Below are 288,358 nucleotides of genomic sequence, written 5' to 3'. Positions count from 1 at the left end.
TGCCTTGTGTTTCTCAGTCTGGGCAGACAGTTCCAGCATTTAACCTTGGCAGTTCACATGGAGCTGATGTCAGGCCACGCGCCAGCTGCTTGCATTTCTTTAGCTTTTGAAACTCAGGGTGTCATTGTTCATACCTCATCTGCCTTTTTCTGTGGATGAAGGAGGAAACATTCTTTGTTAGTCTTCTTATTTCACTACATTAACTAGCAGATTATCCAATCAGATTACAAATCTGACGTGCAAAGTCATGACAAAATGCTTTACCTACCATGTACTGCATTGCCATCAGGCACAATTTTCACGTCCTTACCACTTCCCTCATTTATTCATTGAAGAGAACAGTCTGTGCTATCAGTTAACCCGGTTAATATTAGGGGAATATTAAAATACTTTAATTTCCCAGTTCATATGGGGAGTTGGCATAACCCCATGCATTCAATACCCAGCTAAAGAAAAGTTTGAAAACACACATTTATTTATACTGAAGACTTTTGCATAGAGGATCTCTCACTGGTATCACAAACTATTTATTTATTAGTTTTGTAATTTTTGCAATAACAACCCCTCTTATGAAATAGCACTGAAGTAGAGAATTTAAAATAATTTTAAAAATAAATCAAACTCCACACGTACGTGTGTTTGCAAACCAGTCACAACACAGCAATATGCTCAGTGCTGCACATACACAGACAGAAACAAGTCTGAATACGCAGAGTCTCAGCATCAACAAACCTGTGACGGTTCTGCTATCCAAAGTGTGGATGAACAGAAGACTTGCAGGCACTGTAAGTATTCTTGCTAGGGTTATGCCTGGCTCTACAGGAACATGTGGTGCAGTAAACAGTAGGAAAAACAAAGCCAGATGATGATGAAAGGCAGCACCTAAAATAATTGCAGTTCTTTTTACCACAAAACAGAAGATCACCACAACACAACCAGTGGGATTGGCTTTCCAGGCTGGGCACCAGTCACAGGGCAGCTAACAGTAATCCTCACTTAACACAGTCATTTCTATACCTCTGGTGAAACTCTGTAAAGTACAGGGTAAACTGGTTCTGCATGGAAAGCTTTGTGTTTTCCCTGTGGAGTTCGCCACCTGCACGGAACCAGCCATATGCGCACATGTTTCAGGTGGGCCTTACACCCCATCTGTGATGTGCCTTTGCTATTCAGAGCCAACATTGCAAGAGCATGATGCTTTTCATACCGTCATATTCTTTGCAAAGTTAAAATGATTGATGGGTGCTACAAATATACCTCTACTTACCAGAGTAACTCACATTATGCTGTGAGTTAAAATAGGCAATGTTCCTTCCCCTTCATCCACTTCTTTAAGTGGCAAAACAAAGAATGTTTTTGTAACAGATAAATGCAAGCAGGTTGAGAAAAGATTGTTCTAGGAACTTCACTTCTCCCTGAGTTCATCCTCACTGTTAGCCCTGTACTTCCAAGGTGTGAAAGTTCCCCAACAAAACACTACCGGCCTCATCCTGTTTTGTAAACAAAGTTGAAGTTGAGTGCAGCACAATAAAAAAGAATGCACTAAGCATCACCTACATCTTGAACGGGACTAGACACTACTTAAAATTTAGAGAATAATTACACAATAGAGACAGAAGGAAATCATATGGACTTTTAAGAACAAAGTAAGCATTTCAGAGACTGTGCTGTTCCAAAGGGATCTGTATTTTTACAGCAAACTGACAAAAACTGAAGATGCTGGAGACTAACATCTAAATTCAGCCACTGGGAAGGGCTTGTCACACTGGTGAGTGCTTTGAAGGTAGACTTTGGAATGGCAAGAACATGAATAGGGAGATCAAGAGAACATTTGGAGCTGTGCCAACGATCCTTAAGGATTTCAGGACAGGCAGCTTCTCATGGAAAAACAAAACCAAATCCACCCCAACATGCCATGCCTTTTCATTTTCCAGCAAGTGCTGCAATAAACAAGATTGATCTCTGTTTAACGTACACCTATTCTATACCTAAACACACTGTCCCAGGATGCAGTGATGTGAAAGCATCATTCCCCTTCCCAGCAAACCAATGGGCTAAGCATTTAAGACACTTGTGACAGGTTCCATGTAGCCATTCAGAGCTGTGCTCTGCAGACATCCCCACCATCTCTTCTTTTGTCTCATCTTTTGGAACTTGCAACAGTGGAGTGTCCACCAACTTTATCTATTGCTAACTAACTATTGACATTTGTTCTCTGTGTTTGGTTCCTGGCAAATCACATGCATCTTAGAGGCAGCCATGCCTGTTATTGCATAATCTGACTCCAACCCAAGCTTCTTTAGGAGCTCTAGCACCAGTTGCTTACTATTGTTCCCCACTAACCAGCATCTTTGTCTTGTTTTTCCATCCACCCTTCATTGACCTTGATTAACCTGAGGAAGATTACACTGACAATAAAAATTTAACCATTCAAGAAGAGGCAGCAGGAACACATTAGCTGTCATGTCACTAGCAAAGTGCTCCTCAGCTGCTCAATCTCACCGGTGCTGCGACAGATCTTTTGGAACAAGGATGTGCTCAGAGAAGCTGGTCTGTCTTCCAGCTGCTGACTTTCTTCGGTTTGCTCATGCACATCCATCCCTTGTGCCATGCCTGCTGCCTTTGTGGAGTCAAATGTCGCATTTCTTCAGTCTTTGCAGAGATGCCCCTCTCTTTCTCATTACTTCTTGTGAGGTAACGTTGCTTTGTTATCCTTACAGCTGCCAGCCACTGTGCTTTTTCAGGGACATGTCCCCAATGGCAAAGCCACACGGCAGCCTCTCTGTTTGCTTCGCAGCTCTCAAAATGAAAGCAAAGTGTTCTTAAACAATTCTTGCTGCATACTAGCAGCAAACCTGCTTCCTGGACCTGGGTTCTTTCCCACTAACCCACCCACTGCTGGCACCCCATATTTTTTGCATTACTGTCTAGAGAAATGGCCAAGAGACTTTAAATGCGTGCCAAAATTCTCTTCAAATGTATTCACTACTCTTGCCTCAAACACCAGTTTCATTAGCAGGGAGAAGCATCAGGCTTTAGTCCGATGAAGTGGCTATCCCACAAGCCCCAGAACATGCCTATTTGTGGAAAATTAGCAGTCTCACTTTCCACAGGGCAGAAATAGACACTTCACCTGCAAAAATGTACCCGTCAGTCTCTCCCAGGCCTGCAGCCCTGTCACCCCTCCCCAGCATGCTGACATGGGGCAGAAACCTGCCACAGAACAATGCAGTGGTCTACATACCCAGTTTTTCTCCTGAAGTTGTGGGGGCTTTGTACTCTTGCAATCCTGAAACAGTGCTTTTAGTGGTGCACTATGTGGTTTGTGCTCATCAAAAGCCTGGTAAACTTGTCCCAGAGTTTGTGTTACATGTTACTGCTAGGGAGGAGGAAGCCTTTCTGGTTCACCAGACACTGGGATTAATCTCTCTCAGGCAGACTTTTTTGTTTCTTTCAGACTGCCAGTAGGTTTGTCACAAAATTATGTTAACTGATGAGGGATCAATGGACTTGCTCTAACAAAACCAATAAGGATTCATGAGTTAGAAGCAGCTGAAAATATTTTTAGAAAAACCCTTCCATGTTCAATATTCCTAAAGGAGCTTTGCATTTAGACATAAAAAAATGTATTTCCACTGGTGTTTTGCTGTAGTATTTTGTGCCAGCCTGCTAATACGTTACTAAATGATGTCTCTAAAGTCAAGTCGCTGGCATTTGAAACAAGGCAAGCAAAACAATTCCACTCACAGCATGGAGCTAACATTTTGAAATGGCCAAGTTATCTAGACATTTATCAGAAATTAATGACACCAAACTTGCCTTTGGACTTGCGGTATTAATCAGCTTGTAGCTACACGCTTGCTTCTTTCTTCAACTCTGAAAACTGAACTATTTTTTCATTCATGTTTAAAAATACTTTGGAAGAAGAGTAGTGCTGATTTCAACATGCACAAAATCTTCCTTGGTTAAATAATATTCTCAGAAGTACTTGACCTTAGGTATAAATAACCAGAAAGAGACTGTCATCTAACAGCACAGTAGTTCTCATCATTTCATTTAATGCTTGTAACAAAACTACAGTACTACAGACACTCTGCAACAGAGAGTTGATGCAATGAAGCTAGTGCTTGCCAAATTTATAATGATCTTATACATGCATACCCAAACCTGGCAGCTGTCTGAAGCTTAAGATTTGACATTTGGTCTAAGCCATATCCTTCAGTTCCCAGGTCTCAAATAATGCTGAGAAACGTGAGGAAAAGGGGTGCAAACACAGAAGAAAGTCAAGGCAAAAAGGACAAGAGGGAATATGCGCATCTGAGTAGAAGAAACATAAGACAATGTGGGCCAACTGTTCAGCTGAAGAAGTGGTAAAATTTCCTTTTTGTACAGTCTGTTCCATTAAGTCACTGGATTGCTACAAGGACAACAACAAACAAAACCCAATAGAACATGCAAGTACAAACCACTTCCAGACTGGAAGGGGAATTCACCATAGCTGCAGCCTCTTGCAACTTCACTAGATGCACAGGATATACCTTGAAGTTCAGCATACACAGAGATTGCAGAGAACAGCCCTCAGTAACAGCCAATGGTGTTTGCTACATAGAACCATTAAGATTGGAAAAGACCTCCAAGATCATCTAGTCCAACGGTCCCCCTACCACTTATATTACTTACTAAACCATGTCCCTGAGTACTTCATCCAACTCTTCCTTGAACACCCTGAGGGACGACGACTCCCCCACCTCCCTGGGCAACCTGTTCCAATGCCTGACCGCTCTTTCTGAGAAGAAATTTCTCCTAATTTCTAACCTGAACTTCCCCTGGCACAACTTGCAGCCATTCCCTCGTGTCCTGTCGCTAGTTATCTGCGAGAAGAGGCCAACCCTCAGCTCACCACAACCTCCTTTCAGGTAGCTGTAGAGAGCAGTAAGGTCTCCCCAGAACCTCCTCTCCAGACTTCAGACGGTTTTCATAAGACACGTTCCAGACCCTTCACAGTATTTCAGTGATGGCAACTTAACTCACCATTTGCCTGCCACACAATGGCTCCAAACTCTTCCTGTCTGTTGCCCATGCTGCACTCATTAGTGAAGATGCACTTCAGTTGGGCCACTGCCCTCTCCCCTGACTGTGGCACTGTTCTCACCAGTCTTTAGTGAGCCTCATTTCCTCCCCATCCCCCTTCCTACCTAATTTAAAGCCTTCTCAATGAGTCCTGCCAGCTCCTGGGATAGGAGCTACTTCCCCCTCTGAGCCAGGTGGGACCCATCTGCACCCATCAGGCCAGGTGCCATGTAAACCACCTCATGGTCAAAACCCTCAAAACTTCTACGATGGCAACATACGTGTAAGTGACCTCAGATGCTGAGCAAACAGAGGAGCACACTGCTGCTGTAGGTACTCTGCTAGCAGCACTGGTAAGGGCTGCTGCAAAGCCAGCCTTCTGTTTTGCTGGGCATGAAGCAGTTTTAAAAGTACTGATGCTTGCTAAGTGCCAAATGAAAGAGCAGGATCATCTTTGGTGGCACACAGGGATGTTCAGTATCTCTCAGGGGAGTTTGCAGGATCTTTGACCTCCCAATGAAATATATTGCACTTGATTTGAGACTTCATGGGCCTGCTACATTGTCCCTTCATAAAGTCACTAATTGTTATATTATTACAACATTTTGGAAAGTTTGTTCACAAGAAACATGCACCAATGCCTTGTAATTTTCATGGCAATCTCCCCACTGTCTCACAATAAAGCTTTCTGTTGCAAGACACGGCTAAGCACAGCCACCATCCAGGTATGTCTGGTGCAGAAAAAAAGAGAAGAAAATTTAAAGAAGGGCATTGTTTTACCAGAAAAATAGGACAGGTCTCCAGACAGAACTCTTTCTGTGTCAGTATTTCTTATGCTGATCTATGGGCAATTTAAAGCACTGAGCCCTAAAGCCACCACTATTTTAAACAGGCAAAACCATATGCATTTACTGTAAATAAAGCTGACAAAATGTTGGGAAAACCTGCATTCTGCCAGCTGCCTACAAAGCTGGAAACCAGGTTCCCGCAGTGTCCATAACCTTGAAAACCCTGATGGCCCAGGAAGCCTGCTGCCTAGGGGATAGCTTAAACCAACAACAAAGCACATTGTTTTTCTTTCAGTGGAGCTGTTTCCCTAGGTTTCTCCTCACAAATATTTAGACTACATTAAAATTATTATTTGTATATTGATCCAATTTGGTACTAAAATAATTTCTTCTTCCAAGCCCTTCCCTCCACCGGCTAGCATAGTATTTTCCTCCCCATGAAAATAGCAGGGGGGAGAAACTCTCTTTTCTAGCCATTGCCATCTGGATGTAAAGCTTAAAATGTCAGGAGGGCACAAAGAGAACTGCAGCAGGCCAGCCAAGTAGATGGGGAAGGCTAATGTTAATTTGCATACTCATTAAAATTCAGCATGCTTCAAAAGAGATAGAAGAAAATTGAGGGAGATAATGTATAAATGCAGTAAAAAGTAACAACAAGCAGAGATAGCCTCAAACCAGGAAAGAGAAAAAAATTACTGCAGACGACGGGGGTGGGGGGGGGGGTGGTTAGAAAAAAGTTTAGTACTTCCAGTTGGAAAATTGAATCATCGAGAAAGAAGACTGCTGTAAAGCCAGAACTTGATGCAACACTTTAAAAGGGAAAAAAAAAAAAATTCCACTTTATATGGAAATCCAGCAAATGCTTCTAGATCAGCAGTTTGCAAGCTTTTTTGGACTGCAGCTTCATCCAACAGCAGACGCTACTTCTAAACCTCAACAACATGTCATTACGTAGAAGATCAAAGCTGCTGAATACTTCAAGACTGTTGATGGATCATCACTGTTCATGGTGCTCTACAAGTTCTTTCCCAGTTTGCCATTATAAACTGAAACAATAAAGGTAAGTGCAGAAGAAGTGTTCTTAATGCAAAGGATTCCTGAAGCTAACATATTTTTTCCAAGCAAGATTTCCTCAGTTCAAGGGACAGCATGCAGCAGTTGCATCCATTTTCTTAAGTACTACAGAGAGAACAAAGTCCTGGGGTGTCTTCCCACTCACATGAGCATGCAGGCAGCCTTATAACCAAATCATAGTATCACAGAATGTGTTAGGTTGGAAGGAACCCTTAAAGGTCATCTAGTCTAACCCCCCTGCAGTAAGCAGGGACAAGATCAGGTCACTCAGAGCCCCATCAAGCCTGACTTTGAATATCTCCAGGGATGGGGCCTCCACGACCTCTCTGGGCAACTGTTTCAGTGAACCACCACCATCATATTGAAGAATGTTTTCCTAATACCCAACCTAAACCTACCCTACTCTAGTTTAAAACCACTGCCCCTCTTCCTACTGCTACATGCCCTTGTGAACAGTCCTTCCACAGCTTTCTTACAGGCACCTTTCAGGTACTAGAAGGCCGTTACAAGGTCCCTCCAGAGCCTTCTCTTCTCCAAGCTGAACAAGCCCAACATGACAGTTCCAGGTACATAAAGTCACTTTATATAGGTTTCTCAACATCTTTCTGTGGTATTTACACCAACTTTGTTTACCTGGCCTCAGAATCAGGCACAGGGGAAACGTTTGCACTTGTCTTTCTCCACACCACTGCACTGCTCTGCACTATAGGAAAATGAGAGATCACTGTGCCACGCACCAGGGGATCTTAGAAGCGTAATGAAGCCCCTGGAGCTCACTAGCATCAATTTTATAGTTCTTACTCTTCCCATTGGACTCAGTCCAGAACACAAGATTTACATTACACAGAAATTATACAATATTCAACAAGAAAGAATAAAGTTAATTTAATCTCATTTTATGAGAACTCTGCACAATTAGCTAAATAATCATTAGAACTCAGAAGAATGTATAGAGTAGTTGGAAGGAATCTATCTATATATGTGGTCCACCGTCAGTGTCCAAGTATCAAGCGTACACAAGCATAAAAACCATCAGTTACATAAGTAGAAGTCCTATTTGCAGAGGGGAGGAAAAAAATCCAGCAGAACAAGCCAATATCAATATTTTATGTACTGAACCACAGGATACAGCAAAAGTGTTCCACCAGCTCTTCTCACCAGTATCAACCACATATTCCTTCTAAATCAAAAAAGGATTTGCTGCATCTTGAATATATTAATAAGATGCAGGATGGTACAGAAGAGAGCGTTTTACAGGCTTCACAAAAGGTGTCTTGTACAATGCACCACACAGGGTGCTTCTATTAGATAGCTATGGTAAATTCAAAAATTATTTCTACTCTGAATATATTATACGTGGCAAAGCCTCCTTAAACACATGCTTGTACCACAGTAAAGAGAGAAGAAACTCCCGGTAGGAATATTCACAGGTAGAGATACAGGAAAAGTATCTGGCACTAGAGTAGGGCAGACTGGGTCTTTATCAATCATTTGTCCATCAAGAAATATGCACTCAACATCTACCCCATGAACTGTGTGGAATCATACATATAACATTCACAAAGGCAGCCATGATCACAAAGCCTCCCTGATGTTGCTACTCATGTTCCACAACAAACCTGAAAACATGGATAAGAAGAAATGTTGGACTGACATTGTTCAGCCCCATTGGGCAGCTGAGCAGGAAAGGCAGGAAGGGCAGGAGAACAAGCAGGCAGAGGCAAACTGTGGGATGGAGGAAGGGAGGTATGCTGGGACAGCCCAGGGAGAGTGGAACACCACCAACAGCACTTGTGACTGAATATTCACAAATGGGGATAACACAGAGCTCTCACTGACCCAAAGACCAACGCTCTGCTCACACTCAGCCTGTCCCAGAGCTGCCCATCCCCACCTGTCCCCTTTTATGGGGGTGTGACACTACATGGATTTGAAAACCCCTTTCATAGAATCACAGAATGGTCTGGGTTGACAGGGACCCCAAGGATCATACAGTTCCAACCCCCCTGCCACAGGCAGGGCCACCAACCTCCAAGCACAATCTAGACAAGGTTGCCCAGGGCCCCATCCAACCTGGCCTTGAACATCTCCAGGGACAGGGCATCTACCACCTCTCTGGGCAGCCTGTTTCAGCACCTTACCACTCTCCCTGTAAAAGTCTCCCCCCTAATACCTAATTTAAACCTTCCCTCCTTTAGCTTTAATCCATTCCCCCTTGTCCTGCCATTGTTTACCCTTTTAAAACGTTGATTCCCCTCCTGTTTGTAAGTTCCCTTCAGGTACTGGAAGGCTGCAATGAGGTCCCCCCACAGCCTTCTCTTCTCCAGGCTGAACAAGCCCAGCTCCCTCAGCCTCTCTTCATACGAGAGGTGCTCCAGACCTCTAATCATCTTCATGGGCCTCCTCTGAACCCTCTCGACCAGTTCCACAGCTTTTTTGTACTGGGGCTCCAGATCTGGACACAGTATTCATCAGCTCACCCTTGCTGGCTCCTTGTGAGAATTAACTCTGTCCTGGCCAGAACCAGGCCAGAGATCACATCTTGGAGCAGCGGAAGTTTCAGCAGTTCGTTACCCAGGCCTGCTCTCTGCTATTTTCTCAGGTTGGTCTGTTGTCTTGTTTATCTCCCCTGCCTTCCCTTTGCTAGGTGTAAAGGTAAGGCTTCATAGTTTTATCATCAGATTTAAATTATTAATATTTCATTCTTATAATCAATATTAATGCTATCCAATGTAAGAAAGTTAACACAGATGTGTTCCACAGGTGGTGGTTTGGAGCTTGTTGTTTTCACAGAGGGATGAGTTTTTGTTTTCTACTGTGACCTTCACCACAAAAAATGGAAAAAACAATCCCATGAAATTGGTTCTCCTGGCAAAGATACTTCACAAGGTGGCTTTCACTCAGTTCTAAACCAGCACCTTGTGAAATCCTAGGGACGCCGGGCTTCAAGAAATTACAAGAATACACACACCCAGCCCCTGACAGTGCAGACCTGAATCAGGCCAAGGAGGTGTCTGTATTTCACTGCAAGGTGCCCAGTGCCAGCTGGAAACACCAGGTCAGCCAGAATGACAGTTCCTACAGAGATTACAAATTTCACCACTTTTCACCTCAACCCATTTCAGAGTTTTCAGGATCAAAAGAGTCCCAAATTCAATGCCCAAACCAGCATTGAACCAAAAAACAAATCCATTGAACCAAAGATTCTTACTGAGGCTCATCAATCCCGTGGTTTGGGATCAGCAGATTTGTTTGCCCGCTACAGCTTTCAGAGCAGCTCTTTCCACAGAAAGTTAATACAGTCTTTATTCAATAACGGGCTACAACCCAAAGCACCGGTGTTTAAGGAGGAGGCTACAGTGAGAGTTTAAAACACGTGAGCTCTCAAGACTGTAGCAACAAGGTACCAAATCAGCAAGATTCAGATCAAGTCTACACAAGCCACTTCTTAATTTGGCAAGTGGTATGACTTCAGTCTCATACACCTAAGAAAGTAATATCCGCATGTCCTCATTCTGTCACTCTAGATTTCAACGGTGCACAAAGTTTTTTCGGCTTGATTCCTGACACACACCAAAAGGTTTGAAAAAGAGAAAATATGTCTTTCTCTCTACTGCTCCCCCCATTATTAAACAAAAGTCCAAGAAGCTAACTGATTTTGTTGTATCATCTTGTTAAGGTGTCATGATCTCTTCAGAATCAATTACAATAGCAGAAATAAGACACAGGGTGTTTTGTTTCACAAAAAAAATGCACTTAAAGCCTATGAAGCTGCACTTATTTCTTTCTTATCAAGGAGGTTGTTCCTGTAATTAAGATTAGCGATAGAAACAACACTTGGATGTCTTGACTCCCAAATGTCAGTAATTTTTACTGTGTCCTGGTTCTAGCCAGGCCAGAGCTAACCACTCCAAGCAGACAGCCCAGGTGAACTGAGTTAGCTCAGGGTTGTTTCCACAACACCTGGCATCACTCCCCCATAAAGAGAGCTTGCCAGGGAGAGACGATTCAGTGCAGCTCTAGGACAACAGTCCTTGTTTCAGTTCCCAACTCAGGGCTTGAACTCAAGGATTAAGAGTCCTATGCTCTACTGCTACCCCAGCCATTTGAGCCCCCCTCCCCATTTTTTTGTTTTGTTTGGGGGTTTTTTTTTGGATAAGGACAGTTTACTGACAAAAGCCCTATGAAAGTAGAACAATAGCATCACACACCTGGTGATAACACAAAGTACCTTACCAACCCAACAATCAGAGAATGCTGCACAACCCCAGTGCCCTAGCCAGACTTGGACTGCCCTAGAGGCACCCAGGAGCACCCCAACCAGCCCCTTTTTAATGGGGGAGTGATGTCAGGTGGTGTGGAAACAGCCTGGGCTAACTCAGCTCATCTGAGCTGGCTGCTTGGGGAAGTTAGCTCTGGCCTGGCCAGAACCAGGACAGCTGGGCAGCTTGCACACTAGCAGACATATTACCAAGTCTGAAGCATCTTAGGGGTAGGTGCAGCACTACTGTTTTAGCACTTATAAGCCAACTGCAGAACTGACTCACTGAATATCCAGAGCATAATTCAGTAATCTCAAGAGCATGCAGCAAATCATAAATATGTATAGCAAATCAAGCTTAGCACAATATCTGTATATGCAAACTAAGCTTGGTTTCATTCAAAAAAATCGAAGGCAGCTTGCTTTTATTTTTCTGTGTCAATAGAAATATTTTAGCCAGCCAGAATATTAAAACAATGTAAAGTTCTTTCACAGAGAACACTTACTAAAGCTACATTCAATAATTTTTCAAAAGGGTGTTTTAAAGGGTTTAATCAACTGAGTGTGCCCTCAGTGAGTTTGCAGACAGGAAGCTGTGTGGTACAGTCGACATGCCTGAGGGAAGGGATGCCATCCAGAGGGACCTTGACAAACTTCAGTTATGGGCCCAGGTGAACCTCATGGAGTTCAACAAGGCCAGTTGCAAGGTCCTGCACAAAGCTGGGCACAATCCCAAGCACAGTTACAGGTTGGGTAGAAAATGGATTGAGAGCCCCTTTTGCAAACAGAGCTCCATACCATATTTTTTTGCTTGCCTTTACTGGCCAGTTTGTGCTACTGAGTCATAAATGCCCGATGACAACCTGTCAACCAAATTCACTGCAGACAACATACACACAGGTAGCTTCAGTGTGCTGCATTATACAGGTTATGGACTCAGTCTGATCATGTGCAAGCCAGTACGAGGAAAACAACAGATTTTTTATCTCCCTCAGACTAAATTCAACTTGCTTAGTGTAACCAGAAAGAAAAGGGAGAGGAGTAAGAGGAGTTCCCCTATATTATTTTAGCCAGGCATGCTGTAGATCTGAATTCAGTGCTGTATAAGGGGGAAGGGGGAGAATAGGAGAGGGAGAAAGAGTTATGCATATGGTAAGTGGCCCCAAGATTTTGTCCGTGCAGTTCAGCAATAGCTCGTGCGCATTATTCATCACCTTGCATTTTCACTTGCTGACCTTGGTGCCTGCACAGTTTCTTACATCTTCTCACTTCCTTCTCTGGTGGCAAAAAGCAGCTGCTTGCATTTTTTTTCCTCCTAAATGTGATTCCCAGAGGCACTGTGACTGTTGCTGATGGGCTCGGCCTTGGTCAGCAGCAACTCCGGCCTTGAGCCGGCTGGTGTTTGCTCTGTAGGGCCTGCAGAGAGCTTCTGGCTGCTGCTTGCAGAAGCCACCCCTGCAGCGCCAGTCGTCATGTCCTGTCCTCCCCCCTCACTGGCCAAACCCAACCATGAAAAACTACAACAATAAATTAAATATGAGAAGAAGCAACAGGTAGAAAAGAGACAACAGAGCAACTTTGCAAGGAGAAAGAATGCAAAGTAACAAATTTCAAGGAAATACCAAGTGCATGAATAAAGATCTTCAGTGCCAGAAGAGCCTGTTAAACAGAATATAATTCAATGGGGCAAGACCACACCATAGTGTGCGAAGTCCTTGTTCCAAAAGCAGAGCTAGTATCCCTTAGTCACCCCGTTGTATTGTGTCTCAAACGGGAACATCTGCATCTTTACAAATGCAATACTGTCCCTTCTGAAATTTTGCCAAATGTCACAAGCTAGGCAGGGGCTGGCTCAGAGGCCTCACTGAGAAGGAGGTGACCCAGCTGGTAAGTTGGTGATCACATGAAGGTGATGGTGTCATCTATGAGTCACTCCTGAACTTCCTTCAGGTTTGGATACTGAGTGCCACTTTTGTTTATGAGATACAAATGATATTTGTCTTACCTGAGCTCAAAAACTGCTCACATTTTACAGAACCAGTACTTTTATATTGTTTTCTTAGCTAAATTTCACTTTCAGAGAACCACATTTCTCTGACCCAAGTTCTTGCTGAACTTTCAACCATACACTTTCAACCATCTGCTCTTGCATACTCTCTACCAGTTCACCCAGCCGTGACCACTGATGAGGTTTCCATGATTTGTTCTAGAATTTATCATGCCTCACAAACCTGTCTCAGATTTTCAAAAGTACTCTCCACAATGAAGATGGTCTGTGTGGAAACAGATGAAAACTGTTCGTCATATCTTTTCCTCTGGAATATTCATTGCTCCCAGGAGTTAATCCATATATCCTATTTACAAGATGAAACACCTTCTCTCGCTTTTCTCAATAAATATAATGAAAATATATTAGATTGTTGGGATTTATACAGAGATATTTGGCAGGCTTTTCAGGGCTGTCAAAGATAAATTGAATATGTGGTTCTTCTACACAGAGTGAATTATCTGAATAAATAATGTATTAGGAGAATTTCACTTCTTATCTGTGTCTGATTTATTTTCAGAGATATATATATATATTTGCACTGATGTCAGTGAGGCTGCAGAACATTTAACAGCAGAAAACATGTCTTTAAGCTGTTCTGTAATATCCATGATAGAAAACTGACCAATACTGATATAGTTCAAAAAACCCAAACAAACACCTCTTGAGGTATAGGAAAGGGAGTAGTTTATTTTGCTTGTTTTCAGCTTTTCATTATGCTTGGTTTTAGTTTTACCTTGTAAAGCTTTAACACAGGAAACACATAAAACCAGCAATAAAACATTTATCAATTGTATCTCACACAACACTGCAAAGCACTTTCCAATAGCTCTTAATTATGGAAAGCCAGCACCAGGTTTAGAAGGGCAATTGGCCTCCTACTATTTTTGGACATATATCTGGCCACCAAGCCATTTGCCTGTACATATGGACAGTGTCACAGCAATCACACAGCATGCACAAACCTACTTAAACAGACAACTAATGCCTGCATATAATCAGGCTTGACATACACTTGTCTCTAGAAGCTGAGAGAAACTACAGAGGGGCTTTAACCTGTATGACTTTGAAGGAGGACTTCGTGACCCCCTAATTACTTTTTTTCTTTCAGACACCACCCTTTGTTACTGGTATCACAGGGAAACATTCAGTCTCACAAGGAAGATACACTGTCCATCACAGTAGAGCTACTGTGAAGTCAATGACAACTGACTTCTTATCTTGGAGAGGAAAAAAACAGTTGCAGTTAGGAAGACTCTTCCTGTTCCAAAAGAAAAGGGAGCAAACCCACCTTAATTCCAGCAGAGATGAAAGAAAGTGCTGACATCTGCTTTGCTTCTCCAAACGACACCTCAAACATTTGAAAATTCTCACAAGGGAAGAGGCCACGCATGCATGGTACTCCCATATTCATTTAGTGATATAGCCACACAAGATCCAACTAACACTGAACTCTTCCATACGTTCAGCTCAAAGATATGTCATGCAATTACTACAGCAGATCCCACTTTAGTCAATAAGATCTTCCTTGAGCATTATTTTAGTTCTTCAATTGCAAAATACATAAGATGTTTATGCCTTTGATCTGTAAGAGAGAGAGGCATGGATGTGAAGAGGATGGTTTTACAGACAAACTTTCACTACTCAGGAGCAGATGACACAACTGTCTTTGTTGGATGACATAGTAACGCTTTTCAAGTTCATCAATGGCTCCTTCAAAGAGCAAGGGAATCCTGTTCCCTGTACCCAATGGTTATGTCCATGACATCAGTAACAGGATTAAATTGCAGATTTCAATCGGACAACATCAAGTTTTGAATGAGCGAAGTAGCAAAGCACCAGACAAGACCACCTACTTCAGACTGTGAGACAGTATTACTTCATGGACAGAAACCCGTAGGTTTTTGCAACAGAGCAAGAGAGGGTAGGTCTACACCACTATGTGAACATACAGATGCTCTGGCAAGGCTTTCTCTGTGCCAGTGAAATATCTACAAGTCCAAGCCACCTGCCTGAACAAAAAGTTGGCAGGAAAATTGCGAGGTAGCTGGACAGACTCAAACACAGGCTAGCCCAAATCTCAGTGTTTGAGAAGCCAAAAGAGCTTTGAGCAAGCAACTGACAAGCCAAGATTCATCTGGCTTGGCTGTATCATCAAGTGAGAAGACTGAGAAAGACAGATGGAGCTGAACAGAAGATGAGATCTCCAATTCTAGATCTCCTGATCCAGCATTAAGACAATGCCCAAACATGTGGCTACACCTTCCAGTAAAATACACAAAAATCATGAATGCTTGTAACTGTAAAAATCAAAAGCTAGTGCTCCAAAACTTTAATTTCATTTGCATACAAAACACCCTTGTACTCACTGATTAACTTTCTATTCCTTTTGGAATCGGGGAGATGACATGTATTAGAATAATAGAATATACTGAGTTGGAAGGGACCCATAAGGATCATCAAGTCTAACTCCTGGCTGCACACAGGACCAGCCAAGTCAGATCATGGGACTGAGTGCATCATCCAGATGGTTCCTGAACTCTGTCAAGCTTGGTGCTGTGACCACTTCCCTGGGAGCCTGCTCCAGTGCACAACCACACTCCCAGTAAAGAACCTCTTCCTAACATCCAACCTAACCCTCCCCTGCCTCAGCTTCATGCCCTTCCCTCGGGTTCTATCACTGGGCACCAAAGAGAGGAGATTGGCACCTGCCCCTTCGCTCCCCCTTGTCGGGAAGCCATAGATCATGATGAGGTCTCCCTTCAGCATCCTCTTCTCCAGGCTGTACAAACCAAGGGATTCTCCTCATAAGACTTCCCCTCCAAACCCTTCATTTCTCTCCTCTGGGCACTCTCCAATAATTTCATGTTCCTCTTGTACTGTGGCACCCAAAACTGCACACAGGACTCGATGTGAGGCCTCACCAGCACAGTGTAGGGCAGGACAATCCCCTCCCTGGACCAACTGGCAACGCCCTGCTTGATGCACCCCAGGATACAGTTGTCCCTCCTGGCTGCCTGGGCACACTGATGGCTCATGTTTAACTTGCTGTCAACCAAGAGTCCCAAGTCCCTCTGAGCATGGCTGGCCTCCAGCCTCTGATCCCCCAGTCTGTATGTGTAGCCAGGCTTGCCCCTTCCCATGTGCTTCCCTGCTGCAGCACTGGCTTATAAAGCCAGTGGCAATCAAGTGCTGGCTACTCCTGGTGACAGGACCCTAGATGGAGTAAACTTCAGTCCTTATTCCACATGCCATAGATACAGAGGATTTGTCACTAGTACCTTGTGTTGAACATAAACCAGAAAAATCACTCAGATGCCAAATGGCTGTTCTTCTCATATAATTTCTCATATTCTAATTAAAGTTTTGTTATGCCTCAAAAAAGTAGAACTATCCGGGATTAAAACAACAGAGAAAAACCAGCAGCATCTCACACAGACTGCTTGTCAAACAAAGAGCTAAGAAAAACCCCAGAAAACCAAAATACATGAGTTCTCTACCTGCAAGTCTTTCAACAAGTCTTTAATATTCAGCTTTCTCTCCGCTTTCTGTAAAATCAGTAACAGTCATTATCTGTCTCAGGACAACCGTGAGAGTTAGCTGTAAATTGAAAAGCACACTAGATGTGTTGAATACCTTTTTCAGAAAACTAAAATTATTATACTGATAAAACAACAAGATAGTTTACTTTTGCAATTATTTGATTTCAGATCTAAATAAAAAGTAATCACAACTGAAAATTCTCTTTCAAAAGAGTGGCCTTCACAAAGTCCACCTGCAGATTTCAAGACTTCCTTTTCTTCTGTTGTGGGCCAAGTTGGGGGATTTTAAAAGAAAGTAAAACTAGAAGAGCCACTAGACTATTTCTGGTTTAGCTTTCACAGAACAGGACTTTAAATGAGACCCTGGGCAATCCTTCTTCCAAGGGAAACATTAGTCATGCAGATGCCTACACATATGCTCTACCACTTTAAAAAGAATTACAATTTTGTTCACATTTAGGAAATGCCTTTTAGTTTTTACATTTCTTTTAAATAACACTACGGATGGGAAAGTACAAGAAAGTGCTGCCATCTTCAGTAAAAATTCCCTGCAGCAGGCAGGGCACACCTGCTAGGGGCACAGACTTTTTGAAGCCTTGCCAGCACAGTAGGGTGGACTTGTACAGTGAAGAAACACACAACCCCACCTACCCACTTTTAGTCATCAGTAGCCTCCAGCTAATGAGCTGCCAGTGTGAGACTGGGCCAGATAGAGCTTTTAGGTGAGAAACTCACAGGAGGCGACGGCTTGATAGTGAGAAAACCTGGAAAAGTCCTGTTTTCTTCCATTCCTCCTGCATTCCTATTGCAAGTGGCAAGATGGTATTGTAACAAATTAATCATCAATAGGAGCCTGAAGATAAATTTCAGTGGGCCAACAGCACTGGTTGGAATTGTTCCCTACCATTAAAAGGTTCTCTAGCACAGAATGTCATACTCTGCGTGGAACTGGGGAAGCTACCTGGGAGGTGGGATCGCTGCTCAGAAACAGGCTGGGCTGCTTGTATTTTCTTTTTCTGCAGGTCATGAGCAATTGCATTTTTGCATCACTTGGTATACACACATATATTATAACTCTTATTAATAAGAGTTCAATAACATATATACTAATAATATTAGATCCAATAATAATGCTGACATTAATGTGATATATTAATAATATAAAAATATGTATTAATAATGAGAATTTAATAATAATATTATTCTCCTCTGTTGTTATCCTATTGAACTGTCTTTATCTCAATACACAATTTTTTCCACTGTCTTCCCCATTCACTTGGGAAGGGGGAAGGGTTGAATGAGCAGCTGCACGATGCTTAGTAACCAGCCGGGGTTAAATCATGGCACAACCCCACCCACCTCCTTTCAGCCCAATAAACCACAAACCCATGAGCCAATTTCAGGCCCACATGAAGGGAGACTGACCCTTCAGCTGGCAGTAAGGACAGGACAGGCCTACTTGACAGAACAGGGCAGCAGCCCGTCTCTCACTGGTAGTGCTACGGGAAGCCTTCCAGAGGAACAGAGGACAAGCACCAGCGATGGCAAGCCAATAGCTACATGTCATGGGAACCTGAAAGAGGTTCAGACATTTTCTACCTGACCCCAGAAGGGAGGGGGGCTGCAAGTCACTGTGGGAAAGGCCTACAAGAGACCTTCAGGAGCACCTGAGCAGTACCAGGAGACCCCCCCCCCGAGCTCAGGACTGTGCACCTAGTAACTGGACCCACAGTGTTGACATGCTGGGGTCTCTCCTGAACTGAGACCTTTCTCCAACTAGACATGGAACTCGTGCCTCTCACTAACACCAGTTACACAATAACCTGCCCCAGAACATGGAAAACATGCAAGATGAGACTCCTACCACAGCCAAATCCATCAGCAACAGTGCTTCATTCTCTAGACTGAATAACTTTTCCAAACACTGAACAGCCATCTAAACTTAATTTCCAGTTGTTTTTTCAGTTTCACCAAGATAAAACATGAAAATACGATTCTGGCAAAAGCAGATTAGGCCAGCCACTAGGGAGGCAGTGCTTGTACACTGAGTGATTGCCTTGGCTCCGAGCAAATTTAATTTTTTCCCATAAATCCTTTTCCTCTTCTTTTTCTAGATTAGGCAAAAGCTTCATATCTGACCGGACTTTTTCTACAGGCTTTGATCTAAGTTATGTTTTGACAACATAAAATTAAAATACCTTTAAGTAAAAGAGTATGATTAATGTATGTCCATGTCTATAAACTATTTAGAGAATTCATTCAATTAAATATAAGAAGGAGTACTACCATTAAATTGCTATCAAGAAAGGATAAATCAATAAAAAAATATTTTAAAGGAATTTAAGTAATCAAGATTACTCCCTCCCAGTAATCTAATACTTTGCTTTCCCTGCTTAAATGACAGATGCCAGACAATTTAGTCTCTTCTTTGAGAAGAGCCTTAATTTCATTTTATGTTTAAATGGTCATTAATTCCAGATTTTTTCATTCACATGGGAGTTTTATTACAGTAAAAAGGACCCTAAAAAACCTGAGAAAGAAAACATATATATACACAGGGATACATTTTTAAAAGATGACTAGCACTGTTTTTTTCCTTCTGACTTTTTCTAACAGTCTGTCTTTGCTCTATTTGCCTTGCTACACAAGTCATTGATTTTTATCTGGTTTTAAATCATCACACCCTGAAATATGCTGTGAAAACTCTGAATGCCCATTTCCTCCTAAAGCCATTCCAATTCTCAAACACCACAGAGAGGATGTTCAAAGATGTATGTTACCAGCTATAAATGCTACTTACAAACTGGCAGCAGGTTGGGCATTTTTCTCTCATTTACTGTCACTTAACAGGAAAAGTGACAAGACATACATCAAACACCCGTGCTTGCACTCCTGATTTTTAAGGATTCTGCCATGTCCTTCTACTATGCTACAGCTACCACATCCTGCAACTCAAATAAAAACAATGTGGACTTCCACCTCCTTTTGGAAACACACTCTTGGGAACTTTCTGCTTCTCCTGTCCTGAGAATGGTAAGCTGCTCCAGCAATCAGTGTCCGAAGTTTCCAGTTTGGCAGACCACATAGCTCTGTTCCCAGCACAGAAGTCACAGTACACACACCGTACAGATAGTCTGTACCTGTGCAGCAGGTCTGACTTTTTCCAGACATGCAGCATATGAAATACAAGTTATACCTTTGATAAAATTGTGCCTTTGAAAAATATCGGTAGCCAAGAACAAATTATGTGTTTTGTCCTGGCAGAGGACAAACAGCCCATGGAAAAAACCCAAAACCAACAGGCAGACCCTAACTACTGCAAAGCTGTTCTTTGACAAGTGACAGGCATTATTTTGCATGTATGTGATTATTGGTTAGTATTTTCTTCTTGCCCTTCACTATTATTATTTTTTAATAAATGGATGCTTCTGTATTTTAAGACCGAGTAGCAGTGTTAAGAGACTTGGACATGACTGTGACTCTTTCCTAGTTGGAAGGAAAGTGCTATGTGCTACAGAGGCAGAAAGACAATCTGATAGTTGTCCATAATAGGCTTTTTTAACCCTAACTCCTCACAGCTAACAGATAAACATACCAAACATGTGCTCGACCCATTTCCTTTACACGTACTTTCCCCAAATGCAAGAAACCTGGTGGCAGGATTTGCAGTAGTGAGGACTGCATTTGTGTACTTCCCTGGTGGGGAAAGGGGACAGGCTGTGGGGAAAAAACCACCACAGCTCAAAACTCTGGAGAAGGTAGCAGGCTTGTCTTCATCCCCAGCAGCCCTTGAGTGAGGATGGGAAGGAGGGTAGATGATTTTGTCTATCACAGAACAGGAATAGTTAGAGACAGAAAAAGGGGCAAACGTTTACCTTCCTAGGGGACGTGGTCCAGTGTCTCTATCTCACACAATAATAAAAAAAGAGTGGGGCAGATGAACTCTATACAGAGAGGCTTTAACTACCTGTTCTTTTATAACTGTGGAAAGTGCTAAGAAATGTTGCTTTTGCAAACTGAAAAATGTTATTGTATTATTTACTGGCTTAAAGGATTTAGGAAAATAAGGGGGAATATTGTTCTCAAGGGTTCAATTTGAGTACATAGCTCTGCTAAAAGATGCAGATGATCCTGGACAATGAGATAAGGGGTTAAATCGTGACTGAGGACATGGGCTGGAATTTAAGGAAATCAGGCTCAACGAACAGGCTTCAATCATGTTGATTGTACATCAAGTCAAACAGGAAAAACGATGTGGGGTCTCGATAAATCTAATTATTTTGATCAGGAGTGAACAAACCTTTCACAAAATTAACATGTGCAATCTGAAACCTGTATGGAGCTTTGACTTCCTTCAGCCCTAGGCCATGTCAGTTGCCGGGAAAGTTAAGATAAAGACAACTACTTGCCAGTAAGCAGTTGTCCCAGACAAAAGGACTCATACATTTTAATTTACTTCACCAATGGAAGTGGGAATGTCCCAGGCATGCCATGTGTATTATACTGTGTACTGCTGTGGATGGGGCGCCTGGGTTGAGCCTGTAAAATCCATAGTCAAACAGAGGAAGGAGGTGAAAGGTTCAACCTGAGGAAGACTCGGAGCCTTCATCGCTGAGACCCCCGACGACCACTACCACAGGACAATGCACAGGACAATGCGCAGACGCAATTGGGAGGAGTTTATGGAAACCACCTCTTTGAACTCATCTTAATACGAAGCGGGACAGGTGATGAATATGTATAGATGTATGGTATAAAAAGGCTGCAGGCACTGACCAAAAGTGTGCCTACTTTGTTGGGTCACCCGGTCTTGCAAGAACGTATAATAAATTACTGCTTCACTACTTGTCTACCTTAAGTCCTGTTTTTAGTACCTTTTGTCATTTCTAACATAACCAAAAGTGACAGAAAGCAATCAAGCAGAGGATTTATACAAAGTCTATCAAACGCATGTCTCTTCTTCCTATGAAGACCAAATAGATCAGTTCTTCCATCACAGATGTGGGTGAATTGTGAAGCACCGAAATCCTTACAGCTAGCTGTTGCACCTTCTGCCTCACTCTTGCATCTGTCTTCTAACCTTCACAGCTAAGCTTTGAAGAATCCTTCCTTCCCTTCTTCAGTCAGGAGAAAAAGAGTTTTCTCTATTTACTGAAAAAGGACTGATGCTTTCCTGCACTCTTATGCTAATGATTGATCATTAACCACTCCCTAACAAATAAAATGTCAAAACGTGTTAATGTCCAACTAGAACCTACAAGGGTGGGGTTTTATTTTGTTTATTTTGGGTTTTTTTAAAAGTTTAACAGTTAATCAGTTATTCTGGCTTTAGCTAACAACACATATTTCAGGATCAAGAGTTTTGACTGTAATAGTGAGTATACCAAATAGCAATGATTTTTCTGTAGAAGATACCCATTTTTCAAAGCTCTTTCTAGAAGCTGTCAACCCCAATACAGCATTCAATGAGTACAAGACTCTTCTGACCATTCCAGAGAGCAAAGTGAAGATAGGTCAGTCCTGGGACAGAGGAGGTTTATCTGCCAGGCAAAAAGAAGGTATTAAAATGGTGTTTGACTAAAATATTAAAGAGGCCTCTGAGGTTATTTTATTATATAATTTTAAAATCCTCATGCCATGTAGTCCCCAGGTGCCATTAATACAGAATAATTAATAGTGTTCAGCAGTTAATTTTATTTCATTGTTTCAGATTAAGAACTTTTAATCCAGTATCCATTTGGCTTTATCTGCTCCAACACACACCTCAACCCAAGCCTCTGTACTGTTTCAATTGAATCACAAGTAGTATTTCCACATGCTCACCAATGCTGCTGTTTCCAAAACAGCCAGTTCCAGAAGTCTGATTTAAAAAAAAAAAAAAAAACAAAACAAAAAACCCAACAAACAAAAACTTGCTACTTTTTCAACATGTCAATGTCTAGAGAATGAGTTCTGGAGACCACCACTTCCATCCTCCAGACTATCCTAGGTCCTTAACTCATTGACTGTATTGCTGGAGTGTCGGCAGACACCCTCAAGTCTGTTTCCAAGGAAAACCAGCACACTAATTGGAGATGCAAAGATTAAAGGTCTGTCCTGTCCCCTCTAACCATTCCACACACCACCTTTGCACAGTAGTGAAGCAGAGGACTTGCAGGAGAAGACATCTTTTGAGGGGTGAGATATTTGCAAGGCAGGGTTCCACCTTTTTTTTTTTTTTAAGCAGATCACAGGCTTAAGTTTTGAGCAAATTTGTCACTATTTATGAGCTCTTCAAAAACCAACCAAGAGTTACATAACGTATGACTGTTAGATACCAACAGCCTAGAGTATTTTTTTCCATTCACTGTTTTGGAGAAACAGATGCCTGCCTTGTGCTGTACAAAACAGCCATAAGGATCTAAACTGTTGGAAGCTAAACAGACATGCCACCTTACTGCGGGGCAGACACGTTCAAAGGAGCAAGCAGGGTTGCAGACATAGGCTTACCCTAATTTTTCCCTTCATTTGGCTTGAATACAGTCATTCTGCTAATTGATACTCCTACCACAGCATCAAACAAACAAATCGGATAAAACACAGTTTGCCAAGTATTTTGTCACATTCTGGGCTTACTGGCATTAGTTACTGTCTGTATATCCTGGGGCACCAACAGATGTAAGGTCTGACAAAAGCTGTTTCCCCAACTGCATGTCCAAGAAAAATGCTGGCTTTACTCTGTAATGTATGCAGATCCAGCAGATTAAAAAAAAGACCACAACCAAATAACCCCTGCCCCCTCAGCCACAATGGGTTTTGGAGTCTAAAAAGGTTTCAAAGCTTCTCCACACCTCTCCCCCATCTCTCACAGGGTACACAGCTTCTACCGGGAAGAGGGGCTGCGAGTCTGGCAAAGATGCCAGAAGAATCCATCCATTCCTCAGCTCCTCAAAAAGACAACATGGGAAGGAATCTCGTCAGATCAACCCCGATGGCTAGTGCTTAATCAGCCAAAACCCAAAGCTACTGTAAATGAGCTACTCCGTATACAAGTACACTTCAAACACCAAAGAATATCTTGACGGGCTGTAAACACACCCACCAAGGTTTGGCTTTTTTAAAAACAAATTAAAAAGTACAACCAAATAGCAACGGTGGCCCACAAAACTGGGGCAAGTCACCACACAAAGAACCATAGCCAGAACCAGAACTACTCTTTAGCTTGATATTTAATTTCCTCAATAACACCTTGAGATGATAAGCATTCAAGATAAGCATCCAGCAGTGTTTACTTCTCCTAGTGAGGGTAGGTCCTGGCATAGCTTTTGAGGGAGAAGTCAGCCTAATTTCATTTGTGCCAGCTAAATTATTTTCTCCAGAAAGATTGATCTAATCTGCCTCTCAAGTCAGTGTGTATTTTTTTACTCTGAACATTTCTGTTTTGAATAGTGCATATACATGAGAAGAATAAGTGACAGACATGTAAGTTTTTAAGTAACGGCACAGACAAAAGACTCAGTTACAAGAAAAAAAATTGTAAACTAATGTAATGCCTCAATTTGGTCAACAGCTATTCTGCTGAAACAGCTTTGATGTCTGTCACAGCTCTTCTCACACAAATCCTGACCCAACTAATTCAGAATTCTTCTTCCCATAGAACAGCATTTTTGCTGTTTGCGTTCCCAGTTGCTGTACTGGAGAGGTCAGGGTTTGGCACTGCAGGTAAAAATCCAGAGGGCTCCTGAAAAAAAGTCCAAAGGATTTGGACACTTAATGATTCTTCATGTATGTTGGCCATAAGTTTTCTTATGGAGCCATCACTGGTGACCTGTTGAAGCACAGAAGACTTCAGTGTTTCCAGGTGGTGCTTTTAGCCCACTTGGTCCCATGAAGCTGAAAAGAGTGAAAGACAGGTGTGATATATCAACCTGATGTCCAGGCCTTACACAAAATGAATCTGAAATACTTTTCTACCCTCTGCTTTCAGATTTTTCCTCTGCTTCCCAGCTCCCAGGGACTCCTCTTTTATTGTATGCTGTGAACATAACTGCACTGCGCCGTTTCATGATAACAAGCTCATTTTGTAACCAACCACAACAGTAACAGCTGTTCATTCCAGAGCCAGCACAGACTTGCTGCACCCAAGTGGCACGCTGAGCACTGGCACTTTAGCTACCCAAATCAAAGGCAATAACAACACAAAGTATGTGCTGGGGAGATGCCAAAAAGGGTCTCACCTGATTCCAAGTTGTCCAGGATTGCAACAAACCTTATTGTCCATGACTGTAACAATAAACAAGAGATTTTTATAGGATGTAATTTCAAATTAGGGTACAATTTAAAAAAAAAGTTTTTCTAAATTAGGAAAACAGAAAAGCTCATGAAATGTACAAAATAAAGTGGATAAGAGAGAACATGAAGATAGCCTCATAAATACTCAAGACTAAACAGCAAAAAGTCTCTTAACTACACTAGAAGTAAGTGGCTACCAAGGGAGCTGGTAGGACTACTTGATGATTATGCTACAAAATGAGCACTCAGGAATTATAAGGCCGTGGCAAAGAAGCTCAGTGCACTGTTTTGGTCAGTTGTTTCTACAAAGGTTATTGGAGAGATCCCACCCAGAATCACAGAACTGTAGGGTTTGGAAGGGACCTCCAGAAATCATCGGGTCCAACCCCCCTGCCAAAGCAGGTTCCTACAACAGGTTGCACAGGGAGGCGTCCAGATGGGTCTTGAATATCTCCAGAGAAGGAGACTCCACAATCCCCCTGGGCAGCCTGTGCCAGGGCTCGGTCACCCTCACTGTGAAAAAGTTCTTCTGCATGTTGGTGTGGAACACACCTTACACCTATCATCACAGCAGAGAGCTGGGAGTAACTAGATTAGTTTAAAGGAGGTACACAGGTAGTATTAGACCATATAGAGGAGTTGAAGCATTCAACATCACCAAGCCTTCACCAGAGAGCTCTGAGGAAACACAAAAATGGAACTGCAGAACTGCTGGTCAATATTTGTAGCTGGTAACCAGAAAGAGCTGCCATGCCAGAGGACTGCCAATGGACTTCCATTCACAAAAAGAGTTCCAAAGTGCATCATGGGAACAACTGAAGAGCGATTCCCAGCAGCAGGATGATATACAAAGTCTATAGTAAACAGTAACACTAGCAAGCACACAGAGAAACTGAGTTTGCGTCAAGGAGTCACCATGGCTTCTGCAAAAGGCAATTCTCCTTCATCAACCAGCTGGACTTCTATGGGGGTGGGGGTGTCAATAAGCACACAGATAAACAGGATTCTGCAGATGTAATGTGCCTGTGTTTCCAAAAAGACTTGAACTAGCTTCCACAACAAATTAAGATGCTGTAAGTATTGAATAATAAAGGTTCACATATGAAAAAAACCCCTGAAATAAGTAAAGCACAAGTCTTCAAGCCTAACAATCACTTTTCAGTATGAAGAAGAAGAGTAAGCAGAGGGTTGTTTAGGACTCAGAGTTGAAACTGTTTTAACTCAGTATATTCAATCCAGACACAGGAATGAAGACTTAAACCTCTGAGTTTGTAAATGCTACTGAACACTAGCGAGCAGACAAAAACACCCCAACGAAACAGCAGGTGAGAAAACTGCAGTGAGAAGACGTAAGAGGTTATTCTTCTTCCCCTGTGTAGCATCTCTGCATATCCTCACCCACCTCATAGCATGCAGTTCTCATCTCAAGAAGGGTGCAGTTGGGTCAAAGACAGAATCACAGAACTGTTGAAATTGGAAGGTGCCTCCTGAGATCACTCAAACTCCCCTGAGTCAAGCAGACTCAGCTACAGCAGGTTGCCCAGGACCATGCCCTGGTTTGGGGTTTTAAATGGCTCCACAAATGGAGACCCCACATCATGTCCTGTCAACCTGTTCCGATTTTCACCACCTTCATAGCAAAAAAAGCATTTTCCTGCATCAGATGGAATCTCATATATTGCAGTTTATTCCGGTTGCTTCTTGGCAGTTAAATGATTGATGAGGACATCCAGAGGGTAAGCGCTTTACATGGAGGCACCAGAGGCTGAGAGAGAAGAAGGTGGTGTCTCTGAGGTTTCCAGTGTCATGAGCATCATGAACGAGCTGAATGGTAAACTGTTGATACCATCTCTGGCTAGCCCAAACCACCATCTAAGGATATGCTTCTTTATATCTCAACTATCAATTAATATATTGACCCAAGGAACAGTCATGACTTAAGGTAGCAGTGACTTTGCTATTTCCCCACTTGACAAACAGAGCATATTTCTCCAAGGCACTGCTCTCTCCACTTGTCACATACTGAACAAATAGGTAAGTAAAACCTTCTGTGACTCTGGCAGTCACCTGCTGGACAACTTCAAGCCTGCCAGGGGTAGCCTCTCAGGTGACTGACACCCCAGCCCATCCTATCCCCACCAGAAGCTTCTGCCATAGAAGCAGACACAGGCTACCAAAACTAACTTCTGGCCTGAAGCATCACTCTCCTCAAAGGAGAATGAAGAGTTTAGTTAACAGAAACTCCCATAAAAATTAGTAAAGAAAGTCTCCAGCCAATAGAGGAAAGACAATTACATTCAAATTATAGAACAATGAATTTTATTTAAATAAACTTACAGTTCTTGTCAACATCAGCATTGTGAAACTTTCACATTTTGCACTCCAATTTCAGTGCTGAGCAAACAAACCAAGCTGGTTTTGTTGAATTCTCTAACATTTGCTTTTCAACTTCCTCATTCAGTTGCATTAGCAAAGGCGTAAACAACACCAGAACTAGGACATCACAATGATTCCTGTAAATCTTGCCAGGTTGATCGGATACTACTATTGACAGCAGAAAAGACTTCAACATTAAAGCTATACAGCTCTGGAGAAGTAACACACCCAAGCTGGATGACTCCCAGTGCTTGTGCATGATGGGAACAAACCACTAGACGTTCTGCCTCCTTACTTTCAAGCCAGACTCCACCATTTTGGCAGTGATGAGCTAACAGATGGTAATTCAGCAAAGCTCTTCAGTGGAGGTCATTAATAACATCAAGTTCATGTGATACTTCAGTCATGGTTATCTCTTCAGAAGAGCTGTGGCCATCAATCCTTTTCCCAGAAGCAAGAAAAATTGAGGGACCGCAAGCCAGTTCTGCTTTCCGAACCCTCAGTCATTTTGAAGCTAAGAAGCTTCCTGTGGAGTGAATTTTTGGTCTTGCCTCCACATATTATCACTTAATAAAAGACCCCAAGAACTGTCATTAGAGCAAGAGCAAAAAGTCAGAATGTTTAGGCTGGACCCAAATAGTCTTTCTTATTGCCTGTCATTTCCAGTAAAACTTAACAGTGCATGAGACTGAAACATTTCTGAGCTTCCATAGCCTCAATTTTCTTCAAGTTTGTATTTGGTTACCAATTTCAGCCTCTCTTTCCAGATCCCAGAACTTCTCACAAATTGCTAATTCTAGCTCCAAACCAGCATTTGCTCACATTTCATAGTGGGAAAACAAGCAAAGAATTTGGCCTGCGTATTTCCTTTAGGTGTCCATGAATTTGTCACCTAACTACTTCACATGCAGCATATAGGGTCAATCACGCAGTTTTAAAGCACTGATCAGCACAGGTATATTGCCCTCAATCAGCTACCCAAAATAAAAATAAATAAATCAGGCTGCTCAGATTTTATGGGTGGTTCTGAACAACAAGGTGTTGAATTTGTTCGATACCACAGAGAAAGTGTCAGTGGCAGAACTTGGAAATTCCAACAAACCATCCTTCAGATTCCTGTTCCAATATCATAACCAGAAGACTCCTTTCTGGAAAAAAAAATCCTACCCAAAAAAATCCACCTTTTCTCTTACACAGAACGTTTTTTAACAAGAAATTTTACTGAGGAATGAAGAAACTTTCCTGACAAAGCTCCTTTACAAAAACATCTTACTGCTGACAGTAAGCTTCAATGAACTTGCGTTTTCCAAACAAATCTGCTTCCAGCATAAAACAGCCCCACTGCCAAATATGCTCTGCTGATAGTTTATGACAATACTTATCAAATTACCATTTTTCTGAAGAAATTCAAAGACCTTCAACCCAGTCAGATAAAGAGACATCTTGCACACAGAAAATGTAGAATTACATGACTGAGAGTTTGAATGTGCACAGTTGGCTTGGAGAAACCAGTTGTATTTCCTCCTTTTAGTCCCTTCATTTTGACATACAGTTTTTCTCAAAGGATTTAAAAAATATTTTCTTCGAATAAACTTGTAACTGTTTTCTACTCAGGTTTCACTTTGTTGTTTTTTTAAGAAGAATTTACATTAAAAAAATCCACAATCTGAGCCATTTTGATTGACAAAACACCCTAGCCAGTCACATAGCATGAATTAAACTGCAATGTTTGGACCTTTACCTACTTCAGGTCTTGACAGGCTGCGGCACTTGGTTTCTTCATACTGGAGAGTGGTGAGAAGCCCAACTGCCCTGATTGTGCAAGACAAGTGCTACCTCTACCATAGAGCAGCTGATATATACATTTGGACTACCATCCAAGCTGTACTACAATTAAACCACACAGGGTTGTGTATCAAGTATTTATTCAAGCTAGCTCTACTCAGCAGTTCCATAACTAAGACTGCAAGACTGCTCTTTAGTTAACATGAGAAATACAGGTCAAGAAGAAAATATTTTCCTTACATATTTACCTCATGGTTTTGGAACTAAATTTGGGCTTGTGTCAAGTCCCTTCTGATAGCAGCCCAGGATTCTCTAGGCAGATTACAATTTGTCTCCTTCAGTCTTCCCAGCTCATCCACATTGTCTGACCTGGTAGGTCTCACAGCAAAACCAAACAGCCATGCTGTTCTAACAACTTGCTTGTCTCTCCCCATTTTCTTTACCTGCCTCAGACTTACCAGGCAAGGTCAACCCTTTTTCTCTCTCTTTCAGTTCTTTTTATTCCTTTCCTTATCACCTCTACCCTTTTGTTCTCCCCAAGCAACATATATTTTCTACATACCTCTCACTGAAATAGGGAAGCCAAACATAGTTCCTCCAGTTCTACTCACCATTTTGTTTCTCAAAATGTAACTGCAAAAGTTTTGTGCTTCCTGTTGTCTCCAGTGTGTGTGTTAAACCTGTCAACCAAGCTGTACACAAAGAAGTATTTCCAATTAACAGCTTCATGCATACCAACCACATTTTAAATTGTGCTCACACAAAGTCCCCAGGGTGTGACAGTATCTTCTTGCAGCATTTCTTAGCCTCTACCTGCACTCATGCATAACCCTGACTTTGCACAAGAATTCAATCAATGCTTTGGAGAGCCAACATCCAGCAACAGATAACTGTACCCAGCCACACTGCTCTTTCATCTCAGTTCAAAAAATCATCTGCACAATTACAACCTCCATACTCAGACTAAGGATTTTCAACGCCCTTAAAACATTACTGCATAGCGAGAGGTGAGTTCCATGAAAACTCAATTACAGACTCAAAACTCAGGATAAGCAGTAATGGCAGTTTAGGGACCCCACTGGTGGCTACATTAAGCATCTGATTAGAATTTCATTCTCTGTATCAGTCACCTTTAAGTCAGACCAGCAAAAATACTTTCAGTCTCTTGAAGGAGTTAACTCTCTTCTCTCTTTACAGCAATCAACACCAATTTTAATTTTTTTTTTGCTCACAGAGATCAAGAACTGAATATGGAGAGGGAAAAGGGCTGTTTTTCTTCTTGGAGAGAACACCTCCATAGATCAGGGCTGCAATCAGTGAGAGTAAGAGGGAGGCACAGGCCCATCAATCTGGAACCTCTTGGAGGTACTAAAATTACTATGATGAGAAAAAGGAGGAAGAAGAGGATAAAAGTCTTCTTATTGCTCCTAGGTGCAGATCAAGCTAAGCAGTGATACAGTACAGCCTGGCAATCATTTGGCTTCTGAGACAGGACAACAAAATCCCCAAGCACCACCAGTCCTGTCAGCGAAAGCGTGTCTCTCCCCCATCTCCAGCGACTTTGAAGTGGCTGGGCCATTCCTTCCGAGCCAGTAACAGCGATCATCGCATCTGCTTCCTGCAACAAAGTACTAACCTGCCCCTGCCCACTCAAATTGTTGGGCTTTTTTTTCTAGCCAGTTCACCCAAAGGCCAAAAATCTACTGACATTTCTGTCAGAGTTTAAGTGCTGCTAGTTCTCCTGGGTCTTTTCTGAGAGAGAAGAAACAAGGCAAACCAGATGAGTTTCAACTTGGCCTTTGCAACTGTTAATCAGTGCTTCCATAAATGTTAAAGAGAAACCATTTTATAAAATAATTTCTCAATACACTTTCAAACATCTTCAAAGGATATTCCTCTCACTGGTAGCTACTAAAATAAGTGATTCCATTTATTCTCATTTAAGCAGATCTCAAGGGCACAAAGACACCTAATTAGACTTTCTGGTATTCATACAGTTTGATTTGCCCACAAATAGGCAAAAATTATCTACAAAAATCCAAATACTCCTCCTCCAGAATGCCTCAAGACTACTGAGGGGGCCATGAGGTAACCCCCCACACTACAGGGGACATCAGCAGGACAAATAAACTCCCTTGCAGAGCTGCAAATTCCTGCAGCTCTCCCAAAAACAGCTATCAGGAAGCAGACTATCATTACTGCTGGACTGCTGCAGAGAAGAAAAACAGAATGCAGTTTACAACCTATTCAAATTGCATCCATTTATTTCAAAATGGAATTTAACAAGAGGAAACCAGAAGTCTTTCAGAGAGCAGGATAACAGGTCAATCTACGACACAACAGTTTCACCTGGCTCCCAGACACAGCTACGTGGTATGACTGCTTTTCCAGTTTCTCAGAAATACAAGTGATCTAAGCAGAACACAAGGATAGGAATAACAACACACACCTACACATCCTTCCAAAATGCGAGAGTTCAAGTTTGTCAGATACATCAAATCTGTTCAAAGAGATCTTAATTTAAAAGGTCAATTAATTCTGAATCCAACTCCCAAATAATCCTTACAGCTGTCCCAAGTTAGCAGTCTCTTCCTTCCTTCCCAGCATAATAAAAAGACTTCTCTTGTAGCCATGAGAGCTGCGTATTGTTTAAACACAAATGTTCATGGCAAGCAGTCATCTGTTGGCTGGCACAGTGAACTACAAAATTACTGGGAAGTGATAAAGTATTATCAAAATTACAGTGCTACAGCTGTATTTGTTATTTCAGAGTATCTGAGCCACCCCAGCAGGTTTCCAAAGGCAGTGGCAAAAGAGGTCTTGCAGTGCTGGGCACAGGGTAGAGTGTACTCAGGTACTAGTTCAGGTTCAAAGTATTAAAAAAGGTTGGGTAGGTGGTGCTCATGTCCATGTGCTCCTGCACTCATGCCCCCCAGCCGCTCACAAAGTGAAACAGAACCAAGGAACATGAAGAGACCCCTGTGCCTCATGTCTCAGGGTGCCTTATCAGATGTGGCCTGTGATGGAAGTGGTAGGAATTGAGGCCACATTCCCAGCTGTGCTTTTGGGGCCTACAAGCAACACAACCCACAGGCCATCTCCTCAGTCTGGACTTCAACACTACAGGGCCTTCAGCGCCTGATAATTAAGTGTTTTCTGAACTATGGTGGTGCTCACAGACTGAACCCAGATCTTAGCTCCACAATCAAACATTTTTATGTGGCTGGTCATAATTTTTAAAAAATTACAGAGCTCATCCAATACCCAATCAGGAATCAATGTACACCTCACTTAAACAGTGCCCTTACAATTACAGAAGCCCTCCTAAGTGGCTTGCACAGCTGTGACCCGGGGCATAACATCAGAACAAGCTATTGCATTCACTTCTTCAGAAGGTTTTTGCAGGCAGTGAAGGTGACTAATTATGCTTTCTGGTGCATCATCTATGTTAGGTTGGCAATTACCAACCAGAGGGATGCCCGCAGAGCTGCAAGAATTCCTCGTCCTCTTTCCAAAAGCTGTTACAAATGCTCTCTGCTGTTCCCTGAAACACACCTCACACAGCAATAAGAAAGCTATTGTAAAACCATAAGATAAAATACCTTAGCCTTACAGGCCGCATTACATTTTGAAAAGGGTTTTTTGGGGTTTGAGGTTGTTGGGGTTTGATTTTTAAGACAGAAATACAAAATACAGTTCTGAGTCAAACCAACGTTACACTGCAGCATCTATAATGAGATTTCCTTAGCTATTAGAGCCATGAAGCAAAGGTCACCATGTTGATATTCTATGAAAGTCTCCAGCATTTAAGGCATTCTGAATACTGTAAGAATACCTCTGCATTTGCACAAAAGACTCCCTAAAATACCTAATGACATTGTCAGCATGAGGTGGTTAGTCAACATTTCTAAGATCTATGCAAAGGTCAAAGCAAATAAAATATGTTGGAGTGACGAGCCCAAGGGCACTCTCTGAAACGTGGTCTGAACACAATCCATCAATATGTACTTTTTCTGTTCTATTACCCACATAATCACCAGACCTGTTCCACCATAAATCTGTTGTTCAGAAGTGTTCAAAAATGTCACAGTATTGGTCATCTGTGTCAGTTGCCCAAGAGTGATTTATTAAACTGCTTGGCTAAACAGGTCATCATCCCAATGGCAGATAATAAATTGGAAAGCACTTGACAATATTGCTGTTAGAATAGGCGTGACTGCCAGTGCTGCCAACTATTGAAGTTGCCAGGCATTCCATAAGAAAGCCCTGTTTTCACTTACTCACAGATTTGTCAGGCTCTTCAAGCTGAAGTTTTTCGGTACTATTTTAATATCTTTAACTGATTTTTATTTTGTTTAAGGAAAATTTTTAGCCAAAACAGTTCACTTGCAGTGTAAGGAGGCCAGGGTAGAATATGTTTTATTTCTGTTAAGAAAAGACCCAGTAACACAAGAATGTAGTCTGTTAGAAGCTCTAGCACTCTCCTGTTTTTGAGAAGCCATCTTGGCATTCAGTGAGGATGGTCTGCATTTGTGGTTGTGATCCCAGCTACCTAAACATCACTCTAAATTAGGTCAAGTTGACAACTTGAGAAAAACTGCTTGTACTACAGCTTGCTAGGTGTTACAAGTCCCACAGTGGTACCATCTGCACCCCACGTGTGCCTTCTGACCAAGTAGCTACCTTGCCTTACAGGTGCATCTCCCAGCGGCTTTGGGCCAGCCTGAGCCAAGGCACTGATTAAACAGAGCCTGGAAGTGCGGGAGCTGCTTCTTCTACATGTTAAAGAAACAAAGTTACTAAAGAGAGAAATCCAGACTAGTCAGAGATGCAAGAAGCAGCCCTGTGATGCTGACTGCAGAAACACCCATGCAAAGGAGCTAAGCTGTAAGCTATAAGGCAGGCACTGACCCAGCACTGCTGCAGCTGGGTTTGCAAGGAGGCTCAGATGCCACTGGAGACCTTAAGGAACCATTTTCAGCTAGTGCTTGTGGAGTAAGCTCATCAGGGTTGCAGCTGCATGATACCTTTACAGATTTAGTCTTTTGTTACAAATTTAATCAGAAATTTGATTTTCTGGCACCTCTGTACAGGGACCAGCATCACCTGCTATTGTGTCTCTAGACCCAGAATGGCAAACGATTAGCAACCAACACCTTTATACAATTTGTGATTATTGATTAAAATAAAATGTTGTGGAACCCTCCTGAAAGCTGAGGTATCAAATAGGAGACAGAGAATGAAAAAGTAATTTTAATAATCAACCACTAAACCAATAACTGACCATGTTAGCAACTGTAGACATGTTACCAATCCCAAGGCACCTGGGCATAAATCAGTGAACAGTAATAGTCCATGAACAACTTGCTAATTCATTTGTTTGGCCCTCAAAAATGACACGTGAGAACCCCTGAAAAACAAATTCTGAACATAAACAGGCCCAGGACAGCAGAGGAAGCAACACATCCCCCAGCACTTGGAAGCTTGTTAGTCAAGTGCCTCCGCCTCTGCTGATGGATGTAAGAAAATCCTGTTAGCGACACTGCTCGAATACACACACGCACGCCTCCAGACTGCACTAACATCAAAACTGCATTCCCACAGCTACCAGGGGTGATGGACACCTCAGTCATGATCAAAAAAAAAAATTATCCAAGAGGCTGAAAGGCAAAAGGAGCCAACTGCATTCTCTAGGAAGAAAAATAAAATAAAACAAAACAAGCTAGTACTAAATGCATTTAACAATGTTCATTAAAATCATCTTAAACCAAGTGCTGAATTGCTTCAGCTTGCACACTGATGTATCACAGAGCCAGTGATCTGTGGCAGGTCAGAATGACTCCTGCCTGAAGGCAGAAGTGAACGTGAGCTTTCCAGCAGTACAGTGCATAGCCTTCACCCTGTAGTCCTCTCAGGCGTCTGAAGCTGGGTGGAGAAAGTCTTCACTGCTCAAAATGATTCACAGCCAAGCAAACACACATTCCAAATAGACAGGAAGAATATATAATGTTACAACTAAGGAACACCTGGAATAAACTTGTAACAAAGCAGTTTAAACAACCTGTCAAATATTGAGAACTGGGGGGCTGCTAAAATTTAGAAAATAGTTTTGAAAGTACATTTAATATCAACACACAAGCACAGATTCCAAAACCTGAAGAAAAAACATGGGAGCGTCTCCGATGATACCAGCTCCTAAACTTCCCTTTAAATAAGGATGTTGGACAAAGAAATCCCTCTTCCCTTCCCACTACACAAAACCACAGCAAACTTGCATTTTGTGTTGATGAAGTGTGCTTTCTCATGTCCAGGAGGAGTACGGATTAATTTACAGCAGAGCAGCTGATAGAGAAATTTGTACAGCAGCAGTAACCATGCTTTAGGGCTTCATACTCCCAGGGAAAGAAGAATTAAAAAAAAAACCCAAAGCCACAACAAAACAGAAGAACTAATGTCCTGTTTCACTCAAACCATTTCAGGTTGTATTCTCTGAAGGGCACTGGGGACCACTCTCACAGAGTCTTCTCTCCACAGTTTAGTTAACAGTGTCCCTCAGCAACCCCTGTGTCATGTCTCAAGTCTGTTTCATTTCACTATCCAGAAATACAGGGAGTGAGCACATACACTGAGAGGAAATACATACACTGAGGGCAACACACCGCAAGAACCTGCAGCCTAACAGTACAGCTAACTCCCAGTAAAACCCCGAGACCATGACTGTGGCAACACAAGTCTGCAACTCAAACACATGGTTCTTTACATGGCAGGTGTTACATTTTAGGCACCAGTATGCAATTGCACAGAGGTGAGAATTTCAACTGCAGAGAAAATTCATGTATTAAGTATTTTTCTACTCTAGTAATGCATTTCTAATGGTCAGAGGACAAGCTATAATTGATGGGCAGGTATCAGAGAGATGTACGGTTAAACAAGCTAACAGGTACCTCAAGTCTCAGGCACTTTACCAAAAATACATTTCAACATTTCTGGACTTTGTGGACTTCCCTGCATTTTCCTCTCCCATGGCTACCCAAATACAATCTTGACTTTTTCCTCTAATCACCAATTCAATCACCAAACTTAAGTTGTCAGTTTTTGGCAGTCACTTCAATCCTGATACCATGGGTCTCCTGTGGAATCCAGTCAGCCAATTTACTCAAAACAGGATATATTACCAGGTTTCTCTGAACCAAAATATTTTGGTTCCCTTATTTGGTTAGATTGTACTTAGCTAAGAGTAAAGAAAATCTTAGCTGGGAAAAGCTGCTCTTGTTAGTTGTGATAGTTATTTTAGAAGCTGCTTTATATACTGTAAATGTGTTCCCTGTGTCTTCAAATATCACAAAAAAGCTGCTAATAAATGTCCATCCAAGAAGAAAAACCACAACAAAAACACTCAGAAAGTCAGCAAACCCAACACTAGTCCCTCCCCCCCAACCACTATATCACACATTTAAAAAAAAAAGTTTCCTGCTAAAAGCTTTCATAACTCCCTTAATAGCGAATTAAATTCTTAAATAGGTAGGCTATTTGAAATAGCCTCTCTCCACATACGTGTTCAGGAATCTGTCATTAAAACATGCTCCTTGTTGGGAGTCAGATGCTGCACACTAATGAAAAACAGTGTGAAAAGATAACACCCTGAACAAGCCCCACTGCACGCTGCACTAGAAGAGGCAAATTAATCAAATTCCAGATGGGATTTAACCTGCAAAAGTAATTGCAGGCACTTATCAGCACTGCTCACACCCTTCCGCTGCCGCCGCCTCCTCCCCTCTCCTGTTAGACTGGAAGTTGGAGCGCGCACACCATGGCAGAGCATAAAAACCAGAGCAAGGACTACAGCCTAATTGCAGCCTTTCAGTCACCAGGCTGCTCCAAACAGAGCACACCCAGAGGGGGCTGGACGGCTCCTGTTCGACGAAACAGGAAGATAATCAACTTCCATTTTGAGTTGTTGTGGGTTGTTTTTTTTTAACCTGCACTGGCCTTAAGAGGGGGAACAGCATTGTTACTGGCAGGCTTGCTGGGGTGGGGGGGTGCTTTTTTGCTACCTGCTACAGCGCCTTCCTTTCAAGCATGGGTCGCCAGGGACTAATGAAAAAATTATGTGAATCAAAACTGATCTGCTTAAGGGCCTTCTTAAAAACCCTCCCTCTCAGGAACTTTCGTAACATCCTCGAGTGAATAACCCACTTCTGAATACTAACGGATACACTAAATTACACCATCTGATGCCACAGGTTGACATGCATGAAGTACAAACAGCACTAAAGGCAAGAGCAAGGAAAAGGAGAGGCCGGTGCTCTGGTTTTATTTTGGTTCTATAAGTTTCCTGCAGGATTTCTTGCAAGAATCATGAATCCTCGAAAATCCATCTGTCTGTTGTAGTAACACTTAAAAAATATTTCTGATTGTGTATTTTAAAATCATGACTCCCCTTCAGAGCAGCAAGAAAATAAAATTGAGACCAGTTAGGGAAAAAAAAAAAAAAAAAAGAAGATAGTATAGTAACTTTTATAATTTGATGCTATTCATGATATGAGTGCTTAGTGTAGAGAGGAACTTGGTACCTACAGACTTGAGAGATTTATTGAATCTCTTTAAGTCGAATCGCACTTTACTTGAGGAAGCCATCACAACATGAAATTCAGTCTGTACCACAGTCACCCAGTTCTTCAAAGGTTACTTCACTCTAGTGTTCTGGTCTTGTTCAACATGCAGCCTTTCATCTATGTGCCACGACAGAACATGGCATCAGTCTGCCCTAACCTGACTAGAATTTGAGAAAAGGCTTTTCCGTCCTCTGGATCAGAAACTTTGGTGTCACTATATGCAACAAGCTTAAAGTCTGCCAATATCAAATGAAAAATCCAAATGCCCTTGCATAGCCAGTAGCATCAACACACTCCCCTTAGAAGAAACAGAGCCCCTTTTTGTAGTATGCTGGGGGGGAAGGAAGGTGAGTTTTCCTAAAAGTAACATTATCTTAAAGCCTAAAGGCTTACACAAGTTTGGAGTTGGTCTACTTAGCCCAAGAGACACAGCCACCTCATTTTCTTCCCTAAGAATACAAGAGCTGTGCCTGACCTCTGGACAGACTGCTCCATCATACTCTCCAGTCTCACTAGCTGAGACTCTCTCATCACTTTCAAACTCCCTGACCTGGTGATTCACACTGCTGGCCCCAGAGTGCTGTTTCCTCCCAGCTAGGAAAATAAATGCAAAAGCTCCTGCTTTTTCAGGTTTTTTGTTTGTTTGTTTGTTTGTTTTCTTTTGTTAGTTATGAGCCACCAAACTGGGCCTCACTGGGTTCACCCTCTCACCAGAAGGTTTCACTTCATCCCATCTAGTTCTACTGCTCTGCATCCCTCTCCTTCAAGCTGTATGCCCAAGTAAAAAAAAAAATCTCAACTGGTGTTACAAAGTATTACGCCTCTGGCAGCACTGGTAGCCCTGGCTCTGAACTTGCCCAGACCTTTAGTAGCAAAAAAATCTTAGATTTGCTTTAGTTTTCATGAAACCAACTTTCAGTGTCTCTCTGGTTTAAACAGAGCACGGCTCTGCTGCAACAGCTCATACATGAAAAACAACTGCTGAGTTTTCCATTGCTCTTCCTCAGGGCCCAGTGATCCGCTGGCATCCTGGTGGGGTCCTAGGAGCACACAAGCTCTGCCTGTGACATGCTACCTCTCTCTTTTATGTAATATATATATTGCCTCTTGTTCTTACATAAATGAGAACTGTTTCCCTCTCTTGAGGATCCATTGTGCAGCCTCGGCACACCGTGCAAAACCATCCTGCCCCTCCTTTCACACCCAGGTACCCATAACATCCACCTTCCTGAAGGCATGAATGGCCATTCACTGCACACGAGTTTTTCCTCAGGTAGCCCCAGAATTATGATTATCTCCTACTGTATGGCAAAAATCAGGCAATTTCAGAAGAAAGGCCAGTTCTTTCCAATGATCCTGCCTGTATTTCCTTCTGTAATCTCAGGAGCTGAGAACCCACCACACTGTACACAGCTGCAACAAATTTATAATTTATTTTTTTAAATACACTTTGAGTGATGCACAAGGACATGCCTAAAAAACACCCTTATTTGCATTGCCAATGCAAAGGGTTTCTCTGGGATACAAAGTGAGGAAAGCACTCTTAGTACCCAACATATTTTCTTTAAAGCCACATGAGTTTTATAACCATCATCACTAAGTAAAAATAGTAATTAGCAATTATTATTGCTTTTGTTTTCTTACAGACATTGAAATAGATTACCTTTCTAACTGCTATTTAGTATTAATATTGCTACCAGGACTGCTTAATATCCAAGAAAATCCCACTTTATTTCAAACATTCTTACTGAAGTTCAAATGAAAAGCTATTTAGAAAATGATACTTCAATTATAATTAAAAAAATCCCCTAATCTTTCAAGGTAAAATTTTGTGTTCGAATAGCTAGCTGGAGGCATCAATCTAGTTGCCTGTGGCTGTTGCACTACTCAGACATTACCCAGAAATTGAGAATATGTGTTCAGCAAAGTACTCTTTATGGCTTAATGTGTATATGAATAATGAAAGAATAAAAGATTATTTGGTTTTGTTTCTTTTTTTTTTTTTTTGCCATCATCACTCCATTTGATTTAGAAAGCAAAAAGAATCCACCATGCTGTCCATCCACTGCTTGGGTGACTCCCCCATTTTCACATGGACACACAGAGGAAAGACCACCTTACAGCAGAGTCCAGGACTCGCTGCAGTAATATGCCAGCATCATCTCAAATACCACACCAGCATCAATAACAACGTGTGTCTCACTGCTGGTTGCTCACTGGTTAGAGAAGGCAGCTGCTGCTAACCTTGTGGTGCCCAGCTTCCCGTGAACTTTCTCTCCAGGACCCACTGCCTCTGTGGGCTTTGAAGCTGTACCTGGTTCTCATTACAAACCATCCAGCACAGTGCCATGCAAATTCCTATTGGCTTTTAATTCCAAGAATACTTACTCTTAGATGGCACAGACAAACCTGGGACAGAAAATAACTTCTCTTGGCTTTCTTTTCTTTCCTCCCCATCTGCTGCCTCCACTGCTGTATTTCAATTGGTTTTACTGAGGAACCTGTGGGCAGTAAAGGTTCAACCTCCTTTCCCCCAAATAAATGGGCCATAATGCATTTCATGTAGCCCCAAAATAAACTGTACCATTGCTTCTCTGGATCACCAGAAGAATTTTTCTTGTCTTTCCCTGTCACATACTATGAGGAAGTCATGGCACTTCAATAGTGACATTAACTAATTGTTCCAGTGATGATCTGCTGCTTTAGTGACTTCAATCCTATGGCTCCCATTTTTCCTCTCAGTCTGAGGAAAGCAATGGGCAACTGTTATCTGACAAGTACCATCCTGGTTCCACAGCTTTTCAATTATTTAATGTCAGGCTCCCTCCCCACTTTGCCAGAGACATGCTAGAAATACAGCTGTATGTTCCCTACAGAATACACTTGAACTGGCCCAGCTCATTTCAACTGGAAAGATAAAGAAGTGATATTACACAGCAGGACCTTGCTGCAGTGTGCAGTAACAGTGTTTGGAGACAGTTCACATGTCTAAGAGGACACCAGACTCTCAGACAGTGATGGACAGTTATCTTTACTTCCAGCCGAGTATTATTGTGTGATTCAGGTTTTTTTCTGGTGGTGGTGGTTGGTGGTTTTTAAAGACTGAAAACATAAATGTTAATTAGCACTAAGAAACCACCAGCCTCATGTATTGATGAAATCAGCATAATATAGTGTTCTCAAGCATCTAGAGGTTCCAGTTTCTTTCCCCTATTTACTGTGTTTCCTATAGCAAAAGTTTTCAGCCTCCTATGAGAGATAAGCAGCGCTTACAGAAGGCCCCATGCAACAAGAGATAAACATTTTTGTATTATTCTCCATTATGAGACTATAGAGTATGCAATGCTTCTGAAAAAACTACTTTGTGAAAGACAGCACCTCCCATTAATGGCACAATTGACATCTCTTGCCCTAGGGTATATCTTTCACCTTAAGTACTCTTTCCAACTTCATCCAGTTAAAGGAAAATGCTGTCCTGCAAGGACAAAATTCTCACAATACAAAGGTCTTTATTCAACTCTATGGCAGAGAAGGTGTAGCTCTCCAAAAATGAAATACTGATTAAGAATATTTCATCAAGCTGATTACATGACAGAACAGATTACCCACACAAGAGCAGAAAATCTTGCCTTCCTGCACCCTTGTTCAGGCTTTCCCAAAAAAAAAACAAAACCCACAAAGCCTTCTGCACAACACATTTACTGCAATCCCACTGCAAAACAGCAATCCTGCATTAACTGAACGTTAAGCCAGCACTGCAGTATTCCAGAGGTGCAAACCCTAAGGCTGGATCCGCAGATTTAAGCGTGCTTCTCGGAACACACACAGTACAAGACAGAATGACCACACGAGACCGCATTAAACCACAGTCAGACCAGTATGCCTGTCATGCATCTCGTTTCCTGGTCCTATAGAAGCACAGAATATCTCCCTCTCAGATCTGTGACCTAACCTGTCCTACATGTGGTCCAGAGTCAAGTATCCCAGAAGCCCATCAGCTCCTGTCATTCTGCCATGCCTCAGTAACGCCGGGCAAGGGAGTTCATCTCTTCTTGCTCTCCAGATTCTCACACAGGTGTACAGACAATAGCAGTCATTTTCTTCCGGCTTCTAGTCTGACAGAGTCACTTTACCTTTGTGCTCTGACATTTTAACTCCATGATCTCCATCTGTTCCTCCTCAGGTTCAGCTGTGTATCCCTGTCCTCTTCCTTACCAGGCTGAAAAGCATCTCTGTTTTATTAATGTGTCTGTCTGACCTAAATGCTCCTCAACACCTGTCTGCTAAGCTCCTAATTTAAATAATTCCCAAGTACTAGCCTGCAACTTCTCTGCCAGAAGTTGCACCCTGACTAAATGACAATTCATTCAAATTGGATAGGTAAAAGAACACAAATGGAATCCTGCAGATCTGTCATTTAAAACAAATGCAGTTCTACTTTTTACAAATATTTAATGGAACAATTTTTATTTCTTCCACCACTCACCTTCTCAACCCCAGAGAGTGTTTTTAAAAAAAAACTGATATTGTAGAGCTCAGCACAAAATAAGCATGGTGCCTTTTCAGCTGAGTTCATAACAAAGAATAATTGCCAATTAAAGCTAAAGCATTTAGGAAAGCATCAGTCCCAAAGAAATTAACATTTTGACTCTACTAGTTTAGGTAATAGGTAATGTCTATGTTGGCATTAGATTGTCTCTTCATCAATCAGCTTTCTACCCTTAGAGAAGCCATGTGAGTGGCCACACCCCTTCAGTTTCTTCACCTGCAGGTGACGTACCCTTTTTCCTCCCCTTTCTATTTTGTAGCAGCACAGACCAGAACACACTGAGCTGTCAAAGGCTCTGGTTACAACCAGTTAGCCTAAGTCACACAGCTATCATTGGCTAGCTTTCCGAAACTCAGTCCCAAGGGGTTTTTTTGATGGAGAAGCTGCTAATGCAAAGAACAGTAATGTTTCCAGCCAGAGATTCTGCATGCAATAGCAGCACAAAACACACAGCAAAGAGCCCAATTCTGTAAGCACAAAGCACTTCCCAACACACCAATAAATATAACATCAAAGCAGAAAAAATTACATGGAAGTGCTGAGCATTGAGGCAGCAGATCCCTCCCCCGCGATCAGTACTCAAGCTCTGTATCATCATTTGAGGAAGTCTCAAAACTCAGCACACGTTAATGGGTCATAAATACCCAGCTGCTCAGGGATAGCTAGTTTGCCTTGTGTGCAAGCTGTTTCAACAAATGTCCACAAAAAAATGTACAAAGGCCTACTAAAACAGCTGGGAAACAGCAGCCTACAAAGCTATTTGCCATCTACACAGAGGACAGAAGGAGGTCAAATTCAAACCATCGCGACAGAGAAGAAATGGAGAAGTGCTCAGTAGTACTTTGAGGAGGAAGGAAAAAGCTTGGTGCAGTCCCACAAAGGTGAAGAAGCAGGAAGGAAAAATATGGAGGGGAGGATAAAGATCCTAGTGATCCGCTACATCACCAGCAATAAGGTGGGGAGGAAAGAAAACAAAAACTTATCTGGGACTCTTCAGCTTCTCTCCGTGATCAAGGAGGATCACAGCTCTGAACACACACAGCTCCAGGGGCTGTTGGTTCATCCCTCCTCAATGTTCGTTTCAGTAGTATTCCAGGGTCTTTACATGCTTTTCTTTGTAAAGATCTCACAGAGATAGACAAAGAAATAACAAATTTGATATTGAGTGCTCAAAACACAGCAAAATGACAGAATACAGAAACCACATGGGTATTTTTTCAAGCATACTATCTGTATGCAATCCTCCAGTTCCAGGATATTTAAAAGTCAATGCTAAAGGTGCTGACTGATAGGGGGTTTTTATTTGGCATATAATTAACAGTGAATTGTTTTAAATGAATGTAATAATGAGCTGAAAAGTAAGACTTCCTACTCTACTTGCTTAAAATAAAAATCTTTACTGCTAACAGAGGTTGCAGCACACCATGCATTTAAGAGGGAAGAATACTAATAACGTATAAAGCTTTAAAAAGTACTGTTCTCTAAACTGTATGAAGCACAGCGAGAAAAAACATCCACAAAGATTCATTAATAACTCTTGTGAAGCTACAAATATCAGAGTAAGGAAATTAATTTGGCCCTATTATGTAAATTGAAATAATCTGAATATCACAGCGAATAGTGGATAGAATTCTTTCACTGTTACTGTCTTTCTGGTAAAAAAAGGAAAAAATATCTAGAAACTTTCTTCTGTTTTCTCCCTTAGAGAAAACAAACCTGATTAGTAAGAACTCATACTTCAATCCCATTCAGCAAGTAGTCAGGAGAACAGAAACTGAGTTAACAGATATCATCAGTTTCAGAATGGAATACTTCAATTAAAAAGTAGAAAGGGAAGTGACACAACCTCTGAAAATAGGTATTTTATATTTTAAAGGAGCTTCTTTAAGTTTTTCTACCTAAGCATCTTCCTCTCACTGACTTTCCCAGAAGATAAACACCTCATTCACAAAGATCAGGTTGTGTCTCATCCCAATGCCATCTACAACTTTCATGCTAGCATACTTACGTTACAATAAGATGGGATGCAACCAAGACCAACATCTAATAACAAAATCCATGCCTCATCTGTCTATAATAGCTTTAAGTTCATCAATAAATAGTGAATAAAGGAGAACAGGGTGACATTGTTTCACACGAGTTGCATTTATTCCTGTCCATTACACCTCACCAAAATAAATTTTAAAAAAGGCCAAAAAAAGCAGACTATGTGGGTATGGAAGAAAGTGTAATATCAGTATTGTTATCACAATTGCATTATCACACTTGAGGTAGGATGTTCAATTGGGATAGCAGAACAGGCTACATGATGGGTGGCAAAGACTGGGTCTTTCCTTTTGCCGAATAAAAGAACGCTGAGATCCACTTGACCACACATTTGCATGACAGATGAACAGGCTGGAAAGGAAGACTTTTTCACTCACCCCACAAAAGACAGAGCAACAAACAAACAAATCAGAAGGTTCTTCAGTCGTTCTCAACAAAAGGAAACATTATGAAGAAGCCACAGAAAAGATGGACACTAAAGGAAGCAAGTCAGACATTTTGTACAGATGGCTACACTGACTCGAATCACCTATCATCAGAGAACAGCACAAGACACAAGAGCAGCTGACAGCAGTGCACCCTTCCTAAACTTCATTAGGTTCTGGGACCAGTGAAGTTCTTTGAAGGAAAAGTAACTACAAACTCCTTACCACTAAATGTCTCTAGCCCTCAGAGAGGGTGAGCCAGTGCAAGATGAGACAGCAACAAGTACTCTTAGTGCACCCATCTAAAGAGGCTTAGTTAAAAAAAACTCTGCCATTTTTCTTGTCCTTGCTTGACAGTGGCTACCAGTTCGTGACCTAACACTTGCTCCCAACGGTGCAAATGAATTAACCGATTTTATAGCACACCCTGGCACTAAAGGTACATTATCTTCAGTTATTAAACAAATCAGCAACTACAGAATCATTCTGACCTCCAAAGGGCTTCTGCACATTTAAACAGATAGATAGAAATATCCTACAGCCTGTAGAGCTCCTTGAAACATTCAGTATGTTCACCCAGACATCTCACCTTGGATTTTGAAACCATGGTGAGCAAGCAAGCCAGGCATCTTTAGCAAAGATTGGTGGATACAAAACAAAACTCCCTCCTGACAAGACAGCAGTAAGCTTTTCATTTCAGCACTCAGGTGTATTTATTGAGCTGAGAATCTGGGAATGCTAGACATTAGTTGTCCTGCAGAGATGTCGTTCCTGTATTAACCGCACTACAGTGGAAGTGCAGGTACCAGCATTAACAGTAACCAGACTTGCTCAGGCTCCAGTGACAGTGAAGTCTCATCAGCTTGCTGCGTTGTCTTAGGCAGTTAGCTTTGCCAGGAGGCAAAGTTTATTATCTCAGAGTAATGCTGTGCTTACAACACCAATGTGCTTCCAAGACCTCATGTGTTATCTCTGCAGAGAACTGTGATGAGCTGCATGAATATATAAACCTATTCAGGAAGCTCTGTATTATGCAGTACTACAAGATTTGGACAGACCTCAAAGGATACTCACCCTTACCATCTGAACTATCTTCAAAGCAACAACACACCAGGAGGGCAAAGCAGCTGATAACAACAAAAAGAATGGATCTGGCTTCAGGCTACAAAAATGGTTAAGTATCCATTTCAGTATCCACAGGAATAATCTGTTTTTAAATCTTCCTCAGCAAAGATATCACACACATGCACATATACCATCCAATATGATCAGATTATGACAGATAAATACATAAACCTGACTTACAGATAATGCTTGCATGTTTTTGGAAGAGCTTGTATCTTTTTTTCAGTGCTCTAAAAATTAAGAGAAATACATAAGTGTTTAATTTTCTTCTTCTTTGCATCATGACTTCTACCAGTCAGTGGCATTCAGAGGTGACCCTAACAGACCAGATATATTTCTGCAACTGTGAATGCTAAACTATACTAATGATGAGGACTTTCATTGATTTACTGTAGCTTACTAAATAAAACAGAAGGAATATACTGCATATGAGGCTTTTCCCAGAACAGCAGGGACTGGGATTCAAAACAGATCTAGAAGAACAACTTTTAAGGGACAGAAAAGAGTAAAGAGAGTCAAAAATTGTTCTCACCCCCTTGTCAGTTACTAATTCTTACTTCAAATAAGTAAAATTTATATACTTGCTAAAGAACAGCATGTAACATAACAGTTTGTTTAATTCTAGGTTTGGTTTGGGTTTTTTTAAACTGTTATTAAGCAAGAATTAAATAGTATTTCTTTGATCCCTCATTCTGTACTCTCCACGCGCAGGAGTGCCAGGTGGTGCTACTATGAGAACAACAGAAGAGAGACAAAAGCATTTCTTGAGCTTCAGTAAGGCATTCGTGATTTGATGCTGTATGTTGCTCACAAAACAGTTCCTGAAGTACAATAATAAGTATGTTCTTATAGCCTCAAATTCAGATGAGAAAATGTTGGATGGTTCAGTGTTAAACAAATAAATCTTGATTACTGCTCTGATGGGGGTGTGTGTGTGTGTGTGTGTGTGTGTGTGTGTGTGTATAAACATCTTGTCACTCCACTCCTCTAATTTCCTTGACCTTCAGCTGCTACGTGATGCAGGTTCATGTATCAGGTGTCCTGATGAACATGAAACATATGACCTTGTAAATAAAGCCCAAGGACAAAGAAAAACCCACAACTTAGGGTAATTCTACAGCTTTCTTTAAACAATAGCAAATGCAAGAAGGAAAGCCAGTCACTTTTATATTTTGAAAAGTACCACACCTGACCCAAAACCTCCAGCAAGAATCACTTTCCCTCTGATTAAAGTAACTTACAGATTCTAAAAATAAAGAAGGAAAACTTTTTCCATGCAAGAGCACCAAATGCATTTTTGCCACTGCTCCAATTATTCTTATATAAAAAAGGCAGCTATTGAGAACTCCATATTTAAAATGGGAATTCACAATCTCCTAAAATTTTTGTTAAATATCAGTAATAGTTCCAAAGCATCATATCTGGAAACAAGACATGCAGCTGCTGTGACTTATGATACAGCAGGCAGAAGGCAGCTGACAGAGTTCCAGTTTGTTGTGGAGGGTTTTTTTGCCTGCATTTATACTGCATTATTACCTCCCATCAGGAGAATTTGGTTGAATATTTTATCCAGGCTCTAACACATCTTCAGTTGCTCCCCGAAGAACAACCTTAACAACCCATTCCACAACATCTGCCAGCCAGACTAGAACAACCATGTTTTCAACACTCAGCCTTGCAGTCACATCTGCTGGAAACAACTGGCTGAACTGAAGGCTGTTTCTTGGTTTCTGAAGAGCACCTTAGGACTTTGCAAATCCACTCAGGAGAGCTATGTGGGCGCATATGCATGCACAGAGGACTACTGATGATGAATAACATCTATCCTCCTCCTGCCTGTTATAGTTTTCCTCCCATTGTCACTATCCTGGCTGGCAAACTAGTGAAGGTTTTCCTCAGCACAGTCTCTCTGCCTAACCTCTGCAGATCAGCCATACACAGGAGTGTGTAACATACACAGAAATCAAAGGGAAGCAGCACAACCTACAATTCACTTTACACGAGCAAGCCTTCTTCATTCTGGTGCAGCAGGAATGGGTTATACTGCAATAGGCAATGGAACTAAAAACTGTGTAGATGGATTTTCCTGACAAGATTCAGAGCATACCCAGGTCCCATAGTGGGGGACTTGGTTTCTGTAGGGAACTGGAAATATAGCAATAAAGGTTATCTTCTTTTGGGGGGTGAATGGGTAGATTTATTTATACATTTGGTTGGGGGTTCCAGGGATTTTTAAATCAACCTTTTCTTTCTATCCTTTGAGAGCTGACCTTCACACAATGGAAGGGCTCATACGGCCTGAAAGCTAAGCCAACGGGCCCTTTGAATTCTGGCAGAATGTAACATCTGTTAAGACTAATAGACAAAGTAAATGATGCTGATAGTAGGTGGCTTGAACACAAATCACTCTCTTTAAAAATCAATAGAGATACAAAATATGATAGCTATTCCAGGAAATGGTTTGACAGCTATGGATGGTATACACTCTTCTGCACTTCAAGAAACATCTCACAGCCTGGGAAGGAGTCAGGGGTACAGTAAGATACACGACTACTAAAATAAGGGTATAAATACTGAGTCTACCAGCACAAAAAAACCCCAAACCCAGCCTCACCCTGGAAGCTCCCCTTCTGTCATTATGGAATGAACTTCACAATATGTCTGCTTACTGTTCAGCTCCAGGCACCAAGCGTTAAGTCAAATCCCTCATCTGCAGTTCAACTTGCTATGATGCTGGCACTACCCACATTCCTGGGACAGCAATTTCTTCCCAATTTCCTGAACATCACACTCATTCCACTCAAGATTAGGACAGCTTGAGAGAAGCCATAGTGCTGCCCTAGAAATTTGAAAAGGGACACAACTGAATGGGAACACTTATGCCCTCACCTACAGAAGTTTTTCAGATATTCTTTAATCAACAAACATGTAAAAACAGTCTTGCTCGTTATTATATCTCTCCATCACACAAAGGGAAAAAGCCACATCTATTACAGGAACACTAAATTTGAAGCCTATCCTGTGTGTGTGCACCAGCAGCCAGCTCCTCTCAAGCACCTTGCAATGCCTGTGCATGACACCAACCAACTTCTCAGCGATGTTAGGCTCAACATGCTTAAAATTGCAACTTCTAGATTCATTCATTAACAAAACCAGCTTTTATTTCCTCCTGTTTAATTGAATATTGCTGAACCTCATACTGATAAATGCTCAAAACCACGACTGAGATACATTCTTCAATATTCAAAAACCAAGCCCAAAAAAAGAACCTGGTGTTATTAAAACCTGTTATTGTGATTTCTACCCCAGTCTATAAAGTCCAAGGCTTTCAAATACTTATAACCAGCAACACAAAGAGACACCTTGCGTCAAAGATATATAAACTGGTCTAGGATACACTAACAATCATATCATGCCAGTAGTACAGCATGACATATCCAAGAAAGCTTACACTGACTAGATGAGCCACTGAACTAAAGCTCCGAGGAATCGTACAAGAACACCTCAGAAGGCAGGGAGGGCCTTGGATGACAAACCTATGCTAAGCTTCAAGCACAGCTGGTTAAGCAAAGTACTCAACATAGCTACCTCAGATGCATCCATATTGCACTGCTTCCCCAGCATTAACCACATCCCAGGAAAGGCCAGAACTTGACTCATGTTAAGACACCGAGGACAGTTTCACTAGACAATCAACTAACGAATTGTCTTCAGACCTCCATTTATTTAGGGAACTGTCACAATCCCACCCACACACCGTGATGCTCCACCCTTATGTACAATCTGTTTGCAATGGAGCTTCGCTTGACAGAATTAGGAGTATTTTCTCCCTCACCAGGTAGCAAAGACTTGCTAAGGAGAGCTATAGAAGGTTCTGCTAGTGCACTCAGTTTCTTCAATATTAGTATAATTTCATCCATTAAACAACTCTGACATCCATTTCTGCACATGAACAAGCTTTTAATAAGTAGCTTCTCTAGCCTATCATTACCTTTTCTTCCATTTGTATGTGACAACACCTCTTATCCTGTGAAATGAGAAGAACTTCCCAGAGATGATTTTTTTTTTCATATGAGCTCAATATCAAGCAGATAGGAGCTCTGGGAAAAGAACATGCATTAGGAAATTTTGCAAAGCCTTTCAAATTCCAGTCTTTGGAGGAACTAAACAGAAATTAATTTGAGTAATATAGATTACAGAGGCTTTCACTAGCCAAAGCATGGAATTTGTGGGTTGTTTGGTTTTCAGGTCAAGTGTTTTGATCTATTCCTGAGAGGGAATACTACCAACTGGGGACATGCTACACTAAGTTGGTAAATATTGTAACAATTAGCTTTGCATACATCTGATTACTTGTGGTGTCTGTTTGCTTTGTGGATACAGAGGAAGCAGCATAGGATAAACAGTAGCTTATTTGCTTCTTCTCATTGCCCTTCCTATCCTCCTTTCTCTGTTGAAGGCTGCTGAGCAACAGCCCGAGCTCTAATACCAGCATGGCTCCAGGAACCACAGAACAAAGGGTGTGCAGACAGCGCTGTGCAGCTGCAGTACCAGAGCCCCCTGCTCCCATGGGCTAGGAACACACCAATCCTCTAACCTACTTTGCTTTCACTGGCCTGGCAGCTCATCAGCTGCTTTGCTCCCAGTAGACATTAGAACAACACAGGACTTGCTGAATATTCAGATTATCACAAAAGAGGTCTGGGAGCTTACCCAAGCCTATCCCCCTGCCTCAGGGAAGACCAGCTAGACACAAACCATTCATGACAGATTTGTCTCACCTGTTCTTATCAGCCTCCAATGAAGCACTCACAGCTTTCCTAGGCAACCTAATCCAGCACCAAGCTATCTTTCTGGCCATTTCTCTCATGTCGCAATGTGCTTTTCATTATTTCTTGCCCTGCCCACTGCAGCCATAGAGAACAGACTGTTCTTTTTCCTCTTTCTCACTGTCTTTTTGATATTCCAGTCTTCTCCTGACAAAGCTTGCTCCTGAGAGCAAAGTCTCTCAAGGTCTTCCTTGCTGTTTATTCTCTGAATTCTCCATAATTTTTCTTCAGGTTCATTGTTCCAAACAGGACACCAGAATATGTAGAAGACTTACCCATGCTGACTGTTAACGTTACTATTCATGCATTATATGCATCTCTCCCATCTATGTTTTGCTTGCACCAGTATGAATATTATCATTTGGCAGCAGTCATGAAAACACACACTGTTTTTAAAAAATATACAACCTGTGTTTCTGTTACGTGAAACCTGAAGGAAGTAAAAGCATGTTAGAGGATAAGATATGTGTTATACTACCAAACTTCAGACACTGAAGAGGAGCCTAAACTTACAAAAAAGGGACTATTTTGTTTTGATTTGAGCAACTTTAGGATAACCCACTAGCACTAATACCATCGTGTTCTTCAGCAGCTGGAAACAGAGCCTGCACACTGAGCTGCTTAACCTGACATTCCAGTCTGGTCCCTCACTTTGAGCACATTCCTGATGCCTCTACTGCTACTTCTGAAACCAGACAGAACAGCACAGTTGGGTAAGCCCAGTGCCAAGTCCCACACTGTGGCCACCTCTTCTCAAGCTTGGTCAAAATCTGTGAAGTAACTCTATTTGCACATCCTCTCTTTTCTTAGCCCCCAGAGGGCACAACACTTCGTGTAGCAACTGCTGGCAGCAGTGAAGTGGAGGTGGAATATAAAGCACCTTAAGTCACCACAGGGGGAACTGCAGCAGAGGGAAACCATTTATTACTTCTGGTGCACAGATAAACAAGATCATTTACTAGGCTAAATGAAAAGCCTACTAAATGTCTTGCCCGTTCTGTACCTCCTGATCCACAGCACTGCAGGGCAGCAGTGCCTGAAACCACATCAACTAAGACTTAGGTCTGACAAATAATAAGGAAGTCCAGCTGAATGGTTTAGTTGCAGAACTAACACCTCCACTTACAATGCCCTCCCTCAGCCAAGCAGAAGGGCTTCCATCATGCTTTTCCTTTCAGGCTTCTTGAAGTAGAACCTCATTCTTAGCACAGCCAATTGGAATACCAAGCTGCTCTCTTCATCCATGTACCCTGACCCCAAGAGCTCTTCAGACTCCCACCTCTTTTCCCAGCGTGGGTTACAGGAAGTACCTACTTCCTAGCTGAGCCCTTGGTGGTTCCAAAGACAACTGTTGAGCCCCAGGCAAGGCTCTGACCAGCTCTTGCATCTACACTTTTAGAATGAAGATTATCAGATGCTGAATTTTCTATACAGACTCTGGAAGAGGACTAGGCTTTACAGCAGATTAATTTGTATGCCACATATCACACTCTAATTTAGAGCTCATGCTCATACCCATACACGTGAGTCCCAAACCATCTTTCCCCTCCATCTGGAAGACTAGCAAAACAAACACTTAAGTTTAGAAGCACTGCACTTCCACAGGTCATTAAGCAAAACTGAAAGTATATGAATAATTTAATAAGAGACTCACAGGAAAAAAAATTACATTTGAAATGCCTTTCTGTAACCTAAAAAATTGCACTGACAGCAGAGTTTGCTGACATTTCCCCAAACTGGAGAGTGTGACTAGCTGACCTGTCCAGATTCCAGTATAATTACCATCCAGCAACCTCTTCATATACACCCCCAATTTTTTCAAGTGTCTAATGCCTTCTGTTTCATTTCCTGCCCTTAAAGGTTGTTGCTTGCTGTTAATGAGCTGTTATGGTTTTCTCTGAAAGCAACTGAGTATCAGTGGTATCTATGAAATGCCTCTGTACATTACTATGCATCACACACGACTCTACATTACTATTTCCTCCAAAGATAAGGCATCGGTTAACCAAGACAGGAATTCCTGTGAATATAACACTGCTGGATTGGTGGTACATGTGCCTGTTTGCATGTGCACATACCTGTATGTGTGTATATATATATACACACAGGCAGATACACAACCTGTATGTTATAAAGACATAAAAGGGAAATAGCCAGAAAAATCTATCAAGGAAAGAAGTAGCAACGCTTTCAAACACAAAGCTGATACTGGTATTACCAGAATGAATATTGGGTCATAACAGGGGTAACCAAGGGGTTAACGGTCTCTGGCACTAAGCCTCTAAAACATGTGTGTGAACTCTTGTCACACAGAATAGCTTAGACATGAAATCCCGAAGAGCACCACATCAGCTCCAACAAAACGTTCTGATTTCTGCCTGCTTCCAGTGAAATGGCTGCAGAACAAAATCCCTACAAGGGAGGAGCTTGGGATGGCATGGGCAGCAGGAAGCTTGTCCTGCAATCCATTGCTTCCTCTACTCAACAACCTTAAAAAAGCTTGCGCAGAACTCACTCTTTGCTGTTTCAAGCAGCTGATGATGCTTATAATGCTACATACCTAAGATTAAGTTCATTTAAAAATATTAGGGGGAGGATGGAATTGGGAAAGAGCTTTCACAAGCAATGAAAGAAACACATTGCAGTGAGGAAAGCATTTTGCTCAACAAGAACAGGCAACAAACAAGAACAAGGTACAAACCTAGCCTGGTCTGCAGTACAGCTTTGAAGTTTGGATTTAGGGTTTGAAAATGGATCTTCTAATGTTCTTAGTTCACCTGTATGGCAGGGGCATGCACTGGCTTTGATCTACCATGGGAGGAGAAAGTTGGCATCATTTCAGATACCATTTTCCTACACTGTAGGTACCTAAAAAGCATTGAAATAAACAGCCAGACTAAGCTGCAGTGGCGCTAGAGCAGATACTGAATTAAATTTTACATTATGTTTTATGTTGAATCCTGTTTAATAAATTTCTCACTGCAGGGAAACCTTTTACATGAGAAACACATGAAGAGATTTTCAGTACCTGCACAAGAAGCAAATGGTACATAGGACACTGTTCAGTGGGAACCCAATCAATTTAAAAAAAATAATTACAAACATCGAGGAGATTACACTTAATTTGAGTTGCTGTGTAATGAACATGCTTTCAAGACTGAGTCACTCAAAAGCCAATTCTGAGGTCTTATTTGAGCTGATAAAAAAGATGTAGTAAAGCACTTAAAAAGACAAAACTGCCTAAGTAGGGTTTCCTACAGTTTTGCAATAAAAAGGATTCATTGTGTGCACTTAGTGCCTCTAAATCAATAAGTTTAAAAAACTCAGAATGGCAAGTGAAATAAGGAAACATAAAATGGAAAGAAGAAAAAACCTAATTTTTCTATTTTTTCACCAAATGCTAATTCACCTTTCACACAAATTCTGCCTCTTGGAATTCACCACTGTCTGTTAGAGAAGTGACAGACATTGTTCCCACTTTAACACGTCTGTATAAATGAAGAGAGGCCAAGTATCAATATTGTAATAATGTGGGTCAGGTTTCAGTGATCTTTTCAATTAAATTTTAGCAAATGTTTCTCAGTAACTGAAAAGAATGGTGACTTTAAAGTCAATTGTAATGGGGCTTTTAAGGTCAGTTCTCCTTTAGAATTAATCCTAATTTTCACTCCGTGAAAAATCTTCATAAAGAAAACCATTTCCAAACACTTAAGCATATTTATTACTCACATTTTCACCTTAATTAAGCAGATTACTGTCTAGAATAAACTGATGCTCCACATATTCTAGCAAGGGTGCTGTTACTGGCCACCCATTTCAACTGAAGGGCCTACACTGGCAACTTGCCCTCAAACAGCGGCGAACTCACATAAAAGCCAGAAGGTTGCTGCCATCACCTTCCTAGCACAAGGGCACAGCCAAGGAAAGGTACCAGCCTCAGCATGCAAAGCCTAAGTCAAAAACTGCATGCATCCTATGGCCCAGACTTGCCAAACACATGTGATATCCTCCAGTAAATGCTAGCAATGAAAGAGCACCCAGTTCTTGCTCGCTGGAAGAGGTGGACCTTTCTCTCTGTCTGGTTGGTTTTCAGATCTCGGAACCTTTGCTGAATCACAGGCTGAAACTGAAGTGGCTTGGTTGGTGCCTGCAGGGAAAAACATAATTAGACAGCTCAATTCAGAAAAATACAGATCAAATTCAACTGAAGTGGGATTTGCCGCTTGAGGTAATCATCCCTCCAGGAGCTGAACTGCTGTGGACTAACGCATTCAAAGGAACCTAGTGGAGAACCCAGAAAGGCAAGTTCACAATTCTTAACTAGCAGGACTCATGAAGATTTGAGGTCAGTGAGACCTGAATATAAATCAAACAACAAAACTGCATAAATACCCTACACATCTCAACAGCTTCTGTGTTAGAGCGAAAAGTTTTTGCCAATTGTGCAGTAAGCATAATACCTGCATCAGTCAGCAGCATAAACAGCTAAATAATTGATGTCGGCATAAGCAGCGCTCCCTCTGTCACTGGCAGTGTTGCTCAGCTGGGGAGAGGCAGGGTGGACACTTCTTGAATGCACACTGTGATGCTGGGATTCAGCCCCAAACGAGTCAGGGAAACGGAAAGCCACTTCAAAACAAAGTCTCACAGGAAGCGTTCCTGGCAAAAAAATTATTTCTACTGTATGTGACAGCAGCACAGCCAGGCAAAAAAGTAAACGAAAACCTACAACTTGTTTGCTCCTGCAAATTTAATACAGATTAAATACACATTCATCGTTATCGCAAATTTAAGAATTTGGGAATGATCATTTGAGAAAGCATTCATCAGATCTCTTTCTAGTCACATGCAAGATATCTAGTATTTTATCACAGAATCACTAGTTGGAAAAGACCTTTGAGATCACAGAATCCAACCGTTCCTGTCCTCTACTAAATCATATCCCTGAGCATCTCATCTACCCATCTTTTAAACACATGCAGGGTCAGTGACTCAACCCCCTCCCTGGGCAGCCTGTTTCAGGCCCCAACTACTCTTTCAGTAAATTTTTTTTTCTAACATCTAATTTGAACCTGCTCTGGTGCAGCTTTGTGCCATTGCCCCTTGTCCTATCTCCTGTCACCTGACTGAAAAGAGCATCTTCCACCTCTCTACAAACTCCTTGCAGGTAACTGTAGGCAGTGATAAGGTTCCCCCTCAGCTTCCTTTTCTCCAGGCTAAACAACCCCAAGTTCCTCAGCCACTCCTTGTAAGGTTTGTTCTCCAGCCCCTTTACCAGCCTGGTTGCCCTTCTCAGACACAATCTCTTCCCTGACCCGCTGACCATGCTATTCCTGATACAAGCCAGGATGCCATTGGCCTTCTTGGCCCCCTGGACACACTTCTGACTCATACTCAGCCTGCAGTCAACCAACACCCCCAGGTCCTTCTCTGCCAGACAGCTGCACAGGATTGTTGCGTCCTAAGTGCAGGATTCTGTATTTGGCCTTGTTGAATCTCATCCCATTGGTCTCAGCCCATCGACTCAGCCTGTCCAGATCCCTCTGAAGAGCCTCCCTACCCTCAGGCAGATCAACACTTCCTCCCAACTTCGTGTCATCCGCAAACTTACTGAGGGAACACTCGATCCCTTCCCTTTATGCACAGTTAGTACAATCTAAAAGCCAGGGGGTTCAACAGGACTTGCAAAAGTTTACATCTGCTATACTTCATGCAGGAGACAGATTTTGAAGGTGAAAAGAGCCCGTTACCCTCCTCTAGTCTTACTCAAGCACTTGTATTACATGAGAAATATCAAGATGTTTTAGGGTACTACATAAACCCCAGTTTGATGACATGATTGTAAAGGCACACACATTTCACTATAATTAAAACTGCAGATATCTGCAGAACTTACTAAATTCTAAATAAAAGCTACCATAAACTGAAAATGAAATAACAGATGGTGTGTAAGTCATTAAGAAAGCCACCTCCTTAAACTAATGGATTTCACTAAAGATCATCAAAACCAGTGAAGTGGAAAGCAAGGCAAAAGCTGATGAAAATGCAGTAATAAATCAAGAGTAAAGACTGAGAACAGACACCCAGCTCCAGTACAATCACCGCTGCTTTTGTGTGCAGAAAGATTCCCACACAATGGAAAACAGAAAAAATTCAAACTGATGGTAAACCCTTTCATGCCTTAATCAGAACAGCGTTTTGGAACAAAAGAGGCAAAAGGATGGAGAAATCAGTTGAGAATGCAACAGCAGAAGCAAAATCTACACTGGTCCCCACGTCGTCTCAGACACGATGCGCATGCTGCGCATTCCCCATGCAGCCCACACTGTTCTGATGATTTGCTGCCACCTAGAAACAGAGCTCCAGCTACGTGATCGCTACTTGGCTGGTCAAAGACTTCGATTTCCAAGCAAATCAATTCAGATCCTTTTACTTTATTAGTGATAATGTCTTTTGAAAAAAAAGTTGTAGTGTTCTGCATGTTAAAAACACAAAAAATCCCAGAATAAATTGAGGCATGGAGTTAAATTCATCCAAACCCACATGTTAGCAATACTACCAAATGTTTGCACATTGTTCATAGCTGACACTCACTTGCTTAGGTGTGTCTTGCAACCACTGTATGTCTTCACTGCACCTCCTCATACTTCTGAGGATCTTTGGCATCTCGACTCAGGCACACAGCTTGTCCTGGGTGCCATCTCCTGAACTATTAACCATCTCAGCTGTGCTTTTTCATTGCTAAACAGAATTTATTTCTTGGGTATCCACCATACATCAAAAACATGGAAAGAAATTTCTGTTCGAAAAGCAGTCCCAGAGCCCCCCTCCCCCCAAATCACAAAAACAAGTGAATAATCCAGTGGATTAGCACTCTCTTCATTTTTTTTTTTTCTTGCAAGCAAGGCTCAGAATGAACACTAGCAGTGGGGTTTTCAGCACAGCACAAAAGCAGTAACGCTATACTTTAAGGACTTCTTTGTCCTAACAAGATGAAGTTAATTTTCTCCACAAACTCTTAAGATGACTTGCTTTGTAACACAGGTCTTGTTAATGGAATAAATTTGGTTTGATCTCCACTGCCAAAGCAGACAAATTCCAATACAACATATTTCTCATTCCTGGTGTTTTGTGGAGGTTAGAAACAGGCTTTTAATGTTTATTAAGCAATGAAGAATGATGTTACTCAGAGACAGCACTGTGACATAAACCAGCCCAACTTATGATCTAGAAGCCTGGCTGTTCCAAATCAGAAGTTATCTCTGTTCTTGTCACAGCTGTGAGAGTTATAAGCACAGCACTTCATGCTGCTAAGCCTACTCTTAACCCATCCTTACTGGGAGGAGATGGTGAGCTCCCACAGAAAAAAAGTTAACTCTGCATCTGAATTACTTATTCAGCTCCTCCTAAGGCAGAAAAAGGGATTCACTCCATCTAACCCACACAGTGAGAAGATGTGTAAGCGTGAGCTCTTTCCAAGCCACCTTTTATAGTCAAAGAGAGACAGAAAAGGTAGATGAAGTTATTTCATCCTCAGACTGGTTTCTAAAGCAAATCGTAACACCACCACTCTGGTGGTGCCAGTTTCCCTCCAATGACAGTAAGTACAGGCTAGGGTAGGTAGTCACTTCGATGCAGACATGTAATTTTCTGCTATCTAAAGTTGTCAGAAGACATGAATACCACTGAGTGCCTGAAAGAAAGCCATAGAGCCTTTGAAAATGTCCACTAAATCACATTACTTTGGAAGATCAGACAGTGGTGGTACCACCCAGAAACAGAGCTTGAATGGAAGGTTTCTTCCTACAACTGCTGCTGCTTCACAGCATCTTAAAGATCTCTGTGACTGCTTTTTCCAACTCTGCTTCAAGGCCCCCACTGCGAAGGCAGTGGCCAGCTGCTCAAAGTAAAGTCTATTTATTTTATCAGGCTGCATATTAGTTTCATAAGGCTGCTTCTTTCAAAATATTTTTACATAAAGTGCTTCGGAGTTCAGGGGAAGAGGGAGAAATAAGATTGCTCAGCTAAAAACATGCAAGCAGTAAGTGGTGATTTTAAATAAGAACTTTGACAGTTTAGGAAATTGCTCTTTAACTTTATACTTGATTATTTACTCTTTTTCAATACAGCCCAAGCCCAAGCATGCTTTACTCTCAAAGGAAAGACTTGTAAGGATAAAAAAGAAAAAATTCCTTGACTTGCACTTTCTATAAAGATGATTTCTCTTTAATCATGACACCGAGTTTCAAAATATTTCAAAACCAGTAACAGATGTAAAGAATGTGCTCTATCAGTACCATGTAATTAATCTGAAATATTTCTTTTCTGATTGTTCCTCCACAGCATATTCACTAGTTACACAAAGTACATGTTACTAGATCTGCTTAACCATGCCCTGTCCTTCCTCCACCAACTCCAAACCAACTGAGACTTAAAAAAAAAAAACCCCAAACAAAATAGCTTTAAGAGAAACAAAGCAGGTTATCTGATGCTAACAGAGAGTCTTAAGATCAAACCATTTCTAATTCTGTCACAAAGCTTTAATGGGACTGAGCAAACTTCCAACAATGCCTACCACATTTTCTCTACCTCAAAAAAATTTTTTATCTTCTACCTGAACTTTAGTTCAGCTAAAGAACTAAAGTAACAAAGGCAGATTAAATGGCACTGCTAGCTTTCATCAAGTTTTTCAGGTATTTTTAAACCAGACTTCTAGCTTCAGTACTTGGGCACTTACATGAGAATCACATCCCACTTCATTGCTACAGTGGCCTGGAAAATAGGGATTTAAAGCTCACATGTCTGTGAAGAAAAAATGTTCATAATCCTAGAGAAAATAGTTAAAGATTTTGATAGGCTTGCAGCAAAAAAAGTGAGTTGCCTAAAGTCATATCACAATTCTGTGCAAAGTTCCCAGGGCATCTAGCCAGGGCTCTGTCTAGTGGCTCTCCTGTTCTGCTCTAAAAGAAAAGCTGCCCCAAGGTTGGAAACTCAATCTGACTGGGACTGAGAGCTTGAAATCCCAGTCAAACAATCAACAGAAAGAGTAAACTCTAAATTGGATGTGTTTTAGGAGGAGCACCTTGAAAAAATTATAATAGCTCTGGGATGTTTTATTCTCCTTCACTTACAGGCCATGCTAAAAGTTTCTCCCAGTGCCTTTCCAACTGCTGTACCACATGCTGAAGTAGCTTTACAACACTATGAATAGCACACACAGCAGTTTTGCTTACAGGCACCTAGATCCATTAATAATTGCCTCTTCCAAGTGCATATAGCAGGACACCACAACTATTATGGCTATACCTGTGTGAGACAAAAAAAACCCATAAATTGAAAAAGCTAAAGCAAATCATGCATAATGTTAAGAAACTGTTACTCTCACAGCAATTGCTCCCACTTACAAGTATCAATGGGAACTGACCTTTTTCCCCATAAGTTCCCCTCTCCTCCCTGTTCCCGTTCTCCACTGGCTGCTATAAGAACTTTAAAAAACCCAACCGACAGACAGACAGCATTCTCCAACAGCTGGACATTAACTACACATTTCTACAGTGATGCAAAACCCCTTCATCCTGAGATTGCTATGTTTAAATAGCTAAACACAGAAACATGAAAAACAGAGCACTGTATCCCCAGTCCATCTCTGATAGCCACTGCCTTTTAAGAGGCAGTGCAAAGGCCCAGGAAAGCTGGACAGACCGCCAAACTCTAGAGAGGAGACTGTTTTGAGCAGTGTGAGCTGGCATTAGTAAGAGACATCCTTTGCAGCAGGAAGCAGCCAAGCTCATTCAGTGCAAGCCTTAAAATTCTGCAGCTCACTGGAATTGCAGTTGCCACTGGTTACGTGTGCACTTAAGCAGCATTTTGCAGTTGTGGCGCCGTAACTATCCCCAGTGACCTCCCCCCCCCCCCCCCCCCGCTTTGGCAGGAGAGAAAATTATGTTTCCTCATGTCTATATTTGATCTTAGAATCGATTTTTTTTTAGTAAAGTGAAAGGCCAGGCCATGAATCTATGAGAGATGACAGCCTACCTGTTATGAAGTAGGGGCAAAAGTTTAGAAACACCAACCATTCACGGTGCAATGTTATGTAGACTGCCACTGCACAAATCCCTTTCTGCCATCACAAACCAGCAGTTTATCTACAAGAGAGCAGGAATCAACGTCTCCCTCCAAGCAGGGATTATCGTTACGGTATGATACTGACAGCAGAAGAAAGCTTCATTAGGTCCTGGCATTCCAAAGCAATTGTATAATGAAAAGCATACAGTAGACCCTTTAAAATATTCATGTTCCACGAAACATACTTAGAGATTGTGGGCTTTGAAGGAAACTTGCTAAATTCTGCAGATCTCCCTGTGACACTGAATATTTAACTGTTCCAGAAGTTCTAGAACTTAAACCTGCTACACGCATGCTTTAAAGTTTAATATGGCTATTTGTTGTAATGACTTTGACAATAATTACTCTGTCAAAACAGCTACTGAAACCAGCCAACATTAGTCGCCAGTATACATCAATATTAGCCTTTCATGAACTTAGAGGCGGGGACTTAGGGACTAGGAAATGAAATTCAATCTCCTTCCATCACTTCATTCATTGACTTATGAACTGATCAATGGAACAAGGCAAGTGTAAGAAAATTAACCAAACCACCATTTCTGAAAAAGCAACTGACAGAACTAGAGATAGTGCCCTCTGCAATTTTTGACTCAGCACAAGCTATAGCGTCAAATAACGTTGTTGAGGGCAAAGTCCCCCACCCTACTGCACATAACAAGAAAGGGTTTCCAGAAATTATGTAGTGTGTTCGAGTGTGGATGTCAGAGGTATCATGCTGCTGGAAGGAGTCACACAAGATAAGTCTCAGAATCACAGGAAGGTTTGGCTTGGAAGGGATCTCAAAGATCACCTAGTTCCAGCTGCCCCTACCACAGATAAGAACACCCTCCACTATACCAGGTTGCCCAAAGCTCCATCCAACCTGGCTTTGAACACTGCCAGGGAGGGGATATCCACAACCTCTCTGGGCAGCCTGTGAAAGGGAATCACCACCCTCATAGTAAGGAATTTCTTCCTAACATCTAATCTAAACCTGCCCTCTTCCAGCTTGAAGCCATTACCCCTTGTCCTATCCCTGCACTCCCTGGTGAACAATCCCTCTCCCACTTTCCTGTAGGACCCCTTTAAGTATTGGTAGGCCATAACTCAGTCTTCCCAGCACCTTCTCCAGGCTGAACAAGCCCAACTCTCTCAGCCTGTCTTCACAGGAGAAGTGTTCCTCCTCAAACTTCATTACTATTTCGAATTTTAGATTAATCCACTTTGACTGAAGCCCCCTTAAACATCCTGACTGAACCTACATAAACTCTAAACAGTCAAACTGATCCAAGACCACAGCAGCCCCAGAGGCAGGAGCCCTCTCCTACCCGAGATTGATGCACATGCCCCTGACAGTCTAGTGACAACACTTGAGTTTCCAGGGTCTGCAGCCAGAAGCTGACCTGACTGAAAGCTAGCATGTTTTTGTTTGTTTATTTTCAAGAGGGCTATTTGTCAGCAAGATCACCTCTCTTTAGCAGACAACATTGCTGTTGGCTAAACTGACAGCCAGACAGGAAACCCCATCAGGTTGCAGAGCAACAGCATAAGGAGGAAGTTAAAACATCATGACTGCTAAGGAGGAGGGTGGGAACAGGCATATATCTTTGACCAAGATGAATTTCACCCTGGAAATTGCCTTTCATTTCCATTTCCTATAAGAAGCAGTGAAAGCAAGCAGCTCAAAAGTACATGTTTAACTTTGAAACCCCATTTTCCTTACATTGGCAAATGAACAGACAATGGGGTGGCATGTCTCTTCTCATAGTATTCTGCTTTGTTCTGCTTCTAAGTTAGTTCAAATAATTTCAGGTTGGATCTATCTGTTCCCATCTTTTTTAGGTGCCCACACTGAGCAGAAGTTAAACATGTGATCAATTAAAAGTTTTATATGCAAGTTTAAGCTGTTCAACCTCACCTCCTTTTACAGCAAGGTCTTCACAAAAAGGAAAAAACCCTCAAAATGTAATCAAGGAATAACATGTCTCCCAAAACAAAGATGGATGTAATGCAAAAATGTGTAAAAAACAAGGAAAGATCAAAGTGCCAAAGACTACTTGTTTCTGATACATCAGAACCAAAAGACCTATCTGGAAGAGGCTGGGAAGTGCTGTGGTTCAGCCCCAGGCAGCAGCTGAGCACCACATGCTGTTCTGTCACCCCTCCCCTGGAGGAATAGACAGACAAAGCCCCACAGGTTGGGATAAGGACAGTTACTGACACAGCAACAGCTGAGCCAGTGACAGGATACATACACAAAGTGATAACACAGAGCACTTTACCAACCTGATGAGGTGGTAACACAGAGCACTGCACTCATGTGATGATCAACCTGAGGCCCAACCACACTCAGACTGTCCCAGAACCACATGGACCCACCCCTCCCCAGCGAGCTCCTTACCCATGCATGACATCGAGTGGTGTGGAACACAGCCTGGGCCAGCTTGGCTGATCTGTGCTGGCTCCCTGGGGAAGTTAACTCTGCCTGGTCAGAACCAGGACACTGTGGTATGGATATAAAGATGAAAAGATATGTTTGATAGACTGGAGGGCACACTAACACTAAATTAATGAATTTTTGCAGCAGAAATACTCCTCCTAGATATATAAAGGAAAATAAACCTGAATTTGTCTCAGCACCCAAATGATGACTAAGCAAGGTCAGATAAAAACAAGGCAGGTTGAATGCAGTGGTGGATTTACACAGCTCAAATACAGGTCAGGAAGCTAGCCCAATTGGAAATTCTCAGTAAAATTTCAAAAGCACTTTTTGAATGGACACAGGCTCTTTAGTCCTTTACACGGTCTCATGACCTGAATATGACAGAACAACTTCGGCTAGAGGCAGGAAAAGCACAAGCCAAAGATTTTCCCACATGAGGTGTAATAAAGACCCAGTCTACTTTTCCATTACATTAAGGAGGACTTTTAGGAAATACGCTTGAGGAATTGCTGTAGGACCAGAATTAACCAGTTACTAAAGACTTTTCAATAAATGTACCCTGAGTCTTCCAAAGCAAACTGCAGGGGACTCTTTTTGTGTTGTTCTGATGTGCCAAAGAAAAGAAAAGCCCCAAAGAACTTAAACTGATTAAATGTGAGGTTGGGAAACAAATCAGAGAACCTCCTCCTAAAACTTGGAAAATCTCTACAAAACCAACTTGTCAATGACTAGAAATGAGACTAAGATGGTAACTGTGAGTCTGTAGAGCATTGCATTGTCTACCAGACACAAAAACATTGTGAGGCAGAGGCATTCCTGTGCACCTGAGGAACACCTCTAGAGACTCAGAGGAACAGTAACATCTCTGATCAAATTTACCCATAGATGGCATTAATCAGATTCTCAATCAGAGTGCTGGCTGAGGACAGAGCTGTTTAGAAGGAGAAAAATGTTTTGGAATCGACGACAGAAAAGCTCTCCACATCAATAATCTCAGGTCTGGATCTGACAAAGGATTTGGATGTGCATGAACTAGAGTTTGCAATCCCTGACTTACAGGGCCTGGCTCCCAAAGCAGGTATGGCAGCAGAATGCATCCTGACAAAGGACTCAGAGCAAACTAATGTCACAATCCTGCAAAACGCGCTGCCCTTCTACCACTCTTCCCAGGCTTCTCTACACAGTCTTGTGTTCACTTTTCCTGCCCCATCTCACAAAAGAATCAGAAAACCTGTGATCACAGCCACCTAAAAACACATTCCCACCACCACCTCTCATTTGATTTCAAATCAAAACAGGAAGACAATGCTACTCCCCACAAATCAATATCACTAACTACACCAAGAGACAGGCAGAAGCAAAAACATCCAAAATGAAAGTGTCAGGAAGCAACAAAGGCTGACCCCAGCACAGGCAGCACCCTCACCAACCAGCGCCATAGCTCCACAGCATCCAGACACGGCATGCAGAGACAGGCACTGAACAGGCTCTACTAACAACCCCAGATATAGTGGAGGAACAAAGCAGAGATGAGGTCTGCCAAGGGATGCAGTCAAAAGCAAAAGACAAGACAGAGCCAGGCCTGCAGCCAGCCACACCAATAACATCACTAAAACAAGAGCAAAGGCCAAGGGCAGAGCTTAAATAGAGCTATGGGTGGAGGCCCCAGGTGGGGCTGGATAGGGTGATTGATGGTGCCCTCATGGGCCTGACAAGGGCCTCTACAGCAATACAATCTCAACAACAGTATTGTATGTAAGTGGCAAGGGTTTGGTGGAGAGGGGACTGCAGGGGTGGCCTCAATGGAAAGAGGGTAAGGGCTGCCCTGTGCAGAACAGCTCTGCTGTGGCCTCACTGTTGGTCAAAGCTGAGCCCATCAGCCATACACGTGGTGCTGAGAAAGTGTATTTAGGCAAAACACACCAGATAGTTAGGGCAGGATGAAAGTGAGAAACAACAAGGGAGTCCCAAGTTCTCTGTGGTGGTACAGCAGATACCACTGCAGTCTGTGGAGAAGACCCCACCAGAGCAGGTATCCATGCTATGGCCCACGGGGGCGGGAGGGCCACATTGGAGCACTCAGACAATTCATGAAGGAATTGACACTCATGGAGAGCCCAGGCTGGGCTTGTGGCTCCCCCCACAAGCTGCTCAGGGTGGAGGGACGGAAGTCAGAAATGAATGAATCTGAGTCTGTGTACAGGGAGAGAAGGTATTGTTTTAATGTTTGGGGTTTTTTTTAGTTTTCACTACCTACCCAAATCTGTTCTAAGTGAAGTAATTTAATTTTCCACCAGCTGAGTTAGTTTTGCCTGCAACTATAACTGGTAAGCAGTCTCCCTGTCTATCTTGACCCATTAGCTCCCCTCCTATTTTCAACTGAAGCCTGCTGAGAGGCAGAGTTGAGCAATTGGGTGGGCATTTGGCTGCCAGCCAATGCTAACCCACCACACCACTAAAAATCAATTGCTTCCTCATTCCCAAATTCTTTCCAAATTTACCAGTCCTCTTCCCCAAATCTTATGGTTTGTGCAAAGAGATAAATGGAGTTAGTTTATGCATAATGATGTGGAAAACAATTACTCCCTTGGGAAGTGGAAGTAAAATAAAGTGTGATTAATTGAAATAATTAGTTAAAATAATTTAATGTATTGATTAGAATAAAAATAGGTGACAGGATTAATAGCTGTAAGCAAGCATCTCTCTCCCCAGTTTGAAGTCCTAAATCCTCTCCTGGAAATGAGGTGTGGGTACGTGTTGAGAAAAAAAAAGAACACTGATGAGGCTTTGTCTTTGGAGAAACAGGAAAGAAAGGTGTCACTGGGGGCCATCTTTAACCCCTTCCTTCTTCAAACAGTAGACCAATAGGAGACTTGACGTTAATGTTTAACGGAGCCTGACAGGATTCAAATTTATATTTTTGGCCTCCTCAAGGCATAGCTTACCCACTTGCTAAGTATGGCTAAATGGGGGAATTTTTCCAGGCATGCTGGGCATCAGTGCAGTGGAGAATGCTGTAATCAGTCTGTTAAGTCTTGCTGGTGATCATGAGTTCTGCTTCTTCCTCCTCCTGTAAATTCACTGAAGCACACACATAAGCATATTCTAAAGCACAGAGCATAGGACTTTTTTCCCAGTTGAATGCTCCAGTCACTACAGTTATGCTCCCCTTGTGCTCTCTTTTGATCAAAGGCTCTTACATTCTCAGTCATATTCTAGTCCTGTTTAAAGGAAGGCAGCCTGATTCTGGCTGGGAAAACAGCTTCCACTCAGCACTTCTTAGCTTGGTAGGAAAGTAACAAAAGTTAAAATTCCTTCAGGCTGAGGAAGAAGTCTATCCTGATCACACACTCTCTCAGTATGTGTTCTAGCCAATTAGGCTGTAATACAAAAGATGTGTAGGTGGACTGTCTGTCACACCACTCTCACACATTTGGAAAGGATGTGGTCAACTCTGCTTCTTGTGAAAGATTCTCTGTAAGCAGGCATTAACTGAAATCTGTTTCATCTGATTAAGCCTCTGCAAGTTGGAAGAATGACTGCCCGTTTTCTGAACTACGGTTACACTTGGGGGACCTAGGTGCTAACAGACCCAGCTTGGGGAGAGAAAAGTTCAAAACCAACTCCAAGCCCTGGAAACTGGCACACCAATGGGAACATACACAGAGAAGGATGTTTAAGCGCGCTCTGATGGGCTGTGGTTTTGAAAAGGAATTGACCCTTATTATCTGTGCTTCTCCATCACTGAACTATATGATCTTACTCAGTTTTCAAGCTGAAAAACCAGCTTAATTTCTTTGACTGGTTTATCACCAACTTGCTTGCAGCTTTATTCAAGTATAACGACTATATATCAACTTTTTTGTCTGTCATATACTAACCTTTCTGACAGTCAGTTTGACTTCCAAAGTTCTTTAAAAAATGCATAGTCCTCATTCAGGAATGAAATTACACAACCTGAGCATCCATGATAAGCAGTACACCCTGCTGGGTTAAATGAACAGCTCTTGTATTCAAAGGAAGGAGCAAACAATGAAAACCTGAAATGTCCAAATAATGAATCAGGTGCTTGAGCAGCAGGCCTGATCCTTCCCTTTCCCTCAGCACCTCCAAGATGGTGCTGGGCCAGCATTAGCAGCTCATTAAAAGGCTTCTCTCCTAGTCGTATCCCATTGACCAGGCTTGAAAGAGTCTCATTTGCAGGCAGGCTTGTCCATTGAAAAAGAGGAAACTTTTACAATAATTTACTACCTATTTGTCCTGGTTCCAGACAGAACCAGTTAAAACCTCAAGGAGCCAGCACAGGTGAGCCGAGCTGGCCCAGGCCAGCTGAGAGAGGAGAGAAGAGAGAGGAGAGAAGAGAGAGTGTATGTGTATATTCTGCCACCAGCCCTGTGTTATTTTCAGTAACTGTCCTTATCTGCAGGGTGGTCCTAATAATGCCACTGTAGCCAGCAGGTTCAAGGTCTTCCCAGTAATACCATTCTCCTCATGCTACCCTTCGCTTTAATCAAAGCCCTTTCACTTCATCTTATCAACCACAAGAACACCTTCTTTACAGACTTCGGCTTTTAGGCATGCAGAATTGCTGATGACTTCTAAATCATTGTTTAAAAGGAAGGTCACATCCAAGTCAAAGTTTGCTGAGGTTCTATGTATTTGTCTATGTATTTGCCAGGATTTTACTTGGAATGGATGCTGTTTCCTGCATAAATATTTAGTTTAAATTAGGCAGTAAGTTCACATGTGTCCGTGGCTTAACAAACCAAGGCCACGCTGCTTATGAACTGCCAATGTACAGTCAGAACTAGGATGAATGATGGTGGTTCTAGCCTCACTTCATCTCAGTTCAGGTTATCCTTTCATGCCACTGCAGTCTGCCACACATCAGTTCAGCAAGTCGCATCTGGATATCAAAGACAGCACAAATGCCTGAAGTGCTTGGGTGGTGTGAAGCGTAGTGCAGGCACCACAGTGGCTGCACACAAACTCAGCCTGGGTTCAGCATAATGTGCCAGCCTGAGCTATGCACTGACCCTCTCCTACCTGGAATATCTGCACAAGCCAGTGTGTTCTATCTGCCCCAGGGTACTTCTCTTCTCTACTTTCTCGCAGGACCTGTGGCGTAGTTTTGCGTGGCTGGGTTCTGGCGGAGGAGGGGGGCTGCAGGGGTGGCTTCTGCAAGAAGCAGCCAGAAGCTCTCTGCAGGCCCCACAGAGCAAACATGGGCAGACTAAAGGCCAGAGTCATTGCTGACCATCAGCCCCCAGAGAAGGGGATGAGAAGGTGTAAGAAACTGTGCAGGTGCCAAGGCCAGGGAAGGACGGGGAAGAGGTGCCCTGCAGCCTGTGGAGAAACCCTTGGTGGAGCGGGTGTCCCCCCGCAGTCCATGGAAAAGGGCAAGACCCCACCTATAGCTCATGGAGAGGCTCCATGCTGGATCAGGTGGAGACATACAGGAGATGCTGTGACCCATGTTGGAGCAAGCGCCTGCCAGCACTTGCAGCCCATGGAGAGAAACAGACACACAGAGATGAGAGAGTGATCCATGCTGGAGCGTGTTTACTGGGAGAAGGGCAGGGGGTAAGGGCTTGTGACCCCATGTAGGACCAGGCTGGAGCAGTCTGGGCTTGAGAGATTGAGGGACATTCTATGATTTGTGACTGCACCCCATAGCAATGACCCATGCTGGGGCAGCTGGTGAAGAGCTGAACTGACCAAAACCCCCATTCCCCCAGTCTCTGCCTTCCCCCGTGCCACGATGGGGGAAGAAGGGAGCAAAATCATGACTAAAAGTGAAGTCTGCTAAAAAGGGAGGGGTGGGGGAGGTGCTTTAAGATCTGGTCACACTTCTTATTACCTGACCCTGGTGTCACTGTGTGTGCAGTGCAGTGTCATAAATTAGAGAGGTTTTTTTCCTTTATTCTGTGTTGAGTCTGTTTTGGCCGTGATGGTGATTACAGAATCTCTCCCTGTCCTTATCTCAACTCTTAGGCTCTCAGTATATATTTTCTCCCCTGTCCAGCTGAAAAGGGGAGTGATAGAGCAACTTTGGTGGGCATCTAGCCTCCAGCCAGGGCCATACCAGCTCAACCTGTTAGCTTCTGCATGATGCTGGATGAAGCCCTTAGCTCATACACAAACTAGACAGCCCATGCAGAAGGAATTAAATGCTCCTTGTTATGCTAGTGGTCAGGAAATCATGGTAACTAAACAGTTAATCTGGACAGTAACTCACTGAATTTTTAGGCAGCTTCCAGACAACTAAAGAGGAATATCTTGGTTTTTTGCTTTTTTCCTGGCCCTCCTCTTTTTAATAAATAATTCACTGCTTGGACAGTATTCAGCAGAAATTAGTCTTTAATTAAAATTTAACAAAATACATTCCTTATTCTGGCTGGTTGGACTTCCCTAAATAGTCTCATTATGCTTCCTTGATGGAATAAACAGCACAGCTACAATTTTCAAAAGCAATTTAATATTTTTGCCTTTACTACTAAGGGTGCCTTCATGTTCATTTCCTAGCTTGGAATCACTGTCTGCACCATGAGGACAATGCAACTTTCCTGTAATAAGGTTAGTTGTGCCTGTGATTAATTACTTTTGGGTCTTAATGACTCTCAGCATGGGGTTTCTTTTCCTCCTGCTTCACTACTTGGAGCATTTGAAGGTTTGTGGGTTGTTTTTTTTTTTTTTTTCCTTTTCAACTGATGTCAAATATCACTGTTTTGGATCTTAATTAAAGCACTTAATTTCTGAGCTTATTTTGTTCCTTGCTACAGTGGAACAAGATACTATTTGCCCTTTATTATCTTTCTCTTTTTTTTTTCCTATCTTATGACTTTTAAGAAAGGCAGACATTTAACTAGGGTGGGTTTCTCTTTTTATAACATGTTCTTTTCAGTCATTCCAAATATATTGTCTCTAATCTACTATCTGGCACATCTCAATCCACTGTTCAAATAACTTCAGAAAGGATTCCAAGCAGAATATTCAATTAGAATGACACGACTGAAAAATAAAAATGAAAGTTTAATGATCTAGTTATAGCCCGTGGCTACCTCAGCAAGGTTTTCTTCAGTTCTGCTTTCATGAGCCCATCTGTATTCAATTATTTGGGCCACAAACTGGTCTTGCTGTCATATCTTCATTAATTTAAAAAAAAAAAAAAACCAACCCACAAAATGAGGAGGGAAAATAAAAAGCAAGATGACTGATGGTTGAACTAGAAGAAGCTGATCTATAGAAGCAGCACATCCAGTCATAAGAAACGGCAATAACATGAGGAAGGGGGCTTCACGGTGACCAGTGTTTATGAGAGTTAAATCCTCACTTTTCACCATCAGCTCTTTTACCTCATCACAAATGAATCACACAGTAGTCCCTGGCCTAGCACATGACATGAGTCCCTGCGTGGAGCCTCGCTACACTTAACAATACAGGGGGCTGAAACACCACTTGCTAAAATTAAAACAGATGGACCCCATTTCATAAATTATTTTATTTTCATAACCAGCTGCCTCAGAAGATGCAGCACAGACACCCAGACTTGCTTATCATACAGACAGCTGACATTCAAGTTGGTTATGATTATCTACCAGATTATACTCTGGCAGGAAATTGGAATGCAGAGCTGTACACCTACAGGGCTTCTGGCAATGGTTTACAATGGGATCACCAGGGAGAATAAAAGCATGCAGAAATGGAAAAAGAGGACTTTCTCCCATGACTAACTACATATATTACAAATATCCATCTCTAATAAGAAGCTATAAATATGATTTCTGAAAACAAAAGCAGAAACATTTGATGCAAACCAGAAAAAAAAAAATAAAAATCTGTTCAATGTGTTTGTAGAGGACAGACCAAATCATAAAAATTAAATATGGGGGTAAGGGAGAATTCATTAAATGCCTGAGACAGGCGAGTCATCAAGTCTGTGCTATGTTTCTGAGGTTTCATGAACGAAGTGGAAAAAATCTCAGCTGAAATAAAGTACCACCGGGGCCTCCCGCCAAATACAACAAACAGGGAAGGCAACAGTGGGAAAATCACTCCTCAAAACAGGATACGTGCAAAATGTCCAGGGCATGATACCAAAAAAGCTGTATGTGACCAGGAAAACCACAGGAAGTAAAACAATCTACCTTGCTAGATGATGTTCAAATGTCAGCCTTGACAGAAACTGAAGGAGAACAATTATCATTAAGGACACGAGAAATTGCCTGACACCAGCTTTCCCACAGGACGAGGAAATTACCTACCCTGGCTTGTTTCTGCATTTTATTCACGCTCGTTATTCACAGCAAACCATTTAGAGATGTTATTTAAGGCACTTGCAAGCATAAGGATCAAAACAGCATGGATACGTGTGCCAAGTCCAAAAAAGCCAGCAGTGAGACCATGGAGCAGAGCACTGAAGGTGTAGCAAGTAGCAAGACAGTACAATTGTACACCACAGGCATTACCAACTCTCACTACAGCTCCGGATCATGTAGGCTTACATGGGCTCCTAAAGAATTTACATCAAGCACATAAAACTCAGCTCTGAAGAGGGAATTAGATAATTGGACTGTGGTGAGCAAGGACTTCCTGGAAATGTTGGAGTTTGGCACTACAATGTCTGCTGTTATGCTACAGCCAAACCAGTTCATAAGCATAGAACTTAATGGGATGAAAGAAAGATGAACCTGCAACAAAATAAACTGAAAAAACATTATTTTGCTGAGGTGGTAGTGGTATGATGAACTTCTTAAAAAAAAAACAAAACACAAAAAACAAAAAACCAAACCCTAAAAATTACTCAGCCAAAGCTTTTTTAAATCCTATATGATTTTTCCATAGGTTTGTGTACATGTAGGACAGCTGCATCACCAAAGTGGGAGAAAGGAAATAAGAAAGAATTTGAAAGCTCTGGCATTTGTGAAAGAAGTCATTTGGAATCAACTACAGATTTCTTCCAGATTATCCGTATTATAGACAATACAGGAATTTATACCATCAGACTCAACAGCCAGACGCTGACTGGGGCAATACAATGGCAGTTTCAAGCTGCAGCATTTGTCTTCTTTTGCTATACAGATTTTGTCCATTTGGGGTTTTTTTAACCCAGAAGGTGTTATTTAGAAGAGGAGGGGAAAATGGTTTTAAAGAGCTCCTGTTGAATATGGGAAATATTTTTGGCAGGGAGGGGACAAAGTATATTCTAAGCTCAGTTTCTGTAGCAACTTTGAAAAATCACAGCACAGAGACAAAAACTTGTTCAGAATGGTTTTAGCTTTACCTCCCAGCAAGTTTCTGTGCTTTCCATGTTACTGACACTCTGAAATCAGCCATTCCTTCAGAGATAAGCCTTTAACGTGTTAAGAGCTAGGCTACCTCTATTGCCACTAAAATACAGGGTTTGAAATATAGATGTGACTTTTCTGGCTGTAATTCTGTTCTTGATATTTTTTTTCCACACTGCTGCAGAGCGCAGGAAGTGCTCAGACAGGCCAAGTGGCAAAATACCTCTGGTTTCTCTAATCCTGGCATTCAGTGGGGAGAGGTCACACCGTAACGATAGAGCCGCTCTGACACGCAGGAAGCCAGCTATGCTAGGACTAAATTAGAATTCATGCTCACCCTCTCTGGAACAACCTGACGGCTTCTCTTCTCCTTCATTAGCAGAAAGAGGCTGAGAAGGGAATGTAAGTATGAAACAGTATAATTTAAAGAGCAAATTTGAAGGGGAAGGGATGTGATAAGCACAAGTAACCATTATAAAAGGTGACTACACAGAAAACGCCAGCATATAATCATTTCACTTTCATACATTTCCCTTAAAGTAAACAATATAAAAATTAGATGTTCAAAGAACTTGCAGTTACAGAAAAATAAAGCTTCATGGAATAGTCACTCTGAACACAGCAGCAAAAGTATTCCAGCATTAGCTTTCAAATTTTACACTGTCTGCACCTAAGGAAAACCTGGAAAAATAACAGTAGATCTGTTCCTGCCTAAATCACCTACATAGAAACCAAGAAATACAGCAAGGGATGTCTAGGGAACACAACCACACAAAATATTTGTATGTCAACTATCTAATGAGAACTTATCTATAAAGAAAAGGGCATGCTTTTAGCCTATATTTTACTGTGAACTTTGGGCATCTCTGATCCCTTTCAGTATATGACAGGCTGTTTGCTGGGAATACAGAAGATTGCTTTCAAACAGTGAAAAATGAATTTGCACAGATCTGAACACAAAATGGTGAAGCCCAAGAAGAAACATACCCCAAAGAAATTATTGGGAGTCTGTTAAGAAGGAAACCCACCTGGCCTCCTGAAAACCTTCTCCTTCTCCTTGATCTTTGTAGGGAACTCAGTTGTCTGCTGGCAAGTACCTCTGAAAACCATACTTCCAAGTCTCACAGTTGTCAGCTGTGGTGTTCCTGTAAGATCATTAGAATTTGACCACAAGATTGCTCACTGCTGCACAAAAGGCCACCAGCTGCCTGACCAGATATGGGTTATGGGGGTTCTGATTTTGGGAAGAGAAGAATAAAGTTAAATTTTAAAATGTGAACTATCACAAGGCTTTTAAGGAGACATCTTTTCTGGTGTGTAAATTAGAATGAAAAGGATAGTCCTTGTATGTCCTTTTCCTGTTGCGAAAGGAATAGGGAGAGCTTTGTCAAGTGACATCAGGATATTCCCATCTGTCACTAGTTTTCACCCCCAGTGGTTTAGGCTAACCAAAGAGATGATCTATTTCATAAGGGATATTTACATACACACACTTTTCAGGTATGAGAATGAATCATTTCCCACTGGATGCACTGGGTACTTCCTTCAGAAGTTTTGTGGATGCAGAAAATGGAAACCTCTCAAGTAACAGTTAAATAGCCTTGTTGATCTATCTCTCTATATATACACACACATAGATATACATGCATGCTATATGTTTTTAAAGTATACATATATATATATGTATATTTATGTTGCTTTGTTGTTGAATAACTACGTTTGGTTTAGCTCCATGGTACATCTTGGACAACAGAAGATCGTTGTCTGTATTTCACAGGCAAGGAGATACAGCTAAGCATCTGCCCCAGGTCACACACACCAAGTTTGTGTCAGGGCTGGGAACTGAACTTTGGGCATAAAAATGTCTTTTGCCTGTGGAGGAAAAAACCCAGAACATTCATTTTTCTAAATCTTAGTGAAGAACAGGTGCTTCACTAACATAGATTTGACAGACCAATATATGCCAGGAATTACAATAAGATTCAGATAGAGGCCAGGAAAATCATGTCCTGCCTGCAGTAGTCAAGGTAACAGCAGCCTTGGGCCTTCTACCTATAGAGAAGCTCTGGTAACTTCAAATTCTTCCCTTCAGGAAGTACTTCTTGACTGGTTTATGGTCATGCTGCGATATATTCACTGATCCTGCTCTGAAGACACCAAGTATGTTCAATTTGCCAAAGAACAGCAGCACTGTTGAAAAATAATTTACAGAACCTATAGCATAGCTTAAATACCCTACACAGCAAAGCCAAGAATTACATGTATATTTGAACAACAACATGAGGGAGTGCATTTCTTGGTAGGAAAGCCTTTAGACCCTTTCTATGTATGCAATGACAAGGAAGGATCACAAAGCTGACAGAAAAGCTACAAGGCTAGTCCCCTCTATAATCAAGGAAGAGATGTGTCTTTCTTTAGAGTATCATGTGGAGGACGTGAAGGCACTGATGAAATGGAGAGAAGAAACAATGGGTAGCAGCACCAGGATACCAATAGCCATCACTCAGAGTAACAGTATCTAATACCACTGCCAAATCTCTCAGCTCTTTGAAACATGAAACCCCAGCCCTGATGTCTTTCAGAACTTTTTTCACCCAAAAGTGGAAGAATTTGCTGGAGAAGAGACCCTCAGGTACACATGAGTTTGCAAGATGGCAGAAGAGCCACATTACTAGGTGGTGACAAAGACACATACTGTAGCCTCAAAGGATCTCCTTGAGACTGGATCTCGGAGTGGAAAGACCTCTCCCTAGTCCTAGTTCTGCCCTGTGGTCCATTCCCCAGGCACAGCCACTCAGCAGGCAAACAGCAACTAGCACAGAGCCAGGCTACAGCACTGTTCCTGACCTTGCAGCAGGATAAAACAAGACCAGGAGACTGTGGGATGATGGTCACAGAATCACTGAATGGTAGCCATTGGAAAGAACCTCTGGAGATCACCTAGTCCAACCACCCTGATAAAGCAGGTTCACCTCATGCACAGCATCTGGCTCATCCAAACCACATGGAGTAGGGGAAGGGACTACACCACTGATAAAATAGCTCACAGGAAGCAAATTTTTATTCATAAGTCTCTGTATTCTACATTCCCCAACACCTAGACAGTTAAATGGGACTAAGGTACTACTGCAGAGTAGCAGTGGTGTTCAAGGCCTGTTACTCTCCCAAAGGGAGATTTATTTTTTTCTTTTTAAACTAACTGCATTTCTTTCAGCACAGACACAGAAATTCATTTCACTTCTGTTTACCCTTACTGTCAACATACAGCCAGTCCTTTACACTTTGGGATTTGGGTTTTCACACAGTCCAGCAAAATGCCTGCAAGTTTTGTTTATTTTAAAATTAGAAGATCCCCCCTTCCCATCTGCCTTAGCATTTTTTACAGCTTATTTATACAAGATGTTAACAATGGGTGAGATTTAAGCTGACAATGTCTCCTTAAGTTAAGACTAGTTAATTCTACAGTCTAATAAACTTCAGCATTCCTATAAATATATGAACTTCTCCTTCATGCCAGGACTAGCTTTACTTTGGCAGTCTTTTGAGAGAAGGTCATCAGGCCCCTTTACAAAGCTGATACAGGAATGGAGGGCCATCCAAAAGCTGGACTACACTTTAAAGGGGATCTCATTAATATGATGAAATGGAGCTGCTTACCAGCTGGCATCAGTATGGATGTCTCCTCCTCTCTTGCCAGTGCAATGGCAGTAATACTAGTAATAACGTTCTTTAAATGGAGATAGTTCAGCAGGTCAACAGGGAAACAATGCTAAGGAAAAAGAAAAAAAGAAGTGGACTAAGAGCTAGTGAGAACATGACTGATGAGGCAGACTGACTTACTAAGATACAACTGCTGTTTAAATATGCCTGAAGAGAAACTTTCCGGGCAGCGCGTTTATGCTGCTTTAATGTTAACAGGGGCTCTTTTTTTTTAGGGAGCTCATAAGCAGGAGGGGACTCAACTTTTTAAAAGAGCAGATAATGGTAGGACAAGGGGGAATGGACTAAAGCTAAAGGAGGGAAGGTTTAGGTTAGATATTAGGGGGAAATTTTTTACAGAAAGAGTGGTGAGGTGCTGGAACAGGCTGCCCAGGGAAGTAGTAGATTCCCCGTCCCTGGAGGTGTTCAGGGCCTGGTTGGATGGGGCCCTGGGCAGCCTTGTGTAGATCCAGGCCTGGAGGTTGGTGTCCCTGCCTGTGGCTGGGGGGTTGGAGCTCTATGATCCTTGGGGTCCCTTCCAACCCAGACCATTCTATGATTCTATGATTCTATGATTCCTTTAATTTAGTGCCGTCATCGGTAGCAATGGCATTACTGCATTCATCCCTCATATGTGAATGATCCTTTCACAGAGGAAGAAACTGAGACATGTGAGTCGTGCAAGGCCAGCATCAGCAATGTAACAACCTGAGCACCTCGTATCCTCACTCTGTTCTCCATCTGCCTGGTACACTCCATCCCTCGGTGACACCTGAATTGGTTGCAGGGTGCATCGCCTTTCTTTGTCCTTTCTTGCCTTTCCATGTGACTCTCATCCAGTCACAAAAAGCAGAATGGCTACCATTGCCCATTACTTCTTGCCAGGTAAATTTTGAGATGCTGTCCTTGGTTATTTGGGCATAAACTGTTCAGGTGACAGGGCCCTTTGGCTGAGTCCTAACGTTTTTGCATTCAAGCCTGTCATTCCATTGTAAATCTCATGTGCAGCTGCCTACTTCAGAATGAATGGTCTGTTTTAGCTTTCCAAAAATAAGTATTCACATCCTTTAAAAACATCTAAGCTACTTGCACTGCCAAGGTCTTTCCCCATCTTCTTGACATCTCTTCCTGCATTGGGATGTAAGATGGAAATCTCTGCTCCTTAGAAAGGACTTGGAAAAGGTAAAATGCAAGGAGAGGAAGGGGAGTTGCTTCTCGTTGCTTTAAACAAGTGTCCCCCAAGTGTCTGTAGTTTGTCCTCGGGTCCGTCCTTGCTCTTTGCTTCCAGTCCCCTCTGGCTTTAGCAAAACTTGGCTGGAAAGCTTCCAATCATTTACAGGAATGAAAACTTTAAAAATAAATTAGGAGCTTTGATCAAGAAAGAAGTTCAGCTGGGAAGGAAAAAGGGAAACACAAGCACTGACAACTCAGGCGGAAAGCAAGGCAAAAGCAGGTTCATTATGAGCTGACAGACATTTCTATGGCTGCTTGCAAAGCCAAAACCCTCCCTGCTGCTCATTCTTCTTCAAAATGCTCTGCATGAAGAGTGGAAAGCATGATTTATTTTTACCTCTGGCTTCCCTCCATGTGCCAGCATTCTTTTCTGTTTCCATTGCAAAATGGTATATTATGCAGTAGCTGTCAACTGTACCAAACGTTGTGTGTGTACACGCAAATGTACATGTACACACACATGCAAGTGCAAGCATCAGCTCTTCAATCTCTGTTTATTCATAGCCAATATATCACCATATATTTATCTCTTATTTCACAATAGCCATGCCAGCTGCTGCTAATGGAGCACTCTTTGCTATTTTTCTATTGTAAAGGAAGTAACAAAGCCGATATGAAAAGCTGAAGCACCAGACTTCCCCCAAGTTTTTCATGATACACACAACCTAGCACATTTTGGGTGACAATCTAATACCAAAATCGTCCTCCCAAATTTTAAACATCCAAGGCAACCTCCATACAAGCAGCTGGTTCACATTTATGAAATAAACTGGAAAAGCCTACACTATATACACAATCTGTATCATTCAGGACCTCCAAAAATATCAGTGCTTATCTTATGCCCCAAAATGCAGACTGGGTGAAGAACAGAGTGGCTCTGAAAACCCCACTTCCAGCAGCCACGGCATTTATACTGCAGTCCCTGTGTGGGGGTGGGTCAACTGGCTGTTGGCAGGAAGGTGGTGAACATCTGCAGAAGAGGTCTCATGGAGAAACCTTTGGGCAATGGGAAAAAGCATTCCTATTTGTGTATTTTATTAACAGTGAAAACAGAACCAAGGTTATTGTTATTCTAGTCTTCGTATTCTCTTAGCTTAAACCAAAAATATACAAGAGAACTGTGAGCACCCCATCTTGAGGCCTTAATTTTTTTTTAACACAACACAATAAAATTACTGCCACAAATTAAAAGCACAAGTTAACTGAGGAAGATTTTTCTCAAAGTCATAGAACTACAGGGCTCATGTGATGATCTTTTTTTCTGATTTTCAGATCCTGTTTTGATGTTGAAAGGAGAAAGACACACATAATCCAAATTTCTTTATATCTAAATTTTGACTTGCAATTTTTTTTTTCCTTATTTTTTGGTTGGGGGAGGAGGTGCTCTAAGCATTGGAGAAGAGATTGCTTGCAGAGAAGACCATGCTGGAGCACGTGGAGACACCTAAAGGATGCTGTGACTTGGTGGGACCTGCAGTCCATGGAAAGAGGCCCATGATGGAGCAGGTTTGTTGTGGAGGAACCTGTGACTCTGTGAGGGACACACTCTGGAGCAGTCTGGGCCTGAAGGTCTGCACCCCATGGAAAGGACCCATCCAGCCAGGGTTAAAACACCCCATCCAAATTCAACTGTTTCTCTCTCAAATGGAGTTAGGCTTTAAATTCCAGCCCTTGCTTCTCTCTGCAAGATTAAAGGGCCTTTTAAGACACCAGCATTTTTTTCTCATAAAAGTACATGTGAAATTTACTCACCTAGTCACCTTTCTGAGCAATGAAGCTAAACAAATGGAGTTCCAGAAGTCCTTTACTGGAAAATATGTCTTAAAATTTTCCAGTCATGCTTTGAAACCCTTTCACCACTTCTTTAGTGCACCCTTGAAGTGTGTGCAGCAGAACCAAGCATGACATAGCAATCATCTGAGTATAAAACCATTATAATCTTCCATATGTCATAGAATCATAGAATCATAGTATCAGAGGGGTTGGAAGGGACCTCGCGAGATCATCGGGTCCAACCCCCCTGCCAAAGCAGCTCCCCAGCTCATATTGCACAAACAGGCGTCCAGATGGGTCTTGAATATCTCCAGAGATGGAGACTCCATCACCTCCCTGGGCAGCCTGTGCCAGGGCTCTGTCACCCTCACTGGGAAAAAGTTCTTCCGCATGTTGGTGCGGAACTTCCTGTGCTCCAACTTGCAGCCATTGCCCCTTGTCCTGTCTCCACAGACCACTGAAAAGGGGCTGGCTGATTCCCCCTGCATCACATACTTAAGATATTTATAAACATGAATAAGGTCCCCTCTTAGTCTTCTTTTCTCCAGGCTGAGCAGTCCCAGCTCACTCAGCCTTCCTCTTCATAGCCCTCCTCTGGACTCTCTCCAGGAGATCCCTGTCCTTTTTATACCAGGGAGCCCAGAACTGGACACAATACTCCAGGTGGGGCCTGACCAGGGCAGAGTAGAGAGGGGAGGATCACCTCCTTTGACCTGCTGGCCACACTCCTCCTGATACATCCCAGGATCCCATTGGCTCTCTTAGCCACCAGGGCACACTGCTGGCTCATGGCCAACCTGTCATCCACCAGGACCCCCCAGTCCTTCTCCACAGAGCTCCTCTCCAACAGGTCATCCCCCAGCCTGTATTGATACAAGCAATTGTTCCTTCCCAGGTGCAAGACTCTACACTTGCTTTTGTTGACTCTCATCTGATTTCTCCCTGCCCAGCTCTCCAGCCTGCCCAGGTCTTGCTGAATGGCAGAGCAGTGTTCCTGCGTGTCAGCCACCCCTCCCAAAAATGTCAATAAACTCCCAAAGATTTTACATGACAAAACTTAGGTTCTGAACAGGATATGCTCAAGTCTTTGAAAAGCAAGTATTTAAATTAAGATAAAAGAACAATCTTCTCACAGACCTAATTCTCATGCCTTATATATGCCTAAAACTCATGCCTCTACTACAGCAGCTAGCAGATAATCTGGTGCAGTGGTTCTCTCCAGTATATCATGGGTCTGTATTATAGACAGTAGCAAAGAAGTCACAAACCAGAGAGTGAATGACTTTCCCTCCTTTCTAAGCTGCCCAAAAGAAAAGTGCCTAATAGTGAGAGACCATGTACATTGGGCTGGAGTTCAGGAGCAGTAATGACGTGGTTAAAACCAGGAGTTCATTCCAACATCAGCAGATACCAACCCCCAGCCTTCCCCTTCTTGTGCACTGATGAAGAGATCCTCGGTATCCCCACCTTCCTGCTGCCCAAAGCAGCACAAGACACACCACCATGTCACATTCATCTTCATGCCAAGTCACCATAAGATTCAGTCATCTCTATCTAATCAACAGACAAACTCAAAATACAAGAGCAGACCGCTTTCAAGGAGATTTAATTGGCATCACAGAAAGTCTGACCTCACAGACTTTCATTAGACAGCTCGGTTGTGCCTAAGATTAAGGTAACAAGGAAACCACACACACATAGATGGTTGCACACAATCCTGTATGTGACCACCCAAGGCCTGGTTGCACCCCTACTGTTTCTGTTCAGGGCAGGTGGCTTCCACAGGACACTGCCAAGAGGTGAGAAGCAGCTCTCACAGCTGAGGGACATCTCTCAGCTCCTCAGCACAGAGTTACAGAAGGTCACAAATGCAACACTTAAGATTCCTTGGGTGATTACACTTCATTTTTCATGTCTTTTCTTCCGAAGACGTTGATATTTCAAGGTAAGGGTGCCCTGGTTGCAGGAATAGCCAGTACACGTACCCACAGCACTGTTGCTCTCCACTTCTCCAGCTGAAACACTCACATTGAGAAAATGTTAGCTGGCAGCTAAGTATGTGTGTGCCAGTTATAATACATTAATTCTTCAAGCTGAGCAACCTTATAGTGGGGACTCTGTTTGGTGCTTTCCTGTTTTAAAAAAAACCTACCCAAACACTTGGCCAAGTTCTCATTCCATAACCAATGAAACAAGAACGTACATAATATTCTCACTACGTTTTACTTCATAGCCTGCATCAGTATTTGTGGCTGTAGCCCAGAAATTAACCATCCCACTCCACAGAAAGATGATACTCAATTTTCTTTCAGCCCTCCCTGTTGGGTTCTTTGCTCAAAGCTATGGTAATGGCTGTGCAAAATTTAGAATGGGTCATTGCTTCCTTAGATGTCTACTCTTTCCTGCACATACACCCCCCTTCACACACACCCCATCTCTCTGTCACACAGAGAACATGGTCAAAACCCTCAATTTAGATGAAGTTATGAAATGGGCTGTAGGGTGGGTTTTTTTGTGGAAGCGCATCTAAGTGGCAGAGAGAAAGACATTTAGAAAATCACTGGTTCCCTCTTCCTTTCAGAAGTCACAGGGTCATAGCAAAGAATTTTGGGAGTTCACTGCTTGATGGCACCAGCACTCCAGGACAATGATACGTCTGTGTAAAGCGGGATAAGCTACAGGACTTCAACTTTCTGCCAAATGATACATGAGAAATATTTTATTACAGGGTTCAGAGAAGAAAATACAGTGCAAAGAAGAGAATGTGTCACCACAACATGCTATTTAGCGTCTGAGAAAGAAGCAAAAGATGACCAGTTAAAAAGATAATGTCATGACAATAATGGTATCACCCTGGATGTTCTGGCCTTTTTGGTGCTTGTTTACAGGATGGAAGAAAACAACATTTTTCAGAAATACTTTAAAATAGCTCTCTGAATAACTGCCTGCAGCCTAGGGAGCAATCAATGTATTCTTACCCCGTGTACACTACAAACCCGTACAAAGGCCAGTGCAGAGCTCATGGCATTTACACTCATGAGGGCTTGTATCTCCCTCTGCAATGGTGTCTCACTGATTTTTCCCACTCAGACAAGTAGGATATGGCCCAAAGGTACTCCAGGCTTACTGGAGACAGAAACAAACTCTAATTACTTTTAGAACAAACAGGCCAAGCCTACAAAGGTGGCACAGGCTGCCAGTCTGTGTGCAGGCACTGCTTCAGCCACCGCCTTGCAGAAAGTGAAGCTACCGCCTATGATACAGTGCGTGAAAATACACTGGCTTCCAGAATCCCTTAACTTCTACAAATGTTGGCTTAATCCTTGAAAGAAGTCAAGGGATTCCATAACCCAAAGTTCAGAGATACATCCTCTACAAGCACCCCACTCGTGAGAGAAAAACACTGATTTGTTACCACAGCTGTTAGCGCAAGTGACCGAAGCCTAGGAGAGCTACGTGGAAAACATCAGAGGTTCTCCTAAAACTAAGGGCTGTGACTATGCAAGTTGATCCACATTTGAGTAAGGATTACACAAGTAACCTTTCCTCTTGCATCACTTTGCTAAACTACACAGTTCCAGTGTTCTTCTGAAAGTTAGGTGGTACCCTAAGGGCACAGATAATCACCTCAGAGCCAACTGCCTGTGCTTTACTTGTGGGTCAAGATTAAACTCTATTTCCATTTAGGCCAGGTGGTGGCATGTGAATGCAATATATTTTATCTGTCTCAAAACTACCTTAGCACTGCACCTTCTAGGTAATTAGCAGGCTGAGCAGAAGAGACCAGACTTATATGGACCATGGAGATTAAACTAATTACTGTTCCTAAGAAAATTCCTTAAACTCCCCTCTCCCAAAAGGCATGCTTGCACATTTATGTATGACAGTCACTTTTTCTAGCTAATCTTCCACAGCACTACAAGAGGACATCTCTTCCCAGCATTACATCCATGTTGTCAAATAAAAAGGGATGGGTGGTGGTATGTGAGAGAATTATTATTATTGCAAGGAGAGTATTATCTTCTTTCATACCGTTTCACACAGAACTGCACAGTAGTTGGCAGCCACATTATTTCAGGAGTATTATTCAGGAGCCTGCAGTTAAATAAAGTGGTGCCCAAGAGTTCTGGAGGCCTCTCCAAGCAGCTTCAGAGAACTTCCAATGAGATCTGAACAGCCAGTACCAACAAACAGAGGCCGTAAGAGGATACAACAGCCAGAAAATATACTGCCTGGTAGAGGCACATGCTGGTGTTGCAGGTTCACTTTGCCTGTAAAATCATGGAAGACAGATTGTTAAAAAATAAAGTTGGGCCCACAAAAAAGCCTGGTCAGTATCAGGCCTTGTTCCTTCCCTAAGGTCAACAAAAGACCTGTCACAGCATTGCAAATGTGTTAATCTTTCTCTCCATAAAGTTAGATGTAATAGAAAAATTAAAGAAGCAATAAAAAATAAACTGTAGACTGTACAGAAATTTCTAAGACTGTTAAAAAATTTCCATTTTTTTAACCTAATTTAGTTCTGTGGTCCCAAACTGTAAATTAGACTATCTGCTATCCCACCAATGATCTTCAGCCTGAAATAATCCAGGAAGGCTCCAGGTATATATAGTTGTTTTGTATTTAGTTCTTAATCTGTCCTTTAAACTGCAATGTGGCTGTGGAAACAGAGAAGCTGCATTTCTACTTACAGGTACAAGTTGCCTAAAGATGTCACATTTCATAACTGCTCTCAGCTAGACATGATTTAGACATGAAGTTCGTTCTTTCACTTCTCTTCAACCAAAAGTAAACATATGAGACAAATTAATATCCTTAACAGGTGATCTGTGAGTGGCTTGCTAAGTGTTAGAGTAGTTAAATTGCACAAGCTCAGGCTTAACTCAAATTTGCACACAATCATTGAGAAAGTAAACAGTATTGATTTTAGCTCAGTATCTTCTTTCCATCAAAGGACAGAGAAGTGAGACTTGGAAATTTCTGACCAAAAGTATTTAGTGTAATTAGCCTTGAAACATCACTTTGCCACCATGATTGAATCATGATAATGGGAAAATAAGGCTGTAAACCCAAACCATATTATAGAAAGAGATGGCAATGCAATGCAGATATTTCCATCACAACTAGACAGAGCACTCATGCAAGCACTTTTTTTTACAGCAGCCACATAGTTATCTCATCAACCTGTCAGTTCTCTCCAGAAGTGTCACAAATACTTTAGAAACAGTACAAAAATGCCTACAGAGAGCATTTCTGAAAACTGATGCCTCGCCTGTCAAATTTGCCAAGTCTCAGAAATAATTTTGCACACCTCTTTAAATATATATAAGGACAATAATCTATGTCCCTTATTTTGACATCGGGAGGGAGCCAGTAGTGTCACAGAGCAATATTTTTATGGCAATTAAGCCTTACATAAATGCATGCAAGCAACTTTCTTGTGGAGCAAGTGTGTCTTCTTTAGAGAAGGAAAAAACCAGAATATTTAAGTTGCACTTCGCAGACATTTGAAATAAAATCTTCCCTGATCATGCCTTTTTTTTGTCTAAATACAATACTTCCCTAATCAAAATAAAATGTGAAGAAACTCATAAACAGCTTCTGAGTTATCCACCATGTAACAAAATAGGCAAGAGTGATGTTTATGAAGGTGACATTGAGAAAAAATTATTTGGAGTTTCTGAAAGCTCTTGATAATGATCCTCATGGAAGCTTTTTTTGGAGAAGTCACTCAGTCAGGCCTCCTTCCATTAGCTCACAGTATGAGACAAAGCCCAAACTGATAAACAGCCAACTTCTTGACCTTGAGCAAAGTCGGCAGCAAGGCACACCTGGATGGGTGCAGTGACAAGAGGTAGTTCATATACTTATTTGTGAATCATAAAGAATATAAAATTAATTTTTTTATTACATCAATGTTTTCTATTTGTTAAATGCTGTAAGAAACTTTGGGGAAAAAATCCATGTTGTATCAAAGAACTGAGCAGCAACGTAGTAGAAAATTTCTTTTTTATACTTTTAAAATAGTAATTATTTATTAATAATAAATAAATAATGCAAGCCAGGAACAGGCACTCTTCTCACACATGTTAATGCACTTGGAATTTTCTGACAATCTTCAAGGCACAACTGTGGTAGCAGTGGTCAGCCAATAAGAACATTTTTCATGAGAACTGCAGATAGCTTTGCAGGAGCAGATGAACACAACTTTAACCTGAAAGCAACTGGGATGCTTAAGCTGGCTAAGTGCCCAATCCACACAGTATCAGAAACAGTGACATGAGTAAGGAAAGAGATGTCACCAGACACATTCATAGGGTTTGAATAGTGAGCTAAATCCTCACTAGAAGAGTGATACAAAATGTGAGCAAATAGCAAAGACGATCCAAGTACCATTTTAAACGCTTCTAGACTTTCTGGATGAGAATATGTTCGTACCTGGATGACACACAGTGGAGGGACAATGTATAAACAAATAAAGGAATGAAGACTGAGGAAATCTGTCCACAAAAAGAGAAGCTTTTGACAGCACAGTGCAGGTCCGAACAGCAGGAACACTGCCTGCACTGGGAGCTGCTGGCATTTTGTTCAACAGGAAATAAGAACATCTTGTATTGTGAGAAACATTCAAGACAAAAGAGACAACGAGACAAAAGCAAATCACCACAATTTGGAGTCCCATGAGCTGCCACCAAGTCAGGTGAGTAACACTGAGCACAACCTGCAGAGGAAAACAGCAGATACAGGAAGAAGCCAGATGACAGCTTTACAGGGTGCTCTAATTATCAAAAAGGGACACATCTGGAGAATCAGGTGACAAACACAGATGAAAGATAAAGGGTCCTAAGATTCAAAAAGGTCTCAAACAAGCAACGTCCAGATCTTATAAACAAAGAGAAGCTATGTTGCTTGTAGTGGGAAAAGCCTAATTGACACATGGAAAAACATATGAGCCATATAGAGATTGAAATACGCTGATTGATTTAAGTACTACTCATTATAATTCCTGTATTTTATTCATTGTAATGATGCTTTTAAGTTCTCATTATTATCACTTTGCTTGGCTTGAAAATGCTTTTTGTAGTCAACTAGAAACAGCCATCATGTTGTGCATATTTCCCCTGGATATAGATCAAACATGAAGGCAAAAGTAGATCGTATGGCATATTTACAAAGAGAGAGGCAACCCATCACTTAGCACAGGTGCCTACATTTTCCAGATCCCTTCAGTCACTGTTCCAAGCGTACAGGGCATTTACACAGTGTTCTGCCAAAAGCAGAGGGAGTTCTTGATACCAGTGGGATACAAATCAGGCTACTTCTACATTTGTGGAAAAATTACAGCCAGTGCTCGTTCCACTTTCCCACTCACATCTACACTTCTTTTTGTCAGTAGGGCATTAAGCATTCCAAAGCAAGGTAAGCATCATTATTCCCATTTTATAGATGGGGGGAAAAAATAACCCCAACCAAAAAATAAACCTTACACCTGAAATCATTGCACCAGTGTCACCTAGCAAGGCAATGACAGAAATTAAATTCAAGCTGGAAGAATTAAAAAATTAAATTGAAGTTGAAAGAATCTTAGTAAACCAACACACAAAGATGTATGCCACACTGCCAGCTTGAAGTGCTTTAAAACATCATGAAGCTCATGTAGAATGCTTTCCCATTCTTACCCCACAGAGCTGGATTCAATTCACAGCTGCCATTATCTAGGTTCCCCTTCAAGCATACTTCTGTTGTGGTTTTGCATGGTTGTGTTCTGGTGGAGCAGGTGGGCTGCAGGGGTGGCTTCTGCAAGAAGCCAGCAGCTTCCCCTAGGTCCGACAGAGTAAACACCAGCCGGCTCAGGGCTGGACCTGACACTGACCAATGCCAAGCCCATCAGCGACAGTCACACCACCTCTGTGAGAACATATTTAAGAGGGGGAAAAAAAATATGCAAGTGGATGTTTTTTTACCACCAGAGAAGTATTTAACTCATTCTAAACATAAGGTTGTTCTTTCCCTTTCCTCTTTGCTCCCCCTGAAAAAGTCAGGAACCTGGAAGTTTTCAGATTCACCACACTAAAACTTGCTGTATACAAAACCTGTATTTCACTTGATTCAAAAAACTTCTGCATGTCACATCTATCTTAAAAAAATAATATTCTGATGGATATAAAATATCCAACAATTTTTTCCTCTGTTCTTCAGTTCTAAAGATAACACAAAAAAGGCTGGTACTACAAAATCCACCCCTTTTCTATTTTCCTACCTTTAAATGCTTTTTTTGTCTCTTCCTGTGTATCTGCTGCCTCCTTTGCAACCTCCACACCTGGTCTTCCTCTCTCTTCTGTGGCTGACATGATGAATATAATCACATACTGTCCCCTACCACTGCTGCCACGTTACTTTATCCCTTCATCCTTATCAAAATGCTTTTGCAATGTGCCCAGCCTTAACTAACTGGTGTAACTGGAGAGCTTTGAATAAGTCTACCAACACTCATCTTCCAGAAATCTTCTACTTCCAGGAATCCTCTGACAATCTAATGCATTCGGGTTTTACTCAGCCCTTTCAGTGACAACTCCATCAGGTCTCCCCTGATGCAGCCTTGGGCAGTGCTCCCACCAGCCCTCAGTTCACCCTCCCTCAGATCCCACATACTCTTTTAAGTCATCTGGATCCGAACAGGGTCTTCACACCTGCCAGGTCAATAGGTTTGGAATGCAAAGCAAAGGCAGGGGTGGGATGAACAAAACCAAAAATTCCATGTTGAGGCTGAGTAACAGCCAGTGATCAACACTGAAAGGGAGTGAACTAAAAAATGCTTCCTCTCTGCTTTCAGTGACACCATCCTCATCCTTTGCGAATACATCACTGCTTTGTTCCAACTGCACAAGACAGACTGAAGAGCCCTCTGGGGCAGTGCTCACTTTGCACCTGAAAACCATCAAACAGATCTAAGACTGCAACGGAAGGTGAGAGGTGGCACAAAAGGATGTATTTTTATTTCACTCCTATTTAATTATCTTAAGACCAAATTTACATACTAATCCAAACACACGTGCATCATAAATGAATAAATCACTCTTCTCAATAAGAAAACCTGCCACTGGTCCCTTGAGTTCCCCTCTGCTTGCTAATGTCTCTCTCCTCAGCACACATTCCAAACATGCTTGTCATCCCGCTGTCCCAGCACAAATGGAGCCCACAAAGAACCTGATCCCTGTGGTTGCTGTGGCAGGAGCAGGGCTGCTGAAAAAGGCAGTCTGGACTTGAGGCAAGGTCTGTCCATAACTATTCCTTTTTTTTTTTCTACACACCTTCAGAGTGGCTGCAGACAGGATCTTCAGCCCTGAAGGTCTGTGAGTGCTGGAAGAACCTGGCCCACAGCTCCTTCCTTTGGGCATATTCCTCTTGCAGAGCTGCACTCCTACTCAGTGCCCACAGCCCCTGCTCACAGGGGCAAAGCCCTTCCCAAAAATAGACGTTACAGCCTTGTGTTTGAACATGGGCTTACATGCCCTACCCATTTCTTCCAGCCGAGCTCATGAAGCTGAACCTGCAGTCACACAGGAACTGCAGCAGCCTTTCTCCTGTCAAGGGCAGAATCACCCTGACCACAGCGGTGCTCACAGACTCCAGGAGAGTTACTTAAACACTTCAGATGCTGCAGCATGAAAAATTAGAAACACAACTGATCTCAGAGATTGCCATTTTGTTAAATATCCTCTTTCTCCACATCCACTGCTGTGCAAAATCACTTCCCCTTGATAAAAGACTGCAGCCCCTTTCGAGGCTTCAATCTTTTACCAAGTGTTTCCCTAAGGAAATATTTCTTATTACCCAAATCAATATCCACTGAAGTAGATTTAAGAATTTTAAAAGCCTTGATGCTTCCTATTCACATCAGTTTGGGTAGCTACTCTGTGAAACACATGCTTTCCAGGGTGATTCATTTGCAAGAGTCTGTGTACCCTGGCTAGTCAATGTAGTTTCCATCAGAATATTCTGTACCATCTTCTAGAGGGTGTCACTGGATTGTCCCTGTTTGTGGCAGAGAATTATTAGTAACTAGCCTGTTTGCCTGAAAACATTAGGCTTCTTCCATCTATCCTACACCATCAACTCTTGACTCCTATCTACTGCTGAGATGTTGCCATGCAGATCAGCCACACTGCCCGTGGGATCATCACGAAGCATCCAGCATAGAGAATAGAGTCACAAACACTTGATGTAAGGCAAACGTCACAGCTTTTCCACATTTAAATGAATAAATACCTCAGATTTATGAAAGTGTACGCTTATGTTCTTTTCCACCTTCTGTTTGCCTAATGAACTGGATTTATGCCTTCATCTTCTCAAAAACTACGCAAAGTTTTGTAAGATGTTACAGTATTTCTGCTCCCCAAATTAGTATGTCTCTTAACTATGCAAACTTAAGTGAATAATACACAGTATGACTAATATCTAACTCTTCAACAGCTTCACATCATATGTATACTGTGTTCACGTAGCTGTGCATCTCTCCTCATCAGTGAAGAGAGCTAGCCACAGAGGGCTTGATCTCCTGAATGCTAAACACTCCTGGCTGCCCAAGTAGTTTTAATTTCTTTAAAACTTGTTCAGTTGTTCTGAAACGGTAGGTGAATTGTTTACTCAAATCTTTATGTAAACTCCTGCCTGAAAAGTACTCATGTAGAAGAAACTGAGGTTTTAAAATGAAGGAATCTGTTAATCCATTCCATATGGAACATTACAGCTGAGGGGTGTGTTCACCATGTATCACAAATGGTGTCACAACAGATTTTCTAACTCAGATAAAAGGAGTAGAATTTCACATCCTTATGCTTGATGGTGGAGTTTTTGGTGGCTTTTTGTTTGATAGGGTAATTTGGACGTTTTTACATAATCATTTAAGTTACTTGAATCTTTCACATCCTTCTTTCACATTTTCTTATTTAAAATTTACTGAACATTTTAAAATCCAATACAAAAATAGTAATTGCATTGTATGTAATTAAGCAAAACGCCACAAAATCTTTACATAACAAAATAGATATAGTGTATTTGCTTAGCCCTAATTATACTTTGCACTTGTGTTAAAAACATGCTCTAAAGAAAGTTTAACTCTTCAGAAAAAACATATTGAATGGTGATTTGTCTTTCTTCTCCAGCACTTCATAAAAAATCTATGCAAACCATTCACAAATGTGTAGCTTGAAATGTTCCGAGATACTTTTTTTCTTCCTTCAGTACTGCTTTCTGTGCAATTTTTGAGGGAAAGCATGGAGGCAGATGGGGAAAGTCCATTTGCATTCTTGATGACTTACTGCACTTCATGGACTCAGAACCATAGTTTGGTAGCTTTATTTCCCTTATGAGCCACTTCATCTTGAGACAAGCGAGCCACTGGACAGGAGCATACTGCAGACAGCATTTATACAGCAGCAGCAAACTAGCACTGAATCTCTTAGCATTATGCAGCAATTACTGTTTCATTACTAACCAAAATCTCCCTTAATGAATTGACTGCACCTTTGATTCCTCCCTCTCACAGAATCACAAGGTTGGAAAAGACCTTTGAGATCATTGAGTCCAACCACACCTGTCCTCTACTAAACCATATCCCTGAACATCTCATCTACCCATCTTTTAAACACATGAAGGGCTGGTGAGTCAGCCACCTCCCTGGGCAGCCTGTTCCAGGGCCCAATAACCCTTTTGGGGAAGAATTTTTTCCTAATGTCTAATCTAAACCTGCCCTGGTGCAGCTTGAGGCCATTCCCCCTCATCCTATCACCTGTCCCTTGGGTGAAGAGACCAACACACATCCCTTTACAACCTCCTTTCAAGTAACTGTAGGCGGTGATAAGGTCTCCTCTCAGCCTCCTCTTTTCCAGGCTAAACAACCCCAATTCCCTCAGACCCTCCTCATAAGGTTTGTTCTCCAGCCCCTTCACCAGCCTGGTTGCCCTTCTCTGGACACACTCCAGGGCCTCAATGTCTTTCTTGTAGTGAGGGGTGCAAAACCAGGCTTTAAAATGGAAAGCTGCTGACCCTCAGTTTAGAAGGAAAGGGATTTTTAAGTTCTGTTCTGACACAATGCTGGTAAATTACTGTGAAAGGATCACTTACATCACAGCTAGATGACAGGCAGGTTTGGAACCAACAGCTCATACTAATGGAAATCAAATCATCTGAGGGAAGAGGAAAGATATTTGAGAGGTATACATCTGATAAAAGTTTTTAAAATTTACAAGAGAGTGGGGAAAACCCCCCCACAGAAAAAGTATAAGTTAGGGGAATTTCTACCATCGTTCCTTTTTCACCAGTTCTATTATATAATCTCTAGTGAATGGGATATTTATAACTTACCCACAAAATTCTCAAAGCTAAAGTCTTTAGACAGAAAGTCTCAACACAAATTTCATTATCTAGGTGCATCTTCAATAGCTTAAAATTAGGAACAAATCATTCTTTTTCAAATGCATCGATTTGTTTCTTCCCTTCAAAATCTGTTCTAAATTAAGAGTCAGTTTGTCCAGTAAATACATTACAAAAGATAACAAAGACCCTGATTACAAAAAGACAATTTCATATATCAAAAGCAAAGCTCCCAGGTAAGCAGATAAACTTCAGGAACAACGGTGGGATGATTCATCCCCTACAGAGAAACAGCAGGACCGGAGTGCCTTTTGGTTGACATTTCATCAGGCAGCATGTAACTCAGTTAGTTCCACAACAGCAAACTGCATTCCTGTACTCTAAAAATCTCAGCTCTTCATTACCCTGATGCAGAGGGATGATTGCAAATAACCAGTGGTAGGCACTGGCTGTGGTAACTGAAATGGAAGAATGTGCAGATGTTTGGTAAAGACACAGGTGTAATTATCACTTCGGATTTTTCAGCTAAAGCTGAAGAAATACTTTACTCTCCGCGACGCAGGCACAAATGCACAGTAGCTACTGTATACCTTGGGCACTGCCCTCCAGCACAATCAATACAAAAAATACTTTATTATTTTGAATGAATGTATTAGACATTAAAAAAAATGTTTTCTTAATTGTTTGACTGCAAGGAATGCAAAAAAAAAAATCATCTGGCCCCTGTTGTCCTTAGATCACTTTCAGTGGCACAACAAGGCAAGGTGAAACCAAGATAAATGAATATATAATTAAATTGGGTTCCCCTTTCTCCCACACCTCAGAACACCCCTTTGCTAAAGAAAAGGCTGAGTTCTGTCTTTTCTGAAACCATTACTGAGGCCTGAAGGTTACTGTCTGCAAAGGATGTATGTCAGTCAGCGCTCCCAGGGGATGCCATGCAGTTTCCAAATAACAGCATTTAGCCTTCATAATAGGGAACATTGCAATCAGTATTTAGAAAAAACAGACTTTTTAAACCCTTACACTTTTAAAATCTAACAATTACAAAGTAAATCCAGGGGTGTCTTAACCTTTCCCCTTTATTCTTGTTAAAACAGAAATTATAACCAAAGTTACAGCCTAAAACATTCATATTTCTGTGCTTCACTACACATGTAAATATGTTTTTCCCCTGTCTTTCCCAGAGGTGACACCTTAGGGCTCAGACATGCAACCAAGTTACCGTGGGTCCTATGAGCACTAAAAATAGCTAATGAGCATCCTCTAATACCAGGGGAAAAGCAAAGCAAGACAACTCTGCCGAAACACCCTTTATTAACTCACCTTCCCTTGCAGTTGCCCTGGGGTAAGAGCACACGTGCAGACACACAGAAATGCTGTAACTCAGTCCCAAGCCCGAATGCTTGGCCTTGACAGGGCAACTATCAGAAAACTTCATGTTGAACGGAGTCAGAGACTGAAGACAAAGGCAAACATCTTTATCCCCACGCCCCCATAACCACCCCATCATCGCACAGGCTGGGGTCTCTGTAGCTACAGAATTTCTCTACTGCTTCAGTGAGTTACTAGAGACAAAAACAGAAATCTGTAGCCCGTGGCTAAAGTGGAGAAGGACCATAGTACCCACTTGCACAAGATTTTCTCCCCCACCACTAGACTCATGCTTAGGCTAGGGCTCTGCTCACGTTTAGGGAAAGTAATGGTTGAAAAGCACTCCTCCTTGCCTCGAGTGGATCTTTCTTCAAGGATAGATACAGATATGAAGTCAGTGTTGTCTTTTATATTCCTTTGTTAGAAATCTAACTAAATCATATTTAGACACGTCCAATCTTGCCCTGACTTACATTCCTCACAGGACCATCTATAGACTCTGGATTCCCAACTTATCTTCCTTGGGATCCAGCCAAGCTCTCCAAAGGTAACCAGAGATGATGCTGCTCAAAGTTAAACCTCCCTATACCGCTTCAAAACCACCTACAGAGCAGCTTGTGTCTTCTCTCCTTTATGTCTCTTCCTTTCTTCTGGCCGAAGACAAGGCAGACAGTATAAAACAGAGCAGTAAAAAGTTACAGCAACACCTGAAAATCCAATGGCAACTTTAACAGCTAAGTATCCTTTCTTTGACAGACTCAAGAATGAAACTGGCAGCAGTGTCACACAGTTTCTATGAAAAATGTACGACTTGGGGTAGAAATGTTCAGCTGCCAAGGGAATATATGAGTCTATATGAAAGGTTGTGTAAGAGTAGACTGAACAGCTGCCAGCTCCATTATGTATGTGAAAGCTGTAGTTTAGATTTTAAAGTATTTTTTATTAAGACAAGAAATAAAAAAAATGCCTCCAACGCACGGCAGCATTATCTGTTAAGTGATGAAGCTTTAAAGTAACCTTTAGTTTCAGATGTTAATTATGCATCAGACAACACGGTCCTCCAAGTTCCTGCTAAGACAAAGAAAATCAATATAGATACTTTCCCCAAGAAATAACAACCTTCATTTACAACAGCATAAATCTGTTGACAGCCCTGCATGCTGAATTCTGAAATAATCTACTGGAAGTAGCACTTTCTCTGATACAGTTGGCTTAAGAGTTAGCCAGTAATTGCACCTGATAAGTATAGGATACTCAGCTGTTCCCAGGATGAAACTATTTGCTGACACTGATGATCATGATATTATTATTATTTATCAAGTGTCAGCGAGATAATACTGTAATATATGCAAATACACCACATTTCTCCCCGGGTATTTACCGTGCACATTAGAGAGATGATACAGTTTATCACACCACAGCGAATAGTCAGATAAACTCACTTCAAATCAGGATCTTTTCCTCAGGAGTCACCACTTGTTCTAATGAAGCGGAGAAGCCAGCTTTGCAACCCACACTTCTACCAAACCAAAAGCATTACCTTTATTTTCTAGGGTCACTGCTGAGTTCCTGTTTTACAAACCAAGAGGGAACCCCTGGGAAAATACTTCAAAGGAACTCCAGCTAGTAAGCCAGCCTCACCAGGGGCCCAGCTGAGATGCCTCTGTGTGTGTGCACACAGCATGGGGAGCAAACTAGGGGAGCTGGAGACATGCACACACATGCAGGGCTGTGATCTCACTGGCATCATGGAGACAGGGTGGGATGGCTCCTACCACTGGAGCGTCAGGATGGAAGGATACACACTCTTTAGGAAAGACAAGCAGGGCAGGCGAGGAGGGAGTGTTGCCCTCTATGTTGATGACCAGCTGGAGTGCATGGAGCTCCACCTGGGCGTGGGTGAGGAGCTGACAGAGAGCCTATGGCTTAGAGTCAGAGGGAGTGTGGGGGATACCATAATATGGGTCTGCTACAGGCCCCCTGACCAGGGGGACCAAGTGGATGAGGCCGTCTACAGACAGATAGGAATAGCCTCACTTTCACAAGCCTTGTCTTTAGGGGGGATTTCAGTCACCCAGATATCTGTTGGAGGGACAACACAGCTGAGCACAAGCATTCCAGGAGGTTCCTGGAATGTGCTGATGATAATTTCCTCCTCCAGGTGATGGAGGAGCTGATGAGGAGAGGTACCACGCTGGACCTTCTCACCAACAAGGACGGGCTGGTAGGAGATGTGAGGATCAAGGGCAGTTTTGGATGTAATGACCACAAAATGGTAGAGTACCAAATCCAAGGGCAGCGAGGAGGGTGCACAGCAAGCTTGCCACCCTGGCTACTTTGGCCTCTTTAGGGAACTGCTGGCTTGAGTACAATAGTACAGAGCCCTAGAGGGAAGAAGAGCCCAAGACAGCTGGCTACTATTCAAGCATCACCTCCTCCGAGCCCAGGAGCGATGCATCCTAACGAAGAGGAAATTAGGCAAAACGACCAAGACACCTGTATGGATGAATAAGGAACTCCTGGACAAACTCAAACAAAAAAATGAAGCCTACCAAGGGTGTAAGGAAGGACAGGTATCCTGGGATGAACACAGGGAAACCATCTGAGCAGCCAGGGATCAGATTAGAAAAGCTAAAGCCCTGTTAGAAATAAATCTGACCAGGGATGTAAAGGGAAATAAGAAAAATTTTTACAGGTTTATCAATGAGAAAAGGATGATGAGGGAAAATGTGGGCCCTCTCCAGAATGGAATAGGTGACCCTTTACCTGGGATATGGAGAAGGCTGGAGTGCTTAACTTTTTTTCCTCAATCTTCACTGGCAAGAGCCACGAAGGGTGAAGGTAGGGTCTGAGAGTCTGCGTGTCCTGAAAGAACTGGCAGATGAAGTGCCCAAGCTACTCTCCATCATATGTGAAAGGTCTTGGCAGTCTGGTGAAGTCCCCACTGACTGGAAAAGGGAAAATATAACCTCTATTTTTAAAAAGGGGAAAAAGGAAGATATAAGGAACTGCAGACTGGTCAGTCTCACCTCTACCTGGCAAGATCATGGAACAGATCCTCCTGGAGACTGTGCTCAGGCACATAGAGAATAAGGAGGTGATTGGTGACAGCCAACATGGCTTCACTGAGGGCAAATCATGCCTGACAAATCCAGTGTCCTTTTATGATGGAATGACAGAGATGGTGGACAAGGGAACGATGACAGACATCATCTTGGACTTGTGCAAGGCCTTTGACATTGTCCAGCATGTTAACAGTTTTCCTAAATATTTATGTTAGCTACTGTTCCAGGCTGGTCTGAGAAGGAAATCAGTCTTGAATGAAATAGTTGTTTTGTAATATGTAGGTCCAGAGAAGGGCACCCAGGCTGAATGGGCAAATTATATGAGGACCAGCTGAGGGAGCTGGGGATGTTTAGCTTGGAGAACAGGAGGTTGAGGGGAGACCTTATCACTGCCTACATCTACCTGAAAGGAGGTTGTAGAGAGGTGGGCAATGGTCTCTTCAGCCAGGTGACGGGAGACAGGACAAGGGGAAATGGCACAAAGCTGTGCCAGGGCAGGTTCAGATTAGATGTTAGGAAAAAAATTTCACTGAAAGTTGTCAAGGTCTGGAACAGGCTGCCCAGGGAGGTGGTTGGGTCACCTTCCCTGGATTTGTTTAAAAAAAGGGTAGGTGAGGTACTTAGGGATGTGGTTTAGCACAGGACAGGAACGGTTGGACTTGATGGTCTCCAAAGGTCTTTTCCAGCCTGGTGGTTCTGTGCTTCTGTTTTCCTCCTTGCTGCTCACCATATTCCAGATTAGCCTGTTTCAACTCTGTCTTTAATTGACCATGCAGTATTAGTCTAAGTAAAACTTACCAATGGGGAGTAAAGCGAGCACAGAGTCTTGGAATTTCCTTCTTTCTTCAGATTCTGCTTTAGGCTGTCATTTAAGTATGAAGCTGTACGCAGAGCATCTCTCCCATGCTCCACGGCCGCTACAGCAACACACCGTGAAACTGCCTGGGGCTGACACTGCTACTGCTCCCTGGGCATACAGGGACATTCCCCTAATAGAGACATCAGAGGGACACACAAAGTACCCTGAAGATCAACAGACCCAGAATAATCCCTTGGCTCTTCCTCATCAGAAAGGGCTTTTCAGGGCAGAATCAATGAGAGTTTTGAGTTTCTGCTTCATGGAGCGAGAACCCTACTACGCAACGTTCCTCCATGGCTGTTGGCTGTTGTTGAAGATAGGATGAAATTTATATTTTAAAACTCACAACATGCCAAGCAATGTGTTTTGCTCTGCTGAACTTCATTCGTTATTCTCCCACATCCTCTGAACTGAGAGCTTATCCATTCTGTCTTCCTAAAAGGGGCAACCAAAAACATTGCATAAGTAATCTTCCTCTCAGAAGCTTCTCAACTGAAGTTCTCCCACAGGATAGCAACTTTTCTCAGCAAACATTTCAAGTAAGCGGTGAGGAATATTCAGGGGATAATTATGGGTTCAAAACAAATACTGCTTTAATGTTCAGCTTGGAGAATAAAAAGGAAAATTCTGAAGCCTGGTCAATGACAGATGAAAGCAACTTTAAATTTGGTTTTCAGGAAAAATACCTTCTTAGTTTGCCATTTCTGGTGGGAAATTTTTGCATTTTGTATTTTGTGCTGTTTTCCTATGGTTTAACTTCCTGTTTTAATTAAATATTAATGTTGAAACATGGAAATTCTTTGCATGATGATCATGCTTTCTAAAGAACTGCAGGTCTTAGAAAGAACGTGGTGATCAGCACAGCTGCAAACAGCAACATCAGAACCTAATGAACACGAAGGTCACGTAAGCTGCCAAGTAGGAAATGGGGATTTCGTTTTTAATGGTGCCGTCTCACCCCACTCATAACGTCGTTTGCTCTTCCATGAAAACAGACCTAGTGCTGAAAATGGGATATATTACACAGCCAGCGCTGTGCTGCCACTGCTTTTGGGGGAAATGGCTCTTATTTGAAAAGCAGCATCTGATTTTCACAAAGTTCTAACCCATCCAGGAGCCGGCTAAGCAGAGGTTCTGGGAAGGGCGAGTTAAGTGGGCAGCTCCTACTGATTCAAGGAATCAGAACTCCGAATCACGCCCTGGGGGCTTTCTCCTTCCGTCCTCCTCCGACAGGGACTTGCTCCGAGCACTGCCCATCGGACATTCATGGCACAGGTGTGTTCTACATCCGTTTTTCTCTGGTGCTTAAGCAACCTTGCTTGCCGGCACTGGGGCAACGCTCTTTGGCTTAGGACTAAAAGCTTGGGACCTTCTCCTAAAAGCGTGTTTCTGATGGAGACCAGCAGGAAATAACCCTTTTCTTATAAAGCAGCCAAAATGGAGAGGGTCACATCTGGCTCCCTTTTCCCTGACTGTGGAGTGTTTGAACATGGATCTGCCAGAGAGGGTTCAATACCCTGTTCTGCCTACAGAGACTGAAACATCACTCTTTCCTCCTCACTGCTTCTTACACCTAGAGCTGGGAAAGCAGTTCCCATTCTCAGCTGAAGCTGTTCTGTTGCACGCTGAATATCTAATTAGCAATTAAATCAGAGTGAGCAGCAGCCTCCAGCCTGGGTGTAAAAAGAATTTCACTTACTTTACACAAAGTTACTACTAGAACAGCAGCAAGGAATTAGGATCCTCTTCCAGATGGACTGCTCTCAGGAAGAAGAGTAAGAGGAACTTGCATCCCCAATGAATGTTTATGCCACCTAATTTACAAGCCAGGCTAATTTACAAGAGGGAAAAAAATCCCCTATATAACGCTACTATCGGACATGCTTTACAATACCATGACAGTCACTTCTCTGTTGGGCCAGCACCCCAAATTTGGACATACAGAATAGGTGTGTTGAGGGTATGTGCACTTAACAGAGGCAGAGGAACCACACCTTGCTGAAGTTTTGGGAGAGCTCAGGTGTATGCCTGTTACTGAGCTGCTCGGCTCTGCCAAGCTGATGGGCTTCTAGGCTCATCCTAGAACAGGTTTGGGGGAACACTGTAATAAAACAATAATCCTACAAACTTCATCTGTCTCGAGGGTTAAAATTAACTCGATAGTTCATCATAGAGGTTGTGATATTGGGCGTACAAATCCCAATTCCATTTCCAGATCAGACCTTTAGCCAATGCCTAGTTCTGTGTCTCTGCATGAACCTGTATATAACAGTGTCTCTTGCTTGTCAATAGCCTGTGCTTGCTGGCACACAAGAGCAAAGGGCTGCCTGGAAAGGAGAAGAAGAACGAAACCCAAAAGATAATTAGCATCAGCAGCAGTCAGAACGAGAGCCCCAACCTTCAAGCATCTGACAGAGCCTGAGGAAACCCCGGTGCAGCAGCTCTGCCAGGACTATCAGCAGAGCCACAATTACTTTTTAGCCTTCCAGTGGAGGAAAAGGCAGTCTGTAGCGGGCAAAGGATATTCAATGGTTTACCACTGACATGAACTTTAATCAAGCCAACAGAAGTTACAAGACTGCCCACTGAGACAGCAGACCCAGATCCAGGATGGGGATGCCCACTTCCCACATGATGCTCCTGCTGCACAGAGCAGGACGCCACAGGGAAGCAGGTGGCCAGAAATCACAAAGTGTTGCCCTCACCCCATGCAGCTGCACCCCTCCAGATTCGCCCTCCTGTTGCCCCCATGTCCCACCTAGTGCTAATGCCTCAGCCTCCACCTGGGGCAGGAGGAGAAGGGTGTCTCCTACTACACATCTCAGGGAGGCAGCAAACACCGCTTAGGCACTTGGAAGTGGCACGGTGTGAGAGGAGGCTCCATCCAGTTACACCAAAGGGCTCCTTCACCCACTCTAACGTGTCTACCCAAATCACTCAGCTTCATCTTTTCGCAGCTCCACATTACCTGCCAGAGAGCTATCCCAAGGATCCCAAGATCTGCTTCAGATAAAACAGCTCTGGTGATAGCAGGTACACACAAATGTACAGGCAGAGCACATCAGAAACCAAAATCCCTGACCCCTTCCATCGCTGTGTTGCTGGCTTCCTCCAGCCTCTAAGTGAACCACACAGGGTGGCGTTTTTCAGAATCACTCAGTATGATGGTTTGACTCTGATGCCACTGGAGTACCTGGTTAAACTCATGTTTGTAGAGAAAGCACAGTCATATCGATGTTGTCTATACCACCCAGAATTTCCCATTCCCTTGTTTTATTTGTGAATAATCAAGCCAACAGAACCCTACTCAGCCCTGGTGAGACCACACCTGGAATCTTGTGTCCAGTTCTGGTCTCTTCAGTACAAGGAGGACATAGAACTCCTTGAAAGAGCCCAGCACAGGGCCACCAAGGTGATTAAGGGAGTGGAACAATTCCTTATGAGGCTGAGGGACCTGGGCCTGTTTAGCTTGGAGGAGACTGAGGGGTGACCTTATTAATGTTTATAAGTATGTAAAGGGCGAGAGTCAGGAGGATGGAGCCAGGCTCTTCTCAGTGATGTCCAGTGATAGGACAAGGGGCAATGGGTGCAAGCTGGAGCATAGGAAGTTCCATGTCACAGTGAGGGTGATGGAACACTGGCACAGGCTGCCCAGAGAGGCTGTGGAGGCTCCTTTGGAGACATTCCTCTGTGATTTGGTCTGGGTGATCCCGCTCTGGCAGGGGGTTGGACTAGATGAACTCCTAATATTCTGTGATTCTGCAATAATAAACTTTTATCAACAGTCTCCCAATTCTCAGTAGGCTGAGATGTCCTGTTAACAACTCACCCAAACATCCTCATCTGGAAAAGAATTAAAAGAACTGTCTCCCAGTAGGACATCCATCCTTTTTCAGAAAGGACTCCATGCAGCAGCAAAAATGTCCCACTTTTTTTTTTTATTATTGATAAAACACTTGGATTATGAGGTGGGAGGAGGAATGGTTTTAAAGATAAAAATGAAATCCATGAGTCTTGCTCCGAATGTATGGAAGGGGTGAAAAGGGTCAGTCTCTTTCCACAAACAGCACCAACACCTGGGTATCACTTCATCGGGACGAAGAGGCTGCAGCCAGCAACAGCTTCCCCTGTTCTTCTTCTAAGCTGCATTTCGCTGGGAGAATAAACCAAAGCGAACAAAAACCCAGTTGGTGCCAGCGGGACTTTCCTGTCCTCTTGTTGACTTAGTACAAGGTCATTCTCAAGCACCCTAGTGCATTATGGGATAGATTGCTCCTCCAATAAAGAGCAATTAATGCATGTTGTATATAGGTGGACACTACCTGTCATTCGAGGAAATATACTGACCCAGGAATAAAATGAAGCAGCCCCTCAGCAAGCCAGAAAACTTGCATTTTCCAGCACCACAGCACCTAACATTACAGAATCACAGGGTTGGAAAAGACTTTAAAGATCAAGTCCAACCGTGTCTGTCCATGTTAAACCAGATCCCTGAGCACCTCAGCTACCCTTTTTTTAAACACATCCAGGGAAGGTGACTCAACCCCCTCCCTGGGCAGCCTGTTCCAGGCCCTGACAACTCTTTCAGTGAAAAATTTTTTCTAACTTCTAACATTGCTGTTACGAGAGATCAAGGCAGGGCATCTTAAACAAACCCCAAAGAAACAAAAAGAAAGCCCAAAAAACAAGACCAAAAAAGAGCAGAATGCTTTTTCACTCAATTTCACTGATGCTTATTTGGAGAACATAAAAGTCAACAAGCCAGCATCAAAGTAAGGCCACACAAAGCCAAAGAATTTATCTTGCTTCAGCATGACTCATTAAACCATTTCCACTCCCAAATCCCCTGCCTTTCTGCAACCACCATTTCTGTGTTATAATCAAAAGATACATCCAAGGACAAAGATCAGTAGGGTGCAAGGAACTATCATGAAATTTCAGGTGCTGGTTTCGCAGCTGCCAAGACAGCAAGCCTTGTTTATCCTGGCAGACAACCACAGATGCTTTAAATACATGAGGGGGTTTAACAGAATGAAATGTTCCCTGTTTTAAGCGTTCACAGAATTTTGTGACAAAGGGATTGTTCTAGCTTCTGTTTACCATCTTATACAATAGAGGCCACAGAAGGTTTTCATTCAGAAACTCAGCTGTTCTAGACACAGTGTAATGAATGATTTTAAATGCTCAAGGATAATTAATACCATAATCGGTCAGATTTTTCCATTGGTTAATTAGTGTTAAAATATGTGCCTTCACTCTAGTCCAAATTTATTTGAAATCAACCTCCAGATGTCTGATATTGACATTTTTTCCTACTTGAAAGGAGGACACTTTGATTTTTTAAATTTGCTTTTCCTCAGAGTTTGATCAATGCACTGTCAGTAACCCCCCTTCTTGGCTAAGTGCCAAAGATAGAATTTCTTTAATCTTTCATTAGAAGGAAAATTTGTCAGACCTGAATCACCCTTTTCTCTTGACTCTTTCAGGTCTTTTTCTACTACCCAACTTCCTCTTCAATGCTTCAAGACAAGCCCAATTATTTTCTCAATTCTCCTGCTAACACCATGGACCTGATACACACAGTCCTTTTTAAACACATCTGTCATGAAGCCTCACAAATCAGGCCAGGCCAGTTAAACTAAAAATGTGATTTATTTTTACAAGATGGAAGGGGAAAAAAAAGTCAAACTAAGTTTTATTCTAACTGAAACTGCTCAGAGGCTCCAACAGACATTAACAATCCACAGGGTCGGGATGTCGGTCGAGATCTTGGTACCCCACCACTGACTTAAGAGCTCCTAGATCTATGATTGATAACCCAAAATGTGCAAAACCCCTTGCCCATGTAAGATGAGGTCCCTCAGTCTGTGCAGATGATGAACCCTAGGCAGTGTCTCAACCCATGGAGAGAGACTATGACCACCCACCCTCTGCTGAGTGGGAGGCCAACTCACAGCGGCCCTCTTGTGGCACTCCATTTATACCCAAGTCCAGTATGACCTGTGGTCATCTGTGATCATGCAGCCTTCCCATCGGGCAGAGACCTCAACTTTGTCACCTGCCAACTGAAGTGGCCACGGCCACGTGGGCATTAATTCAAGCTGCAGTGGGATGGTTTTCCCATGGGCTTTGTCTGGGCGGGTGCATCTGCCACAACATCCAAGGATCGTATTTGTTTTAACCATCATCCATCCAACACCAGGAATTTTCATCCTGTCAGATACCTAAGTGGAACCATAAACTAAAAAATGAGGCATTTGATTCCAAAGTACAGTCCTCATAGCAGATGTATAACCCTGAATACATCACCTTGCATTTGGCTGTATTAATAAGACCACTATGACCTGTAACCAAGATTTCTCAGAAATCTTTGCAAGTACTGAGAATTATCACATTTAACCTTCAAATAATTATAACTTTTCCTTCCTATCTTGACATACATCAACAATATTGTGATAGACGAAGAACAGTTTTTCCCAGGAACCTACTACAGTGCTTTCTAGAATGAGTATTCTCACTTCTGCTTTCCACAGTCACGTGACTAGTGTAATACACCCAGTTTTTCTGTATGTTAACAGGTTTTAAATCTTGATGTTACTTTGACATCATGTTTGCCAGCTCTCACAGGAGTCTACTAGGTCAACAAAATTCTTCACCGTCAATCAAAATCAAAGTATGGCAACACCTGCCACGTGCACGAGTGTCTAGAAGACAGGAATCCCTTTGATAAAAGAACATTTCATCTCAGCCAAACAATTATTCTTGCTATTTCATTTCTTTCATGTGAACATTCAGAGTTGTTCTACTTTGAAAAGTAGGGTGTAACTATAACAATAAGATGCAATATCTAGGAAGAAAGTGTCTCTGTGATATAGTGGATTCTTCCCAGCTGGAAGAACTTATCCTTGGACTCTTTCCTCAGACACTAATTCCTGAGAGATAAAGAGAGCAGCAGCATCTGCAAGCACACAGGCCAATCTGATGGTCTCAAACAGGTACTGAGAAATTTCAATTTAGCTGCTCAATAACTACCAGTGCAAGGTAGTTCATTCTGACCACAAAATTAAATATATTGGAAGATTTTGTCACCACGGGACATTCATTTACTCTCATAAGAGACCACAAGTGCTCTGAAGGTGAGCTCTTCAATGCCTGTAAACCAGTGGTGACGGCAAGCAGAGAGGCAAATTAACTGTAGCTTTATTAGGAACCCACAGGCAAAAGGCTGACAGTTTCCTGATAAATACAGATGGGAAAACATATAGGACTTCATCAATTTGCAATAACTGGCAATAGCCCAACTAGAGTTATTTCAGCCTTGAGACAAAAAAATCTTTAGTTTAAATCTCCACAGAGAACTTGGCTTTACGCTGCACAAGCAACTTGTGGTTTGTCTGGATGTATCGAAAAATGAGAGTAGAGTAACCACTGCTAGACTCACAGAATCATGAAGGTTGGGAAAGACCTCCAAGATCATCTAGGCCAACCAGCCCCCTACCACCTGTATTACTCACTAAACCACGTCCCTAAGTACCTCATCCAACCTTTCCTTACACACCCTGAGGGACGGTGACTCCCCCACCTCCCTGGGCAACCTGTTCCAATGCCTGACCACTCCTTCTGAGAAGAAATTTCACCTAATTTCTAATCTGAACCTCCCCTGGCACAACTTGCAGCCATTCCCTCTTGTCCTGTTGCTAGTTATCTGAGAGAAGAGGCTCACCCCCAGCTCACCACAACCTCCTTGATTGCAAGAGTGCATCATTGGCAGTCTGGTTACAACTATCTACTAACTATAGTACATAAAGCAAAGAAATAACATTACATGTCAGTTACAGACCACCAAGAAAAATACAATAAAATATTTGACTTTCCTAGGGTGTAAGCTTCTGAATCCCCTCGCCACAGTCTCAGTTCACAGAATCACAAAATGTTAGGAGTTGGAAGGGACCTCTGGAGATCATATAGTCCAACCCCCCCCCCGCCAGAGCAGGATCACCCACACTAAATCACACAGGAACGTGTCCAGGAGGGTTTTGAATGTCTCCAGAGAACGAGACTCCACAACCTCTCTTGCAACTCTGCAGCAAAACCAGCATTTGATGAAAGGCAGCAGCCTTGCTTGTCACAGAACAGCTTTTCTTTGAAAAATTCTGTAATTAGTAGCTTAAAGAAAAAAAAAATATATATATATAAAGAAAATCTGACACTGCTGCCTCCTGATGGGGATATATAATGGTTCCAGGCTTTTTATTCAAATATCTGAACAGGAAGCTGTGATTTTTACCTGGTTGAATTGAAATGAGAACTGAACTGTCTTGATCGAGGAAAAAATTCCGGGAACACCTCAGGGAAAGGTGAATTTTTGGAGCACCTTTCTTTACAGAGATCTGAGCAACTATTTCCTTTGATAAAAGTAAGATCTAGATTCCCTTTCTGATTTGTACAGACTGTTTGGGGTTTTTTGTTTGAAAGCCATCACAGTTAAGCAAAGGCCATACCACATTGTCCTCTTGGATTGTGATACTGTTCTCACTGCAAATCCAATCTCCCACAAAGTCCCAACTGGCAAACACAGAATAATGACGATACCCTTTAATTTCAATCAATGTTATTCAACTCTTTTGTCCTATTTTTGGAGAGCCCCCAGACTTGGGACCTCTATGTGGACACTGTTAGGGAACTGCTATGCCACAGCAACTACCGGAGGACCTGTGCTTTTTTGACTTGTAGCCTACAAAGCCTTCCTGTCATCAGTCCAGTGCCAAATTCTCTGGGATAGTTCTGGATGGAAGGGCCACCATCTCCTAACTTTGTTTTGTGGTTCAGCCCCACGGGACACTCGAGCCCCAGGCGCCACTCGCTCCCCTCCATCCCCTGGCAGGCCAGGCCAGGCTGGGCAGGAGAAGGGGCTGGCAGAGGCAAACCGCAGGGCAGGGGAAGGGCGGTGTGCTGGGACAGCTCAGGGAGAGGGAACGACACTGACAGCACTGGGACAGAATGGTCACAAAAGGGGGTAACAGCGCTCACCGACCTGACAACTGACCAGACACTCAGCCCAGCTTGGAGCCTTTTATGGGGGCCATGATGCCATGTGGTGTGGAAACCCCTCTTGGCCAGCTGGGCTCCCTGTGCTGGCTCCTTGTGAGAATTGACTCTGGCTGGGCCAGAACCAAGACACTTTGCCATCATTAATTTGATTTCTAAAGCTACTGAGGATAGGTCTTTTCTCCAAAATCCCACTATTTTGATAAACCTACCTGGATAGAGTGTCCCTCAAATAGTAATTACAGGCATATATATCATTAAAACTCTGACTGTGGCATCTTAGAAAACAAGAATTATTTGAACTATAACAGATCAGTTACCTCTGATCTGGTGTGTATATATGTATATATACACGCATACATATCTTGGTAAAACAGTGATAGAAGAGAATTATATGGGAATACTTCTTTGCCAGGGTACTTCTTGTTAACCTGGTGATCATTAACTTGTTTATACCATTAGTTACTCATTACCGTCTAAATCTCTGTATCAAATGCTCTTAGTTTTTCAATCCATAATTGTGGGAAATGGAAGAGTGGCCCTGGAAAGGAGACACAGTTGTGCTTGTTGGAGGGAAGCCGGGAAAGTAAGAGAAAAGGTATTAAAGCACGAGATAGAGGGTCTTTCAGGGATGTAAATTTGTGTGGTGTTCAGCAGGGAGGTGGCATGGCCTGCACTATAATGTTACTGAGGTGCAGATGGAAAGACACCTTGACAGACTCCTGCACAGCAACAGTTCACCAGGGTGGGACAACCTTTTGTATAGGAAAGTTGTGGTTCTTGGGTTGCTGAAAAGTCCCGAAACCTGACTCCAGGCTGCTGCCTCAGCCATCCAGAGGGTATGAAAGTTTGCTCAGTTGTTATTGAAGTTGTCTTACATCCAATACAATCGGAGTCCATTGCTTTCAGTACACCACATAGTATTACCACCACCTCTGAAATACAAGCCAAGATAGAATGTATAAAGCACACATGGATTTATGAAATACCATCTGTCACTCCACAAAGACTGTTTAATTGGAAAATCAATTTTCCAACAAGTGGAAGTTCCAACAAGCAGAACTGAGGAGGGAATGAGGTGTAAAGCCTTCAGACATTTGCATATATTCAGTTCCTGCCCTCCTCAAAAGCAACAGAGGCGTTACAAACACACGGCCCTGAGTGGGCAAAGCTGTGTGTCCTGAGGTTAAGACAGGGGCTTTTGTTGTTGTGGGTTGTAGGGGTTTTTTTGTTTTAAAAAATTAAAAAAAGGCCACCAATGTGAGAGAGAAATTAATCTCCCCAGTAACCTACTGCAGTGTAAATTACTGTACCACAATATCTTTGCTTAGATTGACAAACCAATTGAATTCTCCAAAGAAAAAAAGGTGCGGTTTGAAATGAGGACGAATCCTTACGATGAAACAATTGTCTTTAAAATTTGATCTCTGTTCAGGCTCAGAATGCATTGCTAACCTATTTCCTTCAGCACGTTTCTTGCCTACGTATCTGCCTGGTGACTCTTTCACACTCTCTGCCCACCCCACACCCCAGTATATTAATGAACTACCTTGAGGGAACAATTGAGACTGAGCAAACCGGCTGCTTGGCTGGTGCTACATCATTATAAAGCTTTACCTGCTATGGCTGCTGAGCAGAACAACTTACTTCCTCTCCATAAGCACACACACTGCCTGCACGTTAAAACCCCCGAGATACCCCAAGGAGCGCGAAGCGGCTCTCGCAGAAGCCTGAGTGCTCTGGGCTGCCTGGTGACAGATGTGCTTGTCTTGGTTCCACTTTACAATGAATTCTGAGCACCTGGGAAGACTCGCCCCAGCTTTCATGATGATGTAACTGGCATAAATTGCAAGAAAACCCCAAACCGACCCACATTGGGTGCAAGGAAACTGAACAAGGTTAGATGCCTTCAGAGCACTGAAGGGACGCTAGCTAGAACTGACTGTGCTCTGTGAATTACTTCAAGGCAAAGAGCCTGGTCACAGAACAGAGAGAGGGGTGACGAGTGGAACATCAGCTGTCTCTCTCTTTAAAAGGCGTGAGCAGTCACATTGGGAGGATTTGATCTCTTGATTATCAATACAAGGAACTAAAGTTATGCTCAGGCGCTAAACAACTACTCCCACTTCGGAGAGTAACCCGCAATGGAAGCACCATGAATCACCTACAGCTACTGAACGTCACCTTCCGTGGGGCCTGGGTGCGTGGCTGCGCTCCTGCAGGCCGCGTAGCAAGCGGACAGGCCTCAGCGAAGCCACAGTCACTGCCGGGGCGAGTGTCCTTCCTGACCCCACAGAAAATGTGAAGAAACAGAGACAGAAGAGCACGGCGTCCCTCAGCAATAGGAAGTTACTGGCAGGGACGGCAGATCCAGTGCTGAATCTGTACAGCATCCCCAGCAAACCTGTTAGTTCCCCAGGCTAACTGCCCGCAGCTCACCCCAAGGCCCCACGCCGTGCAAATCAAGCTCCACTCTCTTTACAGTAACAGCATTTTATTTCAAAATATATTAACCATTCTGTGCTTACAAAGGACCGCAGTGTGAATACAACATGAAGTTAAAAGCCTCTTAACCCTGCTACAAAAACCTTTGTTTATTAGGAAGAGGACCGGTGCCTACAATTGGAAGTGTTTAAACGACCTCTGCAGTCCAGGCGAACGCTTCTCAGTCTTCACTTACACACTGTGCTCTGCCACAGAGGGACACACGGGATTGTATCTTCAATACTGCACATGCAAAACCAGCACGGTACGGACCAAACCCAGCTCTGGCAGCATTAGGTCCGATCACAGTTCCGTTCTCAAGGTGCACGTGTACATCACATTAACAGACCGAGCTTCTGTCGACAGACAGCAGAAGTTATTGCTCCAAACCCCCACAGGTGCCAGGGGGAATGCACGCTTTAAAGCAACCCACGCGCTGTAGCGCGGCAGATCTGCTGTTAGATTTGAGCTGAGCCTTAGGACATGATGTCAGAAGTTTCTTTGGATTTGGTGAAATTTATCAAAGGGAAAAAAGACCCCAACAAACCTTCCCTAGTTTTTGGAACAAAACATCACACACTAGGTAACACAGAAACATGTAAACACCGAGCAGTATAAAAAGTTGGTTTCCAACCACCACTGAAGCCTACAAAATGTGTTAACAACAGCTTACTACAACAAACCAGTTCTAGTCATCCTACCAGTATTTGCTTGTCTCTTCCTCCACCTTTATCAAGATTTTAGATGATGTTGCTTGTTTTCACTATACAGAAGCACACTTTCGTTCTCAGATGTCTTAAAAAAACAAGATAGGACAAAGTTTCAGCTGAAGTCCAGATATGACAGACACTGCTTGTACTGATACAACGCTGCATGTCAATACATACATTTACAAACCCAATGTAGAATCCCTGACCACACTCATTACTTCTGGCCTTGTATCTGGTTTCAAAATACCAAGTTCATTTTCAACATTGCGATTTCTTACTTTTTCATTTCCAATTTTATCATTTAAAAGCAATAGTGAAGATTTGCACCATCATAAAGCATTAAGGTATTTTATTAGAAGTGACAAATAAACAGTATCAGCCTAAAGATGAAGCTTCCCTACAGTAAGAGTTTTAGGCAACTAGTTTTGTAGAAATAGAAGAGAGTTGCCAAAGTATGCTTCACCAAAAGTGTGAAATACTACTACTACCACCACCACCTTTGAAATATAAGCCACGCTAGAATGTATAAAGATGGATTTAAGAAATGCCATCTGTCACTCAAAGACTGTTTAATCAGAAAATCTATTTTCTTTTCTGAATTGCAAATTTCAAGGCAAAGAGCTGCATTTCTAGAAGACTGCTCCCTTCGGCATTAAATAAACGGAATACTAACTCCAACCCCAGCAGCTCTCAGCACCTTCTGAAGGAAGCTGTAGCTGGTACCAGAGGTAACCTTCACAAACGTGGCACTACCTGTAGCAGCAAACTCCAGCCAAATTAGCAGAAACACAGTGTTTGTATAAAGACCGTGTGGGAGCATCTTCTGCCACTGATGTCTCAGAAGAAAGACCTCAGAAGAAGATCAGTCTCAGAAGAGCAATGGTACTATCCCATCCTCAGTGGGTCAGGGCTGCAGGAAAGGCAGGACTCTGTCAGCAGGTTTTCCGGTCAGTTTTACTGAGGAATACTTTTATCCAGTTGGGATTGTCAGGCTTTCTGAAAAGCAGTGTTGAATATTGCAGCCATACATGTATTTGGGAAGTTACACTGATACCTACAGTGTACATTACTGGAGACAGCACACACTTTTCCCCACACAATGCTGTTTTTCTTACTTTAACTGAACAGATTATGCATTTCCTAATCCAATAATCAGTGACAAAACACACTTAAATACATCTTCCTCCCAAAAATCCTGAGAAGCCACACAGTCCTGGAAATCAGACAAGCCTATATGTACCCTAGATGAGCTGCACATACATACCACTGCACGTGGAAATACTAGAAATATTAGACACACAGGTGTCAGCTTAACTTTTCATGTATGACTATAACGTTAAACTTTTTTTTTCCCTTTTAAAAGCAATCTTTCAAAATAAGACATTACCACTCCCAAGGTCACGGTGCTGAGAGCGCCCACATTGTAGTACAGCTGGCAGGATGAACCTGTGCCAGAGTCACACCCACTGCAGTTTGCCGCTTCATTTTGTGTTTGCAGTGGCCAGAAGGTAACGTGCTGGGCTGTGCACTGGCCCACACTGGGTTCTGCTAGCTCTGCTACAGCATGGTAACGCTCAGCCAAGGTGCAGGAAGGGGAGGAAGGGCTAACTTAGTGCAAAACCCAGTTACCACTGGCCCTCTAACACTACACGTACTGGCAACGAGCCTGATTCACAAGCACAGAATGATGAAACCCAGCAGAGTTGTTTTACAATACACACTGCCCTGGTTTGCTACAAGCATTCCCTTCTGAGTTGGTTTTGCTCAGACTGAATAGTAAACATACCAAATACAAGTTTGTATCTGTTCCTGGCATGCCTGCTTACAGCACAGCTAAGGACCAGCAACACCGTGCCTGAGAGTACTGCAAAACACAGCGTCTCTCCCAAGAAAACCACAGGTTAAGGCCACTACAGAAAGGGGGGTGTGAAGAGCTCCCTCCCACCTTCCCCTCTCTTTTGGAACCACACAAGCCATCTAAGAGCTTGTCTCACTGCTGCCAGCTGCTGCTGGCTTCTGCAGATGAGGCAATTTAGCCAGGAACTGGTACACTGCAGTGACCAGAAGTCAAAACGACCCGTTGGATTATTTTCATGTTAATGTGAGATTGATCTGAACAAGCCTGAGGTTTTTCAGAAAAGAATACAGATTGCTAAATATGCAAGGACAAGTCCTTCTGTTGCTACTGGTAGTTAAGACACTTGCTAATGACAAATCCTAAAAAATCAAGGTATGCTTTTTCATAAGGTGGTATTTTGTTGGGGGTGTTTTTGGTGTGTTTTGTTTTGGTTCAGTTTGTGGTTTTTTTTTTTTAAACAAAGCAAAATTCAGTGAACATTTCCTATTCTAATGAGGTTTTATTCTGTTTTCTTTGTTTGTTTTGGCAGTATACTGCTGCTCTGTTGCCACCGAACTGTACAACTGGTTCCTCAACCAGGCATGGCAGACAACATAAGCTCCTTAAGCTGCATTTAAATGAGGAAGACTGTATTACAGATGGTTCTTCATGGAAAGTCTTTGTGGAATTTCAAGCAAGACACATCAATATAAAGCCTCATTTCAAAGGAGGGTAAACTAACAAGCCAACATCAGATGGGAAGGAATTTCCTTACAAAATGATTTCACGTTGGCAAAGGAACTTCTCCAAACAGTTGACTTTACTGATTTGCCATTACTGAAGACAACCCTGTCTGAAATACCATTGTAGTCTTCGCAGGAGAGATCCTTCTTTGATCTAAGGAGGTCGAGTGAAGGAGGAGGGAGAAGAGGAAAGCTTACAAAAACAAACAAAAGAATGCTTTATGATGACTCTTGAAAAAATGACCGTGTTGAGTACCACAGGAATCCCTGAGATTGTCTCAGAAATAACTGGGATAGCAAATGTGGACAATAGAAGTGTCTTGACCAGTGAGTAAAGAGGAGCAACAGAAAACTGGCAATACATCAAAGATGCGTACTTCTTGCTGGCAATCTTATTTAAATGATTTCTACAAGAAGCTATGATGGGAACACAACATTTCAGTGCAAAATTGTGAACTAAAATAATATAATGAAGAAGATTCCCAAATACCAGGGTGGTCTCATTCAAGCTAGTGAGAACATTGCAGGGACACTCACAGACAGCCTCAGGGTCTGTCATCCTCCATTGCAGCCAACAACAATTACAGAAACATGTTTCATTAAGGATTTTACATGTGACACAAAATCGAGGAAATAAAACCACAGGACAGTTAGTTACTTCAAGCAATACACCCTTCCTTTGCAGTTAGTTGGAACTGATGTGTAGGTCTTTCAGAATTTAAAATATTAAATGGGATGTTTCCATACTTCCATGACCTTGGGTCAAACCTCTAAACTAAGCCCGAGTCCATTCTCCAAACACATACCTGCAAGCTTGCAAGAGGAAAAACAGCATGCTCTAAACCCCCCATTCAAGCATAAAAATTCACCAGTAAAACTCCAGCAGCTCATTTAGCAAGTCTGAGGAGTAGGCCATTAGTGTCTTTAACAGGCAGCCTGTTCATCACAAACCTACAGCAGGACTTTCTTGCTTATTAAACATCAGAGTATTTCCCAATCACTTTCCATGGCAATGTATTTTTAGAAACAGTGTAAAAGTACATGCAGTGTCATGAAAATAAGATTCCTCCAAATCTATCAGCACCTCTGCAACTCAAGTAAAACAAACATCTACATTACTGAGAGCTATTTGTACAAAAACCAGAGACCTCCCTATCCCTAGATAAGAACAGGTTTTTCTTCGAACAGTTGCATTGTCACCAACACCAAACCCAAGGCATGCCTGTATTTCATTCAGCTTACTGTCAGCCAAGCTCTGAAAGGAATTCAAGAGAAGTGACTACAATCTGAAAGGTGGTTCTTTGGTTAAGCATGTGCATCTGCTACTACGTACCCAGGGCCTTGCTGTACTTGTGGAAAAGCTGTTTGAGTATGAAATTGCTACCAAAAAAACCCCACTTTCTATTTTAAAAAACCAAAGGATCTACTTATAAAGATCCACTGTGTCAAAATATTTCAACAACTGATACAAAAGGCCTTAAATGGCACCAAAATTGCAACTTAAGCCAAATTTTATATGGAAAAAAGCACTAGAGGAGGTTGATGCTGTGACCTAGGCAACACACCATTTCAGGACTCTAAGAACTCCATTTATTATTAAGATAGATCTTAATATATCTTACTAAGATATTTGGCCAGAGGTTTACAGGGGAAAAAATCACAAACTGAACTCAACCAAACGAAAATCCATGCTCTCTCCCCCTCCTCTTTGGAAATAAACTGGAATTTGTTTGAAAAGTTAACTGAACTCGAAAACAGCATTTGGAAACCAACATGGAACAATCCCCATTCAACTTATTCCTATTACTGGAAGTAGAAGGGACAACCATAGATTACCTCTGCCTGAAAACACTTAAGGCCTTTCATTAAATTTAGTTGACAAGATGACTCCACTGGGAGAGTGAGTGAGCAGCAAAATACTATCGGATTTCACTGTAAATGGGGCAGAATTCAAACCACCTAAACATGTCATCCCATTTCAAGATGAGAAAAATCCACATTTAACAATTTGCATGTCTGCTAGTGTCAGGAAGGTATCAGAAATACCAGTCTCCAACAACATTACATTTCAGTGCATGTAAGAGGATAATATTTAAGTGTTATCATCAGTTACAGATGATGGTCAAAACCTCGAAAGAAATACTTCAAGGAGCAGCAAATAACTATATTCTACTTTCACTTAACAATGAGTGGTTTACACCTTTTTTTTTTTGCCACCAGATTAACTAAGAATAAATATTCTGGAATTCGCTCGCTTTAAAGCTACTGCAATTTAATAACACAAATAACCCAATAAATAGAAGCCAAGTTAGTAATTTCAGCAGGTAAATTCATGACTTCAGTGGATACACCCGTCCTCTTAACTACTCTTTTTACGAAGACAGAAGGTCTTCTTCAAGGTCCTCAGCAAGGCAGCTGAACCATGTGTTTAGTACGTAAAGCCATGGGAAGTAGACATTCTCTCTTGAAGGGGCAAAGTGCACAATAACGTAAGGCCAGCAGATGCTGAGAAGTGGTTTCTCCTCACACCCAAGCGATGCTTCCCTGTGAGCTGCCCCTACGCACAGCTGGGAAGGGGTAGAAGGCCATGGCTCTTGTGAACTCAAGACAGAAGAGCGATTCTCTCGTGTTAATAGGTGCAGCACAGCATGTTCGTCACTCTGCAGCCGTTTTAATCTCCTCAGGACTCTCTCTAGATGACCTGGGGGCAGCAAGGGGAGCGGGGAAAAAATGTCAGACTCTGTTGAGTTATTACAAATATCCAGTTTCCTACAAATTAAACAGGAAACACACCCCCTCCCCCCCCCCCCCCATGCAGATTTTTGTGTGTACTGTGGAAGCTCTACCTATTGCATATACAGAAAGTGCTGGAACAGAACTTCTGCAAGTCAGAGACTACGGACAGGTCCAATTAGTGTGTTTTCTCCAAAGTTACCCATATGAAAGATGACATTATTCATGTGAATGAAGCAAAGGATTACTTCTGACAAGCACATAATCCTCTTCAAGATAAATGCATAATGAGCTAACCTATGTAATTGAACAAGACAGTAGAGACATTAAAATGGCTACTGTCATTAATAACTTCACAATACGATTTCCAACTCTAATTAAGTATTCAATTAGGAATTTATTAATCCCATTTCTTTACTGTTTAAAGATACATTTCTATATTCCATGTCAGTAACTTCAATAAAAATACTAATCAAGATCATACTTGTAATGGAATAATGGCATCTAAAGCTACCACAATTTTAAAATTTAAGTATGTTTATTTACATTTTGCAGTACTGTACAGTAACATATAAAAATGCAATACTTAGTGGCAGACCTCTTAGTAAGGACAGTAAACACTCAATGTTAGGTATCTGTGATTAATAGTTTTACACAGAAAAAAGGATGCTAAGTCATCTCCTAGCACAATGAAAATATATTATAGTATGAAAAGCTATTAAGAGTGATTTTTTTTAAATCACCTGTTACCTCCTGTAACAAGCTGAAGAGATATTTAACAAACACTTTAAGCTTACAAGTTCCAGTGAATATTTTACTTGACCGTAATTATTTCTAGACTATAGGACAGCTGAGTCCTCTCCAAATACTTCAACAGACACATAAAAGGGTAGGCAGACTCACATGTAAAACTCACATGCACATTCTCTGTGCCCTTGCATACACGCACTGATCCGTGTGAAAACACAGCGCTCCACCTAGGACACTCAGAACTTACCGGTAAATCTGTAGCGGCCACGCTGCTTGTGATGGAGTGGGCACTGAATTCGTTGGACTCACCAACATGGCACTATATATGTTGGAAGCAACCACAAGTATGCAAAGTAGAATTGGTCCTATGATGGCTCCTTCCAGCCCCAGGTAGTAGGCTCCACCAGCTACCGCGAGACCCGTCAGGTAGGGATGGCCACCTCTGGAATTAAGGCACAAGCAGAACAAAATGAAATTAAGAACAGCAAACAACAGCACTATCAATTATGAAATACGAATTACTCATGAACCTTTATTAAGCCTGCAAAATGGCACAGCTAGCTACAGTTACCCATATTGACACTATAAACCGCTGCCTGAATGCCTGCACAGACGGTACAAGCCACATTTGCACAACAGATCAAACCGTGATTTACAGCACGAATACAGGTAATACCCACAACTGAGTAGCTACTTCAGAGACCTCTGCTGAGGAATGTCTGGAGGAGTCAGGGGCAGAAGCATTTCCACTTTCAAAACAGATTACAAAACAACGTTCACACACTATGTCGAGAGCTGTTAAATTTTAAGACAGCTGGCAACACGGGCACCCCCGAGCAGAGACATTAATTTGCACAATGACAGCAACCTGCATCTTCCAAAAAACAGTTAGCATATACTCTTCAAATAAACAACCCTGCTTGAAAATAAACAACCTCATTTTTTTACAAAACATCAGACAGTGTTTATCAATAGCTTTTAATGTTTACAGACGAAAAGTCAAACCAGATTTTTAAGAATAGAACAGTATTTCCTGGAAAGTTGGGGCCAGTAGAGCTTTTGGGAAGAACTCTTAGGGCAGCAAGCAAGCTGTGCAGGTTTTGTTGTCCATCTTTCAGTTGAGATGCACAACACGAATCCCATTGACAGCAGCTACACAAAGCCTGCTCATCGTGCTTCATCCTTAAAGCTGAAGTTCTAGTATATAGGAAAAGCTACATCTGAAACTTAGCACCCGATTTTCTGGACATTGCTCTAAATTCTGAGTGTAATGGAGTGAAAATACAAGCTAGTCAGATCAGAGCTCCAGCAGTTTCTGCCAAGTTTCTACCACAGCCATGACTTCTACCCGATTTCCACACTGCCAGTCTCTGTCTTCATCCCAGCTGAGCGAGGACTGAAACCATGAAACATGACACTACATCATATACACACACCTCAATCACATCTGACTTTGATCAAACAGAACCTATTGGTATGACCAGACTGTTTTTTTGAGGGGACAGACTTGATGTTAAAGCTTTATATTTCTCCAACAGTAGACACGATTAATTTCTGAACCTTCCAAAGCTTCAAATAACATTTTTCCAGCATTTGCATCAGTTTAAACACTCTTATGGTTAGTTTGCTAAATTAAACAACAGACCACCTGATGAAATAGGACTGCAGAATAAATTTAATGCATTTGGAAACTCCTGCATAACCTAATTATAGCTATTTCAAATAGATTTAATTTAATCTGCAAGACAGCAGGATGCTTATTGTTCTGTTTAATGGGAAGAATACAGTTTTGCTCCACTGTCAGAAAATCTATTCCTGCCACATACATTTTCTGGACAGTAAACAGAGCCTGCATCCCCTACTGTCAAAAAAATGTATTCTAGTAAGTAGGAGATTTATTGGTTGGTTAAATAGCTATTAGCCCTGCATTTATCCATGACTTATTGTTGGGAAAAAAAGATCATAATGTTATTACACTTTTTCCTGTTAGCTTTAATTAATGCAAAATAATTAGTGCCACAGTCTATGAAAATTATTATTAATATAATTCATATTATCATTAGGCTCTCTCTGTTCAGTGTTATTATATTTGGTGAACAAGTATACTAACAACAAAGAACTTAAACACTTAATGTCCTTATCCTACATTAACTGTAATGAAAAAATCAGCACAAATGAGCATGTAACTAGCCTGGACCATAAAGTTCTCTGTCCAAATAGTTTACTAGGTCTATTCCTGACAGCTGTGACTGTAATACTTTATATCTATATTGAACATGGTTGTGAACATGCCTTTCACATACAAAGCCTGACAGTTTCTATCTTCACCAGCTCTGTTGCTGCTTTATCTTCCAATCTGAACTGTGTAAAGGGATTCCCCAGGTATTTCAGCAGCAGAAAATGTCAGTGGACGTTTCAATTGCACTCCAACGACAACTGCAGACATTTGCTATGCCTCCATCCTTTGAAGTTTGTTTCTTTGTGTACAAACTCAAAGCTGAAACCAGGAGACATTTCAAGTGAAGAGAGGCAGAGAAACGCCTAGCAAGATTTGCCAAGGAATCTCTGCCCACCTCCCACAACAGGGAAGCAGCATCAGCCACTGTCTCAGTAGGAGCCTAACTCCAGTTTCACTATTTCATCTGTCTCAACACATTCAAAGATCAATCTGTAACCAACAGATTTTAACACTGGGGTACAGTGGTAAAACACACAGTCTGGCTTCAAATCCTCAAAATTCAAAGGATCCATTCTGAAAGTTTTTTTCAGGTCCCTAACTAGCTCATCTGTATCTTGTTTGCTCTGCAGTGTCATCTGGCATTAGGGGGTGCAAAGGAAAATGCTAGAAGTCTTTAGTCAATGATTAGATAAATAGCACAGCTATTCTCAGAATTATTTTATCAACTAGATCAGCTGTTTTGGGTGACTTTGAGAACGAGTTCAAGACCTCTGAAGCGACAAAGTTCACAGAAAGAAGCTTGGGAAACTAAAGGCACTTAGGCCAGGGAGACTTCTTATTATGAGGTATGCTTGAAGATAGTTGTTCTGCATGCTTCAGAAGAGGAAATTTAATTGAAGGCATCAATGATGGTTAAGCTTTTTCACATTACTAACTTTTAAAAGTCTTCGATGTACTTACCCTGATATATCTGAATAAATTGCTGTATCTACAAAATAGGTTGGCAAGAGGTGAAAAACCAAGAGCAAAATGGCTTTGCATCCTTGTCCTTGCACAAGCCACAAATCCAGGACTGCAGGGATGGCTGCCCAGTATGTCCCCAGGAACGGCACCGCTCCAAGGATTGCTGCTAACGCTAGAGCACACGGGAGCAGAGGTGAGAAAGAGACCAGAGAAACGTATTTCACAGGTATATACACAGTTAAATTCTGATGCTTCTGACACTTTCGCCACCCCGCTGGTCCCATTTCTGTCAACTGCTGTAAATAAGACACTGAGGAAATGCCACATAAGGCTCTTGGTGTTTTACAGCTGCAGTTTAGGCTGCAACAGAAAACGGCACAGTTCCCATACAGTGAAACTTCCCCAACTGCCAGTCATAAGGAGTTACTCCCAAAGGAAGGACTGAGTCAGAAAATGTTAAAGTTATACCAACTGTGCACATTTCAAGCTTTTACATAACCACAAACTACCAGCTGTGTACAGGGAAGCACACGAGCAGAAGGCTTACCAGGCCTCCTGCAGCCAACCAGGAGAATGTCAGTAGCACTGTGAGCAACCAGGCAAATGTAACATCTGAGACTCAGGCGCTTCCACATGCGCACATGGGCACACCCATAGCTGCACCCCCTGCACCTGTTCTAGGCTGATCTACAGCGAAGCAGTACTGCTGTCAGTCTAATTCCATGCAACAGGAATTAGCATTACACAACATAATTATGGCTATTTTCTCTCTTTTTTTGGTTTAGGTTTTTGCTTGTAGATGAAAGAAAAGGAATTATTATCTTCTAGGTAGCACTAATGATGACCAATGCCTTTAAGATAGCTGCACTTTATAATGCAGCTATTTCCTATCATATTGCTTTTGTTGCTTTATAGCTTCCCTTTTTTTCTCTAGTACATGAAGGTTGAACCATTCTTATTTTTGTCATTACTTCCAGTACTTTTAGTATTTTTAGGGGAAGAGAGGCAAAAGAGAAACATGAGAGAGGATTTTTTAGTGAAAAGCGATCAGCCACTTCCAAAGCTAAGATTAAATAAAGGAAAACTAGAGGTTTGTCATACAGTCAGACAACAGTCCTGAGAACAAGAAGCACGCCTCTATTGTGTGTTTTCATGATACCCCATCGTCCTGAATTTAGGCATCTTGAAAAATTAGCACCTGTCAACCATGGAAGAAAAAAAGCCAACGCAGGCAGAGTGAGGTTAAAACCTGGTAGGATTTGGGCTGAATAGAAGGGAGAAAGAATTATACCCAGCAAAAGAAACAGACTGGTGAAGTAAAATAGCCGGCAGGTAACGTGTTATGAAAACAAAGAAGGGCAAGGCTCTGTGGTAAGACAGCAGTCAGGACTTCTCTCCACCCTACCCATGGTCATTGTGAAACAACCCTGGAATAATTAGTTAGCAATGCTACATGTGTTCACAGTTGATTTTGAAAGATTTTGAAAATACAAGCTACAAAAAAAAAAAAAAATGTAAAGTACTTCCATAGAATGATTACATCCATGATAGCTTAAATTAAACTCGGAAGAAACAATCAATGCTAAGAAGTTCTTTGGAACCACAATGCATATCACAAAAGTATTCTATTTGTCGTAGTATCTTTCATCATGGGGCTCGAGCAATAAAAAGGAAATGAAAATGGAGGAATTAACAGGGAACAAAGAACAAAAAATCAAATAGGTACTCATTAAGTTCATACCATTTATTGAGCTCACGCAGACTCAGGTGTTAGGATAAAAAAAGTAGCCAATCCTGTAATTAGAAACTGTCTTAAGACATTTGCACAAACCAACCATATTAAGGTTGTCTTTGCAACTCTGATAGCTGCCAGCTTCTGATTTAATGTTCTCTAAAAATAACTTCAAGACTAATCCTATCTGCAGCATTTCATCCTACTGATCTTGTACAATAAATAATTATGTATTATTATCTATTAATAGATTATAATTGTTCGAATTCTTACCAGATGGTATGAAGACTATGTTAATTCCAAAAATAGTGTGCGTCAGCCAAGTGTAGAGTCCATAGAACCCAGCCATTTTGAGGGAAGCATCAAACACACCTCTAAAACAATCAAAGAAACTCTGTTAAATTTATTTGGAGTAGGATACTGGAAATGATAAAGATATACACAAGCTGCTTTGAAATACTGCAAAGCCATTAGCACCACAAGTAACACAAATCAAAGCACACTACTGAATCCTTTATGCATTTGTTCCACATTAAGCATCCATCATATCTGTCATTTAAGGCATTTAGACACAAAACCCCCAGACTCTTCTTTACTCTACAATGGGTTCCAGAATAAACTCTGTGAAACTTGAACTGTTCAAGCATCAGACCAAATCCTCTATGAAAAATAACCTTTCATCTATGAGAAGCAGTACCATTCTATGCACAAACTACTTTTTCTTTGTCCTTTTCTACTTCTACCTGTTTGTTCATTTTCTTTACCTGCTTATATTTCTGTATCTGCTTGTTCTCATCGGATTAAAACCACTGATCTGTGAAGTGAAAGAGGCTGCTTTACAACTGTGAAATTCTTACAGTTATGAAAACAATTAAGCATCTCATACTCATTACTGGATTTCAGCTTCAGTATCTTTGCAGTCCTAGCTTTTATGTCACTTACTAGGTTACATTACTAAAAACCAAATAGAAAGTCTGCTGCATCTACATCCAAGATGCTGGCCACAAAGCCAAGTTCTCCTCCCTGAAGTGTGACAAGCAAGAAACAGCGAGCTGGCAGCTAAGCACTGCATCATTTTTGCAACATTAGCATATACACACGTGGAGTATCCTACAAGTGAACTGAAAACCTGTGCCTTAGGACAGTCACAAAAATCACACTCTAGAACTGGTGTACCTCATCTCTGTATCACGCCAGTTCCTCACCCTTATTTGAGAAAGGTGTGAAGTCTCTGTAACCGCTACTTGAGCTTGGATCAAAGCAACCAAACTGTCCCCGAGTTCCTCTCCTCAGAACACAGCTCTAACAGTTACATCGGTGCAGGGGCAACACACACCCTGTTACAGCAATGTCTGCGGAGGTTAACTCCCCCGATTTACAGCCCCTGCTTTCAGTTACACTGCTTGTGTCTCTGCAGTTCTGGGAACTCTGGCAGGAGGGCAGCAAGGACGGGAAGACATGGAACAGAAGACTTGGACCTGGATGATTATTGGGAAGGCTTTCATTAATAGTACAGAGTTTGCACAGGAAATGTCCCTTTCTGGAACGAAAGCCCCTAAAAGCAGTTTATTTCTCCTGTTGAGTTGATAAAGCCTTCTAGAAAGAAACCTTCTCTGCTATTAAACTACTTGGTAGAATCTTATCTTCTTCTGAGTTACCAAGAAGAATTCCAAGAATCCCCAGTTTTTGCTTCTTTGGCCACTACCCTCATTATTATTTCCATGGACAGCTTGCATATTTTGCCCTCCTTTCCCACTTAAAGGCATGCATAGATTCCCAAATGGCTGCTGTACCAAGATTATTTCATATATAACTCACCCACTGGAAGTTAAGAGTACGTAATAAACCTCACACATCAACACTGTGGTTTGAAACATGAGAATCTTGTAGCAGATCAACTAGATCAGCTGTTTCAGCCATTTTCCCCAAAACAGAGGGACAGGGAAAATATGCAAAAAAGCAACCATAAAGAATGATCTGAAAGAACAAATCCATTGGTGATGCAATGTTGTCAACTTTTTTTAATGCAGTTTGCTGTGTCCTTCCAAAACAAAACCAAAAAAAAAAATCCCAACATCACCAGAACAATTTCTTAGAAGAAACTGCATATTTAATAGCATCCATGAGAAAGCAGACTTGAACATGCTATAATTAAATCTTCAAGTAAATTCTTTTCCTATCAATCAAACAGAAACTGTGGCACAAATAGATCTCAGTTGTCAAAAATATTTTAAAAGTGTTCTTGAAGTATCTCCTTATTTTTCCCACAGAGACGTTTTCTGTACTGTAGTAAAATTAACAAACAAGGTCTTAACAGCTTCTCTAAGTATGCCCCAAAATTCCATTGCAGTATGCAGGTGGCAAGGTGGGGCTCTGGTTTGAGAGAAGCATCTGAAGTATGAACTTCACTTGAAATTAAAATATCCACCTACATCTACAGGATCAAGCAGTCATTTTAGGTTTTCCCACAAAGACTACAAAAGTAGGGGAGACAATGTTCTTATGCTAACCAAAAGAAAGACAACAACCCAGAAAAATTATTCCAACAGCCAGAATGAATTGCTGTTAATTTCACTACATCAGGATGTAACTGCAACACTGTTTCTCATTCATAAGAAAGCATCCCAAACTGCCATTCTAATTTCCGCAGTTTTCACATTCCAGTTCAGAGAAGCATAATTTTTATCCTCAGATTACTTTTACTCCAGTTTAAATTCAAGTTCTGCTGTGTCTTTTGCTTTTAAGAAAATTTTACACTATTAAGTCCATTATTCATTACAGATGCACAAGTAGAATAACAGAGAAGTTTATCATGGACCAACAGGTATGTCCTGGTTTGATGTCATTCCGCAAGTTACTATGTAACTTATTTCCATAACGAAACAGCAAGTACACCTAGAAGGTTGTAGAACAGTACAGCATCTGTCTAGCTCCTTGCATCTAGCAAGCACAACTAACCACCTGAGAGGAGAAGGCACCTCACAGTGCTGAGCAGCTGTGAGTGCCAGTGGTCAAGCAAGAAGTGAGACCACCTAATTTGATTCTCCTCCTCTCCAACCTTCTCTGTGTCTGCCTCAACCAGCCAGGAAAAAGCACAGGGGATCCTACTTTGTGGTGACCAAGGCCCAAGAGAACTCTGGTCTAGAGAGAGTCACATTTGCTACTTCTGTCAGGAAAACTACGAATCCTATTTTATTTAAAGTCTCTAGAAAGCCATATCCATTTGACTTTAATGGTTAAGGCAGCTAAACAGTAATGCTGCAAACACTAACCAGAACCTTCACCAACAGAATGCACCAGCTACTCAGCACCCGTGACAGCACATCTTAAAGGTGATGCGGTATGCTAGTGCAAGCGCTGAACGAATTTATCACCCTCTGTAAAATATAGCCCCTCCTGGTTAAATTATGAGAGTAAATTCATTTCATCTCTTATTATGTTATTGGCATACACAGAGATTCATTCCTTTCACATAGGAGAGTAATTGTATGTTTCAGAAATGAGAAAATCCAATTGCTGCTCATGTCTCGCTTCGGCACTGTGTCTGGATGAAGCACTTCACCTGCAAGACCTGTCATCTGCAAACGTTTAATTTATGAGCACTTCATTGCAATTTGTCATAAGGCATACTTAAGATATACATATTCCATTTCACTGAGCTTCGAAAAGCATGGAAATTTTTAAAAAAATTAAAAAATCAATAGGACATGTGTGACACCACATTGTTCACATTAAAAAGTAATAAACTTTTGTCAAATTGCCAAGTATTTCTGCATAGCTGGCTGAAGTTGTTATTTTTTAAAGTTCTACTTCACTGCAAAGCTAGGGAAGTCACTTGTTGATTTCACAAAGGAAAGAGCCACCTTTTAATTTTAAGGGTTTTGTGGGGTTTAGTGGATTTTTTTTCCTTCTCTCTTTTACTGATTTGTCATAAAGAGTCTACAGCCTCCCCTTTGCTCCTACTGAAGTTTACATTAAATGTATGTCCATCTGAAGTCAGGTTCACTTCAGAGCCTGCAGGTAAGGTCTGTTCACCATTAGCAACACAGTGAAATTTCAAAAGTGTCAACCCAATGCTGTGACAACCCAGTTGAAAGGAAAGAGGCAGAAAAGTAAAGACTCCTGGAACGCAGAAAATACCTCAAGGTTCAACTCGGAGCATTCATTTTTTTGACCTCAGAATGACTTTGATTTTCTAGATCTCTCTGTTCCCAGAGCACTAGAGCAAAGAAGAGCATATGGGACGAAATTATGAAAATTGGAGTTTCTGGAAAGATTAGAATAAGCATATAATAAACTCAGAAGAGATATTTACTGGTTATTATACTAAATTTATAATGAAAGCATGTTGACTCCAGCTGCTGAACAGCGTAAGAGTAAAAACTAGACAAACCTGATAATGGTCTTTGGAAGTGTTTGCAGGAATTAGCAGTTCCCTAAATACCTGGCAGAACACTTCACAAGCCATACAGCAGTTTACAATCCAATTAAAATGCAAGTTTGATAATAGGAACTCCCTAAGCCAAGAATGCTATTAGAAAAAGACAATTTCACTCTTTTGTCATCTTCTCTGCATATTTGGTACTTCCCCATATTCCCTAAGGAGGCATTACAAGGATCACACTGTATCTTTGGTTGAGAAATCTTCCTATACACAGACCTGACTAATTGAAAATGATGCTTTTACCAATTCCAGCTACTCGATTGCTTTTGCAAATAGAACCTTTACATCTTTAAGTAGAGGGTCCACGGGCAACGGCAATGCATTCAAAGCTTCACAGCAGTTTCACCATTTATTTCAAATCAAGTTAACTCAGTGTCCTGGTTTCAGTCAGGATGGAGTTAACTTCATTAGTAGCAGCGGATGGAATGCTGTGTTTGAGAGTTAAAATGAAAGCAGTGCTGATAACACCCTGATGGTTTTAGTTGCTGTCAGACAGTCAAGGACTTTCTCAGCTCTTCGTATGTCTCTATTCATGAGAAAGGAGGGACGAAGCCAGGACAGGTGACCCAAACTGGCCAAAGAGAGTATTCCATGCCAATTACGTCCTGCTCAGTATAAATGTGGCTGATGGGAGGAGGAGCAGGGGCAGCTCCAGGACGTGAGGGTTTTGGGGGACGGTCGGGTTCCGGGACGGCTCTGGGTGGCACGGCCTGAGTTGTGGGTTCGGTGAGAAACTGCATTGTGTATCAACAGCTTCATATATTTTTGCTCTGAAGTCCTGTTAGCATTGTTATATTTTATCATTCTGCTATTTTAGTAAACTATCCTTATCCCAACCCACAGGCTTTTGGTTTCTTGGTTTTGGGGTTGTTATTTGCCCCTTCCTTTTCCCTTCCCTTGCCTCACACACACACCCCCACCCCCAACCTTTCCCTGCTCTTTTCCTTTAAGGAGCAGGCAGCTGCCTGGATCTCGGCTCTCAGCCCGGGTAAAACCATGACACTCAGGACGGCCCTAAGAAAAGAGCCTTCCCATTCCCCTGTTGGCAAGCATTCATTTCTGCCCCAGACCATCCTTCCCCTCTCCACCTGCCAGCAGTCTCTTTTATGTGCCACAGCTATTGTTACATTAATTCAGCTAATAATTACTTTTTGTTGGGTTAGTTTTAACTAAGCTCTCTACTCTTCATCCAGCTACAGAGCAGTGGCATAAACTGCAGCATTGCCACCAGGAACAAGCCAGCACCACTTGTCTCCAGTGGGCAGGAACTCTGCACAACAGCACTGTCATACACCAGCTGAAACTAACAGCCTTTGTCACTCTAACTTCAAAACCAAGTAACTCATTTTCTCCCTTCAAACACCACCAAGATCTGCTGCAAAAGACAAACTACCAGTTACAAATGGCAGCCATTACCTTTAAAAGGACCAAAGTATTCTTGCTCTACAATGACCTCCCAGATTTCAAGTGGGCAGTGGGAAAAGACTGAAGAATGAAATGACTCAAAGTCATCCTTTTCCAAAGAAACTCTTAAGCTGTTCTTTGACTGTCTTTACAGGTTCTGCTTTTTTAGGAATCAAAAAGACCCTCATTATTTTGCAGTTTCAAATTATACATGAAAAGAAGCCAAAAGCACTAAGGCATATTGCACCTATGAATAAAGCAGGAGTGGCAGTAAGCGTTTCTTGACAGAGCAACATCATCTCAATATAAATATGCAACTTATTTTCTGAGAAGACTCACAGAATCGTGGAATATGCGGAGTTGGAAGGGACCCATAAGGACCATCGAGTCCGACTCCTGGCTCCACACAGGCCCAGCCAAGTCAGAGCACGGGACTGAGTGCACCATCCAGATGCTTCTGAACTCAGCCAAGCTCGGTGCTGTGACCACTTCCCTGGGGAGCTTGTTCCGGTGCCCAACCACCCTCCCAGGAAAGAACCTCTTCCTAACATCCAACCTAACCTTCCCCTGTCTCAGCTTCATGCCGTTCCCTCAGGTTCTGTCACTGGTTGCTAAAGAGAGATCGGCACCTGCCCCTTTCCGGATGCTCGTCAGGAAGCCATAGACCTTGATGAGGTCTCCCCCCCTCAGCCTCCTCTTCTCCATGCTGAATAAACAAAGGGATTTCAGACTCTTCTCATAAGCCTTCCCCACCAGACTCTTCACCATCCTTGTTGCCCTCCTCTGGACAGTAATTTCATGTCCCTCTTGTACTGTGGCACCCAAACAAGGTGAGGCTGCACCAGCACAGTACAGAGTGACGCAATCACCTCTCTGGATCGGCTGGCAATGCTGTGCTTGATACTCCATGACAGTATTCCAAAAGGTTTGCTGTTGAAGTGAATTTCTGATTAGGATTGATATAACCGAACAAAGAGAGGTAACAGCCCCAACATATGGCTAGTAATGACACTAATCACATACAGTGATATCATCTTGAACAAAACATACGTCCTTGAGATGCAAATATTATGCCTCTGAAGGCAGGACAGGCCTCCAGAGACTGTACCAAAATTTGAGACTCAAACAGTGGCAAGTGGTCTGAAGGACACAGCAGCAAACACTTTATTCTCTAAGAGAAACATCTATATTCTCTGAAAAATGACAATGAATAGATAGTACAACCTGTAAGAAATTCTACAATTGATTATTTCTTCACAATACTTCACAATATCTGTAATAATCTTCAGTGACTATTTTGGCCTGGTTTAGTTGCATATACCACAAACTAACAACAATTGAGAATATTAGTTATTTCTTAATCAACTACTATCAGCATTTCCATATTTATATCATGAGCAGACTATGATGCTTACTAAGTGCAACACCTAACTATTCTTAAAATGGATCTTTGAACATAACATGCAAAAAGCCAAACTAGTTCAGACCAAAGGTGGGTCTAGCCAGCATCCAATCTCCAGTAGGGGCCAGAAGGAGAATGTGATGGGGGCAAAAGAAATAGAACAAACATACTTAACAACCCCCTTCAACATGTTTCCAGCCTCTAATTCCACCTCAGGGGATTCTGAGCCTGATGCAGGCTATTTAATAATCCTCAATTAAGCTATATACTTAGCCCTGTATAATCCTGCAAGTTACTGCAACTCCAGCATTCTTTGACAGACCTTCCCCATGTCTGCTGCCTGTAACATGAAACAACATACCCTTCTTATTTTTTGAACTGCCTACTTGCTACTTTTCGATGATCCCAATATTTTATGCTGGGGGAGACCACAAGCACTCCAGCCCCCATCCTTTTCACACTGGTTCCGATTTTTACAAACCACAATATCCATTTTCCAGGCTGAAGAGTCCTAACAAGCTCAGATGTTCCTCATACAGCAACTGATGCATACCTTCAGTCCTCTAATCAGCTGTGCTGCCCTCCTAGCTTTCCAAGATGCAGGAACTGGAATGGCCCACAGTAAATCAGGGTATAGGCAAGCCATGGATTAACACAGTAGGAACAATATTCTGTGTTTCTGTTGTCTATGTCTCTTCTAACAAATCTTCATGTTTGATATGTCTGGCAGATGTCTTAAAAGCATTGCTGAGCACTGTGCTAGCATGCCTACCTGGAAATACAGCTCCCAAGCGGTAACAGTCAGCACAGAGGCCATCAGTTTATGTGTGAAATTAGGACTGGTTTTCACCCGCACACATCACATTGTTACACTATATTTCATCAGTCCTTTTATTTCCCAGACACTGCTGTCTTCTAACTGAATTTGTTTAGCTACAATCCTGCTGCAATTCCACAAGCAGTCCATGTCCTTACTGGCTCGAACAGTTTTCCAACACCAGTGAGGTGTCCCTCTCTACTTCTTCCCCAGGACAATGATGAATAGATGGGATAGTAGAGGTCCCCACCTCAACCATCATTTACTCGTGCCCCCCTTCTTTCCTTTCTGACTTTTTTTTTTTATTCTTGAGAAACCTTCTCTCTCTCATCATGGCATCGTATCCTTGAAAGTCTTTGGAAATAGATGCAGAAATCAGCAACAACCAGAAACACTTATTAGTGGCCTTGCTTGATGGCCACTTCAAAAAGCATGAAGGGTAAGGCAGAACTTCTCTCTCAAAACTCCACTGGATCTTTGCAACTAAAGCCTATTCACCAGGTGCTGGGATGTCCATAACTGTAGCTCCTACTAAGCTGCACAATGCTGATCTCCAGCTTACATGCCTACACTTCTTAGGCTCCCTAGAACTCTCTTGTTTTCAATTTTGCCCTTGAGTTTTCTCTGATGAGTTAACATAATACACTCTCAGCAATCTGCTATTGCTCATTTTGTCTGTTTCTTCTACAAATTATTCTGCAGTCACTGTAACTTCTAAGATACTCAGCTGCAGCTCACCCCTAACAAGGGTTTTACAATGCCACTTCTTCCTTCACAGCAATGAACAATACTGCAACATCCTGCAGCAGCTTTGCTGTTGCTGAGGTCTCCTTGTCATCCCTCAGTCCCCAAGTGCCTCTTGTTCCTGCTACATATGAAAAATGTTATTTTGGCTTAATAGCATTTTGGGGAGTTTGAGAAATGAATAAAACTTCCTACCCTCCTGCCTTTAGGCCTACTTCCATATGCTAAAGCTGATGATCCTTTTGTTTTCTTCATTTAGCTGAAACTTCAGCATATCAAAGGATAGTTTCTCATTTCTTTGGCCTTCGTTACTTTGCTGTTCAGCTGTGCAGTCTTCCTTCTAGCCTCACTCAAGCCTTTCTTAGTTGTTAGCGTGCACTAGTACTGTACATTGAACATTTACTATTCCCCACACCACTTGTAAGGATGTAATTTTTTAGATCCCCAGTTTAGCATGAGAAGAAGTTCATGAGTGAGATCAACAGCTAGCTGGAGTCAAGATCCACTGCAGTCCTAGATTAAGAAATTCCCAGTCTATTCAGATGATTACAGTTATAAAATTATGTATCACAAACATAGTGAAGAGTGTATTTTGATTGTTTATGCTGGTGGGGAAAATAAGTAATGGATTAACCTTACAATTTGACCTAATATGACCAAAAAGCAAAAATCTAAAGCCATGATGTTAAACCTTTGAAACGTCAGGAAATTCTGAAGCTTTGTATCAGCCTGCATTACAAAAAATACAAATTTTCAATAGCAGAAATCTACACAAGGTTCCAATAATATATATCACCACCTCATATACATTCTGAAAAGCGTTATTAGATATGCACAGAACCCTGCAGTGTTATATTAAAAGTAATTCTCATAGTATCCGTTATTCTCAGAAATACCCAAGAGAAGACCTCTTCCCTATACATTTGATAATTCTTTCAGCAACCCTTTGTCTTTCCATCCCTCCCAGATAGCTACTAGGCCTGCCTTAGAAGCAAAGAGAGAAATAAACCGGCACAGACAGTAAGTGACACTGTTTGTACTGATATAGTCTGTGTCACACCCCAACCAAATTTTCATTAAAATAAAGATTTTAAGTTTTGAAATACAAACAACAGTTTTAAAAAAGTTAGGGTGTTGCAGAAAAAGCAGCATATATACATTAACCGTGTAAGTGCAACCTATAATTAAAGGACTAGTATCTAAGATGCAGTGCAGTCACGTTATTCTTAAAAAATGGGTGCAAATGTTTTGTGATCAAACACGCGTGTACACACACACATACAAGCACCCACATCCTCTAGAGGTTTAAATACCTTCAGTCTTTAACAGGACAGTCACAGGACTGCAAACTACAAAAACACACTGGGAAACTGCTGTGAGAACAGACAGAATGTGCCAGCTGGAATACCAAAGCAGCACGTGTCAGAATATTGGCACTGCCTGATGTAAACCAAGGAAGCCCTGGATTACCCACCAATGTTTGAACACATACTATGCCAGTCTGTGCAGCATAGAGAACAGAAGTGTTTCTTTCAGCATTAGCTTACTTAAATGCACAATCTCATGAATTACTGGTAGCAAATGTTAAAATTCCTACAGACTTTGTGACATTCTTGACCCAAATTATATGTGGACGATAATAAACATTTTTTCAAAGTTTCAGAGAAATTTGGAAAAAGACTAAAGGTTAGGCATGATCAAATCTATTATCACTCTGTTCTACTGCTCTTCAAAAGTACTGTTCTTTGAATTTTTTTAAGTCATGTGCACACAAAGCAATATATCGATGGCTGTGTTTAGTAAGAACAAACACTTTCAGTGTAAAAGGAAAGGAAACACAGGTAAAGACAAATCATTTGCTTGGGGGTTGCTAGTATGAGCAAGCCACATAGCTTATTGCTGCTGAACAAGCAGCCGGCAAATCCTACTATCAATCCCACCAGGATAAACATGGCTCCTGTCAGTTTGGTTCTGCAAACGTAGTGAAACACTGTGGCATCTCTTCTAGGTTTACAGACTACATTCTACTTGGTTTTGCAGTAACTCAACTGAGGCTTTCCTTTCCTCCACTTAATTAAAAACAAAACAAAACCCCCAAAGCCCTGTTATCCCCAGATTCAGGCTAGGAAAGCACTTTATTAAGATAGCATAATTTTCAATCCTATTCCAATCTTGTAACTTCCACCATAAAGTAAAGCTTGTAAAACTTCAGGAAGGTGCTGTTAAATGCATTCCTTGTGTATTTCAGCAAGAGGTACTCCTACTACTAAAGAACATACAACGCATGCAAAAATTCAGTCAAAACATAATCAATTAACAATTGCCTTTGTAAAATTAATCTGAAAGACATTAATAACGTTGCAGTAAAATAAATGAGTTGGCACATTTTGATTTTTCTAAGCATTAGCTTCACATGCTGGAAGATTATTGTTTTCTGTGGGAATTGTATCACCATCTCATTTTCTCCATCATTATTGCCGGGAGGCCACAGCAAACCTGCTAGATGCTTAAACAGCCGAGACTTTTTTAATTGATTGTTTGCTTGGTAGTTTCAGATCTCTCATTTAGTAATATTTTAAAGAGTTGAACAACCAGTAAGAACCTATTTCAGCCATTAAAGCACTATAGGTGTTCCTTCGTATCAAATCTCTCTTTGACTTTCTGGCAAATTTCGGGCAAGGATACAGTTACTATTTCCTCCTGGGAAACACTTCATATTTTAGTTAACTTTTATATAACCAATAAAGATCTGATCAAATTTGAGGTGTAAATGAAGAAAATGAAGCAAATAATGATAACCCTTCTCAAATTGAAAACAAAGAGTACTCATCTTCCTGGCATTACAGAACAAACTTCCACTAACACACGTTTCAAGGCATCACTCAAAATACTGATCTGGGTTTAAGACCATTTCACAAAGTAATTAGGCCCCACCAAAACTGAAAGCTGCAGTAACTTTAAGCCACAGCCATACCCGTGTGCATGCACTCATGTGAAAGTATCGCACACACTAAATTGCACTGAGGCCGTGACAACATGCAACTTAGTAATGTGCAATATCTCCACCAGAGCAAGCAGAATGGGAGCTTCAGGGAAGAAGGGTATGGTGCATTCAGGACGAGAACAACATGCTGCTCGGGGAAAGGAAAATGGTTCAGGCAAAGGTGTGCATGCTACTACTCTGGAGACCTGTGAATTGGAGAGTTGCTGCTTATCCATTCAGGACAAAGAAACCCCAACAAACAAACATCCAGACAAGAGCACCATCTCCCTACTTCAGGGGTAAAGGAAATCATTCTCCTACTTGTGCAGCGAGGTGGATGGCTTATGAACCCATTTGATTTTACAATCCAAACAGAGCAAAACTCACACTGACACGTGCAGATGAGAACTTCCCCTGGCCCTCAAAATACTAACACTCTTAATGTAATCACAATAAAAATTTCACCAAATAGAACTGAAAACTAAAATTATTTGAATATGGTAAACAGGTCCAAGTGGTTCTTAAATTTCTCAAGCGCCATCTTATCCCTAATTGAGAGTGCTGCTGAAAGGCTTCTTACAACTCAACCTACTTTGGCACAGCCCTTCCGCCACAGTTGCCAGTCTATTGCCCTATTCCCCTTTCTCCACTGGTTCCTGTAGCTCACTTAACAGTTTCAGTGAAAGAAAACAGTGTATTTACTATTTTCACAGGCTACTGAACATCACTGCAAAAAGCAACTTCCTAATTCATCTCATTGTTGTGCTGATACCCACTTACATAATAAGGCGGGAAAAAAATGGAAAATTAAAAATTTAAAAATTTTAAAAAAAAAAAGACAGAACGGGCAGAGGAATGAAAGGAAAAGGGCAAATGAAGCATTTACAAAAAGAAGAAATAGAAATGAAGTGTGGCCACACCAAGAAAGTTACAATTAGAGTGAGAAAGGCATGAGACAGATCCCAAACCAAAGAAAAACAGATTAAAAAAACTGGGAATGAAAGATCAAAACTGTCAGAGAACAGAAGCTATTTTGCTGCTGAGGCACTAGCAGTATTAATGAATCCTACAGTTTTTTAGGTTTTTTACTTCAACTCATTTGCAGGCAATAAAATTCCAAAACAGAACTTGGCATTGTGACTTCTGAATGAGTTGCTCTATTTGAAAAAGAACCAGTCCATAACACATTAAGTCACAAAACCCAATGGTTGCACATGCCCTTGATAGTGATCCTATTCTCAAGCTTTTTATGGAATCATCACACAAATATCATCATCCCTCTCCACACACAGACTAAATGCTGCTTTCCCCAAGAGGGACATGATCAGGAGGAGCAAAGGCAGTATGTGGTAACAAAGCACACCAAAGTGCTTACTGTAAAATGACAGGAGTGTCTTCATGATGGAAGTTAATGTGACAGTGGGAAAACTCATTTATGAAAAAATTACCAGACTGTGATTCTTCTGTAGTCCAAACACTGTCAGTCCCAATACTAAGGGCTGCTTGGAGGTCACCAGCACATAACTGTGAGAACTGGGACAACTTCATCACAGACAGAAAGATAGGAGAAGAAAGGCTCAAACAACATTTGGCAATCCACAACAGAGAAGGTCAATGACAGTGGTACAGGGTCTGGAGCACACATGGCACTTCAGGACATAGTTTAGGAGACATGGTGGCATTAGGTCAAGAGTTGGATTTGATGAGCTTAGAGGTCTTCTCCAACCTTAAAGATCCTATGATTCTCCTGCCCATGCTTCCCCATCTGGAGACACTGGGAGCCTGTGTTAAAGGGCCTTGCAAAACACAGTCCCGCTAGGACAGTCACCTCCTCAAAGCAAGGCTCATGTTGCTCCCAGCTCACCCTTGGTGAAACAGGAGGAGGAACCATCACAAGACCTGCTGTGCCAACCCCACAATTGATCTCACGCCCTTGATCAAAGTCATGCAGCACTTGACTGTAGGCCCACAAGCAAACGCCACGGGCCCACGCACATCTGCCTGCCAGGGAGCCCCCAGAGCAGTGTGGTAGGTGGTTACCAACCAAGGAATGTCAAGGGGCCAAGGTGAGTCACCCTACCAGGGAGCAGATGGAACAGTGAGGCAGGGGTCTGCCTACTGCAGAACACCAGGAAGCACAAGCACAGCCGCCTGACAGGGAGCAGCAGCTCACCTCTGTGTGGGACAGCACAGAGACGGTTCCTGCGACCGCCAAACAGGAAGGCAGCTCCCAGGAGCCTGCAGAAGACAAAGCAGTGGAGGAGGAACATCGCCCTTCACACCGTGAGAGCCACTGCCTGTGCTCATGCAACTGCCACCAGCCACTGGGTGGCTGTGGGCACACAGGTAAACAGCATGGGGCCCTGGCATACCTATCTGATGAGGTACGGCCTGCTGCCCTGGCGTGCCAGCCCACCAAAGCGCAGTGTGGAGCCCATGGAGGTAGCTCCACCACAGCACGGCTGGGGCTGACCGCTGTTAATCCACCACTCAGCAGCATGCAGCCCATGGACTTGGATCCACCTCAAGAACCATCACTCACGGCAGCAGTGGGTCCACCTGCCTCTGGGGTCACCTGCGTATACCCCAGCCATCCAGGCAACTTTGCAGGAGACACTGGCAACAGCCTGGGAGGAACGCCTGCCCAGATCCCTTCCAGTGGCTCAGCCTCCACACCTCCATGACCAGACAAGGAACAACATTAAAACAATTAAAATGCTTCCAGACTCTCTTATTTGACACTCTGGCAACTGCAACCACACTGGTGTCCCCTCCTGCTCTCTGTCTTGGAGTAGGAGGCTCTGCTGGGAAACTTTCCTTTTCCATGCCCACCTTGGGGCTTTGTCAGTGCCTTAAACTTTCTGGGTTTTGGAGGCTGTAATATGAACAGCTTGATACCAGATGGAACAGCAAGGCAGGTTGCTATGCTGGGTGTTCCCAGATGTCCCCATATCCACTGTGTGCCTCTAAATGGTTCCTCCTGGAATGCTGTGGGCCCTGCTTTTCCCATCCTTCTCTCCTACCACCCCTCCTGAAGGAGTTGCCATCTCTTCTGCACCCTGAGGGAGACAGGAGGAGAGGTCCTGGCTTAGCCTATCAGCTCTCTCTCCTTCCCTACACAGGTAGGGATGTCCACTACCTTGCAGAATCTGGTCTGTCCCACCACTACAGTCTGGGTTCCCACCACCTGATATACTCAGCCCACATTCTGCCTCCTTCAGAAAGATTTCCTTTTCAAAGGCCAGAAAGGGCATGTCACGCCCTGCTCTGCAGGAGGTAATTGCTTGTTTCACTTGATCTACTTGCTGGATAAGGTACTCGCTGCACTCAGGAGAGTTGTGGTCAAGTGCTAAGTGTCTGAATGGAGACTGGTAACAAATGGTGTTCCTCAGGGGTCAGCAGGTGTGGCCAGCAGGTCAAAGGAGGTGATCCTCCCCCTCTACTCTGCCCTGGTCAGGCCCCACCTGGAGTGTTGTGTCCACTTCTGGGCTCCCTGGTATAAAAAAAGACAGGGATCTCCTGGAGAGAGACCAGAGAAGGGCTACAAAGATGATTAAGGGCCTAGAGCATCTTCCCTGTGAGGAAAGGCTGAGTGAGCTGGGACTGTGCAGCCTAGAGAAAAGACGACTAAGGGGGGACCTTATTAATGTTTATAAATATCTTAAGTATGGGATGCAGGGGAAATCAGCCGGCCCCTTTTCAGTGGTCTGTGGAGACAGGACAAGGGGCAATGGCTGCAAGTTGGAGCACAGGAAGTTCCGCACCAACATGCGGAAGAACTTTTTCCCAGTGAGAGTGACAGAGCCCTGGCACAGGCTGCCCCAGGGGGGTGGTGGAGTCCCCTTCTCTGGAGATATTCAAGACCCATCTGGACGCCTCCCTGTGCAATATGAGCTGGGGAGCTGCTTTGGCAGGGGGGTTGGACCTGATGATCTCTCAAGATCCCTTCCAACCCCTAAGATTCCATTATGAGTCTATAACTGGGACCAGTAGAGTTCAACATTCTTGTCAGCGACATGGACAGTGGTAGTGAGTGCACCCTCAGCAGCTGGACAACAGCTTTAAGTTAAGGGATTTATTCAGCTACACCATTTATTTGTGGGGAAGAGTAGCAAAGTATCACACTGGACTGTATCCATGTTACCTAGTGCTTTTCATGACACATTTTAAGGAAAAGAATAACAGAAGAGATAGACTACATGGAAGAATAATTTTTTCTTGTCATTTCATCCATGAGCAACAGGGATGTTACTGCATCTCTTGCCAGGAGGATCCCTGCCCTCTGGACAGGACTAATTAGACACAGTCTTAGCTTGTGCATGTACTATGTTCTGTTGGAGAGCGATGGCAGCTGTTACAGAGCTGGTGAATTTTGAGTTTTATAATTTGATCTTTCTATACTTTTGGTCACAGTGTCTTTTGAGGCTTAGTTCATGTTATGTAATGCTATGACAGTCTAATCATAAAAGTGACTACGGAATTTTCATTATTCATGAAACAGTAGGAACCCTTTCCCGCCACCCTACCACCAAGCATTAACGTCCCTTTTTGCCTGTCTTTTGCAGATGAGGTGAACAAGCCATTTTTAGGTTCCTACTCCTCTAGCAACAACTCATCTCTGAAATCAAAGGATAACTGCTACTTTGTGATAAAAGAAATGGCTGGGCATCTATAAACTCACGGGACTCTGTTACTATACTCTTCATATTTATATTCTGAAGATGACAGTAGGAATGCAAGCCAGTCTAGAAGCATTGTATCTTTATGTACAACTGAGCAAAAGACAGAACTTTGGAAAATCTCAGAAGCAGCACTCAAAAGAGCTCATATAAGGCGCCAATTACAAGCTACTGCAAACAAGTGAATTCAGGCTACCTTGGTAAATGCACAGACTGAGTTCCCTTACATACAACAAGCAGCTTCACATTCCATAATATCCCAAAATTGGCTTTTTCTCATTGTATTTGCAGTTACTGATGCATATTGGCTCTTTCCTACTCATTTTCCTGTGGCTCCTCAAACGTTATTTTCTTTCTTTTCACGATTCCGAACTCAAATAGCTTGAGTCACTTGTGTCACAGACCTAAAAAACTAAAATTGCATCTAACACAATCCTCCATGCAGAGTATCCATAACCAGAGAAGTCATATTCTATTTCTTGACACTCTTCCCCTGTACCAAGGGTTAATGAGAACCATCTGAGACAAGCTTCAGTTTCTAAATCTGCTTTCATTCTTCTGAAGTGAAAGAACTGAGGTATTAACCATGTCATCAATTAAAGCTCAACAGCAGTCACTGAAGAGAAGGGCTATTAAATTTTTGGCGGAATTCCAAATTGTTCTCTACCTGAATTGTCTTTTCATTTTGAATGGCTACAGCAGTCATCAGTGTCAAGTTCTCACACAGCATGATCAAACCTTCTCATTGTTAAGATGTACTCCAGTAACAGAGAATGCTCACTTGTAAAGTACACCTAAGAACAATGGCAGACACTTGGCAGTGAGTTTGGAAAGCAGTTTAAATACAACACGGATTTGTCTATTCATGTTTTGTATTGTATGCACAAGATGACACACAAAGCAGTGGTGTAAGAGACAAGGGCTGTATAGAATTGTGTATGGAGTCTGTTTACTTTGCCCAGCCCATCAACACTTCTGAAAAAGTGAGGTATGACTTCAATGCCCTATTTAAAACCCATTTATTACACTACCAACATGTTAGAATTTCAAGCTCCTAACAGGTGAAGTCTGACAGTTTCCCATGTCTGTGATGAATGAAATGCATCACTGTACAATCACAAAAATGTCTTTATTCTGGTATCTCAGTGAACTGTATTTAAAACCACAAAAACCCTCCTTCAATTGCTCTCGTAGTTTACGGGTGAAAGGCAAGAATGGTAACTAAGCACTCTGGAGGTGCAGTGCAGTAGTGTCTTAAGTGGGATGAGAGTGCTCCCCTGTCATTCCCTTTGGTGTAATCTGGTTCAGAGAAACCATGAAGTAGATTTCTTTCAGATGAAACTGAACTGGAAAATGCACTCCAGAAGCATATCAAATACACTCCAGCTGCAAACAGGTACTTAGTCCCCAAGATTAGACTAAAAATAGTTTAAACTAAGTAACTCTGAAATGTGTACAGCACGGATCTCAGGCCCTCCACCTCAAGTGTTTCGCTGTTACCAACCTGCTCCTGCTGTGCTGTTGCATTAATGGGTTAGGGATGTCACAGGCACACTGGTTTTATACAATACCAGTATTCACCACAGCACAGAACTCTCAAACTTTTTTTTTTGGTAAGTCCAATCAAATTCCTCTTATAACAACCAAGGGGGGGAAAGTCATCAATGAAGGTTCTGGAAAATCTTTTGAGAATTGCAACTCGTCTCTGAAACACAAGCTGCTGCAATTGCAAAGTCTTGGCAGTTGAACATCAAATTGAGAAAAAGAAAAAGGAATCAACAACATACCTTATTGCTTCCTCCACAGACTGGCCAACTATGTTTGAGGAGGGACCTGGCTGAGACAAAGGTGTCAGGCTTATCACCCACTTTACTGGCTTGTAGTACTCATCACTGGAACTCAACAGGTAAAACAGCGTGGTCAGAAAAATCACCTGCAAAACATATTGGAGTTTTAAACTGAAAGACAATAATTACTGTCCAGGACTACAGCATGCAGCTATGCTCCTGATACTGAACTTCACTGAAAAAGCACAAAATACAATTCCACAGGCTTGGATTTAGAGAAACAGAGAGCTAGAAGAATAATTTTCTCCCCTTTTCTACAAAGGATTTAAAAGCTACAGCTAAACATTGTAAAACTTTGAACCCTTCCCAAAGTCACATCTAGATCAAACTAGAATACTGTTTGTCAACTAGATCAACATTCCAGGGCTTCTTCCCAGGATGCTTAGCAGATCAAAGACTTGCTGAATAGTAACATCTATTCTTAAAAAGCCCAAACAGATCAAACAACAACAAACGGCAAACCCAAACCCCACCAAATAAATCAGAGTGGTCTCAAGAGTCATTATGCAGCTGGATGCAAGATATGGATTAAAAATGCACAAAAAGAAAATTTCTGGTTATTTATTAGCCTGGCAATCCTGACTAATATTCCTTCTATTAGATGATGAGTCTTAGCAGAAGTGATGGTAGTTCCATTGTTTCAGTTTAAAGACCAAAAAAATACAATCCCTCTTTTGCTGTTAGTGGGCTCAGCAACTTCTTGGGCTAAGCATACATCATAGAAAGGTGTCCAGATTGAAACAGAATACCTTAAACTGAGAAAGTCCATTCTGTATGCTTCAGTGGTAAACTATGGCTTATATTTGCTTCATCTGCAAGCCTTAGATCTTTTTCCTTTGTTCCCAAGATTAAAAAGAATTCTTTCTCTTTCTGTATTTCCAACCTACTCGTGTGCTAGAATAAACCACATCTTAATATTTTGATATGCCGAACAGCCTGACCTCCCGAAGTCTGACTTCCAGGTGTTTTATGCAGTCTGCAGACACCTCATGCCCTTTCCTGCATTCTCTCTGAACACACTCAGAAAGGAAAAACGCGGCCAGCACAACACGCAGTATTTCATTACCAGTCTCAAGAATACTATACACTCATCTCTATTCCTTATTCTGTTCTACACAGTGATACGTTGCTACTACTTCCCTTCCTCAACTGTTCACCTACCGTGACACCTTCCCTCCCTTTCCAAAATGTCCTATGTGTAGGCTGTATTCCATCTTCCCAGGTGCACAACTCACACCTTAGGCAATGAAGAAACTATCTACTAAAACACGTCATGACATCAGCATTTTTAAACAACACATTGTTAACATTCAGATTGAGAACATAAAAAACCCCAACCCCGAAACAAAATCACAGGACCCCTCCCAACACAACTGAATTAGGCCTTGGCTTAACAGGAAACAATCTGGTGCCAGTAGCAGGATCAGCTATCTTTTGTTACTATTTCAAATGAGTAAGTCTTAAAACTCGGATCAGATTTTAGCATCCTTTGCAATGCTGCAAGTATGGTTGGTTATGGTTGATAGGGCCTGCCATTTCTCCTAAGCCACTGTCGTATTTCCCAATTTTGCTACAAACTCCCTATACTGAAATAGCATCCAGGTGGCATTTTGTCTTCATTCCACTGGGTCCTCACTACAGCTCCTCCTTGCAGCGTAGTTTTCAACACAGAAAGCAGCGTATTGCGCCAAGTACAATATCCACTCATCCTGACACTCACAAAACGCAAAACGAAAAGAACAGCTCCACTGGATCTTGTTTAATTGGGACAGCTTCAGTGAACTCCTGAAGACTTTGCCCTTTGAAAAGAACACAGCAGCCAGGGAATGAGGAAAGTAACTGCAGCAAACAGGCAAAGCCCGATTCCCTCTGGCATGAGAAAACGTCCAGGGCTGACTTGAGGCAGGCTGTGAATAAGAGCTGGGGACTAGTTAAAAGTGGCAAGATGCACAATACTTGTACTGACTGGAAAATAATTGTCCTTCCCCAGCATTTACAGAAAAACCCTGTTTTCTTAGGGAGCAAGAGCACACACCAACACATACCCGTCTCTCCCTGTCCCACCTGAACTGTAGAAGCCAAAGTGACAGCTGGAGTTTAACAACAATGGAAGAAAATGGTGTTAAACTGAACCCACTGGCTAGGAAAACAGACAAACCTAAGTCAATTTCTTTTAAGACAAGATGCATGTGACCACAGGACCATACTAAATGAACTGAATTTTACATTATCTGCATTCTGGGAAGTTAATGTATTTGCTTTAGCAGTAGATACAGAAACGTAAAAAGAAGCAGTAGTCACAAAATACCCTAATTTATTATCAAGTGGCTTGCTGACTCTTCGAATGAATAGAATAGCCTCAGTACTACATTCAGCAGCAAAAAGATGTCCTACTCTATGCCAGCTGGAGTCTAAAAGTTTTCAGATCTCTATTACAGAATATCTGAGATTTAAGACATTACCTAAAATCAACAATTCAAGATCCTGCTGATGACTATGAAAAAGAATTCACCAAAAATAAAATAAGACTAGGGGGGAACCCTTCCCCTGCCAGAGGGTTGGAGCTAGATGATCTTCGAGTTCCATTCCAACCCAACACATTGTATGATATTTTATTGTTAAACAATTAATGGATTATTGTTTCTTGCTGTAGACCAAAACATTATAATAATGTAATTTGAGCAGGGATAGACTGAATTCAAGGATAAAGCTACAGGTAAACACTCCATAATAATTCAGCATTCCCACATATATTAAGAAACAGATTACTTAACTGCTTGTTGTTTGTCCTATAGACTTGTGAAATATTTTTGTATCTGTCTTTCATACTCAAATTTCAGGCCAAAAGCTTTGTTCTTGGCTTTTCTTCTGGCTGTGGTGGGGTTTCCCCCCACCCCTTATTTTTCTTTTACAGCATCAAAAACTTGCTTATTTCCTGCAGGGCTGTAGATGCCCATCAGCCAAATGGGCAGGGCACCTTTCAACCTTTGTAACAGAGTATGAGCAGAGCATATGTATGTGTACATATATATACACACATACACAGAGAGAAGCAGATATATATACACATACATGTGTGTGTGTGCAGATAGGAACTTGTATTCCGAAGTGAATTAGAAGTGGCATTCTTGTAAGTAATGATCATAAAAGTGTATTCTGATCCTCAACAGACATTTGAAAACTGATCATTAGTTACAACTTTAACTGGATCACGGACAGATGTGCCAGTGAATGCTTTTATGGAAGATTTATTTTTCAAAAAGAAGGTTCTGAACAGCATCCACTATTTCTACCTTTTAAAGCATAATTTTAAAAACCATTTATCAAAATAATATTCACTTTTTTGTTTGTTATTTCAAGATGACTAAAGCTGCACTGACATGTATATAGTTAAAAAGCCAACCACTTCAGGAGTTATCTTACTGGAAAACATATTAGCTTATGCCACTTCAAGCTACTAAACATTCTGTAGCAACTAAGAATCCTGTAAAATGCAAAATTAAGAGTACAGTTAAAGCTGAAGTAGTGTTTTTTTCAAAACATTTCTACTTAGACAAAATTAAAAAGAATTTTTTTTTTCTCTGTAAATGAAACAGAAGGTAAAACCTAAACCCAACACTTCCCTTAGCAGCCCATTAAATGTATCTTTTGTCAAAACACAGATAGGGCATTTTCAAGGGAGTCATTTCTTTCAGCTGACACTGCTGGCTAGACCACAGCAACCCGCAAGATGTGCTCAAATGCTGCCTACCTAGTTTTAGGGTTCAGTCCAATGAAACTAAAAATTCTGTTGCAAAACTGCAAAGAAGATACTGGGCCAGGTAGCAAAGATGCAGCATAAAGAAACAATGGCAAATCCTGAAACTGTTTGTTTTCACAATCAAATTGAACTCTATACAAAAGCTCCTGTTCCTTACTGGAGAGTAGTGAGTTTTCCCAGCAAACCATGAACTTCCTAATTCAAGACTTTCCAAAAGAGCAGAAAACCAGCTCATTCTGAAATCTCAGCTTAAAGAAAAACTAAACTGCTAGAGATATCCACCCTTAGAAAGCAAATTATTGACAAAACCCACCCCATCCCCCCAAACAAAAACAAACAAACAAAAAATCCCCCCAAAACCAAACACACCACTTGCTAGAGCAAAAGACGTTATGTATGCTTTGAGATCCCAGAAGAACAAGAAGTGTAAAGGTCACTTGGGGTCCTTCTCCTCATCACTTGGAAGGTATTTTCCTTTAGCTCTGAAGGAATGAACGTGAATAGCAGGCAAATCTAAGAGCAACATAGTACCAAATGGCACATCACAAAAGTTAAGAAAGGCCCAGTAGTTTATCCTAAGGTCACATACGGATTTTTTCTGCTTATTGCACTGAACTGTTGCAGCAGACAGAGGGGAAGAAAAAAAAGGCACTGCAAAAAATTAAGTAGTTGTATTATTTCTACCTGAACTCCACAATAGCTTGAGTTAAAATATTTTTCTATGACAACTTAATGTTCAACTAAACTGTCACAACAACTAGCGTTTCCATTTACTTTTGCCCCAAATAATGGGCTGTATTATTTCCTGAATATCCTGCATTTAAGTCCTTTCTCTTTCAGTCATAACCTGTTAACAAACACTCTTAACACTATTGGAAGAAGTTCCATTAAGTTACCTTTCGTTATTTTAAGAAAACCTGTTTAGCTTTTGTAGAAAGAGCCTTTGCAAAGGACTTTCATAAAGATGAGAAACTATGCCCCTGAACAGACACAGCAGCCTATGAAATATACAATGCAAATGAGACAGTGGCATAGCACTCTCCCACAGGGTTTAACAGCATTAATAACTACTCTTCAGGTAGATGTACAGATTTTAAATGGCTTCAAGAGGTAGTTCATACAGTTATGAGACTGCTGACACTTCCATATGGCATCTTATGAGCACAGGAATAGAGGCAAGCGTGTCCCTTTACTCTGGCACCCTGGAAGTACAGTTAACAGGACAAAGTTGTTCAGTGGGGTTTTTTTGCCTTATTTCTTAAAGTATTTTAAATTTCTCAGTTCTGCTGTTTGCATTTCACAGGCTACAGTTACCAAGAATCTACAGAAAGAACCGACATATGCATTAAAACAAATCTTTCCTACATATCTGAGATTACTAGGAGTGCAGGATGGAAGCACGTGGTCAAGTGCAAGAAACCAAGAGTGCAGGACTGATGTGTTTTGGCAGGGGGAGCTTTATGAGGCCATTTCAAGTAATATGTTCAACCTACAACGGAAGTGGAAGAAACAGAGCAGCCTTTAGTGCACCTAATCTTTAGAAGAATTCAGAGCACAGCAATACCCCAACTAGCTCTGCTAATCCAGCTGACTGCACAGTGACCCAGCAAGTGGCAGGACCCTGCTGACAGACAGAAAGGCAGGACCATACATCACAGCAACAGCCTGTAATGAACTTGGTATAAGCCATTAGGCATCTAGAGCTAAATTTTGTGTCTGAGCAATGAAAGCACTGCAATCATCCACAATTATTATCCGAACCTGTCATTTTTAAGTATATTAACTTCTCAGACACTGTTTTCAATGTGTCATCACGGCTGAAGTTGTGGACTAAGGAAGAAAAGAAATGAAATACTCCCATGCAATCTTTTCTTTACAAGCTGAAAGACGACTAGAGAACAACAAAATAAAGTGGCAGTGATTTTCTTCGGTTCAAGACAGCCATTCCATTAAGTCTTATTGTGATCTGTTCTTTATCTTAAATATTGAAGAGATTTCACACAGCTGCCTTCAAATGTTGTGAAACACTGTTTCGGTTTTGCAGTTTTGTCTACAAAGACATCCCTCCTGAGCAAGCATCAGTGAACACAATGAAGTTAAACTGGCAAAACACTTCATTTTCTAAAAAATGTTTTTGAATCCTGAACTAAAATACAGGACATAAATTTCAGTCAAGCTTCCAAAATCCATATTTGTCTACTTAAAACAAGGAAGGAAAAGTCTCAGGCCAGCCAGATTTTTATTTTGATTTTAAGTAACAACTGTCACAGTACATGAGAAAAAAAGATGTTACCTCTACGGTTATAAATTACTCCACACAGCTGTGGCATTTATAAACAAAAGAAACATCTAGCTCACATAAAACACTATGAAATAATACATCCTTTAAAGAAAATACCTTTAATAAAAAGGTTTTGGAGATGACTACTTAGTGTGGGCAGTAACTAACTTTGTGTAGGAAGTATTCCGCAATTAAGAGCTCACAGAGGTTACATAAAAACAGTGCAATAACCCCCTCACACAGATTTGCTGAATACACTTCATTAAAAAAAGAGAATGTAAGGTAATGCTTGCAGAATAAATACTTTTGCTGACACTTCCCTCTAACAGTTTCTCGACTCTGAGGGCACTGGCTTACTTAAGGATGTGCTTACAAGGACATACCATAAGATTTCAGTAGTTATGTAGGATATCGCTAGTTACAGCTCAGCATCTTCAAGGCCAGAAACAAGAGTCTTCCATGAACAGAGTGGCAGGAATACTGTCAGCTCCTCAGTGTGAGAGTTACACAAATCCTACCCTTTGCCTAGAATGTCCCCATAACAACAGATCTGAAGGCTGAAAAATCTTCAAGACTGATATGAGATAAGGTCAGCAGATGTTTTCAATGCTTCGGGCTTGGATTTTCATTGTTACAGCACGTACAGTTAGTTTCCTACAGACCATGTAAACCCATGGCATACTACTCACCACTGAAAGCACAAAATTGAGAAGGGCTGTCCCACTATGGAAGAGGATTGTCACCAGCGTTGTAACTGTAGTGAACAAGAGGCTCACGTTGCGACTCATCACTATCCACAGAGACTCCAGGATCTGGAAAAGGAAGCAGAAGCAAAGACAAAGTCAGGCACTGGATGGTATTAGCTAGGACAGAGAACTGCTTTCACAGTGATTCATCTCTATCAAGCCATGCAAAGATGACTGTTAAAAAAACCCAAACAAAATACCCAACACAACCAAACAACACTCATATTCCCTCACTCCTAAATTACAGTAGGTACTATGAAGTGAATGTGTCTATTTATCAAAATACAAGTTTCTAGGTTTTAGAATTTTTCTCACAATACTCAAAACCATGTCATTATGCAAAATTGCAAGAAATCTAGATGCTGTGACACTTGTTTATTGTGATTAGCGTTGCCATAAGTTGAAAGCAGATCTTCTCTTGGAAAACTCATCTTTTCAAAAGCAGAGATGCTAAAACAAAAAAACCAAGGAGTAACATCACAAGGTAGAAATAAATCTGAAGAGAGCTTCAAATCAAGTAACAGGATTATGAGCGTAGTAAGTACTTTTAAAAAATTTTATGACAATGAGATGCATAATTCTTATAACATATGCAGACAAGTATACAAGCTGTGATTTTCAGTAGAGATGCATCAGTTAGTCAAGCAACTATGGAAAACAGATCAAACGATGCTAGACTATCTATTAAATTTTGTACTGTTTTAGGGAACTGATTGCTTATTAGTTACAGAAAGTAAAGAGTAGGTTTGAGACATGCCTTTAAACATGTAATTCCCACTGCAGCCAAATTAGTTTATATACAGATTCTGATACATCAATCTGAATAGGGCAGCAACTTCATGAGACGTTAAAGACGTCACCGCACTGTACGTGGAAGCATCACACAATGCACAGCAGCTTCCCAACAAGTATTTAATTCACAAGGAATCATCAAATCACAAAGGCTGGAAAAGACCTCCAGGATGGAGGCCCTTATCCCTGAAGATACTCAAGGTCAGGCTTGATGATGCTTTGAGAGACCTGATCTAGTGAAGATGTCCCTGCTGACTGCAGGGGGGTTGGACTGGATGGCCTCTAAAAGGTCCCTTCCAACCTAACACATTCTATGAACGTCTAGTCCAACCATCCCCCTACCACCTATACTGCTAAGTAAACCATGTCCTTAAGTAGCCCATCCAACCTTTCCTTAATACTATTTGTCAGATTCAAACATATGAAAGAAGCAATCAAAAAGCCGTAACTCTTTGAGACAAATTAACATAACCAGAAGAACTGTAAAAGGTCTCCAGGTTCAAAGCTGTAAGTGAACACTTCAGAACTAGCAACAGTCACTTTTGGTTTAATGAGTATCTTAATCAATTAAGGTGTATTGAAATAAAATCAAAACCCAAAGTCCCAAAACAAAAAATCCAACAGCTGGCATACCTAGAACAGACAAAGAAGTGTGGGTAGTGTGGCTGATGTTCCTTTGAAACTGAGTGAAATATATAGAAGATAATTTATTAAGCATAAATTTGGGAGGGAATAACTGCTGGGGGAAGTGACAGGGAATTACAACACATAATAAAACCAGAAAGATCTCCTTAGTTCATGCTTCCTATTATTTAATGGGAATTATTAATTTTAAGGCTCATCTTTTGAACAGATATATTAGTCTCTCTTGAGAATCTGAGTGAGGTTAGAAGTGATCATTCTGCTGAAAAACACTCCTCCTCTGGTACTTGTCCCCCTTCTTCTGTGGATTAAGAATTCCTTCTGGGGGTGCAGCAGTGGTATAAATTCATTAATTCACCAGGTAACTTTATGTAATGTACATTATGCTATGCAGACTGCAAACACAAAAGACAGCAATTTTTGAAGGAACAGTGTGCACCCAAGGCAGAGGCCTTTCAGTTGGTACTCATTAAAAGTACTGCTACTGCTAGTAACAGGCCATAAGTTGGATGCTGACTGTGCAAGGCTCCGGCCCCAGACGTTTAAGGCTTTTACTAGAACTTGGCACGTGAGCAGAGGAACTTGGTGCCACAAGCTTGGTGCCTCCTGTTACGAAGTGGAGTTTAACCACTGAACAGCAGCAAAGGCCTTGAACATAGGGACACAGATCGAAAACAAAGGCCCCTGAAAAATAAGCAGTTCCTTGAAGAAGGCGGCATTGAAGACACACAACCTGAAGAGCTAGGAAAAAAACTGCTTTTGCTTTAAGCAAATACAGTAGCAACTAAGAAAGGGGGAGGGGAGAACCCCAGAACAAAACAGACAAGCAACAGGATAAAGCCCCTGCCACAACCTGGAAAGGTAGTGCCTCTCCAAGTATCATACAGCATATAGCTCAGAGCAGAGGTCAAGGGTGGGCATCATCCAAAAACTAGAAACACCTTATAAAAAGACATGGTAAGATGTCACAAAAATCAATATACACACGTGCTTACACCTCAGAGTTCGTTACACCATTTGATTTTCAAAGCATACTGCAGCTGAGTTAATCAGCTCAGTTACTATGCCTGAACAATTGCTAACACCTTGCCAGCTAAGACCAGTACTCCAAAACACAACTACATGTGAATATTTATGCAATAATTATACTTTTAATATTACTGTTATTAAATAACTGAAAACCACACCTTTTCCCCCAAAACAGTATTTGGTAATTAGCCTTAAGAGATCAGTGTTTAAAAGAGCTAAGAAATCAGGAAATCACTCCAAAAATCAGGACTCCCTTACACATCATGCTGATGTATCACCATCGGCATCTTGCACTGTGCCTTTCCAATCTCTAATGGGCAAGAAATCAAAATTGCACTTGATGTTCTTAGCTATACAAGGTGCCCTACTGGCCACTTAAACTGGCCAATACCTGAAAGCAAGGTTTACAAGTCATTTGACCAAAACAAGTTCTTTGCTGAGAACTTCAATTCAAAAACCTTCTGGAAGCCAGGTAAATTTATGTACTTAATCTGACTCTAGAGATCATTAACAGGTTTAGAAAGGGAATAAAACTGGAAACAATTAAGGACTAGGAGAAACACCTTGTCCTTCTGTATATTGTTAATATTTGGGTTTTTCTGTTTTTCTGTATCATCCTGACAATTCAAAAGCGACAGCCAACTGAACAAGATCATAATCCTTTCAGGTAAAAGGCCAGCGATGGACTTTGTGAAGAAAATTACAGTATGTACAAGATCAAGGGCCTCCTGCTCCAATGAAATCTGACTTCCAAATAAATGGTTACCCGTAAAGATCTGTGTTATCGTTTTCAGGCTCCACAGCTTATTTTTCAAAAAACATTTCTGCTTGACCTTTACATGAAACAGCATGAGAAAAAGGACAATCCTTCACCATCATGTCTTTGACTTCCTGATGGTAGAAAAATCAACTTCACTAAAAATCTGCATCAGGTTGAATTTCACCTAGAGTGAAAAAAACCCAGCACCCATTACGAAGAGAATACCAAACCTCTGAAGCCTTACCTTACTAGAAAAAAAAATCCCACCAAAAAACCCAGTTGATTTATTACCAAAGAAAGGACTTTATTAACTACTTGTTTAGGAGATTACGAAGAAATTCCCAGGACCAGAGAAAAACATTAGGATATAAGGTAACTCAGTCAAGTATCTGAGAAACTGACTTGATTTGGAACACACAGCTCAGTCATGCTAAAGGCACGGATAGAGAAACCTGACTGAGCTGAAGCTTGCTGTGTACCTTTTAAGGGAAGGTCTTCTGTCTTCTTGTCTGTGAAATTTCTGAATGAGATACAGGCTGCTGGTGCAATGATGAATATGCTTGTGCAAGAAGCAAAAAAGATCAACTTAAGGAGACATTAGCAGTGTCTCATATACTTTCAAGGGAGCTTATAGTGATCATTCAGATTTAGCTGGCAGCCATTTACTTTTTCAAGGTTTCAAGCCTCCCAAGGAATGGAGAAAAAAGGTATGAATGGAAAACCAGGTGAGTGGGGAAGGAATGAGGCTTTTTTTTTTTATTGTTCAGAAATTAAAGCTTAATAGTCCAGCAGTGTATTGCATATTTCACTCACCTGAAAAAAACTACCTTGAAATAGAGCACAGGGTGCAAAATTTGAAGCATAAGTGAGGATTCACTCTAGTTGTCTCCCCAAACTATGAATAGGATGATATGAACCCCACTTCAGAAACACATCACTGGATAAACTGGTTTATAATGCTACTGCTTCTAAAGAATATTTGAAACATCCAAAGCTAGAAGGCAGCAGTGTTGCTAACACCAAAGCTTTTAGAAAAAGAAGCAAAGGGATGACTTGAAAAAGCTTATCTTCAAATTAAATCTTCAGGCAATTTACAAGTTTGTATAGTGAGTTACTTTAAAATTAAGGTCTGTCTACAGCAAGCTAGAGCTAAATATAATGAACAGCGTTGGTTTTGGAGGGTTTTTTTTTTATGGGATGTGTGTATAGAAGTCTTCTTTGCTTTATCTGATACTTGAAGTAATGAATCAATGCATATTGTTACAAATTAAATGAATGCCAGTGATTCCCCAGCACAGCTACAGTAGAGATTTAATTATATACTTTCAAGTCAATATTAGAGTTTGTTCTACTACAGAGTAAGTCTGAAGTTAGACACTTGCATCTGTCTTTTTTCTTATAGCAAACGCTCTTTCTCTTACTAAGGAGGATGAACAGTTCCTATGATTTCCATCAATGGAAAAGAGCTTATCTAATGGGATTGTGACACTGTCAAACAGCTGTATTTTCAGAGAATACAGAATCATCTGTACTATTCTGAAGTATTTCAGAAAGTCAAGGGGCTGGCAAGGCAGTTATTCTATAGTAAACTCTCACATCAATAGATACATACGGATTAATTATGTGCAAATAGTGTAATCTTAGTTTATTCTTTACCAAAAGTGGAAGAAATCTCACTATGGCTGCATATCCATACACACTTCTTTATAGTTATCTCATTATATTCAAATTGTTTATATTTTACAAAACTGTCAAAGGGGTTTTGGGACTGTATCATGATTTGTTATATTCTCAAGAACTGCAGGTTAGCATTGATTTCAAGTGTTCAAATGCAGAAGCATCCTACAGTTTGAATTAGTGTCAACATACTTAAACTCCCCTCCCCAGTCCTCACCATACACACCACATTCAACCAAAAAAATTCAACCCAAAGTCCCACAAAACTGCAAACAACCCCCCCAATCAGAAACAAAATTTCTACCTTAATGAAAAAATAAACAGAACAACCTCCCTCAAAGGCACCCACATGATTTAAAACATCCATCCTGCCTGATTCAGTACCGCCATTCTAATAAATCCAAGAGAAAGAGGATCATGTTCTGATAAAAACATAAATCCTGAATACAGTGTCTGTTGTATCCTAGGGCAGGGAAGCAACTTTCTTACGAACACCAGACCAGTTAAAACTATCCTTATTTTCATCATCTCCACACTTTAATGGCCTAAATAAGCACAGAAATCAGATTTTCATCCATTTTAGATTTGAAATATCAGTGTGAGCAATATTTATGCAAATTGTTAGGGAGGAGCAAGCCAGCAAAGAACACGCTACCCGGTAAGGACGTGAAAGTCAGGGTTCAGAGCTATATACTATGCTGACTGGTTTATAGTCTGTCATTAGGGACGTGAGTGTATGGAGAAAAGGGACAGGTGTTTCCCCACAGTGGATCAGTAACGAGTTCATGGAAATAAACAGGAAAGCAAGTCAACTTACTGGCCCTTTTTCCCCCTGAACTTCTAAACCAGATTTTAGAACTGAAGCAAAGCATGCTAGCTAGATGAAAAGCTCATTTTTAATGTATTTCAGCCTTAAATATTTATTCTCTCTACACTATTTCCTGCATTATTCTAGCCCATTTAGATCACTGAAGCACACTTGCCATGGTTTCTGAGCACTGTGCAGCAATGCTGTAAATGACACAGCTAGCACCTATCGCATACTTTCTCTTCCTTTTCTCCCTCTTGCCCAGAAGGAAACTCCACATTGATTTCAAATCATGATGTGTTGTGCACTTTTGTAACTGCCTCAGGCATGCATGGTCCACACTGAGAAGGTAGCCAGCAGGTATCACTGTTAACTGAAAAAAATGTTCACTGTAATGAGTTCCTCTCAACTTTGACTCACGTCTTCTATGATATCAACTGTAACCATTTAAGCAGCATTGAGGGATGACAGAAGAAGCAAATCTGCTCATCCCTCGAGACCAGGAACTGCCTTCAGGCAAATCCTGGCTTTAATTCCATACACAGAAATGCTGTTTTGCACATTAGGCATAAATATTTTTGATAAATGGAAAATAGTAACTTGAAGATACTTCCAGTTTATGACAATAGCTCAAGTCAAAGATGAACTAAACCAGGGACTGAGTCTGTATATTAAGCATTTATGTATATTAAACAGACTTAATTTTTAAGAGAAATGTAGTTGTTTCAGTTTGGATTGCTTTCAATGATTTTGCTTTTTCTTCTCATGAGGTGAAAGGTCCAGTGCATTAATTTAGGAATTCACCCAGTGTAAAATATTAATTTCATTCTCCACAGAGCTTTCATAAAAGAAGAGAAAAATAAGCTGCTTTCAACCCAATGAATAATAATTTGAGGGGGGGGGGGGGGAAAGTAGGACTATAAAAAAAAGTTGTAATTTTACTTTCACAACCTCTTGGTCAATAGTTTCCTCAATTATAACCTAGACTAATTGGTCTCTCTTCAAAAAAGAAAAGACTACATAATATAAAGGAATTAAAACCAGCTTGCAGGTGACACAGGCAATCCTGTAGTAACATTCTATCTCAAGAACAACTCTGGAAGCTAGTTTTAATGAAGATGCTGAAATCAGGAGTACTTCATAATCACAACCAGTTCTGATTCCAGTATGGCTATGTACTTGAATGCATAACCTTAGTGTATATGTACTTGAGTGCACAACCTTAGTGTTAGTCTAAGGAGTAATTGTTATCAATTTGAAACGAGATCAGTTTGGTAACAGGGGTAAATACATACCGAAAGAAACGTTTCAATGTTATCGTGAACAAATGAGGCCACATCTTGCCAGTCCAGAATATCACCAAGCCAGCTGTTCTGACGGTTTATGTGCCATTTGTGTCCTTTGTGTCTTCCAGAATGCGTTACATTCTTAAAGAGGGACAGAGACATAAAGAAAAGAGATATTTGCATGTTGTACAGATATGAGAATGTCAGTGTCTAATGTTTTCTTAACAAGGAACAGATCCAACATGCATTTAAATACTCAGAGATGCTTTAACTGGCATCAAAAATACCTGGAAGTACTCTGTACACAGGCAAAAATAAAATCTGAAAAAAAAAAATATTCCATACAATTACAGTTCTGTATACTGCACTCACTCACCTCAGTTAAATATTAGCTTTCCTGCTTGACTGATGCAATGGTACCTATCTTGCTCTTTATGAAAGCACAGAAGAAAGAGGTAGTGTTTCAGTTCCTGCCTACACAATTTACTGTTTGCAACATACAACTTTTCCTCCTGGCCAGGGAGGAGGTATTATAAATTTAGCACAATGTCAGTGTTGCATATATCTTTGACCAGTTTGGATCACTTGTACTGGCTGTGTCCCCTCCCAGCTTCTTGTGATAATTAATTGTGTCCTAGCCCAAAACCAAGACACCTATCACACAACTGAATCACACGATTTTCACCTCACATGATACTACTTGATTTGGTCTGGGGCTGTGACAAGTCTGTAAGCAACACTAAGTAAACCTGTTGACTAAAACAGATCTCACCCTAATCTTTAATAATCAAGAGACTTTGAGTTCTCAGCTCTGATGTTTACCTAAGTTTCCCACTACTGCTGTGAGAACTGTCTAAAAACTTTTAACCTTACTGTCATTTTGAAGGTGGTTGGTATCTTTTTAAGCATACACATCAAGTAGTATTCCAAGTGAAGTCCCTTCACTGATTTATCTAAGAGCATTAAATTTTCTGCTTATTACTAATTCTCACTAGATGCATTATTACACTTCATGCAAAATTAGCAATGTTCTTTAACACTCCACAGCAACAGAGGTATCTTCCTTCTGAGCTGGCAGTTTATTTAGAGCAGAAACATACGAGTAATCAAAAATCTCCCTTCAGTAGGCCTTCTGAATTTATAAATGGTATAACCAACCAACTTCCTGTTCATCTAGTTCAGTTCTTAAGGACAGCTCTTACCATTACCCAGAAGAGTTAGGTATCATTTGCAAGTTTTGTAACTCTGACACTAACATTATTATTCAGTAACTATACTGCTGTACCACCTAAGGTCTTCACTAGATCTTAAAAACAAAACCTCACACCTGAAGAAACCAGGATGAGGAAATCCCTGTCCTTGAAAAAAAAGACACCTTGTTTGCAGAGCTATGCCATCATCTTCCAAGTGGTTTATATTCTGTTACGGTTTTACTTCATTGGATACATAGACACAAAGGTAACTGATCTATCACCTCATCTCCAGAACCTTTTAAAATATACACCATTTGCTATCTACTGATCTTCTCAGAAGGCTGCAGTTAATGGCTGAATCAACATTTCATCAGCAATTCTTCCTCAATTCTACAGCTTTCATGGGAAAGTGTCACCAGAGCATGGGTTCATCAGTCACCTACAGACTACAGCAACACTACACAGGATGCAAAACGAAGTGTAACTTTTATGCTCACATATCTGTGATAGTGGGAAGCTTGAAAGCTGCACTGAGAGTCACAGCACAGATGCAAACTAGATGAAAGTGCAATGTGGAAGCCTGTTTTTCAGATGCATTGAAGGATGATGCGAAGCTGCTGCAACACAGCAGAAGGAAATATCTAGGAGACGTTTACATGGATATGGAGCGTGTTCAAAGGACCAAGATTAGAAATAGACTCTGGAGGAGTTAAATGCAGCCCACAGATAAGCAGCTGAAGTCCTGCATGTCAATAACAACACAGGGTCTGTAGTACACAAGAAGTAGCCAGACTCCAACACTGCAGGCAGCATCAGTGCGTTCCGGAAACCGCCTCTGCCATTTTGATGGCTAGGAAAGCGGTTCCTTACCCTACCAGAACAGTACCTACCAGAAAGAAGCTTTGCAGTATTCCCTCAAACAAAAGCGGTGGGAAACAAATCACCTAAGGCAACAAACACAGGCACAACACCTGTGTGGCGTGTTGCAGCAACAGAACACCTCCTACAGCACATGAAACGACACAGCGCCCTCCAGAATGGTACAGCGCTGCGGACCACCTGACACAGATTATATCAGTAAAAGCAAGAGGTTTATCAGTGTAACTGTATCAAAAGCAGGCATGTTTTTTTCTGATTCTTTCACCTACTATTCTGACTGTTATACTGAAAGCATTACTTCTTTTAATACAGAGATCTTGGAACTTTAGAAGTACTTTAAAAACAACTGTAGAAAGTGTTAGTATACTATAGCAGCATTTATTTAAATATTTAATATTTCAGGGGTATGACTTCTGGATTTTGGTATTTGCACTGCTCCATGGCTAATTAATTGCTTGCTTTTCCTTTAAAAGGCAAACAGCTTTGGCAGCATGGAAACAATTTAACTCTTAAGACCATTTTAAGATTCAGTGTGCAGAACCCAGCACAGGAAGGCCAGTACAGTTGGCAAAAATGCATCATAAGGAGCTTCATGAAAGGATAGTTTCTTTCCCAAAGTTTCAAATTAAATGTTACCCAAATCATACAGAATACCAGTTTCCTTTTCCTAACCCCTTAAGATCACAAAAATCAACGGAAACTTCTAAACTATTACATACTAATTAGAAAAAGTGAGCAAAGCGTAAATTATACAGCGCAGATAAAACCACCTGTAACTACTTAAGTGAAGGACATCGTTCTGGCTGTACTCCAACTGTAACTGTAGAATGATTTACCTTATAGACTTGAAACTCCTACCAATCTTTTATTATTATGACCTTTACTAAGCATTCCCACTTTTTGCTAATTGCTTTCTCAGAAACACATACTTAGCATACTTACTTCAAAGCACTGACAGTTTACATAAATGTATCAGAAATATAAACAATATTTAAGTTACCCACCTTCACAAACCAAGAGTGGTAAAGCCTGTCCCAGAGCTCTAGCACTTGTTTTTCAATCACCGCAGTGTTATTCACTTTTTCTCCTAAAATCTTGTGGAGCTAAAACACAGAATTTTTTTTGTTATACAGGACAGAACGAAGCTGGCATCTACTGATGAACTTCAAACTATGTGTATCACATAAGATTATTAATAAAGGCACAGCTCAAACCCAAATGAGTGGAAAAGCTCATTTTCAATACAAAATACACACTTTAGACAACTTGGTTCACAACATGAAGATTTTGTCTGCATAAAGCATTCTGCTGGTATAAGCTGACGACTTCTTTCTACACTGAAAAAACAATGCTGTCTCTAAAATGCTTAATCCAAAACTATCAAATATCTTCAGAGCAACTGTTTCACATAATTTGAGATGTGTGCTGGACATCAAAATGTGTACGTAAGAACCTTGGCAGAGTCTAGTGAAGAAAGTTAACTTAAATAAATTATAATTGAAAAAAAATCTCATCTACTACTTTTTGCCCACAGGGACATTAGAACACTGATGGGTAATATATTGCCTACAATTGGACAGCTAAAGCCAGATGAAAAAAAATTATTCCTCTTTAGTTGATGCACTTTCACAGGCAATCTTACAATGATGACAGATTTTTCAGCTTTTAAAAATAAATAATCCTCTGAGCAGAAAAGTCTACTGAAATCACTCCCACCCCTCCTTCAGCTTACAAACTAGATGGTGTAAAGAACACATCTGCCAAAAGAATGGTTAACCACAAATACAAGAATCACTGAAAAACCTTTTATTTTTACTTTTATGAAATAAAAGAAATTAAAACCATAAAAAGGTGGTGGAGCTGACTCCTACCTTATGTGTAATCCATTCTCGGCCATATTGGTACACATTATTAGCTGCTGAATTGAGTGCCTTCTGAATAACCTGGGCTTCTGGGAGCCAGCTAGTTTATTTTAAAGAAGGAAAACAAAGTTAACTGCTACATACTTTACGCATTTCATTACACATGAAGCACGTTACAAATTAACGTTTTGAAACAACAGCAAACAGTTAAGGTTAAATACATATGAACTTACTACAACTAGAATATTGCCTTCGACATCTCAAGGAAGAGACTCTTGTAAGCAAAGCACAATCAAACCTAGTGCGTGTCATTGCATTTGGACATCTCCAAAGGCCCTGAAGCTTTAGTTAAATTGTTTTGGGTTTTTTTTCGAAAGGGATCAGTTCTTCAATCTGTATGTGTGCTAAACACATTACATTCTTCAAAAATTTCCTAGCATTCTAGTTTTCTGAAAATACTGCATGAAGTAGTGCCATCTAGCTGCAATGGCAACTTTCTGAATTACAAACTGACTGTAAACCGTTAATGTAGTTTCCCTACAAAAGCAAAGGGACAAAGCAGCAGGTTTGGGCACCAGCTATTTCTACGTCCCCACCAAATTTATCTTCAGCAATTCATGTCGCTTTCAGGCAATGACCTACTGAGATGTCAGCATTCCAACACTTGTGAATACAGGGCACACATACTCTGCTTAGATTTTCTTTCTACATCTTGATTCAATGACACGTGTTGGAGCCCTTTCAGAACAAAAGAGCACTCCAGAAAGAAAACTGCTGGATTTGTTCACCTGACTGAAGATCAAGATGGAAGCTTTTCTGTCTCTATATCTCTTCAGAAATGTTCTGCATTCCGATTCCAACACATTTCAGTCACCTCTAAATGTAAAAGTGAGCAACAAGCTCTGAAAGCTTGTGCAGTTTATGGACATGACAAGAGGTATACTTACTCCTAATTAATTAAAAGACAGTGTTTTGGATGTTTCAAATTTGGATGCAAACACCGGAAGTAATGATTTCAACTAAAATTCTGCTAATTACTCAGCGAGTACTGTGGTGTTTTCATTATGCACATAAGCTTCTGACTTCAAATTTCCTTTTCATTACTCCTCCTTATTTACACTGTATGGGAAAATTGAAAGGCCAAACAAGACAAGAAATGCTGTGAAGGGATGAAGGAAAAAACTGAACACACCAAGTGCTTGCTGTTCTCGATTGTGATAACGTAAGTATTGACAAAACACATATTACTAAAGCATATCATTTCAGTTCTGTTTTTGAAAATTTATCTTGCTCTTACAATACAGCATGCACTTTCTTTCAGTCCTGTTAAATCATCATCACTTTTGTTTAGAGGAAGTGCCTTTGAAGAAAGTCAACCATTCTTGTCCAGGAAATAATTCTATTCTCCTGCTAAATACCTGGACTCACATTTGCGCCATGTCTGAAGTAGAATGAAAGCAAGGAACATCCTCACCCTTAAAATCACACTCCTCAGTCTTACCTATCCCCTCTCTCTGTTGTTGATGCAATCACTCTTTGCTCACCAGCGTGCCCCTGTTTATCTCCATATGCATTTCTCTCAAAACCTTCTCTTTCCCTTACAATTTGCCTTTGTGTTTGCTTCAATCGTGACACAGACCATACCTTACAAGCTTCCCACTGTGTATACCATGCACATCTTTTCTTAATAGGAACAGCCCTTCTTAACGAATTCACTCCAAACCCTTCTCATCCACCATTCTTTCCACCCTCAAACTGTTTCTTGGTTCAATCCAAAAACATTTTCTTCAATTTCTATCCCCTCAAAGGCATTCTGCAGCCAACTCTCCCCACTCAAAAAAAAAAAAATTCAGCTCTCAACTCACAACCTTCTACAGAGAGCATTCTTTGCCATTACTTCTCTTTTGCAGGTAAAAGGAAAAAGCATATTGACCTCTTTATTCTCTGTACTATGCAAGTTTTTCTCCAAAACTGTAATTAGATCCGTTTATACAGCTGTCCTTCTCCAAAGTCCAACCACTCCTCAGACAAGATACAACACTGACAGTCTTCCAGAGTAATGCATAAGCACTACTGTTGCCTGCGAGTTTAGTTTTTACACCTGCAGACAACACTCACTCCCTTTTCTGTTCACCTAAGGGATTATTTTTAAATTAAAAACTATGGGTAAGAGCACCTGGAAGCTTGTTCACCCACCCTATACTACTCACTTAACTTCAGCATTCTTACTTTGCCCATTCTGGGTGACTGGCTACTGTCTCATTGATCAAGCTGCTTGTGACTTGAATCATGTGAACGCTCTCTTGATGGACCTAAATTAAATAGAGAAGAAATGTTATAAAATGCAAACAAGAACTCTCCTACATTCAGAAAGGCTTTGGGGTGGGGTTTTTTTTTGGGGGGGAGGGAAGTGGGGGTAACCAGTATATACATTTAAAGACTAATTCTTCCAATGCAGACAGCTCATTATGATGAGTGAAGTGCCACTCACCCCCAAAAGCCATCAATACAATAATCAGTCTGTTCTGACAATTTTGGTCACAGGCTGCATAATGAGTAATAGCAAATGGAAATTTAAACCTTATCTCATCAATGGAAAAAATTCTCATAATACAGCAGTGCTGTCAAGGGAAGTACTAAAATACAAAGCACAGTTTCAGATATGCGTTTTTTAAGCCAGGGATCAAAGAAATTTAAAAATTAATGAATGCTCAGCTCTAACATGACAAACCATGCTATGAATTAATTCTTCAATACGAATGATAAAAGGCACCTTTTATAAGTGCCTTAGTGTTCCTTTCATGAATATAAGGAAGTTCTAGGCAGGAACGTTTGCACTACTTTTAAAGCTTTCAATTTTAAGTACTCAGCATTATATAAGGCTGCACTTTGGAAAGAGGAGATTGACATAAGAACCCAGTGATTTTTATTCCGTAACTGTATTCAAGTCAAACATTCAATCTCCATTGACTTTTTAAAGTATGAACACAGCTCCATTGAAAAAACAAGTGAGAGAACACGAGCGACCTCTTCTGGTGAGAAAAGAAAAATCCCAACTACAAACCAAAAGTCAGTTAAAGAGAATGTGTGTGATCATGACTCACAGCACATTTAAACTCAGAATGGCATACCATGAAGTTATTACAGGCTGTTACACAAGCAACTTGACAAATACACCTTAAGCATTCGCAAAATTATTCTGATGCAGGGTGAATTAAAAAGAAAAATTCTATGTGGATCTGCCATTGACAAAAGTCTAACAGGATGCAAAACAAACCTGTTTCTATAATATATAACCTAGTAATTATTTCACTAGAGTAAGTCTCATATTGGTTTTGTCATATATGTAAACATAAATATATATATTTATATATAAGTAGTCTTGGAATGTTAACAAGTTCAATGATAGAGTACTTAACTGTTCATTTTTAAAAAAAATTCTTTAAGCTAAACCATTTTGCATAAACACCAGTAATTTTCATTCAGTATTTAAAACGAGCTCTATGATCACATTCCTTAGTGCACTGTACCTTTGCAGTAAGAAGCAGGGCTAGCAGAAGGGTTCCTATCACTAGCAAAAATATTATGAAAATGCTGATTATTTTATCTAGCATTTTCTCCAGCCACACGATCATCTGTTCAGAAGAGAAGAAAAAACATATCACAGCATATACATCAACCTTTAATGAAAGCAATGCTATATGTTACATGACAGTATTATTATTTATAATCAGAATGCAAAAATCAGGCTCTAATCAAACAGCATTTATGCCCAAGCTTGGAGATGAACAATTAACAAGCAATGTTAGCATGATCAAGGTCATGGTATGACATATGATTTTGCAAACGACATTTACACATTACCACAAGACACAGCAAGCTCTCTGCAAAGCAAGCAGTAACTCAGCATTTACTTACTAGACCTAGAGAAGCTAGCAATCATGTCATCTATAAACCTAGGTATTTGTCTTTGTTCTTTGTCCTTCAGCAACATGGAAGTGTACAGATACTGTCTGCACAGGACTTGGAAACTATCAAGCTACGCTGCAAAGTACAACCATGACTTTCAAAACTGAATAGCTAATAGCCATCTAAAGGACAAATGAGGTATTTCTGCAAGTAACTGAAGTTTTAAAGTTGTTCATCCCCTTATGGACTGAAACAGGGCTGGAGGTTTTCTACATTATTGAACATCAGGCCAATTATTCAGCGTTATTTCTAACCACTTTCAAACTTGAAAGGATGCTCAGCATTAAACATGCATCAGCTAAAGTTGCTGATACAGGAAACTGGAGTGTGTGTTGTTCTGTCATTTTACAGGAAAAGCCATTCTATACATGTCGACAAACAATGATTCCACTTAAGATCAGAGAAATTCTGATAGTCTTCCAACACAATAAAACTGCCCAGCCACGTGACTACGCAGAGTGCTTTACAGAGATGCAAGCTGAGCTTTCTGTCCTACACAAATTGACTATTTGAATAAAAAGCTGTGAAAGCACATGCAAGTATGACCAAATAAATTCTTCTAGCTTCTATGGCTTGAAAAGCAAGGCTATTTCTACTCCATCTGGCATTACTGGAGGAAAAAGCAGAAGTAGTAGTACAGATATAACATTTGTCTTTAAGAGACCTGAGGTCAAAGCCAATGTGCAGTAGGTAGAAATATTTCCGAGTGAGCACAAGTTCCATATTCAGTGATTACACTGGTAACTTTTCCATTACAGGTCTTGCAAAACTACTCATATGCTTGGTGATGGTTTAAGTTCATTCCTTCTTCCTTATTTACCCTAACCCTATACATGGAATTGGCGCTGGAACACAGAACTGCTGCAGTCTGCCGTGTGATGACTGAACTGGTTAACAATGAAGTTATGTTTCCTATTTGGAAAAAAAAAAAAAAAAAAAAGCATTTTTTTTTCAGGTGCTCATCCTGTAGCATCTGAGCAGTTAATATACATTAAGCAATTATTTTTAGAATTGAACCAGCTCCTTGTTTGACCTACATTAACATAACATATTCAGCATTTTAGAACTGTTCTTTAAAATGAAGAAAACAAAATCCTTTTATAAGAAACAAGTGTTGAGCCAGCAAGTTTTTGTAACGAAGTCTGCACTTTATTATGACCTGCAGAAAGGAATGCAGAGAACCTGATGGAATCTGCAGAATCTTTTGTCTTAGATATTTCTAACATTTTTCAGCATTGCTGAAATATTTCAGGCATCAGAAATACCTTGCCATTGCTAGAGGGAGGTTACCTGCCTGCAGCAATACTGTAGCTTTCTGAAAACCTCCAAGTAGCCTCTATGTGGGGCTGCTTTCTTTGGAAATAAGACTGAAAAAAACCAGGATTTGCTGTGCCCTTCCAAGCCTCAGATACATTTAAGAATTATAGAACAGGTAAAAGAAAAAGTCCCAGTTTTAAAGGTCAGAAATAAAAATATCATTGAAGAACACTGGACAGCCAGGGGATGGACATTTTGTAGAACAAGTTTCAAAATGAAGTTATTAAAAATTAAAGCTGCCCTTGTTATTTCTTAGTTAGCAAAGTTCAAACTAATTGCTATTTACTTTTTCAGCTAGAGAAAAAAGAAATCAGCTAGTTAGTCTGACATTCAGCACTTTTTATCAGACTCTCTGAACCCCAGATATCAGAGGTACTACCAGAGATTTCCAAGACTGCTAGCCTCAAAGATTGTGGAAGTGCTATCTAACAGATGAAATCCCAGTGTCTGGATGCTGTAGGTGTTTCACCACGGTAGCAACTGCTGGAAGAGCAAGCTCCAAAAGATCACGATGAGGACTGTCTCTGAACAGGAACGTGGCCAAGGAGGAATCTTTTCTTGGCACTCCCTACTGCAGGTTGGAGTACACCTACACTGCCACTGAGGTGCAGCTGTACATGTACAGCCTGAATTACCTTTAATCTAGTTAGTAAAGTAGGGGCAGCACTGATCTTGTACCAGCACAGGCAGCAGCCTCAGCCATGGAAGCCCACCCTGTGTGTATTTACTCAGGCAGGGAGCCCAAGCAAGCTAGACGAAAGCCAACTCTGGTATGCCTAGAGGTACTGCAATTACATCTCCCACCACAGTCCTAAGGACATTCAAGTTATACAAGTGGTACAGACAAATCACAGGAGAAGACTGAACTGGATTGAGTATTGTGGAAGCAAAAGCAGATACACAGTATTCATTTAGGGCTGTATTAACTTCCTCTCCTTTGATGCGCTCACTATTAGGCCTCCCTTTCGTTCCCTACATTTACCCACAGCATTTCCTTAGAAAGCACTCACCTTCTCACACTCATGCTAAATAATGCACAGGTGCCATGTTACTGCAGGTAAGTTAGGCTGTTAAACCCCTGTGTGCTTGTACTTACCACTGAATCACGTCCAGACTTCTGTCCTACCCCAACCCTGCCAAACCTCACTTTACATCCTTCCTGTAGGCCATGGGCATGCACACAAAGACAAACATACGCTGACTAAACGCTACTCATCAGCCAGAGATCATGAAGTTTCAAATTCAGATCTAAGCTTCTAACCTAAAGGTTAGTCAACAGCAGGAAGCCGATGCTGCCATGACATCCAAAATTACGCCACGGTAAAGGGAAGCCGAGCTCCTAAGCTACAGAAGGTCATGCTTGTGAACCCAAATTGAAGTGTTACTGATTTGTGATACTGTCCACAAAAAGCAATCTTAAATGTCACAGTTTTGAAAGGTTTGGTTTTGTTGTTTTTTTAAATTCAGCTCACTGTACAAAAAAGTTTTAAAATCAGACGCATTCTGTTAAAATGCTTCTCAATTTTTAACTTTTGGGTGATAATACAAACCATACTATGCTGTAACAGAACTACAGATCATGTTTAACAACTGGGAATCCTACTATCTAAACAGGTTCTCCATGTTATGCAGTGTGTTATACAATCACTATGAATTCATATTTGTATGTGTTTCACACTGCACATCATCAGAATGCTAGTTTTTCTACATGTTTTATCTACTGCACTCCCCACACAGTGAAGCACACTTGGACATCTACTTTATTTTCAATTAAATCTATGTGAAATTACCAAAAAGGTCTAAGTATTTTTTCTTTAAACAGCTTCACTATTATGATTTTTCCAAGACATTTCTTAGACTTGTTGACATTTCCTTTAGTTCAGTTATTATCTGAGGATATCATTTATTAATAACTGATGAGAAAAAGGGAAACCCTGTAATCAGAACACATCTCAGGGTTATTTAGAAGTGAATCAGATGAATAGTTAAGTTAGAAAAGATAGAGATCAATCTATATGAGGTCACAAGTCCACTCATAATGGTATCCCTCTAAAAGCCACCCTAGAATCTAGCAATTCCTTCTAAAGGCTCCTGCCACAGAACGTCATAAAGAGCAAACCATGCCAGCCCAAGTGAACCTATTCTATATTTGGGGCCACATATACCACATTAAACTACGTGATTATATACTATTCTGGTTTGCCAAAACCAAGGAGTTTCAAGCAGCTCTTTGACATGAGCTCTTAGGACAGGAAGAACAAAAAGTTTTATCATTAGCAGCCATGAACCACCATTTCAAACTCTGGCTCAGTTGTCTAGGTGGTGGATTATCAGAAATTTACCTTGGTGTTCTCAGAAGCAATTCCCTTCAAACACTGGACAAAATGAGAATGGTGCAATGGAAGCAATCTTTGAACTGTGACCAGAGTTCTGTATCTGCTGCTTTCTTTGCCTCTAATTACATTTTCAGAATATACTAAATTGGAAGGGACCCATGGGAATCATTGAGTACAACTCCTGGACTCAATGACTCTCACTTTTAAGAAAATAAATAAATTGTATTTTATATTTAAAAAAAAGAAGAGACAAACCAGCAAAACAAACCTGCAAAAACCTGTACAAACAAAAACTCTGCAAGCTTTCTTTTTTCATTTTGATTACAATATTACTACATGCTTGTCATGCACAGTTATCAGCACTGCATGTAACACATAGGACTTTCAGGATATCCTCCTATGCATATATAAAGTAATCCAGTGGTTTCCAAAAATATATCCTAGGAACTAAAAAAACCCCACCCTCCTTTATGAAACAATATCCATGGGGTTTTGCTCAATAATCACAGAATCACAGACTGCTTTGGATTAGAAGGGACCTCAAAGATCACCTAGTTCTAATCTCCTGCTTGGGACAGGGACACCCTCCACTAGATCAGGTTGCCCAAAGCCCCATCCAACCTGGCCTTGAACACTGCCAGGGAGGGGGCAGCCACAGCTTCTCTGGGCAGCCTGTGCCAGGGCCTCACCACCCTCACAGGGAAGATTTTCTTCCTAATATTGAATTGTAACATGCTCTCCTTCAGCTTAACCCCATTACCCCTTGTCCTGTCACCCCCTGCCCTTGTTAACAGCCCCTTCCCAACTTTCCTGCAGGCCCCTTCAGGTACTGGAAAGCTGCTATAAGATTTCCCTAGATCCTTCTCTTCTCCAGGCTAAACAGGCCAAACTCTCGGCCTGTCTTCATTGGAGAGGTGCTCCAACCTTCTGATCATCTTTGTGACCCTCGTTTGGACCTACTTCAACAGGTCCACATCATTCTTATGTTGTTGGCCCCAGAGCTGGACACAGTACTCAAGAGAGGGGAGTAGAGGGGGAGAATCACCTACCTTGACCTCTAAAAATCCCTAAAGTAAAATTAATATCCAGACATTTTAGAGTTCAAAGTAATTAGAGTGAAAATATTTTTGCAGTGTATCAAGGCAAAAAGATTTATTTGCATACATGAATTTTCAAAGAAGGAAACAACAAACTAAGCCAGAAGAAGAAAGTAGTTGAGACTAAACTTTCATCAGTGGCTCAATGAATTCAGCTCTTCACCTGAACTGTCCTAAACAATACCTATTCTTTAATTTATTTTTTTTGTGTGAAGGGTTACATATTTACTAATCGTAAGTCAATCACATAACAAGCATTTTAAAGTCAGGAGATAAAAATGTAATTTTAAACCAACAAAACTACATTCGAGGGCAAAAGAACATTTAAGGTCTGCCCTCTGAGTGGACAATTATGACTGAATCACAAAGCAAGCAAGTCTTTACCCTCCTGTTCAGAAAGCCCCCCCATCAGATAGCCCTGAGCTCACCAATTAAATACAGAAGATCAAACTTTCTAAATTTCTTATAGCTGCTCAGCCTGTATGCTACAGAGTTACTCCCCAGCTGCTCCCCCCAGCAGATACCAGAACCTTTCAGAGAGTAGTCAGTGCCTGCCTACCCCCACCCCCCCCATAGCCTGCACACTCTGCTCTGTTCTGCTTATTGTTCTTCTGAATGCTGTTGAAAACATCCCAGGCGTCATTCACAACATGCAAGGGAGACCTAGGGTGTCTACTGTAATTGCTGCTAAATGAAAAGGATAGGTTGGTTGTAAGATCATAGCACCCATTCTGACTTTCCCACTAACACTGAAGGGGTAAGTGAGGATAAAAGCTGCTGCTGGAAGTATAATCCATACCCAAATATTGTATCTGATTTTTTCCCCACTTAATTTCTTTTCATATATTTTATCACATACAAGATTTTCAAACTTAAAAATCTGAGGTCCTGCATATAACACAGACACAGCTCCCAGCTTAAGGCTTTCCTAAAGCAATGACAGAGTCCCGCACAGAGATCACTGCACTGAGGAGCTGTCCAGATTCCAGTCACGTGAGACCAAACCTGGTCTGAATCAATTTTAACTTCTCTTGGCATGACAGTTCCACAAAGACCAATAGGTAACTCCAGTGGCCTGAGACAAACCACAGGAACTAAAGTGTATATTTCTTATAAAACATGCCACACATGTTGAAAAGCCACACAAGAGTGGGGTTTTTAGCAATAGCAACTGCTTTATTTTTTAAAATTACTTTTTACTAGCCCTCCCTTCTCTTAAGGCTATTAGATTTAGCAGTTCTAGGACCAGGAGTATTCTCATTTCACTCCCCTACGCTGAATACCACTGAGCATACAGGCCAGTATGACCCTTCACATGCAAAAGACTGACAGCACCGATTAAAGGCAGCCAGAGCACTATCTGCATTTACACTTGTAGTGTTACAACTGTGCTTCACCCTCAGGCACCCCCACGTTAATTCAGTTAACTGGTGCTTTCTCAGAGCAGACAACAGCTCTCCAGGCCAGGAGAGAGCTGGTTTTGATATAATACAAGCGGGGACCAGGTGGAAGATCAACTGTTCTTGAATAAAAGTGCCACCAAATCATACTACTGCTTGAAAAGCTAATACAACATTCTGCTGTGCAAAACATTTAATTACATGCATTCATTTTAGCAGATGACAAGAGATCAGGTAGAATTATATGACCTTCAGTAGCTTCAGAGCTGGAAAGATGCACTTGGGAGAGAAAACTAAGAAGCAAGGCATGTTAAAGAGTGTTCATGCTAAAAAAAAAAAAAAAGCCAAAACCAAAAAAACCAACTCCCCAAACCCCACAGAATCCATTAGTTTGAATCACAATTTTTCTGTTTATTTACCTTCTTATTAAGCCAGTGCCACAGCTTGTCAGTGGCAGGGGAAATGGAAGAAAAAGGAAAAAAAAAAAAAGAAAAAGACAAGAACACAGTGGAAAATTATTGAAAACTGCAGTAATAGGGAAAAGAAAGCAACGAGAGGCAGGCAAAGTCATCCACAGAATGAAAATGAAATTGTCCCAGACACAAAGGTAAATTGCAATAGGTAGGAAAGACCACAAAGATCACAACAACTTCTAAGGCAAGAATCTAAGTTTTACTATTAACATGCACTTTTTCAAACAGAGAGGGATATAAAAATTAAGAACAACTTTAATGATAATAACAGAACTTATCAGCATAGTCTGGGAAATTCCAGTTTAATTACACTGAGGGCTAGTATTTCAGAAAGGACTTATAAAATTACTCTGAGGGCACTTTACTGAAACACCAAAACTTAACATAAGATATTTGCATATTGCACTTAACATGAGCTACTTCTTTACTGCTTTAATATTCCCATTCAGGCAGTTTCCTACTTACTTCAAAACACTCATATCAACTACTGCTAAACAAAATTTATAAAGCTTTTAGTATCATGCTTGTATTACAATATTCACATTCAATGGTGTAACATCAAATATGTCATCAAATCTGTTATACCCACAACAGCAAGTTGTACCTAAAAAAATAATCTATTACTTCATGTGATTTTATTGGTTGTACAGAAGGCTCTTTGCTCTTCTCAGTCAATTTCTCCTTTTGTACTAGTTCTTTTTCCTTACTAATCCTCACTCACGCCGCTCAAATACCCCCATCTTAAGACCTCATTTATGTAAGACTATACTCTTAATTCTAGCCATCTGAAATCAGTTCACAGCATAATCATAACAGTGAAAAGCTTTAATGTTACTATTTGTCTCAGAGGTTAAGATCAAGGAAGTGAAGTTTGTTTCTCTCTGAAAACAAGATCATTAAATGCTCAATAAATCTAGTATTTTCAGCAGCTGCCAGAAATTATATTAGCTCCCAATAAAAACAAAATGTAAGAACATTTCAAGTACTTAAAAACCAACCTCAGAATGCTAACCAAGTTGCATCAAAAGTAAAAAGACAGACTTAAGAGAAACATGTACATCAGGAAACAGGAAAATAAGTTCAGAAAGCACCCAGTTTTTCTAGCTTTTACTACTCGTGGAAGGAATCACAGTAATGGAAAGCACTGATGAAGCTTCAAAAGTCCCAAATTAATGTTATAGATTCTGTTTCTATTTCACCTCTTCACCTACAGAAAGTCCAAGAACTTCTACAAACGTAATCAATCTACTTTTAGAAAGAGGCTACATCTTAATTCTGATCTTCAAGTCATCCAAAATTAGTAAGGCTACAGCTACTTTTCTGGTATTTTATTGGAAAACTATTTATGTAAGAACTTCGGTGCCTCTGGAAGTATGTGCTAGAATAATGTATGCACTGACAGAGATCCTGCCTCTTGTCTGTGCTTGTTTTCACTACGTGCTAAACTTGGTACCTGAAGAACTAAATCCTGACGTTGAGTAAAGTCTACAGAATCTATTAGAGTCCTCCAAACATGATTTTTTTTGTATGCTATACCTAAAAAAATCTGTGTAACTATAACTACAGCATTCACCAAGTCTAGCAGAAAGCACACAAATTATTAGTTCTTGACTGTGTATAAGAACATGCATGATACTGTATCTATTAAATTTTAAGATGACTTGATGCTTTAGCAAAGAAACCTCCCTACTCTTTCCTCCAGGAAGTGTCTCATATATGAACTGCTCCATCTGTTGGCTCCATTGGGCAAATGCACAACGAGGGCCTAGGAAAACAGCAGGGACATCCCATTCCCATGGTCCCTATTTAAAGCAAGCCTGCACATACAGGCACAGCCTGACCTACTGTTTATGGTGAAAATGAAAAGCAATGCCCTATTTTTTTTTCCTCTTGGTGAGAGCTTCTCTTCAGCTCAAATTTGTCTGCATTTCCAAGATAACCAGAGGCTGATGAGCAGTGGGAAAGAAAAGCAGGTTTTACTGCTTTTATTTCAGAAACAGATATATCAGTAAACCTCAAAGAATTGCATGCATGAGTAGTACTCCAAGAATTTCTCACTGTGGGTTATTTTCCACACTATATACACTAGCCTCCTAAACTTTGTTTGTGAGAAAAAGACACACCAGTTTAAGATGTCTCTCTCATCCTCACTACCTTTTACTCAAACCTGGAGCTATATTCTGATGTGGTATATCTGATTAGGAAGACTAAGCAGTACCACTAGGTATGTGTAAAACACTTTGTCAATGGCCTGCTGTACTTAGCTAAGAGCCCCAACACACGGCAACTTACTCCATAAATTTCTATTTTATGTTTACAAAGTTTCCACTTCAACAGTGCCTACTGAAGGAAAAATGTTTAGTAATGCAACTTAAAATACAACTCATCCACCCTTTCTAAAACAAATAAGACCCAAAAAACCAAAACAAAACCAAGCAAACAAAACCAAAAAAACCCCACATCCCAAACTTGCAAGGATGTAGTTTTCATTCCTCTCCTTTCCCTATCCCCACAAAAATCCCAGTTGCCAATATCCTGTGGCATTGCTTCCCATTTTCTCAGAGATTTAATGCATCCAAGATCCTACAATGCACAGAATAAGAATATCCAGTAGAAGTTCAAAGAAAAGCATTAGTGTGTTAAGTATTGAAAGATGACATATAATTCCAGCCACATGTGATAAAGCCAGGTGAACTGTAATTAGGATAGGCACAAACAAGGACAACAATCATGCAGCTTATCATTATCTTTCTTATAGAGGCTAGAAGAGCTTGAACTGCTTTAATACACAGCACAGACTCAGAAGGAATAGGACTCATCTAAAAAACAGGGAGAGGGGATGGAAAAATGAGTTGTGCCAACACTACTCTTTTGCTCAGACAATAACAACATGAATATAAACTGACCTTAAATACATTTAAGCTGAAGAGTGGGAAATGCTGCTGCACATTACAACAAAAGCCCTACCTTCCTTAAGGAGAAAAGACTTAGTGGGATTAGAAAGGATACTGCACCATACAGTTAGGCAGTACAAGGATACGGAACTCGGCAACTCATGAAATACAATACATATGAAATTGTGCCTAGAGAGTCTTCTTACAAAACAAAAGCTTTTAATGAAAAGCTTTGCATAATGTAAGCTGTTATCTTAAAATGTTAATACTTCCTGCTACTTTTGGAAATCCCCTTTATCTTGTTCATAGCTGTATTCTGAAAGGCTTTTCTCTTTTAACATTCTTCCTCGATGAACTCTGCAAAACTGTTACTTATTATTACAGCCATTTCAATGCTTTTGGAATTCAGAGCTATAAACTGCAGGCAGATCTGCCGAGGCACAAATGCTCTGACAAATGCACTTACAGGGTTCAGCTCTTCAGTTACAGCAACTGAGGGAAAGGCTTTTTCTAAAGCAGAGAATACTTCAACAACAGAGTTACAGAAGGCTCATTCTTACACACTGGCACAGCATTATAAATAAGGTTTTTTTTTAATCTATCAGCTTCACTCAAAACTTACAATGGAGGAGCCTTCATAAATTTATGGAGCTTTACAAAATTTCAATTCTACAATGCAAATGTGGGTGCATACTGAGTGAGGGATAAAGAAAGGCAGCACAGAAGCTTTACTCTATGGCACTTCCCAAATGCCTTATCCCACCTGTCTCTTCTCTGACAGGGGAAGTATCCCTTCTGTATCACCATGATACGGTGTTCAACAACTATACTTCCACATAGTATAAACAAACGCATTGGAACTCACTCAGGCCCTACTTACAGAATAAAATGAGCTCTTAAGTTAAATTTTCACAATAGGAACATTTTATCCTTTGGATTAAAGCCCATCAAGTTTAACTTCAAAACCTTTCTAATCGAGTGAGGTGACTGAACCATGAGGCATTTGCCTTAGGTAAGGAATCTTCTAAACCTTACTGAACGTTTTTAAACTGACTTCTGTCAATCTTTGCATGTAATCATTTAACAGAGTTTAAACGTGTACTGAAGTGTGAATACTGACAGAAGAGACATGGTTTAAAATACACCATATACAGAGATAGTTTTACATGAAAGACATGTCCATTAGTGACACACATTTATTTTAGAATTAAAAGCATCTCAGCATACAGTGAACAGAGAATAAAAACTTTCAGGCTGCTTAAGGAAATAAGTAGGAATACCTTACTGTCAAGCTTTAGCATGACTCTTCCAAGCCCTCTGATGGGCCGTGGGGCAAGAGCTTCTTGACGTTCCTTTATAAAACTTTCCACAAGTTGCCACCAACTTTTGCAGTGGTTTGCCATGAAGTTCAAAACTCCAAAGTGAATGACGAGTTTCTTAAGTGCCCAAACTGTAACAAGAAGGAAATGAAGTATTAAAGATTTCAGAAGAGCACCACAAGACTATGCATCTATTCCACTTTGCAAGACTTATGATAAAGAAAAGGTTTTTTTAGTTTTATTTCCCATTAGAAACCACTATCAGAATTTTCAAGTGGTTTAGTACAGGTCTCCTCATTTGCTTTACAGCCATGCTTATCCACATGGAATTTCATTATTATTTTCATTATTTTATTTTTCACTTTTCTCCAAACTTGATTCACTGATACTGCCATATACCATCACCACAATTCCCTCATCCTCAAAAACACACATCACACACCTACTTGGAGAGCTGTAAAATTACACACATAGCTGAAATGGCTAACTTCTAATATCCACAGGGCATTTTTCGAAGTTCCACAAGAGCCTATAATCTGTAAACCACTGTACAATAGTTTACATTCTCGGTCATGGAAAGTTCAAGTCAACAATTCCCTGACGTTCGGTTTACCAACCCTCTGGCACCACCGTGTGGCAAACATGGGATTTAGTCTCTTGAAGATAAAGAGCCACCGATTCATCTTTCCACAGCAGATGATGTAGCAAACATACGAAAAAGGGGAAAACACAGTGCAAGTGCTAGCACCTAACTTGCAGGCTGAAGTTTTGTATGATGAAATGCAACTCATGGTAAATACACAAACTGCTGCTCAGCAAAACAGGGCAAAACAGCAAAACAGGCTTTACAAGGCGAACAACATACCTGAAATGGTGTTCTAATCTTCTGCTGTTATTTACAACTATTTAAATAATATCTTCCAAAATAACTGAGTGTCAACTTAATTGCAAAGATGATGCCAGGAGGTGCTAGACTCAGGACTAGAGAGTGTCTTAAGTAGATCTGCAAATTGGGAGGAGCTGTTGACTCCGAGCTCTTGACTCCGTTGAGAGTAGAGAAGCCTTACAGAGAGACCTGGGCAGATTAGAAAGCTGGGCAATCACCAACCCCATGAAGTTTAACAAGGACAGGATCCTGCACCTAGGAAGGGGCAACTCTGGCCACACATACAGACTAAGGGATCAGAGGCTGGAGGCCAGCCATGCTGAGAAAGATTTTGGGGTCTTAGCTGAGAGCAAGTTACACTTGAGCCAGCAGTGTGCCCAGGCAGCCAGGAGGGACAACTGTATCCTGGGGTGCATCAAGAACAGCATCACCAGCCGGCCCAGGGAGGGGATTGTCCCAATCTACTCTGCACTGGTGCAGCCTCACATTGAGTCCTGTGTGAAATTTGGGGTGCCACAGTACAAGAGGGACATGAAATTACTGGAGAGTGTCCAGAGGAAGACAATGAGGATGCTGAAGGGTCTGGAGGGGAAGTATCGTGAGGACAGGCTCAAATCTCTTGGTTTGTTCAGCCTGGAGAAGAGGAGGCTGAGGGAAGACCTTATCATGGTCCATGGTTTCCTGAAAATGGGGAGCGAAGGGGCAGGTGCCGATATCCTCTCTTTGGTGACGGGTGATACAACCTGAGGGGATGGCATGAAGCTGACACAGGGGAGGTTCAGGCTGGATGTTAGGAAGAGGTTCTTTGCTGAGAGGGTGGTCGGGCACTGGAATAGGCTCCCCAGGGAAGTGGTCACAGTACCAAGCTCGACTGAGTTTATGAAGCACCTGGATGATGCAGTCAGTCCCGTGCTCTGACTTGGCTGGGCCTGTGTGGAGCCAGGAGTCGGACTCGATGGTCCTTATGGGACCCTTCCAACTCAGGACATTCTGCAATTCTATGATGCAGTCAATCACAGACCTTTAGTTGTATTACATTAAAAAGCAGCAAAGGAGAACAAGCTAAAGGAGAGCTGTTATTAAAAAGATGTGAACAAAAAACGAGAAAGGCTGCATAAGAAATTCCAAAAGTTTCTAGGAAACAGAAAATTACCTGAAGACAGTAACAGAACTAAAAAAGGACACAACTGAACAAAAAAGAAACTAAATGAAAGATCTTAACAAGAGACAGTAACAGGATTCCCGGGCTCACATCACTGAACAAAACACTGCAGTGTTTCACTGTTTTATTGCTTAGAAGTAATTTTTTCATCTTTTAATTGTTTGATATAGTTATGGTATAATTTTTCCATCCTCTACATTAAGCAGTTTTAAAAGAGCATCTCTTCCTACCAAAGTACAAATGCATTCAAGGAAAAAAGTTAAATGGAACCAATATACTTCTAATAATTTTAAAAGTATTTCAAGAAACTCTGGTGGTGTTTTTTGCTGGTTTGAGGTATTTTTTTTTTTTTTTTTTTTTACATACTAGAAGCATTCCCCTTAAGGTCTTTGAAGTGCTCAGAAGTTCTTAGTTTCCTTAAACATGGTAAGTCACATGCTTTATAAGCCTTGCTATTTTCCACTACTAAGTATTTTTAATACCACCTCTTTCAACAGTCCAGGTTATCATCATTCACCCTCTGACACTTAATATGGTCCCCTGTTCTAAATTCGGTTCTGTTCATCATTATACTGCTTTTTCATAACATTGTTGTGGTGATCAAGTTCTATTCAGTTCTATGCCAAGAAAAAGCATGTAATGGCCCACTCAGAGGGACCGTGGCCTGTGGAGGGTCCATGCGAGAGCACATACACCGCTCGAAGGGACTGCAGCCCAGGGATGAGGAGATGCCCGAGCTGGTTCCTGCCCTCAAAGGACTCCAGCTCACAGCTGAGCCCACACTGCTGCAAGACAGGAAAGACTGAGTGGCTCTGTAAGTACTTGGCTGCTAGCTGGGGCCAACCCACCACACTTGGTAAAAGGGAAGTGTTACTTATTTCTCTATTTTAAGCGTTAAATACATTTTGAACATGCTGATAAACCAGCATTTTAACTGAAACTTAGAGACAAGCCAAACAAATTAGGAAATTCACTTCATTTACAACAGGGAAACTGGAAGAGATGCCTTCACACTTACAACAGCTCATATAGATTTCCAGAGTTCCCATCTTCCCTATTCGCCCCCCAAAAAGCATACTGGAAAAAGTAGCATTCAGTTTAAAATAACCTCTTTAGATAGCTATCTTAACTACTCCTTTCTTGCCTGATACCTGAAAGAACAGATGCAAAAGAACAGATGCACACAGATGTGAAGCAACAAAGCTAATTAACCCCAGAGCTAGAATTAGAATCAAATTTATCTTACTACTTGTCCACAGAGCCTAGCAACCCATTTTTAATCAAAATTAAAAGTTAGCATGAGCTGTACCTCAGCAGTGAGTATCAGCTAAAATATTCTTTATCTATAGGTGCAAAAACATGAAAGACAAGATATCAAGAGGAAGAAAAACAAAGTACTCCAAATCAAAAGTATTCTTATAATGAAAAGTATGGCACCTTACTACAATTGTTAAAAAAGTGATTGTACAGGCTTGTCCACTACATGGTAACAGACAGACAGTGCATGTCAGTCTTCCTATCTGAACATTCATGATGTTCTTAAATAAATCTTGAAAAGGTTTTAAATTAAAACCCATAAAAGCCTACATTCCTTTCCCTCTATTTTATTTAACACAAAGCCTAAGGCTCAAGTCATCATTTAACACACATCTAATAACTGGATTATTACCTGCAAAAGGCACCGGCAACAGCTGCACAATCCAGAAGTTTAGCCAGATCTGGACAATGACAATGGCCCACACAAGCGTAACAAAGTAAATATCACTGGTTTTCTTTTTTCTAAGAAAAGATCCAATCTCAGGTCTCTGTCGGCTCCCAGATGAGGATGAAGATGCAGAGGAGGAGGAGGCGGAGGAGGAGAATGATGAAGCAGATGGAGGCTGATCACCTTCTGTTGCTCCTAAAACAAACAAATGCAAACAAAGAAGTGGAAATTAACATTCACCCCAGAACAGAATATGCTCCCTAGTCCCTAGGACAGGGCTGTGTAAACTCTCCCATATCATGCAACACCATGCCAAGCAGTACCAGGAGCAGTACCAGGCCTCCAAGAGGCCTCCTATCCACTGCACATAAATTACAAGCCACATTACTTTTCACCAAATAACTTTAACACACTGAACATCACAAAGTGTAATTCACTTCTAAAAGAAACCTCAAGTCTTAAAAGAAATCTTTGGTTTCTATTTATGTCAAATATTCAAAAAGAAATCTTAGATTTGCTTAAATGAGCCTTAAGCAAAACAAAAAAATTGCAGCATACCTTCAAGAGGAAGCTTGTATCTTACATGTCTTACTACAGTACATCTTTTCCTAAACATTCACATTACAAGCATAGCACTCACACTGCGATTGTAAATAACTTGCCTGTGTAACAGTAGTAACAATAGCAAGCATAAGTTAGCAGATAAATGTTGTCATTCTGTCATCTGTAATTTAGTGAATGTGAAACTAATTTTTAAAATGTGAACTGGCATGTTACAGGCACTTCTAAGCAAACAGTAAACACAAATTTCAGGCAAAACTTTTACATCCAAATTAAAAATCTCGTACAGAGAACACAGTACTTTATTCATTTAACCTTCTAGTTGGTACATCTGCCTAGTATCAGACTGTTATGGGTCCATCTTCAGCCGCTGTGCTTCGAATCTCTTCCTGGCACCATCAGTATTAACTTTTACTGAGACCTCATGCTGGTGGCAAAACGCACACACTTCCCACACACCATTAGTTGAAAAACACTTGCAGCCACAGTGGAAGAACACACACACGCACACACGCACACAAGCAAACCTGGAAGGTTACTCTGAGCTGCAGATTAAAAGGAGATTTGTTATGTTGGTGTGTAGTGCAGCAGGTAAGCCATGAGCACAACTCTTTTACCAGACTTGTGTCACATCAACACCAACCACTTCGCTGTCACAGACAAGAAGTGCTGCAGAAACCGCCTCACAGCACACTGCATGCGTATCAGTCAGCCAACTCCTGTCCCACACATGCGGTTTGTAACTGCGCTGTGCCACTGAAGCCATTCCTTCGGACAAGACAGGCATGTCATACGTGTGCAGTAGTGGTAACTGTCCAATTCTGCAGCCTCACACACTGGATGAACACTCTTCTTTTGTTGTAGAGATCTGCACTGGTGGTCTACAAGTAACAGCAGCTATTTTTAGAGCTTATAGAAAACATTTCCCTAGCACACCAATACAAGTAACACAGACTTAGCGATCCACCCAACTGGCATGGGATGAGGACAGAAACATCAGGTGAGTGCTGGTTAAGATACTTGGTGAAACTTTTTTCTACTTTTGGTGGAGCTGAATATTCCCAATGGAATTACAGCAGGCAACCTGGAAAGAAGAACTCTGCAAGAAGCTAAACACAGCAGAAGCTTCACACAAGAGTGTGTTATCTCCAAGGTACGAAGTCCAGCCCTATCATATACAAACTATACTGTGGAGAAAAAGTCACGAGTTAATTTTTTTCTAAGGGGAGACAAAGTTACCTGTAGAGGCTTTCCTAAAAAGACCAAGTGGGTTTGCCATAATAGAATCATTCCTCTGTACCTCTCAGTCTATTTTTAATGCTACAAAAGACTACTTATGAATCCAGCTTACAATGCACTAAAAGATCAAAAAATTGAAGCCAGTATCTTCATAACTGAGAATTCTCCCCTATCCAAAGTAGTCAATATTTTTCTTTTTACTTCTTTTTATTGCAATGTCGATGGTAGTATTGGTAAACTGTATCTCGCTCTTACAGTTTCCCCATTTACTTAGGCAGATGATACACAGAATGCAAAACATGGATAGGAAAGTGCTGACAGGTTAAAAAAAAAAAGCAAAATGAAAAAAGGACTAAGAATTCCTAGAGGATCCAAAGACAAAGCTTTTTCAGAATGACGTTCTGCAGCCCTTTAAGCCAAACTAAATCAGCACTGCCACTGACCCAGTATTCTCCCCATGACACAGTCACAGCCCCCCTAGCATCAGAACCACCTTCAGTTCTGTATCCTAAGCCAGTTCACAAAGTCAATTACTGAAGAAAGTCTTTCAGTACACCAGGGTGAAGGTACCCCTCCCTGAATAATCACATCTTTCTGTAATTTCAAGAGAAAAAGAACTTGTTCTGCCTTTTTTTTTTTTCTAAGGAAACAAAGAAGGGTGGAAGATGGTAAGAGGCAGGACTACACTTAAAGATTTCAGTATCTAACATATTCTAAACCAACAAGATAAGAGAATCTTGCCTACAACGCAGATAAAATACTTCAGTGGTATCTGCTTCTTATGTTGTGGACACTCCTTATTTACTGTATACTCCGGAAATTCTTGAGACACCAGGAAGAACAAGTTAGACCACCTCCACCAGTATAATTAAACTTCTCATCCTCAACACTAAATACCAGTATTTAACAGCAAAACAAGGAAAAACACAAGTGTTCAAAAAAACTATTTAAACCACAGCTTATTTCCCCTCCTATTTTTTTATGAACAAATTTAAGTGTAAGGAGAACAGTAAAACCACGAAGCACTGATTGTTCTACAGTTGATTTAATACAGCATGAGCATTGTTACTGCTACTGACAGTCAATCAACTGTGAGAACCACTGGCATATTTACAACAGACACAAGGAAGATCTCCTGAACTCTGCTATCCACCTTGCTGAAGATAGGAAAGCTTCCAAGTTTTAACCTTCTTATACAACAGATGTGCTTTACATTACAAGTTCCAAAGCAAGATACCAAACATCCAAACAATCACAAACAGGGTAAAAACAAGGGGGAGTTGCAGTTTCTTAACCCTACTGGTAAAAAGCTTTTGCTGTACAAGAATGTTTCATCACCATTCACATAGAAGATTCAAACCAGAGATGACCAAAAGAACACTTAACACATATCACAGAATAGAAAACCAACTCGCAACAAACTGCTGGAAGATTATTTGAGCTACTGTTAGCAGTAGGCAGGAAACTCTCTATTGGTTCTTTTCCTTCACATCAGGAAAGACAAAAAAAAAAAAAAAATCTGGTTAACTCTCTCAAGAAAGTAAAGTCAAAAGCATTCACTATAAAAAACACTTTGTAAAACCACTGTAGTTTCCTTCTGGCCAACAGCAGTTCCAACTTGAAAACAGGGGGCGGGGGTAAATGTCTTGGACAGACAAAAATGACAACTGGTGCCTAAGCTATGGCAAAAAAAACCCTGAAACAACACAAGCAACAGACAAGAACACAAACTCTTGCATAATGCATTTGTGGAAGACTGTTGCTTGACAGATGTTCAAAATCCAGTTAAAGAATTCATTTCCAAACTTAAAGATTAAAGACAGCAATATAAGAAAACTGTCACTCTGATGCCCTGTTCCCCAATGTCAAGACATACATCCACAGGGGTTTATAATTTATTTTGATGGTAAGTTATGCAAAATGTAGAAACAAAGAAAAGAAAAGAATAAGCTGTCTAAAGCCTCCTTTTTGTATCTAAAAATTAAGCATATTTTCAAGCACAGCTCAAATGCACATATTTAAAATTAAGAACTGTGTTTACATTTCATCAAAAGATTTCTGAAGAACTTGTTTTACACTGTTTCACCTGGTGGCTCAAGTAACTTTTTAGTTTTGTAACTGGCAGCCTTTAGCCAGAAGTTTTCAATGTCACATGCTCAAAGCACTCTCTCCTGCACAATCACTATGTTTCCTCCTCTGAAGCATAGATTACATGTTACAGACAATATTAAGAACATACTGTCTTGAAGCAGATGACTCTTAGCCAATTTCAAAGTTGGGTTTTGGAAGTTCACGTTCAGCCAAGTTGAATAACCTGTGTTGTCTATTTGAGGGAAATGGATAAAACCTTTCAATTTTCTGAGATCTCCACAAAAGCTTAGTTTTCTAGTATCACATTCCATCAAAGGCCTACCCAGAAAAACTATGGTAAAGTTAAAAAGCAGCGATATGACATCTAAACACATTACTTGCAACTCTTTCAAGCCATTTCTTACAGATTTATGGTTGTATTATTGCAGGTGGAACTATGGTGACTCAAACTACAGCAGCAAGTAAACTCACTGCAGGAAATGCTTTGGCCATGCCACAGTTACAATGACAAAAGCTGGGGTTTTTTGTCACTGTGATACACACAAAAGTTATTCCAGCCTGTCTGTACTGGTCCAGAAATCCAGGATATGTATCTTGTAATTGCCAACAAATGAAAAAAAGTCTAAGGAAAACAAAAATATTAGAAAATAAAGAATAGGTGAAAACACACACCCTTGCTCTATATATAAATAATCATTCTAGTCAGGTCTTGTAAGTATACAGCCAGCCGTATAAACTATAGTTTTAAGGATAGCTTTTATATTATTGTCATCTTAGCATTTTTAAAAACAGATCATAAGGTAAATACAAACATGCTATTCTGGACAGGATGAAAAAGATAGGGACTATTCTGAAATTTGTTCTTAATTCCTTCCAACTTCATGCCTTTAGAGCAAAGTCAAATGTTTTCTTACAGAGTATTCAGTCACCTGAGGGTTGCGAGGTACGTTCGCTACTGGACTCATCTTCTGTCATTGAAATTGCCATGGCAATTGTTGAAGCAGCGATGGAAATCATCTGACCAGGAAGCTCTGCCCCTGTAAAATATATACACTGTGTAAACAAAGGAAAGCTTAAGCTTTCAGATGTTTTTATTTGTTGTTTGTTATGCACCAAAGCTGTCAAGCAACAGAATTTACATGGATAGAGTCTGTCAGTCCTTCATGCATCTTATAACTAGCCAACGCGATCCAACAGGAATGAATGTTCTTCATTTTAGTATTACAGTACACCCGGAGCCAAACAGCACTTTCCTGGCCAATAAACTGCTACCAAGTCATTCACACTTGCTGCCAGTCTGATTAATCTTAAAATCTTTCTAAGAAGGTAACAATTTTATTAACATTATGACAACTTTCAAGAAAACTAAAGCAGCAACACTCCCAACAGTGAGTACTAGAAAGAGACACCAGACATCGGTTCTTGCATTCAACAACAGCAGCTTGTTTCTTACCAGAGGACTCCTTTCCATTATGTTGCTCGTGCACCATGCCTACAGTCATCAGGACAACTATAACCAGAAACACAGGAATTCTCCAGGAACCTGCCACAGAAGCTGGAAGATACAGGTTGGGAGGAGTTTTGTAAAAAAAAAAAAAAAAAAAGAAAAATCATGCCATTAATAAATTCCACACTTCGCAAAACCAAGAAAGGCACCACATCAACCAAGAACAGTCTGGGAAGAGACTAAGAGGTGTCATAAACAAGCTTTCTACATTCATGGAAAGGACAAATAAAAAACCATCCAGCTGAATAAGTTTCTCAATGAATAAACCAAGTTGTTACAATTCCCAACTCCAGTGACTTTATGCTGATATAATTTAGAAAACAACGTTAAAAACAACATGAAAAATTACATGAAAATACAAACAAAATAGAAACATTTTAGTTAGAGGCAACTCAAGGTCTACCCCCCAAAATAAAATCTGTATTTATGTTAGATATCAGAGTGGCATCAAGCAGTGCCTTCTTGGGTTCTGGCTTTTCAGCTTGTAACTCCAGAAAATACAAGACTGTCAAACGGTAAGCAAAGCAAGGTAAGCAAAGCAAAGGGTAAGCAAATGCAAAGCCATTATGTGCAGCTTAAAACCTCAGGAAAATGTTTCCACATGGTCAGAACAACCCTTGAAACCTGCTGCTAAGCAAAACTAAATCATGAAGTACACCATGAAACCTTCCATCGTGACAGTCACTCATTATCTGCATGACACTTTCACCATAAACTCTGACGATGCCGATAATTTGTTGTATTAAATATATAAAATACATCTAACACTACTAGATTACTCTGAACTTATATTTGTATTAACAGATTGCATAATTGCTAGAAAAATTATTTGATATTGTTGATATCACACTGACATACTTTCTGACGACTGATAAGGGTTTGGTTTTTTTTCTTCTATTACTACTATTTAATGCATTTTACAGCTTCAGCCTCGGACAATTTCTTGGCCCTCAAGACAATAACTATTAAAAATCATCATGAGTTGAAAGTTTAAATCCACCCACATGTGACCTCAGCCCTTCCTCACTGTCAGGGAGTCAGTACCAGATCTGTGACTGCAAGAGCCAAATAAGGGAAAACCAAGGAAGATACAGACTGGGCAAGAGGAGCAGCAAACACATGTTGTTCAGCATCCCGTTGCCTTCCCATTCCCTACTCCCACACGCCTTGCTGCCCACATCAGCCAGAGTTAGCGAGCAGAGAAAACAGCCTGCATCTCTGATAAAGCTCAATTATAAGGATTTAGCAGAAGAGCAAAAGAGTAGCTTTGTTTGTAAAATAACAGAATCCCAACAGATGCATTACAGTAACAACTTCTTGTTACTCACCTAAGTGAAAGAGCAGCATAATCCAGACGGGGACAGAGACTGCTTTTAAGTAACGTTCAGTGCTTATATTCCACTTGAATGAAACCATCAGCAGGTAACCAGCTACTAACGTCCATATCTTTAAGAAAAAGACAGAGATACATATACATATACGAGTACAATACAGCTGTATTTTATGTGCATGGATATGCACCTACATGGACTGCCAGCTGCCACATCCAGAGAACAGATTTCAATTCCTTAAGAAGCCTACATTCAGAACTGTCAATTAATTATGAGAGGTTTTGCTCCATGTTAAGAGCAATTTAAGTTTGTACAAAGCATAAGGACAGGCCAGACATGCCTTTAGTCTGCCTTCAGCATGGCTCTAATGTCAGGGGGTACACACGCTTTGCTGAACACAGACCCTGAAGGAAGATGTTTTTGTCCCAAAGACCATGCAATTACTTGGTCTATTACTACTGCTATTGAAAGGTGAGAACCTAAATGAAACGGAGCCATGGGGAGACAGAGCGTGCAACACACCACTCACTCCAGCACAGAGCAGCTTGCCACCTCCTCTGTTCCAGGCCAAAGAGACAAAAGCAGGTTTTAAGCCAAAGACAGCCATTAGGAAGCAACATCTGCTATTCCTCAGCAGCGTTGGTCCACTCAAGTCATGCCCTTACATTACTTGTGACCTGTTGTTTTCATCAAATGTTTAACTAAAACCACTAATGAGACAGAAAAATGTCCACAACAATGTATCAAGAGGCAAGTGAGGTCATTTTGGTTTTGCTGCTTCTAACTGCCTTCTACAGGTGGGCTCATCAGATACAATGCAGGATTCTTAATTAGAATTTGAAAAATTTGAACTTGACAATGAACTTAGAAAGCAGAAACCAGAAGAGGCAACAGGAGGTAAAAAGCTGCTACTCAGCAGAGGATGTGAAATAAGGTGCATGAAAACTGAAGTTTTATTTTTACAGGTTAAGATAAACAAACCAACCTGGCATTTCTGGCCCAATGCCAACAAGCATACTCTATCCATAAACAGTTAAGGATGCATTCAAATTTATGCTTCTAATTGCTAATGAAGTTTAAACAGAACTTTAACAACAGCATTTGCTACCTCTGGCATCACTAAGTGCACTGGCCGGAACACAGAAGCAGCAACTGGAATGCATCAAAAGAGACTTCACCTCTATGTACAGAACAGGGAGGTGGTCGAGTCACCATCCCTGATGTGTTTAAAAGATGGGTAGATAAGGTACTTAGAGATATGGTTTAGTAGAGGACAGGTAAGGTGTTTTCCAACCCAGTCATTCTGTGATTCTGTGACTCACCCTGAAGGGGTAACAGTCCCCATGAACAAGCAGGTTTGTGTGACTGTTCCTGTTTCCTACTTGGTGCAGAGGAAATCTATTGTACTGAATTCAACAGACAAGCAGTGATGGACCTCATTAACTTCAGGGGGAATGCTTATTCCTTACATGGTAATTTAAAATCACTTCACAAATGTGAACAAATGTATACCCTTTCCATACTAACCTTTCTCACCAAGGCTTATCAGTTGGTGCCTGGTAACTTCTCACTGCTGCTTATTTCTCTAGCTCTGCATCCACAGAGCTGAGCAAGCTTATGGCTAAACCTGGACCAAAGACAAACACCTAAAACTAACAGAACTCTCAGACATTAAGACTGAAGTAGCAAAAAATCCCCAACAATAGATTGATCTGCAATGGGCAGCAGCACTCCTTTAAAAGTGTAAGTCTGTAACATTAACTCGCTCACAGGGCGTATTACAGCACAACTGTAATTGCAAGAGATCAGTCAGTGTGATCTGCTAACATCAGCCACACATGATCTTTGTATGATAAATATTCCAGCATTGAGGCAATTTTTCTCTTTACCTCTTAAATCTAATGATAAATTAAGAAACAATTACAATTAAGAAACTCAATAAATTAATTAAACTTTCTGATTAAAATATGCCAAAAGTAGAGGACTAACAGAGCACAAGGCCTATGTTTAACAGACAACAAAGCAAAATACGTTGCATTGCTCTTAGCTATGCAGGTAACTGAACTGAATAAAAGCCAGCAGTTCAGGGTTTAGGTATTCAGTAATTTTTTGTGTTGTCAGTTACAAGAATTCATCCATTCTCATTTCTAAAAGCTTAACAAGCGACCAAAGTGTTTCTTATTTCTACTGAATAGAGAGAAATAGCTTATTTTAAAATAAACAGGTCATCTTGTTTCAGAGATCAAACCGCAACGATCCTGAAGCCCTGTTAAAAAAAAAAAAACCCACCCACAACGCTATGTCATCAACTGACTGGTGCAAGAAGTTTAATTTCCATGACACCATGGACTAATCATTCCTTTATCAGTTAATGGTACACCCCAGCACTTCCCTGCGTTGCAAGAAATACGCTGCATGGGAAGTAGGGTAGCCTACTTCTCTAACTTGGGAAGCCTACTTCCAACAATTCATAGCTGAAAGCAACTGACAAAGCAAATTAACTTAAAATGACAGGGACTAGGATTTCATCCCATACTAACTTGGCAACAGCCTACTTTTTTTTTTCCCTCCTTAACGCTTTAGGAGCATGTTATATAACCCTTACCACTGTTTTTCTGAAGGATTTCCAGAAGTTTTGGCTTTAAGAGCATGAGAACATTGATAGCCTGTTTACTCTGTGTCCATCTCAACAGCTGACATCATGGAAAAGAAGAATTAAAGATACTGCCTACTCTCATTAAAATTAAGCTACTGTAATTATTGCACTGAAACTACAACAAATACAAATTCTTAGCTAAACCTAAATGCCTGTAAATTTGATTTATTAGAGTACACAGCTAACCAGGTAACTAATACACACACTCCAGCTATTGCAGAACGCATTATCTACCACTACACAATCTTCAGATTATTACAGAATGCATTAGCTACCATAAGCAATTTATTTATCAAACTGAAGTCAGTTGCAGATGCCTGGCTTCCACGTGTACTCTGATATTTTAAATGCCTATCCAATCACAGTATTTACAGGTATACTCAGCTCACATCAGAATTTTATGAGGTTTAATCCTGTAAACTTTCCTTTTTCTTCCTTTCCTCACTTCTTATTGTCTGAACAGACAGCAAAGACCCAATTTGTCATATCTCCTTTGCATTCTGTAACACACTGTGAAAACTGAACAAAACATTGTTTTGCCTTTAAACATAAGTAGTAAAGCCACCTGCTTCCCTGAATGAAAAAGCTGTAAGACTGTAGTGCAACTTCTTGGATTTCAGCATCCAATTTTAGGGTTACAGTGATAAATTTAAAAGAGCAGAGACATCCAGGCAAGTCTGAAGGGCTTCAGTTCTCTTTAAATTTGTTGGAGGTAAAACTACATCACAGAAAGATGTGGTGTCCATGTTAAGCTCAAGCATCTGCTTCAGTGTTTTGATTTTTCTTTTAAATCTCAGTGTTGGAAACTCTAGGATTTACCAGCATGACCATACCACCAATGTTATTAAAGTCTGTTTCCAGCTCCAGTTGAAGTTGAATTTAAAAATCTGAGACACTTTTTAGCTTTGGTGTAATTTTTCCGTAAGAACAAGCTTGCTCTTTCTACTCCACTCTTTACAACATTTATATCAATTTATATCACAGAGTATAATTCTTTATTTATGCAGTTCACTCCCTGCCCTGCTCCATCAGCAGGTTAATCTTTAAGGGAGAGAGGTTTTACAGACAAGCTCATGCAGTATCTCACTGCTACGGGCACAGCATTCTCTCCCACTGGCACTCAGGCACTTCCAGCTCTTCTGCACACCACCTTCAACATCTGTCCAGCCACCTCAAGCTCACAAAGCTGATTATAAAAAACAAAAAAAACTCTGGAAGAAAGCCCACCAAAATACAAGGAATTTATAATCTAACTCAGTTACAGCTAAACAGGCTCAGAAGAGAAGTCAGGCACTGATAACAGGGCAACCGAAGCACGTGTCAGAAGCGGAGTAAGCAAGAACAGCTCCTCACCGGTCACAAATTTGGCTTAACAACTCACCCTTCCTCACAATAGCTGCCCCAACACTTCAACATCCAGCAGCAAACATGTTTCCTACCTGCATCATGTAACCTGCCCCGCAGCAAACACAACTATGAAAATCAAGTAAACCAACCAACAGAACCACTTCTTTTGAGATGCACCCTGCTCACCTTCCAAAAGTTTCCCATTTTAAGCCAGTCAGGACCTACCAAAGGACACGTTTCAACCTCTCCTAGTTCTACCATTACCCTCTCCTTTTTCTGTTTCAAGGTGTGGCATTTTCCCAGGCTGTTCTTCTCCACCTAGAAATCATACAGCAGAGGGGTTTTGCATTTTTTTTGGTGGTTTTGGTTTGTTGGGTTGGGATTTTTTTGAGATATTTAGAGCCGTTTCATGAAACTATCGATCAAAATTTGTTTGCTTAAGGGTTATGACCAAAAAAAGAAATCAAGCCACACTACCTATCTCACTACTTCTCTTTAACATTTAAAAATACACTTTTCATTTTGAAACACAGATTTTCATAGTTTCCCTTAAAATATGAAATCCTTACAAGCATTGACCAAACATTCACGTGGCACTTAGGCAAACTTTTAGAACAGTGCTGCACTGAGTGAAGCTGTTTAAAGGCGTGATCTTAGGACAGCAGTTCATTATTTCTATCTCTTCCTCCTCAGTGGCAAGGTAAAGGAAAAGGAACCTGCACAAAAGCCAAGTAAAATAGAGTTGGACTTGAAAAATGAAGTGCCACAAGACAGTAAATGCATTAGAAAAAGCAAAACTGGGTTTGCCACTACTAACATTAGTGTTTTCTTTATCTGTCTCTTCATTTGAAGATGGCTTTATTAACAGTGAAAAAAAGATGCTAAGGAGCCAGGTGAGGAATTATGAAAACGTCATTCACATTCAGTTTTCAGAACCAAAATTATTTTCACATGGCTTTACTGTATGTATTCCACAATGCATTAGAGGAAATATCCCACAATGTGTCATTTGGCAGAATGAACAAAGTATAACTGCCCTTCATTTACCATGGAGACAGTCTTTGACAAACACATACAACAACAAAAAACCCAACCCCAACTAATCACACATCTAAAACTATTGTCCACCTCAAAACAACCTCAACTAGCTCTTTTTCCATTCACTAAGGAAGTCATCATTTACCTAGGCAGGTAAATGACATCCTGATTTTTCTCCTATGAGAAAACAAGGAAGCATAAGCCTAGCAGACGGTGTTATTCCTCACCTTAAACCCAAAGGACTAGAACAGCGCACCCATTCTGGTTCATCTAGAACCCCCAAGTGTGACATATATCCACATAGGTACACTTAGCATTAACACACACAGACTGCTAAACAATGTGAAACAGAGACCTGGTGTTTAATGAGACACTGCCTTTTTGAAGGGACAAAAGTATTAACTCATAAATAGAATCCTGGGGCAGGAGGGAACTGACCAGCCAAGTCAACACTGCAACAAGTGTCTTATAACATGTCCTTCACTGTGAATTTAAGGAAATCCATTACATCCAAGATACTCAGAAGACTGCAGCTATGGATGTTGAAAATGCTTCTCTTTTAGTTCACTTTTCCTGTTATTTGTTAGAAACTCCATTAATAACATTTGTGAGAAACTCCATTAATAAAAACACTACCCAGAAATCAAACTTTCTGAGATTCACTTGTGAAAACAGGTTTCACAGAGCACATCGAATTCCCTCCCTGCAGGCAGAGTACCACTGCTCTGAGGTGCTCCACAATGATACTTTCACAAGACAGAGCTCATCAATGTAAGGAACTTCTTTGCCTTCTTGCTTCATTACAGAAAGCACAGTTAAAATTTTGCTTGGTAATTCTATAACATCCCTTTCCGAGGTGGGAGAAAAAGAAATACTGTTCAAATATTACATATAAATACCAAAAAATAACTAACTTCTTGTAGCAGGTATCACTAGGCTCAAGGTTAGCATCAGCACATTGCCTGGAACTGCAGTTCATCATATGAATCTAAACAAGCTCATAAGCCTTTTCAAGAAAAGGTACCTCACAGCAGGTTGTCCTAAAACTGAGGATGGGTGTGGAAGGGGGAAAGGTAGAAAAGAAAATGCTGCCAACATCTCAGTTTTCCCCTGCCTTTCCCCATCCTGTTTTTAAACAGGCCACATGTGGTCTCTACACAGTTGATCTCTAACAAGTTGTAAAAACAAACCAGAAACTGTGGCTTTGGCAAGATGTGTTTACAGTTTGTACCTGGCCTTATAAGTCATGGAACAAAGTAATGAAAGGATTATTACAGGTGGCCAAAAGAATACTTAAGGGCTTTTTCAGCTGTGGTGTTGGATTTTTTTTTTGTGCTGGGCAAGTTTTAGAAACCTGCAAGCAAAGAAGAAAGGGAAGGGAAACAAAAGGCATGAAAGAAACCTCAAATCCTATCTGAAACACTTAAAAAACAGAAGTTACATGCAACTCGAAAGTCAGAACTGTGTTTTCCTCATTTATAGTCATTCCCACATTACAGTGACATTTAACCTTCTCCTTTGCTGGAAGAGAAATTGCTCCATCAGGCAAACCTGAGAAAATGATGTTTATTTCTCCTGCACAGGTGATAGTCAAGAGCCCCGTGGAAGCCAAGCACCTTGGAGCCTGTGGCCCAAAACCTTTCCCAAGAAGCAAGTCTGAGAATTCCAGTCAGCAAAGGTTACTTTAGGGGCATCTAGTGCAAACACAGAGTTTCTTCTGGTGGCTGTCTTTGATGGCTTCCCTGACAGGGAGCAGACAGCTGACTGGCCAGAACAGACAATGCCCAACTCCGACGATGTTCCAACGCATTAGTCACGGCAAGTGATGCTTCCTTCCAGGTTTGCCCAGCACTGTAGCTTGGAAAGGGCTGATCTGCACACTACCCACTAGAACCAGGTGCAGTAGCCACTAGTACCTAGTGCAGTCAGAGACATGCAAATGCACACACACACACACAAGTACACATTTGATCCTGACCAGTAACTCATGACAACCCATGGATGAAAGACTGGCCATGGGAGAAAGACTGACAGCCCTGTAATCAAGTTAACTCCAGAGAATTCTGCTAATTACTCTTATATCAGATTGAATTTACTCAGATGAACTTCAGAGTCAGTGCAGAGCAGCTGTGCAATTCGTGTCATCTGCCGGGATCTACAAACTATTTTCTAGGTAAATATGAGCACGTGAACCCTGCTGAGAAGCAAAAAGAAAACAGAAGCAATAGCTGGCATTTCCTCTCTGTTACTAGAAGCGTAAAACATCAGGCTAACGGTGTTTGAACTCCTGCCACAAGGAAGAAGCATTTCCTGCGCTGTAGATACGGTGCTGGATACAAGCATGCTGCCTACAAAACAAGGCAGTTTAAGACTGATCTTTATAAAGGCATGCTAACTGGAAGGCTAACCATGCTGAAATTGCCATAGAGTATAAACATGTATATTCAGTCCACTACAGAAAAAGTTCCTCTCCTTTCCACAAAAAGCCCAGAACACAAACAACAAAAACACCCAACAAACAAACAAAACCAGAAAAAAATTCCCCATCACTGATACATAAATGAAGTTCATGCAGAATGTGTGTCCTCTACATAAGACTGCAAACAACCCACAGAGAAGGCTCAAGTCAGATCAAGAAACTCATCTGGAATTTATAACCAGGTCCTAACCTTAAGGCCAAGAAGCCTAGTACATTTCTTGGCCAAGCCTTTTCAAAGATGATGCAGGAACTGTAAAGCCTGAAGGGAAAGAAAAGGAGACAGTGGAAACAGGATGCTTGCAGACTAGCTGAAGATCGTGGAATTGTTCTTGAAGTGCACTGTTTTGCAATCACCTGGCATGGGAGCACCTAGGATTCCTAAATTGCAGATGTGACTTAACAACCATAGACAGGAACAGAGCCATTTGCAAATCTTCACTCATCAGTACCATAAGTGACTTTCACAGATTTGGGGGCAACAGTACAGGAAAGCTCTGTAGCACGCTGGTGCCAAGGCACAATTTACCATGACATTATCACACACAATTGCTGCATGTGGAGAACATATTTTTTTTTTTTTTGGAACTGTATCATGGCCTAGAACACCAAACCAGTATCCCCAAAACCCGTATTTGTTCTCAAATTCCAGTGACAGGCGTCCTCACGCTTCTCTAGCACAGCAGAGGGAATTAGAAAGGCAGGCAGCAACCATGCGTGCTCTTCCTCTCTGTAAGCAGCAGGGTCATCCAGCTGGGGAGCTCCAAGATTAAATACACTGTACACGTCTGCAGCCCTGGGCAGATCCCAGGGTGGCTGGAGCACAGACATTGATAGCTCACAAGATGAAAATTGCAATAAAAGAACAGATACTGGTCTCACACTTAAAACAAGCCATGCTTGCTCTTCTCTCTTATGCTTTTAATAAATGATTTGTTCTTGGCAAGAAACTATTCCTTGCTGTCTAAGGGGAAATCTACTTATGTTAATAAAGTTATTCTGAAACAAAGTATTTCAAAACACAGAAATTTAGATTCTGTTAGTGGGCTGCTAAAAGTGCAAGAAATGAAATTACCATTACTTTTGCTTATCACAGAGTATCTACAAACAAAAATCCATGTAATCTTCATGCAATACACAACACAGAAGGAACCATAGAATCATGGAGGATTCAGATCCCAGAGAACAGTGCAACGGAGCAAACTGACTCCTAATATCCAAAATTCCTGTGCAGCTAAGAAGCAGACCGTACACATGCAAACAGAATCCTGTAATATAACATGGCCACTAAACAGCTTTAAAAAGCTTAACTGCAGTTAAAGCAGATACTATTAACTGATCCAGCTCAAGGCTCCTCAGCAGCACAGATTAAAAGAAGTTATCCTGCTACACCTCTGAGGTAACACAAATCAGGTGACAGCAAATTAAAACAAACAAACAAAAAGCTGCAAGAGGAAACTGCACTGTGAAGCGTATATATGATGCTGGGCTGAGTTGAGGGAAGGTCAGTTTCTTTCTCATCTAGGACCCCAGAAAGAAGTATAGGCAGCTTGCCTAGGAAGCTACCACAACCGGTTTGCTTAAGGAACTCCACAGTCATTTTGACACAAACCCAAAAGTTTTCCAAGAAACTCAAGTCAGTAGATTTCTGGGCGCTTACCAGCTTTTGCCCAGTTAAAGTCTTACAGCGCTTCAATAAGCACAAGTCTTGTATCTACAACAGTGACGCAAAACAAAAGGATCAGGCTCTGCCCAACAGCACTGCACTGAGCATGCACAGGCATCTGGTAGTGCATTACAACCATAGTTAGGAGGTTCAATCACTGCAACTTACCCAGCGTTAAGTACAGCTTAATTAACCAAGCCCAAATAAAGGACTGGGCTCAGACAAACTGGTTAGTGTAATAATATACAGCTGATTTCTTAAAAATAAAATAGGCAAGCTTAAGACCTTCATTTGCATTGGCTTATCAAGTAAATTGTGTGGCAATTAATCAAAATTTCCCATTGGTATCAAGCCACACTTACATTCTTCCACTGTTCTGCTCAAGGCAAAGACAGTTCTATCTTGCCTTTTTATAAACAGTGTGCCTCTATCTATCTACCCAGTCTTAACTGTACTTCAGCAGACCAGAAGCAGATCTCTCCTGACATTTTCCAGCATACGACAACACTTCAGAATAGAAAGCAAAGCATACCTCTTCTTCCAGTGTTTACCTTCAAGAGACAAAAACACATGCTCCAATCCACCCTAGTCACCCTAGAACTAGCTCAAAACATCCTTTGTCAGTATATTCAGGGGATCTATTACTTTTTGTTTCTGGTACAGACCTCCAAAGTTGCATTTAAGACTTGAGCATTCACCAGTTCCATCAAAGCAACAAAACTAACACTCAAAGAACACGTGCAATTCAAAGTCAGAAGTCTGGATAAGCTTGTGGTTTGTTTTTTTTCTTGACAGTTTCTCTCTCTTGCCCACATAAGAGCAGTTTTAGGTAGCTTTTTGGTTTTATCCCCACGTATATCCCCATTAAACCAACCGTGTATGTCATTTTCCAAAGGGAAGATGTGTTTGTTTAAAAAAAACAACCACCACCAAGAGCAGCTTAAAAAACAAAGTCTTTGACAGCAAGCAACCTGAACATGCAGACTGCACGTCAAAATTTAATACAAGTATAACTCGCTGATCTTCTGTGCCTTCACATTTACTTCAGAGATGGAGTATTTTTTGCATTTTCAATTAACGAAGTGAAAATTAGTTCTGCCGGAGGTTTTAACCAGCCTACCTACTGAAGACAATCGGGAAGAGTAGTCTCCCAGAATCTTTTATTACCATAAGCAGCACTTGTAACTGAAAACTAAAGCCGTTTATTTAAGTGTTCAAGCCGGATTGGCACAGCTCGATACTTTAACAAGAAGAAAATAACCAACAGACTGAGTAAGAAGCCTTAAAACGCCCTTGTCCCCCACGTTGCTTGGGCATCTTTCCTACTATTTCACAACACTTGAAACATATCTTCCAGCTCAGAACCAGACGCCGTTTGCCCAAGATCTCGCCTCGATTACCTCTGACTTCACTAACAGCATCTCAAGACCTGGGCGTGACTCGGCTACGGGCACGAAATACCGGCAGAGAACGACCTCTCTCCTGCTGCTGCACCCACTTTCTTAACCCGCGGCACCTCCGGCGGCTCTCCCAAAGCTATTTCACGTAGGGCTTTCACAGGGGAGGCCAGGTCTTGCCCGGCACCAACCGCGATGCCGCGCCAGGTTCGCCGCGGGCATCCCTGGCGCCGCCGCGCCCCCGGGCGCTGCCCTGCGCCCCGCCACGGAAAGTCGCGCCCAACGCGCTGCGAGTGAGGAGAGCTCCTCCGCCCCTTCGCGTAAAATTAAATACGTTAAATTAAAAAAATAAATAAAAGCTCGGGCGACCTGAGGCAGGCGCCCGAAGGGCTTTGAAACGCCCGCACCCGCAAACCTCCCTCAGGCTTGCCTCCGCGCAACAAGTGAGATGGCGGCCGGCGCCGCAACCGCCCACCCCCCCCGGGGGCAGCCCAAGGGCCGCCGCCAGGCATCAGGAGCGCCGCGGGGCCCCGCAACCCAACCCACCCCACCCCACCCCACCCCGCCGGGCCGCGCACCTCTCAGGCGCGGAGGGGGAAACTGACGCCCGCCTGCCCGCCCCCTTCCCTCCCCCCCGGGGAATTCGGCCACCTCCGAGAGCCCCTCACCGCCCGCGGCGGGCACTCACCCACTGGCTGCTGAAGTAATCCAGCCCCTGGCAGATGAGGTGGGCGGCTTGGGCCAGCAACACCTGCACGCCCAGGGAGCTGCCCAGGCAGTAGAGCCCGTAGAGCAGCGGCCCCCCGGCGCCCAGAAGCAGCAGGAGCCGCCGCCACCGCAGCACCTGCTCGCCCAGCGCCTCCACCCCGTAGTTAGCGAAGCAGATGGGGAGGAGGAGGGCGGCCAGCAGGACGGGCGTGCGGGAGCGGTGCAGGCGGCCGAGCCAGCGGCGGCCCAGCGCCGTTAGGGAGCTCTTGAAGGGGTGCAGGAAGGTGCCGCAGAGCACAGCCCAGAGCAGCGGCCGCAGGAAGGCCTCCAGGATGAAGTATACCAGGACGGCGGCGCCGCAGCACAGCCCCGCGAACAGCAGCGCCCCAGTGTTGTAGAAGGCCTGCTTTATCGGCTTCTCCAGCCGCGGCAGCGACATCCCCGCCACCCCGCCCGGGCCGCCGAGCGGCAGCCGAGGCATGGCCGCCGCCGCGCCCTCGGCCCCGGCGGCACCCGCGCTGGAGGAGCCGCCCGGCCGCCGCCTCTGCGCCGGCGAGCCCGGAGGGGCCGCGGCCGGAGCCGCCGAGGGCTCTCCCACGTCAGCCATGGCGCGCCCACCCCCCTTCCCGCGCAGCGCCGGGCACGGCCGCGGCTTCTGCCGCCGCTGCCAGGGGGAGACGCGCCGCTGCCGCCAAAGGCGAGGGCGCGGAGAGGCAGCCGGGGCTGTCGGGGGCTGTAGTGCCGCCGTACGGCGCCCGCCACAGGCGTGCGCCCAGCCCGCCGGGCAAGGATGCTGGGAAGTGTAGTTCCTTCCGGGAGGGCAGTCCGCCGGGCTCCCTCCGCGGCACGGCCCACCGGCACGGAGAAGCGGGGGAGTGGAGGTTCTGGAGGTCCTTTATCCCGTCAGTCCCGCTTCGGGAGCGCGGGTGTGGCCGGAGGCTTTCCACGGCCGTCGCCGCTTTGGCTGAAGAAGGCTGCCGGGGGCTGGAGCCTGAAAGAGGGCATCAGCCCCCCTCACCTCTTCGCCCGTGCCAACAGCGGGGCCTTCCGCAGGAACGCGCCCGTCCCGGCCGCGGCGCGGCTCTCCGGAGGCTGGAAACATCGGGGAATTTGCAGCCTCATCGCAAGGCAGGGAGCAGGACCGGTTTAGGCAAGCTGGCGGATTTTGACCTGTCGGAACGTGTTCTGGCGTCCCATTACTTAACAAGGAAGCACCTGCGCTTTTACTGGGAAATGGGCCCGCGGGAAAAGTGGCAGTTCTGGGGGTGTTTATTTTACGCCTGGCATGTGTGGCGTCCTCGTGTTGCATCAAATGGGTTTTGCAAATGACCCGGAGAGGAGCTAATTTCCTGCACCTGGCATACACCACGGCTGGCGATCCACGTCCACGCGTGAAGGCGACAGCTGACATTTCGCTGGGGGTATAGATAAGTGCCCTTGTAATGAGCAGGCTTGATCTGAACAAGTTCTGTGAGGATTGGAGTCTGTGACGTTTGAACTAGCTCAGTCACCCCTGCGCTGTTACCCCTTAGGCGGTTTAACACCCCCTTTCCTGAGGTACTAACGCTGTCGGTAATACTACCATAGGACACCCGGGACACCTTCCTCCTGAACAAGAGATGCAGCCTGTCCTCTACACCGTATTACGGAGGTTGCACACCTCCCAGCATGTGAGAAGTGGGGTGTGGGAATTTGATGTCTCAGTTTTTATTTTTAAGAAGGTCCCTTCCAACCCAAACCGTGATTCACGTGCCGGTTTAACATCACACAACTTCATGGTAGATCTGTGTCCACCAGGACGTTTGTGGAGCATTTCTTGCATGATGCAGATGGTCTAAAAGCTGAAATTACTCTGAACACAATAGCTTTTAACTTGTAAAATAGGAACTATGACTCTTCATAACCCAGCTTTTAAATGCAGACCAACGTAAAGATGAGACTATTGCTGAGACCTATCCCTAACTTCATCCTAAGGAGGAAAGGTATAGGGCTTTCCATTCACATCCTATAACCTAGAGCCGTAGGTATGGCTGGGACCAGCTGGTTTCCTACAGTGTTTCCATTGCGGTCCCAACTTTTCCATGTCACGAAGCCTTTCCTCCCAGTTACACACACGTTCGTGCTTATAGAGGTCCCTCTTGGCTCCTACAGCTCTTCGTTTTCCGTTGCTGAACAGGTCACATGTAGGTTTGACAAAGTGCTTTAATTTCATGCAGTGGAGGTATTTAAAGACCTACAGATACCTTGTTTGATCCTGAAGGCGATGAGGCATTGCAAGCAGTTGTCTGTATGAGAAGCTTTTATTGAACCTTAAAACGATACTGTCACTCACTGCTCCTTGATCAGATAGATCTGCCTCCTGGCAGTGTGTTGAAATAGGTAACAAGCACGCATCACTACCTGAACCCTTTCTCTTCAGTTCCCCCAGGCCAGAGGAAGCATGCCAAAAGGACACACTGATGGCTCATTATAATACATTTATTGCATTAAAGTTCAATTAGCAAGTGTCAATTAGCAAGTGTCAATTAAGATTTACATGGGGGAGTTGAGAGTACAAATCCTTCTATTAAACTGAGATGCCATCAAATCAAATCTTCATAGGCACATCCTTATTCCTTTGATTTTTCTTAACAGATTCAGACAGTCATGTTCTTCAGGAATAGAAATTGATGTCACCTCTTTGACTGGAATGAAGCTATAAATATTGATTTACATAAGCTGAGGATTTAGTCCCTACTGTAGAAAACCTTTCCTTTCCAATTCTATGTTTCACTATTCATTATAAACAACTAAACATACAAGAAATAATTTTTTTTAAACCCTACAATCCACAATGAGACTTCTAACTCATGTATTATCACAATGTGAACACTCAAGAACATGGACATGAGCATAAACACCATAAAACCTCAGAAAAGTCTCTGTGGTGACAGCTGAGGGAGGATGCATGACCTCAAGCCCTGAACACTTAATTCCACAACAGATTTCAAACAGTGATTGCAGCCTTAACAGATGGTTTCATTTAAAATTTCATTGAAGTGTTATGTGATTTTAGATTAGATGCCAATTTAGGCATCAATTGCACTGATATGCTGTGGTTTAGGCATTTTTATGGCCAAAGAGAAGTAGTGCACCTCAGGGTCCCACACTACCAGAAATTTGCTGACAGTTCCTTCTATTAGTAATTTTTCAAGGGTGAAGAGGGCAGCAAAGGAATGCTTTTGTGTCGATGTACAAAACACGTTACGTCCCTAAACGTCCACGTGTGGTTAAGTACTGATGGTCCTCAGTGCTCTCCCATGGAGAGGGAGATAAAAAATGAGGTAATAACGAGAAAGAAACGAGAAGTTTGCAACTTCTGTCTGCCCTTGCACTAGCACCCATGAGTTTGTGCACCAAACTGAAGATTCTTGATCTTCTATGATTCTCGAGTCCCCTTCAAGATACCGCAGTCACCCCTAGTTCTTACTCACTTGATGTGCAGCCAGCACAGCCCAAAGATACAAGATGCTTTACATGTGATACCAAAATACTGAGGACTGAGGTGGCCAAGAAGCCGAGGAGACAGACAACGCTGGCAACAAGAAGTTAATCATGATTTATACCTGAAATAACAACATGAAATTATGAAATAACTCAGTAACAAAGCCACAAGGTGTCAGCACTGGCCTGCCTGTTTAGAAAGTAACTCTAGCCCTGCTTGAGAGACTATGATTGTTTTAACCTGTGTTACCGAACACTTGTGAACATTCTGTTTTGCTTAATCTCACTTCGTTAGTTCACCTTCCTTTAATGAAAAAGCAATATCCTCTTCAGATGAATGAAAAATACACAATGTAAACTACTACAGTTTCAATAGTAGTGAGATCAGAGGGAAAAAACCAACACTGAGGTTCATTGTATCTCTAGGTCATCAGCACATGTGTTTTGGAGTAAAGAAAAAAAAACCCTTGTATTATATGCAGAGTAACTGCTGAAATGAGATTACTCCAAATTAAACATGGTTTACAAACTAGTGGTAAAAAGAAAACGAAAACCAGGGAACACCATCTCTGGTTGTACCCAGTGATTACAGCAGTAACAGACTTCATCGCAGAAACAACCTCGTGCAATACCCCAGTTAAAGTATAGGGTGTTGTCTGCAGCGCTGTGTTTGAATGACTGATGCAGAAGACCAAGAATCGTCTTTAGTTAACGAGGGGAATGAAAGGCAGGGCAACAAGGCAGGGCAGTCAGCAGCAACAGCACCAAGGAGTTCACTCAGTGGGACTGGTCTGCAAAACACAGCACCAGCCAGACCTTGGGACGGGCAGAATCCAGAGCGCTGTCCCGCAGTCAGCCCACGCGGTAGCTGGGTGCACAGAGCAAGAGCTGGATACACAGAGGTCAGAGTAACTCAAGAACATTTTGGCCTCATCAGGTTTGTGATAAAATGCCTTACCATCCATCACATGTTACATAGCACAAGATAAACAGAATATAACTAAAGACCCTGTATTGCCTATATTTAACGCTTCTTGATCGTGATGGCTTGGGTAGTGCACAAGTAGCTGATGCTCAGGAGGCCCATTCTTTCTTGCAGCCTGCAACTGGAGGGTAGCAATACTGCAAATACAAGAAACAGAGCACCCAGTGTAAAAGCACTGCATTTCTTGGTGCCTTGAGCTAACTCAGTCCACCAGCAAGGAAGTAAGGTGTCTGCTCATGCCTAAGTGATCTCAGGAATTGTGGCATCCCTGTTTGAGAGGCTCCTGCAGCCGCTTTTGCTTGCTGAGTATTACAGGAATTCTGCTCTGTTCTCAACCTCTCATAGAACTGCATCTGTGCAGCATACTAACAGGAAGGGAATCAACTTTTTAAAAGGGTAGATGATGGCAGGACAAGCGAGAATGGATTGAAGCTAAAGGAAGGAAGGTTTAGATTAGACATTAGGGGGAAGTTTTTTACAGAGGGAGTGGTGAGGTGCTGGAACAGGCTGCCCAGAGAGGTGGTGGGTGCCCAGTCTCTGGAAGTGTTCAAGGCCAGGTTGGATGGGGCCCTGGGCAGCTTTGTGTAGATCCAGGCCTGGAGGTTGGTGACCCTGCCTGTGGCAGGGGGGTTGGAACTCTGTGATCCTTGGGGTCCCTTCCAACCCAGACCATTCTATGATTTTATGATTCTGCAAAAGCCTGTGCCAACTGCTTCAGGAGCTGCTCTGCCTGGCCAAGCAATGGGGCAGTGATGACAACAGGTAAAGAACACTCAAGTATGTAATACTGGCAGCTTGCTTATAGTTGCATCAAAGGGATTACAAAACCACAACGTAGAGGCCACCACAGGAGCCTCTACATTCTACTTACCTATAGTAAGTGACGACTGGATTAGTACTTTGTTAAAATGCAGATGATTACATTTATTTACAGCTTCACTGTGAGTCTGGTGGTGAGAAAAACACAGCCCCCTATATCTGTTAATTTGCTAGTGTGACCAGACTCATTGACTAAATGAGCTCAGGGTAATGAATGGCCACGGCACAGAGAGGAACTGTTGACACAGGGCAGCAGCAGAGACTTCTTTAGCCTCACAGAGACCTTCCCTCCCCCTTTTACAAATGCCATACCACATATTTTCTTAAAAGGCATTTATTATAACAGATTAATAAATATTGTTGTCTGTCACTGTCAAATAGCTAACAAGGCTCACTTGAACACCAACATTTAGTATAAAACAGCTGTTACAAAGCAGTATTTTAGGGCATGCACTGATTGTAAAGGAGTCCCGTAGGTCACCAGAGTTTCATTATGTTTTCATTCAGTGTTACTTTTCTGAAAAGACTACTGCATAAACACAGAAAAGTTTGATGATTACTTCTGGACTAAAAAAAAAAACCCAGTTCTGTGCTCCTACCCACCCAAATGCTTACCGACTTCACATAGATGCTGGGTACCGGCATACAGAACAAAGCCTAGCATAAAGAATGCAGAACAGCACTTAGCACTAGCTACAGGTTGCTTATTTCTATTTTTTATCTATGTATTTGTCTCAAGAACGCTGAACAAAGTCAAAAGGTAGAGATGACATTTCGGGTTCAACCATTACACTTCATGAAATACAAAAGAAAGTGGCAAGAGTCAGCATGGTCACGACAGCCTGCTTACTTGCAAAGAGCATAAAGCAAACCAGACCTCAGGATATATCAATCAGAAATGCCAAGGCATCTGGTTTAACCTAAACAGTACTCATGATGCTTCAAATAAGCCCGCAAGATATATCTGCCTAAATAAAGGCTGGGGACATCACACACAAATATCAAGGTCCCACTTTTTTTTTCTAATTAGTTAATAGGTTTGGAACTTCATCTTTGACTATCTGTGTCAAGACTTGAATGACACTCCCAGCTTTAGACAAAATCAATTGTGGTAGTTTTTCTATTTCAGTTTTTCTTATCAACTGGTTTCTTATCACCAGCTGTGAAAAACTGAAAAAGAGATAAATGCTTTCTATGTGAGCAGTCCAGCATTTCAGAAGCTTTTGTACTTATTAAGATTTTTTTTCCTCCTATATTTACATATAGCATCCATGCTTCCTTTCCTATTATCCTAACACGCTATAAAACAGTATTTTCTTGATTTAGTGAATTTCTCCTTGTTTCATTTTGTTTGGAAATGAAAGAAGTAAAAACACTAATGTGAGACTAATTCTTGCACTGAAGAAGGTGACAAAAGGTTCGTATATAAAACCTGCAAACATAATATCCTAGCAGGCAATATCTCAGGTTTCTATATATTCTTCTGGATCACTCCACCCCCCAAAACAATCATATAGAAGTCAGGGACCGTGTCAGATTCTGAGGTTTGTCTTGTTGTAGCTCCAAAGCAGAATCTACCCTTTTGTTTTTAACTCTCTTGTTCAATTCTCAAACTTAGACACACACACACACAAATACCTTCTGTAAAATTACACTGCATTAAAATTAACTCCAGGGAGAAGATTTTGAATTAATCTTAACTTTGCAGATTACTGTTGTGAAAAATTAGCAAGAATACTTTTATTCCTTGGCACACAACCCAATTGTTCCTGTATTTAGCCTTCTACTAATACCATCTTATGAAATTGAACCAAATGATGTCAAGAGAGGGATGTGAAACTAAATTAGGCAACACATTGTGGTCAGTAGTTACTGTAAAATGTTTGCTGCTCTGAATAGGCATCGGAACCATAAAAGATTTTCATGGTACTTCTGAAAAATCCAATTGCTTCTTTAAACATGTAAACATGAATTTGAGTAAATATCATTTAGGAACAGCTTGGAAAAGTACTGCTACCCGGTAATTCTGTAACGAGCACCCTACCTTTACAGACAGTTTCTTAAGAGTGCCATATAGAAGTTCACCTTGTAAAGACATTCCTCAGTAGCCTCTGATCGCCTAAAACTAGTCTTTATGGAGTGGCAGCTGTTCTAAAGTGTGGTCTGTGAAGTCCTGCACATATTCCAACCTCATGTGTGGTTTGAAAGAACACTGCTATGTAAGTAAGAAATGCAGAAATAGGAAGACTGTGAAGCTGCGTCACAGGTTGGGCATTAGGAAAGGGTTCTTTGCTGAGAGGGTGGTCGGTCACTGGAGCAGGCTCCCCGGGGCAGTGGTCATGGCACCAAGCCTGGCAGAGTTCTAGGAGCATTTGGATGACAGTATCAGTCATATTGTTTAGTTTTAGGTAGTCCTGCAAAAAGCAGGGAGTTGGACTTGATGTTCCTTCATGGATCCCTTCCAACTTGAGATAGAGATAGTCCATGAGTGCAATTCAAATTACTCAGCAATCAACCACACCCCCCCCCAAAAAAAACAACCCCAGCCAAACATGCCCCTTTCCTTACGACAAGTTCATGCCATTGCCAATTCAAATCACAGATTTTCAAATTAACGTCTTTTCAATCTGCTTTTTCACACCCATCAGCTCCACAAGCTGCACACGTCCTCATTGACATTTCAAAATTACAGCTTTTGCCTATCTAAACTCAAATTAGATAAGTTAAATAACCAAGTTAAACTGTACATAGTTTCACCAAACTCACTGTAAAAAAAAATTCAAGTGATTACTTCATACTAATAAAACGGATTTAGAAAAGGAAGGTTAACCTAAATCTTACTCTACATCTGCAAAAATCATACACCTCCATATATAAATTGCACAGAAATAACTAGATATGAAAAAAAATTGGTAAAAAGTTGACATATGGTCAACGAATAGAAGTTATTTTGGGTTTTGATTAATTTTTGTACTTGGGAAATAGAGATTTTCTTTAATTCTTTCCAGACACTCAGATTCCTATCTGTGCTGGGCAGGCTATGGGAGCACTGCATTAAGCCCTCACACACCACTACATAAATAGTGATAATGAAATTTTAATTAGGGAAATAGACAATGTACAGTGAAATCTGCTGAGAACAGATGCAGAGCCTCCATCTTCTGATACTTCAACTGCTGCAGCACTAGTCTGTAAAGCAGCCAGTGAGCAAGTACCTAGTCAGGGCCCTTACACACTTAGGACCTGCCTAAAACCTAAATCCTCCTTCAAGTCGGACTCTGTTCCATTTACATCAAGTAACAGCTGCATGTGATTGTAAGTGCCAGATGTGCTCTCCCACATGTAAACTCACACAAAAACAGGAAGTATGCCAAAACCATTAGCATCTTCCTCATCATTCAGCCCCTCCACTCTTCTACACCAAACTATCAGAGGTCACCTGTGCTTCACAGTATGGCACTCGAGCAGGTTGCTTCGCTGTTGGTGACGTGCTGTGGAGTCAGGGCTGAACCAGAGGATGCCAATTCAAGGAAGTTACGTGCATACACAGGTACACAGGGCACCAAACCCCTCTGTAATATTTAAATGTCTTTCCACCTCTGTCATAAATCTAAGGCTCCCTACAAAGTTATACTCTGTATAAAATACTAGCACTCCCACAACAGGTGTCTCTGAACGTAGGTGAGACCAGACCTGTAAATGTGCAAAATACATGTGTCCTTCTCCTAAGGCTTTTGCCAAATACTTTACTTTGGGGAAGCTATTTGGAGATGTTTAAAAAAGGGGTGGGAGGAGGGGGCAAGTACACTTGCTACACCTCAGTGTGTCAAACCAAGGAGTCAGAAAATGCAACATAAATGCTGATAAAAGTTGTGAACTTTGTATATAACCTTGACTACTGCCTCTAGAGTACAGCGTGGTGCAAACTCCCATCGCACCCAGAGAACATCACAAAGACCAGACAGACTATTCTCTAAAAGAAGAATAACTTGAACTAAGTTTTATAATAAGTTTTTATAATTTATAATAAGCTTTATAAATGTCAGATGCTCTTGATGAATGGGAAAATAAGGAGAAGAGAGACAGAGAATAGGGAGATCTGCTGCTTCTCTTAAACTTACAGCAGTCATTTACTTACAGGTAAATGGAGTATCATCAGGGACACAGATTTCTAACTGTGACCTGGATAACCACTAAGACAGCTGCGTGTCAGTCCTCCTTACCCACTAACTCCTCTTCCCTGCTAGGCTGACTTCTCAGGATCATCTTGCTAAAAAGCGTAAGGCATCTGTGGGAACAGGACAGAGGCTAGTGACAAGGAGCTACTGACTCACTGGAGGAAGACTAGACATTAATGCTCACAGTAGGAACACCATCCACAGTTTGGCAAAAGTTTTAAGGGGTTTGGAAGAGGAGTGGTCCATGCTGTTCATTATTTACATTTCATGGTAGCCACTGAGTACATGGAGGCAGTTTCAGGGCTCTTCTCAGTTCAGACCAAGGACCATGGTGCCTCAAGTGAGTTTCAAAACCACTGTCTGGTGGCTTTATGATGTACACCATGCTCCAGTCATTCTCTTAATCCCTGTATCAAAGACTAGAAGTGTCAGTGCCAAACATAATTTTGAAACCTTTTAACCCAATCTGGGAGGTGGGTCCTCAGATTAGGGTGACCACAAGTGTTCATTTTCTTCCTATCCAAGTATTGCCAAACCAATCAAGGACAAGAAAGCCACAGAGGGATTTCAAACTTTTCTTGTCAATACACTCTCTTTCAAACCCAGAGTATTTCCCTTATAACAATAGAATAGTGAAGAAAGCATCATCCAGTATCCAATGACATTATCAAATCAGCTAGGCTTTCTTTTTTTTGGTTTGGGTTTTTTTTTTTGGGGGGGGGGGGGAACAAGGCATTAATACATTAGCATTGAATATCTCACCTATACATTAAAATATACATAATTATTTCATTCCAGGGGACAAAAAAGCTTCTTTCTGAAAGTCTGTCCTCTCTGCTTATTTTTCTCTCTTTCCTATCCCACAGATTATTAATGTAATTTCAGGCCTAATTTCTTATTTGTAGTAGGGTACCAGTCAGACACTATGATCAAAAAACAAAGTGCCTCTGCGATAGGCATTGTCACAAACATGGCAGCTGATTTATCTTCCAACTGGCTTACAAACTTTAAGTATTCTAGATGAGATGGACAGAACAAGTAAAGAGAGATAATGTGGTTAATGTAACAAGCAATGAGAACAACTGAATTTTGTTCTGCATGGAAGGAACATACTCAAGGACATTAATTAACGCCTTATGGTCTTTGCCAGTACTATCTTTCTAATTAATAATCAAAGTTTGATTTCCAAAGGACACCCTACTCTAAACGTTCCCTTTCTAAACCCTGTACCTCTGTTTTAGGTCACCCCACAGCAAGTAATTCTCAAAATGCAAGCTCTTTGGAAATGTGTTCTTTAACAGTTGCTTGCTAGTAGTCACCATAAGGAAACTAAAAATGATTTGGAGGAGATGTCTGCCTCCTTTTCCAAATGAGACCTTTTCCTCTAGTTTGTGTTGGTACTTGTTAATTAGAGACATCATAGAATGGTTTCAGTTGGAAAAGACCTTCAAGATCATTGAGTCCAACCATGTATCCAGCCCTACTAGGTCCAACACTAGACCATGTAACCGAGCACGACATCTACTCTTCTTTTAAACACCTCCAGGGATGGTGACTCAACCACCTCCCTGGGCAGCCTGTTCCAGTATCTGACAACCCTTTCAGTGAAGAATTTTTCCTAATATCCAACCTAAACTTCCCCTGACACAACTTCAGGCCGTTACCCCTAGTCCTGTCACTAGCTACCAGAGAGGAGAGACCGACTCCCACCTCACTACAACCACCTTTTAGATAGCTATAGAGAGCAATGAGGTCTCCCCTCAGCCTCCTTTTTTCTTGACTAAACAATCCCAGCTCCCTCAGCTGTTGCTCCTAAGACTCCTCTTCTAAACCTATTTGAAATTAATACTTTACAAATTACTTTGAAGAAAGTTACATTGTAATAACTTTGTATCACAGGGATCAATCCTGCTTTTCAATATTAAATGAAAAAAAACCCATGAAAAACAAAATACTTTCCATGACAAGTTACTATGCCCACTCAAACGTTAAGACTTACCAACTATCAACCAAAGTTAAGTACCACTGAATTAAAGCCCTTTCATTTCTCTTAAGCCTTCATTTTCTGTTCTCATATTTTTATCCTAACTACTAATTTCTAAGCACTCACACCTTCTTTGTCAGTGTGAAACTCCTATTCCTCCTTTTCCACTCTGAAGAGCAATTCTCAGGCAAAATTCCAGAAGACAGCAAATTTCTTTCATTAAAAGAAAATCACCCCAGCTCCTGCCACAGTTATTTTCAGCTTTCAGCTCTCCTTAAACTTTCTTCTACTTGAAAATAGAAGAAACTGGGAAATAGCATGCAAAATTTTGGCACAGTTTACCAGGGGAGAATAACCCCACAAAACTCAAGCATCAGTTGAAATTCCAAAGAATAGATTGCTTTGCTGCTTGTTGTGGACTTCTATTTCCTCCCCTTTGATTAGAAATACTCAATTAGTCCTAATTAAGTACTCTGAAGGCCCGGTGAAAGTTTGTTACAGAAGTGCACATTTCCACTAATAGTTCCACAAGTGAAAAACAGGACAAAAGCACCAGACAGAGGACTTACAAGTAACCTAAAACAGGGAAGGAAATGTATTTCTTTACCGTGATCGAGAATGCGGGTACAGCTGAAGCAGTTGGTACTCAGCAGGGGGCATATCCTTCAGCAGCTCCACTCTGAACCCACGGTAGCTTTACAGCCTGAGCTTTAAACACCTCTGACTCCATAGCAGCTCTACAGGTGTTGCACGTTTACCTTGGTATCACTGTCATCTTTATCATACCTCTGTGCCTGGGTCCAGCCAGGCTACCCTAAATCCAGCACTGCATTAAAAAAAAGAAATGTCAGAGCCAAAATGGATTTATATCCTATTTCAGTACCTTTCAGTTATTAGATTAGCCCTTTACTGGATAATCAGGTAAATACCTGAAACCAAAACAGTAAATACAAGGCCATAAACTAAAGCAACCCTAGGGCTACTTTAGATAGCTGTGATCTCTGAGAAGGAGCTGGCTCTCCCAAAGAATCACAGAATCACAGAATTGTAGGGGCCAAAAGGGACCTCTGGAGATCATCGAGTCCAAGCCCCTGCCAAAGCAGGTTCCCTAGGACAGGTCACACAGGTAGGCATCTAGATGGGTCTTGAATATCTCCAGAGAAGGAGACTCAACACTCACCCCGGGCAGCCTGTGCCAGGGCTCTGTCACCCTCACTGTGAAAAAAGTGCCTACAAAGGAGAAAGAATTTGTCTTCATCATTTCTTCCCTTCACCTGGTTGCTGACTGTACAACTCCTTATCCAAGGCTTTGGGTCTCAGCTTAAGACAATCTTAAGGCTAAATTTTACAGCCATCATGGATCAAAGCAGACCTTACTTATTAGCCAGTCTCCACTATGTATTCAATCAGATGATGAATAGGTTAAGAGAAGTAATTTGTATTAAATAGAAGTACTATATGCACTTTTAAAGTTCACTTAACTACAATATCTTATTCTCTCTTCTGAATGCTAGTCCAGCATTTTTAAGTGAACATATCCTTAAAGAAATCAATGACAACATATATTACTAAGCAATCTTTCTTTTGAAATAGGGATAAAGTGTTTGTGATGGAGATAAATCCCTCTTTAAACATAGAGCTGAAGAATGCTGAGCCTAAAAAATTAGTTTACAAACTTCAGTCTGTGAATAATGATGCAAACCCAGCAAAGCTAGTTAATATTTTTACTTTGTGCAGCAATGAAAATAGAAGTTAGGTCCATCACATTCTTTACTAGGTCCTATGTTACAGAGTCCTCAAGCATACCACATTAGATAGAACTTTGGCACAGTGCAAATTTTAATTCTATTAAAATAGAATTTTAATGCAAATTGGGAAGTGAATGATCAACCTTATCTAAGCACATTCTAGTACTACACGTATACATGTCATACACTTCCTATTATGTGAAGAACAGAAATTCTCCATGAGAAATCAAAGGTTTTCATAATATTCTGTGGCTCATAAATGCCTTTTGACACTTTCCATTTCAGTAATATTTATTACTTATCTTTGTGATATTTACTAATGATAAAAAAATTGAATTTAATTCCTCATTATCTCATGTTTTTCCACACCAACTACATTTTAGCAATGGTTTGATGACACTAAAGATACTGCTCTTCTTATTAATCCCTATCTTTCCTTACAAATAATCTCAATTATATTGCCATTTCTTTCTAAGTTAACACCAACTGCCCATATTCATCTTTAACATGAACAGGATATACAGGCATACAACACAGAGAAAACAGATTACTTTGGACTACTACACAACTCTTTAAAAACATATTTACGTATTAGAAATATTATGGGTTGTTTGTTTTGTTTGCACAAAAAAGAGTAAAATTTATTTAATCTCTTGTGAGGACATCCCATGGGTTGTTGGGAACTTCCATAGTCTCTGTTTTACATCTGGTTTTCCTATGCACGGATAATTTGCATTGCTGTATTCTCCCTTCCCCTTGTTTAAATAACTTTGTATCTTACCCATAAAAGTAGCCATTTCTTTCAAGAAAGCTGTTAAAACACTATTACTATAAAGACCTTTTTTCAATTGGAAAAAAAAAAAAACATGTTAATGCTTGATTATGCAAGTTTAGTTCTGTAAAGTAGTAGAGGAAGTAAAACTTGATAAATATTTAAAAAAAAGGGGGGGGGAAGGAAATGTCCATTACTGAAGGGCAGGTTTTATACTGCTGTGTCAGTATCCCAATCTTCATAAACTGCACTTGGAGCTGTGCTGTCTGCTCCAGAAGTACCAAACAGCATTAGAATGCTTTTCCAAATTTGCTTTCTGTGAGCAATTTGGAAGGCAGTTTTTGCTATCTGGTAAGATGTCCATCACTGAATTTGCCTAAACACACGTACAGACACCCCTCCCAAACACACATACACACACATATGCGCACACACACACACACACACACACTGATTTTACAAAAGTCTCCTTTTCTTTAAGCAAGTAGTCACAACAATGAAAATAGTCTCCTATGTGTTCACTGATTATTTTTAAATGATTTTTCACCAGTCTGCCACTCAAAGGAGACGGCTACTTCATTCTTCTGAGAAGCTAACTATGTTCAAAAGCAGCTAGATGATGATGGTAGTGTGATATAAACTCCCAACAGAAAGAGGCATCTTCCATCTGTATAGCCGTCGGTCCTGAGAAACTTCCACTGACAAATTCTTGCTACTTTCCATCGGTCACGGGGTCCCCATCAATAAATAGAAGGTCAGTGCAACAATGAGGAGCAAGCAGAATGGAGAAGAGAAGGTCTGATAGGCAGCTGATGGCATGAAAATATCTTCATACTTGTAAATACTGACAACACGCTCTGATACCGGTGGCGAGTCTATATCATGACGGGTTATAGAACCTTTAGTAGGTAAAGGTAGAAAGAAATAATATCAGATGCATTTTTTTTCTACAACTCTACCAAACAGGTAGAAAGCTGAGTAATTTTCAAACCTAAGGGAGCATGCAATATTACACTGTCAGTGAGCAGGGTCATTTCCCCGCTTTCTGAAATTAAACTTCTGAAGAAAACAAATGGAACTCAAGCAAATAATAAACATCCTTCAAAGGAACTCAGAACATCCTTGCCTAATTCATCTTTGGGGAGCAGAGATAATAACTACATAGAGAAGAAAATATGACAGGTATTACTTACTTTGTCTTCCTTTTACCTGTTTTAAGCCCCATGCTCCCAGGATTTTAGTTCGTTTTTAAAAAGTGTGTCTAGTAAGAATACTATAATTAGAGGACTTTATCAGTTTTGGCAGAAGCATGGAAATCAACTTACCCTGAATTGCTGGACCCCAAGCAAACAGGTAGTACCAACTCAAGTGCAGATCTACGATAGTTTCCTCTCTGGGGACGTACACCGGACGCTTGAATCGACAGGTTACGCGGTTGTTTTCAAACACCCCTTCTTCATCCCTGGCAGGGTTTCTCTGGATCTCCTTCGCCCACTGACCGACGTTATAGAAGTGCTGTATCCGGACTCTTCCATTATCATCATGCACACAGGCCATGACATCATCTCCTCCCTACACAGTAAAAGCGTATTGGTAGAAGGAGAAGTGTCACAAAGCATTTCCTCATTTACGCATCGAATTTCAGTTATTAAAAACTATCCAAGGGCTGGGCTGCTCATTCTTTCTAAGCTGCATATTCACAAATATCTGTTTGCCTAACAATGTGTCTTCAATCAGATTGAAAAGCACTAAGTGGATACTAATGTTTACTTATCCTTCCTATCTATGAATCCTCTTTTGGATCTTTCTAAGAGTCACGTTACCTAACATGTAGAACTTGTTTGTAAGACATTATATCACCCCAATACCACACAACTAACCAGAACGCTGCTTTCTTTTATAATTTGTGAAGTTCTGGATGCTGCTTCATAAAAACTGGTGGTCTTGAATCCTTGACATACAGAAAATCCACTGCATCAAATCATGGACAGAAATCAAAATTTGATAAAATAGAGGTGATAAATCTACTAAATCTGGGCAAATAGTGGCATAATTTGCAGTCTTTTTTTACTAATTTCATGTCATGTTCACTTAGGGAACATCACTTCCTCTACCTCTTAAGAGGAAAAGAACATGTACAGCATGCAGCAACAGAATACAGACCACCACAAGGTTAAAAAAAAATCAAAACAAGACTAATCAATATGTGCTTCATCACGTAGTATAAAAAGCCACCAAGCATTACAATCAACGAGAGAAACAACAGTCAGAAGGAAGTGTGAGACAATTGTTTGTAAGGGTCACTCATAGAAATAGTAAACCAGCTGCTAGAAGAGTTAGGCAAGGTCACTGCCAAAGTGGCAGTGCGCTGTATCACTCAGGGATTAGCATGAATTTTAGGAGTACTATCTCACAGAAGCCTTCTGAACCACTATCTAGAACCCCTGTGCAAGCTGTACGAATGGCATGTTACTGAACACCACTGCCACAGGTACTGGTGCCATATTAGATACAGCTCCAATATTTATCTTTCTGGTATATCATGCTGATGATGGACTCAATGCTCGCTAATGTGATCATCTCTGAGTGCGTTGTTATAAGGAAAGGAGAGAATAAGGTGCATTTCACCTCTCTGGGAATATCGCTACGTGGATTTGTAAAAGATGTGCCAAAAATGAGGGGAAAAGGGGACAACTAGGTAAAACAACATGCTTGAGCAGCTTCTCCACCTTGGTGCTGGTGCAGGCAACCTTTCCAGCTTGTGTCTTAAGCCTATCCTTGTATCAGTAAATTATTTTCCAAGTTTAATTTTTATACATCTGAGCACAAATCCCCTGTTCCTTAGTACAGAGAGGCAAAAGTAAAGCTGTTTCCACACAAAAAATGAAAAAGGAAAGAGAAAAGCATTTTGAATTTCAGTTAAGAGAATGACATTACAAAATCCTGCCTAGGCACAAAAGCCTGACAGTAGAAAAGCTCAGTGTTATCTGAGACAAAGAAATAGGACACAGGACTTAAAAAAAAAAAAAAAAGAAGAAAAAAAGCAATTGAGGACAGAAAGTATTTTTTTTTCCCTGAACTTCTGTAGCTATCCAGGCCACGGCATTTCGATTAGGGCCTCCAAGGCACAGCCCAGTGCTCAGAGTCAAGCTGTTTTTACCCAGAATCATTTTACTGTTATTAGCCCCCATATCCCAGGACACCAAAACATCCTGGAAGTTATGAAAAAGGATTAAGTCAGCATGGAAACCAAAGACAGATGCTAGCTGGTTTAGTTCATCTGACTGATGGGCATTAGATCATGTAGGCAGCAAAGCTGGAAGCAAGACCTGTTACTTTACACTTACTTTACTCTTCTTACCAGAAGCTGAGACCTAACATGCTGCCTGGTGTGCCTGGGATGAAAGCTAACACTGGCTTTCTAAGGGGCTGAGGAGGTGAGGTCTACTGCAAGTATATCAGGGTTACAAACTGGTAACAAGATCTCTGACAGCTTGGGACCAAATACTTAAATGCAATGAGCTTCTTCGAAAACCCTGCTGAGTACTTTCACTTCTAAGCATCTAAAATCTTCCCAAAACGTAGCTGTTACACTATTCCTCATGACATCAAAAAACATGAGCTATTTCTTGGGATGTGAACTGTTCTTTATGACACAAAAGACCTTTACTGTGTTTATGTACAGAGTCATGTTGAAATGATTTTGTATTTTCTCAGACTATGGCTTAAAGCTGTACAAGAAGTAGTCCAAGAAACAGTCCTATGACTTCTGATTTAGGACATAGGCCCCATATTGTTTTATAGACACAGGAGTGATTTTGTGTACAAACACCTAGACTGTGCACTGCTTTTTAATCCTAAACATTTTACAAAGGATCACAGACAAAACATCTCTTTGTAAGCTGTCTATTGCTCAGCTCTTTTAAAGTTTGCACAGTACTTGCTCCTGTTTTACTCATGGAAACACAGCGACAAGTGAAGCTTTTGAATGAAAAAGAAAATACAGGAATTAATCATGAAAACAGACCAAATAAAATCCAGAAGAGTCAGAAGAAGCCATTTTAAGAAGACTGCTTGCTATAGTATGTATAAATTAGCAGGAGTTGCTTTGTCACATGTTGTGACTTCCCTGGAACAACACACAGATATGAAAGAAACTAAAGGGTTTCCAAAGTTTCATGGTGAAAGCTATATTTATATCATCAAAAGTCAGCCCATTTAATGAAGAATAAAATTACTTTCTACTTAGCTCCTCATGTGCCTTTTGCTCAAGTAACACTGACATAAAGTGTTGACAGGACACTTCCACTTGAATTGGCTTACACCTGAGGCCTTTTCTAATAAAAAGGCAAAAAGCTAATATCATTTAGTTATTCAGAGTTGAACAGAAATACTCTTGTAATTCTCAGTGAAGAAGAGAAAGGACATGTTAGGAAGGATGAGGCGGTTTCCTGGGAGGCAGCAGGCCAGACTTCTGCTCCCAGGCTGGGTACCAAACAGGGCAAGCCCATTTTTTCCCTATGTGCTGTGTTTGTGAAAGATCACACATACATCGCTTACATCCCAGCCCGCAGAGGCGTGCACACTGTCAAGGTGAAGAACTGCACATGTCTTACCATCTTCTTGTCTGAGGAGAACCCCACCGCCACCCAGCCATCGGTATCAGCGCTCAGCTCAAATTCGACATCAGCTCCGATTCGGCGGTAACTGAGAAAGTAGTCACAGGTGTCGGCGTTGCACCCGGGTTTGCCGTACCTGCGTGGGGTTGGAAACACAGGTAACTTCTCCTTGCAGCTTCCTGCTGTGGAGCCTAATGAAACTTCTGCAAGAAAAATCTAAAAGAATCCATTTTGGTATAATGGCAGTAAAGCATATTATATTATACTACACAACACTACGAATCGTTTGCAATTACTACTCCTTTGGTGTAAAAATGTATAGCATTTAAACAGTTCAGCACACAGTATTACTCTGTTGACCTTCCTAGCCCTGGTTTTCTAAGTGCTTCATGAAAATACAAGAAACGTGAAAGAACTCTAGGTCTGTAACTACAGCATAGGTCCTTAAATAGCCTAGTTTCTTCAAACAGTATTGTCCATAACTAGAAAGCATGTAATAATCTTTTATTAAAATGAATATGGGACATTTATCAAAGTCTCCAATGCAATCAGTCAGCATTTGCAAACATAAATGTATCTGCACTCATCTCAGACTGACCTGAAGCATCCCTTGGTTTTACCACAGTCATCCACTCTGATTTTTGCAAATGGATCCACAGGAGGAGCGGTGGGGAAAGGGTAACCTGTATAATCAGAATATATCCTTACTAAGTAAAATACGAGGAATAAAAAGCAATTAATACTGAAGAGAAAGGTTCCAATAGCATCTACTTCATCTGCTGATAGCTGAGCTGTTCAGATGGGGGACTGCTTTGTCACGTACACAATCCCTTGCTCAGATGGTCCTGGATCCAGGTACCAAAGTAACACCCATAACTGAAAACAAAAATTTTCTTTGGTTTCCTACATTCATCAAGGAGGAAGAAGGATGCTGGAGCATGTTTTTACTTTTAAGACAAAAGTTAACTTAAGGAACACAAAGTAGAGCAGCCAGCTAACAATTAGGGATCCCCATTCCGGTATCTCTTTGTGCTTTCTTTGTCTCCTCAGGAAATCAGTAAGCAAATAAGATCTGAATCCCTATCTACAGATGACAGTACTAAACATAAATGCTGGGAACCAGATTCAGAGCTGCAGGAATGCATGCTGAAAGGCCCTTACAATACATCCTCCATTAAGAATGAAAATAAGACATGCGTTGGACGTCATAGGTAAGAGAGTATCAAAAAGAGGAATTGCCTGCAGTGATGACCTGCAATCACGTGTGAAGTGAAGACCCCAAAGAGATGGACAATGTCAATTATGACCCTGAGCAATCCCCTGCCTGCTGTACACTGCATGAACATAAGATATTTTGGTAGGATGTTCTTCTGTCTAGCCAACTGAAAACTAAAGTGCTAGCTGTGAAACCAGAAAGCTCTCTGGAAGTGTTTCATTGACTATGAAACAAACACTGCAGTTAGTGACAGCATCTGCAAAAAAAAGGTTTAACCTACACAACCTTAGGCATCTGGGAGCCCAGATTCCCTTTCATAGATTTCTGTCAACGCCAATGGAGAGAGAAAGTAAACCACCAACAACAGCCTCCACCAAACATATCAGGGGCCTGGGTAAAACTACTGAGCATAAACATATAACGTTGGCAAAATTTCACCGCAGCCCGTCGTGGAGCAGCAACGAGAGACTGGTCACGGGACATCCTATCTTCTCACTTCTTTTTTTTTTAAATATCTATCAAACCACCGGTTTTCAGGGCAGCCCAGCCGCAAAACTGGGAGCTTTATCGTCTTGCCATTTGCAACTTATTAAAAAACCCCAAAGCCACAAAACCCAGGCACAAATACTGCATTTCTTACCGCACAAGGCATCACAGGGCATTCTGAAAACCACAAAACCCAGAACTCCTTCTAAGTCAGCAGCCCGCAAAGCTTTTCACCAGAGGATTTGCACCTTGGAAGACGAGCCGCCGACGGCCGGCCCCGCTCAGAGGGATGGGGACCGAGCCTGGCCCTCGGCCACCTCCACGGCTCCCGCCGCAGCCCCGGCTCGGCCGCCCTGCGTGGGCTGCCCCGGCCCTCGCCTGGGGGAGATGCCCGGGCCTGGAGAAGCTGCCGCGCAGCAGCCCGGCGGGGGGCGAGGCGCCAGTCCTGAGGAGCGCCCAGCCGTCGGGCAGGGCACCCGGGGCTCCCGCGGTCCCGGCCGTGGCCCCCGAGCAGCAGGGCTGGAGGCCGCCCGGTCGACGGCGGGCGGAAGATGGCGGCGGGCGCTGGCCTTCGTGCTGAACGCCGCCGCCGCCGCTCGCCCGCCCTCCGGGCCACCACCAACCTCCCGGCCCGGCCCGGCCCTCCCTCCCCCGCGACGGGCTCGTCCCGCCGGCCGCCGCGCCCCGCCTCGCCCCGCCGCCTGCCCCCGGCCGCCGCACCCTCCTCGGAGAGGTAGCGCAGGTCGTAGAACTCGCTGGCGAAGGTGCCGTACGAGGAGTCGTGATGAGGCCGCGCCGCCTCCTCGCCGTGCTCCCCGCCGCCCGCCTCCCGCCGCCCGCCGCCCTCCTCCGCCGGGCTGGCGGCGGAGCCGGCCAGGAGGAGCAGCAGCAGCAGCCGCCGCCAAACGCCGCGGCTCCGCACCGCCATGGCGGCGGCGGCGGCGGCGGGGCGGGGAGGCGGCGGCGGCCGAGCGCGCCTCCTGCGCGGCCGCCCGCGGGTTCCTGCGCCGCCGGCGGAGCGGGGGCGGTGGCGGCGGCGTGTTGGGCCCGGCCCCGGGGACGGGCGGTGCCGGAGGGACAGTGGGGGTGGGCGAGGGAGAGTGTGTGGGGGGGAAAAGATGTTGGGGCGGTGTGTGCGCGGGAGCGGGGGGGGGGAGGGGGGGGGCGGTGTCGCCCCCGGCCCCGTCCCAGACAAAGAGCTGGCAGCCCCGAACCCTCCCGGCAGGGGCCACCGCCGAAGGGTGCAGGGTGGCCTTCTCCACTCGCCACTTCCCGCAGCCCCTCCTGCCCGACGCCAGGAGCACCCAGAGCCCGCCCCAGCCGGCAGCCCGCCAGCCCGCGGGTGGGACGGCTGAACAGCTCTAGGGGGGCCGCTGCCCCCCTGGCCTGGATTCACCAAGCCTCTCAGCACGGTGCTTCCAGAGGATGTGGTTAAATCCTCCTCGGTAACTCCGGGGCCAACTTACCTGTCTATGGGGTTTTTTTTCCTGATTTTGAATGACTCCTGACACGGGACGGAAGGCACTGTGCGACCTACCGTGCGCTTCAGGTAAAGCCCGGTGCTAGTGAGCGTTGGCTGGCTGATTGTGTGCTCTCGCTTTCCCCCTCTCATGCAGTGTAGCTGCAGGGATGTGCATATATATATGTACGCTTGGAAACCTGGCAGCGCTGAGAGAAGCCCAGCTCCTGCCCCCAGAGTTTGCTTGGACCCTCTTAACTAACGCTAGACTTGCGGCTAGGATGTTTCTGTTCTCGCTGTGCTGGGGTGTCTGTGGGTGGATGAACGACAACCTTTCGTCCCCTGTGTTCGCTGAAGTGGCTCTTTTCTCAGGTTTGGGTTGCCGTCTTCTGGTTATATTTTTATATGAAATATATCCTTCGCTGATAGTTGAATAAAATCCAGCAAAACATTTGGGGGGGGTGGGGGGGAAGACAGAAGAAGACACAACAGTCGTCAGTATTCTGAAAATTAAAATAACCTTCAATTTAAATCTTTTCTTTTTCAGTATCTCTAGACTGATCTGAGTTACTTTTTGATGGGGCACCGAGACTGCCCGAGACCTAGGCTGTGTTAGGGCTAAATTCATTCCCGTGGGCTGAGCGATTGCTTGTAATACCAGAGTCTGCGCTCAGCTGCATTGAGTGGAGGACATTCATTCATGTCCCCATGCTTTAGTCCAGTGGAGTAGCATGGTATCTCTCCGAATAGAGGAAAGGCCACACACAGGTCAGAAAAAAGCTGCAAAAGCAATTCTGATTGCATGTAAATTCAACATTTGCTGTAGTAGCATATGGAAAAAGCTATGGGAGATCAAATGCAAAATACTGAGTCCCTTCTACCCACCTCACTGAGCTCGGCAAACTTTACCAGGCCAGTGGAAAAAAAGGAAACAAACAGCAATAGAAAACCCCTTATAAATCAGGCTAACAGGGAAATAAGGCTGCAGCTTATTCTTTCTGGCAATAATCAACTCTGATGAAGGCACCCCGTCTCCTTTTTGAAATAGCTAGCTGAGGGTTGTGATGCCTGTGAAGAACCATTTGCTCAGTGAGGGAACAGCTGTCAGCTGCATGCTGGTTTTTCCTCCCTGGAAACGGGCTTTAGTGCACTGTGATACAGGCGATGCTTCACAGCAGTAATAAACACTTAGGATATTTATCATGCATTGCTTGTACCTACATGACACCTATCGTTTTAAATCTGACAGATAAGATAACTTTGATTACAGTGATTAAAGTGAAGGTATGGCTGAGAGACTGACCCTATTGCATGTGCCTCCCTCCTAGTCAATCCTTAAAAGTTAAAATTACTCCAGACACAATTTTTTTTCCCCTGAAAACCTCTGGTGAGGGCTGTCCTTATTGCAAAACTGGGTTGCTCATAGGAAGCAGTGTCATACTGAGCCTGCTGGAGCACTAATAGGTACGCTCGGTTTTCAGCAGACTGAAAGGTCTACACTGCAGCTCGTACCACTGCTTGGTTGGCGGCAGTTCTGCAGGGAAGATCCTTATCCAATCAAGTATTTAAGGCCACCACCAAAACCCACCATTAGCAGGAGTCCAAAATGCAGTTAGTTGCATGAGCAGCCTTAATCCTCAAACACCTATGCTTTCTGAATGCTGTTTTGCATCTTGTGTGTGCTGGTAACATCTTCCTTGGGACATGCGCGTGCCACTTCATATATGAATGGTGTGTTGGAAGGCTTTGCCTTCCTCTAACAGCAGGAGTCCTCTTGCTTTTGGTGAATTAGAGATACGATCATTTCTACCACTTCTTGTGCCATCACCTGCTGCCTTAAGGGAATCCCAGTCAAATTCTTTGCACAATTAAAGCAGTTTCACAACCTTGGGCAACTCCCTGGTGCTGGTGCTCACTCTAGAAGTGCCTTTCTGGAGCTGGAGGCTGGTATTATCCCCACCCATCCCTTGAGGCCCGTCCTGCCTCCTCTCTTTCCTCTATTTGTCACCCAATGTGCACCTTTCTCCTGGAGGCTCACAAGTCTGGTGGTTATTTGGACTAGTAATTAAAACTTCAGGAATAAGTTGTAGTTTATGTAAAAGGCTCTTGGAATAAAACCAAACTTGTCAGAGTGTCTCTGTGTCAGGGGTGGCTGCAGCTCCTGTATTGGGGCAAGGGGAGGAGGGCAAAACCCCACTAGCCTCATGAAAAAGCATGACTGAACTAATGAAGAGAGGAGTGATGGAAAGGTTAGTGATGCCAGCAGACTGTTGGGCTACAGAAGCCTCTTTTACAGCATCTTCCTCTGGGACCACCTGTGTCAAACAAGTTTTCCCCCTCCCCACTGCTGTGGCCAGTTAGGCTGGATCCTGCTCAATCCAGTTGCTTTTCTGCTTCTGTGCATAATCTAGTGGGTTTTCTCCACAGTCCTCCTACAAAAGGCTTGCCTTCCTTACTCAGCTCTTAATGAGTTATTGCTCATCCCAGTTAACCCCCAAAAGCCAAAGATGGTCACATTCATGCTGCTGTCTCCCATCCCAGCTCCTTCCTCAGCATATGCATGCCTCAGGAGCAGCTCCTTCAAGCAAAGTGCTCCTGGCTATTTCCATCAAGGTGATGTTGAAAAACCAGGAAGTATCCACCAGTCCTGACTAACCAGGCAGCTCCCAAGACAGCTGTTTTCCTACAAGAACTCTGCAGTAACCTGAACCAGAACTTGTAATTCAGACAGTTTTCTCAAACCCTTAGCACAATCTTGTTCCATGTGGTGAATGTATCTACCCTACCAGTAATTGTTAACAACACAACTTTTAGAAATTGGGAAATCACCCTGGTTTCATTAACAGTCATTGATCCCGAGCTCTAGTTAACTACCTGTGACTCTGCAGAAACGTGCTTGCTCTGTTTAGTTGCTTAGACTAAGATACAAGAGAAAGTATGTTAGGAATATGCAAGCAGAATTTTTTCATGAGGTAAAATACTGATTGATAAAGGAAAAGTTGTCAAATGCTGATTCATTAAAAATATCTCCTGTGAGAAAAGTAAAAACTAAGCAATCACCTTAAAAACCTGAAAAGACTCTGGAGGAAAAAGATGCATGCCTTTTCTGAAAGCTGCTAAAAAAAAAGAGATGAGGGAGCTTTTTGGAGGCGTGGTACTGCAAGAAAAATAAAAGCTCTAAATTCATTATCGTCCAAATAAAAACTGCATTAGAACATTAGATCATCTTCTGCTTTTGGTAAATCTTTCTTTTTTCTGCCGCCACTGAGTTACGTATCTGGTCTTGCTCCAAGGGCAGTCGTGCCTCTGCAGCCAATACTGCTCACAGCAGCACTCTTTCTACAAAATTAATCTAATGTAGGGGAAAAAAAGCAATGTCTTCTGGTTCTTTTTCCAAAAGCATAATGTACACCAACCTATAGACTAAATCCAGCAGTCTTGGGCACTAAATCAGAGTGAGATTCGCTTCAGTAAGCACTACGGACTCTTCCCAATGATAGTAAAACTGTGCAGGGTTAGGGGATTTTTGTGTGTGTGCATGTGTTGGTTTACATCAGGCAACTTCTGTCTTTTCTCCCAAGACTGCATTTTATTTTACTTTTCTTTAACCTCTCTGGCACTCTTTGCTACCCCAGCGTGAACGCAGTGCTAGGAGGTAAATCTGCCCTGAAAGCCAGATCTGCCAGATGGTGGCACAATGTGCACCGGGAGGTTTTGGAACAAAACTTTTCACATTTTTTTTAAAGAAGTCCTTGTTACAAAGAGGCTATTTATAGTGTTATACTAATAAGGATCCAAAACAGAGCAGCCTTTTATTAGAACTCGCAATAGAGGGCATTGCATTGAGGCCTCCCCGTGCATAAATACCATTTACTTATTGTGCAAAAAATTGGCTCCAAGGGCTGAAAAATTCAGCTTGTATTAGCAAAGAGCTCATTTAGGTAGGAATGTTTTAAAGAGTTTAAGTAGTGCTGGCAGAATTCAATTAATTCCATGTGTGACAATGTCATTTCAGCCTAATTAGTTAAGAACTCAGAAATAAGGAGAAAAAAAAAAAAAAGATAAAACCCTGTTCCCTCCTGAGACTCCATCTGAAGAGTTATGGAAAAGTTCTGGAAGTTCTGCCTGCTGGAAAACAGTCATTTAAACCAGCTTTTCCCCCAGCCCAGACTTAGGCACTTAGGCAGCTTTGAGTCTAAACAATAAGAACAATAACAATAATAGTAAGAAGAAGGCCCTTATCTTCCAGGTGAACATGAGTGGGTGGGAGAAATCAGCAGAGAGTCTCCCTCTGAGTTGCTCTTCTGCAGTGAAGTTGCTCTCTGTAGATCCTATCTATGCCGAAGCAGGTCCCGCCAGAGAAACGGGGGTTACACCGTGGGTTACGCCTGGTCCCCTCCTGGGCGAGGCTATGGGAGAGGATGCCTTAAGCGGCACAGGGAAAAGCTCCTCGGTTAGGAGAGCTCGCTCTGCCTCCCGAGGACGCTGCAGCCCCCAGACCTCATGCTCTGGGAACACGAGCTAAGCCTGGCTTTGGGCTGGAGAACCCCCGCACCCTTACCCCGCGCTGTCCCCCGGCGGTCTGGCCCCCCGCCCAGGTACACCCCAGTGCCTCCTCCGCGCCTCTTTGCCCCTGGATTTCAGGACAGGCTCCCTCTCATCCGCGGTTGAGGAGAGGCAGGACGCTGCAGCTGGTTTATTTTGAGGAAGGGGGACGGAGAGCAGGGGAGGAGAAAGAAGGAATTGGGAAGAACGAGCCGCGTTTCCGCAGGTCGCACCCCGTACCCACTGAGAACGACGCAGCCGGGGGAGATGCTGTCAGTCGCTGCCCGGGGCGTCTCCCCTGGGAGCGGCGGGCACCATCCCGCCGGCAGCTCCAGGCGCCGTGCGGCACCGCCGGCAACTCCCGCCCTGCCGGCCCGGCCGCTCCCCGGGGAGCCGCGGCTTTGGCAATAGCGCCCGCCCGCCGCCGAGGGGCAACAAGGCACCGATGTACAGCGAGGTCTCCGGGAAACTCCTGCCCACCGAGGCTGCAAGGTGGGAAATGGGGGTGTACCCGGGCCTGCCAGCGGGAGGGGGCCCTGCCCAGCGACTCCCAGTGAGCCCGGAGCCCGAAAAATGGTCCCTCACGGCGAGTCTGGGGGGAGCTCGAGGCAGCCGGGGTCTCCCTCGCGCATCCCCGCCTCTTACTGTCCCCGACTGCGTGGGAACTGTTTTGTGAGAGCTGATAGAGGAGTGGACCCAGCGAGAAGCACACAGAAAAGACTGAAAAACATTTGCGGGACTGCAGGAGCCAGAATCACAGAGTCACAGAACGTTAGGAGCTGGAAGGGACCACTGGAGATCATCTAGTCCAACCCCTCTGCCAGAGCAGGATCACCCAGACAAAATCACACAGGAACACGTCCAGGAGGGTTTTGAATGTCTCCAGAGAAGGAGACTCCACAGCCTCTCTGGACAGCCTGTGCCAGAGCTCTGTCACCCGCACTGTGAAAAAGTTTCTCCTTAGGTTCCCATGGAACGTCCTATGCTCCAGCTTGCACCTGTTACCCGCTGCTCTCTGTTTGAACAGTAGCAAGGTAAAGGCTTCTCAGGCAGCAGGGTGAGTTACACAGCTCTGAAGGGAAATTAACAGTGCAAAATCTGGCTTTTTGCCTCAAGATTCTCTCTTTGTATGTCCATATCCATTATCTGCACTCATTGGTACAGCACACAGTCAGGTGCAGAAGCATCTTCGCTGACTTTAAAAGAATTTCTTCTTTTGTTTGCACTTAAAACAAGTGAAAGCCAGTTATACAGAAGGCTCCAGGCACCTAAGATGTACATAAATGGAGTTAAGCCTATCAAAAGCTTCACTGAAGGCTCTGTGAACATCTATGAGGTGCCTAAGAGTATTTGCACCTTGGATGCGGGGGTGAACTAACAATTTATTCTGATGTAGAAAAGATCCCATAGGGGCTGCTAATGGCATAATAGCAGCAAGCTGCTTTGGAGAGCTTGGATATGTCTTGTTTTGAAATCCTTTTAAATTAAGTTTTTTTAAGAAGACATTTTTAAAATTGCAATTTACTTGAGTTGTCACCAATATTTAAAATTAGTGAAGTCAGGTCAGGTTGTACTTCTCACAATGCCAGTGAAGCCAGAGTTCAGCATAGTTTATTTATCCTGTGATACTAGAATACAGGAATGGTTTCTATGATACAGTGCCACTGAACAGAGCCAAACATTGTGCGGTGGCCCAGATTTAGACACACGCACACCAGTTAGCGTGTGGGGAAAGCCATCGTGTCTGAGGGTTGTTGGGAGAGAGGTTGCCTCCTTCAGAGAGGAGCTCTAACCACTGTTACATCTCGCTTCTACTAAACAAAAGGATTGTAGCATTGATAAATGGTTGGGATTTTCTTGTTAAGATCTTCATGTGACACTGGCAATAAATAATACTGAACTTAGGTTTTCTGGCTTCCACCGCGAAGCTGCGTAATATATCCTAAGGTTATTTCAGCGCTTCTCATACAGATGTTTACAAGGATAAACCTAATTAAAGAACGGGTATTTAACCGGCTTATCTTCATTTGGCAGTCAGCGTGTGCAGGGTGGAAAGGTTTCCAACAGCCTAAGGTGTTTGCTGTGCAATAACCCCGACCCTCGCACTGCAAATGAACGAGAGTGCTGTAAGGAACTCTGAAGCCATTGCAGTACGCCGTTAAGTCAATGCCTTTGAGTTTTGTTCTGATGCTGTTGCTATGCCAATTTGGGAGAGGAAAACAGTGCTCTTTGCAGCCGTACTGAAAACAGTGCTCATTAGCAGGGAAAAAGGAGAACGGGGTGGGAGAAATCCTCCTATCAATCTGATACTTGGAGAGACGTGCAAACTCCCCTGTTCTGATGTCCAGTTTTCCTGCATGAGCTCAGAGCTGTCTCCCTGCCTTTGTAAAACATTCACGTATGTCAACACCCCCAAAACACAGACAAGGGTAGCAAAGAAGAACGAAGCTGAGGCTTTCTCACCACTCCTCACTTGTAGTCACAGTGTTGCTGGTGCTACAGTGCAGGCACCCAAGAGCTTTACTTATCTCTGGCCACACTGGGGTGGGGAGTTTTTTGTCTATGTGCAAGTAGACATGCATAAACCCTAACAAAAAAAAAGCTGCTAGGCTGGTATTTGCTGCATGATACAGACACTTTACATCTGCCCCCTGAGTTTTCTTCTGGACACCCCCAGGAGAGGATAGTTTACCCATTCCCTTAGCCCTCTTGTACCCTGGCTGCGTGCTGACAAGTGACATCCCAGGTGAGTAGTGCTGTACGACTGGCTGAGGTGTGCTGCGATTTAATCACGCAGACTCCAGGCAAAATGGTTACTGCCAGGCCAGGACTGGATGCTGCTGCAGTCCCAGCTCCAGGGACCCCTGAAGGATGGAGTTAAAGTTGCGTGGCACTGGAGTTTGCAAAGCAGCACAGCTTTTGCCATCACACTTCATCTCATGAAATTTAGTTGGAGTACTTTTAGAATCCTTTGCATCTGCTAAAGCAACAGAAAGCCAAAAACCCTCAAACTCATGAAAACTCTCGTGTGTAGGGAAGTGCGGGTGTTGATAATATTTTCAAAGTGAACATCAAGAAAAGGGGTTACATTTTCTTGTTTTCTTTAGAGAGTCAGAGTCCTTGTTTGATTCTAGCTTTTTGCTCAAACTCATGACATAATACTATTCTTAATATATTAATATTTATTTTGTTTGATGTTATCTGAACAGTTTAGCAGCATCAGAGCACCAAGCCTGGATACTTTGTTAAGTTTTATCAATGGGAAGCCTTGGCTTTTCATTCTCAGTTTGAAGGAAGTTCTGAAATCACAAGAAACCCCTGCTTCTGACCAGCTCTTCTCTGAAGATCAGTGTGTGCTGAAGTTGAGGTTGCCGGCAAGGTTCCCAGCCCCTCCACCTGGCTCTCTGCCCTCGCACGATGATTCAACTTCTAATGACACAGTCATGCGCAAGTTTTTCCATAGCACTTGTCCCATTTGACAGCTTGCAATGAATGAAAGGGTTGAGCAATGTTTATTTTTATCTTCTCTTTTCTATTTGAGCTCTACTTTGGGGGGAAACTGTCAAAAGCATATTTAACCACTTACTTTTAAAAACTCACATGTATCCTTCCAGCCGTGGCCCCACGCTTATGAAACTCACCTTCAGAGCTACAGCTGACCAAAGTCACTATTTATTAGTGCAGGACTATTTTGCTTTCATTTTCTGATTGTCATAACAAAGCCCAGTAATGTTTTGCATTTCTCATATGGGAACTGGAAGACCTGTGTAGCCCTGAGATGCAGCGCTGGTATTTCAACTTTGGGAGAAGAAGGGAGCTTTTCCAGAGCACCATAGTTTTAACGGAGTCATCTTCTGCCACCCATTTCGCAGAGGAACACTTTACAGATCCTGCACATAAAACATTTAGCAGGACACCTGGCCATGGGCCCAAGGGTCATTCTGATGAGCAATACGGGCTGTGAGAAAATTGCTAGCGTTAACGAGTGTGGAGGTAGGACTAAAAAACCAAACATTTCTGGTGCTTCCTCAATCCTTATTTGGACAGTTGATCCCCCACTTCAGTTCCCCTTTTTTTCACTGGTAGTCCTCTGTCATGAAAGGTCTTGTGCTGCTTCCCTTCTAACCATTTCCATATGGGAGGGTTTGATGGATACCTGACTCCAAAAAGGGGCTGGCAGAGAGTCTGAACAGATGCTGGCAGCTCTCCATAAGCCCTCAGCATCTTCTACTCCAAAATTTCCCCTTCAGTCCAGACTGTTCCTTCCCTGCAAGCACACCCAGCCCTCTCCCACCGCTCAGTTATCGCAGGCAGGAAACTTTCTTCCTCTGGCTGCGCGTGGCCATCACAGGCAGCAGCTCACCGGGCGGCCTTTGCCTCGTGAGGTGTTGCCACCCAGCCAGCAGAAGTAGCACAGCGTAGCCCCTTCCAGCATGAGAGATGTGCAGTGAAATCTCTGCTGTGCCACGCTTGCATAAAGGAGAGAGAGAGCGTTTCCAATCCATTTGTCAGGGGCTTTCACTTCCCCACTTCCCAGGAGGAGAGGATACCGTGACCATGTCGGTGGCGTGCAGAGGAACGAACCTTCAGCTTTGTCTGCTCTGGAATAACAATTCCCATTTGCTCATGTCAACCCCTGTTTACAGCTCAGTCCCGCAAAACCTCCGTGACAGGGCGGTAGAGGGGGGGGGAATTCAATCGCAGAGGAACATTGTCCTTCATTAGCCCTGACCAGGTTTGTTGCTTTCTCTGGCGTGGTGGGTGAGCAAGCAGGCGAGTTCCCTAACATGTGCAGGTGCCTGCAGCCTGTGTTTGCCCAGCTGTGCATCCTTCACACAGCTATGCACCCTTCAGGTGAGTTGTTCACCTGAGCTGTACTGCAGCTGAATAAAAAGGAAAGCACTCCGGGAGGCAGTTGTGATGCTGAAAGTCCTACCAGTTGTGCAATGACTTGCTTTCAGCATGTGATACAAGGAAGTAGGCAGTGAAGTTCAGACAACACTCACAAGGCAGCCACCAGTGGGAAAAAAATTGGGAGGCTTTATTAAAAATAACCCCACCCTTTTCCAGTTAATATTCGTATGTAACAGCTTTTCTCAGGAGCCTGCCCGTCCTGTCTCCCTTTCCCCTCCCCCATATTTCTTCTCAGGAGGTGCCACAGGGGTAAGGTGGTTTTGAAGCGAGGACATAAGCTATCGGTGGTTATTGTCATCTGAGGCCCACAGATGAGATCAAGGCTTCATTGTTCCAGGTGAGGTGATGACACCACAGGGGTGTCGCAAGTCCCTGGAGTATGGCTGGCATTGAAATACGGCAGCAGATCACAGCGAGCTTTGAAATACTACCCCCAGCTGCTAACTCCAGGTTCAAATAAACCAGTGGAGCTCCCCAGAGAGTGACATTACCAAAACCTCTTGGTGAGCTGACTCCATAGGCTAGGAGAGAAGAATAATATTTCAGATAAGTGGGCTGGCAGAGTTCAAAGGGATAATAAGCATTTAAATTCAACATGAAAGACATCTTCCTCATGCAGAGCTTTAGGATGGAATATAGCCAGGCAGATCAACTGTTTTAAAGCCCCTTTAATCAAGACTATTAACGTGGAGATTTTTGTCTTAATTAAAAACATCCCCCTATTCAATCACATTAAAGAGAAAGTGATACAAAATGTAATTTCTTTTTCTATTTAAATTTCTTAAAAAAGAACATTTTTCCTTGCAGAGAATTATGTCATCATTAAAAGCTATCTTTGAGAGAAGATTAATCTATTGCATTGCTCAGATTTTAACTTGGAGTAAACTGTTCTGCTCATATTTCAATGGAAAAGGGACAAAACCTTCTTTTTGGCTTCCCAAATGTTTAATTTTGTGACCACGAGCAATAGTGAGACAATCAAAAAGGAAATTTTTTTCTTCTCACAAATTTCCTGCTATTTCAAAAGAAGCTGTGGAAAACAATGCTAGGTCACATATAGAGCACACTTTCTTTTTTTTGGTTCTTTTGGAAGCAAAACACAGAAAAAGGAGCCTATCTATTCTTGCAGAAAGCCAAGCAGCCAGAATACCACCATGCTCTTATATTCAGCAAAGCCTTTAAGTGAGCACCACAAAGGGAAGATGACACTTCAGGAGCCAGAGAGGACTACCAATGCATCTCCCTCAGGACCTTGAAGTCCTTCCTGCCACTAGGCTTCCCCACCTTCCCTCCAAAATAGCTAGCAACTATTTAGCTCACAGTGATGAAGATCAGGAGGAAAAAATTAATAGGACCAGAGATGTCCTTATAGAGTGGTCACAGCAGGGATGTTTCAAATGGGAACATGGCATCTGGATGGAAACAGCAAGTCCTCAGCAGGACAGGGGTGGCTGTTCACTTTATTTACAGCCAGATTTGCAGACCTGTGTGCTCACAGAGGAAAAGCAGCTTATGGGACATGTGTGAAACCTCACTGAATGCCCCACACGGTGCTAAGCCTGCCAGCTAAGAAACCTAGCCCTGGGCAGGGGAAATCTCACCACCTGACAGCTCTTTGCCAGTGTGAAACAGCATTTCTCACAAGCTGAGAAAAAGTTCAGTGGGACAGCTGTGGTGAAGAAGAGGACGTATCCTGATGGTGTTGCTAGACCTAAAGAGGTTGCTGGGTCATTTGCTCATCATGCTCCTCTTGCTTTGCACTTAGACTTTTGTGTAAGGTCTCTGCTGTGAATCAATCTTCCTTCCCAACTCAGTGCTGATTGAACCAGAGGATTGGGAAGAAGGAGCATGTATGGCAATACATCAGATATGTTGGTGCAGTGCCACATCTGGTTTATAGCACAGCTGTGTGCTAACTCAGCTACATTGCTTAGACCCTGGGATTTGCTCGGTCAGCTTCTGGAAAAAGTTTATGGTCAGATTTCAAAAAAAACCCTAAAAAGCAGCTTTGGAAGTGCCTTGTGTTCTCCATGATGTCTTAAGCAGTGTGGTGGCAAGGGGCACCTTACCCTCTCTTGGTGCCCGAAGTGTTCAAACATCCCCTTACCTGAACTGAGCAGCACTGGAGCAGTAGCATGACCAAGCGCCTGCTTGATGAGGACCAGCCAGCCCCATGCCACCACCCATATGTACAGCCTCCATTCTCCTGCACCTCCCCACCAGCCCTACCACACTTCACAAGGTTAGCTTCAGCTTTGCAGCCTTGTGATGGTCACATTAACTTTGTCCTGGTGTAGCTGCCCTGTTTGAATGGGTAGTGTATTATTGAGTGTTGAATCTGAGGCTGCAGCCTGCCAGAGTTCTTCCAAGAGTAAGATTGCTCCCTGGAGCTCACTAAAAGCATTATATGTGTGTATCTTGTCCCACAGATCTGTACAGAGTGCAAAATAGCATCTACCTTTTTACAGCGGAGGAGCATCTGCATCACATAGCTATCCAGAGACTTAATGTAATCTTTCCAAAGCAGGTCAAAATCACAGGCATCATCTTCCCTTACTTGGCAGCTTAGTCCTCTACCTTAGCTGTGCAGAGACTTGATGAAATACACTAATTTTCACCAGACTCCATTTGCTCCAATTTCTTAGAAGGCATTTGTGCAGGCCACGGGCTGAATAGAGCTGTGCCAGCATATGGCAGCAGCAGGCATCTGGCTCGTACCATCTTGTGACCCATGGTGAGACTTGCTCACTGAGTCCTGAGCAGTGCCTTGCTCTGCTTTGTGTGTTCCAGGCAGCCGTCCTTGAGCACGTTTCTGGAGGAACAGACAAGGCAGGATCCACCTGAGGTGTTTGGACAGTTCCTGGGCATTGCATTTATCTAGTTGCTACTTGAAACTAAATCCATTTGAGGGATGTTTGATGACTTTAGTTAATTAACCAGGCTTTTATTTGATGCCTGTTACTCTCAAATTCAATGAAAAAAAGATTATTTCCTGCATTGTCTCTGCAGATAAGAAGAATTATCTGTTTTCTCTGATACTTAGTAAGTGGCCAAGAAAGATTCATTATTGCTTCTTGCAGCTAAAGAAATGTCAAAGGTATTAAAATATTGGCGTTTTGTTGCAGTGAAATCTGTGAGATCAACCAGACAGCTGCCTGAAGGCGAGCTCCAAGATTACTCATCCCGTTTTGTTGCTGTGATATGGTGGAGCAGCATACAGCTGCCGTGACTCACTCCCTCCCTGCCAGGCTGCACACAAACGGCTTTGCCCCCTTTGTCGTGGTTATCATGGACTCGAAACCCAGAGCCACTTGGTGGTGTTGGTTTCAATAGTGAAGTAAGAATGTCCTGGAATCTGCATTCTTGTACCAGTGCAAAATGAAACGTTACACATGACCTCATCAGCAGATGCTGAGAAAAACAATATTAAATCCTCTTGGTGCAGGCACTTTGGATAGCTTGGCTGTGTCTAAGTACCCTAAGAAAAGAGTATTTCTTCTAAATTACCCTCCTTCCTTCCACCTTTCCTGGTCCCATGTTCCATTTATTACAGTCCTTTCCAAGTGCATTGAGAGAACAAGATGAAAAATACCTTGTCGGTGAGCAGAGCTCACCTGCCTGCATGTCCCATTCCTCTTGGTCCCCTACTGTGGGCCCTGGCTGCCCTCCAGCTGTAGCTCTGTCCTTCAGCCTCATGCCATTGCCTTGCCTTTAAGCTTTCTGTCACCCATATTTTTGATCTTGCTTGAATCAGGCTGTGCAAAGGCAGGCAGAGGTCATCCAGCATGTGGAAGCAGCCTTGTCTTCTCTGTCTGCTGGCCAGGGCAGCTTGCGGGATGCCCTCAGCTTAATTCACTGGTTCTTCAGGCAGCCTAAAACCGTCACAAGTCTCAGTGGGACAACCATTTTACTAGCACATTTCTTCCTTTTCTCTGGGCATTTTCTCACTTTGAAAAGAGCAGATTTACTTGGCTCTGTTTCTTTGTTAACAGGGAAGTGCTCTAGGAACGCAGCAGCGCGATTCGGCTGGCTGTCACTCCTTCCCCCTTAACCTGTGATCCAGCTGGGCACACAAACCAGTGCGAAAGCAGAGGCCTGTGTGGCACTGGGGAGCACCTTTCCTCAGATCCTCACTTCTGAGTTGGAGTGGATTTTAAGACCAAAAATCCCACCGCTCCGCAGGCTCCACAGAGGATGGAAGCTCTGCTCAGGCTCCAGCAAGACCTTACCTCCTTCTCACCTACTCTGTTCTTGGCCTTGGTGTTCCCACTCGGTTTTGTGCAATGGTTCAGAGCGGCACAGTAAAGCCAGGGAAATGCACTTTTACTCACCTGAGTATTTTTTAAGTCTTACCTACCTTTTGAAAGGTCCAAAGTCCAACCCACGCAGGAGCACGCTGCATTTACAGACCGCGGTTATATGTTTTTTTCCCAAGCTAAGTAGTAGCAGACATTCTCATGGTTTCTCTCTCTCTCTCCTCCTAAGTATGCAAAGTCTTGTCTCGATGGTCACAGAACAAATCAAAGGGGAAGACAGTTTCTTCTAAATCCTTCTCCATCCCCAAAGGCCCCCAAAACTCCTTCCCTTAACCTGACCTCAAGGGAGATGTTATCCCTGTTTCTCCCTGCGCTCTCCTGTCTGCCTTTTCTCTGTTGCATTTCTGCCTTTACCTTTGCCCTTACAGACCTTGGAAACTCTGGAGAAGAGCAAACTGTAAACCCTCCTCAGCTGGGCTTGCGAGCAGCCACACCTTGCTGGCTTTCACATGGAGCAGGTACCCCTGCCTGCGAAAGCTCTGGGTATTTCCCCTGCGTGAGACACAGCAACTGCACAGAAAACCTCAGAGAAGTTTAAAAAGTGCCAGTGACCTGCTACCTCTGGGAAGTACAAAGCAGAGCAGGCTGAGGGCAAGTGCTCCAGGGAGAAAGGATGTCCATCAATCAGAGAATATGGGTGGGACTATGGTTGAAGCCTTATTCTAGCGAGTTTGGAAAGCTACCAAAGCAAATACACCCAGTTACTTATTCCTCATTGGTATTGTGTAGGTTCCTTCCCAGGTGTGGTCAGGAGTGTTTATTCATGTGTGGAGAGCTACCCTAATTCTGCCCTTCTATTTCCCAGGGGTTCAGGTTTTCTACTTGTTTCCCTCTTGTTTCCATTTCTGGAACATGATGGTCTTGCTGAGGCATGACATCCCCTGGCTTGTGCCAACCTTTGAGTTTGTCTCATGAGAAGTGAGAGCTCTTTCAGTTTTGAATGCTGGGGTTTCTTCAGAGTGGAGGTAGCGCTATATTCCTCTCAGCAGCCCAGCAAGCCTGGCAACGCAGGGTGTGTCTTGTTCTCATGGGAAAAGGATGCACATCCATCTCCATCCCTCTGGAGCCATTCTGCTGAGGAAGCTTTGCCAGGACGCAACCTCCTCGCCCTGACACAGACTGCGGGTACCCCTGCGGGTACCCATGCCACTGACAGTTTCTGTCCATTTTAGAGTGGCTTTCAGTGGCAAGCCCTCTCCCGGCCTCTCAAGAGCCCAAAGGCTAGGAAGTCCATTCAGTAGGGCTGCCCTGACCATGCGTTTCAGGCTGGCTTTGGGAGTGAACCCATGTTATTCACCTGCACCCCTTCTTTTTTTGAGACGTCACACTTCTTTGGGTTCAATATGCAGTCGACATCTATATGCCCATTGCGGGTCTTTCTGGAGTGACCCCATTTCCATGTAAATGCTTTAGATGAAATCCCATTGATTAAAGTTTAATTTCTGTTGCAACCATGCACACACAAGTATGAGAAATCCAGGAACACAAAAATAAGTCAAGTATGTCAGAGTACCATTTCATGGGCCCTCTTCACCATTCCCCACTTCTCCCTGCTGGAAAGCAGCTATGGCTGCTGCATCAGCAGGTATGGTCCCTGCTCTGAGGAGGAAAGGGAAACAGCCAGGTTACTCTGGGATGTGCAAGCCAGGGGTCACAGATACATTTTTATGTGGCCCACATTTGAGTGAGAAGTTCCCACGGACTCAGTTTGTGAAACAAATCCTCTCGTTTCACTTCACTTCCCATCCTTCCCTGTTCCCTTTTCCTCACCCAAGCCTCATGCTTAAGTCTTCATCTTGATTATCTATCTCATGTTCAAAACAGATTATCTGGAGCATCACTAAAAGCCTTTTGCCGTGTATCCGGGGCCAGATGCAACTCCGTGCAGTCTCAAATCTGGCAGGGAAGCCAGGGCTCACAGCAAACCCAGGCTGGCACCAGCATGTGACATGACATAAGTGGGTTGGGGACATCACCAAATGAACAACAGTAGCTCACATCACAGCTTCCAGTCCTCCTCTGCCCTCCTGCAGCCTCCTCTACCTTCAGGGTACAGAGAACAGGCTGCACAACCTGCAGCACCCTAACAAAGTAAAACCAATCCCTTCTGGGCTTTAGCTGCTTTTGGCTCTTCCTTCTCCTGAACCCCGGTCTCTGGAGACACCCAACTCCCTCAGCCAACCCTCCATCCCTTGGCCTGTCCACAGCCCTGGAGTCCTTCCCTTTAATTTCCTAGCCGAGCTGTCCCTCTGCACGGTGCCCAACCAACCCTCCTCCCCAGGGCTTCTGCCCCAGCATCCCTGTAGCCTCCACCCTTGCGCAGCAGCCAAGGTCCATGCACATCCCGACTTAGCGCAAGCCAAACAGGTGGGACTCAGCCCTATGGATTTATCCAAACCTGACCACACCAGGTACAGAGCAGAAAGTAACTCCCCTATCTTTCTGGGAGCAGGCTGCAGCTCCTCGCCTTCATTATGCATTACCCTTGTCACCAGCAAAAAGCCATGCAAGAAAACAGCCGAGCCTAACTTCTCCAATGTGCCTGGTAAGGATATCTTGTGATTTAAAGCCTTGGCATGGCAAACAGCACAGGCAAGGGCTTTTACTGCCGCTGCTTGAATTACCTCCATCTATTTTGGAGGAAGGCTGGGGAGACCAGTCCCACACTGAGGCTGGGCACCTGTTTAAGTGCCTTGCTGAACCCAGGCCAAAGTTTCCCTAGAAGGAAAAGGCAGTTTATGTAAGCACAAAAAAAAACCCCAAACCCAAAAAAGAAATCTTGTCCATTCTCTTTTCCGTAAGGCATGGAAATGAGGAACAAACCGACGTTAAATTAGCTGGAGATGAACATTTGGATTCAGATTTCATAAGCTTGCACATCTGGCCGATAACAAGGCGGGATTTATTGCAAGCTCTAACGAGATGTATGGGCCTCTATTAAGTGATTAGGGAGAAAAGACTGCCTTCCCCACTCCTCCCTCCCCCCCCCGCCCCTCGCCCCAAATCACTTAGTTTCCTGTTTTAATTTCATAATGGACAGTTTGAATTTTCTACAAACACTCATGGGGTCTGTTTGCTCTCGTGGGACTTCGCCTCGCCACATTTGGTAAACAAAGACCGAAGACAGAAGCGGCCTTTAGCCGAAGATGGATGGCGCGGCCCTGGGCACAAGCTGCTGGGATGGGCTCAGCTCTGCTGCAAAGAGCAACCGTCTGCCTTGGTGGGGAAGATTTTCTGTTTACCCTGAAGGATGGCAAGGCATTTATGAACAGGCGCTGCTCCATATTAATGAGACAGCTCGCACTAAGCTTGCTGAATGCTGAGCTGAGCCCCAGGCCTCTGGCAGTGACATCAGGCACCTCAGAGTGGGGCGGCAGTGCCAGCCATGGGATGCTCTCGGGGACCTTTCTACCACCAAGCCCTGCCCTCCTGCACCATCCCTGCCAGGCTGCTGCTGCGGTCCTCGGCCAACCTGTGGGCTCTGCATAAGGCTTCACAGCCCAAAACTGCGGGATGCTACCGCCTGCACAGGCCTGTGGCGGGGGTAGGTGTTGATAGCCCACTCCACTTCTTTCCTTCCCAGTAACTCAACGCCCCCAAAGAGTGTGATATTTTAGTCTGATGCTGAAGAAGATGCCTGGAAGGCAGCCTCCATCCTTCTTGAGGGACAGTGGTGGGGTGAGATTCGTGTCCCTTGCTCAGTGCCTGAGTGCCCAGCAAAGGAAACGTAACTCCAAGCGAACCCCGTGTGTGTTCTTGTTCTGGCTTTGTGAAAATTCAGCTGGTGGTGTTGGGTGTGTGAGGGAGAAATTAAGCAGCCATGGGTTTCATGCAGGAGCTGGAGCTGAATGTACGTGGTGACTGCTCGAGCCCACGCAGTTACAGGCTGTGTGAGAGGGACATGCATAATTCATAGCCTTTTAATTAAACGGTAGTATCTTTCAATATATTGCATTTATTGCAATTACATTTATCTCTTCACTCTCTTCGACCTACTGAAGCATCACCTTTTTTTAAATATTGCTTTTTTCCAGTTACAATAAGAGCATAAACAGCACTAATTGGACTTTAGGACTAGACCTGCCAAAGGAGACCCAGAGCTGAACCAGCCTTTCCCCACCGGAGAGAGCAGTGCCAGAACAGGATGCCCAAGAGCTGCCTGGGGAGGTAGGAGCTGCCCTGAGCGGGCTTGCTGTTCCAGGACACAAGTTCTGCATGTGCTAAAGCTCCTCTCTGGGGCTTGGTTGCAGTGTCCTTGGAACGTTTTTCAGGCAAGCAAAGCTGTGTTACAACAGCACCGTTCAATCAGAGACTGCCATGCAGCCAGGGCTCTGCAAATGTGTGTGAACTGGCCAGTTGGACAGTGAATCTGGGTTGGCAGAGGTGGCCCTTGGAGATCACCTGGGCCGTCTTAGTGTGGCAGAAAGATTTCTTTCAGGGCTAGGGTGTCCCTGGAGCTTCTGATGCTCATGTCAAAGGTAATGCACACATCTAGGAGGCTGCTGAGACTTACCAAGGCGGATTCTTTACTGCCAAATTCATGCTGAGCTCCTCAGGATCTTATGATGGGAACTGTGAGATGCAGTGCAGACAGCAGCTTATCTGTACCTCCCACCTCTGCAGTGTTAGGGTCTGCTGAGCTGGGCAGAGCACGAAGCAGCAGCTGGGGGACAGCTCTTGTGTGAGCAAATGTTTCAAGCTGCTGTGCATGGGACATAGGACCAGCAGTGCAGGGGGCCAAGACACTGCACTGATGTGGCTTTTCCAGAGGAGGAACCAAGGCAGTGCTGCTGAGGGAGGATGGGAGCTAGAAATCCCCCAAGAAACCCCCCAAGTGGAGAAAGAGTGCAGACTTCTGGTAAACATCCTGCTGGCTGCCAGAGGAAGGTATTTAACAATTCTAGTTTGATAAATGCTGGTCCATCAGGCTTGGGTTTTTGTTCTGTTTATCCCAGCACACATGCACAGGGGGAAAAAAAAAGCAATTAGAATAGTTTCATGGAGGCTTATGGTATGTTTTTCCTGTGAGACCAGGTGGGCAAACCCAGAAGTTTGTTACTGATTTCATTAGTTTGGGTTTGGCAGGTGAGGTGGTGCACCTAAACAAAGCCAAAAAAAAAATAAAAGGAGAGAGAGAAAAAATATTAAAAAGAAAAGAAAAGAAAAGAAAGGTAAAGAGGGAAGGGAAGGGAAGGGAAGGGAAGGGAAGGGAAGGGAAGGGAAGGGAAGGGAAGGGAAGGGAAGGGAAGGGAAGGGAAGGGAAGGGAAGGGAAGGGAAGGGAAGGGAAGGGAAGGGAAGGGAAGGGAAGGGAAGGGGGAAGGCAAGGAAAAACGGAAGCACCCAGCTTCCCTGGGCTGCCCTTGTGATTTATTACCACAATACATAACAGGGTTAATTCCAGATGGGTTGCTTTGGATAATGAATTGGCAGCTTGGCTTTGTGAAGAGATGTGACCTCTCCCACCTCTTTCCAGTGGGTCGGAGTTCGGCATAGCGATATGGCGCAGCATAGCTGAAGGCCTCACCTAGCTGTAGGGGGTATAAAGGGAGGGCCATGGCTACCCTGCAGAAATATGGGGAGGAGGCTGCTGAATTGTGCTACCTGAAGTAAGAAGGAAAGAAAGAAGGCAAGTGTATCCTTGGTCATGTTTCTTCTGTATGTCTCCGTTCACTAATGCCTTGTTGTTACAATGGAGCCTAACCCTCCACAATGTGAGAACAAAATCATCCATGTTAAGGGAAGAGCAAATGCTAAACACCCCTCCCTCACACTCTTTCTTTAAAAATATGCTTCTGTGCCCCACCTGCCTTGGGTGACCTGGACTAGATAGGAGTGTTGCCAGGGTTGGGGGCTGCACCCACAGATCTTTAGGCTGGACCTGAGGAGAGCCCCTGGCAGCTGTGGCTGGTGGCAGACCCTCGCCAGGCTGCTGGTCCCTAACAAGAGGTTATCTCCTGAGGGTTTTCTGACAGGAAAACCTGTTATGCTGTAATACCTGGCAGGGAAGTCTGGAGACCTGACAGTGAGATGAGATGTCTGGGGAGAGGGAGGCAACTGTGATGCCAGGAGAGCTGGCCAGAGGTGAGACAGGTGGAGATGGAGAGATGAGTGAGACACAGGGGAAGGGTAGAAGACAAGTGTGGATGGAGGAGGAGCTACTGAAGGTCAGGGAAATCAAAGGCTGTCAAGGGGCTTTAGAAATGTTTTTGTCTGGAAAAGTGAACACACTGTCTTTGCCTGGAAAGTGAACAAAGCCAGAAGCATTTGTGGGGAAGGGATACCCACAGGGGTGAAGGAGGCAGGGGCCTGTGAACCACTCAGCAGGTGCATATGAAGCAGGGGCAGGGGAGGATTAGCAGTGTGGCATGGTGAGACATGAAGGGGCTGAGGAGCAAGTGGGTTGAGGAGGTACCTTCTGATCCAAATGGCTTGTGATAACCAGGACACATCGTTGAGCTGGTCAAAACCCACACTGAGCCTTGGCTTGTCAGGAAACAGAACACAGAAGTGTTCTTGGGCTGCGAAGATAAACTGGCTCCAGCACTGTCCCTCCCTGTGTTCGCTCGCTGGCAGTCTTGGCAGAGGTGCTTCTTGGGGGCTGTCGGCCCCGGGCCCATGTTACCTCAAAAGAGCCGTGAGTCAGCACTGACGAGGGTGGTGCTGGCCTTGCGCGGGCCTGCTGAAGGGGCTGACCACAGCCTTGCCATGGCCGTGCCTGTGTTCCTAGAACAAGGGTTTTCCCTGGGCTTTTGCAGAGGTACAAAACTGCTTTGCAGGAGAGAGGAGTGACCGGTCTCTCTGTGATGCCCTTGCCATCATATCCCTCATTTTACATACCTGGGTAGAGGGCAGCTCATGCTGGCTGACTGACCTCCCGCAGAGCCTCACGCATCTCCTCACCCCTGCACACCCCAGGAGCAACACAGCTTAAAGCAATCTCCATAAGCCCAGCTCTTTTTGTGTGCCTTTTTCACACACAGTGCTGCAGCTCCCCTCACCTCCCCCATCCCACCTCAAGCCCTCGCCAGCTGACTCTGGTGCTGCAAACACCTTCCCACCCCGCAGCAGGACAGGGCAGGTCCCACCTCAGAAGACGTAACGGTGGTGTCAGCCACAGCAGAAAGCATTCCATGGGTGGGAAGGGAGTGCTGGGGGTGTTAGCGGCCTGCCCCCCTTTCAAAAAATGCAACCTTTGTCGTCCCCTCCACCAACCCATCCTGTGCCCATGCCAAGCCACGATGCTGGTGGAGGGGATCGGCAGGCAGAACAGAGCAGGAGGCAGTTGGCACCGAAATCACGTTTGTGGTGGTGTCATCATCATTTTTGAAAGCAGCAAAGCAAATAATTTTCTTAAAAAGCGAAAAGAGTTCTTCAGATCACCAGGGCCCCGTGATGCTGAGCATCACCAAATAGCTTTAATGAAAAGAATTTGTGCCATGTTTTCCTCAGATTTCCAAAAAAGTTCACTAATAAAAGGCAGAGGAAGACTGATGCAGGAGGGTAAGTGGCTCTCCACTTGAGGGGCTGCATAATTAGTGCATGAAACAGTAAAGAGCCACGTGGCTTTTACGCCTCACTGATGTTCCAGATACTCCGGTGGCAGAGCGGTGTGGTCCTTGGCATGGTGTACCCCCCCACACTCTCTGAAGAAATATTAATTTGAAAAAAATAACACACACATATATCTCTAATTAGTATCAATTGCATATTACTTATGTAATGATGCAATTTTATGCTTGTAGTTTTAAAATAAACTAAAAAGGCAGATATTGTTTTAGCCCCTGCTTTCCTGTTGGGATACCCAGCGGGTGGTGGCGTGGGTTGTTTGCTGGGCTCTTTCTCCCTGTTGTTTCCCTCCCTTCTCCCCTGACTGTTGCAGACTCTGAAGCCCAGAGAAAGAAGACACCGCAGATGCCATATGTGCTACTGGCAGGACGTAAGACAGAGCTGCAACAGCCAGGCTTGCCAAACAGATCTGAGGCCACGGCTAGGCTGAGCCCACACCCTCTTTCTCACAAAAAGGGCAAGCCTGCTTTCCTCATCTCACAGCTGGGGTTAGGGATGCTCCATGAACCTGCCATTAGCTAGGTAGGGATGCTCTGTGAACCTCCCATAGGGTGCCTCGGGGAAGACGATGGCTGATCTTTTATTTCCCTCATTCCTTGGCATGTCCTCCAGCAGGTCTGGTGACAGCCAGCCCTGACACTGGGTTTGCTACAGCGCTGCCCATTAGGGCGAGTTGCAATTGGGTGTGGGGACCCTGATGCCTGCCAGCCCCAAAAGCTTCACTGCAGTTGAGCATCACCATGCTCTCTTGGGGATCTGAGTAATGTTTATAAATATCTCAAGTGTGGGACACAAGGGCAAATAGCCACCCTCTATTCAGTGGTCTGTGGAGACAGGACAAGGGGCAATGGCTGCAAGTTGGAGCACAGGAAGTTCTGCACCAATATGTGGAAGAACTTTTTCACAGTGAGAGTGACAGAGCCCTGGCACAGGCTGCCCAGGAGGGTTGTGGAGTCTCCTTCTCTGGAGATATTCAAGACCTGTCTGGACACCTAACCTGTGTGACCTGTCCTAGGGAACCTGCTTTGGCAGGGGAGTTGGACTCGATGATCTCTGGAGGTTCCTTCTAACCCCTACAATTCTGTGAATCACCATCCATTGCCTTCCACAAGGGCTGGGGTTTGTTCAACCCACCTGCGCCTGCACCCGCAGACATATGGGCGCCTTCCTGCCTCATTGCTGCAGCAGGGCCAGGCTGGTAACTCTTGCCTCATCTCCCCTCACCCCCTCCCCTCTGCCTCAAGTTCATAGTCTCCGCACACACAGTCTGTTTTCTGCTCTGGAAAGCACGTCCCCTGAGAAACAGAATTTATCTAGTGACCCCATGCCCAGTCCCATAGATCAGTCATCTGATCATAAACCAAAAATAAAATTATTCAGATTTACACCTCTGAAGTCCTCATGGTTCTCAGTTGCTGCCAAGTTACATGAGAGTCCTTGCTGACCTTTTAGCACGCAGCTGCTCATTCCCCTGCACCCCAGAGTACTATTTCTTTAGCAAAGACATGTATTAAGGGAAATTAATTAACTAGGTTTTCTGGCTGGGTAATCAATTTTCTTGGTATAAATTGAGTACTGATGGAAGCACGTTGATCTGTTGCTCCCCCTGCTTTCCCTGCCTAGAGATTAAAAATAGATGAATGCCCAGCTGGAGAAATTGGGATGGGTTCATATTCCTTCCGAATATAGAGTTTTGGCAACCTCAGAAAATGGGGTGAACGTTACTGGGATTTCATTTAATAAGTGCACTGGGGAAGTTAATGTCATGACGTCCTGATTTAGAGATCTTTGAACAAAACAAAATAGAAATGTTTCATTCAGAAGCAACTTTTCATTTAGGCATGTAAAGCGTCGCGAAAGCAAGGACAAAATTCTGATTGAAATGTTGTACTAGTGTTAACACCCCCTCAAAAAAAAAATATTTGCAATGAACAGGCTTTGTTTGTTTTGTTTGGGTTTTTTTTTTTTTTCAAACTTTCCTTCATGGAGTAGTTGAATAACTTGGGGTGCCTCAGCACTGTGTGGAAAGGCAGAGTTCTCCCCAAGCCTCTCACGCTTCTCACCACCTTTTGAGCCACAGCTGAAATACCAGCAACATGCCATGTTCTGTGTTTCTCTACTTTTGACCCTGCCAATATTTTTCCAGCTCTGAAATTCAGCAAAACAAGCCCCAGCTACTGACCCGACAGATGACTGGCACCCTACACCAGCTTTAAGCTGGAGAAAGCCCACTGGGCTTTTTGAAGAAATGACCCGGGTTTTCTTCATGCTGTATCTTTTTATACACGAAGGTGAATTTGCTTTATTAACAACCAAATGTCTCCTTTAATTGGCTTACTGCCCCCTGCCTCCTAAAGGACCCATGCAACCACAGATGACTCAGACTCGGTGGCTGACTTTTCATCTCGTTTATTGCAGGCATGAATACAGGAACAGGTAAACAGCGGAGCCGTAAAAGTTTCTCTCTAGGCACGTTTTCAACAAAATGCCATCACACACTGCCTGATGATACACGCTGCCACTCAGATGGAACAAAATGGTGTGAGCAATCTTACTTTAAAGCTGCTACCCACCAGTCAGAGCTGCAGCTGCCAAAGCAGCCCTCTCCTCCACTTACTCTCCCCCTTCCCTCCTTCTGCACGTCATCTACAGGACCTTTTACGGCACTTAACTTTACAAAACACAGTTGCGAGGCTGATCTTACATGCAATTACAGATCAGCCTCAGTATATTTATTGCAAACTCTTTGAACATCAGGACATTAAGAAAAAAAAAAAAGAAAAAGAAATAAGAAAAAAGAAAAAGAAACAAACCAAACCCCAATATCCCATTGCATAATTACGAGTAGGTTTTTGTAGCCAATGAACCAGAAATGTATTCAGGAAAAAGAAGAAAAAAAAAAAGCAAGCTGAACAAAGGGTATTTGTAAACAGTTCAAACAAACCATGATGCTGCCTCCAATGAAACATTTCACTGCATTGCCAGCTCTGTTTCAACTGGGCACGTAGGCATCCTGTTGCAAGAGAGTTGTGAAGCCACGAGCTGAAACTCTGGAGGAGTTAATTTTCAAACATTGCACTTTCAGGGTCTAAGTGTGTTTGAAATGTGAAAAACCTGCATGGACTGTGGGATCTGATAGAGATTGTGGGATCTCAAACAAGGTTTCTGAAGAAACCCCAGTTATTCCCTTTAAAACAAAACAGTGAATACAGCGGAGCCACATGAAAAGAAAGCACGGTTGGTTGGCTTCCATAAAAGACTGCAATATGAGAAAATATTTAACTCCTTGCATAGCTATTTAAATGGCCAATAAAGTTTGCTGGAATCACCCAAACATGACAACATTGCATTCTGCCACTTAGAGACTTCACGCTGGAAAGCTGGGATCTGCTGGCTGGGTCAGAGCATCACTTGGGGCACTGTTAAAAGCCAGGACCAACCCCCCTGGCAGGGCTTTACCACTGTGGTTGTAGCAGGAGGTTTCATCAACCAGCTGCTCCCAGACTGGTCACAGCTGTAATGCGACCTCTGTGCTTATGTCACCGTAAGCTGCCCCAGCTCTCTGCTTTTCCCACAGGGGATGAAAGGTGTTCTGACAACAGGGTGTTTCTGGTAGTATATTTACACCTAACGCGCAAGGCTTTTTCTGGCAGAGCTACGTCAACCACAAGTCAGACCTCAAAGCACCCCTGGATGATGTAGCCGTGTTGGCAAGGGTTTTGCAACGTAGACCTAACCAGAGGGACGGACAGCGGGGTTCATCTCACTCAAGTTTAAACAATATAAAGGTAGACATTGAAGTCAGAGGCACCTCCGGAAGGCAGTTCCTTTGATCTCTCATCACGTGAGAGTTGGGCATATTAATGTTACGTGAGATGAACCCTTCCTTAAGGGCAGCTGAAGAGACAAACTCCTTTCAGCCACCCTCTGTTGTCACCAACTCTGGAGACCATGCTTCAGAAGGCTGCTGCTCAAACGTGTTATCTTTACAAGTGTCAATGTACATGATAATGATAGCCTGTGCTGGGCTTCATGCTGCCACAACTACATATGCAAGCTCATTAAAGCTAGCTCAGATACTTCTGCGCTATTGTATAGACATACCCTTGGGCAGAGCATCCTTTAACACCTGTAAAGTTAAAGTCTAGGGACAAATCTAGACTCTCTGCCCCTCAGCGTATGTTCATGTTGACGTTGTCTTGTTTACAGTAGTTTTGGGTGACAGGTGTCCTAACACTGTAATTCCCAACCAGAGAGGTGAGGCAGGAGTGTTTACTTGAGGGATGTGAAGACTGAGACGCTTAAGCGTGGCTGAAGAAGGTACATAGTAAGAAAGAACAAGGGGGTGATACTCCACAGTAATAAGTTTAGTTCGATATCAGTTTTAATAAAGCTCCATTTGACTGCAGAATAGGAAAGAGTGGCAGCCCGTGGATAAGACACTGAAACAAGACAAGGCAACGAACTTGGGACTGTTCTGTGTGGCCACACAAGCCTTTTCCTCTTCTCCTGGTGGGAACAGGGGTGGGAGGAGTCTCTCTGCTCTTCCTAAACTACACCAGAGCACACCCCAGCTGTAAAGACCTGGCCCCTGCAAAGTAACCTCGGGGCATGTTTCTTGTTCTCCAGTTCTGACTATTTCAGTTGCAGAACTTTTTACATGATGGGAGCAAAACATTGCATTTAAAAGGAATAATCTAATAGCTTGTTTTGGAGCCAGAACGTCTGATGGGCTGCTCTGCATCAGGCATTTGGTTTTGCAAAAGGCTTTTTCTTAGGTGACCAGACTGCCCTGATGTGAGTAATTGGATCAGTTTGCCCCCAGACATGAAGGCATGCTGCAGGGTTCCCAAAGTCCACTTCATGGCAATCGGTACGACTAGAGCGTGTGTTCAGATCTGCTTTTTTTCCTGGTTTTCCTTGACAGCGACTTAGTGAAACTGCCGCCAGTTCATAAGCAACTGGAGGTTGCCTAACAGCAGGCAGCAGGCCAGATGCAGCTGGAGTCAGTGCTGTGCCATTCTCAACCTTACTTTGCTCTCCTCTCCCAAAACAGCACCTCTAATTACAATTTTCTTTCGTTTGTTCTTCACTTCTACTTGGGTGCAGACCAAATGTACTGCTGCTTCTCCTTCTGCCAGAGCCTTCTGGGAAGCGGTGAGAAAAGAGTAACAGGAAGATGCAGTCTTTTGTGTCTGCTGCATGTTCCTCTCCTTCCTGATTTTGTGTCTGCTCCGTGTTCCTCTCCTTCCTGATTTCTTCACAGGAATTTAGTGTTCCTAATCCATTTTTAATAACCTTGGTTTGATGGAGTGGTATGTTAAAACGACAGGAACGTTAGGTAAGGAACAGGAGCATCCTGGCCCTGTAACTAGAAGGACAGTGTACATGTCGTATTGGATTACCCAAAGAAGCCACCTGAGTGCTCTGAAATCTGCAGTCAAGGTGTCTTTCTATGGCTCCTTGTGCCTGTTGCTCGTGTCAAGCTGCTTCGTTATGGTTTGGACTGTATCTAACTAACGCTTGCACTATTTATTGTGCCCTGTTCTGTGTTCTACAGCAACCAGAAACGTTTGGGTTGATGGATTTAACTGGGGAGCCTAACGCTAATTTCTTGTCCCAGTAGATATAAAGCAGACAGATGATGTGATACCGCTGCCTTACACACACGGCACGGTCCCACAGTGCTCTCAAGACTCCTCACTTCAGAAGAAGAGCACAAGCCAACTCTGAAGGAAACGCAGACTCACAGCAATCATTTCCCAGCCTCCATGCAAACAAACTGCTTTAGCTGAGATAAAGCCATTGTAATCAGTATCAAATTAAGGGCAATCTTTTTATCTTAATTCAAACAAGAGAACACAGTGTACAGAGGAACAGAAAAATATACATCTTCAGCCATACAAAACGCACAAAAGCTTTCCTGTTGGAAGAGTACCTCGTAGCTGACAGTCACTTGTCGGTGGCTTTCTAGGTGACCCTGCACTACTGAACAGGGGGAAATGGAAAAGTTCTTCCTTCTTCTTCTTCTTCTTTTCTTTTTTTTTTCTTTTCCCTCCTAGGAAACAGTTGGTAGCGTTACCTGTATGCTGCAGTTCTGCTCGCGCTGGACCACCCACCCCACCTGATGCCTGAGATAGCGCCGCTGAACGAAGAGGCTGCTTGCGTGCTGGAGGTGAGCGGGACGTATAGCCAGGTGTACCCTCCACAGGTTTGCTAGGACACACGTGCTGATTAGTAGAGTGAAAAAAATGGGTATAGACACAGCTATGCCATGTTGTTACTGTTCTTTAAAGTGATCAACCGATTCATGTCAGTCAGGAAGGTGTTTTATCTACCCAGGAAGGAAGAAATCCTCCCTGAGCGAGCTAAGTCCGCACTGCTGAAGCTCTGCAGCCTTCAAGGCTGGGGCAGAAGCTGTCCGAGTGTGGGAGAGCCCTAATGCCTAGGCAACCTGGAGAAGGCAAAACTTCTCACATAGTTAAAAAAAGTCAGTATCAAGCTAGAAAGTCAGTAGCAAATTACTTTAAACAACTGGTTTGTGGTTTGTGGGGTTTTTTTTATTAATGGAGATACGGTAAGATTTAGTTGAAGGTTTAGTTCAAGATGACAAACTACAGGGTGTGTTGGGTGCGCATACCTGTATGGTGGGGTGTCTTTCCCCCTTGCAGCTATTTATATCTCTGAGTAAAGGTTAAGGTTAGGAATTTAATAAGACAGCCGTTTATTTTTCTGTGGAGACTAACAGTCCTGGGGTTAGGATGTAATAATCATTCTTCTGCTTTAAAAATGGTTCTTTAACAAATAGCAGTAGCTCATTGCAATTTTCAGTTGTACAAAATGACATATTTTCTATGTTACTATCAAAATATTCTGCATAACATTAATTTCTGTGCACTTATTAACATATGTACAGAACAGTGTTTCCCAATAGAAATCAGTATGCTCCTTGCTGAACCTTTTTGCTCTAAATTTACCAAAACCGAACCTGAAATTAATTGTGTTAATAGTATAAAATCTCAAGAGAGATAAAGGACTGAAGGTTTCTTTCCCAGCAGCAAACGAATAAAGGAACTCCTTCAAGTTAAAGTCTAGCCAAGACTTAATTTTAACCAACCGTGCTGAATCCAGGCGAGCCAGGAATATCACACATTTTCCCGATGCATTATGTTGAGTACACAGAAGCAGAGGAATGTAAACAGACAGAAGGCACATGAAAGGCCCCAATCCATTCTCCATCTGACGGAAGTGCGAATTTCATAATTCTGTCATCAAGAGTCTTTTCATCATTTTCTCTCTCTCAAGTTCACGCCTCAGAGTCTCAGCGCTGTGTAATTAATGCACAAACAGCCAATTATGGGAACAACAATAAGTCTCAGATTTCAATTTAAAATAATTAACATTTTCAAAATACCAAAGGAGAGGGAAAAAGGTCAGACTCAATTCAGTGAAAAGGCTGATAACTGATGGCTGATTCAAAACCAAGCACCGCTTGATATTTCTGCGGAGCAAACAGAAGCAAGAAAAAGGACATAAAAGGACCCACATGGCAAAACAGTTTATGACTTAATCTCACCCCCCACTAAAGGCTGCAGACTTCAAAAGAAGCTGGACTAGGAAGCTAAAAATGAAACGGCTACATCCGTGAGATGTAAATGCCGTCACAAAGGACTGGCAATACAGCCTCCTGATCCTCGGCCTGGTTTGGTATTGGGGGGTCATCTGTATACGCTCAATTTACTACAGTCCTCCTTCCCTTTCACATCAGGGTGTGGGAAGCAGAGCCTGAAGTCCTTGCTCTCACACACCAAATCACTCCAGAACCCATAGCCTCCACGACACTGGGGATGCCATGGGTTAGTGATCCCATTTCTCAATAAATAGTGTAGGGGCAAAAAATCCCTGACATATTTACTGTGCTGTTCTGAGAGCTAAGCATCTAATGCGTGTAAAGCAGTCTGGGGATATAAACTGCAGTGCAGAAACCTTGCAGCCCACTGATAGTCAAGGAGGGGTGGAATCACCCACTTGTGCTCGAGACACCCTACAGCAGCTGAGTTCAGCACTACACCTTCAGAATTACATTTTCACTGTAACAATAATTTTTTACATGAGTTAGCAATGTTGAGTATGTGTGCAGGTGCAATTAAAACAACATCTGCAAAAAATAATTAACAAATTAAATTGGGAATTGACTGTGCATCCAAAAGTAAAAAAAAAAAAAAAAAAGGCTAATTTATTAGGATGCCAGAGAAACACTTTTCTCTTCAATATAACCCTAGGACTTTTTGTGCTCCGGCAGTATTAAGTATATCCACTCCTAACATTTGTATTCAGTAAATTATCAGCTTGGGAAATTCAGCTTGGATTAAATTCTAGAATAAGCAGCCAGCATGCAAAAATGGTAGGATGGAAAAATAGAAAAGTGAATGCAGGATGCTCGTGGAAGGGCAGGATGGCTTGTTGTGTCTCTGAGCAACTACAAGAAAGATCACTGTAGCTTGACATTAATTAAAAAAAGAAAGAGGGAAAAGAAAGAAAACAAATGCCCGCTTTTCATTTAGAAGAGCAGACATTTCTCAACCTCAGCTTTCCCCCATGGACATTTAATTTCAAAAAACAAATTGCAACAGCAATTATTAAAAGAAAACCTTTGTGGTTCAGACAAAATTACTTGCCTGATGGAAGTCTGCACAACCCTTTCTCCCCTTTCTCTCCAGGCCACTGGTCATAGAGATGGTAGGCTGCTGGCTGCAGCAGTTAATTAAGGTTGGGGTTTTTTCCTCAGAGAAGATATAAATTCTAGGTATTTCTTTACATCACCCACCTATTCTGAAGTAGGTGTCAAGCAGCGGCTGGAAATCTTGGTACCGGGGGAAATGGCACTTTATGGTGCTCAGGACAGAAAAAGAGGAATCAAGCCAGTTCCTCTAATGCAGGGAGCAGGACAGCATTTCTGTGAAAGAGCTGCACGGTACCTGTCTGCCAGTGAGATCGGTTTATGCGTCGTGTATACTGTCTGGACCGTTGGGGTCGGTATAGTCTCTGCCAAAGATCTCAGTACAGGCGAGGGAGTCACCGGTGTTATTTTGGGAGATGACTGCACCACACAGCATTGTAATTTGCTGTCTGTAAATTCTGCCTACAAAAAACACAGAAAGAAAAAAAAGCGTAGTTTAGCTTCCGCTGCTTTGACCATCCCATTCACTGCCAAACACTCATTAGCAACTAATAACCAGAACAAATGGGAGGCTAGAGCCGCAGTTGCTCAGTGCTGCCTCCTAGGATGCTGAACAGCCACTTCTTTTGATGGGTCTTTCAGAGCTAAGCCCGAGGGACAAACCTGATGGCAACATGCACTACATGAGACCAAACACCACGTATGGGACTCGCAGTATTTGGATAAAAGTCACTATCAGTTTGGAGAGGACTTAATGTGTTTTCCCTAAAAACAATGCAGAATGCTGACCATGTGAGATTTCTGGACTATTATTGGAAACTCTAAACAATTTTCTGATGGGACCTCTGGCTACTCGGTGTTTTCTAATATCCAGGGGGTCTGGATTTCAAGGTCTCCATTTCTTTCCCATGTGTGCTAACTGTAACATGCCTCAGGAGAAACACCCCGCAGTGTCTAGTATCAGGCAACATGACAGCAACACTGGAAGCTCTGGTTTGGAAGCAAACAGCAAGCAGCCATCTCCTGTCATTCAGGTGAGGCCTGTCAGCGCTGCAGTATTACGGCGAAGACTGGGCCAGCCTATGCAACTGGAGGGGAAGGATCCCTAAAAAAAATAAAGCAGCCCTGTCTTGCTTTTTAGCACAGACTATTTCTCATGCCAAACCACAACGGCTAGGGCCTGTGGTGTGCGTATGACCCTGACCTGGGAAGAGCATAGAGCAACTGCGGCCTGTCAGCGCGTCCAGACCATTGGAGTTATGCTCCTGCTGGTACCAGCTGCATTTCTTTCTTGAGGATTTTTTTTCTTCTAAACTGGGTTCAGACTTTAAAGCAAGGAGGAAGAAAAGTCACCTTCATAAGGAAATGTATGATACTTATCCAGCTATTTGAGTAGCAATATTTTTTTTTACCTCTTCTAAATTATTTCTCAAGTTCTGCAAGCCATTCAGGACTAATGCTAAACACAAACTAATCAGTTTAATCATCTGGACAATTATTTGAAACCAGGAAAAATTGGTTGGATTAAGTTTGCTTGCTTATTGTAATTTTTTAACATGTCTCTGTTCATATTTCAGCTAAAAGCATCTGATATGCTCCAAACCAACCTTTGAAGCAGAAGGAATTCTGTTAATTAGTAAAGCGGAAAATGCAAAACTAAGTAAAGAAACTCTCCCTCCAACCTTGGCCAATTATCTGTGTGAATTCTGTCATTCAGCTTTTAAAACTCAGCCTTAGAGGCTATAGAGATATCAGATTTGGGGTTCCTCATACATGGTCCCCATCCTCTGAGGACTGCCAGATCTTTCTTCACCGCATGAGAAGGAGGCACCACGCTGTGAGCCTGATGTAAATTCTCCCAGTCTTACTGAGCTCAGCAGAGCAGTGAGAAATTACACTTGCTGAAGGTTTGCCCTGAATCTTAAAGTGTGTTTGCTCTGGATAATGGCTTTATAGTATATATTAAAAGCATCTTTATATATATATATATATATATGGAGAGAGATATATAGATATATATAGATATCTCTGCTTGGACAGTATGTTTCAACCAAATATTTAACTGGTGTGAACAGATGTAATTTCATTAACTTAAGTCTATGTGACTCATACCAGCCAGAGAATAAGGATATCAAGCCTGTCACTTCTCTATAGAAATTTCTGAAATTCAGAGGGGTTCCTGGTATGAACCTAATTTTTAAATATTCCAGGCAACCAGGTTCTCAAACACTTCATCTGATAAAATGAACAAAATTGGATATACACTAAGGTACAGTCCTCCAAATGTGCTTGCCCATAACTTTTTTCCCTCAATAACATATCACAGTTTTGTTCCAAGCAAAAAAAAAAAAAAAAAAAAAAAAAAGAATGTGAAGGGGAAGCAAGGAAACAAAAAGATATAAATAAATAAGGAGAAAGATGTTACCATCTGGGACTGTGTTATGACTGGAGAATATTTGGAGTTTAGACCTGTCTGCTAGTCCTAACACCGATCTAGACATTTCCCTTACAGCTCGAACTTGCAGTGTAGGTTTTTGAAGGCTTCACAAAGCCCGTGCATCAGGATGAATTAAAACGCTGCTGGAGAGATCATAATTTCCTTGGGCTGGGACAGAGGACCATGAAACACAGGACCAAAGTGTAATTAAACTTCCTAATCTGTTTTCCCATCTTTATGAAGTCCTTTAGGTAGGTGCTGGCTTACCCACAGATTCCTTGTATGTAATTCCCTTAAAGGAATTTTTATCCCTTAAAGGATTTTTATTGTAATGGTGTCTTAAATATTTGTGATCTAGATTCTGCCCTCCACCCTGCCCAGGGAAACAGGACTGTATGGGGAAAGAAGGGAATTTCAAAAAGATTAAACTTTACTTCACTGCTTTTCTCCTGACAGACCATAACAAAAATACTAACATTTGAATTTGCCACAATCTGCCATTTTCTGAGAGATGGAAATTTCTGGATGGAAATTTTGAGATGGAAAGTATATCAGGGTTGCTTCTAGTTGTGTTGTAAAGTTTTGTCACCCCAAAAATGAAAAAGTATTTTATATGGTGCTCCTAAATTTCATCATTAACTCCCATAGACAGAAAAACAATTTCCTGACAATTGTTATTAATTAGTGGGAAAGTTATTCTGGGTGCATCTTTTTGCTTATATAAAGGAATACTATGAAATTTACAAACTTTAACTTCGGTTTAGCTTCTAACATAATGGTACTGTCTGGACTGAGTAACTTGGTGAAATGTTGCTGTAGTGTACTCCTATGGCTTTTTGGGCACCTTTAATTAGAGCTCAACATTGGCACAGACACAGCTTGGGGAGCCTAACTGACTCCAGTTTTAACATACTGATTTGGAGGAAAAAAATAGATCAAATCTCATGATCAGGTGTATTGTGAAACAAAATCCTCTCTTAAACAAAAATAGATCATTAAATGCAGACAGTTACTGCAACATGGCCCAACAGTGATTGAAATTACTGATCTCTGATTATATGCCAAGTTGCTGCAACCAGTAGAAGTTAAGGTTAAAGTCTGAAATGCCCAATTTTGCAAATGCAATTTAAAACCCATAAATCAGTTACTGTGGTTTATGATTATAATCAGAGAGTGTTTCTTGCAGATCAGAATCACTTCCCTCACTGGAAAGGGCAGCAAGGGTTATAATCAGTCCCACGTGACATATTCAGTTACATCAACTCCTCCAAAATTTATTTGAATTGCTTGATTAGATAATTTTTGTCATACTTCTTACATAATGGCTCTACCCTGAAAGAAGGACTTGGACGTATTTTTTTAAATGTCAAATAGTTGTTTCCTGTTTGTATGCAGTTTACCTCATCAAAACCCCTATAAATCCCAGCTTCTGCTAAAGTTTAACAAGAATTACCTTCAGTACTTGATTCAAGTTGCCTAGTAGACATGGGAGTTTATATAAGGATACCATTGTAGTCATCAACGTACTAACTAGAATTCTGCCTTAAAATTCAGGTACAAATAGAGTGAAAATCAGGTCCTTACTTGTGATGGCACAGCAGGCAGTTTCAGGCAGGAGGTCATGCAATTGCTAGACAGAGGGCTAAGTCTTCCCACTCCCTTATTGCTCCTTGGAAAGATGCTATGGAGCTTCACGAGTGTCCTCTACAGTTCTGAACATCATTTTGGAACTGACTCCATTAGCAGTGAGCCTTGACCTTTGACTCTTAGTCCTCTGTCTAGTAAGCAGCGATGTCTGAATGCAGGCAAGTTATTTCTTTAGTTATTTCTTTGTGTAATGGGAATATTTGACTCATTTCATTCTAATTTCTACTCGGATTTTTTTTATTATTATTATTTTTAGGACTGCTTAACACATAAGTTTCTGATACTGTTAAAAAATCAGTTGAAATTGTGTTAAATACACATATTTTTTAGTTGCATGTTCTACTTACAGAAAACTGTGGTACTGTTGTAAAAGGATCGAAAAAAGGATTAGATGTATCAGCAGGGAATGTCTTTATCTTTAAAAAAGATAAAGAAAAAGATGTTACTTTCAGAGCATAAAAGTGCAAAAGAAAAAAAAAAAGCAGCAAAGCATTGCAACTGCAGTGACAAATCCAACAAATCAGAGGAGTTCAGCAGCGCTTGGACCAGACCAAAAAAGACCCCTCCAAAGATGTATACAGAAACCTGATGATGAATAGTCAAAGCATAAATGCAAACACTTGATATATTAATTTTACCATGTAATTAAATCTGTTGTGCACATATGGAGCTGATTGCACACACTGTACCTTCCAGTTCTGTCACCAGCCATTGGATCATTACCTGCTTCCTTCAGCCAACACTACATTTGAAAATATGTAATACAAAGTGCAGGAGCAAATCCTGCACTCCAGGAACTTTGGCTTAAGAACATGTGCTTTACAGATTTTAGACTTCCAAATTTTCAGCTACACAATTGCTGCCAAAGACAAACAATTATCTAATGTGGGATCAAAAAGAAAACCATGTATAAAAAATGCACCAGGGATAACTGTTTGTTTCAGGCAGCTACGAGGTCCTGTGTCAAAAGAAGGGCTGTGGATGAAGGATGCTCTTAGGAGGATTTTTTGAAAGGTGCCTGGAGACGGAGAGGTGAGAGACCAACATGTCCATGTGCCAAGAAGCCTGAGAGCTCCTAGGGCTCGGTCCATGAGCCCTGGTCACTGGTGTGACCAGATGTGACCAGGTCCTGCTGGAAATCGCTTTTGCCCTTAAAATAATTTCAAAGATTAACTGGAATTAAAGAAATAGTAAAAGCAGCAAAAAACTCTGTCCCACTTTATTGTGAATGCTATTTCCCATGATTTTTCTCTCCAGAACATAGATTTCTTTCATTCATTCATTCATTCATTCATTCATTCATTCATTGAAAGAAAGGACACAATTTCAAATAAAGGTATAAATTTCAAACTTCATGTCATGCTTTCCATTTGGAAAAACACATTTTTTCACGTGAAGGTGTGGTTTTCACTTTGTTATAGAAACTGCTGTGGATTTCTTTGCTCTCTCTATATATCTCTTCCTGCATAATTCACTAACTACAGCTACGTAACCTTTGTTTAACAACGAGGAAAGCTACCTCGAGGGCCCTGAGCCCCTGTAGGCCAAAGAAAAACCTGAAATTATGATGTCAGATATAATTAAGTAAATGCCTAGTGTTTATTTTGTAACTAAAATAACAAAAGCATATTGGCTTATAAGGATGCCAAGGGAAATTAAGAGCCGCCTGTGGGCCTGCTTCTGCAAACACGTGGAATTAATCTTGGTGTTAAATGTCAGGCTTCTTACACACAAGGAGTACGGATGGCAAAGACGCAGCACCGTGCCTAGATACCTGTTTAGCAGAACAGAGGTGTTTATAAGTCAGTTACACAGGCGCAAATGAACAACCAACCGAGCAGGGGAGAAATTCTTTTTACATTTTTCTGTCTCAAAATATTAAAATACAGGTCACACTCCTGTTAGAGGCCGACACTCACAGCTGCTAGCAAGGCGGATGCATACTGCGCTGCTGACCGGGCCTACTCGTCAGATGGAAGCAATAGCTCCTTGTGTGTTACCTCACACCCATAGCCAAGCCTGCCAACAGGAGACAGGGACAGCTGCAGCACTCCTCACTCTTCTGAGAGGCAGCAAACAGCTGTGAGCCCCAGCTGTCACTCTCAGGTGATGAAGGGTTTACAATATGATGCTACAGAACAAAATAGTACCAGTGCTCTCCATGACAAATGCCACCTTTGAGCCAAAGGCAAACAGGGATGGGAAGCTGGTTGCTCATATGCAGTATGAGTTTGATGTGCTCCAGCCAATGTGTCTCTAATTTTGCAGGTTGGTCTCATTCAGGAAGCGAAGCACAGTTACAGCATACAGAAAAGGAAAATGACACAGAACAATACTCAAAAGCTCAGTGGGATCTGGGACGAGGGGTGCATAAGAGTCAGCCCTGCCTGCACGCTGCAGCACATAGCTGTGCAGAATACTCTCTTGCAAATCAGCACTGCAATCTGTGGATGCACCAGAGTCCAGCCTATGTGTCAAGCACAGCAAAAAAATGGTTAGTCTGGCTTAGTTATCAGCCTGAGTTCCTCTCGCTGGGAGCTGCATTTATTTGATCTCAGGAATAAGACAATCTCAACAAATGAAAAGCTCTCTAGGTTCTAAACTCATCGATTTATGGCATTTAAAAGAAACTGAAATCAGAAATTAAGAAACAGAAGAAAAAAACCCACCCATACTTGCATTCAATTTAAGAGTGACAAAAGAGAAGTCACCCTGCTCAGCATTTAGGATTTACTCTTTCCTTCATCTTTATTCCTCCTAAGAGGCCATGGTTACTCAAATGGCACCACAGAGTGTATTGGTTTGGCCCAGGGCATTAACAGGAACGCTGCTGCCAGCTCCCACAGGTGAAGCAGAGACAATGCTGCTGTTGTCTCCTCAGCACTGGTGAGAGGTTCTTACCTACTCATGAGAAGATAAGGCTCTTTTGAGTAGGAAGTAGGTGAAACATCCTCATCCACACAATGGCAGAAAAATTCTGTGTATTTGGGAGTACTTTACAGATTAAGGATATGTAGAATGGGGAGACAGAAGGTACTGTGGAAAGTACCAGTTAAGCAACTGGTTTATGTGAAACTGCATTTGGAGATATGAAAGGTCTTTTCACCCAGGAACATGCTTAGGCCTGCCTGTCCTGTGTATGCACCTTGGCCAGCAGCGTGCTGCTGACAGCAGCAGTTGCCATCACCTGGGAGAAGGAAGAAAACCTTGTGGTTCCCACCCCACCACACAAGGAAAGCAGCCTCATGTCTGAGTCTCTCACTGACCCTTGTTCTCAAATTGAGTCTACTGCATGGAGTCAAAGCTCTCAGAGTTGCTCAAAAAGCACAACTCCATGACCAGAACAGAAGGCAAAGACCTAAATGTTGTGTGTTCCCCACACAGTGCACAGCCGCTATCCCTGCCCTAGGAAAACTACACATGATACATTTAAGTGTCTCCTGACTCACATGGCAGAAGCAGTCCCTAAACTTTCCCTGTGTGCTTTCTTCTCCCTGCTGCAGCAGCATCTGTTGAAAGATGCCACTGAGAAAAGAACAGCAGAGACATCTCCACCATCTATCACAAATCTGCAGTTCCTCCAGCCTCTGGAGACCTCCAGCAGCTTCCAGGCTTCCCCTGGGATTGCAAAAATGAGGGCAAAAGGGAGAGGGGAGAGGAGGCAAGCAGCTCTGTGTGCAGGGCAGTTTCATGAAGATGAATTGTAGCTGATGAGAGCAGCAAAACCCAGTAGCTGCTAGTGTGTGGATTCCCTATAGACAAGGTGCTGTGGAATCCTCTCTACTTTGGTGTAAGGCAAAACAAGAGAAATAACAGTTTTGAAGTTCACAGCTGAGCACAAGAATTCCTGTGGTGGTAAGAGGAGGAGCAGTTGTGTCCATGTTGCCGAGCTGCTCAGGTGGGCACATTCTGGCACAGTCAGGATCTTCCACAGGAGCAAAGGGGACTAACTGGCTCTAGGTAACAGCACCAGCTGACTTTTAAGTATAAAACCTGATTTCAAACACACCTGCTCTCTCTGCAGGAGTGCAAACAATCTTGCAGCCAAAGTTACAACCATAAAAAGCCCCCTTTAAAGCCATTCTCATAAGTAATCATCACATCGCAGGGGCATGTGTTCTGAGTTCCTGCAGCATCTCACACGCTGAGGCTTTGTTGCACAACCTCAAATGCCCCTTGCTTGAAATTTCAGAGTGCATTACCACAGCATAACTAATTTGGACAAGTGTCTCCTTGTCTAGAATATTTATCTTGGCAAGCTGAGAATTTACTAAGCTTAAAAGAACAGTTGACTTTACAAAAAGGAAGAAAAAAGTAAGAAGAGAATAATACAACAGTCTTGGGAAAAATCCAGTGGTTGAGTAGTCCTTAAGGAGAAAAATCTGAAAACTAGTCAATGTAATGGTCACATTCATTCTGTGGGAAAATGAGTGAAATTTTATTGCTCCTTAGATGATTTTCTGCTAGTACTCAAAATTCTTGTTGCCTTATTAGCTGTCCACTGAGGTGCTGCATTTTGGAGGTTTCTGCCACAGCCAGAAAGAATTAACAGCACCTTGATATCTGTGCTACAGGGAAGAACAAAAAAGGAAGAAGGAAGAAAAGGCACAACAGGAGCAGGGCCTTCCCCTTTTGTTTGCTTTTGTGCAAAGAATTCTTCTGGAGAGAATTTAAAATTTCAGTGAAAATAATTGTACTTCCCTGAAACACATTTTAGGCAGTGAGAGAACTGTAATGTTCTCACAGAAGCTGAGGGAGACAAAGAAGCAGTATTCCCACCTGAAATGAAGACAGCAGGACTGGTGGAAAATAACTCAGTAGTTGGAATGTGCTAATTGATATAAAATTAGCTATTTTGGGTATTTCTATCAGAGGGGAATATTAGAAATGTCCTTGCTGTCACAAAAATAGACCACTTTTGGTAGAAGTGGGCTTAATTTAAATACGTTCTCTTATGTTAGGATAGTCAGTACATTCACTGCCCTGCCACAACTTGCTTTCCTTCTACAAAATACCAGTAACATTTTGTGCTGCTGACACTGCTCCACTCCCATCCCCTGCCCCTTGACTGGAGGACTTTCATAACGTGCCGGAGAAAATGTGCGATCGCAGTGGATCTGCACTGTCACTTTGCACACTGTCCAGCTGGAACAGGCTGCCCAGAGAGGGGGTGGGTGCCCCATCCCTGGAGGTGTTCAGGGCCAGGTTGGGTGGGGCCCTGGGAAACTTTGTGTAGATCCAGGCCTGGAGGTTGGTGGCCCTGCCTGTGGCAGGGGAGTTGGAACTCTGTGATCCTTGGGGTCCCTTCCAACCCAGACCATTCTATGATTCTGCAATTCTATGGAAGAGAAACTGTAGGCCAAAGGCTTTGCTAGGATCCTGTGCATCGCAGCAGAAGCAGAGCTGCTAGCACCCCAAGCGTTGCCATAAACATGGCTTTCACTATTCACATACAGCCAGAGGAATATTCTGTGGTGCTTTATTTAAAAATACATGCTATAAGCTGAGTAACATCACATTCATACAGCACAGAGATATTTTTTTTCTACTCATCGAATTGGAAAAGATAAGCAGACAAAACCACTGGAGTACATGGCGTCAGCGTTTCCCAGTCCTGATGTATGAGCTGACTTCAGAAACACCAGTTATCCATTAGACCCAGTTTGTAAAACCAGTGATATGACTCTGGACTCTGCACTTGTTTAGTAAAGCTCCTTGTCTGGTGTCATACCATTTCAGCAGACACAGTATGACACCAGAGGTTTCTGGTGTTTTTCATGATGTAATGCTCCCGTGGCCAAGCCAATTCATTTGAGTGGGAGTAGACCCTGGCTCCAGTGATCAGTCAAGTAATGCCAACACCAGTCCACTCCCTTGGCATGTGGCAACAAAAATGGCATGTTGGGTAGGCAGGTGTAATCACTGCCTGGATGCCCAGGGCAAAAGTCAGACCAAACCAGTAGAGTCCAAGAAACTTGTAACAGGATGGAGGTATGAATGAGCAATACCATTGGCTAATCAGTTTTGGAAAGGGCTGTGTGAACTAAATAATGAACCAAACTTAGCACAAATCCCACTTGCCTTCCTTTCACTTGATGCAGGGTTCTTCCAGCTTCTTGAAACAATATCCAGGTGTCAGAGTCAGCAGATGGATTTCGTTCACACGTAGTGAAGCGGGGCAGTTTTGCAGACATGGACACTCTAAGGCACCAAATGTGAAGTTTCTGAAGAGGATGGGTTTTTGTGCAAGCTGCCAAGCCAGAGCAACACTGCGTGTTCAGGACCTTCCTGCCTACTGTCACCCTCTCTGGGGAGGTAACACTGTGAAATGCCCTTTCTATTTCCATGTGGTCTTCAGGTCTCCCTTGTTTATCTTGCAGATAACTGGTGGAGACCGGAGTTCAAGGAAATGCTTTGAGCAACATTCAATATTATAGCCTAAAAACCATCATAAGTGAATCCAACTGAATCATTTGACTCATCTATTTCGTGTAAGTTTCCACAGGATGGCAGGACTGCAGTAAAGTCCATCTTCCCACTCCTTTCAGTAAACAGAGAAAACTCCACCTTGAAAGCCACATTGATTCCACAGTCTCCTTTCTGTCAAGCCATCTTGGAGTCCCCTTGACTGGTGAACTTCCTCTGCTCACTGCCATACACCAGCGCTTCTCTGGACCTTGCTGCAGGCTGAGTCCACCTGTCCTAGTATGAGCCTGGCAGCATACAGCAGCTTCTTGATGTCTCACTGGGTGCTTGTGCAACAGGGCTAATGCTTCCCATCAGATACTTCCGTCCTTCTCAGAGAGTGATTTTGTGCAACCCTTGCTAACACAGAGGTGTTGTCAGGAGGTGACTGCGTGGCTCCTTGGCTACGCTCCAGTGACCTCTGGTTCCCAATGGATGCTCAAGGGAGTTCAGGGGAATGACATACAAGGTTCAACCTCTGCTGAAGCTTAGCATTGCTGCAGCTATAGCATTTCAGAGACACTTAACGCATAGTAGTTTGTAGCTGCAGTACAGGCTATACACTATTTACAAGCACGTGTACCTAAAGCACAGTAAAGAAGCCTTGGGTAAAATTCTGAATCTTTGTGCCAACTTTTGTTCTAATTTGCAAGGGCAGCCCTGCAAAACATGTTGGTGCTAGCAATGCCTCTTATGTTGCCTTTAAAGATGGGTTATTCTGTTGGTCTTCACTTTCAGGGTTGTGACTGTGGGTTGCTAGTACGGTGGTACTAATGATGAGTCAGTCCAGCATCCCTGGAGCACGTTGAAAGGGAGTGCATATCCTGGACATTTTCACAGTTTAGCTTTGCCTTGAGACTATTTTTGAGAAGGCATTTTTCAAAAGCATACAGAGTAAAGGACAATTCAGATGTGACAAAACCAAGACAGTGTCCACACTCTTACAGGTCTTTGGGACTTTCGTTACTCTTTTGCTGACGCTGTGAAAGTGAGTGAGCTTAAGTGGAACATAACCTCAGCATGGGCTGTCAGCCCGGTCGCCATCCCCTGAGGAAAACGTGGCAAGGCAAAATGCTGTCATGAACTTGATGTGTTGGCTAAAGTTTGCAGCATTTTCTTGGTCTTTACTTAAAATGTGGAAATGAAGCAAACACAAAAGCTGTAGGTATACTTTCTGAATATGGTTGCTCTCCAACATTGCTGCCGAGTAAGTTAGTTGCATTGCTAGGGCAGCAAATGCAAAGTTACATTTGTCTTGACCAATGAAATCAACGATGATCCAGTGCCAGGTGCCTAGACTGTGCATACAGCCAACAAAATCAAGTGGCATCTTCTGCAGATGGAGGCTGTTCTCGTAGAAGAAAGTCACTAAAGATGGATGACATGAAGAGGAGGAAATGAGTATTGTGACTCCTGCCAGTTGAGAGTGCCCCAGGGAAGCCATATATTTCCCGATTTCACTGCCAGCAAGCAGACTGTACATGCATTTTGTACCAGATGGAAACTCACCGTTAGCCACACCTGACTATTTCTAAGCATAGACATTGACAGCTCATCATCTAATAGCTGTTGGTTCACCATGTCGGACTAACATGGAGACTTCAAACCCAGGGACTTTTCAGCAAAGGCTGACTAAGAACCACGTAGCACACATACACTTTTTCAAAAGCATCAGGATCACATTCCTCCAGTGAAAAGTTATGCTAGGTCGACGCAAACAGTGCACTGCCTCACCCTTGTCCAACACAAACAAATAGTTTGGCTTTTTACTGTAATCAATCTCTGCTTGTGTGTGAGCTAAAGCTGGCTGAAAGTCCTTAAGTGTCTAGAAAACTTGCCCAATCACAGTCTCTTTGAATGTCAGGATAGCAAGAAATACTTTGCATTAATTTTCTGTCCTATTTTTCTGGGCTATTGGGCTCTGCCAAAATCCCCAGGAGTTTATACAGTTCATTATTTGAAAGGAAAAGAATAGCACAGGTAGATTAAAGTCAGTGGAGCTGCAGAATACTGTTAAATGACAAACGTGTGCTCTACTTTTGTGTATCCATCCAGAAGGACACGCGAGCGTGTTTTCAACTTCAGCGTGTGACTCGTCCCAGTGACAACCGCAGCCTCAATGCATGCACGTGCCTACAGATTTTGGTGACCTCTCACGGATTAGGATCTACCCAGATACACACAGGAGTGCTGACTGCTGCGCTGTGCTGCAGTTTGCCACTCTCACTACTCTGGAAGTCTGCTCTGAATTAAGCTTCTGTACAACAATAATTCTTTCCCATCATAATATGCCACCCTTCCCAACACGCGTCTGGAGCAGCACTGCTTCTCAAAATGTAAGATACAAAACTGTATGATCCTATCAATCAGACCAACTTGAATGGAAGCTTAATGCCTATAGGAAACAATGTTTTGCTTGGTTTAAGATTTTTGCATGAAGAAATCTGATCCCATATCTATTAAATCATTAGGGATAAAAACTGGCTTATTCATAGCCTGGCATCTTTGGCTATGGAATCATTCATACTGCTAGCTGGCAGGCATTGAAAAACCACAAAGTTTTTGCACTGACTGCAGGTAAAATCTTGGTGTGTTCAAAGACAAGAGCTCATTAAGCGTATACATTTACAGATTCAAACACTTGCACTGTAGTATTTTGCCAGTTCAGTGCCATGAAACACATCAGATGCCTCTGTGTCTGTCGTGTCCCTCACTAAAGCAATCCGGCATCAAAATAAATGTATTGCTCTGTTTCTCAGCTTATTTTCATCTTTTTAAGAACAAATTGGAATGCTACCTTAAGAGCCAGTCTCCCAGTCTGAGACACTGTACTCAGGCATGTTCCATAGCTAAAGAGATTAGTCCCAGCCAAGGGATAATCCCAATCGATTAGGGCTATTAGCACATAGCTCACTCTCACCCATCCTTAATTACAGCAGAAATTTCTCTTTTGGACTGAGAGCAAGAGTACAAAGCTCTTCTGCTTGGCCCAAGCATGACAGCAGTTTCAATGCCAGAAGGCCCCTTTGTCATTTGAGCAGAGCTCTGCTTCCCCATAATTTGTTTATTGGGCAAAGGAACCAGGGACTCCATTATTAACGACATCTCTGTGAAAGCTACTGAAGAAGATCATAATGCTGTAGTGAATGGGAAAAAGGAAATGGGAGAGGAGCCAAGCAGTGACAGTCCTCTCCCTGGATGTTGACTTGTGACACTTCTTAGGGGAAAGAAATATATTGTGAATAAAATCTCACAGGCAGATCCTGGTCCCCAGTCAGTGACTTCCTGCCCATCCCAGCAGGAGCTCACAAGGGAGCCAAGCTGGGAGCTGGGGATTTCCTGTGAGGCACATTTCCAGCACCACTGCCTCCAAGGCCCCTTCCCAGCACCATGTGGTGATGGAAGATGCCAAAACATGCTGTTGTCTGGCAACCTCTGCTGATGTTAGGGTCCCTGGGAAGACAATAGTTAACTCATTCGAGTCAGAAAAACCCTGAAGACTTTCTCAAATGTAAGAGGAGCAGAAACTAGTCCTATCAATATTATAACTAGGGAACAATGAAGGGGCTTACAGCAATTACTTTTAGCTTTCTGTCCAAGAGTTCTGGGATAGTGAAATGCTAAGACCTGGGATACTCTGGGTTTTAGAGGTTCCATTCTGATTTGTTGCTGGTTTTATTTTACTTTTTTCAATCCTGTGCTTGCTGCTGTTAAAGTGTGTTCTCTGTGAGCTTGGGAACTAATACTTCTTGGTGCAGGGATATGCCCACTTCAACCACGCTGCAGATGTGAAGACAAGCCTTTACCTGCACACTGCCCCAGCACCCCAATTCATGGAGAGGGAGAAAGAAGAAAGCAGAGTTTGTTCAACCCCTTTTCCAAACTGCTTGAGCAAGATAGGAGAGATCTGAAGAATGCAATATTTTTAGAGGCACACACAAAGATGGGCTTTGCTGACCACAGACATTTTGAAGGCAGGGAGCTCTGTCTGCTGCCTGGGCAGTTCAGCCACTGATGGAAACACATGGGCTCTGTCTGGATGCGAGCACTTGAGCTTCATGGTTATTGATTTTGACAGTTCGCTCGACTCAGATGCAGCACGAGATGAGCGCCAAATCGTGCACAAGTTGAGGTGGTGAGAGGCCCGCTGGACTTGGCACGTGAGTTCCCATCTCCAGCCCTGCCAACAGGGTCCTCAGCAGAGCGCGTGCACATGGCTTGGTGTGCATGCCAGACAGCACAGGACGACTCCTTCGCCAAAATCCTTCTTGGCAATATCTGTCACTTTGCCCAAAGTGGCCAGGTGACGTTCCACAGCATCTAAGCACTTGCAAGACTCTAGCCATCAGGGTTTTTTTTTCTGGCAGAGGAACAATAAATGACATTAACTTGCTAAATGATTTTTATAGAGGTTCACTTTCCTGATCTCACTGCCTGTTCATCCAATAAGGAGTGTTCAGTCTTGGGTTGCTGAACATGAAATGAATGTCATACCATAAAGCAAGCCATAAATCCACAGTTCTTCCATAGTAATAGTTTTGTGGCCAGGTTCCAAGGAATAACTCTAAGGAGCATGCAAGAACTGTTTTCTAGTCATCAGGTTTAAAATGGGCACACAAATTCTTCCCCAGCCCAAAACAGTTCAATATTTTGTTTTCCAGAGGTAATGAACAGAAGAAGATCTTTCCCACTGAGTTCAGTGGCTTTTAATCTAGTTACCATGATAGCTGATTAGCTGGAATTATGCAGCTTCTGTTTCCTTCCTTCCACAATTAAATTGCAAATTTTGTCTATGATCTACAGTATTTGGGACAAGGTACAGAAACCGTGGAATTGCCACAGACACACTGAGATGTATGCAAGCACCAATTTATCCGTTCCATTTAGTGGTTATTTCTACCACTGCCACTCCTCTGAGTTATAGGACTTGTACTAGGCTTTGCACAAAGTCAAAGCAAAAGATATGTCCTGGTGTAAACCTCAGAAGCAAATGACACTGTTTTGATTTTGCTTCCTAGTAGACAGCCTAGAAGAAATTAAATAGATAATAGGCCTTGGTAGGGGATTTTCCCTCTGGTAAGAATAACAGGAAAAAGCAAGAGGTCAAGTCAGTGGATGGGCCACAAGAGAAAGTCGATGGTCACTAAGGTACTGCTGGCAATTCATCAGAAGAGACTGCCACTGGAACTGCTTAGGGGTTCTCATTGGAAAACACCTATTTGTTCAAACTGAACGTGCTATGAAGGAATTGGTGCCAATTCAATTTTTCTATGCTTAAAAAAATCCCCAAATTAAAAATGTTTTATCTCGGGATTCGGTCAGATGAGGTTTCAGTGCCAAGCTTAGAGAAGTTTCGGTTGGAAACATGAGTTCATTTAAATAAATAAACAAACATTGCTTGAAACCGAAACACTTTCTAACTGCTAAAACAGAAACTCTTCAAACTGGCCTGATCCTTCTCTCCACCCTTCCTACCACCCTGATATTTGGTTCAGGACGCGTTCCAAAACCGCAAGCTTTTGAAAGAAAATGTAGACAACCAGATTTTGCTTTAATAAGAGAAGAAAAAAGCCATAAATTTCTATCAGCTCCTATTATTCAATTGAGTGGCAAAGAAAAAGAAAATTTATCTGCTCTTTTTGCTGGTTTTGCAAGTTGAGTCACCCAGACAGTCAAAGAACAGCTCGGAAAGCAGATGTTTCCATTTTCTGTGGGAGCTTGGAGGCATTCAATTGAAATTCCACAGAACAGCCAAGCAGTTAGCATCACACTTGCTATCACACTGGAAAAATGTGAATTAGAATTACACATATATCAATTCATTAGTGGATTGGAGAGAAAACAAACATACAATAGTTACTCACTGAAGTCTAAATGCAATTGTCACTAATCACAGTGAGGAAGAGAGATTATGAACTTCACAGCTGCTGAGACAAAAGGAATTATGTACTTCTCAGGCAAAAGGAAAGGTGAATAATATGCCTTTATCAAAAGACTTTGAGGCATAATAGCTTCATCACCATATGCCTCACTGAGAGCAAACACAAGAAGATACACCTAGTTTTAAGTCGCTTTTGCACAGGAGGTGAACATTTTCCTATCACACGGATTACCGTAGAGTGGAAAAGAAGACTCGGCCAGTACCTCCAAAAGTTACTGCTCTGTGTCTGAAAAGCCCTGTGTATCTATTGTTCACTTTTACTTTTCTTAGGGAGATGGTACACCTGCTTACTGCTGCTAAGGACATGAAACACATTCACTTGAGAAGTAAAGCAATGATCTGAAATGAAAAAAAGATGTTGAGCAAAGGTATGAGTGAACATTACCAGAGCTGATTTCCAACAATGCACAGCTTCTAAAAGATTTGTTTGCCTTCTCAGTTTGCAGCAGGAGGCAGGTATCAGCCAGTTTAAAAAATGTTTGCTTGCATTTATTTGATTGCCTTCACGTACTCTGCTGCTGATTTCAAGCAAGAGAAAGCTGTTACTGTCATGCAATGATCGTGTTTCTGATGAGGAGGCAGGAGAAAGGCATTGCAGGTAGTGGGGTTTTTTCTTTTTGCTTAAGCTAACCGTGCTTGTGATCCTCAAATTTTCTGACTTTACCTACCATGGCTAGAAGTGGTGGCAACCTATATCACTTCAGAGGCACTTAGAAAAGCTTCAGACTAAAAATGGTTATTGCACTAATTACGCAAAAAGAGAGGCACCCAGACAGTCTTGCACTGCTCTGTCTATGGTGCTCGGCAGTTTCAGATGCTCTGCATTGTTAGGGAGAAATCTCCCTGGTATCTTGCCTGTCAGTTGGCCTCAGGTCACTGTTACTACAGTCGAGCACATAGAATCACTGAACGGTTTGGGCTGGAATGGACCTTAAAGATGATCTAGTTCCAACCCCCTGCTATGGGCAGGGACACCCTACACTAGACACTCTCATCAAAATGGTCAGGTTTAATTTTAAAATTACTTCAGCAGCAACAATAGTCCCATTTGGAGTACTACTCTGGAAACTACACTGCTTGCTTATTTTATTACTCCCACAGTACTCAGAAGTATCTGTGGAACAGATGATATGACCTGAAGCTAAATCATTTTGCCTGTGGGGTTAGTGTTCAGCTGGATCAGTGGGCTGATCCAGCTCCTGCACAGCCCAACTAAGGAAGCTGGGACAGATGAAACCATCCAGCACCCATCTGCTGAATGACTTGCGTGTACAGCTGTGACACCACAACCTCAGCCCTCCAGCTTCATAGACAAGTCTGTAAATGGCCATCAAACCACTCACCATACAGGCACAACAAACATCCCACCACGGGACTTCAGTTACAGAGCACCAGTACTTCTATAAGCTGTTTTCCTGACTGTCTCCCCACAGGCACACAGGTGGTAGAAGACCCACTGGCCTTCTGGTGCAAATGTCTTCTCAAATGAGCTCCCACCATGTGGCAGAGTCCACCCAAAGCTTTATGATCCAGGACCAGGTCTGCTTGCATGATCTGGCAGAGATCATATTTATGGACAAGCCTTTGTTTATTTTATAATTTCTACAGGCATGGGGCTAGCATATGGAATGCCAGAGGACAGCTAAGACAGCATGTTAAAACATACAGAGATGGGTAAAATTAACTGTATATGGCAGATTTTGTCATTTCTCCAGGTAAAAGCTTATACCCTTTTGATCCAAACTAACTTTTGACATTCCACCCTTCACCTCAGATTTTAGAAAAAGTTAGCCAGTGGGTTGTTCAATGTTTTAAAGCAGTGAATTAGATGATACAAAGTAGGCACAGTGCAGCATCACACCTGCACTTTTTTCCACCTAACACTTTCTCCTTATTTTGGTACCTTTTCTTGCTCACACACATTGTACCCAATTTATCACAGTGTCCACTGGTGCAGAGTCAGCAATAGATTTCACCTGGTGGATCTTTGTATTTTCTGCAGAATTTTGCTTTCAATTAGTTAAAGAAATAGGGAAGTGCTGAAGCATCTGTCAGACATTTGCAGAGTGCACCTAGTTACTCTTCTGCTCAGCATACACATAACAGGGAACCCTCTCCCCCTCCCCATTCACTGAACAAATGCATTTAAATCACTTAAAGTAGAGGCAAAATAAAAAGTAAATCTAGATGCTTGTAGTTCATCTTTGCCACATTCTTTCCTTTTGTTTCTTCACTGACTCTGTGTGGCTTTCTATAATGGATGAATGGGAGCAAATCCCCAAATAGTTAAGTAGCAGCCAGAGGCTCACATTTTTAGTGAATGTTAAACTAAGATCCAACAGACAGTCTCTGACCTTGACTGCATTCCCAGACACCCAGTTATCTCTCATGTTAGTAATTCAATAGACTGCTTAGGGGACTGGCACCCACCAGCAAAGCCCCATGCTTGAAAATGCAGAGCTACGTATTACTGGCAAGTTCTATTTGCACTGCTTTGTGTGTGCAGAGGGTAAGAACCAGCTATCAGGGAGCGTGAAAGTACAGTCCAAAATGTACTCACCCATCATCCTGGCTGCCCAAGTAGCATGATCGTTTTTAGAAAGGGGCTAAGCCCCCTCTGTAGTTATTAGCATGCTTTATAGAACGTGATGCTCAGGTAACTTGTGTTTTCTTGCCTTGCTTGCCTGCTGCCACGGTTTTGCCCCAGCCGTGCTCCCAGGAGCCTCGCACTGCCTGCAGCACTGAGCGCTTTCTGCAGACCCCCAGGCAACTGTCCCATCCTTGATTTGCCCGAGCATTAACTATAACACATCCCTTTGACTTCTGTTCTTATCTAGTTGATGCCCTTTTCTTGCAGCAGAAAAAAAAAGGTCCTTTGCAATATCAGTAAATTTAAAGTATTCCTTGAGTTCCTATGGAACTGGATTTATTGCCTGTTGTTACAAGTGTTTTTGTATTAAAGTTGCTCTCTTTAGCAGCTGCTGCTCTTTGCTTTCTTGGTTTAATATGGAGCTAAAGCGCATGAACCTGAACCTGGGAATAAAGGTGCATTTCAAATGTCTTAGGGGCCTGGAACATCTCCCATATGAGGAAAGGCTGAGTAAGCTGGGTCTGTTCAGCCTGGAGAAAAGAAGGCTTAGGGGAGACCTAATTAGTGTTTATAAATATCTTAGACTTGGGACGCAGGGGGATTTGGCCAGCCCCTTTTCAGTGGTCTGTGGGGACAGGACTAGGGGCAATGGCTGTAAGCTGGAGCATAGGAAGTTCCGCACCAACATGCGGAAGAACTTTTTCACAGTGAGGGTGACGGAGCAGTGGAATAGGCTGCCCAGGGAGGTGGTTGAGTCTCCTTCTCTGGAGATATTCAAGTCTCGTCTGGATGCCTATCTGTGTAATATGAGATAGGGAGCCTGCTTTGGCAGGGGGGTTGGACCCGATGATCTCTTGAGGTCCCTTCCAACCCCTAAGATTCTGTGATTCTGTGATTCTGTGATTTCAAATGTGGCTTACTGCTTCGAATTCTTATCTGTACATATAACTGTACATATTAGGATTAGGTTTAGCAGTTGGACGTGATGATCTTAAAGGTCTTATCCAACCAAAACTATTCTGTGTAACAGACAAACTGCTTGTTTTGCTCCTAAATGCCCAATGAATGTGCATGTACTCTGTTAACTGAGAAACCAGCTTAAAAAATAGAATTTTTGAGCCTTCTCCTTTGAATGCTAGTGGTATTTATTGCTTGCAATTCTTCTGGTACTAGGAAATATGTTTTGTTGTTGTTATGAACCTGTATAAGTAGAAAGTTTCTAATTCTGAAATAGATGATGCAGCCTTCCGAAGTTTTTTTGAAAATACCTATTCTATTGTCAGTATGTAGTTCATCATAAATAAAACAGTTATAGATTTGTCTCTGACTGAGATGTTTAAGAGGCCTCTGGGGCATACTTGATCTATACTTTCAGCCAGTCAGATGCTATCTAATGCTCCTACCAAATATTAGTATTGAATTACACTTTTGGTTTAGAATTCAATGCCAAATGGACTAGTTATGGAGCTATTAGAGTTTTATATGTTTGCCTGAAAAACTGCTTTGCACAGTATATAAAAAGATTAAGGCAAGAAATACTGAACTGATGCCCTACTCTGTTATTTGGCTTATTGCAAACTAGCAAAACTGTCATAAAAATTTAGCAACTAAAAATCCAGCTCACTCTTCTTTATCAATAGAAAAAATATTAAGTGGGAGAGGAATAAAAAGATTCTTTACTCGTTCTCCTCTATTCACTACCCCTCAGTGAAACTTAGAGATAACTTTCAATGAATAAGATTGCTTAGAGCAGTAATACTATTACTGGTATAAAAAGAATTGTTTCCAACTCATCCTAAATAAAAATACCTATTTTTACACTGAAGACAATTTATTTTTAATTTTTAAACTATCATACTGATAGTTTATACCTTTGAAATGTATCTCATCTTTTGAAAGGGCAAATAGTTTTTTACTTATGATTTTCCACCAATAGATGGCAGATGAAGTCCTAGAAATTTATTCACTTGATACAGCATGAAGTGAGACCACATAGTTTGCACTCACCAGCTGTAAATCTCTGATACCTCTTCAGAAGCGATCATGAGTTAGTCCTAGCCCATCCACCTTTCATTATAAACCTTCGTCCAAGTTTAGGAATAGTTCCTAAAGTAAGACTGTTAATTCTTCTTGATTTTGTCCTACTCCCTTGGTCCAAACTGAAGTTTATGCACTTTGCCATTTCTTTGTTGGTTGGAAAGGAACTTGTTAGCCTGGCACAGCAACTGTTATAGTCATTGAGGGTCTCAGCACTGAGCTTTCTGTAGTGAACTGAGAAGCTCTGCATTCATACCCATGTAAAAAATCCTACTGATTATAAGCTGGAACAGAATAGCTTGAAGCTCAAGTTTTGATTTCCAGTTCCATAAAAGCTAGAAATAGAGAGAGAGGGGAGAGAGAGGGGAGAAAGAGAGACTGGCTGCAAAAAGAGCCTGCTAAAATGATAGAACTGATTTAAAAAAACACAATAAGAATGCTCATAAGGCAGGAGGAATTGAATCTTGTTTACATACAAGCCAGGTACTCTACTTAAAGTCACAATGAAGGGGTATAAAAAGATAGAGATTTTCTTCTGCACATGATATAATCATTTTAAGGACAGCACATAATGCATTGTAATCAATTAAATATAGGCTTTACTTGACAAATGACCAGAAGCATGCATAAATCACATGGTTTGAGGGGTGCAGAGCGCAGAAGGATACCTTTCATTCTAGACCATCTGCATTAGTATATGTGAATTATTTCTCCTGCAAAATGATTTCCTGAAATCAGTCTGCCTTGCGATCGCCCTGCTGTTACTGGCAGTTTATGTATTGATGACTAAGTGAGCATTAGAGCTCAGCTGGTTCTTGTATATATCACAGTAGCTCCTCATTTGACTGCTCTGATCCCTTCATGGCATCCTGGATGAATTTTATTAATCCAGTCACTAATCTTCCTATTTTTATAAGTTAATTTGGTTTTGTGGGACCCACTTCTAACTGTAACTCTCAGTTTCCAGTGTATGGGCAACAGCAGCAAAACATGGATGAAATCCAAGGCCATCAAGGAGCATCAATGATTAGACACTGAACAACGAAGATCATGCAGCTGAGTCACTGACTATTAATCACTGTCTGCCAGTAATGTTATAGAAGAGAAGGAAAGATGTCTGAAACTGTTTCAAATTAACAGCTCTTCAGTGAACTGAGAAAGTTTGGCATCATATAACATTACCAAAATAAAAACCCTTGATCCTAGGTGTCCAATTTAGGTGTCTTAGTCTCTCTAGTCCAGAGGACAGAGAGAAGACGGCTGCTTTCCTCTGCCGGAACCCCCCTGGCTATATAGGAACCTGAACTTCCAACCCAATCACCTCCACCAAATACCCCAAATTAAGCAGCATGAATGACCCCTGTAGATATTGTACCTGCCGCTGATTCTGAAACAAATGGGTGCAATTAGCAAGCAATTTCCCAAGGGCTAGGTCATAGCCTGCAATACCAGCACACTACCACTGCCTTGACAGCAACACAATGCTAAGCTTGTGTTCTTGACCCTCAAATGACAGCACATTATCACAACAGAATTATTAAATAATCGGACTGGCTCAAAGTTATATATTTCTCCTTAGCTTGCTTTTGTTTGGAGCCTCTCCCCCTGAAGAGTAAACTTTTCACTCAAATCTCGGTTGAGAGCAGTCTGCAGCCAGTGAAACTGCAGAGAAAGGTCTGTAAACAATAAATGCTCTGTAGAGAACAAGCTGACCTTTATAGATGTTAAACAAAACAAAAAGGGTTGATTGATGCCTCGCAGTACATGCTCTCTGAAATATTAAAACCAAGAAAGCCCTGGAAGGTTAGTTTATGAACACACAGTGTGACAAATTACATCAGTGGATGGTGGGGTAGGAAAGGAGAAAGGATGATTGGGTAAAATATTTAGGGGAAAAAGCCTGTACCCTCAGCTGGAAGAGGAAGTGTGCAATGCTGACTTACTATTAAGTGGAAGCAAAAGCTAAACCTGTGTTATCCTGAGAAGTTCAGTTGTTAAAGTCTACACAACTTATTTTGAAAAATTCTGATGAATACAGTAAGATGTGGTATAATGCTTTTTTATAATAAGAAATCCATTTGTGAACTCTAAAAAATAATTACTTACAGTTTAGTCACAAACATGTTACTAATACAGAGAAGGAAAAAACTAACCTATATAGAATCATAGGAGGAAAAGACTCTTAAGATCGTCAGATCCAACTGTTAGCCTATCATTGCTAAATCCACCACTAAACCATGCCCTTGAGCACAACATCTATGCATGCTTTAACACTACCAGGGATGGTGATTCAACTACTTCCCTGAGCAGCCTTTTCAGAGCCTGATGACCCTTTCAGTGAATAACTTTTTTCCCAATATCCAAGCTAAACCTCTCCTGGTGCAAGTTGAGGCCATTTCCTCTCACCCTATCCCTTACTACTTGTGAAGACACCTCCTTTCAGGTAGTTTTAGTTCAGTCTGACTGTGTCTTGCCAACCCAAACTACAGACAAAGGCTTCAGAATGCTGCACTCCTTTCTTTACTTTGTTTCCTTTTTTTTTTTTTCCCTCCCCCCAGAAATGTACAGAAATACGTGTTGCTGAACTTAAATACATTTCTTCCTGTCACTGTAGTCACTCCTCAGTCTGCAATGGCATTTTCAGGTGCAAAAAGAAAGGTCTCTCCTACGTGGTAGAAGTAGGAGCAGTAAAGACTGTGCTTTCACTGCAGCTGCTAGTGCTGGAACAGATCTCCTACCAAGGAGACCCAAGAGTGAGGGCCACTTAAGTTTCAATTTCCTGAGGCTCAGAGATTCAACATCTGCACTATGAAAGTCTGGGGGCACAAAGGTTGTTCAGCTGACCAAGTTGAAAGGCAAAGAGAAGAAGGGGGTCAACAGGAACAGTGTGGGTGCCAATAGCACTTTGATGGAAGGTGAAGAACATGCTTCTTGAATTCCCTGAAGTTATAGAGGGAGCATCAAGTACCATCAAGGACTTTGTGAAGAAATACTTCTATAGGCTTGAAATTGTCTAAAAGAGAACAGCTTTGCAGATCCTTCTAGAGCTGGTGTCCATTCCTAAACAGCAGTATGCTCAGCTGCTCCCCAGCTCCAGCGCAGTCCCCTCCATCAAACCTGTCTTCCCACTGATAGCAGCAAGTGTCTAGGCATAGCACACCGCATGCCCACCTCAAAGTGTCTCTGAAGCCAAAAAGCCACGGCTGAATATTCACAGCCCTTCTGCAAGCAAGGAGGGGCCTAGGAGGGATAAACCTTCACTTCATCAGACTTGCAGGGGAAAGCACATCTCCTTGTGTCCTAACAGGACACAAGCAGTTATGTACAGGCAGGCATCATGCTGTCTCCAAAGCAAAAGGCACATCCCCACAGCGCTTTTCCAATACTGTAAACCTGACTAACCATGTAGTGAAAGCAGTGCCCAGGACAAAAGTACCTTAATGCAAAAATGCTTATGCCACCAACATAGTGCTGTTCCTATTGTGCTTTTTGTATGGTTTAAACATGGTTTCTAGAAGACAGAAGAAATGTCTTTGGACAGCAGAGGAGCTACGTGGCATTAGAGTTATTTGCAGTGCAGGATGATTGGAGAAAGTCAAGTATCATACTGTTATCCATCAAGTGGTCTGCTGGGAATCTGAGGGGGAAGACTGAGATGGCTGAAGTCAAGTAGCATTTTGACTTCAGTGGGATCAGCCTCTCTCCTTGGTTTTTAAGCAAAATACGTATCACATACCTCTAAAAAAAAGAAGTTAGTAATCAAAACATTATAGTCTATTTTGAGTTTAAGTGTAGCAAAACACTCTGCTAACGAAACACAAAACTGCACATACATGTCTTTGGATTGGCTGTTGGGTAAGGTCTGAACAAAACTCATGGGGAGAAGAAGGGATGTTTCAGACAGCTTCTCAAAGCGAATCTATGACCACATTAGGAAGTTAAGTAAAAGTGACAAAAAACCTCATTACACCAGGTGTAAAGATACCCAGGTAGGCGAGAGAAATAAGAAGTCATCCAACAATAAAAAATCACATTCGGAACATCACCCATAATACTTGCTGATGTGGATTGATTTTCAGAGGTGCTGAGCTGAGTTTGATGGATGCTCAGGATCACTGCATATCAAGAAAACTTATTTTATTCCTGTGTACTATCCAACACACTGCATGGTATCCCATTCATTTTAGCCACAAACTACTAAAATCTTTTACACTTTCCTGGTTGCAAACTGAAACTATTTACCATAGGTGTGGCCTCTGTGAAATCCATCAGGAGGTCACCTGGCTCCAAAGCAAATGTACTTCCAGCATCTGTAGAACTCTAAAGGCAAAAGAGAAACCCAACATTGAAGAAAACATTTAATTTCTGTAATTCCACTGTTTGGTTTTGTTTGTTGGGTTGGGGTTTTTTTAATTCCTTAAAGCATAGATTGACAAATGGATTTCAAATTTCACACCATGTTTTTACAGTATGACTAGTCAGGAAAGACAGACAACAGAACCATGTACCTTTGAAATCAAGGTAATAATTCATTTCATCTTGATCCACTGCCCACCCTCTCCTGATGTTGATGAAAAACTTTATTTTAGCTGGGTCTTGGAGCAGGCTCTAAATACTTCCTTACATGACAGGTTAAACATATTACTACTACTCTAAATTGAAAATTAGTCTTAAATGTAGAATTACTCCACGCAAGGAAAACATGCTATCTGCAACTCCCTCCCACCCTTCCTGAATACTCTCCCAACTGACATAAGCTTGTCTCTGCACATTACCTTGCCACCAGGTGAAACCTGTGCTTGTCCTTCTGACGTCTGCGGTGTACATGTTTTCTGTGACCCAGGAGATGCTGAAGACACAGGTGTTGATGCCGCTGCTGCTGCTGCCAGTGCTGGAGGAAGATCATCTTCATCACTGCAGTTGATAAAAGGAAAAAGATCTCATTAGAAAATGTCACCAGACTTTGACCATGCTGGAGAAGGCACTAGTAACCTGTATGTTAGCTTTAGTGCTTTGGAGTGAAGTTCTGTTTGCTCTTCCAACTGTAATGCAGCTAACTGTTCAAGTAAATTAGATTTTTAAGCTTTAAAGACTCCTCAAAAGTGGTTTAGCTAGATAACACAACTATAAATGGAAATCCTATCTGTATGATGTGCAAGTAGTGTTTCTATGGAGTCTGTGTACACAAATGAATGAACTTATTTGTTATTACTCTAATGTTTATTCTTTTCTATGGAGGATGGCGGTATTGATAAGAACAGATCTGGTTACATCTGTCCATGGGACTGACTGCTTCATTTGCTTTAGACCAATAGGAGATTTGACACCCATTATGCAGCTAGTTATTGTTTTCAAACTGGTTTTAAAGGACTTCGACTCCAAAAAAGAGCTCTTTAGAAACATTCTTGAGGGGATTTTTTTCCTGTCCCATTAATTCCATTTACAGAGAAAACATTTTATTTAAAACCAAGTTGCACATCTCCTATGGGCTCTAGACTGTCAAGCAGAGCTCCTTCCATCTCACCTACTGTCATCACTAAATGAAAGCCAGTAGAGAATATTATACCTTCATTTACTTTTATAGAGCACCATTGACTACAAGTCATTTGGATCAGTCAGCTCTGAGTCAGGATATTTCAAATTGCTAATTTCAACTGCATGGAGGTAAACAGAGTCACAATTTGGCCTACGGAACCTTTATGACTGGGAATGATGTGTGAAAAGGAAAAACTACAGCTTGACAGTTTAAAGCATGGGGGAAAACGATGAGAAATATAATTTCTGCTCATAAAATGGCATCAATTTTAACTACCAATTAGGTAGTCACTGTGTACAGAAGCCTGCCATGCCACTTTGACAGACACTTCCAGAACAGAACGGGTTTAGTGCTACTTGAAGGCAGCATGCCTGGCCAGCAGAGTATTTCAAAACTGCATGATGTGCGGGGTACACAGCCTTATGGGGAGTTTTCAGGTGATGGCAATGGGGGTTTATTGTGATATAAAGTTATGAGGATTAACGTTATCTTTTCCGTGCTTCTTTTTTTATTTTTTTGGGGTTAGGATAGAATTCAGCACAAGAGCATGTATAATACACTGTTTCTATGCTGGAAAGAAAATGCAAAATCTTTTGGACCTATTCAATAGATGTTTTATTAATGCAACAAGCCAGAGTTGGGCTGTTGACCTAGTTAATCTCTCTTTCAGAAACATGTAGCTGACATTTTCTCAGACCTTCCTCTCCACTCTCAGCAGGAATACACTGGCACCCTCCCCATACTTGCTGGGTAAATCTGCTCTGTTGCATACAAGGAAGTGGAAAATTGCTGAGAACCTGACAGTTCAGAAAGGCTTTTTGGTGTCTGTGAACCAAAGGGTTAGGGTCCAGTTATATCAGTCATCAAGCTAATTATTAGCATGCCAGCTGTAAGACTGAGAATTGGCTTTCTTCACTGTATTCCCTTCCAATACTCCTATTTCTTTGCATTTCCCATATTTCCATTCCAGATACAAGATACTTTAAACTGAATAGAATTTGGATCTACAAAAACTTTAAAATCACAGCCTGTATTTTTCACTAGGGTGTCTTTGGCCCTTCACATGATCAAAACCTGACATGATCAAAACATGATCAAAACTGGTTCTTCAAAACCTCACCAATCAAAAATTGGGAATTCACTTCTGAATACATACATTTTTTTAAAAGAAAAATATAACTGTTTATATGTTGACTGTCTCTATGTGTGTATTAACACCATTGTCTTTTCTACGGCATGACACTGTCTCTAGTGTCCTTTCCATTTCACTTGCATCCCACCATGCTATTCATCTCTTTAGATCTTGCCTTCCCAAGTTCTGCCAGACACTACTGAATTGTCTGTGGTATGGTTTCTCCCAATGCCCCCCAGAATCCTGTCCCTTCTCTCTCAGACAACCTCTCACTCGTTTTCCCTTGCCCTCTCCTCCTTTCCTCTGTGCTGTTCTCAGGTGTAAAGCCACACATTCCGCAGGTGCTGAGCAGCTCTGGGGGACGGGGTGACTGCTCACATACAGAAAAGGGGCTGCTCGGTCTCTCTCTGGCTCAAAGATTTTCTTTTTGCCCATTAGGAACAGGTTGGCTAAAAACTTTCTCAGGCAAGATATAGTAATAGTTGATTCTGCTTCTGGGATGACCCCTTGAGGTACCTATTTTCATTAAGTTCTGTCCTATTACCTTAACCTCTCCTTTGGTTGTTACCTTCTATTTATTGGCAAACACACCCTCTCCAGCCCATACCTACCCCAGAGCAATTTTTTCCCATCTAGATTCTTAAAAACTGCTTTCTCACTATCCTTGTTATCTTCAACACCAACTTATCCTATTACTTTACTCTGATGGTCCCATGGGAAATTTTCTGCTTCTGCACACATAACATCATTGAGGTATCCTTTACATCAAAATTGCCTACCCAGCATAACACTGTTCTCTCTGCTTGCAATACAGCAGCATTTGAGGACCAAGTTAGCAACCTGCTTAGGTTAAAACTGAAATCCAAAACTTTTCCAAGCATGTGTATGAAACCTGTGACCTGCGATAGGACATGAATTTCCTTCCTGTCCGTAACACAGCATGCTCAGACAGGATCAACCCACCACATGCTGTTCATTACCTGCCATATGAAAAGCATCAAATATTGTGTCCTCTCAGCGTCCCCACCTTTTCCTCTGCTGACTGCTATCTACAAGTCCCTGCATTATATAAAAATCTGAAAAATCTGATGCATCTTCAAATATGTAGGAGATTTCCTTCCCTTGGCTTTTAGAAAAAGTGGTGTCTCATTCAAGAAAAGCACACTACTGCCTGAGCTATGCTGGGCAGAGTGAGTGAGCAAGCTTCATTCAGGCCTTGGGAAACTGTTCCTACCAAACGCTGCCAAATTCCCTGTCACATGTTACCTTCAGGATTAGCATGCAGTAAGGGAAGCTGGTTATTCTTCCCAGCTTGAGTTGTCAACTACTATCTCCTATCTTGTTTTCAAACCATACTGGTGGATGTATCAGAATAAAAGAGAACATGTTATATGGCCTGCTGACCAAGCTGTGGCTGTGTGTTCCCATATGTCAGCCTTGGACAACTATCAATTTGGCTAATTGCTCATTCTTTCTCCTAGTTTTAATTTGATTAATTCCTCTGCTGCTTCTCCTAAATAATTTTTCAGTTTTGGTGATGTAAATTGTCTTTCCTTTTTTTCTGTAACAAAAGCCACTGTTCTTAATAGGGAGACAGAAAAGAACTATATTTTGATATTTATTAGAATCAATTTGGAGAGAAGGAAAACTTTTGCTAATGTTGCTACATATTTAGTGACACCGGAATGTTTAATTACTGGAGGGACTAACAATTGCCATTCCATATAGAAAGTGTACATATTTTTTTTCTTAGTTAGGGCACTGGTGGTGTTGTACTAATAACTTTATATGCTGACACTGTCCCTTTTTTCCCAGTTTCTCGTTGCCTCGTCTGTCCTTTCACATGAAGGACAAAGCAACAAACTGATTTCCACACCCCTTCAGTACGTCACATCTTTGGAGTCTCTCAAATCAGATGAATTATGTGTAAATGAGATGCTGAAGCCCTATAGGCAGAGATTACTCCTGCCAGGACTGAGAGAGGGAACTTTGCTGGCTGTAGCTGTAGCGGGCTCAGCAATTTCTGCATGTAACAAAATCAGAGAGACAGGGATGCAGCCGACAGAGCAGCTTGCTCCAGCTCACACCACCTCTCCGACATTTCATGTGGAAAAGAGGTTTATCATTCCTAACCTATAAGCTCAGGAAAAGGCAGAGGGCCTGCAATTCCGAGGGTTAGCAACGGCGTAAGGACAGCTAATTCATTTCTTATTAAAAGCTTGAAGATTGCCACTGATGAAAGGAACAGTATCAGTATAAGATCATTATCGTGTAATTGCACTCATGCCGTTCAGAAGGCACAGCTAGAGCAATAATTGGCCACCCCTCCCCTCCCTTCATTTTCAGCTGTAGTAGGCAAAACCATAAAGACAGCACTGTGCATTACTCACAAACTGTACTGCCTCGTTAGCTTCCTCACGCGAGAAACCTTGACCTCCTGCTTCTCTGTAGGGCCAGTTGACGGCGCAGTTTCGGGTCGCGCTGGAGCTGGGCTTCTAAAAATAACAAGAAAAATGCATGTGGCATAGTCCTTATTTAAACTACTTCAGGCATATCAACAAAGTCCTAACTCATCAACACGTATTTATCTTGCAAAGCTGCAAGTGCCCGTTCAAGTTCATCCTTTTGTTCCATTTATAGTTCAGAGGCCAGTGTGCATGAACAGAAAAGGGCTCAGGGTGGACTCACCCTCCTGTACACTGCATACCATCTATAAAAGCAGCAGCTGATTACAAACACAGGCTCTATGTAAGAGAACATGTGGGCAAGTCCCTGTTTCCAAAATACAGCATTTTAGTAACAGCCCACCAATTCAGCCATGTCAGAAATATTTTTACTGAAGATGCCTTTAACAAAAACTATTTTATGAATTGTGAAATATGTTCTGCTTAAAACAGTTTTTACCTGGAATTAAACATTATCCTTCTGCATTTGAAAGAGCAGCTCAAGGGAAATGAACTAATGGATTTGATCCAAGAAAAAGATACTTGCTAGGAAAAAAGCAAAAAATCAGACATCTTTCAGATGCTTATGAATATGAAATACATCTGCAGAGCTAGAAATGGGAATGAGGAGACCCACACACAAGGATCTTCTCTTTAGCCATTTATCAGTAGATTTAACTGAGGCTTGAATAGAAATAGCATAAATACTAAATAAAAGATCTTCATGACCTTGGGAAGAAACTATTTCAACTGTGAACTTGAGTGGCATGAAGACACGCGAATCATCCTAAATACTAGTTTTATTTGAAGCAACACATTATGATTAAGTGAACCATACGTGTATTAGAAATGCTATAAACATCATAAATATGCTGAACTTTAAAAGAGGAATTTAAAAGTCTTGATTCATAATTTTTGAAATAGTATTCTGTCATCTAATCTGAAGTCAGATACTGAGTTAGTACTTAAGCAGCCCTACTGATTGCTGGTAGGACTGCTCATGAATTTGTTTGTCTCCTTGTACTAGTCTTCTACATCTATAGCAAGTATATTTAATCCTCAAAGTAGTGATTCCCACTGATGCCCTGCTGGTTTGAAGCTTCACTAACTCTGTTTACTTCTGGACTTGCTGACTAGCTGCAACAGAACCTACTGGGATGGCACAGCCTTCAGATTATGTCCTTAGTTTTCCTATGTGTGTTTTAGTCTTCTGGGGACGTCACAGAGCATAAACTGGAGCAATGGGAAGTAAAAGAGTGCAAAGGACATAAATCATAAACCTGACTCTACTAGTTCCATTTCTTGGGGAACAGTTTTCATTCATTTTTTCCCCCTGCTCTTTAATCCTATTTATTTCATGAAGTGAGTACAGATAGCAGCAAGACTCATATCTTGTCCCTTCCTAAATCCCAGTTTCAGGGTCAGGCATTTATATCACAGATTCACAATGAGATTAGTGCAGAACAATCCAGCCAGATTTTCAGACCTTTTTCTGAGTTTGTAAGGGTGGGAAATAAGGGGAGATTATGAGGGGAAAAGAAAAAAAAAAAAAAGAGCCCAAACCACGCTGGTTTAATCTTGAAGTCAGTATGTCTGATATGGAAATCTGTGAATCAACATCATGATGGAAGCCTGTAATTTTCATCAGGTCAGGCCTCAGACTGGATGACTGCTCTACCTGTTCTTTTCTTAGACAACTTTTGCTCAACCAAAGCTGGTTTTTGACAACTGGAAAAATATCCTAGCTTGTTTTACCCAAAGTGATTTTTCAGTTCAATTTCTGATGTAAGCAGGATAAACATGTTAAGTCCCATTTAACAACTGAATCCAATGGTCAAATCCTCAAGGGATGTGAATGTGTGTAATGCTATTCATTTCAGGTCATGTCTTCTGAAATACATTAACTGAAATTCTTGTTCTGAATGAGTAGTCCTCACAGTTCTCAAATATCTTTATAAGAGGGCACTTACAAGTTTTAGACCTTTTCATAAACCCAGTGAGAGGAGGAACAAAAGTACTGGCATAAACTACACGTGAGTTGAAAACTGTTTCTTCAAACAGGAACAAGCAATGCACGAACGCTATCAAGAGGCTCATGAAACAGCAGAGTGTAGAGCTGGTTACAAATCTCTTTCTAGTTCATGTCTACTTCTAATTTCTCAAGAAAACATTAAAATCTGTAATGAAAGTCAATCAGGTATTTTCACACAATTAAAAACTTTTCATTTTACAAAACCTGTATATATCCTTTTGATATTTGTGGTTTGCAATTTAATAAATTTTCATTTGAAAGGGGGAGGAGGTAGGACTTTCAAAGCAGGTATTTCGATTCCCAAAATCCAATATTTGTTTGAAAAGATACTGTGCAATTCTGTAACTAAAGCAGTTTGTAATGATTTCAAAGTTGTGAAACTGTTTTGTATATATGAAACATTTTAAAGTTATAAGTCTGAATTAATCCTGAAACGTTTCACATGAAAAACTGTGATTGTTTGAGAATGAAATAGGACCTAGTCTCTAATCCAATGAATAGATTAAAAACTTATTATCTTCCTTTGAATGCTGCAAATTTTCAAGTGAATTACAATAAAAAGCCAAGGTACAGTAATAACTAGACACACCTACTCGATTGCAGTGGCTGCATCTGCTCAGATAAATTTGTGTTTTGCATCATGCCAGTAAAGTATCCCACTCAGTTACTTTGCAAAAGCAATCATTTTAAGAGAAAACTTCTTTCCCTTATAAAATTTGCCATCATCGTTGCTATATGCTGGATGCAGCGACTGTCATTCCCCTGATATTTATCAGGTCTCGGGGAGAGACACAAGCACCAATTAATTGCACATTTGGACAGGCTGCAGGTTAGCTAAGGTGGAAACTGAAGCTCCCTTGGAATGAAAAGGAGCAGTGGTGATGCCTCCATCCAAAGAGGCTGACTGAATCCAGCCCACCATAAGCACGAGTTGAAATGCTAGACTAGTCCTATCAACTCTGGAGCTGGATTTTTGCCCCCCTTTAAGACCTTGCTAGGTTAGTTGTTTCCACTCCAGCCTAAAATGTCTATGACAGCTCCTGTTTCATTTCCAAACACTCTTCCACAGTCTGAACAGCTGAAACCTGTTGTTACTCTCACATCAGCAGCCAGACGCAAGAAGTGCTCAGCTTGATCAACTCAGAGCCTGATTTGTGTTTTAAAAATGGCAGGCTCTTAATATCACACAAACTCAAAAAAGATCTCATTGATATTCCTGAAAAAGAAGCAACTATAAAGCAGAATAACCTCTATTGTTATCTTTTGAATTCTGCTGCCAGAATGTATTCTCTTATATGGAAATATAGGATTCTTGAAGAAACGCCTTGTAATTATTTTAGCTATTTAAATAGAGTCATTATGTGCAGATATTACCATTTGTAGTTTATAGTGCTATATAAGCTACATAGCTATATAAACTACAGAGCTATAGTATAGCTTGAACAAAACCTGGAGTGTTGAAAGATCGTAAGGACTCAGGCTTTAAAAAAAAAAGAGAGCAAAAAAATGTGTGGTGTATTACAGTTCCTTTCTCTGGCTCTGTTTGAATGCCATTACTTCATAAGAAACCTTTTTCCTGTAGCATTATCCAACAACCACAGCCTAAAAATGAAAGTACTGAACCAAGACAGACTTACTTAACGACCTGGCACCTTACATAAAAATCTGTCACTTCCTGGTGAGAATGACAATAACAGGCACGAATGTCAGCATGCAGTGGCAGGTCATCAGAAACTGCCCATGCACTGAGAGCCCCAGCATAGTCCCGAGCAGCAGCCAGCCTGCTCTGCTGAACCAGCTTCAGCCTGTTTCACAAGCCTGTGCAGAGATACAAGTAAGTCCCAGAGAGGCATCTTCCCCCCAAAACAAGGGATTTCTTTTGTTCTCAAAGTAACAGGGCTACTGAAACCAAACCTGCTCACGAAAAACCTGCCCTGTGGAACCTTTCAATTGGCTGCAGATGGTCACTGATGTAGCTTGAACCTGCCTTGGGAACATGACGTACCTGCTCATGCAGGGGGATGCAGGGGGCTCCCACCCTCCCCTGGCTCAGCTGTAAAGGGGACACTAGTTGGCAGGGCCTGGGCTTTACTGATGCCTGCACCATCCCTTTGTGTACCATCACTTCTACAGGTTGACATGCCTTCCTCCTCTCCTGCTAAGATGGCACCAGGCAGACCTACGTACTTGATTGAAACATGGCAAGTGGGACATGTGGGAGTAAATGATTGTGCACCTAGTAAGTTGAAAGGGATATTTTTTTTTTCTCTGAGGGATCCAGTTCAGAAGTTTAAAACCACCAAACTCTGCTGGGGGAACCTGCTTTCTGTGTTTGTTTTTAACAGTTCTTATCCTCTTTGCTTCTACTTGTGCCTATTTTGCCATCTGGAACAATCTCTTCCTCCATCCTCTCAAAGGCCAAAACACAGAGGCTAAAAGCCCCATGATTTACGAGGTGACAGCTATCTGCATGAAGGATGATCTGCCTTCAGGAAAAAAAAAAAGGCTGATTTTTGGCTTCAGAACTCCCTTTGAGTGGGAATATGGTAGTTCTGTCTTTGGAAGGAAAAGCAAAGAAAAAAAGTAAAACAAGGCAAATATTTGATAGATGCGTTCTCTTGTGCATCTGTATTGGGTTTGCATTGCAAAGTTTTGCTAGCAGGGGGGATAGAAGGGTGGTTTCTGTGAGAAGCTGATAGAAGGTTCCCCCATGTCCAATACAGTCAATGCCAGCCAGCTTGAAGACAAACACACTGCTGGTCAAGGCCAAGCCCATCAGCCACGGTGATAGCATCTCTGGGATAACAGAGTTAAGGGAAAACAAAACCTGCACAACACCCAGAGCAATTGCAGCCAGAGGAGTAAGAAGATGTGAAAGGAACAACTCTGCAGACGCCAAGGTCAGTGAAGAAGAAGGGGGAGGAGGTCGTCCCAGTGCGAGAGCAGAGATTCCCCTGCAGCACCCCAGGGAGAAGACCATGGTCTCCACCTGCAGCCCATGGATGACCCCATGCCAGAGCAGGCAGATGCATGAAGAAGGCTGTGACCTAATGGGAAGCCTGTGCTGGAGCAAGTCTCTGGCAAGACCTGTGGCCCTGTGGAGAGAGGAGCCCATGCTAGAGTTTCGCTAGAAGGCCTTGTGACCATGCAGAGGACCCACACTGGAGCTTTTCATGAAGCAAGGACTCACGTTGGAGAAGTTCGTGGAGGACTGTCTCCTGTGGGAGGCACCCCGGGCTGGAGCAGGAGAAGAGTGTGAGGCGTCCTCCCCCTGAGAAGAAAGGAACGGCAGAGACAACATGTGATGAACAGACCACAATCCCCATTCCCCTTCCCCCTGTACTGTTCAGCAAGAGGAGGTAGAAAAATCATGAGTGAAGTTAAGCATGAGAAGAAGAGAGGGGTGGGAGGGAGGGGTGTTTTTAAGACTTGGAGTTTTTTTTTCTCATTACCCTTCTCTGATGTCATTAGTAATAAACTAAATTAATTCTGTGTTCCGAGTCTGGTTTACCCATGACTGTAATTAGTGAGTGGATTTTCTTTGTTCTTATCTCCACTCACAAGCCTTTTGTTATGTTTTCTCTCCCCTGCCCAGCTGAGGAGGGCGGTGATAGGGTGACTTTGGTGGGCACCTTGCTTCCAGCCAGGATCAACCCACCACGATATTGAAGATATAGCCTAACAAGCAAACACAAACAAACATGCAAATCTTTTCCAAGTCTGTGCTGTTCACACTTCACACTTAGCTCTCCTTCTTAGTTCTTCCCTAAGTTACGGCCATCTGAAGTTAAGAAATGTAACTGAAGTTAAGTATGTGCTTTTTCACTCTGATAAAGTAGCATTTCTCAGAAGACAGGCTAACTCTCAAAAATATTATTTGGACATTTGAAAGCTATTGCCACCATCAAACTTTCTGAATAAAGGGTTTTTTTTCTTATTTTTACCTGTTTTTCACATAGATTGCAAATGTATAATGAAGTTCCTTGCTACAGAGTAGCAGCTTAATCCAAAAACTGTGGGCTTTTCTTACCCTGCTCACTTGAGTTCTGTTTCTTTTCAAGGAAAAAAATTCCTTCCTCTCCCTTGTCCTCATAATGAAAATGTATCTGCAGTGTAGGCAGAACTGTGATGTTCCCATGGTCAAATAAATAGACAATACAGAAACTGTTCTTCTTCCCTAGGTCTGAGTAATGCTGCAGGCCAACACACAGTATCTAAGGTCAAACTGAGCTACAACTCCTACGTCTCCACAGAGCAACCAGGACAGCTGTTATAAATGCTGTGGTTTCCAAAGAGCCTAGGCACAGTTTAAGGGAACGGCCAATTGGGGTATTTCATCAATTTAACCTCATCTGAAAGGTCTGAGTACTGCTCCCTTCTCTGTAGTTCAGATTAAGAATACAATTACAAACAATTCATCAGCATCTGACTTCAGGCAACAGGTCAAAGAGGTCTTTAATACTCGGAATGAAGTCAAAGAACATACCTAGGTGTCCTGTCTGCAATCTTTAATGCAGACTGGCATGCAAAGGGTATGCAAGAGTTCAGCTTGAAGTTATGACATTGATGCAGAAATTACTGGGTGAGGTTCCTGTAAAAAGCCAGAGTACCAGATCCATTAACCTGTCCACTGACTTGAGGCCAGGCTGACGTGTATCAGCTATTCACTTTGTTCTCTGAAACACCAGGTGAAATTTTTCAGTTGGAGAATTAATATTTTAATTTTTTTTTAGGATTATGACTGAGTGTAAAAGCATCTTTTTAAAAGCAATTAATATTTGTTAGAAAGAATTCAGCAGAGCTAATGTTTAGTTCTATCAGAATATTTCACAGTACATTTAGGAAGAGATATTTAAATGTTTCAGACTCAAGGCCAGGTTGGGTGGGGCTTTGGATAGCCTGGTCCAGTGGAGGGTGTCCCTCCTCTTGGAAGTGGAGTTGGAACTAGATGGTCTTTGACTCTATGATCCTCTGACTCTGCCTCATTGAATTAAGTCCATTCTGCTTGTAAGAAAACACAACCTACTTGGATTCAGTGAAGTTCATCATGTCAGGTGAAACCCAGAATATAATTTTTTATCAATTCCAGTTCTGACCTATCTAGAAGTTCTCCAGTATATATCTATTTTTGTAGGGAACTGAAGTCTTTGACTTGAGGAAACAAGCTGTCCATAATCATCTGGGCAACATGCCTGTTCTTAGATGCCAAATGCCAATGGGGACATCTCCTGTCACAGCTCTTGCTGGATGGCTGGTCCAAAAGCTCTGTGATGCTTAGAAACTACCTACCTAGAAACTGGCCATGGTTAAGGCCTCAGACTTGAAGACCTGGTGTCACTTTGTGGTCTTTGTAAGAACTGCTGGTAGATAAAGTATCCGAGAGAGCTTTGCAGGCCACGGCTGTCTCCATCAATTGAAATTTCTAAATAAAAATCTCCTCATATGCCTTGAAGTCTTGGGCAGATAGTAAACAGCTGTACAATAAATTCCACTTCTGTGAGAACACTAGTGCCAGCCAGGAACCCTGGCTTTTCTTACAAAAAAGGAAAGCTGGAGGGGGGGGGGACCGGGAGGAGTTTCTTCCAAAAGATGTTGTCTTCAGTTGTGATTGCAAAGAGTCCTAAGTCAGTGTCACTGATAGAAAAAGCCAGTCAGCAGCGTACATGCTGTTTGTTCTAAAACTCCCTGTGCACATACCTATATCCTCTTGGAAAACTACCTAGACACTCACTGGAAGTGTATGCACAGAGACAGATACTGAGGTGTTAGTCTCAGTTCCAAACTGTGTATAGAGCAGGCAAACATCAGTGTGCTCTGTGCTCTTACAGTCATATCCTGAAAGTTCCTGTGGAGAGACAAAGTTCTCTGGAAAAACTAGTCCAGATTCATATACCACCAGGTACATCAGCAGGATGCCAGTTCAGACACCGAGAGTTAATACAAATATTGCTGTAGTTTGAGCAGGTGAGAAAGGAAAGGGAACAGCACAAGAATGGAGACATTACTTTGAGTGACGCTTCTCCCTTAATGAAACCCGAAAGTTATATGCACAAAGCATCACCACTTCAGTCAGAAAAGGTGTAGGGCACGTTCACATAAATTGAAAGTCAGCCAAACTCAAAGCCTAGTGTCCATCAGATGCCCACAGCAGGGGAATCACTTTCTGACAATCTGCATAAGCAAAGCTTACTCTGCATTGGGCATTCAGAAGTGTGCCTGTGATTACTTCTCCTGAATCATCTGTACCCTGTAGAACTTGATATAATTTAATATTTTCCAGCCTTCTTTTCTGGTGTGCAGCATCATCAGGCTCTGTGAGATAACATTTAATTTTACGTTACGTGTTGAGCAGCTCCTAATGTAATTAGTCTTAATGTAATAGCATAATTTGGTTTTGGATGGGAAGATTTACAAAGAAAATTAGAATAAATGAATGCACAAAGCACCAGCTGGTGCTTATACCTACTCCCACATAAGAAGAATATTGCTATTTGCAATCCTATGAAAGATGAGATAATTTGGATAACAAGGATCAACAAAGGGTGATGCAGCAGTTGGTCTAAATAGAAAGAAATCCGCAGACAAATTCTGAACCATGTGGGATGTAAAGCATGCCAAAGCTGGTAGCAATCCAAGAGTATGCTATCAGGGAAAATAAATATTGCAGTCCATAAATGTATCACATGGTGCACAACAGCAAGTGGCAACAGCGACAAGAACAGCAATAACTGACCAATGAACTTGAGGGCTTCAGCCAAAGAGGCATCTTGACTGACAACACTTGGGCATCTGCCTCAGAAATGCAGAAACTTGGGCTTACACGTGATCAGTATTTTGCATAAGAGGCTATTTAATGTCCATCCTTGGAGGTTTTCAAAATTCAGCTAGACAGATCCGAGGCTGACCTGTTCTAGTGTTGGTGACAGTCCCACTTTGAGCAGGAGGCTGGACTAAATAGCCTCCAGGTGTCCATCCCAATCAACAGTTCCACAGTTCTGTGATAAATACCTAAAATTTCTCAGAAACAAGGTCAATTACTATTTTAATGTTTTAAAACATAACCTCAAAAGTGCACACCTATTTTAGCACCTGGCTAGTCTCGTGTGTAACAGAACAAAGCTGCTCACAAACTGAAGAGGAACATTTAGCAGATGAAGAAAGTGTTAGTGTTTACATGCACAGGCTCTTGAAGACCTTCAGCCAGAGCACCTGAATCAGACGTGCATGTCTAAGCTTTCCTGAGCCCCACGTTACCAGGAAGAAGAAAAGTACATTATCAGCCAACCCTATTGCCAGATATTTATCTTAAAATTTTTACTTAAGTGGCTTACCAAACTTTGTTTAACTTTAGGCATTTTTGCTTACATTTCCAGCGTCTGACTTGTGCCCAAGATGAAAGTTTGACTTGGCAAGCAGGCAATGCCAAAGGACGACACATATTTTGCCTCATTACAGAGTATTAGCAGTTCCTGACATCTCCACTATTTTGGTCTAATTCCTCACTCACTGCAATCCTTGAGGCCTGTGCAGCAGTCATACCATGGATTACATGCAGATAGATTTGAAGAAGAGAACAAAATAAAAGAAGCATAGGCCTTTATGTTAAATATAGTCAAACTGTGTGAAGCTGTGTGCACATGCACACACATATATGCAGTATAGGCAGTCACAGCCAGAGAGAAAGCAGACACTTCAAAGAGTTTTTAGGAGTGGTTCACATATTGCCATTGGGGAGGTTGTATAAACGGTGCTTCTGTCTGGCAAAGTTGTGAATAATGAGAGGAATAACGAAAGGAATAGGGTTCTCTGGTCAGCCATGTATTTATTACATTTAACAAATGAATTAGGCTAGCAGTTAGATGGCAAATTTCTGGGAAAAAAATTCAAGAGGTTATCTTTCTAGCAGTCCATCCCTTTACTAAGAAGTGGGTGAGGTTTATAAAAAGGTGAAGAGATGACTGTGTGATTCACATTTGCTTGATTTGCTGCAGGAAAGAAACCTCTGCACCCCTAATCACTAGGCAGACCAGGCCCCTGACCAAGAGGAGAGTGTGACCAGAGGTGATAAGAAACCAAGTGACTAAAATTTTCATTTTCAACAATATTTGATACTTCCTTCATTATACAAATGTTCTGGCAGACAGCCTGAACCCTGTAAAGAATCAAGTAAAAAAATCCCAGCTGGAGGCAGGGGATGAGAACCTTACCAAAACTATACATAAAAACATGCTGTAATCTCAAGTCTGAACGATTAGATGTCTAATCAGTGAAGTCATAAAAAGGACTGACGTGACCACTGCCTTCCTCGCAGACTTGGACCCTACATCCACAAGTACCATAAAAAACCATTCCAAAATGACTGGCATTGGAAATTCCAAATGAGACCAGTGTTAACACAAACCCATTTTTAGTACATGTGTTAACAAAGCATGCTTCACTATGCAAGGTGGTAACTGCAAACTAACTCTATCTTTTCTTGGTTTGACAAGGGCAGTATAAGAAGCAAAATAATGCAAATGCATAAATAACACAAATGTTTTCAGGTATTTATTTTTACATAAACCAACATCAAGTTCTGACTTGTCCAAAATGCTTATGCCTCAGCTGCATATCTGGGCTGTAACTCTCTTCGTGTTACTTGGGTGTTGATGAAAATGTGTGTGCTTTCAAGTCTGTTACAACAGGGCTGTAATAAAGACACGTCTAACTCTTCTTGGTAGGACTCCTGTGTCTTATCAAGATAACTTGTGGCCCACCTATTTAACCCACTTTTGAAATTCCCCTTCCATTGGTTGCTCTCATGTGACTTTGTTCAGCTGGAGCTCTGCCACGTACAGCCTGGGTGGATCCCACTGAGGTAACCACACAACTTCCCCTACTGCCACTGCCCAGATCTGCTGCTCTCTTAGGGGTTATCAGCAAAGCACCAAGGTCAGCAAGGGCAATGTACGGCTGTGTCCCAATTCGTAGTGCACTGTGTCAGTCTTAACTGAGGATTAAGGAGAGTGTAAGCTAGGACACCGCAACATGCCTTGGGTTGCTGAGTCACCAGCTTTTTCCTCACTGAATGTGGGAAACAGCACTTGAAATAGTCTGGGAGAAGAAAAAAAATCCTATCGAGAGGAGGGAAAGCTATAGAGACATACTGCACTGCCCTCCAAAATCAGGGAGGAGAGAGAGGACTGTGTTCTTCTGTGCTCCCACATCTTCTTGCAGTTTGATGTGACCTATACAGGTTAGCTATTAACAGGAAGATCTGGAGACAACCTTGTGCTTCCAGCCTGTGCATCCAATGACAGAGTAAATTTCACAAGCTTTCCACCTCTGAAAGCTGACAAAATAGTGCAATTGCAGTTTCAGCTGTGGTGCTTTCCCCCCCCATATTTAAAATGATTTAGATAAATAAGGATCCATGGTTTTCCAACAGGCACAGAAAACGGGTGAATAAACACGCTGACTTTGCAGAGGTGCAACATTATTCCGAGGCCTTGCCCAACAAATCGGCAGGAGCCCTGCTCGTAGTGAAAGTGGCTATACCATACATACATATGAGTAATTACTAGTTGAACCAGAACTAATTCTACAAAGAGCTATAGCAATTGTTAGCTAAATTGAGTCTGCCGTGGCAGATGCTAAAATAATTGCTCAGGGGGATTACAGGCCATATCCAAGCAGTTAATTCATTAGAAGTGGAATCTTCAGAGTGGCAACGGACGAGCAGGCAAAACGGTAGGAAAGAGAGCACCATTCTTGAATCAAACAAGCACCACTGCCCTCCTTCCTCACCTTCTATTTGCCTATTTGTATGAACAATTCACACTTCAGTAAATGAACACAACTGCGTGTGTTTGCTCACTAGCTGGCCTGAACGCATTTCCTAATGCCTTGGGTTTGGAGAAAACAGCCCTTCTTGCTAGCACATTGTACAGTCAGCAGCCATCAAATACACAGAGTCACTGTCCTCGCTATAAACCCTTTGCATGAAAAGAGTGGAGTATTGTTAAATAGCTGTGACTGACACTGGTTTCAACTGGCAAGAATTTTTAGCAAACAAACATTCGTCAAACATTCACAGAGGTCTTGTCCACGGGAATGTCTACATGGGTCATTGCAGGAATAAAAATGATATTCCATGGAAGGGGTTTTCTTCACAAAGGATACTTGTGCATTTCTCAACTACAGAATTTAACTCCCTGGTGACTTGCCTGACCAGTATGAACTAACCCTTGGCTATATTCACATGCAATTCCTAGCAGAGCATAGGCTCATTTATGTCCATCCATGTCCACAAAGTAGAGGTTACAGAGGATGCTATTGGTAAATAGGTCACATGCAAGGGTGCCCATGTCCCTGCAGAAAGGGAAGCCACTTGAAGGAGAAAGGTAATTGGTTAGACACTGAATTTATTTTGCATTATTCTCTGAGTTTTGAATGCAGACTGTTAAAATTGGTCTATTCCTGAGCATTGATTACTTGTATATTTGTGCCTCCAGGAGACAGACACAAACCAATAAAACAATACCATTTCATTTGGCACAACTGACTGTAGAGGAAACAATCCTTGACATAAACCTGATAAAAATAAATATTAGACAAATATACACCAGACTGCTGCATACCAAGGACTCCAAAGTGGTTTTTACAAGTTTATAAGCTTGGATATGTGCAAAAGAAAACAGCAAAATTAGCTTTGCAGCCAAGTTGCCATCCTTACTTACATTGAATAGTATTTCACCTTACAAAGCATACAACTCATTTACAGCTCAGCGTGGTGGAAGAGGAGAGAATCTATTACAAAATGTAAGATAGAAAGGCTTTCCTACAGAGGTTATGTGCAAGTTCAGCAAAGGGGAGTATGGAAAAGTCTTTAGCCACATTGCAAATCACACAAGGCTTTACAAACCAGCTCCTCCTGAACTGCTTCTGGAAGTGACTGCAACCCAACAAAGGATGTTGTGGCAACATTAATACAACCTATTGCCATTAAACAAAGAAATAGGCCACTGTGTAACATACGTGATTAATTTTCTCAGTGGTTCTAAAAGAGTTTTGTCTAAGTCTAAAAAGGGTAGTGGCACAGGAGAAAAGTGGGTGATCCTAAATATAGACTTTACAGCACCCTAAAAAACCAAACAAACAGGAAAATGCCCAGTTAAAATGCCAAAATGCCCCGGAGACTACTATCCACTACCAACAAAACAAAAGTTCAATCCAAGGTAGTCATTACTGCCTGCAAATGAGCCATTTTTCTGAATGCTGTATACCAAATACATTTTCTTCTGGAAAAAACAAACCCAAACAACCAACAAATCCTTGCACAAATCAGAAAACCACAAAGACAATGATATTCCAGTTTGGGCATCTAGCATGTTTCTGATACAACAGTTATGGGAACTGATTTATACTAAGCTTTTCCAAGCTTGCCGTGAGACCTGTTTTTTTTTTTTTTAAACTCAAGCTTTTTTCCTTGTTTAAGTATGTACACTTGATCTGATTTTTAAAGGTGAGCTTTTATTAATTCT

At 42.2% G+C, this 288,358-nt stretch overlaps 2 protein-coding genes across 2 annotated transcripts; both read right to left on the bottom strand.

The window, feature by feature from the left end:
- Positions 1-114,288: 114,288 nt before the first annotated feature.
- On the bottom strand, positions 114,289-193,411 carry TMEM245 (transmembrane protein 245; the record flags this gene model as incomplete). Its single annotated transcript, XM_084280184.1, has 18 exons — positions 114,289-114,538; positions 115,568-115,762; positions 118,460-118,634; positions 120,468-120,568; positions 138,455-138,600; positions 145,245-145,367; positions 152,305-152,436; positions 155,372-155,470; positions 156,239-156,329; positions 158,459-158,541; positions 159,760-159,864; positions 166,768-166,791; positions 170,996-171,165; positions 174,752-174,982; positions 179,608-179,715; positions 180,132-180,233; positions 181,514-181,631; positions 192,785-193,411. 18 exons carry the CDS (start codon positions 193,409-193,411, stop codon positions 114,493-114,495), a joined length of 2,676 nt encoding a protein of 891 aa, XP_084136310.1. The 3' UTR covers positions 114,289-114,492.
- A 14,088-nt stretch (positions 193,412-207,499) lies between these two features.
- On the bottom strand, positions 207,500-214,022 carry FRRS1L (ferric chelate reductase 1 like; the record flags this gene model as incomplete). Its single annotated transcript, XM_084279776.1, has 5 exons — positions 207,500-207,672; positions 208,099-208,345; positions 211,390-211,528; positions 211,991-212,075; positions 213,815-214,022. The coding sequence occupies 5 exons, from the start codon at positions 214,020-214,022 to the stop codon at positions 207,500-207,502; spliced, it is 852 nt and encodes a 283-aa protein (XP_084135902.1).
- Between the last annotated feature and the right edge of the window lie 74,336 nt (positions 214,023-288,358).

The sequence above is a fragment of the Gallinula chloropus genome, assembly GCF_964237585.1.
Source record: "Gallinula chloropus genome assembly, chromosome: 2".
Lineage (NCBI taxonomy): Eukaryota > Metazoa > Chordata > Aves > Gruiformes > Rallidae > Gallinula > Gallinula chloropus.
This window is presented reverse-complemented; position numbering and strand designations above follow the sequence as displayed.